General features: G+C 40.7%; 8 protein-coding genes across 10 annotated transcripts; 3 read left to right on the top strand and 5 right to left on the bottom strand.

The window, feature by feature from the left end:
* Nucleotides 1-4,578: 4,578 nt before the first annotated feature.
* ATP2A2 (ATPase sarcoplasmic/endoplasmic reticulum Ca2+ transporting 2) lies at nt 4,579-64,595 on the top strand. The gene is made up of 20 exons (XM_058531396.1): nt 4,579-4,833; nt 5,515-5,532; nt 5,614-5,696; nt 13,977-14,081; nt 18,219-18,357; nt 40,109-40,189; nt 41,954-42,039; nt 43,534-43,998; nt 48,179-48,267; nt 48,977-49,079; nt 49,920-50,051; nt 56,285-56,407; nt 56,507-56,725; nt 57,477-57,812; nt 59,124-59,344; nt 59,803-60,005; nt 61,784-61,869; nt 62,141-62,274; nt 62,888-63,005; nt 63,102-64,595. Exons 1-20 carry the CDS (start codon nt 4,716-4,718, stop codon nt 63,369-63,371), a joined length of 3,129 nt encoding a protein of 1,042 aa, XP_058387379.1. The 5' UTR covers nt 4,579-4,715; the 3' UTR covers nt 63,372-64,595.
* Nucleotides 64,596-83,777: 19,182 nt separating this feature from the next.
* ANAPC7 (anaphase promoting complex subunit 7) lies at nt 83,778-104,419 on the bottom strand. 3 transcript variants are annotated; one of them, XM_058531397.1, is made up of 11 exons: nt 104,251-104,419; nt 100,520-100,706; nt 97,625-97,744; nt 93,695-93,806; nt 93,238-93,391; nt 92,325-92,467; nt 90,730-90,847; nt 89,952-90,148; nt 87,151-87,375; nt 86,353-86,503; nt 83,778-84,644 (listed from the first exon to the last, which is right to left on the bottom strand). In XM_058531397.1, exons 1-11 carry the CDS (start codon nt 104,349-104,351, stop codon nt 84,455-84,457), a joined length of 1,698 nt encoding a protein of 565 aa, XP_058387380.1. In that variant the 5' UTR covers nt 104,352-104,419; the 3' UTR covers nt 83,778-84,454. The 3 variants fall into 3 exon arrangements, with proteins under 3 accessions (XP_058387380.1, XP_058387381.1, XP_058387382.1); XM_058531398.1 differs by lacking the exon at nt 83,778-84,644 and adding an exon at nt 84,651-84,816 and having other exon boundaries at nt 104,251-104,415; XM_058531399.1 differs by lacking the exon at nt 83,778-84,644 and adding an exon at nt 84,823-84,935 and having other exon boundaries at nt 104,251-104,415.
* Nucleotides 104,420-120,842: 16,423 nt separating this feature from the next.
* Nucleotides 120,843-131,005, bottom strand: ARPC3 (actin related protein 2/3 complex subunit 3). The gene is made up of 7 exons (XM_058531404.1): nt 130,908-131,005; nt 128,622-128,721; nt 125,235-125,311; nt 123,342-123,410; nt 122,095-122,221; nt 121,645-121,739; nt 120,843-121,158 (listed from the first exon to the last, which is right to left on the bottom strand). The coding sequence occupies exons 1-7, from the start codon at nt 130,911-130,913 to the stop codon at nt 121,096-121,098; spliced, it is 537 nt and encodes a 178-aa protein (XP_058387387.1). The 5' UTR covers nt 130,914-131,005; the 3' UTR covers nt 120,843-121,095.
* A 2,033-nt stretch (nt 131,006-133,038) lies between these two features.
* On the bottom strand, nt 133,039-144,458 carry GPN3 (GPN-loop GTPase 3). The gene is made up of 8 exons (XM_058531400.1): nt 144,332-144,458; nt 141,670-141,778; nt 137,640-137,807; nt 136,283-136,407; nt 135,286-135,401; nt 135,077-135,173; nt 134,410-134,538; nt 133,039-133,835 (listed from the first exon to the last, which is right to left on the bottom strand). The coding sequence occupies exons 1-8, from the start codon at nt 144,377-144,379 to the stop codon at nt 133,773-133,775; spliced, it is 855 nt and encodes a 284-aa protein (XP_058387383.1). The 5' UTR covers nt 144,380-144,458; the 3' UTR covers nt 133,039-133,772.
* Nucleotides 144,459-145,072: 614 nt separating this feature from the next.
* Nucleotides 145,073-153,655, top strand: FAM216A (family with sequence similarity 216 member A). Its single transcript, XM_058531402.1, has 7 exons — nt 145,073-145,221; nt 146,580-146,620; nt 149,391-149,512; nt 150,645-150,774; nt 150,853-151,036; nt 152,041-152,123; nt 153,300-153,655. Exons 1-7 carry the CDS (start codon nt 145,130-145,132, stop codon nt 153,413-153,415), a joined length of 768 nt encoding a protein of 255 aa, XP_058387385.1. The 5' UTR covers nt 145,073-145,129; the 3' UTR covers nt 153,416-153,655.
* A 638-nt stretch (nt 153,656-154,293) lies between these two features.
* On the bottom strand, nt 154,294-161,835 carry VPS29 (VPS29 retromer complex component). Its single transcript, XM_058531403.1, has 4 exons — nt 161,762-161,835; nt 156,985-157,176; nt 155,025-155,260; nt 154,294-154,777 (listed from the first exon to the last, which is right to left on the bottom strand). Exons 1-4 carry the CDS (start codon nt 161,762-161,764, stop codon nt 154,660-154,662), a joined length of 549 nt encoding a protein of 182 aa, XP_058387386.1. The 5' UTR covers nt 161,765-161,835; the 3' UTR covers nt 154,294-154,659.
* A 172-nt stretch (nt 161,836-162,007) lies between these two features.
* RAD9B (RAD9 checkpoint clamp component B) lies at nt 162,008-195,371 on the top strand. The gene is made up of 12 exons (XM_058531088.1): nt 162,008-162,081; nt 163,892-163,962; nt 164,782-164,931; nt 165,144-165,258; nt 172,180-172,279; nt 175,116-175,222; nt 181,713-181,819; nt 181,896-181,960; nt 182,514-182,636; nt 183,660-183,903; nt 194,520-194,615; nt 195,327-195,371. The coding sequence occupies exons 1-12, from the start codon at nt 162,045-162,047 to the stop codon at nt 195,369-195,371; spliced, it is 1,260 nt and encodes a 419-aa protein (XP_058387071.1). The 5' UTR covers nt 162,008-162,044.
* A 1,605-nt stretch (nt 195,372-196,976) lies between these two features.
* PPTC7 (protein phosphatase targeting COQ7) lies at nt 196,977-234,400 on the bottom strand. Its single transcript, XM_058531405.1, has 6 exons — nt 233,933-234,400; nt 213,058-213,237; nt 207,863-208,061; nt 203,951-204,074; nt 202,190-202,319; nt 196,977-200,819 (listed from the first exon to the last, which is right to left on the bottom strand). Exons 1-6 carry the CDS (start codon nt 234,153-234,155, stop codon nt 200,761-200,763), a joined length of 915 nt encoding a protein of 304 aa, XP_058387388.1. The 5' UTR covers nt 234,156-234,400; the 3' UTR covers nt 196,977-200,760.
* Nucleotides 234,401-253,103: the final 18,703 nt, after the last annotated feature.

Consider the following 253,103-nt stretch of genomic DNA (forward strand, 5'->3'; position numbering starts at 1 on the left):
TGTACCTAGATCTTAGCAACATGCTCGACAATCTTCTCGTTAAGTGCTTATGGACAAGTAGAGAAATGTGGGCTAGATAATAGTGCAGTGGACTGACATCCCATAATCACCTTAAACGATTTTAATTTATATGACAAAGAATTTAAATAGTGCAAGTTCTTCCCCTCATTTCACTCAGCAAGCATGTGTTCCAGAGTCAGTAAGAAATGGAAGGTGTGACTAAGTTGGATGGACTTAGCGCCCACCTGCCTCTCAGTGTAAACACCTTACTGTGTTAGTTCTGAGTCTGTATGTAAATATGTAATTACGTATGTATGTAATATGTATTTTTCATATAACATGGTCCTTAAGTCAAGTTGACTACATCAGATGCTCAACCAAAAGAATGATCTATTCCAATAACGTACAATAAAGTATTATGAAAGATAAGGAAGCAGGAGAGTGCAGTATAAGATTTTCACTTTCCTGACTTTGAAACCTGTAAAGTTGATTTATAGCAGCTGAACAACTAAATCCAGTTGATTGGTTATTTTCTAATCTGGAATGAATGTCTAGAAGTTCTATTGGATAAAGACATAGAAGTCATAAGTCATGCTTATCAAATTTGTGTGTAACCCAGGCTGAGACATATAGCTAAAACATCGCTTAAAGATGAAGACTCGAAAAGACCACAACAGACTGCAAAGATGGACCAAAATGAACATGAGAACATTCCATTATAGTCAGAGTTCAGTGACTGGGTTAAAAAGAATCAACAGTGCAAGTACATGATGGGAAGATTTAACATGACTGCAGTTTATAAATACAGGACTCAGATTTGAGTTGATTTTTAACACAAATCAACCATGTGCAGGGGAAAGCATCCAGAACAAAGGTGGACCGTGGTAACCCCACTGTGAGACCATGCCCAGACTTTTGTGTTCGGTATTGAGCGTCCCCAGGACTGGACAATGAGGATGCTAAGGGGTTGCAGACTCCTGCTCTAGAAGGAACACTCAGGAACTGAACTGTTCTTTTTAGCTGAGAAAAGAGACTTTTATAAGATATCTTGAAATATTCAAAGGGATCTCACACAGAGGAGGGATTAAACATTCAGAGTTGTTCCAGAAGGCGACACAAGAACCAATGTATAGGAGAAGTTAGTGGGAGGTGGATTCAGCCCAGAATGAGACTGCTTTAATGATTAGAGCTGTCCAAATATGGAACAGACTGCCTTTTGCAATCTCCATGGCTTTACAGGAGAGCTGTAGAGGGTTGGGAAGTTGGCTGGGGCCCCTTTCACAAGTCACTTTTTTCTACTGGGACTTTTCTGTCTGCCTAGCTTCTTAAACTAGCCTGCTTATTACCAGCTAATGTCCTCCTTTATTAATTCCTTTGAGGTTCTTTGATCAAATCATCCATCTTTCTGAATCACAGTTTCTCTTCTTTTTTCTCTTCCCTGTCCTAAATTGATTGACTCTAGCTGCAATCCTTGGTCAAAAGTAGAGTATTTCTAAAACACATTCTTACTTTGTTTAACCTTGTCAATACAAAGCATGTGTAGTTCATAAAATAAATTGAGCATACGTTTATTTTTACATAAGAGTAACTAGATCTTTCTGCCTTTGGGAGGCTGGGTTTATGCTAAATTTTGGCAACCTATAAACAATTGTTTTTCAGAGACATCAACAGGTTGAAGAGCCAAGGGAATAATTGGTACATGATGTAGAAGGGGCCAACCCCAGGCTAAAAATCACACTGTCTCAGTTTAAGGGAGTATTCCAACCTCCAGTAAACAGAAGACTTGCAAAAAACAGCCTAGGAGAGTGATGACACTGTGATAACAGTACCAATGAACTTACACATTTTTCATCTCTGAGAAATCTATAATGCTGCATAGGTTTGTGTTTGTTTGTTTATTTCAAATCTAACTTTCACCGCCATTCCCATGAGGCAAGAAATCAGAGGCGCTCCTGTTTATTTCACAAACTAGAAATCAATGAACTTGAGTTCAGCAAAAATTTGCTGAGGCTCTCCCATGGCGAGGCCCTTTGCAAGTCACTGAGAGATCAGGGATGGTGGGCCTCTTTCATTTACTCAAACAGTAGGCATTCAATAAATGATGAGTACATACCAGGGAGCGTTCTGTGTCCTGAGGATGGACAAGCTAGACAAGCCCCTTTTCTCATGGAACTTATATCCTGGTAGCAAGAGACAAGGAGTAAAGAGCTAAACAAAAATACAATATCAGAGATAAGCGCTGTGAAGAAAATAAAACAATAATGTGACAGCGAGGGTGAGCTGGGAGAGTAGCCACTTTAAGTAGTCAACCAAGACATCTCCGAGGAGGTGACATGTAAGCTGAGATCTGAATGATAAGATGGAACTAGGCACTCGAAGGTGTGGGGAAGGGCATTCAGTACAAAAGCTGAGGTCGGGAAGTCCTCAAGAAGCTCATAATCACACCAGAGGTGCTTAAAACCCCAAGCAGAGACCAGCTATGGAACCGAGACCCAAAGTCAAATACCAGAGATAATTTCCATGCCGAGAAAGGTAACAATCCTCCTGCCTATACTGCTTCTATCATTGCTGAAAGAGATGAGGTGAGGCAGAAGAATTGGTACGAAATGGTGCAGACCTGGTCTCAGAGAGAAAAGAACCACCAGCCCTCCATTACCACACCCCCACCATGCAGTCACGTGTGCCTCCTGAAAGAGGCTCCAATCCTGTGACCTAACCAGTGTCCACCTTGTTTCTCTTAGTGCATTGCCATACACTAGAATTTTTTTGTTTGTTTCGTGTAGGGTTTTGTTGGTCCTTTTCCAAGTATCAATCAAACCTGCAAGCCGGCCTCCACTCCTTGGAAATAATTAAATGAAATGACGTGCCTGATTTTTTCAGCCAGGTAATACACTGTGATTTGCATCTGTTGAAAAAATTTATCTCAAGTCCTGAGGCTGAGCCATCTGGGACAGTTGAGGTGATTTTTGCTCTGTTTTGGTTCATGTGGATGGTACACTATTGCCAAACACAAAAGTGGACTAAATGGTTCATTCTGCGACATACTCCTTTAGGAATGCTGCTCTTTGTGATGCGCATATGTTCACCTTTTTTTCATGAATTCAACGCAAAGGTCCCTTCCCCTAAGTAGTCTAACTTCTTTATATTGGCAAAATTCCCTTTATCTTGCTGTTACCTAGGTTTTGTACAGACCTCATGAGCAAATTATCTGTGGCTTAAGAATAGGTTTTTGATTCAAGACCGTTTTTCTCCTATTGGGGAAAGTGAGAGTCTAGAAAACGCCCAAGCGAAGCACCTTCTAGCACAATTCTCGCTGCTGCTTAGCAGTTACAGTAGCATAACCTGTGACTTCTATGCAGACATGTATTAAAGGCTGTGTGGGCTATTAAAAATAAAATAAAACCTCCTCCCTCCCCCACACCCCCCCGAGTGGAATTTCCTCAGTCTGGGCACAGAAGCGGCTGGGGAAGGGGTGATATTTGCATGCGGTGGAGCGCTCGGCTGGGGGTGTGGGATGCGGTGTTCTCGAGGCAACAGATGAGGGATTTTGGCCGTGTAGGAAGTGAACTGCGGAATTCCTTTCCTTGGTTCCTGAAGGGAGCTCTGAAGGAGACAGATTAGGATGCAGAGTGCAGCCTGGAAGCGGAGGGAGAGGGGGCGAGCCAAGGACACGAACTCGAGCGCGCTGCGGGAAGCCCCGCGCGCACCGAGTGCCCAGGTTCCTCGGCCTCGCCTTCCCAGCCACCCACCCCGCCCCAAGGCCGACCCCGAGGGGCCGGCGGTTCCCCAGGGATAGCGAGCGCAGGGAGCCAAGCGTGAGCCCTCCACCCACTGGGTGTTACGTCTGCGGGAGGTGGGGATCGAGAGCCCCACGCGCTGAGTAGGGACCCAGAGCTCGCCCTCCGCCCGCCCACCGGCCGCAGCGCACACTACGCGGGCGCGGCGTGGCGCGCGCCGGCCTCGATCCGGGTTCCTGGAGGCGGCGCGCGGGAGGGGGCGGGGCCTGCGCGGCTGCGAGGGCGCGAGTGGCGCGGGAGGGAGGGAGCGGGGGGAGGGGGCGGGGCCGCGCCGCCCGCGCCGCGCTGGGCCCTCTCGGCCAATGAGCGGCGTCCACATGCCGCGGCGGCGGCGAGAGGGGAGGCAGCGGCCGATAAATGCTATTAGAGCAGCCGCCGCGGAGCCGTCCCCGACGCCACCTCCTTGTCCTCCGCCGCAGTTTCCTCCGCCGCTGTCGGGGGTGCGGAGCTGAGGGGACAGGGCGAGCGCGCCACGCGCCACCTAGCCGGCTTGCCTCCCTCGCTCCGTTCCGCCCTCAAGGGTCGGCCGGGCGCCCCCTCCTCCGGCCCGGGCGGGGCCGCGAATCACCTCAGGAGAGCGGGGAGGGGGCTCGGGGGCCGCGGCCTGCCGTCCCGGCGGGCGGTTGCGGGCGGAGGAGGTCCTCCCTTCTGCCGAGGGGAGGGAGGGTTGAAAGCCCCCACCGCCCATCCGAGCCCGGGGCGGGCGCCAGCGGGGGCCGGCAGCTGGAGGGGCGGTTGTCTGGGGGAGGGGGCGCGGGGTGATTCAGCGCCCGGCGAGGCGGAAGCGGCCGGAGGAGGCGGGGGAGAGGCCAGTCGGCGCCTGGGCGCCCGGGGTGGCACGAGCCCGCGGCCCGAGTGCGAGGCGGAGGCGAGGAGGCCGCGGGGACGGGAGGCGAGGCCGGCCGGGCCCCCGCAGCCATGGAGAACGCGCACACAAAGACGGTGGAGGAGGTGCTGGGTCACTTCGGCGTCAACGAGAGCACCGGGCTGAGCCTGGAGCAGGTCAAGAAGCTCAAGGAGAGATGGGGCTCCAACGGTAGGTGCCCGGCGCCGGGGCTGCAGGGGCCCGGCGCGGGCTGGAGAGCCAGGGAAGATGGCTGACCGCGCTCCACCTCGTGGGTCTCGGCTCGGCGCCCGCCGAGGGCTGCAGGCGGCGGCGTGAGTCCGCGCGCCGGCCCCGCGGGAGAGGGGCTGCAGGCGGGGGGCGCCGGGGTCGGGGCCGCGCCTTCCCTCGACCGCCTCGCGGCTGGAGCCGGCGACCTTCCCCGCACGCCTCCAGCTCGACGGCCCTTCACCGGCGGCAGCCGGCGCGGTGGAGGGAGGGACGAGCCTCCGCAGCCGGGTGAGCCCTGCGAGACATTTTCTCGTCCCCAGCCGGTTTATGAGGCGTCGTTGTAGTTGAGAATGCCTCTGACCGCTCTTGTGCTCCCCGAAGTTACGCTGGCAGAAGTGATGACATCGCTGAAATGACTGCTTGTTTCAGGAGCCCGGGTTAGGGGAGACCTGAGGCCATTGGTTCCAACAAGTATTGCATGTTTTTCTGGGGTACCATTTTAGTATGGTTTCCGTTAAAAATGGTTGACTGTTCGTGTATCTAGGTACGTCTTTCAAAGACAGCAATCATTTTCGTAATTTTTTTTAGAAAGATAGAGTGCTAAAATGTTTTTTTTTTTTCCTCCTCTTGACACGTTGCCTGGCGAATGTCTCCATTCTACAGAGTTACCGGCTGAAGAAGGTAGGTACTCTTAATATGTTCTTTTTTCCCCTTTGTGCTGATGTTAAGATGACATTTACAACAAATGTTTGTTTCTAACAGGAAAAACCTTGCTGGAACTTGTGATTGAGCAGTTTGAAGATTTACTAGTTAGAATTTTATTGCTGGCAGCCTGTATATCTTTTGTAAGTATAAAGAAATTTATTTTCTCTCCAAAAAGTTGAGACTATTCCATAGATGAAAAGCCAGGAAACTAATGATGTCTCTTGGATGAGAACATTGTATTTGCAGATTTAAGCTGTGTCCAAGCTTCTTTTCTGTTTAAACCTAGGTATTTTTAAATTATAAACAAAACTCTTGAAGCCATTCGTGTACAGAAAATAAATGGATGCCTGACATTTGCAGTGCAGTTAGAAATTGTTTCTGAATGCGGCGGGGTCTTATCAATTCTTGTGGTTTATCAGCTTTTAATATCAAAAAGTTCTTTATTGGAAGGTGTTTTCTGTTTTGGGTTCTTCCATTGTGTAAGATCACACTAACAAGATGTTGGGCTCTTTGTAGTCTGTAAATAGAACTTACAGAAGGAATATTCCAGTTGCTCTCCCTTTCTGGTAATGGCAAGGTGACAGTTGTTTCTGACAGTGACAAGAATGATGACAGCAGTGATGGCACCGCTGTTGACCAAATTTGGTCACTGACCTTTAGGGTGGTATATTTATCTAAATTAGACCCCTGTCTTGAGTGACTCCTAGGTTGAGAGAATAAGGTTCCGTACAGTTGGTTCTAGATCTTAAAAGAAAAAAAAAAAAAACAGTGTTTTTTTCTTGTTCTGTATGTGCTTACCCACTTGAATCCTATACGGTTGCTAAGAAACTGGTGAAGTGCAAAGAACTACAGAAGAAGGGTGATGGAGATTGGCAAGGATATTTCTAGGTTAACTTTTTTTTCTGTTCAATATTAATTTTTTGTTGCGTTTTTTGTTGGGCAGTGGACTTCTTGGTAGTTTTCCTGCAAGTGGTCATGAATAGGACACAGATGTTCCTAATCCTGACAGCATGAGATGCCTTTTGTTCTTAAATTACAGTATTTTGTTCTTAAAAAAACCATGATGGGAAGTGAAATTCACCCAGATAGTTTTTTCAGGCTTGGCAAAATTGACACAGCTTCAAGGTTTCATTTTTGTATGTTTGTACGTATGCAAGCCCTAGGGCTTGCCTCAGTCTTTATGACAACCATAGAGGGCTCTTTTGAGAAATAAGTAAATGAAGCAGTGGGCATTTCTTTAGGTAAGGAGGGAAAATTGGCAAGAGGTGAACTTTTTTTGGAGTAATTCTGTGCACAAATTATGCATGAGACTTTAATATACGGTGCCATGTTAGCCACATGATGTGTACCATTAGTAATTCAGTCCTCTCAAATCTTGTGTGGTTTTCATTGAATAAAATTAAGAGATTTCATAGCCAACCATTCAGCATCCTGAATTAATCACTCTATACCTCTTACATGTCTGTCTTTTCCTGACAGTCTGTCTTAATTTACCGCCCCCCCCAACCCCGTAAATGGCTGCTGGTTTACCAATTAAGATAAGAGTAGAGCTATTTGATTAACTAGTTTCAATACATTGTCATGGGGCAAAACAAATGATATATTTGGGCTGGTATATTTATATTTAAGCTGGCTACGTAATTCTGAAATAGTCTGAGCTTTGGTAGTTAAAATACAGAGGTTCAGTAAGGTCATCAGGGACCCCTTAGAAGTTAATCAGCTGTGTATACAACCAGAGATAAAAGAAATTTTTGAGTTATTCTGTGTGTGTAACTTAAGGCAGTGTTGTAACGTCAGTGGCATGATTTCCAATAAACAAGCTATTAACTATTTGGGTTGTATAGGATCTCTTGAGTGGCCATTTTGAGTGACTTTATATTAACATTGGGATTAATGATGTGTATGATTTTTACTTTGAAGTAAGGAGTTTCTAGGCATTTTCAAATGGATTTTAAAATAAATGCTTTAGTTTTGTCATAAGGTAGGATGTTGGCTTTTTATAGCTTTTTAGAGCTGTATCTTGGAGTTGACATTTAAGATATCTTTTTGGTGTAACTACTTGGAGTTATTACTCAGGAAATGAACTATGTTACATTTTTATTCTGTAGGCTATTAAACAGAAAAATAATAGGTGTTGAGGAAATACTGTTACTTTATTTGCTTGATTTGTTTGATCTAGAAATTGCGGATGTAAAAGCTGTTGATTTTCTTCAGTGGGGTTGACAATACTGCTACATTGTATTGACCTTTTCATTCCTCATTTCTTTATCTTTTAAAAGAGCACTGAGGGCTGGCTCCGGGGCTCAGTAGTTAAGTGCGCGCGCTCCGCTACTGGCGGCCCGGGTTCGGATCCCAGGCGCGCACTGACACACCGCTTCTCCAGCCATGCTGAGGCCGCGTCCCACATACAGCAACTAGAAGAACGTGCAGCTATGACATACAACTATCTACTGGGGCTTTGGGGAAGAAAAGGAGGAGGATTGGCAATAGATGTTAGCTCAGAGCCAGTCTTCCTCAGCAAAAAGAGGAAGATTAGCACAGATGTTAGCTCAGGGCTGATCTTCCTCACAAAAAAAAAAGAGCACTGAGTCTTTTTTGTGTAGTCAGTTTATTTCTATTAGTTTAACAGGAAAAACATGGTAGAATATTCCTGTTCTTTTGGAGAAGTGAATAGGCAGTTCTTATAAAATATATACATGATACATCATCACGTTCTGCTCAAGTTAAAAAGAAATATTAGGCTTTAGCGATTTGTTTCAAATGTCAAACTAAGTAGTAAACTGTTAACCATAGTTAATATTTTGCTGTGGCAGAAAGTAGGAAACTGCATTAATGTTTTACACTTGTGACTTGTAGGGATAAAGTTTAATTAACTTGTAATATTCACCAAAATAGTTTTTTTTTAATTGAGGTAACATTGGTTTATAACATTATATAGATTTCAGATGTACATCATCATTCAACTTCTGTATACACTACATCATGTTCACCACCAAAAGTCTAGTTTCCATCCGTCACTGTACAAATATCCCCCTCTACCCTACCCTCCTTCCCCTGTGGTACCACAGATCTGTTCTCTGTATCTGTGTGTGTGTATGTGTGTGTTGGGTTTTTTTTAATCTTCCACATATGAATGAATGAAGTAAGGTATTTGTCTTTCTCCATCCAACTTATTTCACTTAGCATAATACACTCAAGGTCCATCCATATTGTTGGAAATGGCAAGATTTCATCTTTTTATGACTGAGTAGTATTCCATTGTGTGTGTATGTGTGTGTGTACACATGCATATGTACACACAACACCTTGATCCATTCATCCATCAGTGGGCACTTAGGTTGTTTCCATGTCTTGGCTATTGTGAAGAACGTTGCACTGAACATAGTGGTGCATATACCTTTTCGAAGTAGCGTTCTCATATTCTTTGGATAAATACCCAGAAGTGGAATAGCTTGATATGTGGTTGTTGTATTCTTAATTTTTTGAGGAACCTCCATACTTTTTTCTGTAGTGGCTGCACCAGTATACATTCCCAGCAGCGGTATATGAAGGGGTCGTTTTCTCCATATCCTCTCCAACACGTATTTCTTGTCTTTTTAATAATAGCCGTTCTGACGGGTGTGAGGTAATATTTCACTGTGGTTTTTTGATTTGCATTTCCCTAATAATTAGTGCTGTTGAACATCTTTTCATTTGCCTGTTGGCCATCTGTATATCTTCCTTGGAAAAATGTGTGTTCAGATCCTCTGCCCATTTTTTAAAATATACGTTTTTAAAGGTCACTTGGTTTGGAAGAAATGAGCTATATATCTCCCATCGCATATGAAGTAACATTAGAAATTCCTTACTTTGGCATTCAGGGCCTTCTTTCCTTTGGCTTTGTCTTTCCGTCCTCCTTGGTCACCAGATTTGCCCTTCATATAACACATCATATGGTCGCTTGACTGGAATGCTTGTCCTTTCCTCTCTTTCACTGCTTCGTTAGGTATTTATTGAGCACTTGGTACATGGCACAGACACTGGGGATACTGCATCCAACAAAATAGACAAAGTCTCTTACCTGCAGCCAACATTCTAGTGGAGACGGATAATAAACAAGTAAAATATATAATAATCTGTTGGACAGTGATATGCTGTGGAGAAAAATAAAGTGGAGGAGGAGAGAGGTGGTTGGTGGTAGAATAAAGGAGTATGGGGAGGGGAGTACAATTTTCAAATAGCATAGTCAGAAAGTCCTCCAAGAAGGTGACGTTTGAGAAAAGACCTGGAGGAGGTGAGCATAAGGGCCATATTTTTCTCATTTGTCTGAACCATCAAGTCCTCTGTGGTATCACAATTTGCATAAATTTCTCTACCCTCCACCCCCATTTCACCACCTCAGCTACTTAGATTGACTGTAAAATGCTGATAAAACTTTTAGACCAAGACACTTCTCAATTGTACACTTCCATTTGAATAATTTGTCTTTTCTTGTTATTGGACCTTTTAAAGGAATTCTTAATTCATTTTAGAGCCTAGGTTATTGCTTTTGATATAACAGATATTTGAGTGAGTTTGTGTTGGTAGCATTTTCAAAATATGAGATCCCTTTTCTTTGGTTTTCTCACAACAATATATTCAAGAAGTATTTGATATTGCATTATGTAGTGATTTAAAATTCTTGTGTTTTCTTTTAATTTATTTTTAAAAAGGGATAAAATGGGCAGTTTGCTGATTGGTTTAACTAATTTATAGTCTTTCTTTAAAATATGGTTTGAAAGGTGAAGATGCGTGGGCTTTTTTGTTGTCGTTTTAAAGAAGATTGTATTCTCGAATCTAAAAACATTGAAAAGTGTTTTTACATAAGCTTTGTGTCTGAATCAGAAAAGAATCTAGTCTAATTCATAAATTTTTTTTTAATTGCTGAAAGAATTTTTGTTTCCCATCCCAGAAAATTGCTGTAACACTTGTGATACTTTTTTCATTCTTGTGAAGTGTTTAATTTCCATTTCCTCTTTAAAAAATTTTTTTTGACGTTAATTTCTTCATTGAACAAATGTTTGAGTGCCCAGAGGCATTGCAAGTTTCTAAGGCTACAAGGAGGAATGCAGACTGGTGCTCTGTGTCTTAAAAATGTGCTTATGATTGCTCTTATTTTCTTTTTATTGTCTCAGTAAGAGCTCAGCACATTGTCCCAACGCGTAGATAAGATAACTGAGTCACAGTACCATGATTGTTTCCCAGGTTATCCCGGAACGTGCCTTTTTTCCTTGGATTAAAATTTACTTTATTCGTTAAACTCTGCTCTCCAGCATCTTTTGGCTGTCCTGTCAGAAGTTACTGTGCTGTACAGAGATCAGTCTTACAGATAACATTTAGAAGATAAACTATCCTACCCTATTTAAGCAGTTTAAATTGTAGTTGAGGGTTCATTAGCAAGTGATTACGTTGAATAGGATTGGAAAGTTTGAAACTTTGAACTTGCTGGATAATGTAAGCCCCAGAAGACAAGTAATGTTAATATATTAATAATGCAAAGCAGTGGGAAGGAGAAACACTGTTTATGTCCAAAATTATACTGCTGTAGCCTTTTCTTCCACTTTCCTTTGATGTTGATGAAGTTGGTTACCTTTTTGCTGTCTTAATGTTTAAGTTCATATATTGCCACTTAGGGTCTTGTACCTTGGATGAGATTTTGTTTCATTCATTCATGCATCTATTTAATAAATATATAGTGAGCATCAGCTATGTACCAGAGACTTTTCCAGGCCCCTGAGTACACAAAAGTGAACAAAAGGCAATCCAAACAGATAATCTTTTATGTTCAACCTATTCTCAATATTTTTAGAAACATTTCCCCTCTCTCCTGTATAAATATATTTTATATAATTTCTGGTAAACCATAATTATGAACTGACTGTACTGTAATGCCAATAGGCATCTTGCATTTCAGTAATAAGGTGTCACTCGTCTCTTTTCCTTCTCCTTTTCTCTACCCCCTTGGAAGTGGAGTCTTTGATTTGTCAGCATCATCTTCCCACTTACACAGGAGAGGTTTTCTTTTCCATAGAACAAAAACCATGAAGGATTGCACAATGTGATTTGAACAGGGTTGGCTGGATTGGGTCTTACCAGTTAATGAAATATGGTTGATCTTCGTTTTGGGCTGTAGCATTTAATTCCTTGGGTTATTTGTGGTTTCAAAATAGACATTTTCAGAAGTATTCAGGAAATTGTCGGTTGTCAGTTTTAAACAAGTTCAGCACCAACCTTCCGCACTAAGAGATTTGCCCACTGGTTTCTCATCAAGCAGTAATTAGTATATCTGTAGAACCTTCAGATAACGATGAATGCCTGTTTCTTACACATAAGCATTTAAAGTCATGTAGTGGAAGGCTACTGTATTGTACAGATTGGGATTATTACATTGTTGATGAATACCACTTGTGCAAACGGACCACACATTCTTGAAAAGTGGAGGTTTGCTCTGATAATCCTGTCACTGCTTGCCTTAGTCTTTTCCTTTGCTCCAGTTGTTATGGGATATCGCTTTAAGTTTGTTCCTTATGCCTACCTGCCAAGAGGGAGATTCATACTGCCTTTAACAAGGTGTGAAGTTTATCTTACAGTTGCTAATGCCTCACTGACCTTTTGGAAAGGTCCTAGTTCCTATTCAGGTTGAGCAATTTTTCTCCTCCAAGAGCTAATTAAGTTTCTTATTTCTGATATGCTCTCTTTGGCAAATGTTTGAAAGGCTAGTATCAAAGCAGCTGTGATCTTGCATCTATCAAAATTTATAACTTCCTAGAGAAGTTTTTATTCTGGCATTAGGCCTGACCTTAACACTAGGAATGCCCTGTTGAAAGCTTTGAAGCAACACTTATATTCATTCTGGTTTTCTGCCTGCCTTGGTTTATTAGCTGTCCGTGGTGATTGGCATCTATCAGGACCTAGTCCTGGTGTCTCCTGGTTTTTTTCCTGCTCAAATTGATATTTCTTGTTAATTCATCATTACCCGCTTTTACTTGCAAAAGTCATGTTGGGCTTTGCCTTAAGCATCTTTCTGGTTATTTGCTACTTGTGTAAAAGCTCACTTCATAGTATTCCACTAAGTACAAAGGTAGTCAGTCATATGGTTTCATTATTGCCATAAATCATATCTGACAATATTAAAAAGTATCAAAAACAGTGCTTTCATTCTTTACTGAATAGATCTTTTAAAGAAAAGATTTTACTGTGCAGTACGCAAACATTTTAGGCAATGGAAAAAAACAAAGGCAAGTCTTACCTCCCAGATTGACCCATTATATACGTTTAACATCATTTCTGGATTGGCATTTTTCCGCAAAAATTGGTTGTTAGAGTTTTAACCAGTTAGATGGCTCTTTTACCATGTTCTTTATTATTCTGAGATTCATTGTGTTGGATTCTCTCTTACTACTTTAGAGTTGCTTAATTATGAAGTGCAGTGTGGCTCTCTTAACTTGTAGCTTTTAAATCTAACAAAGTTATGGTTGTATGGTTTTGTGGTTCTGTGAGCTAGAAGTTCTTTGCTCATTTTTCTTGGGGCAGTGTTCTGTGTCCAGTTATAACATTTTTGGACTTACATCATCTCTGAAGTGCTGTATTACTATACTAGATGTCATATGGAGGATAACCTTTAAAATACGTTGCTGATTTTGGAGCAACCTTGCAGTAATTCTGAGATGACCTTCAGTAATACCACGGAAAATAAGTGGGGCATTAACAGTTTATATACACTAAAATTTTGAGTTAGTGATCATTATTTCTACTATGAATTTATGCCACGCGGATTTATTTGATATGAATATTAACCACATCAACAAAGTTGTTGATGCTTACCTTTAACAAAGTAAAGAATTAAGTTTTCGGGCTGGCCCCGTGGCTTGGCGGTTAAGTGCGCACGCTCTGCTGCTGGCGGCCCGGGTTCGGATCCCGGACGCGCACTGATGCACCGCTTCTCTGGCCATGCTGAGGCCGTGTCACACGTACAGCAACTGAAAGGATGTGCAGCTGTGACATACAACTATCTACTGGGGCTTTGGGGGAAAATAAATAAATAAATAAGATCTTTAAAAAAAAAAAAGAATTAAGTTTTCTTTCTTCTGAATGTATACATATAAATGGGATTTATTTCCCCATAAGTATCTTATTTTAGTTTTAAAACAGAATTATTACATGAAAAAATAAATTAGCTCTTAAGGGTATTGTTAAGAAGTTGTATAGTTTTGATTTTCAAGAATCATTATGAACACAACATGAGCTGGTTCTTTATGTCATTACGTTTTGCTACCATTTGTTTCTAGGGGTGGTAAGAAAAGATATTTTGTATCATAATTCCTTTAGTAGCAGCCTCTTGTTGTAATGGCACTAAGCCTAAAAACACATTACAATTCTAACACATGCCATTTCTCTTTTAGGTTTTGGCTTGGTTTGAAGAAGGTGAAGAAACAATTACAGCCTTTGTAGAACCCTTTGTAATTTTACTTATATTAATAGCCAATGCAATTGTGGGTGTATGGCAGGTAAGCAAAAATTCCTACAGTGCTAAATTTTAGTAATTTATGTAAGTGATATAAATGGAGTTAATCTTTCTGTTATCTGGTTTTCCTGATGTGTTGACTAAAGGTATCTCTGGAACGTCTACATGTGTTTTTTCTTTTGTCTGTTAATTTATTTAATGGCAAAATTTTAGACCTTTCATGCCTATATACTTTGCTGTTAAAATTGCTCATCCGTCATGGTAGCATAGAGTTAAGAGCAATGGATGAAAGAAGCTACTTAAGGAAAACCAGAATATTTGAGAGCCAGTATCTGTCTTAATTTTCCTGGCTGCTTTCTGTGAAAAACTTCGTCAACTCAATGTTATTTTTATTCTCCTTGGATTTTTTTTTTTTCTTCGTATGTAGATTTAGCTATAGAAATTGTTTAAATCCTAAATTGTTTTCCCTTCAGACATACTCCTGGCTGTTCCCTTAATTACCCAGGCCTGTCTTACTCACAGATTGGAAGCTAATTTACTGCAGAAACGTAATGGGATTCCTCCCTCCCACTCCCCACTCACCTAATTGGTCTTCTGTAGATATCCAGAACTTTTCTAGGACTGTTATCTATTTGATTTTTTTTTTTAATATATTTTAACAGACTCGGAGACTGATGCTTCAAATTCATTTTAAGTATTGATCTTTTAGGTTTTTGATGGATACAGTCACCCCTTTGAGGACTAAAATTGAGTGCATCTATCATTCTTAAAGTGGAAACATCTTATAAACATATTTAATCCTGTTGAAATGTTAAGCTTCTGATCTTAGTGATAAACCTGAAGATCTTTGTGGTGGGCTCATATAGAAAGACGGCCTTCTTAGGAAAAAGTTTTAATTGTGCCATATTCTTCTTATTTTGATTTTTTTCTAAGAAATTTGCTTATATTTAATTAGAAATGATCTTGTGAATAATTTAGGCAGAAGAAACAATACACAGCATTAGATGGTTCTTTTCAAACTAGTAATATGTATTTTTTTATTAAATAATTTATTCTAGTTATGTGGTAGATACTTCATGTACATTCCCATTTCATCCTTATAGTGATCTTGTAAGGCAGGTGATATTCCCATTTGACAGATGTGACATTGAGTTTAGGGTGATTAAGTGACTTATCAAAGGCCATAGAGGTAGTACATAGAGTATGTGGGAGGGCCGGCCCCGTGGCTTAGCAGTTAAGTGCGCACGCTCCGCTACTGGCGGCCCGGGTTCGGATCCCGGGCGCGCACCGACGCACCACTTCTCCGGTCATGCTGAGGCCGCGTCCCACATACAGCAACTAGAAGGATGTGCGACTATGACATAGAACTATCTACTGGGGCTTTGGGGGGAAAAAAAAAAGGAGGAGGATTGGCAATAGATGTTAGCTCAGGGCTGATCTTCCTCACAAAAAAAAAACGAGTATCTGGGATTTGGATCCAGGCCCAGGCTGATCTGAATTCCTAAGTAAAATTTTATAGCAGTTTTTGCAGGACTTTTATAATGTCTTAGTTTAAGAAAAAAATAACATTCTTAGGTTTTAATGCTATTGACATAGTATACAGAATGGTATGAACAATACTGGAAAGTTCTTGCCTTCTGGAAGTAAGGGAAATTATAATATTCTGTAAGGTAGTATTGCACATATTTCTGATCAGTGTCATCAAGGAAAGCTTTTTTAAAGGAAGTGACAAGCAATTGGGAACTATAGAGAACTGGAGTTTTGTGGGTGGTGGCTGGGGAGAATATTCCAGAGAGGGAGTGGCATGAGCAGAAAGTACAAAGTGTGTTTGAGAAGTGACATTTAGAGCAATTTTGGTTTGAGTAGAGGAGGTGGAAGTTGTAAACTTTTAGAACAAAGGAAACCTTAGAAGGTCCTCTAAGTTATCCTTTTGTTTACAGTAAGTTAGGCTAGGCATATTTGTATTTCCCTGAGTTGACCTGTTTTTGATGTAACCTATGATCATTCACTTCCCTTTCCCACCCCCTACAGTCTAAATACTCCTTTTGATAGTTTGAGTTGGGGGAGAGGCTTTTAAGTGATTTTAATTGGCATCTTTGTCCTCAGTGTCTGAGATAGTTTATCTTTTAAGTTTATGCTTCTAATTTAAATGTACCTTTGTTAATTTTTAGTAGGGCCAAAATACACTGCTCCTGGGACATCTCCTTAACCTTGAGCATCCAGTTATAAACTCTATCTGACATGACTTGAAGAAGGAGAAAAGGAAATAAAACTGCCATAATTCATAAGTTTGGCGGGGGATCCTGTACACAAAGTAGTTTCAGATTTTATTAATTGAATAGCAACAATGCTCAGAATTTATTCTTTCTTCAATATCAGGAACATTTGAACTTAATCTGAAGGACCTTTTAGCTGTAACATTAATTAGGGTTAAATGGTCTACTATTTCTGTTAAGTATAAAGTGATGCAGATATACTCATTCTTTCAGCAGATCTGATAAGGGATTGAAATTGTTACTATGAATTTCCCAAATTTAAGGTTTCCTAGGGGCCGGCCCCGTGGCTTAGTGGTTAGGTGCGCATGCTCCGCTGCTGGCGGCCCGGGTTCGGATCCCAGGCGTGCACCGACGCACCGCTCCTCCAGCCATGCTGAGGCCGCGTCCCACGTACAGCAACTAGAAGGATGTGCAGCTATGACATACAACTATCTACTGGGGCTTTGGGGGGAAAAAAATAAATAAATAAAATCTTTGGGAAAAAAAAAAAGGTTTCCTAGACTCTTTCAGGGATGCGTCCGTAAAAAGTGAGACACACATGCCATCGGCTTTCAGTTTTGCGTCGTCTAAATTCTCTTCAAGCAGGTTTAGAAATTTTTCACAACAGACCATAATTCTTACAGCAAGGTGAAAAATGAGATTGTGTGGTATTGAGCATAAATTCTATTCAAGTAAAGGTTAAACTGAAGAGCTTTAGATTGCAGGGCAAAAATGTGAGAGAAATAGAAGAATCCTTTCCTTTGTCCACTGACTAACCTCTCCTGGGCATATACTTTGTAGATGCATTCCTTGACTTCTAATTGCTTATTCTCTAAAAGGAGAGAAGACAAATTTGTCATATAAGCTTTTCTTTCTTTTTTCTTTCCTTAAAAGAACTTTCCTGTATCTTTTTTTCCCCCAACCCGTTTTGGTTTTACATCTTTCATCTTGAAATTAGGAAAGAAAAACTGTGTGTGACTAAGTCTTGATATGTTTGTATATAATATTATGGTAAATATGGTATGTGACTAACAGTGCTGTGATGATATTCCAACAATTTATTGGTCTTTACCACTGGAGAGAGAGTTCTTAGAATTTGTCAGATGTAAGTGATTTTCTTAATTCGTTGCTCACAGCATTTACTATGTGCCAGAACAGTCTAAGCATTTTACATATAGCTTATAAATCTTCACAACCCTTGAGATAGGTACTATTAGTGTCCTGGTTTTATAGGCAGTAAACTTGGTTTTCTAGGCAGTAACTTACCCACAATCACATAGCTGATAAGTGGAGAAGCCTGAATTGAACCTAGGCTGTCAGCCCCAGACCGTCACCTTTCATGTGAGACAGGATCGATTTAAATGGTGTGGGTGTGCGTGGCTGGAGGTGACGGCCATGTTTCACAGTGTGCTTAAGGACAGCAGATTGTATGACTGCTTTTCCCCATTACAGTTTTATCTTCTTACCCTTCTTAGGGTACCTATTTTTTCATTTTTAGTACAAAATCATAAGGGCTTAGTGTTTATCACCTTAAGATTTTTTTTTTAGATTTTATTTATTTATTTTTTTCCCCCCAAAGCCCCAGTAGATAGTTGTATGTCACAGCTGCACATCCTTCCAGTTGATGCATGTGGGATGCGGCCCCAGCATGGCCAGAGAAGCGGTGCGTCGGTGCGCGCCCGGGATCCGAACCCGGGCCGCCAGCAGCAGAGTGCGCGCACTTAACCGCCAAGCCACGGGGCCGGCCATCACCTTAAGATTTGAATTGTTTACTACAAATGTCATTGATATGCTTCTCTTGTCCTTTTTTTTTTTTTTTTTTTTAAATAAAGTTTAGAACTCTATAATTTGATTCCTTGGGCTAGAAATCCTTGCAGTGGCAGGCAGGTGTTGACTACTTTTATCTTCTATTTTCTTTTTTACAGGAAAGAAATGCTGAAAATGCAATCGAAGCCCTTAAGGAGTATGAGCCTGAAATGGGCAAGGTATATCGACAGGACAGAAAGAGTGTACAACGGATTAAAGCTAAAGACATAGTTCCTGGTGATATTGTAGAAATTGCTGGTGAGTTGAGTTTGTCGTTTTGTTTTATTCTATATTGTATATCTGAATACAGTTCTTTTGTCAAAGTTCATAGATAACTTTCAAAAATTATGCTCATGTGTATCTATTATATTGGTAGATTTTTGTGCCATCCAAACACATCAAGTTTCCTGTAAAATTATTTCAAAGTGTTTTGGTGCCTCCCTTCATGTTCGTTGATAAGCATTTCTTTTTAAATGTTTTGAATCATTGTGCTTATTACTTTTGGTACATTGTAAAACACTTAGTGGTAGTGAAATAATGAACTTAATCTTGATTTGACAGTTGTAGTAAGCAGTTTGCTAGAATACTAGTTAACGGCTACGTAGTTTTTCCTTGGCACAAATGTTGTCGTACTTGTAACTATCAAAGTAAGTTGATGTTTTAAGGGTAATTTCATGACTCTAAATCTGCTTAAAAATACTTTTACAAAACACTGAGCCAGGGGTTTTGGCCTGGGCTCTATGGGTAGGCTTCAAAGAGTTTGTAAATCCACTGCAAGACCAGAGCTCTCCACAGAGCTCAAAGCAGTCCGAATCTTCATTGCTCTAGATCGGTGCCATGTTTCAGGTAGCCCAAAACGTCCCTGCTACCAATCAGAACAGTCTAGTCTTTTTGCTGGTGAGTCATTACATTGGATTATTCACATCATCATGGTTTTTCACATTCTCCTAAGCTGAGAATACTTTTTACTTGTTTTCTTTTTGTGAGTTGTCTCATGGTAGTGCTTTGACTTGTGGGGAAAGCATGGTTTGTCTTTATTGTCTTACTCATTTTATTGAAGAGAATTCAGAGAACTGCATCTCTTGGCCTGTGCTCTATAGTTTTGGCCTCCGAGAGGAAATTGCCTTGTCATAGGTATTCTCTCATCCATAATTTTTGTTGTTATTCTTGCAGAAAAAGAGTGTTGTTGCTTGTATACCCACACATTGATTACTTAGGACTGCAAAGTGTGTGTAAATGACCTAACAGCTTACTTAATAGTGGTAACAAAAGTACAACTCAGAATGAAGTATTTTGGCCATTGGATTTTTTTAAACTTATTTTGACATAATTTCAGAGTTCAAAGTTGCAAGAATTGTAAGAGTTCTCATATAGCCTTTACCCAGATTCTCCAAATGTTAACATTTTATCACATGTGCATTATCCTCTTTCAGTCTGTATCTATACATTCACACATTTTTGTCTAAACTATTTGAGATTAAGTTACAGGCATAGCGCCCCTTTACTGCTAAATACTTGAGTGTTTATTTTATAAAATCAAGGGCATTCTCGTAATATAATTCCATATAATTATCAAAATCAGGGCATTGATACTGTTATCTAGTCTACAGACCTTATTTAGATTTTTACCATTTGTCACAATGGATTTTATAGCAAAAATAGGAGAGAGGGATTTCTGGCAGTGATGTAGAAAATAGAATAGAGAAGGCTAGAGGTAGGCTGTTTCGATAGTCTGGGCAACAGGTAATGAGGGCAATAGCGTTAAGAAAAATGAGAGGGGCCGGTCTGGTGGCGAAGTGGTAAAGTTCACGTGCTTCGCTTTGGTGGCCCGGAGTTCATGAGTTCAGATCCCAGGCACTCACCTACGCAACTCGCATCAGGCCACGCTGCGCGGCTTCCCATATATAGAGTAGAGGAGGATTGGCATGGATGTTAGCTGAGGGCCAATCTTCCTCACCAAAAAAAAAAAAAAGAAGAAGAAGAAGAATGAGACAAAGATTTTTATAAAGAATGGTTCTTAAGCAGGAGTGCATATCAGAATTATCTGGGGGCACTCTTCAAAGTTTTTAGCAGGTCTCAACCCAAAATATTAACTCTGAATCTCCGTTGGGCATGGAATTATGGTCATATATAGTTTGAAAAGTGAGCCTCATTTAAATGCAAAGGAACAGGTTTGATTATTGAATGGATATGGAAATGGTTGGGGGTAGGATGTAGAATCAGAGATGCTGGTGGGATTTCAAGTTTAGGTGACGGGGATGGTGGTGATGCTAGTAACTGAGGAAAGAAACATCATAGGAAGATAGTTTGTCTTTCCACAAATACATATGTGTAGGTGTGGTTTCAGATAACCACCTAAATATGTGTTCAAGGTTCTGTTTGACTTTGTATAGTTTTCTATTTCTCCAGCTTAATCTGGTAATATACTCTTCAGCCTTTCAAATTAAGAATTTTTATGCTAGTTAGGCTATTGCAAATATATCAAGTCTGTTTGACAGCCTAAGAGAAGGGCTGGCCTCGTGACGCAAGCAGTTAAGTGCTTGCGCTCCGCTGCGGCGGCCCAAGGTTCGCTGGTTCGGATCCCAGGCGCGCACCGACGCACCGCTTGTCAGGCCATGCTGTGGCGGTGTCCCATATAAAGTGAAGGAAGATGGGCACAGATGTTAGCCCAGGGCCAGTCTTCCTCAGCAAAAAAAGAGGAGGATTGGCAGATGTTAGCTCAGGGCTGATCTCCTCACAAAAAACAAAACAAAACAAAAAAAGAAAACGTAAGAGAAATTACCCCCAAAGTGTTTATCTTTAGTTTGCATCAGTAGATGGCAGTGGTAAACAGTGTCAGAGGAAACTGTGATCTTGATCCTCAAGGCATCTTCCTTTCGGAAGAAATAAACTAAGGCCAGCTTCTCTTCAATAATTGTAGTTTTGATTTCTCTTTTCCTCTGAATCCTGGTTCTCCCCAGTCTTTCCTATCTGAGTAAGTCATTCTAATCACCTAGGTAACTGAGAGAAACTTGAGTCATCTTGATTCTTCCCTGTTGGTCTCTGTCTCTAAGACCAGTTGATTGTGTCTCCAAAACACACCCAAATTTGTGAACTTCTGTTTCCTTGGTCCCCACATCAGTTCCACCATCATCTCACACTGGCACTGTCACAGTGTCCTGACTAGGCTCTCGCTTCCTTTGTTGTTGTCTTCCAGTCTGTTCTCCACACAGCAGCTAGAGTGGTTTCCTAAAGGTCGTGTTGTTTAGTTACCTGCTAAAACTCGACAGTGGCTTTCCTCTTGCACCTGAAACAAAAAATTCTTTCTTTGACCTAAAAGACCTTGAATTGTGTAGCTCCTGCTTGCTTCTGTGAGTTCATCGTATGCCACTCCCTATTCTCTAGCCATACAGGCCTCTTTTTTTCAGTTTTCAATACTGCCAAACTTTCCTGCCCTTTTTTAGGAGATTAGGCAAATTTTATATAATTATTAATTTGCCCAGTGCATAGATCTCACAGTGGCAAAGCTTTGGTTATAACTCTGATCTACCTGATTTTTCTTGCCTACTGTGAAATTCCATTCCCTATATGTAGTGTTGTATACATTGCATTTGATAGTTTAGGAAGGACAAATGATGATTGATCCATAGTGTGTGTGACCTAAGATTGCCAGTCTTCTGGAGTATCCCTTTCTTATTTTATTTGTTTATATTTTGGTAAAATATACATAATATAAAGTTTGCCATTTTAACCATTTTTGAGTGTACCATTCCATGGCACTAAGTACATTCACATTGTTGTGCAACCATCATCACCATCCATCTCCAGACTTTTTCATCTTCCCACACTGAAACTCTGTCCCCCTTAAACAGTAACTTCCTTTACCCTCTTCCTCCAGCTCCTGGCAACCACTCTCTTTCTTTTAATATTCAAAAACAGGGACTTCAATATTAAAAGATGAATTTAAATCCCTCGTCTTAGGTAAATATACTGACTACTACTAGTAACTATTCTAAGCAATACACACATTTAAACTTGTTCTGCTTTGTCCTATTTCTGAATCCTTTGTGGGGAGTGCTAACAGGCCTGATAGTTAATACTTTTTTCCTCCAGTTCTTCCCCCACTGTATACGAATTGCTAAAAGCAAATGCAGTGCTTGGACATTGGGCTCTTGTATACTATTTCTTCTTGAATTTTGACCATGCCGAGGAATGCAGAACAGGTGGTAACTAGTTTTAGACAGATAGGAACATTTTATTAAACACTATTGTCATACCACTAGGCAGTGAGCACCTTAAGGGCAGAACTGTGTCACACTGACCACTGTAATCTTCTTGGTGAGCATGTAACAAGCTCTCAGTGAATAATAAGTGAAACTTGAAATCAGAAGTATGGGGTTAGGTTCAGCTAATGTAAACATGCTTATTATGCAACTTCTGTGCAGAACAGATAATTTGAAGTCTATATGCATGTGTTCAATAATAGCTAAAGTTAGAGTGTGTGCCAGATACTGTGATAAACTTGCAAGTACTTGGTTTTTAACCATCAACCACTCTACAGATTGTGCACTGTTATTCTCATTTTACGGTTAAGGAAACTGAGTCTTTGTGATTTAATCCTTCTGTCTTCAGCTGTAGGTAATTTGCTAGAGATTACAGTATACCCAATAAATCTGTAGATATCATGTGTATCAGTCATTTCAACTTGTTGGAGGCCCAGGTCACTATTTTTTTTAAACAGTTTTATTGAGATATAATTCACGTCATAACATTCACTCTTTTGAAGTATACACTTAAGTAGTTTTTAGTATATTCAGTTGTTCAATCATCATCATTATCTAATTTCAGAACATTTTCATCCTGTAAAAAAAAGAAACCCCATACTCATTAGCAGTCACTTTCCCTTCCCCCTTCCCCCCAGTCCCTGGCAACCACAATTTACTTTTTTTTTTTTATCAAGTTGCCTACTCTGGACATTGCATATAAATGGAATCATACAATATATGGCCTTTTGAGACTGGCTTCTTTCACTTAGCATACTGTTTTCAGGATTCATCCATGTTGTAGCATGTATCATGTTTCATTCATATATAGGTAATGTATTTCTTTTTATGACTGAATAATATTTCATTGTTTGGATGTACCACATTTTGTTTATCCTTTCATCAATTCATGAACATTTAGGTCATTTACCCTTTTTGGCTATTAGAATTAATGCTACTATGAACATTGGTGTACAGTGTTGGTTTTTGTGTGAATATATGCTTTCACTCTCTTAGGTATATACTTAGGCATAGAATTGCTGGGACATATGGTGACTCTGTTTAACATTTTGAGGAACTTCCAAACTATTTTCCAAAGTGGTTGCATCATTTTACGTTCCCACCAGCAACGGACACAGGTTCCAGTTTCTTGACATCCGCGTCAACACTTGTTATTGTCTTTTCTATTTTAGCCATGAAGTAGTATCTCATTGTGATTTTGATTTGCTCTTCCCTGATTTCCTAATGATGTTGAGCCTCTTTTCATGTGCTTATTTTCTATTATTATGTCGTCTTTCAAATTCTATTCAAATTCTTTGCCTATTTTGAGTTGTCTTTTTAATGTTGAGTTGTAAGAGTTCTTTATGTATCCTGGCTTATCAGATACGGTTTGCAAAAACTTTCCCATTCTGTATGTTTTCTTTTTACTTTCTTGATGGTGTCCTTTGTGGCATAAAAGTTTTTAATTTTGATAAAGTCCCATTTGTCTGTTTTTTTCTTTTGTTGGTTGTGCTTTTGGTGTCATATCTAAGAAGCTATTGCCTCATCTAAGGTCACAAAGATTTTGTATATGGTGTGAGTTAGGGGTCCAGTTCATTCTTTTGCATTTGTACATCCAGTTGCCTCAGTACCATTTGTTGAAAAGACTTCTTCATTGAAGTGACCTGGCACCCTTGTCAAAAATCAATTGACTACATATTCCACTACAAAGTATCTATTATTCTGTTGATCTATATGTCTATCCTTATGCCAGTACCACACTGTCTTGATTAGTGTAGCTTTGTAGTAAGTTTTGAAATCATTAAGTTTGAGTCCTCCAGCTTTGTTCTCTTTCTAGATTATTTTGGGTATTCTGGGTCCTTTGCATTTTTATATAAATTTTAAGATTAGCTTGTTAATTTCTACAAAAAAGCCTACTGGGATTTTGATAAGAATTATGTTGATTCTATAGATCAGTTTGGGGAATATAGCCATCATAACAATAATTAAATCTTCTGATCCATGACTGTGGGGGGTGTCTTTCCATTTATTTAGGTCTTTTCATTTCTTTTAACACTCCTGTTTTCAGCATACAAGTCTTATAGTACTTTTTAAGTTTATTCCTAAGTATTATTTGTTTGTTTGTTTGGGAAGCTATTTGTAATTGGAATTGTTTTCTTAATTTCATTTTCAGATTGTTCTTTGCTAGTGTATAGAAATATAGTTGATTTTTGTGTATTGGCCTTGTACCTGGCAATCTTGCTGGACTCTTCTTTTTTATTTTTTTCTTTTTTTAAACTGTGCTTTATTTAGGGCTAAGCTGGAGAAAGCGTCTTCCAGTAGTTACAGAAGGTTACAAGGAGTTTTAGGGAGTTGAGTGTGAAAACAGCAGTTGTACTGAACTGCAGCTGTTTTTTTGTTTTTGTTTTTTTTTTTTTTTTTACAACATCTAGACATCCTAAAAGGAGGAGCCAAGAGAAAGAAAAAGAAAATTTTAAAAATAATAATTAACCAACAAAATAGAAAGAAAGAAAGGAAAGGCAGGAGGCCTGAGAGGAGCCAGAGAGTTCTTCTCCTAAAGCAAAAAAGGAAAAAAATGGTAGGTCCAAGAGCCTCTGGGCCTCCAGATGAACTGGACATCTATGAGAGGAGGGTATCAAGGCAGAATGCCAAAACAAGTCTTCCCAACGGTGCAAATAAATTATAATAAATATGTTATACTTTAAAATATGTGTTCTTAAATAATTCAGTGTTTTTTCTGATTCTGAGTTTTTTTTAAGCAATGTCTTTTTTAACTGCTGTAAAGTCATTTACCAAAGGTAAATATCGTGCTTTCATTAAATAGTTTTCCTTGTTTTTTCCTCTATCATTACAATTAAAAGTCCTACAAAATATGCAAATTTATTTACAGAAAAACAGAGCTGGCATCATTTAAACATCCCTGTTTTTCAAAATTCCTTGTAAACAGTTTCAGAAATTCTTCAAAGATTGTTTATTTTTCTCTCTCTTGTTTAAGGTTTTTGTGTGTGTGTGTGTTGTTTAGTTGTTTTAAGATGAAAGTTCCCAGGTCTCCCTTGCCCGGAAAGTCTCTGGAGCAAGCGTGGAAGGCGAGTGAAGCGGAAGGTGTCCAGGGCTTGCGGAGAGCGGGCGAGCGCGCGCAGCTCCCGAGCGAAGCGAGGCGAGGGCCTTGGCGGCGGGCCTTCCTGCCGAGGGCGCGGCCTCCACCTGCTGCGGGTAGCCGGGAGCCCCAGGTCTGGGCGAGCCCGGCCTGGGCCTGGCCCCCGGGGTCAACGGCCTCCAACAGCACTCGCAGGGATAAGGGATTGATGCTCAGTCTAAACTCTACAAAAGTACAGTCCTACAACATCTGGGATTTTAGCAGTAACGCTAACTTCTATAGGGTTTTTTTTCCTTTTTTATTTTTTTTTATTTTTTGCTTTCCTCTAATTTTTCTTCTATTATATAGGTATTTTAAACTTCTCCTTTTTAAAATTCTGTACAACTGTTATGATTTTAAGAGGGGGAAGAGTTAGAAGCATTTACAGACTTTTCACAATTATCTTGCCTTGTAAGCCCCTTTTTTCCCCTCCTTGTTTTCTCACACTTCACAGTTAATGAGTTTTAATATTTTTCTTGCTTTCCCCAAATATCCACCAATTGGTTCATCTTAACAGCTCCATCCGGACATATAGTACAGAAAACCATAGGGAAGTGTCATAGACTTGAGTGAGGGTAATCAAAGCGCCTCTCAAAGTATCAAAGAACTATTATCTTGCTGTTTTAAAAGCATTGAAGCATTATTTTTCCTTTTTTTTTTTTTTTGTTATTTTGTGTTTTTTTTTTTTTATTATTATTACATTTTTCATAGAATCGGTCTAAGCTGTTTCAAGAACAGCCATGAGGCAGGAAGGAGGTTCTCCTCCATTCCCGCTCTATTTGACATAGAGCTACACATCTGCAATAAAAAGTTTGGTCCTTTGGTCCCTAAATAGCTAAAGGAATGACAGATAGAGATGCTCAGTGGCAGCCTCCCAGCCGCCCCCTGGGGACCAGGCCCCGCCACACCGCTTGCCCCAGCCTGCCTCAGGCGCCCACGTGCTGGAAAGGCCCCGGGATCGGTAAGCAGCGTCTCTTCCCAGGGCCCAGCCCTTCAGCCTCCCCATCTGGTCTCCAGTTTTGTTGTAAAGTTGCCTTTTTTTGTGGGTTTTTTTCCCCTCATTTTTCATCTTCTTTATGTCATATATCCCCCAAACACGTGCCCTCTGAACTCCGTAGACGCTGTACTTTCCTTGAAGAAATGTTACAGCCACAGAGAGTGTCTGGAGTTTTCAGCTTGATTGATATTGGCTGATATGTCAAAGGTGTCATCCAACAGTTCTCATTTATAAATATATAGAGAGAGAGGTTTGTTTTTTAATGTAGCCCGTTCAGCATCCTGCCCTGTGCGAGTCCTGGTCTGCCCCGGGGGACGCTCCCGCCGGCGCTCAGTACGGGCGATTGGCGTCTTTGGGCCGCTTCAGCTGCACCTTGAGCCTCTTCATGCCGATCTGGAAGCCGTTCATGGCCCGGATGGCGGTCTGCGCGCTGGCCGGGTTGTCGAAGCTCACGAATCCTGCCGAGACACGAGGGACAAGGGCCTGGGTTTCCATGGGGCCGCCCTGGCCGGGAGGGGCGGGAGGGGCGGGAGGAGAAGGTCTGGGCCGAGGGCGGGGCGGTGGCGGAGGCCCCTCCCCGCGCTCCCGCCGTGCCTCTGGGCAGGAGCGGGCCTCAAAGCTCCTCCCTCTCGGGCCCCGCCTGGACTCTTTTCTTAATTCTAATAGTTTTGCAGGGGTTTCTTGAGGTTTTCTATATATAACATCATGTCATCTGCAGACAGAAATATTTTTATATCTTTCTAATCTGGGTGCCTTTTCTTTTTCTTGTCAAACTGCCTTGGCTAGAATCTCCGCTAGAACGTTGAATGGAAGTGACAAAAGCAGACATCCTTGTCTTGTTCCTTATCGTAGGGGAAAAGCATCTAGTCTTTTAGCATGAAGAATGATGTTAGCCATGGGTTTTGAAGATGCTGTATATCGTGTTGAGGAAGCCTGGTCATAATTTTAATTTTTAGGTTGTCAGTATACTCTTGTTTGGTCTATTTTGGTGACTTTTCGTGGTGGTTGTATATTTATATCTAAATTAGAAATGATAGTTTTGCTGGGTTACTAGGACCAGTGGGTCATTGAATGGGGTAAGATGTAACCCTAAGGCATTTACAGTGAATTATATGGAACATTTTGGAAAAACATATTGTGACTGCTCAATCTGGGCCCGATAAATAGGTGTTTATTTTATTAAGACTTTTAAGACTGCATGCTGAGGCTTTTAAAATTCAACTTTTATTAGGATTAGTAATTTAATTGACCCTACAATTTGCCACTTAGCCCAGTAATTCCGTTCTGTGAAACTGTAGAAATGAACTTCAATTCTAAATGTAGATCTACATTATTTCTTGTCAGTCAAAATCTTACTCTCTACATAGCCCGAAGGGACAAATGGCATGAATTGTGGATTTAGGCATGGTAACTTTTATACTTTTATTTAAATTATGAAATTGAGTGTGAGAGGTTCTTCCTGATGAATTGAAAAACTGGAGAACAGGGCCGGCCCCGTGGCTTAGAGGTTAAGTATGTGCGCTCCGGTGCTGGCGGCCCGGGTTCGGATCCCGGGCGCACACCGACGCACCGCTTCTCCGGCCATGCTGAGGCCGTGTCCCACATACAGCAACTAGAAGGATGTGCAGCTATGACATACAACTATCTACTGGGCTTTGGGGGAAAAAATAAATAAATAAAATTATTAAAAAAAAAAACTGGAGAATATTATGAACCATTCTGAAGATGAAAGCAAGTATGGAGTTGCTATTTTGATGCTTGCAGAAAGAAAGAGACCTTTTTGAGTCATTCTTTGGAGGTAAGGATCATCTCCTAACTTCAGGTGATAAAGTTCTTTTTGCTAGCTTTTGGAAGACATCGGTTAGGATGATTCTGCTGAACTTCTGAAGACTAGGCTGAACTGGGTAGTTTTTTGCGGGGGAGCTGTAGGGAGTTAAAGAAATTAAGTTTTAGATGTTGCTATACCAGCTAATAACCTTTCCAAGGAGATATTGCGTAAGCGTGCGTAGCAAATACTTACGTGAACCTTAGAAGTATCTAGAATACAGGATCCAATCAAATTGACTTGGCAAGTAAAAATGAGATAGTTACCCACATGTTCATCTTCTGAAGCCACGGTAGTTTTGTATTATCTTAATGCCAGGAAAATATTTGGATGGATGGATGGAAACCAAAAGTAGTAAAATCACATACTTTATGAGGAATGAACATCAATGTTTTTAAGCTTTCTGTATTGTCTGCTAATACTATCAAAGTGAATTAAGCTATGATAGTCATAAAAGTCTTTAGAATTTGGGGGGTTTCAGTATATGCCCGGGGGGGTGTTATTTATTGTCTTCTCAAGGCCACTGTTTTCAGGATTGTTTAAAACAAACTTCATGTAACTTGGTAACCCAGAGTTGAGGAATAGCACAAGGACATAAATATCCTCAGATGACCTTTGTCTTGTAGTATACTGTGGAGCGAATCATATTTTAAGATTACGTAAGTGATAGAAATGACACAATCTTAACATAAAATTGCATTTGCTTTAGCTTCTAAAGAAAATGATTTTGTGTTTGCTCAAATGTAAAGTAAATGTTCAGCAATGGTGTCAGTAATTTCAAGATTTATTGAATAAAAAGATTGATTCTTAAACTTGGTAAGTAAGGGGAAAAAAGTCTCACTTTTGATAGTCAACTTGTAGTAATGAAGTTTATTAACATGTATGAAGTGGCATTTCCAAGCAGTTGAGAAAAAAGAAGGACAAAGTTGTAAATAGAAAGATGACTGATTCATGTAGGAGCTTGGATTATTATCCTAATTCTGTATGATACTGGACAAAGTAAATTAACCTCTATAGAATCGGGTAATTGGAGTAGACTCTTTTAAGGAGCTTTCTGGCTCTAAAAGATGTCTGATTAGATGACGTGGGCATATCATTTGTTTACCTGGGCTGTGAGTCTAGGTGGACTTCTTTTGCTTCTAGAAGAAAAAATTGGAGCAGCCTAACTGAACAGTCAGCAAATACTTAATCCATACCTGCTGAGCTCCCTAACATAAATATCAAAGAAGTCAGTTCTGTGCTATAGAGCAGAGGGGTTGGCAAACTCTTTTTTTGTACAGGGCCACCTAGTAAATGGTTTGGGCTTTGTGGGCCCCAAACAGTCTCTGCAGAAAAATCTTTTTTTTTTTTCTTTAAACAAGGCTTTAAAAACGTAAAACTCATTCTTGGCTCAAGGGCTGTTTTTAAAACAAACAAACAAAAGCAAGATCTGGCCAGCTGCTTAGATCAACGTTTCTCTAACTTAATGTGCATGGGGATTTTGTTAAAGTGCAGGTTTTGATTCTGTAGAGTGGGACTTGATTATTCTACATTTCTACCAAGCTCCCAGGTAGACCACATTTTGAGAAGCAAAGCTCTAGAGCAGTAGTTCTTAATCATTTCTAGATCACAGTCCTTTTGAGAGTGAAATCTATGGACTCGCTGCCCAGAGACACACATGCAAAATCTTGTATGCAATTTCAGGGGGTTTATTTGCCCTTTTCCCCAGAAATCCACCTCAGGATTCTGGGTTTAAAAAAATGAAGTACACCATATGATCCAGAAATTCTACTTCTGGTTGTATATCCAAAGGAAATGAAATCACGTTCCCGAAGAGATATCGGCACACTCATGTTCATTGCAGCATTATTTACAATAGGCAAGACATAGTAACAACTTAAGTGTCCCATTGATGGATGAATGGATGAAGAAAATGTGGTATATATGTGCCACGGAATATTATTCAGCCATAAAAAAAGAAGGAAACCCTGCCATTTGTGACAACATGGGTGGACCTTGAGGGTAATTATGCTAAGTGAAATAAGTCAGACAGAAAAAGAGAAATACTGTGTGATGTCACTTATATGTAGAATCTAAAAAAAACCAAACTCGGGGCCGGCCCAGTGGTGCAAGCAGTTAAGTGTGCATGCTCTGCTGTGGCGGCCCTGGATTCGCCGGTTCAGATCCCGGGCGCGCACCGACGCACTGCTTGGCAAGCCATGCTGTCGTGGCGTCCCATATAAAGTGGAGGAAGATGGGCACGGATGTTAGCCCAGGGCCGGTCTCCCTCAGGAAAAAAAAAAAAAGGAAGATTGGCAGATGTTAGCAATAGGGCTGATCTACACACACACACTCTCTCTCTCTCTCTCCCTCTCTCTCTCTCTCCCTCTCTCTCTCTCCCTCTCTCTCTCCCTCTCTCTCTCCCTCTCTCTCTCCCTCTCTCTCTCTCATAGAACCAGAGATCAGATTGGTGGTTGCCAGGGGCGGGGGTTGGGGGAATTCAGTGAAGGTGGTCAGAAGGTACAGACTTCCAGTTATAAGACAAATCTGTGGATGTGTAACATAGAGCGTGATGACTATAGTTAACAAGGTACAATTAAGTAAAATATTGTCTGGTTAAGCGATTTATGTAGTGTTGCTGAAACATTGTTAGAGTAAACAGAATTCACCTGTTCTAAAAAGATAAACACGGATCAGAGAAGTAGAAGCATGTATGACTAAGTAAGGTGGTGGATAGGTTTGTTCTTCTTTGCCTTTTCCTCCATATGGAGTTGTTTTACAGTGAGAAGGATGAGAGAATAGAGCTGGTTAAAAATGTAAATCTGAGCCCATCTGTATCCAGATAACAGTAGAAATCATTATTTTAGTTGTTTCTGTAAGTTATATCTCTGTTTTACAGAGATGTAAATTCTTTATCTTAAGAACTTGTATACAAGAGGAAGAACAAATAATCTAAAACAGAAATCGGTGTGGGAAATCAGAGTTTTGAGACCTAGGGCCCCTCATTTAGCACTGTCAGGGTAGCCAAGACATTAAGAACCATGAGAAATGAGGGACTCAGGTCTCTCCAGCCATCAGATCATGATGGACCAGTTGATCTTGAAGCCTGACCTGAATTTCATGGGGCTGGCATTTCCTAATTTCCTGTAATCACCTCCTCCCCACTCCCTGTGACTCAGTGATAGTCACAGTACCAGTAAGTGTCCAACTTTTCCATCTTTGCCACTGTGATTAAGATTTTGGAAAAATTAGAAGAAACCATGTGGTATAGGGAACATGTTTCCTAAGTATGAAACAAAAGCACCAAGATCACCAGATTTGACTATGTAAAAATGTAAAACTACCTTTATTTTGAAGATAAAAGAATTTTGAAAAGTAAAGTGCTCTGTGTTACTGGTGCTCAGAAAGATACAAGATTGAGGAAGTTTGGGAAAATGGCAGGAATATAGATTTGGTATACATTTGTAGGGAAATTCTGCTTCTGTGAATCTATCCTCCAGAGGTAATCTAAGTGCACAAGAACGATCACCATATAACATTGTAATAGAAAAAAATTAGAAGCACCTAGATGGCCATGAAAATGGTGGCTGATTTAGTCTGTAGTGTGGCTATAAAACAGTATGACCTTGAGCAAGTTAACTTTCTGTGCCTCATTTTCCTCATCTGTAAACTGGGAATGAAGATAATCACACCTACCTTAGAACTGTGAAGATTAAGAGTTAGTAACCCATAAAGTCCCTACAGTGGTGCTTGGTGTAGAATAAACCTTTTCTCCAAATTTAAGCGGGCATTATCACTGTGTAGCTATTAAAATAAGTCTATACTAATGTAAAAGGAAGTTTGTGATTTTTATTTTAGTGAAGTTTTGATAAGTGTTATCCATAGAGAAAGGTGTAGAAGATAAATACTGGTAACAGCTTAATGTATATTTGTTGGGTGCGGGGCATGAAGGATGAGTTTTCACCTTTTAAAAGCATGCTTTACTTTTGTAATAAAGAGAAAACTATATTGGTGGGTATACCAGATGTCGTATACTTTAACCTTGCCATTTTTGGTCAGCTATGCCATTTTTAGTCAGTTTTATTATAAAATATTCTTTATAAGGAGCTAAGATATACTTATCTGTTCTATATGGTTTTTGCTTTGGAGCCACATAGAAGTCTGATTCCTCTTCCTTTGATGGCCTGTTAAGTAGTTGAAGGTAAATTCATCACCCTTTTAGAACTTAACTAAAACTCTGAGAGTTTGCAACTTATCCAAGAGCATGTGGCAGTTTGTGGTAGAAATGGGAGGCTTGAGTGTTAACAGTGTGGTGTATCCTAAAATTTTTATTTCCAAGTTACTCTTAGCTCTTTCAGTCATGTATGTGATTATTTTCAAACCCCTTACCATCTTGATGGCTTTCTTTGGTGCCCAGACTTGAATGCAGTTAAGTAAATGGAGTCTAGTTGATATTCTAGACATTTTTCTTCTGCTCTTACAGCCTAAGGACACTTGTTTGGCAATTTTAATTTCCCTACCAGCTAAAACTCCTGAGTCTGTGTCACACATGCCCTTTCCCCTCTACATCTCTAATCCTCTACTAGCATACATGTTTTTTGTTTTTTGTCTAAGTGTAGTATTTAAGCAACAATTACTACTAAACCTCATACAGCTCAACCCAGTCTGAGATCACTTTGGATCCTGTTTGTTTTCATTGTTTCTAGCTTTGTGACATTCTTCAGCTTGATAATTATCATAAGTCTCTGATGATTGTTGATTAAAGGAATAATGTGTGCAAGTACTTCATTCATTGACAGATATTTTATTTGACACCCACTGTGTGCCAGCACATAGGGACTAGGAAATCAGTGGTGACTGATTCTCTGCCTTCATGGAGCTTTTGGTCTGTTGGGGAAGACACATCAAACACGTAGTGTGATGAGTGTTAGGAAAGGAAAAGCAGCTCTGTGGGCACATCATAAGGGATATCAGCCAAATCTGAGAGTCACGGAAAGCCTTGCTATTTGCGAGGTAGAGGGGAGAGGAGAAGAGGGTATGTAAAGAGTCAAAGAATTTTGAGGAGGGGCCAGCCCGGTGGCACAAGCGGTTAAGTGCGCACACTCTGCTGTGGCAGCCCAGGGTTCGCTGGTTCGGATCCCAGGCCTGCACCGATGCACCGCTTGTTGAGCCATGCTGTGGCGGCGTCCCATATAAAGTAGAGGAAGATGGGCATGGATGTTAGCTCAGGGCCAATCTTCCTCAAGAAAAAAAAAAAAAGCAGGGGGAGGATTGGCATCAGATGTTAGCCCAGGGCTAGTCCTCCTCACAAAAAAATTTTTTTTGAGGAACTGAAGACCATTGTGTTTGGAGCTTAGAGGGAGAAGAGAGTGGTAAGAAGTAAGCAGCAGTTGGATCATGGAGGGTGTTACAAACAATGGTTAAGATACTAAACTTTATCTCAAGTCTAGTAGGAAGAAGCTATTGAAAGATTTTAAACAAGAGAATATCACATTTGCATCTTTTTAAATTGAAGTAGCATTGGTTTATAACATTATATAAATTTCAGGTATATAAGTCATTATATCTTGACTTCTGTATACGCTTACATCGTGTTCACCCCGCAAAATCTAGTTTCCATCACATTTGCATTTTTTAAAGATGGGTCTCATCATAGATAATACTCCCAAAAAAACAGTTTGGGAGCAAACATAGTGTACTATTTGTAATGTTCCTTCCCTGCTCACCCTGAGGCCTAGTAATAATTGTAAGTAGGCAAGTAGGGCTTCTCAAGTGAAGAATTTCATTCACTCTGCCTATGAAATTTCTGACTCAAAGTGGAAACATAGTGAAAACGTTTGAGTCATAGTTAAATGTTTAAGTGATTTAGGTTAATTAATTCTATTATGGCTTGCTTTTCCTAGGAGCCTTTTAAACTCAAAAACAATAGTGGTATTTAAGAGGTAATTTCTGATTTTATATATAGTTTTCTCTGAGAAAAGATCTGAATAACTGGTGGAATTTGCCACAATAAATTAGGCTTTTTTTCTTACATATTACCAATTCATAATAAGGCTTTTTCTGAGTAACGCTGATTTTAACCATCACTATTTATTTATTTATTTATTGAAATGAGGCTATTCTCTTCCTTCACCTCTTTTTTTTTTAATTGTGAAATTTTTGTTGTACATTATTGTTTGTCAGTCACCATATAAATGCATCCTTCCGCCCCTTGTGCCCACCCCTCACCCCGCTAGCCCCTGGTAACCACCAAACAGTTTAACCATCACTATTTGTTTTTAACATAATGATGTAAACAGTGTTCAAGTATCATGGCTTATACTCCTTCCTAGATTTTAAGGTAAAGAAAGCTTGTGTTCAGTTCTAAAATGTGGCAAAGTAATAATTTCCTTTAACTGACTTTTACTTGCATTTTTGGTAACCTAGTATAAAGTATACATTGTGGATTTTGTTCAGAGTGGAAATCTCTATTGTGATAGCAGGTTAAAGAGCTACAGACTTAAGGAGCCAAGAACTGAATTTGAAAAGTGTCAGATGTTAAGCAAATGGAAGGTAGTTTATAACGGAGTTTATTCTTTTATTACACCACCTGAACCCAAGAGACAGAGAAAAAAAATCTCGAAGCGAAAAATTGTAGAGCATCCCCTTGGCAAGAGCAAGAATTTTCCACTACCACTTGCCCTGAGGGCATAGACATGCCCCATCAGGGAAATATTACTGGATGTGATCATCAGAAGAGTACTGCCTAGTCCTCAGGCACAAAACCCTGTCTGAAATTCACAGAAGCCTGCAGACAAAGGAAAATTGTGTCTTAGTTTGAAAAGTATTCATTGAATCTTTACTTTCATGCATCTTTTACTTTGTTAGAGAACCTGCTTCCTAATAGATTCAATCCTAAATTGACTCAAACAAAGCACAAAGCAGAGTCACACAGCAAGTTAATGGAAATCTTTCGTTCATTGAGGATTGAGCTTCCTTAGGCAAGACTCTTTTTTACTTCCTAGCTTTAGTTTCCTGTCTAAAATGAGGACATGGGTTGGTCAAGATAATGTGAGAGTCTTTCTAGCTAAGAGAATTCTAATATGACAGGTTATTAGGACCAGTTTGGATTTACGCTTTTTTAGTACCTTTTCACAAAGAGATTAGTTTCTAATGGAAGCAAATTAAATGTAAAACTTTAAGGTAGTACATTTCCCAAGTGCCGGGGGACTTAGGGTCATCTTGGCCTTGAGTTGGCATACTTGGCACATGAGAAACAGCATATAGTAAAGGCTGTTGTAAACAAGCCCTGCACGGGATCTGTGACTAGTTATTATGCTTGGTTTTTTCTCTTGTATTAATTTTTTAGTGTATTTGGGGAACTTTTTAAAATATAGACCCCTACCCCAAATGCACTGAAGCAGACTCTTGAAGAGCATGTCCTGAGATTCTGTACTTCATGAAGGACCCCAGCTCATCTTTTCTTTTTTTTTTTTTTTTTTGGTGAGGAAGATTAGTGCTGAGCTAACATCTCTTGCCAGTCCTCTTTTTCCTGAGAAGGATTGCCCCTGGGCTAACATCCGTGCCCATCTTCCTCTACTTTATTTGGGACGCTGCCACAGCATGGCTTGATAAGCGGTGCATAGCTCCGAGCCCAGGATCTGAATCAGTGCACCCTAGGCCGCTGAAGCGGAACGTACAAACTTAACCACTGCGATACTGGGCCAGCCCCCATCTTTTCTTTTAATTCCTAAACATTTAATTGCCTCCCAATTAGAATGACTGTTGTAGGAAGAAAGAAAACTTGAGGAAAACTCAAGGTCAATTTTCAAGGGCTTCCCAGGTCATTTGTTCCACTAGCATTTGACATTGGAGTTATTCTTGAATATTTGGTCAACAATTAAATGTATGTCAAGGGGCCAGCCCAGTGGCATAGTGGTTAAATTCACGCGCTCTGCTGTGGCAGCCTGGGGTTCACAGGTTCGGATCCCAAGCACAGACCTACGCATAGCTCATCAAGCCATGCTCTGGTGGTGTCCCATACACAAAATAGAGGGAGATGGGCCCAGATGTTATAGCTCACGGCTGATCTTCCTCACTAAAAAAAAAACTGTATATCAACACAGTTTCTGCCCTAGCGTTTGACACTGGAGGTATTCTTGAAGATTTGGTCAACAATTAAATGTATATCAATCACTTTCTGTACAGCAGACAGCCTTTATATTTTTAAAATAGACCTTTAGGGGGAAAGTAGCTGGTTTCTTTATAATGCCAGTATATATATAATTTTTAATGCTGCGTAAATACAGTATTGATCTCACCTTAAACTAAGAGCTAATATGTTGACTGTGTTACCCAGGAAAGAAATTTAACATTGGTATTTATTGCCTCAAAAATACGTTTTTCAATCCATTTCAAATTCTCTGAGGTTTCGCTGAAACACAGCAGGTACTACTTTTGGGTCCTCTTGTAGTTTACCCTCAATTTAAATATTAGACTTGCTGGCCTTCAATATGGCAGGTATATGAGAGTATGAGCTAGGGCTTATATATGAAATTGTTTAAATAGAAAAAAGGGATCTAACATGAGAACATGATGTAATCCACGCGGAGATAGAAGTATAATGATGTACAATGTTATAAACCAATGTTACTGCAATAAACAAAAAAAAAATGAAAAAAGGGATCTGAGGGGCTGGCCCAGTGGCATAGTGGTTAAGTTCGCGCACTCTGCTTCCGTGGCCTGGGGTTCGCAGGTTCAGATCCTGGGCACGGACGTACACACCACTTATCAAGCCATGCTGTGGCAGGCGTCCCACATATAAAGTAGAGGAAGATGGGCACGGATGTTAGCTCAGGGCCGATCTTCCTCACCAAAAAAAAAGAAAAAAAAAAGAAAAAAGGGATTCGGTTTTCAGTATAAAATGTTTTGCTTTTAAATTGTTGGTATATGTTCAGCTAGCTGTTACAGTGCAGAGGTGTGACAGTGCTCTGTAGATTTTGGAGATTTCTATGCTGTGTTAGACAGAAGTCTTCTGCTGCTGTAGGATCGTGACATAAGTTGCCTCAGACATCAAAGGAACATTTTCAAGTAAATTTTCCATTTAAGGTCATATGATCATCGTTGAACTTGTATTCTTTTCATGTTCAAGGCCATGTAGAATCAAATTAATTATGACAACCAGAAAATAATACAGTAAAAAAAATTAAGTTGGTTTTAAATTTTCACCTTGATGGGGCATTTTAGCTGTTGAAGGTTACTAAAGTTTAGGATATGGTTACTTTATGAGTAGTAACTGTGGTATGAGCAGAACTGTATTAAAATGAAAGGTTCTGGTTTGTTCAGTTTGAATATTGCTGTTTGTTGCATAAGCATTTCCAGCAGGAGTTTCATCTTAACTTAATGTGTCTCTGCAGTCAAATGCAAGGATGATCTTTGCCTCTTGAGATTATATATTGACAGTCTCTTTCTGTGCTGCCTTGTGACCACATTTCCTACTTAGGCTATAGGGTTGTTTCATGAACTAGAGTTCAAAAAGCAAACCATACTTTCCTTGAATTTAAAAGCTCTGAAATGTGGAAAAATCACAACTAAGTTAAAGGTTTAGCAAGTGAAATAAATCTGTGTCTTGGACAGGGTGGCTGTTTTGCCAGTTTGTATATAACCAGTGACAGAATTTAGTATATAGGGTCAGTATGGAAAATGAAGATCTGACTTAAAAATACCCTATGCAATTCTAGGGCAGACTGTACTTATTTGTTCTAATTTTTAGCTGTCCTTGCATAAGACTGCCAAAACTACCTTAGTTACTTTTCAGAAAGGCAAGGAGAGCTGTTGTACACTTATTTTTAATGTCTAGTTGCTTTGGTACTGATGTGTACTCATGCAGCGATATTGGAACACCTACACTGTGCTGGGCACTGCTCTGAAGTGCATGTAAAACATCGAGTTTATCTGTTCCTGGGTCTGCATTGTGGCCTCTACTTTATACACATCAAGGAAAGGGGCTAAGACATGGGCCTTTAAGGGGTATTCAGGGGGGCCAGCCCCGGGGCTGAGTGGTTCAAGTTCCTTGCACTCTGCTTCAGCGGCCTGGGATCGTGGGTTCAGATGCCAGGCGAGGACCTACTCTACTCATCAGCCATGCTGTGAAGGCATCCCACATACAAAATGGAGGAAGATTGGCACAGATGTTAGCTCAGGGTGAATCTTCCTCACCAAAAAAAAAAAAGTGATTCAGGGAACTGTTTGGCCCAGAAAAGAAGACTCAGTTGACTTAAAGATCTTCTAGAGGTTATGCCAGAGATTTATTTGGTTTGATAATTCAAATTTCAAAAGGTACCAATGGGTACAAGGTAAAAGTCTCCCTCCACCCATGCCCAGCTACCTGGTGTTACCAGTTTGTTACACCTTCCCAGAGGTATTTCCTTATCAGTGGTAGCTCCATATGCATGATGCTTCACACTTGTGTTTTCTTCACTTAACATACAGTATATCGTAGAGGAAATTTTCACTTTAGTATGAATAGAGTTGTCTCATCTTTCTACTGTTAATAAAAAACTACGCTGTGACTAACCACATATTTTGTGAGCATATCTGTAGAATAAATTCCTTGTAGTGGCATTTGTGAGGTAAAACGATTGTGTTTTGCAATTTTGATATATATTGCCAAATTGCCCTCCAGAGATTTTCAACAGTTTTTTCTTCTTACTCAGCAGCATGTACAGGGTGGTCACAAAGTCTGGAAGCATAGTTGAATTATAAATACTAAATGGACTATTAATATTACATGATATGTTTAGTGACATTATACCCATTCAGTTTGTCCTCGTTAGCAGTGCACTAACACAGAGTTTTCATTAATCTCTGCTCAGGCACTTGCCTTTGAGTGATTTGCACCTCTTGTTTTTTGTTTGTTTGTTTTTTCCCGTATTAAAACTAAAATTTCCAGATCTTATAGTCACCCTGTATAAGAATCCCTGTTTCTATACATCCTTGCAAACTTGGTGCATTTTCTCAGCTCTCATTGTTTGTCAGTTTGATAGTTTAAAAGTGGTGTCTCCGTGTAGTTTTATTTTGCATTCTTCTTATGAGTGAAATTAATTGAACATCTTTTTAAAGAGCCATTTGTTTGCTATTCATGATACTTGAGCTTTTCTGTTGGAATAAACCATGGCGTATACATCTCAATCCCCCTCACTATCCCCTGTGTGCATGTGCGTGTGTAAATAATATATACTTAGAGGTTTCCCCAAGCATCATTCTCTTCCTTCTTATGTAATTCAAATCTTGTATCCAGCAAAAGAGTTTGTTTTTGGGTTTTTTTGCAATTTTTTTTTGTGAAATTTTTGTTGTACATTATTGTTTATCAGTCACCATATAAGTGCATCCCTCCACCCCTTGTGCCCACCCCCCACCCCCCTAGCCCCTGGTAACCACCAAACAGTTCTGTTGTTGCATGTGTTGGTTTATCTTCTGCGTATGAGTGAAATCACGCACTGTTTGTCTTTCTCTTTCTGGCTTATTTCACTTACTACCCTTCAGGTCCATCCATGTTGTTGCAAATGAGACGATTTTGTCTTTTTTTCATGGTTGAGTAGTATTCCATGGTGTATATATACCACATCTTCTTTATCCAATCATCAGTCGAGGGACACTTGGGTCAGCGAAAGAGTTTTTATGACCCTGAAGATAAGTTGATTATCTTGCTTATTTTAACAGATTTTTATATATTTGTGCTGTAGACAGGCTATTTATTTTCCTTAAAAATTGTCTTTTATTGGGAGACAACATCTCTATATAACATGATTGCAAAAGTTGCTTATTTTAGCTGCTTTTTTCTCCCCGATTAGTTGGTGACAAAGTTCCTGCTGATATAAGATTAACTTCCATCAAATCTACCACTCTAAGAGTCGACCAGTCAATTCTCACAGGTAAAGATTATGTGTCGGAAGGTCATTGAATTTCTGAAGCCTCTCGCAGATCCCATGCTATAGTCAACTCTTGCCCCACTGTCCTTTTTTGGTTTCCTGTCTTAATCCTCTTCAAGATATTTATTTCTTAGTGCTTTATCAGTTAGGCTTTTTGCCAATATAGGGGATTTAAAAGGCATGATTTAAAAACAAAACAAACTTGGCTTTCATCTCATAAAGGCTCTGTCTTTTAATTTTATCAAAAATTAGTTTTCACCAAAAAATTACTTTTTAAAAAAGGTTACAGATTCCTTCATTAGTAGAGGTAATAATCTTTAGGTCGAAATATTGTCTCTCTGTTTTGTGGAAAGTGAATTAATTATTTAGTGTTCTTTTTCCAGGCAGGAAAAAATGGCTCCAGAGCTATAATTTTTTTTCACTGGAGGAATGCTAATCTCACATCTAACATACTTTGCAATTATCAAATGTATATGTAACAAAAGTTAGCACCTCCCAAAATGGTGAATGTTTTACTACCTAAAGTTTGCACACTTAGATTTGGGATTGTTTGGAATATTTTCCCATTTTTATTTGAGAAAGGCACAGTCTAGGGTGGAGGGTTCATATTAACTGGAAGAAAGGTGATCCGAAGATTAACTTAAACACAGTACTAACCTGAATTAAATAGAGTAAATATAAAATCCAAAGATTATCAAGATTTATCTGATTATCAGCTTTGAAAAGCAAAGGTAGTAATGTGAGTAACCTGGACTCTATTTTTTATTGTTTCTTTATGAATAGCTTATCTATTAAAACTCCCGTTAGCAGCAACAAGCTGGAAGTTGATTAAGCCATAAAATGTTGGGGAATTGTTCGGGTTGTGTGTATGAAATTCTCATAGTTTGCCTGCAGAAATAATTACCATTTTAAAACTTTTCATAGAGTTTCTTGAATGTCATTTTTTGCTAAATAATCCTACTGTAGTTTTAGGCTAGTTTGAAGAACCAGATTCTTTTGTTAAATATTAAGAGTGAAGTTTGCTTCCTGAAATTAAATTAACAACTGGAGCCATATTTCACATCACTCAGACTGACCCCCAATTATGTATTTCATAAGTGATGTTAAGTAAAGTTGAAACCAAATTCAACAAGCCATTGTAAAAGTTCTAAGTAGTAGTCCTTTATACCTTGCGTTCTTTTTAGTGCAACTGCTGATTGCTGTTTTCCAGAGTTGTTTTATTGAAATATAATAGTCTGATTAGTGCATGCAAATATTTCTAAAACAATGTTTTCATTTTTCATCTTTGGCATTATTGAACAAAAACAGGCTTCCCAGTGGATGATCCTCATTATTTATACTGTATCTATAGTCTGTTTAGCCCATTAAAAGTAAATATACTTTCACCTTTTTTTAAAGTATTAGAATGTATGTATATATGAGTATTCAACAAATATATAAATATAGATTCACAGTATTAGAGTATAAAATGATACCTGAAAATAAACTAAATTTGAACAGTTACTCCAGAAAATAAAGGTAATTGACTGGGATTTTACTTCAAAATTAAGTTCCTTTATTTTGAAATTGTATTGATTTTAATCCTGACATTCCTTGCTCTGAAATTAGTTTCTGTAATTAAATTTTACTAGTTTACCTCCTTTGAATAAATTGGGCCTTTTATCCCTTTTCCTGAGAGTGGTAGTGGCATAAGTGGATGAGGGTGCCCAGCTTCTAGGTGTGGATTGCATAGATCTAACCATCCCTTCTGTCTTACCACCTGCTCAGGTGAATCTGTCTCTGTCATCAAGCACACTGACCCTGTCCCTGACCCACGGGCTGTCAACCAAGATAAGAAGAACATGCTCTTTTCTGTAAGTACTTTATCAAATGTATTTTTATTTGGAGCCATTCTCAGAGTTTTAAGTCTGCAGATTTTTTTTTGTTCTTTTCACTGCCTGCCTTCAGTGTCAGACTTTAGAAAGTGTTGGCTATTATTCCAAAGGATAATCACACTCTTTGTGGTCAGTCTCAGCTGTCGGAAAACATCAGTAACATATAATGGTCGAATGTGTGACCTAGATGTGTTTTTTTTTTTTGAGGAAGATTGGCCCTGAGCTAACATCTATTGCCAATCTTCCTCTTTTCCTTTTTTCTCCCCAAAGTCCCCAGTACATAGTAGTATGTCATAGTTATACATCTTTCTAGTTAACTCAGTGTGGGACACCGCCTCAGCATGGCTTGATGAGCAATGCATAGGTCCACGTCCAGGATCTGAACTGGCGAACCCCAGGCCACCAAAGAGGAGCACACAAATTTAACCACTACACTACTGGGCTGGCCCCATAGATGTCTTTTGTTTTAATTGGCAAGTTTTTGAGGATTAAAATAAAAGATCAGGTCAAACATCTTTAAACTGTTTATCTGTAAACCTAGTAGAAAACTAGATTTGTTTGGAAAAGGCTTAGCTGTAAAGGATGTTTTCAAAATGATGTGGATGATACATGTATGTAGTTCACAATGAAGAGGTGTGTGTTTAGAGAGAAAGCAAAGGTGGCAAGCCATTAATTGGTGAGTCCGAGTGAAAAGTAAAATGGATATATGGATATTCATTGTACTGTCTCAATGTTTGTTAAATTTTTTTGAAATAAAAATTTTGGAAATTTATAAATTTTGCTTGTTTGGAATTTAAAATGCTATTTCAAATGGTAGCCTTATGTGGGTTAGTATGGGAGCGTAACCACCCATAGTGAGTAAAGTAGTATAGAGTTACAATGAAAGTAATGAAGCAGTATCATTCCAACACTAGGAATTAAAGTAGGGTGGGGAGAGAACTTGCATAGTTGATTTCATTGATTTTTGAATGCCAGTGCTTGAGTGGAAGTCCTCAGGGTAGCCTGTGGTGCTGGTTGCCCTTCTTATTATCGGTGATTAAAAAAAAAAGTAGGGGAGGTTGAGCTGTTGGAGCCAGAGGTGCAAAATGCTTAGGGTCGAGAGGTGTTTGGAGTTTGAGAAATTGGGAACTCAGAGGGGTTAGAACACTGCTGCAGCCCACAGCTAGGCAGCAGCCAGGCTCAGTGTTGTGAGTAGAGATTCCAGGTGTTCAGTGTAGAGCTGCTCTGGGGCAAGTAGGCACCACATGAAATGAGAATCAGGGAGAGATGTACCGCACTGCCTGCATGAGGTATAGCTCATTATCAAAGTTGGATGGCTGGTTCTCTGAATAGCAGCCTCTGGAAGGCCCAGTAGGATGTGGAGAGAATCTGGGTGCTCTAGTCAGAAGCCATACAAGTCTGAGTTTACTAGTCAGTATTTAAGTTGAGTGGGGTGTTAATCTTGTAACCAGTTCTCCTCTACTTCTGTCCTAGGGTACAAACATTGCTGCTGGCAAAGCCATGGGAGTGGTGGTGGCAACTGGAGTTAACACTGAAATTGGCAAGATCCGGGATGAAATGGTGGCAACAGAACAGGAGAGAACACCTCTCCAGCAGAAACTAGATGAGTTTGGGGAACAGCTTTCCAAAGTCATCTCCCTTATTTGCATTGCAGTCTGGATCATAAACATTGGGCACTTCAACGACCCTGTTCATGGAGGCTCCTGGATCAGAGGTGCTATTTACTACTTTAAAATTGCAGTGGCCCTGGCTGTAGCAGCCATTCCTGAAGGTCTACCTGCTGTCATCACCACCTGCCTGGCTCTTGGAACTCGCAGAATGGCAAAGAAAAATGCCATTGTTCGAAGCCTCCCTTCCGTGGAAACCCTTGGTTGTACTTCTGTTATCTGCTCAGACAAGACTGGTACACTTACGACGAACCAGATGTCAGTCTGCAGAGTAAGTGGGAGTCATTTAAGAGTCTTTCCTGGTGATGGTTATTTATTAATAAGAATATGCCCTCATGCCCTCAAAACCTTTGATTTATAATTTGATGCCTTTTTATGTGCTTTAGACAAATTGGGTTGTATATGTAGCCTGAGCCCAAGGTAATTTGTAATAGTACAGAGGAGTTAATCATTTAATTCCTAAAACTATTTCATGAAATAAAGGATATCTGCATGGCTGATAAACAGTCATGGGCTGCATAATGACGTTTTAGTCAACAACAGACCGCATATACAACAGTGGTCCCATAAGATTAGTACCACATAGCCAGGTGTGTAGTAGGCTATACCATCTAGGTTTGTGTAAGCACACTCGATGATGTTCGCACAACGACGAAATCGCCTAACGATGCATTTCTCAGAATGTATCCCTGTTGTTGAGTGATGTATGACTGTACTTGTATTGGGGCAGTCTATAAATGTGTTAGGTAACTATGCTCCCTTTATTTCCCTGCTTCTCTGTTTCTAAGTATATGTATGTTAACAGATAAGCTTCAAAAGAAGAGAATTCTATAAAGCAACTAGTTACCTACCTACCTGAAATTCTAATTGATATTCCATAACACATTGAATGAGACATGCTTTCTTCTTGAAAAGTAAATAATTCCCTTTAACTTCATTCTGTGTTCATCCTTCCTTTCTTAGGTTGTTTTGACTATCACTTGGGGGTAAAATAAGAAACCGTTTAAACCTGCCCTTAGAAAAATAAGAACTGGGCCGGTCCCGTGGCTTAGTGGTTAAGTGCTCGCGCTCCACTACTGGTGGCCTGGGGTCGGATCTCAGGCGCACACCGACGCACTGCTTCTCCGGCCATGCTGAGGCCGCGTCCCACATACAGCAACTGTAAGGATGTGCAGCTATGACATACAACTATCTACTAGGGCTTTGGGGGGAAAAAAAAAGGAGGACTGGCAATAGATGTTAGCTCAGAGCCGGTCTTCCTCAGCAAAAAGAGGAGGATTAGCATGGATGTTAGCTCAGGGCTGATCTTCCTCAATCAATCAATCAATCAATAAATAAATAAACAAACAAACAAATAATCTGTTACAAAAAAAGAAAAGAACTGAAGAAATAATATAATAATGATATACAGCTGAATTAAGTTCTTTCATATAATTCAATTTCCCTAGGTTTATATTTAAACAACTTTTGTACAGGTCAAAGTATAATTTTCCAAAAGGTACGCAACTCATACATCTATTGAGTGGACACATGTCAAAGATTCTGTTTCGTTCGTTAGTTAATGAGGGAATCAGTAAGACGATGAAACTGATTACAAGAGCATTTGAGGAAGTACTCAATCTTAGAATAGAATTGCTGTGTCTAGTTAGATGACAAAAACTGGTTAATACCCTTTAGGGCAGTAAAACTACAGGTTGTCTTTTCTACAGGACACAAATCCACAGCTTCACATACCATGAGCCCTTAATTAATAATAAATAGCACAGTGAAACAATGTTACATTTTTCTAGAGTACTAAATCTTTGAGTGGGCCTGTTAAGTAATGCTTCTGAGTGACATTGAAAGGACATGCAGTCATCCTCTTGGCCTCATCTCCAGGTTTTGGATAATGTTTTTTTAGCAATGGAAATTGTTTTTGTTTTAATACAGTTAAACCCTCTGAATCTTTATCTTGCCAAATTTAAATCCGTGATGATTTTTTAGATATACGTACCCCCTCAGCTCTTTGTAGTCCGAACCCAGATTTAGAATGAATGGACAGATGTTTAAAACAGATTGGGGTCTTCTGTCTCTCCAGTGGGTAAGCTTCTAGTTTGTCCTGGGTTTCTCCCGAAGATGCAGGGTTTGACTGAGCTACCAAGTTCTCATTCCTTGGAACCAGAAAAGGTTGGATGAATCAGCTAAAAGCTGATTGTTTTGGGGAGAAGAAGGGAATTTCATGTTTCCTGTTTAGTTCCCCCCTGCAGCCCCCTTTGTTTAAAGGGGGAAATTGTTTAAACTTAGGCTGAAAGCTGTAATTCCTCAGAATAGTCCTTATATCCATGAAAGTAAGCAGTGTGTGAAATTGTAATCTTTAAAAAATTTTTAATTTCAAAGTTGTGGCAGCAAATCAGATTTCAAACGAAGAATAAAACAGAGTCCATAATATTTTTTTTTTGTTCTTATATTTTCCTTTAAACTGTTTGATTTAAAATGTTTTCGTCTGTTAAAGAAACAGCCTGGCTCATTGTTCTGATCTACCTGGGTGACAGAAAGCTGATGCTAATCAGTATTCTGCAGGAGGTTTCTTGCAGAGGATTGCATAACTGCCCTTAACTTAGGGATACTTGCATCATGCAGTTCCTAGATGGTTTACATGCTTGAAATCTAAAATGCCTAAGTGCATTCAGATTTAGTTAATATGGATTAGAATTCTGCATGTCTTAGAATATTTTGGACTCTGGTACAGACCTAAAGAATTCTGCTTTTTATAAACAGTATCATTAAAGAAATGGCATGATGTGTAGTAATAATAATGCCAGCCTGCTTTGATATGCTTAATACAGTTAATTTGTTTTTGCATGTGACTTTATCTGAATCATATGGTATTCCTGCTCAAGAGGTTAGAAAACTAAGGCTCTGAGAAGTTGAGTGACATGTCTGAGGGTCACACAACTTTTAATAGAAGGGTAAAGTTCGATTTTCTTACAGGAAAGATTGGGAGTTAAAACCCAGTCTTCTCTCTTCCACTTAATAATTGTGTAACCTTGAGCCTGTCTTTTAACCTCTCTGGTCCTTTATTTACTCTCCTATAAAATGTGACACATCTTTGGAAAGAGCCTTTTGACAAGCTTCCTTTTTCTAGATGTTGTATCTGTTAGAAAAAAATTGTAGGAGTCACTGATCTTGTGGCATGTGACCCTAGACATGAATCTTTTCCTCATTTGACGCACTGGTTGTATGTTTGAATTAGAGCCTTTCATCAGGAGTCATTACAGTTTTGAATCTCATATATTATTTTTTTTAAAAACAGTTTTGTATGTCTTACTCATAGCTTTAGTTCAGTTCCAAGGTTGATTTAGTTCTGACTATACTTTTGAAATGAAGCTTTTGGAATTTAAGAGTATGTGCTGTATAACAGGCAAATCTTGTGAGGCAAAAGTAGTTATTTTAAAATAAAGATGAGCTGATTTTCTTATATGAGTTGGAATGCTCTGAAAAGATGTTTTTAAAGCATTACATGGCTCTTTTTAACTTGAGTTTAACATTTTTAAAATTCCTTATTGTAGAACGGTTTGATCATATTCTTAATTGCTCTTATTTCAAGACAGATCTTGGCATGATGAAGTATAGTTGAAGTATCACTTTGTGTGTTTTTGTATCTTTTGTTTTAAGAGAAGGTTTTACAGTTTCAATTTGCAATGAAAACACAAATCTAAATCTTAGTCTTCCAAACTGGGCTTCTGAATTATAATTGGAAAGCAAACCAAGGGAAAAACCTCATCTTTAAGAAACCTAACTCCTGTCACTTTATTATTCTATAAATTTAGAATTCTTTCCTAAGCATGCTTCAGTCTGTATTGTCTTGGTAATATCAGGTTATTCACCTCTGCGGACTCCTTACTGTACGTGTAGTTATGCAGCTTCTTAGAAAATGAGCTCTTGCCACAATAAAAATAAGTGGGAAGGAGCAGAGAAGCAATTTGTCTTATTTTACTCAGGGACTGTTTATGCACCTCTGAAATATGAGTTTACTCTTCCCAGGCTTATACTCGTAGCTGTGAGGCAGGACTCCCTAATATCATTTTCTCAGCCAGCCATTTGAAATTGGGAATTCTGAGCATCCTAAAGAGTACTGCTGAGTCTTGGGAGTTGACTGAGCGAGGCCCTCGTGAGCCAGGCTTCATGTGGGCTGTCTGCTGTGTCTTTGGTGCCACTGCTGCTTACTGTTTGTTCAGCTCCTCAGTGATGCTGTTTCTCAGACTGTTGGATGGATGGGGGAGGCAATATTAAATAGTGTCTAGTTGGAATAAGGGACAGTACTTCTGATGCTGAGCTTCAATTAATAAGTTTCATTAAAATTGTTTTCTTAAATGAGAAAAGCTTTTTTGTCTTAGCAAAGATTATTTGTCCTAGCATATTTATTATACCTTATAAACACTGACACTTTTCTTTTTTTTCTTTTTCTGTAGATGTTCATTCTGGACAAAGTTGAAGGTGATACTTGTTCCCTAAATGAGTTTACCATAACTGGATCAACATATGCACCTATTGGAGAAGTGTGAGTAAACCCTCCTTTATCATTTAAAGGATCCATTGTGGCAGTTTGGTACTTGTACAGATTTGCAGTGTATCTGAAAAGTTGAGACAATTTTCTGAATGTGGCTCATGTTGTCAGTTACCAAGGTAGTAAATTTTTTTAAAAACAAATATAATACACACTTTGAGAGAGAAAACACAGGTCATAAGCCAATGACCTTTTTCATCTTCATTTAGCTCTCATTTGAAGCCTAAATTTTCAAGTGGGGTTTCTGTTTGTTCTTTTTTTTTTTTTTTATGAGGAAGATCGGCCCTGAGCTAACATCCATGCCCATCTTCCTCCACTTTATATGGGACGCTGCCAGAGCATGGCTTGACAAGCGGTGCGTTGGTGCGTGTCCGGAATCCGAACTGGCAAACCCTGGGCCGCCGCAGTGGAGCACACGCACTTAACCGCTTGCATCACTGGGCTGGCCCCCTCTTTGTTCTTTTTTGATATCAGTGGTGGAGGAATTTCATGAACTAAGAATTTTGATCTTTACCGATTGATTCCTGATATCAGAGACACATTCTGTTATTGTCTCCAGCATCAGATTTCTAAGAGCCGTCACTCAGTTCTTTTGAATACGTGCCAGTCTGTTGTCCACAAATTCTATTTATATTATTAAATAATTAAATAAAAATTAGTGGAGATGACCACACTATGCTCTGAGTGTTTTTTCTTTTGATAGACATAAAGATGATAAACCAGTGAAATGTCATCAATATGATGGTCTTGTAGAATTGGCAACAATTTGTGCTCTTTGTAATGACTCTGCTTTGGATTACAATGAGGTAAGACTCCTTATAAATGAGAAACTAGACCTGGCTGCTCCTAGTTCAAGGGTGGGGTGGGTGGAATGAAAATCCAGCCTTCCTTCCTCCCTTTTGAAAGTAAGAGTTCCTGATTTTATTTCCTCTTTCCATTCAAGAGCCTATCTCCATCAGCGTCTGCATGACCTAGCCAAAGAAAGCTGAGAGCCTTTCATATATCCTCTTTGAGCATTGCAGTTACTTAACTGAGAGTTGTAGTGTACATCATGTTCTCGCCTGTTTATAGTTTGGTTACTATAAAACTCAGGATAAAAAATGTTTTCCTGAAAGTATAGGGTATCGATCTTGCTTTTTAAGATATCCTTGAGGACAAGCTGAGGCTTAGAGGATTGTTTTGATGATGATGATGACGATAAAATAATATAAAATTTAACCAATAGAAAACCTTTTTTATTCTCTTTTTTAATTATAAAAAGTGAGATAAATCCTTTTGTTTCTATCTAAAAGGCAAGCCAGTCACCATCAGAAACAGAATGTAAACTCTGTAGAATGATAAGTAATGACATGGAATTACAAATACTGTTTGAAAGCTCTTTGATTAATACTGTGATTAGTGGCTTCTTATAGTTAAGGGAAATGAAAAACCTAATTATTAGAATGAGATAAAATGCACACCTGTGCTTTGAGTATATTTTTAATTATCTGGATCATGTGCTCCAGAATAGGATAAAAATGGCCCACAGAATAATGATGCAGTGGAAGACAGGTTGTCCTCCTATGGAAAAAAGTCTTTATTAAGAAGAAATTTACTTGTTTACTACTTTTCCCTTTTTCCACTTTCTATGCTTTTAACCTATGTAGGCGAAAGGTGTGTATGAAAAAGTTGGAGAAGCTACAGAGACGGCTCTCACTTGCCTGGTAGAGAAGATGAATGTATTTGATACCGAATTGAAGGGTCTTTCTAAAATAGAACGAGCAAATGCCTGCAACTCGGTCAGTATTGGAGCTTGGTGTATTGTTCATGCTGCCCATCACTCATACCATATATCCTTAGTCCATTTACTCTCCTGCTATCTTAGATAACTAAGTATGTACCTTATCACCTCAGACTTGTAATCTCTCTTCCCCGTTAGTCACTCTCAGGTAAAATAATCTGGCTATCTATTTGACCAAGGAAATAAAAGGAATCAATGGATAATTTCCACATGAAACCATTTGTGCCCATAAGATCTGGCTTCTCCCATGGTGCTGTGAATGGACTGTCCCTGCTCAGGAAGAACTAGCTGCTCCTTGTGCAGTATGCCCTAACGTCTCTCTCCTGCATTATTGATATTCCACCCCTACTGTATCTTCTTCATCAGCATAGGAGAAATAATAGTATGTTTATCTCAAAACTTTCTTTTGACTTGATTCCCCACTTCAGCCTCCTACTTTTCTTTTACAGTAAAACTTCTCAAGAGAGCTGTTTTTATGTATTATCTTGTTTCACTCCTCCCATTTTCTTGAATTCACTCCAGTCAAGCTTTTCCCTCTCCCAGTCTATCAAAAACTCTTGTCAAAGTTGCCCATGACCTTGTGCTAAATATAAATGGTCAAATCATTTATGTGTGTACCTAATAGCACATTTAAAATACATGAAGCAAAAATTGACAGAAATAAAAGGAAAAATATATCCACAATTAAAGTTGGAGATTTTAACACACCTATCTCAATTGATAGAACAAGCAGATGAAGAAAAAAAATCAGTAAGGATATGGAAGATTTGAACAACACTGTAAATATACTCAACCTAATCCTTATTTCTGTTATGCTACTTCTAATATGCTTTTCAAATGCATAAGGAATGTTCACCAGAGTAGACTGTATTGCTGGTCCATGAAGCAAGCAAAAATTGCTTTTTGCTTTGGAGTACAATCCTTTGTACTCCACAGAAGTACAAAGGATTGAAATCATACCGACAGTTGCTGTATAACCATCACAATAGAATTAAACTTGAAATTGATAACAAAAAGATAATTAGCCAATTCCCCAAATATTTTGAAGCTAAACAACACTCTTTGAAGTAATCCTTGGGTGAAAGAAGAAATCACAGTGGAAATTAAAAAATAGTTTGAACTAAACAATATTGAAAACACACCATATGAAAATTGGAGGATGTAGCTAAAGCATCATTTCAAGGGAAATATATAGCTTTAAGTGCCATATTAGAAAAGAAAGTTAAAAATCAATGATAAAAGCTTCCATCTGGAGAAAAGAAAACCAGCAAATTAAATACAAGTAGAAGGGAAATAATAGAGAAGATGAGAAACCCATTATGAACCATTTTATACCAATAAATTGGACTGCATAGAGGAAATTGACAAGTCCCTTCAGTAACACAACTTTCTAAACTGACACAAGAAAAATGGAATAGTCCTATATCTGCTAAATTAATTGAATCTGTAATTAAAAATCTACCCCCACAAAAAGTCACCAGGTGTAATTCTGCCAAACACATAGAAAGAAATGCCAGTTTTGGGGCCGGCCCGGTGGTACAAGTGGCTAAGTGCACACGCTCCACTGTGGCGGCCTGGGGTTCACCGGTTCGGATCCCAGGCGCGCACCCCGACGCACTGCTTGGCAAGCCATGCTGTGGCAGTGTCCCATATAAAGTAGAGGAAGATGGGCACGGATGTTAGCCCAGGGCCAGTCTTCCTCAGCAAAAAAAAGGAGGATTGGCAGATGTTAGCACAGGGCTGATCTTCCTCACACAAAAAAAAAAAAATGCCAGTTTTACACAGACTACAAACATTTAAGAAATACCCATTTTATTTTTTAATTTGTTTATTACAGTAAGATTGGTTTATAACATCGTATAAATTTCAGGTGTACATCATACTTTTTTTTTTTTAAAGATTTTATTTATTTATTCCCCCAAAGCCCCAGTAGATAGTTGTATGTTATAGTTGCACATCCTTCTAGTTGCTGTATGTGGGATGCGGCCTCAGCGTGACCGGAGAAGCGGCGCGTCGGTGCGCACCCGGGATCTGAACCCAGGCCGCCAACAGCGGAGCGCGCGCACTTAACTGCTACGCCACGGGGCCGGCCCCATCATTATACTTCTATTTCTGCATAGATTACATCATGTTCACCACCCAAATACTAATTACAACCCATCACCACACACATGTGCCAAATTATCCCTTTCGCCCTCCTCCCTCTCCCCTCTCCCTCTGGTAACCACCAATCCAATCTCTGTATGTGTTTGTTTGTTGTTATTATCTACTACTTAATGAGGGAGATCATACGGTAAATACCCATTTTAAACAGACTATGAGAAAATGTAAAATAAAACCCTTCTCAACTCATTTAATGAGGCCAGCAAAATCCTGATACCAAAACCTGACGTGGATATGATAAGAAAAGGAAGTTACAAACTAATATCCTTCATGATATAGATGTAAAGATTCTCAACACAACATTAGCAAATCAAGTCTAGTAATATATTAAATCTGTAATGTGTTATTTCCAAGCAGAATTGCCATGACTACAAGGCCAGCTTAACAAAGGTCAACCAGTATGGAGGTGGTGGAGCGTGCAGTGTGTTAGGTGTGAGAACACTGGACAGATGCGCAGCCCCTCGGTCCCTTTCCTCCTGCCTGTCAGAGCCTTTGAGCCAGGATTCCTGGGCTGAGCAAAGTGGCAGGCGGGATACGATGGACCAGTCTGTTGAGCTTCAGGTGCTGAAGGCTGACCAGGTGGCCAGTGTCTGCCAGCAGCTGTTCAAGATTGTCTTACTCAGGTCGAGCTTCCCCAAGCGTGTGAGGCCACAGAATCCACTGGCATTTTACTGAAGGACAGATCCATCATGGTGGCCTCTGGGAGGGCAGCGCCTCCTTGATGGGGACCTCTTTCAGGTTGCTGAGGTTCAGGTCCGGTTCACTGCTGACCAGCTGGTTGTTTTTGGTCACAGTGATGCTGGCTGAATGGACCTAAGTGATAACCTCCTTTGTCCTGGCCAGTCTCTGTCTGGTCCCGCCCCCTCACAAGCCACCACCCCGGGAATACACCAGCCCCTCTGCACCAGGGTAAACACCATCTTCATGCAGTCCGGGGTCTACACAGCTGCAAGATCCTACAGTGGGTCCTCCAGACCAATTCCCAGAACCTGCTGCTCCCAGCCTTGGAGCTTGGATTCCTACAGGATAAAGTTCTGCTGCACATAACCTCTTCTAGTGTCAGACCTACCTGTCATCACCAAATAGTTGCCAATTGGTACTTGAGGCAACTCTTTGTGGCACTTGTTTGTTCTTACTTAGGGTTCCCTAGTGGAATAAGGAGAAATGGGAGGTAAAAATATAGCCTTTTCTAGTTGTTGTGCAAAAGCAAGGCTCATGTCTACTAAATGGTCAGCTGTCACTACATTGATGCTTTTATATGTCACAAACCCCTTCTTTCATCCTCCCCTGGGAAGCCAGGGCAGATTAGGAGGCAATGTGGTGTTGGGGAGGGGAGGGTAGCACCATACTTGTTACATCCATTCCACCCTAAGGTGGGAGAGAGAGTGCATCTGTTTTCTTAAGGACCTTAGCTATTTAATCATTTTAGTGACCACACCAAATCTCAGGCTGTGAAAGGGATTGCAGGACTGTCCAGTCCAGTCTGACACAGGCAGGGAAACTGAGGCTTCTATGCCTTGAGTACAGTCTCACAGTGTGGGGCAAAACTGGATGCCCGCTCTAGCACCCTTTCTTTCCTTTGCATCATTTTGCCTCCTTTACATTGTCCTGAGAAAAAACTCTCACCAGAATGGAGAACGTCTCAGCTGAAGTATAGAGTCTTTCACAGTAGACTGATTCATGCTTCACAACTAGCAATTTCGTAGGCCCGGGGGTCTTGGGCAGCTCCTGTGGCATCTTGCCCCGACTTATGCGGCTTCCATAAAATAGAAGTCCAAGCCCCTTGTCCCCATTATAGAGCATTCACTCCTGATTGTTGGTAAGTAAGAAGCCAGTCCTCGCAGGGCCACATTTTCTGACAGCTCTGTTATTAGTTGGTGTGACTAACTCCTTCGGAGGCAACCTGAAGACTCAGCTTCACAGAGACTGAGGTTTAGAATTGTTTGATTCTAGATCTGTAACTACTCAATAAAGGGAGACAGGTAGCACTGTGGAGTTTAAAAGTGGTGTGTTAACTGTAACGATGACCACAAATAAGGGCAGACTGTTCCTCCTCTTGTCTGCAGACTGGGCATTTTCTTGTTCCATGGCCGCCTCTGCCTCACTTTTTTGTCGCAACCGCTGAGTGAAAGCATCAGAAATGACTGTCGTGATGTTCATTCACTGAAAATTCCTAGATATGGATTCATGCCAGCCCCCCATCCCCTAGAAAGAAAGAACCTTTCATAGTATAGAGACAGGGCAAGACCCAGCTTTTTAAGGCCTCGTGGCCTGTTTAGATAGGACTGCCGCTCTTGACTCTCCTGATAATGGAACATATGGCTTTGTTCTTTTCTCCCCCCAGGATATATCTGGTGCCTAGGTCCACACCTTACTCAGAATCACTACACATTCCTTCAGTCTTCCGAGAGCCATGGGTACAATGCTTAGTGGAAACTAAACACATGAGTCAGATAATGCAGAATTCGTAGTGATTGTCCTTTTGCAGCTTGAGGCAGCTCTGGCCGAGAGGACAGCTATAGTATACGCAGCCTGGCTGGGCCAGCCCACAGACTTCAGTCTGTGGCTCCTAACTGCCTACATTGGATGGTGGGGTTCTTTGGGATTTCGACAATTATCATTAGATATGTGTCTAATTGGGGGGAGTCAATGTAATTCACATAATTGAGTAAAGGTGGAAAGCCATGAGATCATTTAAGTAGATGTAGAAAAGGCATCTGATAAAATTTCATCTATGTTCATGATAAAAACTCAGCAAACCCGTCTTCAAGCTAATGATGTATTTACATAGAGCCTCTGTTAACATCATACTTACTGGCAACACAAGCATTTCCGCTCACCATTTCTATTCAATATTGTACTGGTAGTTCTAGTCCATGCAATAAGGCAAGAAAAAGAAATCAAAGATAAAAATTGGAAAGGATAAAGTATATTTTGTAGGTAACATAACTGTGTACATAGACAATCCAACAGAATCTAAATCTAAGGGTTAATTCTCAGTCCTTGTTAGACCTGAGCTGTCAGTTGATCCTGTCAAGTCTCCCTCCTTGAAATAGTCCTTCACTTAACTCATTCTCCTCCCTGCCCCCACCCCCTGGCTCATTCTTCCCTCCAGGGGTAGGAAGGCCCAGGGCCCAGTCCCTTACCTTTTTGTCTGCAGTTCTCCCACAATCTCTTCTGGTCTCGTGATTTTAAATACCGTCAATGTGCTAAAGTCTAGTATAGTAGCCGTTGGCTACCTAAAGCTATTTACTTAAAATAACAGTTCCTCAGGCGGACTAGCCCCACTTCAGGTGCTTAGTAGCAACTTAGGACAGCTACATAAACAGTACTGATAGAACATTTCCATCACTGTAGAAACTTCTTTGGGACAGCAGTGCTCTGGACCACTTCTGTCCACCTCCAGGGCTGTTGCCCTGGTCCAAGTCACCATCATCTCTTGGATTATTTGTATTAAGTGGTGTTCCTTGCCCACCTTCAGCTAATTCTTAACACAACTGCCAGAGCTTGAAACCCTCCACTGTCTTCCTGTTTTCACTTGTTAGAAAAGCCAGTTACCTTATAGTGACTTGTAAGATCCTACAGCCTGCTTCTGCCACCCCCTGCCATTGTACCTTTCACCTCTGTACCTTTCACCTCTTTCTTGCAAACTTTGTTCCAGCCACGTTGGCCTGGAGGCTCCTTGAAACATGCCAGGTCACGCTAGCCTGCACTTCTCTGCTCACACTCCCACATCCTTCATGTTTTCACTCAGATGTTCCCTTCTTCTGACCAGTTTACGTAAAATTGCAATCTATACATACACAAGTTTTCCATCTCCCTTCCCTGCCTTACTTAAAGATATTTTTTCTCCATAGCACTTATTATAATCTACTTCTACGTTCTAGTCTCTTTCCCAAACTAGAGAGCAAGTTTCATGAGGGTGAGAACTTGTTTGTTTTGTTCATTGTCCGTTGCTATATCCCCAGTGCTCATTACATAACAGGTGCTCAGTGAATATTTGTTGAACAAGTGAAAAATTTACAGAACTTGTTATCCAGTAGTATTCCATGTATATTCTCTTTATAGGTCATTAAACAGTTGATGAAAAAAGAATTTACTCTAGAGTTTTCACGCGATAGAAAATCAATGTCGGTTTATTGTACACCAAACAAACCGAGCCGGACATCGATGAGCAAAATGTTTGTGAAGGTGAGTACAGCAAATTGTGACTGAGATGTTCCTACCAGGATCAGGATCCTGGGTGAACCAATAAATAAAATTGTTGATCTAAATCTGTAATATTTTCAGGGTGCTCCTGAAGGTGTCATTGACAGGTGCACCCACATTCGAGTTGGAAGTACTAAAGTCCCTATGATCCCTGGAGTCAAACAGAAGATCATGTCTGTCATTCGGGAATGGGGTAGTGGCAGCGACACACTGCGATGCCTGGCTCTGGCGACTCATGACAACCCACTGAGAAGAGAAGAAATGAACCTTGAGGACTCTGCCAACTTTATTAAATATGAGGTTAGCTAATGAAAAGTTTATTCACCCACATCCTTAAATACATTCATTGTGTTTAAACAGCACTCCTTCAGTAAAAGGTCAAATGAGTCTTGCTTTTGCCAAGAAAGAGGTGTGGTTGTTTGTTTTTCTGTAGGCCAAATGCATTGCCATTATAATTTAGGTTGCTGCTTCAAACATACATCGTTAACAGTTTAATACTAATCTGTTACATTCAAAGAATAATCAAGACTTGAGCTAAATTGTAAAACCTATTTTGCAGCTCTTAGGTAAATTAAGATATTTTAAAAATTGGGAACATTTTTAAAACATTCATTAGTTATTGAAGGTCAAAATATCCAAGTTGAGAGATTCCTTCTACATTTCTGCTCAGAATTCTTTCATATCAAGAAGTACTGAATGAAAGGAACAAGCTTTGGTACTGTGGGCCACTAAAGTGGCCAATACCAAAATGCTCTTATTCCTATGTTTTTTTCCTCATTTCAGAATATTATCATTATGAAAATGAAAGAATGATTTGGTAACAAGAATGTAGTGATATTTTTAGTCATTTCCAATTAATTGGAATTAATACTATTCTTGATTAGATTTATATCAGTAGTGTGAATGAATGTTAATCCTAAGTAAGAGTCAGAGAATTTATCATAAGAAAATGCAGAAATCTTTGTTCTTGATGTATAACTGGCCCTTGTTCCACACCAGGGGAAAAACCAGAATTTCCTGTTTGAACATAAAGGTGATTCTTTTGCTGTAGACCAATCTGACTTTCGTTGGCTGCGTGGGCATGCTGGACCCTCCAAGAATTGAAGTGGCCTCTTCTGTGAAGCTGTGCCGGCAAGCAGGCATCCGGGTCATCATGATCACAGGGGACAACAAGGGCACTGCCGTGGCCATCTGTCGCCGCATTGGCATCTTTAGGCAGGATGAGGATGTGACGTCGAAGGCTTTTACAGGTCGAGAGTTTGACGAGCTCAATCCTTCAGCCCAGAGAGATGCCTGCTTGAATGCCCGCTGTTTCGCTCGAGTTGAACCTTCCCACAAGTCTAAAATTGTAGAATTTCTCCAGTCTTTTGATGAGATTACAGCTATGGTGAGTGTCTTTGGACGTGTACAGGTGATTCACAGTACACAAACACAACAGATTCTAAATTTGATCATTAAATTTTTAGGAATAGCCCCCAGGATTGGAATTTCTAGATTTTTGTCATGATCTGGGCTGTTTCTCTAGGATTCTGTTGACCAGTAGCTGGCATGCTGTATGTTGCATGCAGGGAAGATTCTAGAGTAGTTTAAGACCTAGCAGTGCCTTCTGAATCAGTTACAGGGGAAATATTTGGTGGTATCTAATCTTTGTTTTGGTTGAAATATGCACATTTGTATCTCAAGTTTTCTAAACACTGATTCAGGATATAACTTAATTTGCATCATCACCCCGTCTTTGGCTAACCCTACCTAAAATTAGATGTACTGGTAAAGCATTCTGTACGAGCTGCCTGTTGATGGAGCATTTTCACTATTCTTCCCCTCATGTGATTTTTCACCCGGACATGTTAACATTCTGTTATATTTGCTTTCTGTTGCTTGTCTGTAAAACTTTACTTTAAAAAAATTTAATTGTGTTGTTTGAAACCAGATATTATAGGTATACTCCTCCCTTCCTCCTTCATCTCCCTTCCCTTCTCTTCCCAGAGGGAGCCACTTTTTTGAATTTGATATTGGGTGTTTAGTAAAAGTATAAAAACATATGTGGGAATGATAGTTTTCTATCTGTAGACAACATTTAGTATTTTTGCATATTTTTGACGTTTATAAATGGCATAGTTTACATATTTTTGCAGTCTGTACCTATTCTACTTGAGAGTTATCCATGTGGACACAAGTAGTTTATCTTGACTGCCATATAGGTTTTTTGTTTGTAAAAAAAAATAACACAGATGGGGGCTGGATTGGTGGCATAATGGTTAAGTTAGCGCATTCCGCTTCAGCGGCCCGGGGTTTGCAGGTTCAGATCCCAGGCTCAGACCTACGCACTGCTCATCAAGCCATGCTGTGGCAGTATCCCACATACAAAATAGAGGAGGATGGGCACGGATATTAGCTCATAGCAAATCTGCCTCACCAAAAAAAAAAAATAGTAATAATAATACAGATGAATTTGAAGTCCCCTTGGTTCCACTTCCCTCTGAAGTCTCTTTGGTAAGTCCATTTGGCGATTTTACATTTCCCAGGTAAAATGTGTTTTGTGACACCAACTTACGAAAACAAAATTCTCCTCTAACTCTTCTGCCCGGAGGCCCACTGGTTTCCAGCTCCTTTCGTTTCCTTGCTTCAGTGCAGCTGAGCCTTTGTCTGGGGTGTGTGTGTTAGATGTTTGTAAACCAGTCTTCGGGTTCCCTTTCAGACTGGGGATGGTGTGAATGATGCTCCTGCTCTGAAGAAATCCGAGATTGGCATTGCCATGGGCTCTGGCACCGCAGTGGCTAAAACCGCCTCTGAGATGGTCCTGGCTGATGACAACTTCTCCACCATTGTGGCTGCCGTCGAAGAGGGGCGGGCAATATACAACAACATGAAGCAGTTCATCCGCTACCTCATCTCGTCGAATGTAGGGGAAGTTGTCTGGTGGGTCCCTGTGATAGATCACCTGTATTCCTTTATCTAAAATCGGCTTGTGATGACCAGTTTTCCAGATTTGCTCTTCATATGGCAGCAGCTTTGGTCTTTGTGCACGAGTTTGGAGGGAGGGCTGGGCAAGACAAAGGAAGCTCTTGAGAAGGTAGAGGTACTTACAGCCGTCAGAAGGGCTGTCTGCAGCTGCCCCAGTGTGCAAAGGACGCCCTTTAACATAGAGACGAGTTCAAGTTAAGTCCATAAAGTAACCAAATTCTTGGCCTTCTAAAAGTTAACTTTAATTTGAAATTGGGTATAATAAATGTTTTATGATTGCCAAAAAAAGTTATTTCAAGCAATCATTGTTGCTGTCCATTGATTTTTATGGAGGAGGAGGAGGTGGTGATGCTATTTAAATAGTAGCCAAAAATAATTTGGGGTCTTTCTCCTCTTTCCTTGGGTGGAAACAGTATTTTCCTGACAGCAGCTCTTGGATTTCCTGAGGCTTTAATTCCTGTCCAGCTGCTCTGGGTCAATCTAGTAACAGATGGCCTGCCTGCCACTGCACTGGGGTTCAACCCTCCCGATCTGGACATCATGAACAAACCACCTCGGAACCCGAAGGAACCACTGATCAGTGGGTGGCTCTTTTTCCGTTACCTGGCTATTGGCTGTGAGTAGTTTTTTATATTGTCGATTTTTAAACAAAATGTTTGTGAGCCAAAATTTTGTAAATTCATCCCTTAAAAACACATTCTGGGGCCGGCACCGTGGCTTAGCGGTTAAGTGTGCGCGCTCCGCTACTGGCAGCCCGGGTTCAGACCCCTTCTCCAGCCCTGCTGAGGCCACGTCCCACTTACAGCAACTAGAAGGATGTGCAACTATAACATACAACTATCTACTGGGGTTTGGGGAAAAAAAGGAGGAGGATCGGCAATAGATGTTAGCTCAGGGCTGGTCTTCCTCAGCAAAAAGAGGAGGATTAGCATGGATGTTAGCTCAGGGCTGATCTTCCTCACATACACACACAAAAAACACATTCTTCTATTCCTATATTAGGGTAGCAAAAAATGGAGGCTTCCTTCTTGCAGTTGAATGAACTGTATACCCAATTTACAGTGAAGTTAGTCCTTGTCCCTGGGCCTTTGTGAATGAGGTTTTCAGATTTAACCTGTGGGCACAGGGATACAGGGACAACTCCGGTGATATAATATCACCCAGATATAAAACTAAGTCCCCCTTTCCCTAAGTGAGAGAAGGGATTTTGTGTGTTTATCAGCAATGGTTGGTAAATGCATGGGGCCCCGGCCACGGATCAGGTTCTTCTCCATATGTCATCTGTGTAGACCTCATCTTCCTAACCCAGGGTGCCACTTCTCTTCCCCATGTCACAGGTTAGGAAAGCGAGGCCCAGAGAGGTTAAATGACTTTCCTAGGGTCTCATGGGAAGGTTTTAATACATTGACATGACTTCAAATTCAAAAAGCACACCATGGCATAAAGTGGGAAGGCTCTCAGCCAGTCAGCTCCCCTCCAATGTTAACAGCTTCTCATGTGCCTTTCCAGAGATACTGTAGCAAATAGATATAGTTTATGTATTTTTGCAAGCAATGGCATGCTGTACACACCTGCGTGCTGAACCCTGTCTTTGTATTTCTCCCTCTTTGTCGGGTAATTCCGTGTCACCACATGTACAACTGCCTCCTCCTCCCTGTGCACCAGCTGCCTGCTGCTCCGCTGTCGTTGCTGGGTGAGAGGGTGTGTGCGCTTTTGTCTTTTGGTGGAGGCTGCCACACTGGGACATTCTCTTATTCTCAAGTCCTCTTATTCCCAAGTTCTCCACTAACCCTTGTTGCTTCTTTATAATAAACTCCATGAATTCAAAGGTAATTGCGGGGGGGGGGGCCTCCCAGAATCAGCTTTGGGCATTGCCGTGTTGCTCAGTTTTCTGCACTAACTGCTCTAACAGTGTTTTCATGTAATGGTTCTGCCAGCACTCTGATGGAGCAAATAAATTAGTGTACAGCTGGTAGCATCAGTTTGGCTAAAAATCATGGATGGTGTGATCTGGTCCTCCAACATGGTGTGTGGCCTTGTGTGCAGGACACACACCTGTAGCCTTAACGTATTGGCTGCTGATTAGAGAAGGTCATGGCTAGAGTACAGGTCCTACCAATTCTAATAGGTACTTTTTCTCACAAATTCTGGAGGAAAAGTTGCCTGGTTCTTCTGTACCATAGACACCCCTCTCCCTTGCAGAAACCCTCCATCTAGCTCCTTTGGCTGATGGGAGTGAGCAGTTGCTAGTGGTAGCACAGGCTCTAGTTATCACCGACACACTGTGTCTTCCCTCTCTGGCCTGAGGATTGGCCCACAAGGCAACACCTGCAGTGGATGCTGCAGGCTGCAAACCCCGTGTCTGGCAGCGTCATGATGTTTGTTTGTTCCCAGGTTACGTCGGTGCTGCTACCGTGGGTGCTGCTGCGTGGTGGTTCATTGCTGCCGACGGTGGTCCAAGAGTGTCCTTCTACCAGCTGGTATGTAGTCATACCTTTCTGTACCTTAGATGCAAAGCATCGTAAGCCCTCACAAACAAGGTTGTCCTTGAGTTGTCTGTGGTTTGGGTGTTTGTCAAATAAGTTTAAGGCTCAAACAATAAGCAGTTGCATTTAAGATTATTCTGAAGGACCAGGGCTTCTCTGGGAAATGGGGTGAGATCTTGTGTGTTCTGGGCTTAGTGTGGAATTGGTGTGTGGACTTTGGAAATGTACTTGGCTGATCAGGAACTTGATTGGGCTTTTATTGCAGAGTCATTTCCTACAGTGTAAAGAAGACAACCCAGACTTTGAAGGAGTGGATTGTGAAGTCTTTGAATCCCCGTACCCGATGACAATGGCACTCTCTGTTCTAGTAACCATAGAGATGTGTAACGCCCTCAACAGGTCAGCGAGTCTTCTTGGCAAGCTGGGGCGAGAGCTCTGACAACCAGGGCACTGGGGGATTGTGTGTGTGTCATGGTTGATTGGATCACAGGAAAGCTCTTCCCTCCCAAAAAGAAAGGAGAACAAGCAGCACCGGTTTTAAAAGCTTAAGTCGTCATCACCTCCAGGAAGTAGTGGGAGTGCTTAGCCACATGTTCCTTAAGAGACACTGGAGGCCAAAAATAGGGATTTCAGTACCTCTGTATGCCAGTGCCCACAGGGAAAGAACTCTTGCCCTTTCGCATTGAGACAAATGGTATCGCCCAATTAAGCCAGTGACAAAAATGGAAAATTCGAAATAGCCTAAGTGTCCAGGGCAATTGAGAGCAGCTTAGAGCCCAGTGAAGTGGAACCTGCTGTGCCGAAGCCTAGATTTAAAATTGGAAGTTTGTCCTACATCTGAACATTCTTCCTTAACTTTGCCCCAGTAGAAACATTAGTAGAATTAGGTCAGTGGGCAATGCCAGGTTAGCTGCTGCCTTATTGAAGTGTAGCTCCGAACAGTCTGTCCCTAGTGACACATGCCTTTGCCTTTTTTGTAGGCATATTTCATGTACCTCTCCTTGTTTTGCAGTTTGTCTGAAAACCAGTCCCTGCTGAGGATGCCCCCTTGGGAGAATATCTGGCTTGTGGGCTCCATCTGCCTGTCCATGTCACTCCACTTCTTAATCCTCTATGTGGAACCCTTGCCTGTAAGTGGTGTCGGGGCGGGGGGCGGGGGGGTGGTCTGGGGCCTGACTGCCTCTCCAGCAAGTCTGGGAGCTTGACGAGGCTTCTTTGTGTTTCAGCTTATCTTCCAGATCACACCGCTGAATTTGACCCAGTGGCTGATGGTGCTGAAAATCTCCTTGCCTGTGATTCTAATGGATGAAACGCTCAAATTTGTGGCCCGCAACTACCTGGAACCTGGTAAAGAGTGTGTGCAGCCTGCCACCAAATCCTGCTCGTTCTCGGCATGCACCGATGGGATTTCCTGGCCATTTGTGCTGCTCATAATGCCCCTCGTGATCTGGGTCTATAGCACAGACACTAACTTTAGTGATATGTTTTGGTCTTGACTGACAATTTTACATAAAAAAGATGTTTAACTTAATCAATTAATTTTTTATTGTTTAAAGCAACTGTCTACTTCTGCTGAATTTTCACATGAACATATTGGCTGGTGAAGGTTTCATACTCTAGATTTTGTTTCGCTTTTTCTGACTCCAGTGGGGCAAGATTTTCCTTTTTTATACACATAATTAAAGTGTCCATTGACATGTACAGAGAACTAACACTATTTTATGCAAATATTTTTTTGTAGATGAAAAAGCATGTACAGTGTTCTGTTTAATACTCATCCTTGTATAAAAAAATAGTTGAGCCAGCAGACATTGTCAGCAAATTAATTGGCAGCAGATTTTAGGACATGAATGTGTGTGGTTTTTTCTAAAACTAAATAGCATGTATTGTGTCTTTTGCATGATTATCTGGATTTAATCTGAGATCACAGTCTAATTTTTATTCATAAGCCAATTTTTCTGCACTGAGCAGAGTACTGCTACCTCAGTCAGTATTTTTTGGTTTGCCACTCCCCTCACCCCTCTCGGCCCTCCTTCACCTCCACCCCCCACTCCAAGCCCCACTCGGCTGCTTCTCCTGTAGGGTTTCGATGGTTCTGTTTACATCAGTCTTAACAAGAGGTATGCCTGTTCTCGCTTGTGCAGAAAACATTGTTCCAGATTCAATCGACTGGGCTCATGTCCCCTCACATAGTTTTTAAGGTTATTTATTTAAATGTCTAATGTATTTTATTGTAACAGACATTGTTTTGCCAACATCGCCTATTTCAGTGGCACTTCACAATCTAGTTTAAAAAAAAAATAAAACATTTTAAATGGACAGAAAAATAACTGTCTTGTTTTTAACTCTTAAGTGGCTTAGCTTGAACTATCTAATAGATGTGTCCAACTTTCTCTTAAGTTGTTAGCTCAGAACTTTAGTTTTACTTTGCTTGAGGGGAAGAAGGATCCTGTTCTGCTGCAAAGGTAGTTGTAGGAATTTTATTTTTTAATGTATAGGTACTAATTGTCATCTGTGATACATTTTATGCAAGTTTCTGCTGGCCTGTTTTAGCCTGGTGTAGAGAACATAAGGGCAAGTGTGTGTGTGTGCGTGTATGTGTTTTGTAAAATCTGTAAATAGCACATGACCAAATGAACATATTGTATAGAACTATTTTTATTTGAATGTGGCACTAACCACCACCATCGTTACTATGATAAATGTTTGCGCATGTTCGAGATCAGTCTTACCAACAGTGTACAAGTCATTAACAGTCCTAACTGTGGTGTTTTCCTCCAATGCCTTCCAACATCCATCAACTAACGTGAGTATTCCCTGGAATTTGGATGCTTTAGTCTAAAGGTGACTGCCACCAAGTGAGTTAGCTGTATGACACTAACGAATAAGCCGCTTGTGTCACAAATTGCAGTGTTCTATGACTGTCGCTGAGAGCAGCAGGCATACAATGCGTGGTACCTGTGCACACATGGGCTGGGTTAGCTGACCCCGGGTGTGATGCCCGTAGACTCCACACAGTGCCTAGAACAGTGGCACAGCCAGATGTTGGGGAGGGCCTGGGGGAAGAGAAACTCATTCTGTCGTGGTCAGACTGACAGGCTGAGGGACTGTGCCCGTGCTAGTTCCGAGATGAGGATTCTCAAAAACTTCTTGTGGTTTTTTTGATCTGTTAGCTGCAAGAACTTCCCAGAACCTTGCTACCTGGTTCATTAAAAAGCAAAAAGCTAGTGAAAGCAAGTAACTAAACCAGTGAACTCATGCACTCGTAGGTTCGTCTTAAATAGGCCACCTTTTTTCACCTTCTGGGTTACAGCCTTTGCAGCTGAGACTTGTCTTCTCTCTCCAGGGTATGTTAAAGCACAGTTATTAGGGCATGGCTCTGCTCAGCCAGCAACCAGCCAGCCTAGTCGTTAGCCAGGGTAGAGGCGGCCTAAGCAGCCTCCTTCCCTGTATTCAGTGGGCCAGCAGCTCCCTCCCTTGAGGCGGAGTGTTCTCGTGAAAGCATTTGGGCCCTGGTTGCTGGGCCATCCAGAAGATGTGATATAAATGCTTGGAATTTGGGGAGAAGTTAATGGGTATCAAGCAGGATGAGGTGCTGCCAAGTTCAGAGGTTTTGAGTTTAAGGGGATGGAAGTGGAACATGGAGACTGACTCTAAATGCAGAGTCCTGGCCTGGCTCACTGAGGCCTCTCTCAGAGGAAGGGAGGTTGGTTTGCTTGGCAGAGAATGTGGGGGGTAGGTTTTGCTGGTTTTAGCATCGTAAGGCATAAAAAGAAATGAGTTGAGTGGATCAGATGCAAGGAGTACGTCTTGGCTGCACACCAAAACAGGATGTCTAAGCTTGTTAGGTGGTGTGCTATTCACTGGAAACCGAACTAACCAAACAGTCAACTTTTCCTGACTCAGTTCCTTGATTTAGTGGCCTGTACAAAATAAGTTGAATGGTGTGGGCTGCTGTAGTAGGACAGCCCCAGATGGCCCCAGGCCAGCTCTTGCCTCGTGGTTTCTCAGCTTCAGGCCCGTCCAGCCCACGGAGGTGGGCACCCATTTCCCTCAGCCCAGACAGCTGGGAGTGGGGAAGACCCACTGCTGCCTCGGGCGGAGTCCTTTTGTTCTCTCTGCTTCAGGCTCTGCTGCTGAAAAACATGTCCGCATTGGCGCCTCCTTAGCAATCATGCTGCTATGGGCATATCCCTGGCCTCAGGCCTGCATCCTGCAGTGAGCAGCAGGGGCCCAGTCCCATCCTCACCCAGCACCTACAGGAAGGCCCTGTGGGACACTCTGCTCTTGCCACCGTCAATAACAGGATGGGGTGGCGTCATCCTCAGACCCGCCATGCACGTGCCGTCAGGCAGTTCTCACCTGAAACTCGCTCCAAGTTCTTTCCCAATGGGCAGGCGGGCCAAAGGCCCATCCCGTTGGCATTCTGCTTTTGCCATCTCCCAGGCGTCACCCAGCCTCTTTGATAGAGCCTGGCCTGGAAGAGAGCAGTCTCACATATCCCCTAACTGGGAACCGCTCCAGCAGCTCATCCTGCATCTGCACAATGCAGGTGACACGTCCTGTAGGGAGAGCTGCATGAGCTCACAGGCACACAGGGCACCTGCCAGCCTCTCCTTCACAAGCAGCTGCTACCACATCGCCCTCAAACTGGGGCCTCAGCCCCCTGAACGTCCGTGTGGTGGGCAGACCTCAGGAATATCTGTAACCACAGGCGTTAGCTCAGTGTCTGCCAAGAACCTACCCACTGCCCGGAGCCAGAGCCTGCTGCGTCTGCAGCACCCATGAGCTAAGTCAGCATCCGATGCCTTTTTAATTAACCATCAGATTCTGTCAAAACCACCACCCTGCACTTCACAATGAGGGTGATCTCCAGGCTTCTTTATTGGAAGGGAATGGTGATAAGCAGCTGAGGTACAGCAGTTCCCCTTCTAGGACTGGGCAGGGTTGGGCCTGCAGCCCAGAGGCTGCTCCCCAGGGAAGGAAGGGGAGGGAGCTAGAGGCTTGGTGCCGATTGCTGCACTGCTCACTTCTGCTTCGTCTGCCTTACCCTCTGCACTGCTGACAGAGCTTTTCCTCCTCTTGCCCTCCTCACTTCTGTTATACCTGAAGCAGTTCAGTGTCTGCCTGTGGGATGCTCCTGTGAGCCAGGGGTGGCCTTTGCTCTGAAGCCAGACAACATGAAGGGTCTGTGTGGCTGAGCCAGTGAATCTAGATGCTACCCTGTGTGGGCAGCACCTGAGGGATAGTTAATCAGAAATGCTGGTCTTAAAATCTTAAAAGTTCAAACTGAATATTCCTTTCATCTGTCACTGTTAGTCTTAAATAGTTATTCTAACGTTTCCTCGCCAGATTTCATAAAGCTGATTTCCTCTCTCTTTCCTTTTCAGCAATACTGGAGTAACCGCTTCCTAAACCATTTTGCAGAAATATAAGGGCGTTCGGTTGCGTGCATGTCGTTTTTAGCAACACATCTACCAGCCCTCTGCATGATTGATGTTGGGGGAAAAAGAAAAGTAGAAACAAGTCCCCAATTCATTGTGTGATATGTGGAGGAAACACATGTATTACCAATGGGGTTTTTAGCTTTTAAATCAAAATAATTATAAATGTATAATTCAGCTTAATGAATCAGAAAGCATCTCCAGAGAATTTTGGTTTCTTTGCTGCAAGAATGAGGTTTTGAAACCTTATCCAAGAACTTAGAAGCCATCAGCCAAGTCTCCATATTTCTCTGCGCAAAATGTCATAGTTTATATAAATGTACAATATTCAAGGTTCAGTTGTGATGCATGCCTTCAGTTGTAAGTAGCCAGATTTCTCTATGGTGTCATTGAAACGTGCTACTTTTTAATTGGCCCTGTACAGTTTGCTTATTTATAAATTTATTGAAAACACTACAGGTGTTGAATGGTTAAAATGTAGGCCTTCAGTTCATAACTTGAGTTATTTTTTGAGTGTGCAAACAGCTATTTTGCACTGTATTAAATGTAACTTATTTAATGAAATCAGAAGCAGTAGACAGATGTTGGTGCAATACGAATATTGTGATGCATTTATCTTAATAAAATGCTAAACGTCAGTTTATCACAACGCATGTTTGTAGACTGTAAATAGACATCAGTTGTTTTATTTCTGTGCTGGTAACAACAAGCATTGCACAGACATGGTTTCAGGTAAATAAATCTATTCTACGATAAATTCAGTGTGGTGTTGACTGTTATGCGGGAGGGGCCTGCGCCCTGAGCAGTTTTGCCCTCATGTGGATTAAAAAAACAGGAAGTTCTTGGACTTGACTTCTGGGTAGGAGAGCAGAGTGGTGGAAGGTCTCCTCATGTGACACAAGATCTATAAGATATTCCTACCCTGGCTCCACTGTCTCAAGTGTAGGGAAAGCTGAGTGTGTCATCAGTGGGGTTTTCAGAGATAATTAACATGATTAAAAGGTGGTCAGCAGCTTGGAGACCGTAGCAATGGAGAGATGCCTGTAATACTGTTCAGATGCAAAATGTAAAATTCTACATTTCTATTGTTAATAGATATAGAAAATAGACCTGAAACAGGTACTGGAATTCATTCATTTGATGAATATTTAGTGCTTATCTGAGAAGGATGGGTTTGAGGTGGAGTTTTCTCTAGTTTCCAAATTCCCGAAGATTTAAGGGTTCTTAAATCACTTAAAAAAAGAATCAGGGCTGCAGTGATAGTTGGATGATTCTATAAGTTGATTATATAAACCTAATAAGAAACAAATACAAGTCCTATCGACTCTATAGATATGGGGAAAATATTTGATAATATTTCACATCCATTCTTGATTTACAGAAAAGAACTTAGAAAATGAGAATTATGGATACTCTAACATAATGAAAAATAAGTTAGAAGTATTGAAACACCAGAATTACACTCACCGTCCACTACTGCCCACTACTTAGCACTGTCCTGGAGAGTCGCTGCCATCAGACAGGAGAAGGGAAAGTGCCTGGGAGTGAACAAAAAAGCAGCAAGGATCACGCCGGGTCAATAGGAACATCTTGTTCTTAGGAGAGTCTGATAATTCGGGGGAACTGATATCTTAATGTGAATGATGTAATTCATCTATTAATGATACATGAAAATCGAACAGGCATTTTAATCAGACTGATTCTAATGAAAAAACTGCAAGAGTAGCAAGGAAGTATACCAGACCCCTCAAACATAAAGCTACAGTCATCGGGCCGGCCCCGTGGCTTATTGGTTAAGTGCGCTCGCTCCGCTGCTGGCGTCCCGGGTTCGGATCCCGGGCACGCACCGAGGCACCGCTTCTCCGGCAATGCTGAGGCCGCGGCCCACATACAGCAACTAGAAGGATGTGCAACTATGACATACAACTATCTACTGGGGCTTTGGGGGAAAAATAAATAAAATAAAATAAAAAAAAAGCTACAGTCATTAAATGCATTATTTGAGATGGTGGCATTTCAGCATAGGTAAAAGTTGGGTTATTCATTATGTCAGTGGTCATCTTGGAAAAAATATGGCTATATCTCTTACATCCAGTGATTTGGTTTGAAAAAGCAAAAAGTTTGAAAAATTAAACTATACCCCCAAAAGAAAAATGGCTAAATGATACAATAAACAAAAGAAAACCTAAATGGCTTATAAATATGAAAAGATGTTCAAACCCACTGGCAAATTAAAATCCCAGTGAGATACCATTTTGTGCCCATCAACTGACCAAAAAATGGGACTTCTAATACCAGGAATATGGAGAATGGGCCCTCCTTACATTGCAGAACAATTGGGTATCAGCTAGTAAATTTACAGATGCTCTGAACATACAACCCAGCAGGTCTACTCCTAGATTTACCTTAGAGAATTCCTCACACGTGCTGGGAGAGCTATACCAGGATGTTTCTAAAAGAAAAGCATTGCAAACAACCTAAATGGCCCAACAGCAGCAGAAAAATGGTAAGTACATTTGAGGCATGTTCAAATCACACTCAGCACCAAGGAAAATTAATAAACTAGAACTGCAGATATCAACAGAGATAAATCTCCCTGCACAGTGAAACCAAGTGCAGTGCATATCAAGTTTAAAATATGTAGAACAATACTATGTATCAGTCTCTAACCTGGCCCATGGGCCACTGCCCTTCTGTGCTGAGGTAAGTGCACCGGAACGTTAAGGCACAGCTTCCTTTATGAGAAAGTCTTGCCCACAAAAAAAAAAAGCTAAACAGTTACGAGGTGGATTTACGTTTGGCTGCACACTCGTCGCTTCTGTGTCTAGTAGTAGCAAATGGATCAGTAATGAGTTTGCAGAGACCAGCCACAGGGATAGGAAATGGTGAACTGGATAGTGCTTACTTCCAGGAGGGAGGAAGAGAGGTGAGAGGAGGGAGGGCAGGCACGGCTTGACCTCTATCAGTAATGCTTGGGGGCTCTGTATGTAGGTGTTCATTAGGCCTCTCTGCATGTTGGAGATTTTTTTTTTACAGTAAACGGTAAAAATAAAAGTCGAGAAAATATGGAAGATGAAAAGCCTTTCTAAGCGTGACACAAAATCCTGGAAAGAGCGTGAATAACTGACTACATAAAAATGTAAAAATTGCAGACTAGATTACACCTCTCGAGTTAGGAAAATAGATTTGCTATGCACATGATAAAGAATGAATTCCCTTCACATGTAATTGGTAAAGAACAAAGTTGGATATTAAGCTCTCCTTTGTAGCTGGCATTAGGAAACAGGTACTCACGCTGATATCAGGTAAGAATATCACTTGGCCTAATCTCTGGAAGATAATTTGACAACATCTATGAGATTTTTTAACATCCATACCCTTAGATCAAGCACTTTAGTGAAATCCTCCCACACGTTCACAAAAACATAATCCTGCTGCACTGTTGTAGCAAAAGATTGGAAATAAACTGGATGCTCATCAATAGGCAAGATGTTGGATAAACTAAGAACATTCATACCACGAAATATCATGCAGCCTTCAAAAAAAGTAGGGGCCAGCCAGCCCAGTGGCGTAGCGGTTAAGTGCACGCACTCCGCTTCAGCGGCCCCGGTGGGTCACAGGTTCAGATCCCAGGCACGCACCGATGTACTGCTTGTCAAGCCATCCTGTGGCGGAGTCGCATAAAAGGAAAGGGAGATGGGCACGGATGTTAGCCCAGGGCTACTCTTCACACACAAAAAAAATAAAATAAATAAAAAATTAAACACACACAAAATAGATCTGTGTAAGCTAGCAAGAAATGGTGTCCAAATATGTTGTCTGCCCAGTGAACTATTCAAGGTCAGAGCAGTTTGTATAATATTCTACCATTCATTTTAAAAAAAACAAGGAAATTATGTAATGTTCCAGTAATGATGGTTGCTGAAGATGCTCTGATATAGATGGCAGATGGTGGGAGCCAGTTTTCCTACTATTGGAGTGAGACGTCACAGATAAGCAAAGGGCGAAGGCTAGAATGATCCATGTGTAATGAACTACTGTTGGAGACACCAGAAGCAACTCATATTTAGCTTAATATCGATACAGATGATTCCATGTAGAAATATTTCTAGTTATGTGTATACACACATGTATTTCCTTGCACTGTCAACTGGGAGGGCTGAGAAGCAGGAACACTCCAGTAGCAATGAGCACACTTAGCTCCCAGTTTTAGGTTTCTAATATCATTTTCCAATAAAAGGAATCAAGTCTCCTCAGAGAAACGGCTGATTCTAGAGCTGGGCAGAAAATATACAACACGTGCCTGGAGAACACTAGTGCCAGAAAGTAAAGAAGTGCTCAAAAACAAAAACAATGATGTTAAAAGATAGGGTTATGTCAGAGGGACACAGGAGCCAACTGGAAAAGCTCTGAATGACCAAACCTGGGACAATTAGAGCAACAGAATAAAGTAGTATTGGATCATAATCCAAAGTATAAAATAAATATCCATGAGTCCATACTGATATAAATAAATGAGAGAGACTAGAAATTTCCCATGCAGAATTCCAAGTAATTTCTGTAGATACTCTGCCCTCAAGGAGGTGAAGCAGAACTCCCCGTTCCTCAGGTATGAGCTGCACATAGTGACTTCTTTCCATGTGGACAGGGGCAAAAATAACCCACAGTGAAGAACCTGACAAGACACTACCTCAGCCAAGTGATGTCATCTTGAGATCATGGATCCTTGATAGGAAGTGATGAGAATGGCATTTTACCTGTGGTCTTCCTCCCAAAAGCACATAACCTCAGCCTAATCAAAGGGAAAACACCTGACAGATCCCAACAGATACGCTGCAAAATACCTGACCAGTACTCTCTAAAACTGTTAAGGTCATCAAAAACAAGGGAAGTCTGGGAAACTGTCACAGCCAAGAGGAGCCTAAGGACGCACGATGACTAAATGTAATATGGTATCCTGGATAGGATCCTGGAACAGAAAGAGGCAAAAACTAAGGAAATCTGAATAAATTATGGACGTTAGTTAATAATAATGTGTAAATCTTGGTTCATAATAATGTGTAAGTATCATGACAAATGTACCATATTGTTATAAAATATTAATAATAGGGGAAACGGTCTGGGGTATATGGGAACCCTGTGTACTATCTGCTCAGTTTTTCCAGAAGTCTAAAAATATTCTAAAATAAAAACTTTATGTTAAAATGCTGGGATAAATATTTTTTAAAGTCCTCATAGAAGCATCAAAGAACTACAAGACAGTACAGAACTTCCAGGCCAAAATCTAAGAGAAAGCAAGGGAGATCATCAGAACATCCAAGGTCACTTTTCCCCCAGTGGCATCTACCTATCCAAATAAACTAAGCTGTGAAAATGAGCAGGGTTTTGAGGGCTCACAGAGTGAAAAAGGCACAGTCAAAATCCAGGGCTCACCAAAAGTGGGAAGTTTCCGAGGACATTAAGCTGTGACCCCGAAGGGCTAACACCTCAGGGTAAGGGCGAACCAGAAGTAAACCTGCCCTTCCCCAAAACTCAAAGGACTGAAGGCAGCATTGCCTTGGTGCTGAGCAGAACTAGAAAAACATGTCCACCCTAGAGAGAGTGTAAACACTGGTCTTTAGGATCTGCAGCCCAAACTACATCCTAGAGGTGGCCTATGAAACCTCAAGGCGTGAATGTAAAGTCACCGGAAGTACCCCTAAGCACCAGGCAGAAATAAATGTAAATCCTCTCTAGAGGAAGGCACCTTCATTTCACGTCTTGGGAGAGCCACACAATTATTTTTCAAAGCAGCACACAGTAAAAGATAACCAGCCACACAAGAAAACAGGGAACCATGAGTGAGAGCCAGCAAAATTAAACATTACAAATCCATCCAGACTTCACATATGGGAAGCAGAGTCACATAATGTGGAGTCACCACACGTGTCACTTTATGAAGTGGTATGTTCTGAGAAATGCGATGTTAGGCGATTTCATCACTGTGCGATCATAGCGTGTACTTACACAAACTTGGATGGTACAGCCTACTGCACAGCTAGGCTCTATGGTACTAATCTTATGGGACCACCGTCGTATACGCAGTCTGTCATTGACAGAAATGTCACTATGCAGTGCATGACTGTGTAAGATATAGATCATAAAACATCCATGCTTACTTTGTTTAAAGAAAAACAGCCATACTTAAAAATCTGCAGGAGGCAGGAAATTACAAAAGTGAACCTAGCACATATAAAAATTAAATGGAATCCTAGAAATGAAAAGTACAATCACCAACATGAGAAACTTGATGGATGGATGGATGTAGCATCAGAGTGGACACAGCAAAATAATGAACGAAGTGGAAGACAGAAGAAACTATCCAGAATGCAGCAGAGAAGGAGAAAAAAAGCAGGAAAATATGGAAGAAAGGTTAAAACACCTGGAAGATAAACTGAGAAAGGTGACCAAGTCAAACATGTATTTTATCATAGTTTCAGAAGACAAGAGTATGAGAAGGGTTTTATTTGAAGACATAATGGCTGACAATTTTCTAGAACTGATAAAAGACAGCAATGCACAGATGCAAGAATCCCAACAAATCCCAAACAGGATAAATAAAAAGAAATCCAGCCCTAGACCTAGTATAGTGAGCTGCAGAAAAGCAAAGACAAAATCTTAAAAGCAGCAGTGGAAAAAAAAAGTCACAACCATTAAAGGAGCGACAGACCACTGCTGACTTCACAATAGTCAGTGGAGGCCAGAAAACAGTGGAATGATAGCTTCATGTGCTGAAAGAAATTACTGGCAACCTGGAGAAAATATACAGTATTTAAAGAATCAAGGTAAAATAAAGATATTTTCAGACAAACAAAAACTGAGAGTTCACCAGCAGACTCACGCTAAGGGAAATTCTAGATGGGGAGAGGGATTAAACAGTCTAAGTGATCTGAGGGCCTCTGTCACCCAGGAGCACCGTCAAGACACTGGCTAGCTTCAGACATAAATACACTGGTAAGTATGTTGCATTCCTAGGGTAACCACTAAAAGACAGAAACAGAGGCAAGACTAACAAATCAACAGAAGGAAAAAATGAAAGAAACCTAAAAAGAACAAATAGGATAATAGAAGATAATAGAATCAACCCCAAATATAACCAATAACAACATTATAAGAATATACTAAATATGTTATTCCTGTTGCTCTATTTCTGAGAGAGTGACTTCAGCATGACCCAAAGGTTCCTGTTTTGAAAAAGCAGTCTGTGCTCTAATGATTCCAGCATCAGGAAGAGATGGACACATCCAGGAGTCAGCTAGAAGTGTTGGGAGGTTGACATTGGTTGCTTTTCCATCAGAATTAGTGGACGTCAGAAAACATATTTTGTAAGCTTGGAAACTACTCAAAATGCTTTGATTCAGGACTAAAAATGTACAGTTTAATATTTATATCTCTTTGATATTTATAAATCATGACTTGTTAAGAAACAGATTTCAATGAAAACTGAGAGTTTACTTTTTAAATAAACTCTGCTGATGAACTACGCAACTACAAAAAGGGGGGTGATATATACACATAAACTTACACAATTTCAAATTATTTCTGGAAAAATACACAAGAAAATAGTAACTATGCTTGCTTCTGAGGAGGGAACTGGAAGAAGGCAGGATAGGGAAATTTCACCATGTGCCCTTTTGAAAATTGTGAATCTAACTTAAAAAATATATTAGACCACCTGATACTAACAATTTTATGGCAGCACAAAGAGCTAAGAACAGCCAAAACACTGCTAAGAAAGAATAAGGTCGGGCCGGCCCCGTGGCTTAGCGGTTAAGTGTGTGCACTCCGCTGCTGGCTGCCCAGGTTCGGATCCCGGGCACACACTGACGCACCGCTTCTCCGGCCATGCTGAGGCCGTGTCCCACATACAGCAACTAGAAGGATGTGCAACTATGATGTACAAATACCTACTGGGGCTTTGGGGGAAAATAAATAAAAATTATAAAAAAAAAAAAAAGAAAGAATAAGGTCAAGATGTCTTGCTCTTCCAAATATCAGTAACTTTTATAAAGCTACGGTAATTAAGAGTGCAGTATGGGTGCTGGGAGAGAAAAACTGACCAATGGCACGAAACACAGGTGCTCATCTATGAACACCTGATTTTTGACCCAGACAGCATTATAGATCAGTGGGAAAAGCAAGTAATTTTTCAATAACTGGTGGATTAGTATGTTTAAACATAAATTTAAAAAAATCAATAAAATTGGATCCCTACCTCACACCACACAATATAGGAGAATGTATTTTCGACCTTGAGATAGGGAAGATTTCTGAAGAATTCGAAAATACAACCATAAAGAAACAGATTGATAAATTCAACTACATCAAAATCTGCTAATCAAAAGATTAACAGATCTGTTAATCAAAAGAGAATGAAAAGGCAAGCCACACACTGTAAGAAGATACTTGCAACTCACATTCTGAATTGTATCTAAAATATATAAAAAACTTCTGTGAATCAATAAGAAAAAAAGATAAACAACCCAATAGAAAAATGGGCAAAAAGAGGAAATTCACAGAAAAGGAAGCACAAACAGTTCCTAAACATGAAATGATGTTCAATCTTGTTATAAAACAGAAAAATGTACATTAAAATCACTATGTCATCTCAAACCCACTGTGTTGGAGAAAATTAAGGTTTGATAATATCAAATGCTGATGAGGAGGTGGGATGAAGGACTGCAGTTGTATGTGTGAATGTGCATAACTTCTTTGGAAAACAGTTTGGCAATATCTGCTAAAACTGAACCAACACAAACCCTACACACCCATCAATTTCACCTCTGGGTATAACCCTACAGAAATGTGTGCTTATGCACACCACAGGACACATAAAAAAATATGTATAGCAGCACTGTTTGAAACAAAAAACTGAAAACAACTGAAATGTCCATCAATGGCAGAATTAATAAGATGGGAGTGTTACATCCATGCAGTTGAATATTATATAGCAATGGAAAATGAATAAGGTATCCTACAAAATAACTGACCCATCCTCCTCAAAATTGTCAAGGTCATCAAAAACAAGGAAAGTCTGAAAAAGTTTCATAGCCAAGAGGAGCCTAAGGAGACAGGACAACTAAATGTAATGTGCTACCCTGGACGGGATCCTAGAACAGAAAAATGACATTAGGGGCCAGTCCAGTGGCGTAGTGGTTAAGTTCACATGCTCCACTTTGGCAGCCCAGGGTTCACAGGTTCGAATCCCAGGCACAGACCTACGCACTGCTCATCAAGCCATGTGTGGGAGTGTCCCATACACAAAATAGAGGAAGATAGGCACAGATGTTAGCTCAGGACTAATCTTCCTCAGCAAGAAGAGGAGGATTGGCAAAAGATGTTAGCTCAGAGCCAATATTTCTCACCAAAAAGAAAAATGACATTAGGTAAAAACTAAGGAAATTTGAATAAACTATGGACTTTTGTTAATAATAATGTATAGATATCAGTTCATTAATTGTAACAAATGTATCATACTAAAGTAAGATGTTAATAATAGGGGGAACTGTGTGCAGGGTATCTTGTAACTCTCTATACTATCTACTCTATTTTTCTGTAGATCTAAAACTATTCTAAAAGTAATGTCTATTAATAAAAAATGAATGAGTTATAACAGCATTAATATGGATCAACTTTGAAAATAATGTTCAGCAAAAGATATGAAAAAACACAGACAACATGACTCCATTTACATGAAGTTCAAGAACAAGCAAAAAAAATGTGTTGTTTAGGATAAAAACATGGTAAAACTAAAAATAAGGGAATAACAGTATTATTTTACAGGTGAGAAAAATGAGCTCACCATTTGCCCACGGTTCACAGAACTTCCAAGGTCAGAAAATAAATAAAAACATAATTCAGAACAGTGGTTACCTCTAGCAGGGGTAGGGGACAGAGAAGGGTGGGACCAGGGAGGGGATGGGATGCAATCAGGTTTGAGCACACAGGGGGCTTCTGGGATTGTGGAAACATTCTATTTCTTGTTCTGGGTAGAGTGTACATGTGTTTTATCTGTGGTTCTTTTGTGTGTGTGTGTGTGAAGATCATCAGCCCTGAGCTAACATCCATGCTAATCCTCCTCTTTTTGCTGAGGAAGACTGGCCCTGAGCTAACATCCATGCTGATCTTCCTCCACTTTATGTGGGATGCTGCCACAGCATGGCCTGACAAGCGCTTCGTCGGTACGCGCCTGGGATCTGAACCCCCGGGACACCAGCAGCATGCACACTTAACCACTAGGCCACGGGGCCGGCCCCCTTTGTGGTTCTTTGAATACTATGTATGTTTTCATATACTTCTATATGTATGCTATATTTCACAAATTTTACATTTTTATTAATAAAAGAAATCCTTGTCTGGCCTTTGGGCAGTCTCCGGGCCCTGGTGCAGTGGCAGAATTATTCTGCACAGGTGGCCACTATCCTGGATCTCCTTAGGCCTTGACCTCCGAGGTGGATCCCCCTGGCCTTCCCAAAGCTAATGGAAGCTGCTCTCTTGGTCAAACGCTGGCTTGAGCATATACCCACCATTCCACAGGGGTCACCTCTATCCCTTCATGTCACACACTGCCCAGCTCAGCACAGCAGCAGTGTGGGAGTGAGAAGCAGCCTGGGCCTGCAGGGGTGTTGGGGGTCAGCTTGTTTCAGCCAGTCAGGGATGGAGCTTCAGGCTGGGCACCACCCAGGCTGGAGGGCAGAGGCCTTTCTCAGAACAGATCCCTGCTTGCTGCCATTCCCACTCAATTCCTGGACAAAATGCCCACTGCTCCAGGCGACCAACAAGGGAAATGGGCTGGTGGGCCAAGTGGACTAAGGTCATGGGTGAAAAGTGATCCAAAAATTAAAAAATAATTTCCCTGGGCCACACAGACCCATGCAGGACTAGACTTGGCACTGAGGGGGGCTCAGGATAAATCTGTTGATCCAGCACCAAAGGAGGCACAGCCCAAGAGCCAGAGGGCAAGGCTCATGTCCACAGGCACATTGACCCCAAAAGGATCAAGGTTTAGCCCTGGGAGGCTGCTCCCCTCCTACACGCCCTACGCCAGGGCTTATGTGCTGACATCCCTGCTACAAAGCCCCCCATACCCGACAACAGGGAGAGGCGACCCGACTCGCTGAGCTCTCTTTCAAAGGAATGCGGAGGCACAGAGAGTCTAAGGGATCTGCCCACAGCCACACAGCCAGTGACAGGCCATTGACCTGAGGCTTCCACCTAGTGGTGGAGCGAGTCCTTCCCTCCCAGAGCCTCAGCCCGCCTAGTGAGGAAAGTGGGATTCCTCCAAGGGGGCATTGAAGGAAGGATGGGAACTCAGAGAGGACACAAGTAGCCAGAAACCACCCCCCATACACAACAAATCTCATCCAGCACAGTCTCCCTTAGCCCAGGAAACACACCCCACCCAGAGCCAACAAGGGCTACCCTACAGGGGAAGCGGTCCCAAATCCCAAAGCCCTGAGAAAGCAAAAGCAGAGGCCTCGGCAGACCTCACCAGAGTCCACCACAAGCTCCCAGCTCCAGAGACGGGAAGTGAGATGGGAGTTTCAGAGACTGAAGAGCTCCTGGTTCATCCCTAACCTGAAGCCAATGGATGGACTCCCTGGGTAGACTGGGGCAACTGGGGCAGGCCTGCGCTTACAGATCCACTGTACAGAGAGAGGACCAGCCAGCCAGCCCCCTTGAAAGTTTCAAAAAAGATCATTATGCCCTTTCCCTCTGAAATCCCCCTCCTGGGAATTTACCTAAAGATGGGAAAAGCTGTGAGCACAAAAAAAGGTCACCAGAGGGTTGTTTATAAAGAGACAGACACTGGAAGATTTAAGTGGCCAGCGAGAGCTACATCATGACGGTGCTGCCTTTGCCAGAAGGTCTGGCAGCCTTTAAATCCAGCAAGGCTGAGGACCATAGACAGATGGCAGAGCGTGCTCAGGGAGGCCCGTTTTCTCTGTAACAGACTATAAAATTATGTAGACAACACGGCTAAAAACATACTAAAGCTCCAAGGCCAGAAACTCCAGACAGACAAAAACAGCCAATGTGTCCATCAGACTCAGTTTGCTCATCTATAAAATGTGGCTAATTCCACCTATACTTTAGGGATGTGAGGCTAAAATGCCATAACACATGCATAGGGCTTGCCTCGTGGCCCAGCCCACATGAGTGCTCAAGGAATAGCTGCTCAAGCAACTCAAAATGACAGACTGTTTATCACATTTAAGGCTGGTAAGAACCAAAAATGCTTGATGATACCAGCATTGGCGAGGGTGCAGGAAACAAGCAGTGTCATCTACTGTTGGAGAGCAATCTGACAGAATCCATCAAAGGCTGAAATGCACATACTGTGACACCCAGAAGTTTCACTACCAGGAACTTGACCTCTGCATGTCTTTGGAATATTATGCCAAAATATGTTAATGACGCTGTAATAATTATATACTCCACGGAAACAAGTCTCCACCACTGGCAGAAGGGTTACAGTAACTGTTTTATCTACAGAATGGGATTCTGCAGAACTGTCAAAATGAACGAGGAGCACATTGACACCGCTCACAGGACTCATGTGTGTACAGCATGACCGTTTCAGCGTCACTTACATATCTGTACCATGAGGCAAAAGCTCAAAACTACTTTTCTAAAGATAGTACCAGAAACAACTATTTTCCAGAGAACCATTGGGATTTAGTAGAGATTGGGAAGTATATGTATTTTTAATTTTATAATTTTTAGGTTTATATATATAACAAATTTGCCATCTCAACCATTTTTAAGTGTACAGTTCGGTGGCATTAAGTATATTCACATTGTTGTGCAACCATCACCACCATTCATCTCCAGAACTTTTTTTTTTTTAGCTTCCTAAAAGATTTTATTAGGGTTGTATGTCTAATTTTACAGAATTCTTTTCATCTACATTCATAAACAAGATTACTTTAAAAGAAAAAAAATCTTTGTTGGATTTTGGTAATAGGGCTCAACCAGAAACATTTTTTTTTATTGTGAAATTTTTGTTGTACATTATTGTCAGTCACTATACAAATGCCTCCCTCCACCCCTTGTGCCCACCCCCACCCTCAAGAACTTCTTCAACCTTCCAAAAGGAAACTTATACCCATTAAACATTAACTCCCCACTCCCCCCCACTTCAGCCCCTGGTACCCACCATTCTACTTTGTCTCAATGAATCTGGCTACTCTAGGTACCTCATGTAAGTGGATTCATAGTTATTTGCCCTTTGTAACTGGCTTATTTCACTTAGCATACTGTCCTCAAGGTTCATCCATGTTTTAGCATGTGACAGGATTTTCTTGCTTTTTAAGGCTGAATAATATTCCACTATATGTATACACATTTTGTTTATCCACTTATCCAAGGATGACACTTGGGTTGTTTCCACCTTTTGGCTATTGTGAATAATGTTGCTATGAACATGGGTGTGCAAATATCTGAGACCCTGCTTCGATTCTTTTGGGTATACACCCAGAAGTGGGATTGCTAGATCTTATGGTAATTATTTAAATTTTTGAAGAACTACCAGACTGTTTTCTGCAGCGGCTGTATCATCTTACATTCCCACCAGCAATGCACAAGGGTACTGTTATTTTTAAACTGTTTTCTTTTAATGGCTGCTAAGGAGACCAACTCGTGGGCTTCTGGCTTACTCCTGGTGTTGCTGGTAGGTTGGTGAAATAAGTGACTGTTCAGTGCTCCCAACAACTGACATTTTCCACAGCAATCTGGGAAACCCCACACACCCTGGCCCCAGCTGGTGGCGGCCCAGGTGCAGCTGGGGCAGGTCGGAAGCATCTAGATAGAGGCCTGTCCTTTGTGCCCCAAGAGGGGGAGTCAGCAGCTGGCGCCCCCTCCTGCTGCCCAGGCCAGGAAGGCTCCCATGGGAAGTAGAAAACCTTAGTAAGGCACATACCTCAACAGGCCCTCCCAGTGCCAGGGATTCCTGGCAAGCCTGGCTGTGGCCTCTCTCCCCGGAGGCCGTGGTGAGGTGCTTGTCCAGTCAGGCTCATTGCCTGTCATCAGCAGAGAGAATGCCGTCACTGTGTAGCAGGCGGTGCCTGCGGCCTCATGGTTGGCCAAGCAGGCCTGGGCATGGGCTCCAGAGACCTGGTCATGGGAGTTGCTCCCACTCAGACAGCTGCAGAGTAGGGCCCCCAGGGTCCCTCTGAGGTCAAGCGTCAGCTTTTGGGACCCTCAAACCCCCTCTCCCCAGTTTCTCAATATTTGGAACAGGGAATACCTGCATTAGAATAGAAAGTTGGGGTGGGAGTGATCAAAGATGCAGATGCCTGGGCCCCCGCCCTGGATTCAAGTTTGGTGCTGGGCCTGGGGATCTGCAACATTGAAAAGCATGCTCAAGTTTGAGAATTGTATTTTGGGCAAAGCTGGCCTCATTCTGAGGAAGAATTCAGAGGCAGGAGTGTGGCCTCCAAACCAAGGGTGGCAAGGAGAACTGCTGCCATCCGCCGTAGGGGCCACATCTGCCACGTCCCTGGCACACAGCAGGGGTTCAGAGTGGGAAGGCCCAAGGCGGAGGGCAGGGAGCACACCTCCTTACGACCCTGCCTTCCTGCTCAGTTGAGACCTCTAGGGGAGAAGGACAAGCAGGCTTCAGTGATAATACCAGTCCCTAATTCCCCAGGGAAAGACAGGCAGTCTGGCATTTACCCTGGTGACGGCAATGACATTCCCAATGGGCGCCATGCTGAACTCCCACAGGCTTATTCAGTTCCCAGCCCAGAGGCAGACGTGGGAGCCCAGGCCACAAAGGCCAACTACCCAGCCCCCTGACGCGCAGCGCTGATAGTGGGTGAGCTGGAACTTTTAGTACTCAGCCTGGTCTGATTCCAACCTGTGATATAAACAATCTGGAAGCCAGGGGAAATGATAGAAATCAGTTACAACATCCCCATAATGGCTCTGCGAAACTCCAGATACCAGAAGGTACCTGTGGTGACTGTGGGCACCTGGGAGGCCAACACTTGTCAGGCTGCTTAGCCTCCTGGCAGGCGGGCTCAGTGTGACAGCCAGAGCTGGGCAGCCTGATTCTGTCCCTGCTGCCTGGGAGACTGTTTGTTTGTGAGAGTGGCAGTACCAGGCAAGATCTTCAGCACCTTCCAAGCCAAACTCCTGCTCCTCTTTGTTGTGGACCAAGAGTGTTTTCAATCTCATGTCAGGTGCTCTAAAAACGTAGCTTCACTTGCCTCTTCTGATCTGGTTGTCACCTCAGGCCTGTCAGGGTGGAAATGCTGGAGACAAAAGTGGGAAGGGCCTGAGGGATCCAGCCCCGGGTGTTATTGGGATGGAGGGGCCTAGGACAGGCAGGCCAGACTAATTTAGGGGCTCCCAGCACAGCTGACAGAACCAGCCCACGAAAGGGGAGGAACGTGAGGGTGCTGACAGAAGGCGATGCACCCCTAGGGACTGGGCTCCAAGGCACATCCTCACCCCACAGGAATCTAGGGGTCACAGTGACGAGTCTGACATGCAGAAACAAGATCGGGAGGGTGGGGCTGGGCTTCCTCTCCAAGTCAGGAAAATGGCAGAGATTTCGCCTTTTCTCCCAATGCACTGCCTGGTAAAGGCTGCTTAGGGTGAGCTAAGGCAGGACATGAGACTGCATCCCAGAGCGAGGAGTAACGTCAATGAGCAGTGTCTTCTCTGGGCCACACGTTCACCTGGCATGACCCCAACTGCCTGCTGGGCTCTTTAGAAACTGCTCAATCAAAAGATGCTGCTCAGGCTTTGGCTCTCATACTGGAAGACACTCACAGCAACTTTTCGCCTATTTTACATGGCAGTTATCAGACGTGAAGCTCCTAAACTGCTCTATCTTCCTCTACTTTATATAGGACGCCGCCACAGCATGGCTTGACAAGCGGTGCGCGCCCGGGATCTGAACCCCGGGCCGCCGAAGCCGAGTACGTGCACTTAACTGCTACGCCACTGGGCTGGCCCCTAATTTTATTTCAATGAGAATTTGGGGTTACCTGTGCCATCCCCCTCACCTTCACCTCCAAGTTAACTATACACTCAAAGGCATGGCATCTTAAGAAACAAGGGGAAGGGGTGGGTGAAGTCTCCCAGCACCAGAGCCCAGGGAATGAGCCCCCTGCTGACCCAACAACAGAATGCGAAACCAGACCTCAACACCTGACAAAGCCTGGCAAAAAGAGTCTAAGATCTGGCTAAAGACTCTTGTCCAGGGGAATCTAACAACTGAAAAAGCAAACGGATAGCTCAGTGTTACCTTAGGTTCCCAATCCTCCCGGCTCCCAACACTTTGGGAAGAAAGGGAGTTTATTCATGGCAAATAAATTCTGGGGCTGAATCAATGAATTGTGAATAAGAGACCAAAAAAAACTAAAAACCTACAAAGGGTTTCCATTCTGATCAACCCAACACCATTACTGTACAAAAAACAGTTTTATTAGTTAATCACCCCAAGTGCACCTCTGTTCATGCTCTAAGTCACACCCGTTTCTGAGGCCCAGCCCAGGCTCACAGACAAGTTACCAGATTAGCAAGTAGGAAAATTGTTCTGCAAAATAGCAACCGTCAGCTTAAGGCATTACTAACATTGCAGAAGGAAGTAAGGTTACTAGGGAAGTTTGGACAGCCCAGGACGATGATTTCTGGGAAAGGAAACCCTCTCTGAAAGGGCCAGCCCATGCTGCCGTCTGACTTGGGAGATGTCACTCTGGCTGTGGGTGACAGGTCACTCCTTTAAATCCATCCATAACGTCACAGACAAAACACTGTCTATTCCTCAAGTTTTCAGATTTAGAAATTAGTTATATAAAAAGCACTCTGTCCCAGAAGCCCTGGCACATCTGTGGGCCTCCCAGAGTGCTCACTCAGTCCTCCCTGGCTGGAGCAAGGGAGGATGGAGATATATGGAAGGTTGGTCAGGCCGGTTTTAGAAATGAAGTCACTACTAGAAATACAGAGCAACGGGGCAGAGACCCCTGCTGCAATCACATGCTGAATCATTGTCCTCCCAGAGAGCAGGCTCCTACGGGTTCCTTCAGTCCACGGAAGTGCTCAGAGCAGGGCAGGCCAGTGTGGCCACGGAGCTGCCACCTGCCTCACTGCATGCCGAACCACTGCTCCTGGTCAGCCCACTGGGCCGCCTCACTGTCGCTGCCCTCCAGGTCCCCTTCTTCCCCACTCCCTTCCATGTCGTCCACATCCTCCTCCTGAGTGGCATCCGTGGGACTCTCCTCCTTCTCCATCTTCTGCATCCCCTCTAGAGACTTCTGGTCATTGGGGTCCAAACTAGGGGACAACAAAACAAAGGAGAGGCCTGAATCTCTGCCTTGCTTCTTGCTGGCTGATGCGTCATCTCCCTGGTGCGGCAGTGAAATGACTACCCAGTCACAGAGAAACTGCTAACGCCTGGCCTCTCCAACAACTCCGGTTCCACAGGCGAGATCGAGGGAGTTCACCACTAGAAGTGAAAAAAGGCGTCTTGTCCTAATTTTTAGAATTCTCAATTTGAGTTTTTCTCCATGGATTTCTTAAACCTTTTCACGCTTATTACCTCCAGCAATCTGCTAGAGGAAGATACTAGATAACACAAATGAAAAAGTAGCAAACAACCATTAACAGAAAAATCCAAATTTCTTAACAGTATTGGGTTTTTAAGCTACAGGGTTACAAAAAATAGTTATTTTTCTGTGAGTAAAGTTGTTCACGTTCTTACGGTATAATTAAACATATCAGCATTTCAGTAGTCAATCAAAATCATCAGGCTTACCATGGAACAGATTTGTCAACTCCTAGGTTAGACCCCAGGACCCAAAGCTATCCCTACGCGGGCATTTGAGTGTAGCAGCTAAGTCATTACACGTGCCAAAACCCTCAAAGTTCAGAGGCTCCAGAATATCTATTTTCTTGGCTCCTAAGCCATCTTTCCTCTTGCCTTTGGTGACCATCACCTAGGCCAGCAGGTATCCAATCTAGCAAATCCCACCTCTAATCTAAGCCTGCTATCTTATTTTCTCACTTGCTTCTGGGCTTATGAAAAGCAGATAAAACCCATGTTGGAGTCCTGCTCCTACTTGTATAACTGTAGACTGACTGATCTGTAACATCCTCTCTTCTCTCAAACCTTCCATACAGCTCTCACCCACATGCAGAGCTCCCCACCCTCTGGACTCCCACCTTGCCTTCTAGAGACTGCTATGAAAGCACTTGGCACGTGGTATCAATCAGTCTGCACGTCTGAGACTAAGAGCTCCCGGAATCACAGCATCCCCAGTGGTTACTGAGATGCCGAGCATAAGAGTGGTGTTCAAGTGCTGAACAAGTAAATGGATGTGATCAGACTCGATTAAACATAGGCCTTCACCATAACCTTACAGACACAGAGACAACCCTCAAAGAAATCACTTCTGTATTAAGCGGTAAGAATACCACTATTTATTTAGTATTTACTATGTACCAGGCACAGTGCTAAGAGCTTTACACGGAATAATCATTTAATCCTCATTTAATTACTTAATACCTAATAAGGTAGATATAGACAAGGAAATCTGTTAGTAACTTGCCCAAGATAACATATGGTGAAGGTAGTATTCAAACTTCAGAGCTTAAGTTCTTAACTACTACAGTAGGTAGAAACATGGGAAAGTACTTACAATACTTTGATATGAAAAAGAATATAAAATATATACTACGTATAACCCTATAAAAATATGTATATGTGTGGGCAAGGCCAGGAAGATGATCTACACAAATGAAAACAGATGTTATAGTGGTGTGGGCTGGTGATGAGTGAAACAGTTCTTTAATGTTGTTAATATACTTTAAGAAAAAATTTTTAGACATCATGAATTCACAAATAACTCTTCTACCATTACTATCATTACTCTGTTTTCAACTGTGGGCACAAAGTGTGTATGTTTCCAGAATTCCTGTTACATAGTTCCCTGCCTCCTCTATCCCTCATTGACCTTCCCCCAACAGGAGGCTAAGTGCCTACCTTAGTGCTATACTATACTGGTCCATTGCTTCCTGATACTCATTGACAGCTACAAGGAAATCTCCTAGGATCCGATGCAGGACACAGTCACTCTGATTAGCTAGTGCATTCCTTAGTAAAGCAATTCCATCTTCATATTTCTGTTCTCTGCCTGAAAAGAAAAAGATCCTCATTTTCCTACTTATGCAACATTTTGAAAATATATTCCTATCTCAAGTCATATACACAAAACCACAACAATGGTCACAATCTGGCAATCTATTTGTAGATGTCCTCAAGAGAACAGTGGTGTGGCAGGAAGTGAGAACAATCAAATCTGAATTCTTATTCCATTAGAATATCTGCAGTTTGAGTTCTGATTTTTTAAAATGTACTCAAGTTCAAATAAAAACCAAGATGCATTTTATTTGCCAAATTACCACAAACCCAGTAGTTCATCATACATCAAGACTTAAAAAAACCAAGGTTAAAAGAGAAGTCATAAGAGAATCCAGATGGGTCAAAACAGTTCAAACTGGCTAAAATTGATTATATTAGGCCCAAACTAGTTCAGGGCAACTAAAACTGGATCAAGCTCGTTTGACCCACTCCACAAAAGTCAGTCACTGCCAATCCAAGAAGGTCTAAGCCAGTTATATTTGGTTGTGCTAAATATAAACCAATTCACGTGGGCTCAGACCTACTGTAAAAGGCACACAGCTGTCTGGTCACCTGTAACCAGCTGGGACTGGGGGCTCCAACTGAGATCAGGTTTTATACAGTTAACAATGAACAGGGAAGTAAATAAGATACACTTACTAAGTAGTTCTGCTTTTTTCACCACAGCCTTAATATAATCCGGCCTTTGGGTCAGGGCTTTATCTAATAAAGTTTTGGCTTTCTCCTGTGTCACTGGGTCTTCAAGACAAACGGTGGCTAAAAGGGTAAGGGTCTGTGCATTTGCTCCTAGAGTTTTGTAAACGTTGTTAGCCATAACCATTGCTTCACGAATACTGTTGGAGGTTAAGTAACATTCGATGAGACCTGAAAAAATAAAATACAGCAAGTTCAACCACATTGCCATTCAAAACCTTGCCTCCACTCTGACAGCCTTCCAAATTGCAAACCTTCAAAGTTTCAGATAAAGGGCAGGCCAGGGGAAAACTCTGACGGTAAGATTAGACTGGAGGGTATATCAACGGAATAACTAAGAAGTGCGCTTCCCCAGAGCACTTAATGGATGTGGAAAAAGCCTGCACTGCAAAGGCACCTTCAGTTTAGCAAAAAAACCAACAGGCCTAAGTAAACCAAAGCATGTAGGCAGCCCAGCTGAACGCTAGAGGAACAAACGTGACACTAATCATTATTTGAAACAGTGAGAGGATGTTTCCAACACAACCCAAGGTTTTGCTGCCTCTTAACAAGCTGTTAATTTCTGGCTGTGTTCAGTCACCATTAGTCCTAGGCTTAAGGGGGAGAGCTCCTACAGTCCAAAGTGAATGGCCAGTTCTACAAACTAAAAGACCTAGGGTGCAACCTAAGGAGAAAGGAAGGCTTTCTCATTTGAAACATTAAAGTTATCTCAAAAGGCATTTGCTGAGGGCTTCCCTAAACCAGATGGAAAGTATTTAATCAGACAGACCGGATATACCAAGATTGGCAGCTCCTGCCTCTTTTCATACCCAGGGCAAGATGCCCTATGGGGATACTTCAAGTAGAGTCAATTCTCAACTCTTCATGCCAAGAAGTCAAGGAGAACAGAGGAAGTACTTTTTGGCACAAGCACTCATCAAAACAGAAAAACAGCTTAAACCCCAAACCCACACAATCCCTGGCAGATTTTCTCTGCATACTCCTCCACCCTAAGCATTTATAACATTTGTGCACATTCTACCACACACTATGGTTACTTAACCAAAAATTACCTAACTCCTAAGGGTAATGTGTTGGATTCAGAATATGGTTGTTTGCAACTACTTATTGAATAGTTTTACTTCCCTGTTAAAGCCGCATTGGAACTTCAGAAGGAAATGTAAAGAATGCACTTCACTAATTCAGGGCCTCCAACAGCAAAGGAAGTTCAGCTGGAGGCTGCAAGAAGCACCATAGAACACAACCAGAGTCACCCTCATCCAAATCTCCAAATAGTAGCCTGAGTGAAGGCAGCCTGTGAAGCCTCTGGCCAATTGGGGAACGTTATCTTCTGCCCCCAACAACTCGAACCATCTGTGTCCAAGCATCGTGGTAGTGGAGTTATACAAATACATTCCTGGGCTCTTGTAAAACAGGCACGCAGTAGAAAGGAATTAGCGTGATAAAAGCAGCTGGAAGGCTTGGAAAATTACAGTTTCAGGATCAAGAACTTAACCTAAAACCAAAAGCTTGGTTTGGCAGAGTTTCTTTAAAAACAAATCCACAACTTAGGTAGCTCTCTGACTACCTAAGCAGATTTCTTCTTTACCTCAACTTACAAATTTTATTTCTCATATTTGAACTCATCTTCTGTTAAGAGCAAATCACTCCTAGACTTCTGGACTTATTGTTCATTTCTTATAAAAATACGATTTGGAGGAACTGCATCTTCTAAGATCTATTTTAACGTCTGTGACTGAGTCACCAAATGTTGCTGGAGCTGGCACTGCTCCTTTGAACTCCTAGGGTCAGTTCACATGAACTTTAAATAGTACATAACAGGGGCCGGCCCCGTGGCTTAGTGGTTAAGTGCACACGCTCCGCTACTGGCCGTCCAGGTTCGGATCCCGGGCGCGCACCAATGCATCGCTTGTCGGGCCATGCTGAGGCGGCGTCCCACATACAGCAACTAAGAAGGATGTGCGACTATGACATACAACTATCTACTGGGGCTTTGGGGAGAAAAAGGGAAAAAAAGGAGGAGGATTGGCAATAGATGTTAGCTCAGGGCCGGTCTTCCTCAGCAAAAAAAAAAAAAAAAAAAAAAAAAGAGGAGTATTGGCATGGATATTAGCTCAGGGCTGATCTTCCTCACACACACACACACACAAAAAAAGTACATAAAACAAAGTTGACCATGATTGTGCCTACTCTGAAAGTTACAATGAACTGACTGGTTCCCACAACCAATACTGTCATATGGATATGAAGTTTCTCTGTGAGTAATATTTCTGACCCAAAGTAAGACAACTGTGAAAAAGAATAAAGACATAATCAAGCAATCTAGCACAGAGAAATTCACATTAATGAATGGGCAATGTTTGAGAAACAAAAAAACTACGCCAACTACTCCCTCATCAAAAAACAGAAAAAAAGAAAGAGGAAAATGGATTCTGGAAGTATAGGGTGAAAAGTCCTGTAAAAGCCCTTAATGAATTTAAAATGACTAATGCAGTGGTGGTTCCCAAACTTGTCTGCACATTGGCATTACCTGAGATCTTCAAAGAATACTGATGCCTATCTACCAATCCCAAATATTCCGATTTAAATAGTACTGGAGTGACCTGGCATCAGGATTTTTTAAAGATCCCCCAGGGGACTCTAATGTACAACAAAGTTAGGGAATTGCTGGTCTAACAAAACCTTCCACCTGAGTGCTATCACCACACCTACAGATTCACACTATTCATCTATGTTTTTAATCTTACCTTCATAACAATCTAAGCGACAAGGCGCAAGTCGTATAGCCTCCCGAAAGTGGATTATTGCTTCTTGGACTCTGCCCATGTTTCTAAGTGCTGCTCCCTTAAGTAGCAAAGCTTGAACACTATTACTGTTCAGCTGAATGGCCTTGGCTCCTAAATAGAGGGCCCGAGAGTAGCGTTTGCTATAGAAGCTATGACACCTGGAGGAAAAAAAAAAACAGAAGTTAACTAAGACTACAAAGAAACTTGATCCAAAAATCAAAAAGAAGGCCCTCTACATGATCCTTATTACAAACCACATTTATAGCTTTAACCTAAGATATCAGTGAAAAAACAGAACAAAAATCTACTAAAAATTTATTTTTAAGGGGGAAATCTTGACATGGGAGGGCAAAATTATGGAAAAGAACTTGATCATCTGGATATGTTATCAGATGCGAGCCATTCAGAGAGTTTGTAAAGCCAGGTCAGTAACAAAGCAGCAGCTCCTAGCCCGTTCACTGACGGCTTCCTGAAAGCAGGTCCAGTGCTGAGCATAACACATTCACTATCTCAGTTAATACCTAACCCATGAAGCAGTAGCATTATCCTCATTTTCCAAGTGAGAAAACAAACTCAGAGACTAAATAATGCATCCAAAGTCACAGACAGACCATGATTTAAATCCAAGTCTGATTATCTCTCAGACATGTGCTTTCAACCTATATTCTATTCAGGAGAAACCACAACTTCCTAAAGAATCTACTGAAAACTAGGGAGAAAAGAGAATACATAAACGTACCCAGAGACCACCCAGGGTTCTGCATGCTGATCAGAAATATTGAAAAGGCGGCAACCAAGGTTCTCCACATCCTCCAGCCGTCCTTCTCGTGCCAGGAGGTAGCCATATACATCCATTCCTAGAAAGGAAGAAGCTCTTTAAACAAAGCAGCAAGGATCCTTTAGAAAGGAGCGGCACCATCACCAGAGCCCATACTGAGGCCCCAGCTCCTCTAGGGTCTGAGCCCTCTCCACAATCATGGGCTCCTCCCACCAGCATGCCCAGTTTCCTACAAAATGACTATTAAAAAGATAAAACACATCCAAAAATTTTAAAAACACAAAGGAGTAGAAGGACCTACCTCACAATTTGAAAGTCTGTTATTTTCAGGAACTGTTTGTCCCTACATCCTGTGGCGTGATATACAGCTATCCTAACTCATTACCAGATAAAGTCCAAAAAAGGCATGAAATAAGTACTCTCTTCCAAGAGGCCTAGGCACAGTTAGGATACTTAGTATGCCAGTTAGTCTCAGAAAAAGTTAGCCTACTCCAGAAAAAGCATCTAGTTCTTTCTGGAGTCCAGTTCATTTAAGATCAGCCCTCTCCAATTTATTCTCACTCATGTTCTATAAAAAGGACTCCACGCTCGCTGTCACCCATCTCTTATCTCCAATCCTTGCTATCCTTTCAGATTCCCAGGAAAATGCCTCTCAAGCCAAGATTACTGCAACATTCCCTGCTGGCCCCTGGACTCGGGTCTGAGCTCCCAACTCCAAGCTGCCAACCACTGCTAGACTAGTATTTCTAAAACACCATTTTCATCATGGGCATGGGCAGCTTAGAGAAGAAAAATAAGCACTGGGCAGGAGGGAGACCCTGGGCAAATGAAATCATCTTTCTGCATCTGTTTCCTCATCTCCCCACTCCGTCATTCTCGTGCTTAAGAATCTACAAGACTGTTTATTGTCACAAGGCCATATTTTTCTGATGGCCTTTTTTGGGCCTTTACAAGCAGACTTGGGCCTATCTAGCTGACCTTATTTACCGCTACTGTTCCTAAGCACGCACCCTTCACTCACTGCCAGTCACTCAACAGCCATCCTTTTTGGAAGTCCCTGTGGCTTACCCTGTCAGCTACAATCCTCTTTCAGATCAATTATTTTTTTTACTGTTCACTCCTAATTATTTCCTTTAATCACCTCATCCTTTTCTTAGTATCTGTTTAGTTACTCCTTTTTATACTAAGGACACAGTAAAGCTAAATTCCCTAAAAGGATATTATGGTTCTGGGAATGCCATCCAAATTCTAATCAGGCACATCATAAATTTATAAATCATAAGGAGGGGCTATGACTCCCTCCCAAAAGAAAAAAAGCCAAATAATGATCTGTGGGAAGATGACACTTGAATTCAAGCAAAAACAACTACTTAAAATGGAATTACCCAAGTGTTAGAGACATATGTCAGGACCTAAAAAAAGGTAAAAGGCTACTGTAATAAATTTTACAAAATATTTCTGTGAAAAATGGTATCAGAAGGTCATGCTACATTTTCTCCCTATATTCTAATCCGCCTCTCTACAGCCACTTCTACCCTGCCCCAAGAATTACCTACCTTTTATCAGATAAGGATCCAACATCTGTGCCTGTTCAAACTTGAGGACAGAGTTTTTATTGTCTCCAGCTCTGAAGTACAGATCTGCTAAGCTTCCCAGTAGGTCCACGTTATCTCGCAATAAGGACTTTTTCTCCAGTGAACTTTAAGATATTAAACATTAAACCTTAGAATCGATTACAAATTCTTAGTTGTTGAATCTGGGTGATGGGCATATAGGTACTATTTTCTTTCATGTATGTATGAAATTTTTCATAGTAAAAAACATTTAAAACAAACTGTGTACATTAACTAGATTTTCTTATTCTGAGCTTATGATTAAAAAAAACTTATATAGGCTAGGATAGCAAATATACAGAATAAAGCAGCAATCTCTCTCATTACCTACAAACAACTTTCTGGTTACAATTTTTCAGAGGACAACATACACTATATGGTGTTAAATACAGTGACTATACGGTCATTCACAAATGACAGCTACTTATTACTCAACCAAATGACTGTGCATAACAGAAACCCCAGTCTCTTGTCCTTGGACTTGACCTGACTAGAAAGAAAATCCCAGTCCTAAGGAAGCAACCCAGGTCAGATGCTGCAATAAACTATGCTTCTGGGGCATCCAAAAAGATGTTCTTCCAAGTTCAAGCATGACACACTAAGGCAGTCTGCTTTGCAAGGGTTACTACTTTTCCAAGTACAGAGCTGAAATTGGTCCAAGTTTATATTTAACAGGTCCTCAGCAGAGATTATTAGATTTTGGGACCATTCAGTACACTAAAACAATACCTACGGACAACTGGCTGCAACATCAAGAGATAAGCATCTCATTTTTCTGTTTTGCTAATTTAGATACATCAAACCTCCATACAAGAAAAGGGCCTCAAGAACAATTAATTAACTCTGTGGCTCTCACCAGATGGTATTGATTGCTCTTGAGTTGTCACCAGTGTGCACAAAAGCATACGCTTTGATCCACACAGAGAGCCAATCCAAGTTAGGCACAGTCTGGATCACGTTCATTGTCATCGATGCCACCTCTGCACCTTTTACAGAAAGGGAGAGCAAACCTAATCCAACAGAAAGCAGGAGAAAGAAGGTGAGGCATAGCACTCCTCTTTCACAATGCAAGAACAGGCTATCATTTCCCTAAGCTACAAGGCAGCCTTTTCCCTACTGACAGAATGACCATAATTTAATACTTCTTGATCAGTGAAAGAATACAGGACAACAGTAATCTATTGAGTCACTCTCTGTAGGTGAGGCACAGGCAACTTTTAAAAAATAAAGCTACTCTAACGTACAGCCAAGATTAGGAACTATTATCTTAGAGAGTCAACACTCTATGAAAATAGGCAGAGAATGATCTGTACCTAGAATGGCATCGAGGGCTAACGGGCACTGCCTCAGCACTTCCTTATAGCTGGTGACTGAAGGGCGCTCCTGACCAGCCTTCTTGTACAGGTTTGCCAGCATCATATTTATCTGTAATAAACAAAAACAAAAGACAGTAAGATAAGAATATATTGCAAAGAAAATATCTCACCATCAGTAAGTCCTGATTTTTATTACCAGCTACTATTCTACCTTTTACTGAAAAACCTGCCCATAGTTCTGTGGAAATAAAGACCAACCCCATTCTTCAAATCAAAGAGGAAATTACTACCTTCGCTTTTCCTATGTCCTCCCATTTCTAAGAGGAAAGTCAAATTCCTCTCACTCACCCAACCAAAAGGTCCAGTAATATCTGGACCAAGATGCTACCTCTGGAAATGGGAGTTAACGTTCATTTGAGAAATGTTACAGAATTCTAATTACATTGATTCTTTCTTGATCTTAAGACAGAAGGTAAACTATCCTAGAAGTGCTCAAGTTTACATATTTTAAATGCAATTAATATCAAGGCATAAGAAAGTGAGGCATTCTTAACATAGCTAGTTAAGAAAGATGAGATGAATGTTCCCCAAAAAGGAAATGACAAATACACAAGTAACATACTTGGCTTCTCTCTGACAATTAGTCTAGCAGCTACACTCTAGCCTTTCTAATGCTTAAAGCTTTGACCCATAGGTACTGTCTGACTCATCAAAGTAGTGCTACCAAAATCACACTCTGACTGACTTCTAGAGGTGACAATGATCCAGAGAGTAGCTACACTATTTAAATTCAGTGAATGCATTTTTAGCACAGTTCAAATATGTAACTCAGTAAAGCTCTGTTAAAATAACTTTTCCTAAAAACGCAACAGGGAAAATTTGAGAAAACCTAAAAGTTCCAAAGAATGTGGAAATTACAGGGAAGGGATAAATGGCCTTAATATTACAAAGAGAAAAACACAATATTCCAATTTAAAATTAACAGATCTTAAACACACAGTGTTTGCCAGATCATTAACCTAAGGAAGCAGTCAACATGAAGGCACAAAAGAAAAAAAGCCAATCCCCAATCTCTTCAATTATCTGTAGCTTAGTGTGCCAGATATTTACTCAAAAGAGTAGCTCTGAAGATGAAAAACATCTGCTCCAATTATGGACTTACAGTATATAAAACAATCTAGTATGGCATTAATCCATAATTAAAACAATGAAATAATGAAATACTACAAATCAGACTATTTTTTATTGGGCTTCAGATTTCCCATTTTAGGCTATGTTGAAAATGCAAAAGAAAGTACTTAAAGGAAAACTCCAGTATTGGTGTCAATACTTGAAGAGTAAAAGGTTAAATTTAAGATCCTTTCTTCACTGCTTGTTATTAACAAACTACGACTGACGGACCATCTGCCTCAACAAATATTAAAATTCCCGTTAAACTACCTGTCACTTTGAAAGAAGGAGTTCTGACTACTACCTAGTGGGAAAGTCCATTCTTTTAAAACAGATCCTTACTTGGGAACATCAGAAAGCCACATTCCACCAGTTATAAACACAAGCAGTCATCATTTTCTAAAAACTGAGTGAGAAATTGTATGTTGGTATGTTTACTCTTAAAAGTTGAAGATTTACCAAGATCTAATAATCTCACACTGGAATTTTCCTTTAAAATGTGAAGGAACGTGTGGCGGTGTTTACCATACATTAACAGACGTTCATTTAGACGTATTTTGACTCACTTCCTTGTCCTTTACACAGACTGAGAAGCCAGTTAACTCCCTAACGGACAAGAAAGAAAAACTGTAAATATTATAGGTTTATGTTTGAGGCACATATCTTTCTTTGCTCCTGGATTCAACAGCTGTACAGAATGAAGGATATGTACACCTAACAAATATGGACTCCCCTACTCCCTCTTAAAATGATGGCTGTAAACACCAAAGTGTTGGATATCACAAAAGCTGAGCTTCTTTGCCATTACTCATTTTCAAAAAATGTCTCCACGGGCCAGCCCAGTGGCGCAGTGGTTAAGTTCTCTCGTTCCACTCCGGCAGCCCGGGATTCGCAGGTTTGGATCCTGGGCGTGGACCTACACCACGCTCGTCAAGCCATGCTGTGGTGGCGCCCCACATACAAAGTAGAGGAAGACTGGTACAGATGTTAGCTCAATAACAACCTTCCTCAAGCAAACAGAGGACGATTGGCAATAGATGTTAGCTCAGGGCCAATCTTCCTCATCAAAAAAAAAAGTCTCCAAACTCTCTCAAGTCATTAAGGAGGAAATTATAGTACATTTCCAATAAGATAAGGAATAGAAATCATTCCAAGTTTATAATCAAAAATCTTCCAAAAGGAAGACACTGTTCATATATGCAAAAAAATTAATCTTGGGGTAAGACTTTCATAGGGTACCAGAACACAATTTAGTATACAGCATCCAAGCTTATTATGAGACAGGTTAGTCTATAATATGCTTCCAAATGCTCTTAATAGCAGTCATCACCTTAAAACATACTGGGGAAATAGCTTAATTTTAAAAACTCAAAAAATGGTAAATAAATCCTCAACATGAAGAGATGCTTAAAGACATTCCCATCAAGTCTGATTGTTACTCTTAAAACTCAGCAACAGTTGGGTGAAAAAATACTAACTAAATACACCAGGTCCCTCCTGCTTAGATTCCTCTTCTTTTAAGGGCAAGAGGATGTACACAGACATCTTACATATAAACCTCCTAATTGTTAAGCACAAGTTGCACAGAACAGTTTTTCAGTGAAGTGAGGAAGGCGGGTGACACGAGAGTATAAATTAGAATACTAACTACTGTTGTGAATTCAATCCTAAAAACGAGGATTCTCATTGCTGTTCTACACCAGACTTGGAAAAAACTGTAATCAAAGATGGCCAATATAATAATACTTACAGAACAGTACTTTTCAAAGTATTCTTACATGCCTGAACTTAGTTTTTCCAAAAGTAAGTAGAGAAAGTATTATTATCCTCATTTTATAAATAAGAAAAAAAAGTTAAAGCTCACATTGGTAACTGCCCAAGTTCACGCTGCACACACATTTTATGCCCCAAACTCAGACAAGACACCAGATCTTTTGATTTCAGTTGAAGGTGTTCTATTCACTACAATATGTTGCCAAATCAAAAATAAAAACATATCCCACACACAAATACACAAATAAGTACAAAAAAATCTTATAGTCTTGATTTTAAAAACAAGAGATTAATAAAACCATTCACCTTATCAAATGAGCATACCTACAGAATGCAAAAAATGAGGTTCTAAAAAAGTATTGTTGCCACATGGAAATGTTATTGCAAATCAGTATTTCCTAAAGTAAGAAATACAATAAGCACTTGTGGTATTCTCCAGCTACCATTTTCAATAGCTGAACATTCAGGGTCTCATAAGAAAGTCACTCTTCTATCTCTCTGAACCCTCACTCCATTAACAGGGGAACAAAGTGAGAATTAAAGTCAAGAGTAAGGGGGCCGGCCCCTTGGCTTAGCGGTTAAGTGTGCGCGCTCCGCTGCTGGCGGCCCGGGTTCGGATCCTGGGCGTGCACTGACGCACCACTTGTCCGGCCATGCTGAGGCGGCGTCCCACATACAGCAACTAGAAGGATGAGCAACTATGACATACAACTATCTACTGGGGCTTTGGGGACAAAAAGGGAAAAACAAAAGGAGGAGGATTGGCAATAGATGTTAGCTCAGGGCCAGTCTTCCTCAGCAAAAAGAGGAGGATTGGCATGCATGTTAGCTCAGGGCTGATCTTCCTCAAAAAATAAATAAATAAATAAAGTCAAGAGTAAAATGTTCAGATGGACTCCCTAATGCACAGAGAAAACACAGAGGAAGAGGGTTGGAGGAACTGGAGAGGAGAAAAATATGTAACAAACTGTTAATTCAACTTACTTTGGGAGTTCTTTGTCTTGAAGGGATCCCATCAAGTATAGCAATGGCATCTTTATCTTGTTTTAGCATTGTATAACATTCAGCCATTCTGTATTTCACTTCTATTTCAGATGGAAGACACTAAGAGGCAATGAAAACATCTCTTCAAAATATTACTTCAACAGTATGGCAGTCCTTCAAAACGTTAAACAGAGAGTTACCGTATGACCCAGCAATTCTGCTCCTACATATACAGCCAAGAGAACTGAAAACATATGTCCACACAAAAATCTACACACAAACATTCATAGCAGTATTATTAATAATAGATAAAAAGTGGAAACCCAAATGTTCATCAACTAATGAACAGATAAAATATGGCACAGCCAAACAATGCAATATTATTTAACAATAAAAAGGAATGATGAACTGATTCATATTATAACATGGCTCAACATTGAAAATATTACGCTAAGAAAAAGAAGCCAGACACAAAAGGCTACATATTGTATGACTGCATTCATATGAAATGTCCAGAACAGGTAAATCCATACAGACAGAAGGGGTAGTGATTCCCAGGTGTTGGGGAGATAACAGGCACTGGGTTTTTCTAGGGTGATGAAAAGGTTCTGGAATCAGATAGCGGTGATAGTTGCAAAATTTTGTGAATATACTAAAACCCACTGAATTGTGAATTTTATGACATGAATTATATGTCAATTTTTTTTAAATTCCATAAAGATTAAATGTATTTAATTCATATGAATGGTTTAGCATGGTGCTTGGCATATTGAATGCTCAAAGAAAGTTACTTCTATGAGTAATCCTACGTGCATGCTATACATGACTTCCATTCAGTGCCCAAAAAAAACAAAGAAAATCCTAGCAATCAGCTCTTGAATAACAAAAAACAAATGTTTTACATAAAGAGAAATAAAACAAGATGAAGATCTATAAGCTTTAAAAAAAAAAAAAAACAAACCCAACTAGGGGGCGGCCCAGGGGTGTAGGGGTTAAGTTTGCATGCTCTGCTTCTGCGACCCAGGGTTCACGGGTTTGGATCCACGGGTTTGGATCCACGGCGTAGACCTATGCACTGCTTATCAAGCCATGCTGTGGCAGCGTCCCATATAAAGTAAAGGAAGATGGGCACAGATATTAGCCCAGGGCCAGTCTTCCTCAGCAAAAAAAAAAAGAGGAGGATTGGCAACAGGTATTAGCTCAGGGCTAATCTTCCTCACAAACAGACACAAAAAAAGCAACTACATTAATTCCTGTCTTGTTTTTTAATTTGGAAAAATACAAAGCAGAAAAAACATGACTTATAATTCACTCCCAGTTCATTCTACTGACATTCCTTTTAAATATAAGTTGTAAGTATAATTTAAAGACAGGTTCAAATTGAAACGTATAAGTTCCCCTCTCCCTAAAGCTTTCTACCGTTAAATTTATTTCCTTCACACACACAGTCTTTCATGCATATTATCCATATATATTTTAGGCATATACCAGGATATATTTATGTATCTATAAACTATTCCTTTTAAACAAAAAGAGTATTAAACACACAGTTTCAAGTCTTATTTTCTTTACTTATACAGTTCTTTCCAATGATTTGGAAAGAACATACACCTCTTTTTTCACTTCTTCAATAGTTTCATCATATTGCATCTTATAGCTATATTATATTATAATTTACCTAGACCCTACTGCTGAACACTTTTGCTTTAGATTCTCTCTATTATAAACAATGCTGCAACAAGCAGCCTTAGTTATATATCCCGTAAACCTTTTGTGAGTCTTCTATTAGGGTTCTTTTTTTTTTAAATAATTTTATTTATTTATTTTCCCCCCCAAAGCCCCAGTAGATAGTTGTATGTCATAGCTGCACATCCTTCTAGTTGCTGTATGTGGGACGCGGCCTCAGCGTGGCCAGAGAAGCAGTGCGTCGGTGTGCACCCAGGATCCGAACCCGGGCCGCCAGCAGCGGAGCACGCGCACTTAACCGCTAAGCCACGGGGCCGGCCCATATTAGGGTTAATTTCTAACAATGAAATGACTGTGTCAAACGCTGAAATTATAATTTCTTCCCTTCATTTATTTAACTAATTATCAAGCAACCAAAATTGGCAGGAATTCTTAGAATATTTCCCATAAATTTCCCCAATTGAGTTATATTTTAAAAGTTGTACTTGCATTAACATTATAAAAACACTTTAGGGCCGGCCCCCTGGCTTAGCGGTTAAGTGCGAGCGCTCCGCTGCTGGCGGCCCGGGTTCAGATCCCGGGTGCGCACCGACGCACCGCTTCTCCGGCCACGCTGAGGCCGAGTCCCACATACAGCAACTAGAAGGATGTGCAGCTATGACATACAACTATCTACTGGGGCTTTGGGGGAAAAAATAAATAAAATTAAAAAAAACAAAACAAAACACACTTTAGATTTCGAATTTTGTTTGTATAGAAGGGAGGAACAATGCATGACTTGTTTAGAACCCAGATAATTCATGTTTAATTCCATTTTCAGATTCATCCATAGAGTGAATTTTGCTTTTAGCCCTTAATGTTTGGTTGGATACATTCCTGCCCCTAAGGAGTTTTTCATCTTTATTTCTCCAGTCAGCTCTCCTTTAAAATTACTTTTTTTTTTTTTTGTGAGGAAGATCAGCCCTGAGCTGACATCCATGCCGATCTTCCTCCACTTTACGTGGGACACCACCACAGCATGGCCTGACAAGCGGTGCATCAGTGCACGCCCGTGATCCGAACCCAGACCACGAGCAGCAGAGCTCGTGCACTTAACCACTACGTCATGGGGCCAGCCCCTAAAATTACTTTTTACTTTACCATCTTCTATATCTAATGAGCAGTCTTGTAAATTCTTTCAGTCTCCCTCACACTTCTATCTCCAATTACCTGACTTTGTGGAGTGGATACAGAATTTCCAGTTGAAGGTCTCACTTTTGAAGTTTTACTTAGGGCTTTCTTCTGCTGTAAAGCCATGGTATACTTACTCACAGCATTCCGATACTCCTTATCATGAAAGAGAGAATCTGCATGATATACCAAAAGCTGGTACTTCTGAGATGGAGAGAATAACTCACTAGAAAACAAAGAAAACATATCCCCTACATGGGTTATTTTGAAATTTTACAGAGCACCCTCCTTAGAGTCCATATAAGCCTAGTACAAAGCTTGTGTAATGACAGTTTACAAAAAAGTCAACATACCTTAAGGGACAGTCTCTAAAATGAGACGCTTGAGAGTCATATTCTATGCTAATATGGTCAACACATTTAAGAAACTGCCTTAAATTGTTCTGTTTTAATATGCTTTTTTCCTTATTTATAAAAGCAATGATATCTCTAAATCAAATTCAATAATACAGTATACAAAGAGAAATGTAATATATCTTTTCCTCCTCTTCTTTAACCTAAGACCTCTTAATTTAATAGTCTGATATATATCCATACTCTCTTATATTAACATCAATTTTTAGGATAGTATAGACAAAGGAGAGCAATCACAATGACTTAACTAATATTACCAAAGAAGGTTTGAAAAATCTAGAAAACAGAAACCACACCACTTTGAATCCTTTTTAGGAAAGTGCTGAACAGAAAGAGGTTTGGAGGGAACTGAAAACTCTTCAAATACTGAAGAAATGGGAATACTGAAATACCAATGTATAGGAATAGAATAGGATAAGCCAATGGGATAGAAAAAAAGATTAGCTTTGTTTGACGAAAGTTTTTTTTTTCTTTTTTTTAATGTACAAAAGTAAACTGTACTTGCACTAGAGGAAAATTTATCTCCTTGAGTCTCAGGGGCTTAAGGACAGTGTAAGGAACCAATACGTTTCACAACTTTTTCTTTAACCTTGAATATTGTTCACAAGTGTTATAACTGCCTAGAAGCTGGCCACTATTCTTAATGGAAAATCCATTTTTAATCTCTGACCCACCCCTCCCCCACTTCTTCTCAAATTGAGTAGTTTACACGTTTTTGACAGGTAAAAGCTACAGCCGCTTAAAATGAAAAAACAGTCAGAGTTACAGAACTCTGCAGACAGTTAATTTCTCAACAAATGAAAGATATTCAAGAACAGGTACTATAGTTGCCAGGGCCTGGGGAAAGCAGAATTGGGGAGTGACTACTAACAGATACCAGCTTTCTTTTTGGGGTAATAAAAATGTTTTGGAATAGACAGTGGTAATGGCTGCACAACTCTGAATATACTTAAAACCACAGAAATGTATTTTCTAAAAGGGTGAATTTGACAGTATGTGAATTTTATCTTAAAAAAAAGAAAGGATAGGTAGGCTAAACACGGGATATAAAGTTACAAAGGAAAGTCAAGGACAAAGGTATAGTCCAGAGAGTTAAGATCTCTTCCAACTCTGAGATTCTATGTACTTAGTGAGAAATAAGATTGGATAGAAAATATTACTACACTCAGAGAAAGCATTCAGATATTTATATATTGTAACATACATGCCTACTTATGCATGCATAAGTCATCTCTGGAATGATACATAAGAAACTGTTAATAGGGTCAGCCCGGTGGCTTAGAGGTTAAGTGCGCGCGCTCCGCTGCTGGCAGCCTGGGTTCGGATCCCGGGCGCGCACCGACGCACTGCTTCTCCGGCCATGCTGAGGCCGCATCCCACATACAGCAACCAGAAGGATGTACAGCTATGACAGACAACTATCTACTGGGGCTTTGGGGGAAAAATAAATAAATAAAATCTTTAAAAAAAAAAAAAAGAAACTGTTAATAGTTGTTGCCTTTGGAGAAGTGAAATGGTGGGGTGAGGGTCAAAACTCAGGGACAGACACTTATCTGCATACCCCTTTTGCACTGTTTGAATTTTTTTTACCATGTATATTGCCAATTTAATTTAAAATATTAATGATAAAGGTCAGAATTTAAATGCCTCCTAAAGCTAGGAAACCGCCAGTTTAACCTATTATGAAGAAGCATGGGCTAACTAAGTCTAGTCCGAGGATCAAACTGCTTCTAACTACCCTGTAACATCTTCCGGAACTAAGAGTAATGACTAACTGGTGTATAAATTTCCAATGGTGGAAACTGTGTGCCTTGACAAATCACTCAGAACCAAGTGAAAGACTCCAGAACAAACACAGACGGCTGACAGAGACCAGGGCTCCTCACTGTCAACACTAAATGAATGGTGGCAAAATGACGGGTCTCAAGTAGCAAGGCCCAAAAGCACAGTAATGGAAATGAAATCGGGAGCAGTGGCTGCATCGCAGGCACTTGAGGGGCTTTTCCTTTCTAACCTAGACAGCTTCTAGAGCAAGCCAAATGCAATGGGTCCACCTTGGGTAGGAGATTCAGTTATAATGCCACTGAGAGGCAGTAAACTGCGGTGGGTCAGAATAGAGACTTTCTAAAGTCAGAAGGACCAAAATGCAGACATCGTGGCTCCTCCACTTACTAGATGTGTGTGAAATCAGAAACAGTATTTCACCTCCCTAAGGTTGTATGCACTTCCTTAGCACATTCAAAAAACGTACGAATGCTTATTGCACAGGCACTGTGCTGACTTCATGAGGTGTTACGAGTCACGCAGAATATATGTTTTAAAAGCTCTCATCATAATAAAAAAAAAATTGTAACTGTGTGATGATGGACGTGAACTAGACATTGCGGTAATCATTTCCCAATACACACAAATATCCAAACAATGTTATACATCGATTACATCTCAATTAGAAAAAGAGTGATGCAGAAAATAAAACAGGGCAAAGGGATACATAGTGAGGGGAAGGGACAATTCTGATAGAGAAGAGCTCTCGAGGAAGGATATCTGAGCTGAAACCTGAACGAGGAGGCAGCTCGGAGGGGAGGACTCCAAGCAGAAGAGCCAATGCAAAAGCCCTGAGCTGAGAACGAGCTCGGTGCGTTCCAGCAAGAGAAAGAGGCAGGGAGGCTGGAGTACAGCGAGCAGAGCAGACGAGATGAAGTCGGGGAGAAAGATGCTCGGCCTCTAAGCCATGGGAAGGAACTTTAATTTAAACAGAATGGAGACACTGAAGCACGGCTGCGACAGGCACTCCAGGCTGCACACGGCCCTGTGCTTCCTCCGTCATAAGACTCAATAGACGGCAGCGCGAAAAACAGAAAAGGGGCCCTGCGAGTCCTTAGAAAGGCACCACTCCCACCCAGCCAGGGAGCCCCCCGTTTGCCGAGGAGAAAGTGAACTCTCCTGATACACTCAAGGAGAAAGAGCAATCTCGGGTGGGGGACGAAGGTATAAAACCAGGGGCCGGGAAGGGAAGAGTCGGCCCAGCGATGTGACAGTCGCTATGCCCGGCGACAGGGGCCTCGGGAAACCCTCGCCAGGGTCGCCCTCGGAGCCTCCGCCTTCCGTCTCTCCAAGCCGCCGCTCGCCACATCCCCCGCAGGGAGCGCATCCCAGCGCCCGGCACAACGCGGGGACCCGGCGACCTCAACTTGCGCTCCTGAGCCGGCTCCGCCCGACGAGGCCCTGGCTGACCCCGGAGCTTCAGCTGGGGCCCGCGGCCGCTCCTTCCCGCCACTCCCCGGGCCCCCTCGGCCCCCGCTCCCAAGCCGGCGCCGCTGTCTCCTCAGCCCCAGGCCGCTCCCCGCCTCCACTCACGGGTTATTATTACTCATGGTAAGTAACAAGCTGCTGAGGAGCCGCACGTTGGAGTGCAGCCCCGCGGCCGCCATGTCTCGCACGTGGTCTATCACATTCATCCCGCCCGGCAAGGCCGAGGGCAGCGGCGGCAGCGGCGCGGAGAGCCGGTAGACGCTCCTCAGAGAAGACTCCAAAATGGCGGCCTCGCCGGGGTCCATCGGGCCCACATGCGGCACCGCCCCCAGGAAAATAGGCAACTACTGAAGTGCCTGAATAGAAGAAGAAGAAAAAAAAGAAAAAAAACAAAACTTCTTCCCCCAAGCCCCCTGTGAGGTGGAATGATTTGGTTTTCGGGACTATTGTTTTTGCTTTTGTTTCGTTCTGTTAGCAAAAGTTGCATCATCATTCTAAGCTGCAGACTTTACTGAGGGCTTACAATGGGCTGAGGACAAAAGGCACCTCAGTATGAATATATGCTCAATTGAAATGAGTCTGAGAGGAATCTGTGTCTCCCAGAAGTTAATAAAAATATATGGACAGTTATAAATAAAAGTATAGTAGGGTGCGGGCGGGAAAAATCTCCAACAGCTGGAATTAAATATTTTAATCAGGCGCCAGGGGCAGTCCTAACTGCTTTCAAGTCGCTCTGGCGCACCTGGCTGAAGGTGCCACGCCCCCTCCTCTCAGGTATTGTGTGTACCTGTGGGAGTCAGGCTTCACCTTTGGAGGGACGCCTTGGGTGCAAAAAAGACATGTTTTTACCCTGTGAAATGACTCACTAACTCAGAGTGAATAAAGGCTAGGTTGAGTTTTAGCCATCCTAATATGTGTGTAGTGTTGTTTTAATTTGCAATTCCGTGATGACATATGACGTTGAACGTCTTCTCATAGGCCTATTTGCCATCTGTATCTCTTCTTTGGTGAGGTGTCTGTTTAGATCCTTTGCCCATTTTTCAATCCGGTTGTTGGTGTTCTTACTGTTGGGTTTTAAGTGTTCTTTGCGTATTTTGGATAACAGTCCTTTATCAGATATGTGTTTTACAAATATTTTTTCTGTCTGTAGCTTTTTTTCTCATTCTCTTGACCACTCTCTCTCTTTTACAAAAAACCTACTTTCGGTAATAATCCTGAAATGAAATGACTAATAATAATGGCCAGAAAAGAAACAGCGAAAATATCATTTTCTTAAACTTCATCTAAATAATGATGCCAGTAAAAATTTTAATGAAAAATAAAACAAATATTACAGTACAAAAAGATAACGGATTAGGGCCAGCCCCATGGCTTAGCGGTTAAGTGCACGCGCTCCGCTACTGGCAGCCTGGGTTCGGATCTGGGGGCGCACCGACGCACCGCTTCTCCAGCCATGCTGAGGCCGCGGCCCACATACAGCAACTAGAAGGATGTGCAGCTATGACATACAATAATCTACTGGGGCTTTGGGTGAAAATAAATAAATAAATAAATAAAAATCTTTAAAAAAAAAACTGATCATCTTTGCATATTCATCTTCAATAGGCAGCATAAACAGATTTGTCAATCGTTGGAGCACAGCCATGAAAAGACATGGAGGAAACTTAGCATATTACTAACTGAAATGAAGCCAATCTGAAAAGGCTACATACCGTATGATTTCAACTATTTGACATTCTGGAAAAGATGAAACTGGAGACAGTAAAAAGGTCAGTGGTTGCCAGGAGGTAGAGGGGAGGGAGGAATAGCGGAGCACAGAGGATTTTTAGGGCAGTGGAACTATTCTATATGATACTATAATGGTGGATACATGTCATACATTTGTCAAAACGCATAGAATGTACAACACGGAGAGAACCTAACAGAAACTATGGACTTGGGTGATAATGATGTGTCAGTGTAGGTTCATCAGTTGTAACAAATGTATCACACTGGTGTGGGATGTTGGTAGTGGGGGAGACTGTGCATGTGCGGGGGCAGGGGGTTTATGGGAACTCTTTGCATCTTCTGCTCAATTTTGCTCTGAACCTAAAACTGCTCTAAAAAATAAAGTTTACTAAAAAAAAAAAGAAAGAAAGAAAGAAAAAGGGGAAGGAGGTATAAAAATTGACCTGCTCTGGGTGTCAAACATGCTGTGTATACCGCTGTATCTAACACACTTGGAACAGTGGCTGACACAGAGTAAACACTAACTACATAAATGCTTGCTATCATACTTTTTTCTACATTCAAAATATTTCCTAATGAAAACCACATCTAACAATAGCCAAAAAGTGAAAACAATTCAAATATTCACCAGCTGATGACTATATAAACCAAATGTGGTATATCCATACAGTGTAATTCTATTCAGCAAAAAATAAAAAAAAGAACAAACTTCTGATAACATGGATGAATTTCAAAATTATTATGCTAAAAATAATGCTAGGTGAAAAAAAACAGACGGAAAAAAATCACAATCTCTGACTCCATTTATATGAAACATTCAGGAAAGACAAACTGATAGCAACAAAAAGATTAGTGGTTGCTTGATGGTGAGGGTGGGAAGCGGGAGTGACTGCAAATGAGCAAGAGGGATCTTTTTAGGGTAGATGGAAATGTTCTAAAACTGGATTGTGGTAATTGCTGCACAACTCTAAATTCACTAAGAAATCATTGAATTGTACACTTAAATGGGTGAATTTTAAAGATTTTATTTATTTATGTATTTTCCCCCCAAAGCCCCAGCAGATAGTTGTATGTCATAGCTGCACATCCTTCTAGTTGCTGTATGTGGGACAGGGCCTCAGCATGGCCAGAGAAGCAGCGTGTCGGCGGGTGCCCGGGATCCGAACCCGGGCCGCCAGCAGCGGAGCGCGTGCACTCAACCGCTAAGCCACGGGGCCGGCCCAAAATGGGTGAATTTTATATACCTCAATAAAACCATTAAAAAAATAAACACATCTTTAAGCCACGTGACTCATGAGTCTCCAATTTACCTTCTCCAAGCTACACTGTAATTGCAAAATATAGTTAGGTTTATATCTGGATTGACATCTTACTGTAAAGTCACATATCCACTGATCCTGGAATAAACCAACATTCATAGATTCAAGAAACATTTTTAGGGGCCGGCCCCGTGGCTTAGCGGTTAAGTGCGTGCACTCCACTACTGGCGGCCTGGGTTTGGATCCCGCGCAGTCACCAACCCACCGCTTCTCCGGCCATGCTGAGGCGGCATGCCACATACAGCAACTAGAAGAATGTGCAACTATGACATACAACTATCTAGTGGTGCTTTGGGGAGAAAAAGGGGAAAAAAAGGAGGAGGATTGGCAATAGATCTTAGCTCAGGGCTGGTCTTCCTCAGCAAAAAAAAAAAAAAGAAAGAAACATTTTTAGTTGAAATTGCCATACCTTCTCCTAAAAAGTGATTCATCTCTCCTTTAATGCCTCGATTCTCTGAATGGGAATTATAGTTTGGACAATTCGTTTGATAACTAATGACTTCATTGCCCTATATGCCTCTCCTTCACCATACTTAAATCTGTGATTGTTAATTAACTTTTCTCATCTCTGTACACCTTGTCTCACGAGGGGGCAGAGTGAGTGGGACGCTTCTTTGCATTCCTGACAGGTCTACACCCACCTGGATGACTGGAAACTAACGAGACAGAGGGCCTATCTGTCTTGCACACCATTCTGTGGTCTGTGCCTGGCACATAGTAGGTGTTAACAAATATTCAATAATGGATGAAGAAGAAGCATGAGTCAATGACCTCATCACATAGCTCATTTAATTAAAAGAGTTAAGATATTGATGGTATAAAAAATGCTTTATAAATCATGAAACACTAGACGAACATAATAAATCATTATAATGAGACATTCATTGTTAATTGGTTTCTCCTCTCCTTTCAGCTGCTTCACTGTACATTCATTCAACATATGTTTATTATGCACCTACTGTGTGCCAGAAATTATTCTAGACCATGGGGATATAGCAGGGAACAAAACAAACAAAAATCCATGTTCTTTTAGAGCTGACATTCCAATGAGGGGAGATAAACAACAAATAAGTAATACAAATAGTATAGAAGGTGATAAAATATACTGAAGTATTTATGGAAGAAACAATGTCTAGGATTTACTTTAAAATATTCCTTGAAGTGGGAGCAGATGAAACAAAGTTAGCAAAATGTTGATATCAACTGAAGCTAACTGGCAGGTCCCTGGGAGTTCATTATGCTGTTCTTTCAACTTTTGTGCATTAAATTTTCCATATGTGTTTTTTTTTAAGATGCTTAAAAGGTAAAGAAGAGGGAGTGTTGGGGTGGGGGCTGCCATTTTAAATCATGATCAAGGAAGGCTGCACTGAAAAGGTGACAAATGAGTAAAGACCTGAAGGAGGGCAAGAGGGAGCCATGGAGAAATCTAGAGGGAGAGGGTCCCAAGCAAAGGAAACAGCAAGCTTGGAGGCCTAAAGCAGGAGTGGGCCTGGCATGTTAGAGGAAGAGTGAGGAGGTCAGTGGGGCTGGAACAGAGTGAGGGGGCAGAGGAGAGGAAACAATTTCATGGATGCCAACAGGGAGAAAAGTAACTTGACCCGACTTGCTTTTTAAGACGATTGTTCTGTCTGATATGTTAAGAGTAGTTTGGAAGAGGCAGGAATAGAAGCAGAGAGACCAGTTAACCAGTTAAGAGGCTATTGCAAATTGCAATAATCCAGGCAAGCCATGGGGTGCCTTGGACCTGGAGAGAGCAGTGGAGCTGGTGGGAAGTGATGGGATTTGAGCTAAATTTGGAAGGTGGAGCCAACAAGAGCTCTGGTGGATTGGAGTGGGAGGCGAGAGAAAGAGAAGACTCAAGGATGACTCCAAGGCTCTGGGCCAGAGCAACCAGAAGGCTAGAGTTGCTGTTAGCTGAAACGGGGAAGACTAGGGGGAAGCATCTTAGAGTGTGATGCTTCAAGTTTTTGATGCCTGACTGAATCCAAGTCGAGATACTGGGGAGGCTAGTTGGACACTTGAATCTGGAATTCAGAATAGAGGTCTAGGCAGAAGACATGAATTTGGCAGTTTTCAGCATTCAGATGGCATTAAAAAAAACTTTTTATAAAGACAATTTTAAATACATTAAAGAATAGAGATATATTGAGTCCCCATGAACCCATCATCCAGCTACAACAATTATCTACTCATGACCAACCCTACTTCATTGGACTCCCCACCACTTTCCCCCCAACCCTCCAAATTATTTTGAAGCAAATTCCAGACATCACGTAATTTTATTCATGAATATTTCAGTATTCTCTAGGAGAGGAAGACTGCTAGTTAAACAAAATGACAGTACCATGATCACATCTAAAACAACAGTAATTCCTTAACGTCATCAAACGTCTAGTCATATCTACTCTTTGTTCACATTATTTCATATATGTATGAAATACATATATGTATAATTTTTTTTTTTACTGTTGGTTTGTTTGAATCTGGATCCAAAAGAAGTCCATTCTTAAAATTGGTTGATATGTCTTTTAAAATACATATGTTCTTTCTCTCTTTCCTTTTTTCCCTTGCAGTTTCTTTCTTTCTTTTCTTCTTTTTTTTTGTGAGGAAGATCAGCCCTGAGCTAACATCCATGCCAATCCTCCTCTTTTTGCTGAGGAAGACTGGCCCTGAGCTAACATCCGTGCCGATCTTCCTCCACTTTATACGGGACATGCCACAGCGTGGCCTGACAAGTGGTGCGTCGGTGCGCACCCGGGATCTGAACCCGGGCCACCAGCAGTGGAGCGCAAGCACTTAACCGCTACACCACGGGGCCAGCCCCTGCAGTTTATTTCTTGAAGAATGAGATGGTATTTAAAGCCATGAGACTGGATAAGATTTCCAAGAGGGTGAGTATAGTTAGAGAAGAGGTTTGAGGACTGGGGAGTTGACAAACAGATGTTTAACAACTGGTGAGGAGGAAGCCATGATTTGTAGCACTTGCCAATTTCCATGGTGTAAATACTCTTACCATGGCAAGCTGCCAACAGTGTAACAACTGGCAGAATTCCTTAAAATGTATCAATTGGCTCTCTAGGTGTGGATCACTTCAGCACACCCTTAGTTCTAGGCCATCCCACCATTAAGAGGTCAGAGAGAAGAGGAGAAACCAAAACAGACTGAGAAGGAACAGCCAATGAGGTGGGAAGAAAAGTAAGACAGAGTGGTGTTCTGAAGGCCAAATGAAAAATATGCTTCCAAGAAAGTGGGAGTCATCAATTGTATATACAGAAACTGCTGGCGAGATGTCAAGATGAGAACTGGCCATCGGATTAACAACATGGAGGTCACTGGTGACCTTGACAAGAGCGTTTTCAGTGGGGTGGTGGTCATGAGAGGATGGGAGGAGACAAATGTGAGGCAGTACAGATAGATCATTCTTTTGAGGAATTTTACTGCAGAGGAGTGATTCCGAATTAGGGGCGATTTTGTCCCCAGGGGACATTTGGCAATGTCTGGAGACTGGGGGGCGGGGTAGGGGGCAGGTTGCTCCTGGCATCTAGGGGTAGAAACCAGAGATGCTGCTAAACATCCTATAATGCATGGACAGACCCCCCACAACAAAGTGGAGCAGAAATGTAAATGTATAAATTTAAATATCAAGTCCAAAACATCAAAGTGTCAAGATTGAGAAGTCCTGTTGCAAAGGGAAGGAGGAAGTGGGTGGTAGCCGGTTGGGGAAGTAGATAAATAGAGGATTTTTTTTAAGATGGGAGAAATAACATGTTTATATGCTGATGGGAATGAAGGAGAACATCACTGGTTAAATGGTAGGAGAAAAGTTATAATTTCTATCAAGAAATAGTGCTAAAACACACCTGTGGGGTTGATAAACCCACACAAAGAATATATGAAGCAAAATATTTATAGAGAAAAAAATAAAGAGGCAAAAGAGAATTCACCGGCCGCCCGGTGGCTTAGCAGTTAAGTGCGCGCGCTCCACTACTGGCGGCCCAGGTTCGGATCCCGGGCGTGCACCGTTGCACGGCTTCTCTGGCCATGCTGAGGCCGCGTCCCACATACAGCAACTAGAAGGATGTGCAGCTATGACATACAACTATCTACTGGGGCTTTGGGGGGAAAAATAAATAAATAAAATTATAAAACAAAAAAAAGAATTCAACTCCTCTGGAAATTTTTTTACAATCCTCTTTAAAATCAATTAACTCAACGTAGGATGAATTCCTCGGTTAGGTTCCATTAACATAACGTAAGTCAGATCATACTGATTTTAATATTATTCAAAGGACAAGTATAGCATTTTATTTTATTTTATTTTTTTATTTTTTCCCCAAAGCCCCAGTAGATAGTTGGACGTCATAGTTGCACATCCTTCTAGTTGCTGTATGTGGGACGAGGCCTCAGCATGGCCGGAGAAGCAGTGCGTCGGTGCGCACCAGGGATCTGAACCCAGGCCACCAGCAGCGGAGCACGTGCACTTAACCACTAAGCCACAGGGCGGCCCAGGACAAGTATAGCATTAAACTAACATGGGACACACACGAAATATATCCAAGGGGACAAGCCCTTCTCTTTCTCATGGAATCATCTTTTAAAATGAAAATTTTGGAATTTGAGGGGACTTTAGAGGTTACTGCACTTTCACTGGTCATTTTATGGGTGAGGAAACTGAGGCCCAGGGATGGTAATTGACGTGAACAGACACACAGCTGTCTGCGAACTTTTAGGTAAGCCATAAATGCAGAATGACATAGATATTGTGAATCGGATACATTAGAGGAACAATTTGTAAATGTAAATGTTCTGCTCCACTTAATTTCTTCCCCCTCTCCCCCAAAGCCCCAGTAGATAGTTGTACGTCATAGCTGCACATCCTTCTAGTTGCTGTACGTGGGACACGGCCTCAGCATGGCCGGAGAAGCGGTGCATCCGTGTGCACCTGGGATCCCAACCCAGCCCGCCAGTATCCGAGCGCACGCACTTAACCACCAAGCCACAGGGCCGGCCCCCTCCACTTAATTTCTAAACGTCCAGCAGTCTCTTAAGAATGAAAATCTTTCCCAGCTACATTAGACATTTTTTCTTTGATCTGTCTTTTGTACAAGGGGAAAAACACAACACTTGTAAACTGCTCTAAGGGAAACATTACTTAACATCCCTTAAGCGTCTCCTGGCAGTGATAGCCTTCCTTTCAGTGGAAAAGTAACTTTAGGACAAAGAATTTGCCTGGACAACTGGAGGGAATAAATACGTATGGCCATCCTTCCAAACTATTTTCCCTCTTTTCGGTAAAAGTGGCTGGTAAAGTAACATATTCTAAGGTTCTAAGATGTCTGGATTGGCATTTTGTTTGTGAGATGGTCAGATAAGTAAGGCTAGAGCAATTAACTCATTCACACACAAATGCAAAAACCAAGAGGGCTTGCCAAGTCGGAGTTCAATTGCCATAAAACGAAATTTTCTGGAGATTTTAATACTATTAACAACCCCGTCCAAGAAAGTCCTCTCTATAAGTCCTGCGCTTTATTGATCAACCTCTTACTCTGATTACTCTGACTGATTCTTTGCTGATTCCTAACTATGGGTTTGTCTCAGGGATCAGAGTCTATCCCCTAATTCCACTAGAACCTCCTGTTTCCCAGGTCTTTATTTATTTTCCCGATCTTTCATGTTTATTTTTATTTGCTCTGCGATATCACCCAGGCCATCAGCTGCCCCCTCACACTCAATGTGCTCAGAATTAAACTCATCTTCCACTCCCTTCCAGAGGACTCCAAGCCCAATTACCTATTTCTAGAAGTTTGCTCGGGACAATCCCAGTTTATGCCTACTGTCCCAGAAGAATTAATCATCGCATGCTCTTTCATGCTCAAGAGTTTAGATGACAAATATATCGTCAAACCTATTTCCATCAAAGGCACTGCTTTGCTGTGTTCCAAGTCAACTAGACTCAAAACCTCAACCTGACCTAAATCCAACGCAGTGAAATCTTCTTTTAGAATGTCTCTCAAATCTCCCCTTATTTTTACCTTCCCAGTATCACCCACTAAGCTCTTACATGGGGACCACTAATCAAACTTCTCCCTCCCTGGTATTCTCTCCCTCCCATCCATCTGGTTTACTGTAACTAACTCAATCTTATAAAAATTCTGATTTTATCCTGCCCCTCTGCTTGAAAATTTAAATATAATAACTCAATAAACATTTACTAGGTATTTACTATGTGCAAAGCACTCTGTCTTGGCCCTCAAAAACCTTCATTCATTCAATACATATTTGAGTGCCTACTGTATGCACCTCACGGTCCCAGGCATTGGGGCAACAATGATGATAGGTATGACCTATGACCATGTGAAAAAACTTAACTAGCAACATAAGACAGCCAGATAATGGTTCCAGGAGAAGTCTTCAGGGGATTTGTGATGAAATGGCAAATGAGTGAATTTTTTTTTTTTTTTGTGAGGAAGATTAGCCCCGAGCTAACATCCGATGCCAATCCTCCTCTTTTTGCTGAGCAAGATTGGCCCTGGGCTAACAGCCACGCCCATCTTCCTCTACTTTATATGGGATGCCGCCACAGCATGGCTTGACAAGTGGTGTGTCAGTCTGCACCCGGGATCCAAACCTGTGAATCTGGGCCGCTGAAGTGGAGTGTGCGAACCCAACTGCTACACCACTAGGCTGGTGCATAAGTGAATTTTTTTAAAGCACTGCAAGAAGCAAGAACTCACACAGATGCTTGTACACTGATGTTCATTATAGCATTACTCACAATGGCCAAAAGGTAGAAACATCCATCAACAGATGCATGGATAAACAAAATGTGGTATATCCATACAATGGAATATTATTCAGCCATAAAAAGGACTGACGTTCTGATACATGCTACATCATGGATGAACCCCAAAACCTTGATTCTAAGTGAAAGGAGCCAGTCAGGAAAGGACAAATGGACTCATTTGTTTAACGGGTACAGCGTTTCTGTACCCATTTGGGCTGATGAAAAAGTTTTGTAAATAGACAGTACTGATGGTTGCACAACATTATAATGTAATTAATGCCACTGAATTGTACACTTAGAAATGGTTAAAACAGAAAATTGTTATATATAAAATTAATATGCTAAAAACCATTGTATACTTTAAATGGGTGAGTTCTATGATATGTGAATTATATACTTTAAATGGGTGAGTTCTATGATATGTGAATTATATCTCAATAAAACTATTAAAAAAGTGCTTGAGAGTCAAGCACAGAAACTGTGGAATGACTTGGAAAGAAACAAGGGGCAGAAAAAGTGATGGTTGCTCAGGCAAATGGTTCTCATAGCGGTGGATAAAGGCAGAATGGTGCCCTAGTGTGGAGAATCTGTCATGTCCTTTGTCCTGCTAATAGAATACAGTTTAAAGTTCTAAGCTCCATCCTGGCTCTCAAATATGTGGAGCATTGCCTCCTGCTAGGGCAGCTTTGTCCCCATCATACTCTGCCCTAAGGTTTCCTTCCTGCTAGGCTTGATCATGTCATATAGCTGGCCCAGTATACTCTTTTCTCATCAAGCCTTCCCAATTTGGCTCACTTCTTCTCAGCTCAGTTAGTTTGAGTGCCCTCTTCACTAAATCTTCTCCAACCAACCTCAGCAACAACAGCTTGCCCTTTCTCTGTGCTTCTACAGTGCTGGGCAGTCATGTCAGTCTTCCAGTGTTTCTTGGTTTCTATCTTGATATACACATTTCTCATCAGATGGTTAAGGTCTGGGAGAGCAGAGTTCACATTTACATTTCTTGTACATCCTTTCAATAGCTGGCATAGCACAATGAACACAGCAATCTCTCCATCTTGTTGCCCTAACGTGTTACTACAAATTACAGTGTAGCAGTGACTATCCTATAATGGCTGAGAGGGCCAGCCCTGGATTCAGAAACACTTAGGGTTAATTGCCATTTCTGTCAACTTCCAGGTGTGTAAGTTTCAGCAATTTATTTGATTTCCATAGGCCTCAGCTTCTTGATCTAGAAAAGGGGATAGCACTTGTATCTGCCACAAATGTTCTTGCAAGGGTTAAATAGGACTTAAAAATGTAAAGTGTTTAGCACACTGCCAGGTCTCCTGTAAATTGGAGCTCCAGTGTTAAAGCAAAGTGGAAAATCATGATTGATGATTTATCTCAAAATCAACACAGAACAGATGTGGCCCTAAAATTACACTCTCCTAATGGAATGGTCTTCCAAACTTCTATAAACAAAATGAAGGGGGAAACAAACCAAATGGCTTTTGGTGTAATAGTATTACATCCCTTTCTGGACAGAGCTCCAAACTTGTTATTAAGGTCTTCAGTACTAATAATTTTGGAGAAAAGGAAAATGCAGAATAAAACAACTCTCATAAATCTTGTTCAAGTATTTCCATGTACTGTAATCTTCCCACACATATGACAGTAATTAGTGGCATTATTAAAATGATAAATGTAAACAGGAAGCTTGGAAAAAGAACAAGGTGACTGTTGTCCTCAGCATTTTTTTTTTTTTAATTTTTTGTTTATTGCAGTAATCAGCATGTTTTTGACTTAGGTAATTTTTTCTGATATTTGCTTTTCTATCTATCCTTTTTGTGTGTGTGAGGAAGATCAGCCCTGAGCTAACATCCGTGCCCATCTTCCTCTACTTTATATGGGATACCGCCACAGCATGGCTTGACAAGTGGTGCGTCGGTGTGCACCCGGGATCCGAACCCGCAAACTGTTGGGCCGCCGAAGCAGAGTGCGTGCACCCAACTGCTACGCCACCGGGCTGGCCCCTATCTATCTTTTTTAAAAAGCAGTTTTTCTCCCCGGTTATTAAGGTAACACATCTTAATTATAGTATGTATGATTTAGAACATACAAGTCTTTGCAATTGCTCCTGTCTGAAGATAATCACTGTTAACAGTGGTGTATGTGCTCCCATAGTTTCTTCTGGAGTACATACAGTTAAATAACAATTAAATAAACCATCCTCAACGTTTTTTTTAACCAACAATGTAACCTAAGGCATCTTCCTATGACAGAACAGATAGAGCCCTTTATTATTTTTAATGGCTGCATGTTTCATTTTATGGATGTACCATAACTTATTTATCCAAGTCTCTATTAAAAGTGACTGAATTATTTGCAGGGGTGAGGCTGTGTGCGCGCACGCGCGCACGTGCATGTGTATGTGTCTTTTAGCATTCAACCATGCTTGAAGTTGAGTTGCTGGATCAAAAAGAATGAACATTTAAAAATCCGATACAATTAAAAAAAGACAAATAATCTCATGATTATTACCAAATTGCCTTCCCTAAAAAGTCGTACCTGTAACAATCCTCGTTTAATGTCGACTTCACATTTTGATTAAAGCTGTATTTTTAAATCCATTACGCTATACTTCATGTATAATTTATTCTAAATCCTTTGGAAACTGTTCTCTCGGGTACATTAAAAAACAAAACAAGACACCTACCATTATACAGCACCAACAGGAAATGATTTAAAAACCAGGTCTTTAGCTCTTACTGTCTGTGCTCCCCCTGCTGGCACTAATGGAATGGACACAATAGCGAGTTGGTTTCCATCACAAAGGTTCCACAATTAAAAAAAAAATACATTTGTTAGAAACAAACCTTTAATCCTTTTTTAAAAAATGTTTTGTGTATATATACTTATTAATTATTGATAGGCCTTATTTTTTAGAGCAGTTTTAGGTTCACAGCAAAATTGTGCAGAAAGTACAGAGTTCCCATACACCCCTCTGCACCCCCGCACACCCACAACCTCCCCTGCTATCAACATTCCACGCCACAGCGGAACGTTTGTCACAACTGATGAGAAACCTTTAATCTTGATATGAATCACTGTGGCTTTCTTCCTTTCTGACATGTCTCTGAGTCTGTAACATAAGTTTCAACCCAAACACTCAGAATCTGATTTTAGATAAGAATTCTAATTATAGAACAACACTGAAGACTGTACTTTCGTGTATCTATAGAGTATGTCTTTACACACCCACACTCTTGGGTATGTGGAATGTGGTACTTAGTCCATAATTCAGACGTTTAGTGAACAGACACTCAAGAGCATTTAACTCATAAATTAAAATTACATATTAACGCATAAAACCAAAATGGAAATACTCTAGGCGATCAAGTATCACTGTAAAGTTCCTTTTAATACAATTTTAAACTTAGTTCTGCTTCTATATAGCCTTCCCCTTGTCCTTAGTAGCACAATACAAATAATCAGGGTAGCAACACACTCAGTTAAAATTTTCCTCTTTGGGGCTGGCCCCGTGGCTTAGCGGTTAAGTGCACGTGCTCCGCTGCTGGCGGCCCGGGTTCGGATCCCGGGCGCGCACCGACGCACCGCTTCTCCGGCCACGCTGAGGTGGCGTCCCACACACAGCAACTAGAAGGATGTGCAACTACGACATACAACTATCTACCGGGGCTTTGGGGAGAAAAAGGGGAAAAAAAAAAAAAGGATGATTGGCAATAGATGTTAGCTCAGGGCTGGTCTTCCTCAGCAAAAAAAAGAGGATTGGCATGGATGTTAGCTCAGAGCTGATCTTCCTCACAATAAAAATAAATAAAATAAAATTTTCCTCTTTCCAGACTCCCTTGTAGCTAGAGGCCAAGGAGACACAACAGCCAAGTCTCTGGGTAGGATTTCTGGGAAAGGTAGTTAAGGTGGTACTCAGCTGGTATGCCCATTCAGCCCTCTTGCTCTCCCCTCTTCTTCCTCCAAAGCCCAGAGATACAGGAGCATCTAGAGACTATCGGGATGAGAGCTGCATGCAAAGGAGGGTGAAGCAGGAAAACAGGAGGAGCCTGGGTCCCCAATGACACCCTTAAATGGCTGCCCCATTCAGGGACTACTTCCAGATTCCAAGAAAAACAAAGCCCCCAGAGCACTCTAAACTTGGTTTTCTGTGCTTGTGGCCAAATACAATCCCAACACAGATACTGAAACAACTGCCTCTTAAAAGCCAAACACGTAAAGGTGCAATAGAGGTGGCAGTGCAATAACCTCATGTCCAAGAGCACTTCCTGATATATCTAATTTATAACCTTAACATACGAGGAAATGTGTAGTCTCGTATGATTTTGGAAGAACTCACATAATGGCTATACTGTCAGCCAAATAACGAAAACTTCTTAAATGCTAAAAACTGACCAAATATAAAAGTGAATGTCACATAAGGATAGACTAAATATAGACTCCAGAAATGAACCCATACATTTATGGTCAACTGATTTTTAACAAGGGGACCAAGACAATATAAAAGTGAAACATGGGGGCCAGCGCCGTGGCCTAGTGGTTAAGTCTGGTGCGCTCTGCTTTGGCAGCCCAGGTTCGTGGGTTTGGATCCTGTGTGCAGGCCTACACCACTCGTCAAGCCATGCTGTGGTGGCGACCCACATACAAAACAGAGGAAGACTGGCACAGATGTTAGCTCAGGGCGAATCTTCCTCACCAAAAAAAGACAAAGCGAAAGAATAGTCTTTTCAACAAACAGTACTGCAGTAAATGGAGAGCCACACGCAAAAGAATAAAGCTGGACTCCTACCTCACTTCATATACAAAAATTAACTCAAAGTAGATCAAAGACCTAAATGTAAGAGCTAAAAGTATAAAACGTTTAGAACACAGGAGTAAATCAACACTTTGGATTAGGCAATGGTTTTTTAGATATGAAAAAGTAGATAAATGGGACTTTACCAAAATTAAAAACCTCTGGGCTTCAAAGGACACAATCAAGAAAGTGAAAAAACCACCACAGACGGGAGAAAATTTTTGCAAATCATGTATCTGATAAGAGCCTAGTATCAAGAATACATATAAAGAGGGGCCAGCCCGGTGGCGTAGCCGTTAAGTTTGCACATTCTGCTTCAGCGGCCCGGGGTTCACCGGTTCGGATCCTGGGCGCGGACCTACTCAGCACTCATCAAGCCATGCTGAGGCAGCGTTCCACATAGAAGAGCCACAACTCTACAACTATGATACACAACTATGCCCTGGAGCTTTGGGGAAAAAAAAGAAAAAGAGGAACATTGGCAACAGACGTTAGCACAGGGCCTATCTTCCTCAAAAAATAAAATAAAATAAAATAAATAAGTAAATAAATTTCTAAAAAAAAAAAAAGTTAAAAAAAAAAAATATATATATGGGCTGGCCCCGTGGCTTAGCGGTTAAGCACTCGAGCTCCGCTGCTGGCGGCCCGGGTTCGGATCCCGGCACGCACCGAGGTACCGCTTCTCCGGCCATGCTGAGGCTGCGTCCCACATACAGCAACTAGAAGGATGTGCAGCTATGACATACAACTATCTACTGGGGCTTTGGGGGGAAAAAATAAATAAAATTATTAAAAAATATATATATATACATAAAGAACTTGTGCAACTCAACAACAAAAAGACAAATAATTCAAGTAAAAAACGGGCAAAGGATATGAACAAACATTTCTCCACAGAAGACATACAAATTGCGAGTATCAAATGAAAAGATGTTCAACGTCATTAGTCATTAGGGAAATATAAGTAAAAATGACAATGAGATACTGCTTCACACCCACTAGGATGGCTATAAACAAATAAGTGTAGGTGAGGATGTGGAGAAATTAGAACCCTCACATGTTGCTGGTGGGAATATAAAAGGGTACAGCCACTGTGGAAAAAAGTCTGACAGTTCTCCAGAAAGTTAAACAGAGTTACCATATGATTCAGCAATTTCACTTGTAGGTATACAACCAAGAGAAATGGAAACATGTCCAAACAAAAATTTGTACATGAATGTTCTTGGCAACATTGTTCATAATAGCCAAAAAGTGGAACCACCCAGATATCCATAAACTGATGAAGGGATAAACAAAATGTGGTGTATCCATACAATGGAATATGATTCAGCCATAAAAAGGAATGAAGTTCTGACACATGCCACAACATGGATGAACCTTGAAGACATTATGCAAAGTAAAAGAACCCAGACAGAAAAGAACAAATATTGTTTGATTCTATTTATATGAGGTGCCGGGAACAGACAAATTCAGAGACTGAAAGTAGATTAGAGGTTACTGAGGAGTCGGGGGTTACAACTACCAGGGGTTTACCGGTTAAGAGTTTCCGTTTGGGGTAATGAAAAAGTTTTGGAAATAGATAGCGGTGATGTTTGCATAACATTGTGAATATAATTAATGCCAGTGACTTATACACTTAAAAATGGTTAAAATGGTAAATGTTATGTGTATTACCATAATAAAAAAAAAAAGGAATGAAGTACTGATACCTAGATGGACAAACTCTGACAACATTATGCTAGGTGAAAGAAACCAGACACAAAAGACCACGTAATATGATCCTATTTATGTGAAATGTCCAGAATAGGCAAATCCATGGAGACAGAAAGCAGATCAGCGGTTGCCAGGGACTAAGAGGAGGGGGTTAGACAGGAAGGGGGCGGGATTGCTAAAGAGAACAGGTACATCTTCTTGGGGTGGTTAAAATGTTCCGAAATTAGTGGCGATGGTTGCAAAACTTTGTATATACTAAAACCTACTGAATTGTACACTTTAAAAGAGGGAATATTATCTCATAAAAAATTTTAAGTGACTGTCAAAGACAAGCCAAGGTTTTCTAACATGGAATGGTAGAAGCTTCTTTATTATTATTACTTATTAAGGACCAACTTAATACTGCAGAAAATTTCAAATCACCCTTCAACAACCCATTCTCCTCCCCACCCCCACCAAATTCTTGATAAAGAGCTCTTCAAGTAAAGACATGCTCTCTTCTCTCTTCTGTATAAAACTTTATGAAATAAAGGCAAAGAACTGTGTACATCTTGCTGTGAAATGCTGCCCACGGCTGAGGACAGTGTCTGCCCAGGCTCCCTTCACTGTCCAGGTCCTGAAAGACTCTTGTTCATGAACTGTCTCTTCACAAAGCAAGTCCACCACTAACAAGAGGGGACAAAACAGAATGAACAACAGTGGTCAAATCACAATACAAGTTCAAGGTAAGCTCAGAACATGAATTTACTTAATAACAAGATTTAATATTAGTCTGGCAGCCCTTATATCATAAACTCCTTGAAAGCACACGTAAAATTTTTTTCTTTTTTTTGAGTAACTCACAGGTTACTCAAAATTACAACTACAAAACAGATGCAATGCATTCAAGATGTTTCACACAAAGAATCTGTTCTGTGAGCTTACAATGTCCTGACATAACGACATGCAACCATAATTTTGTATTATATGCAATTCACTATTCAGTGCAATTTCAGTGAACACCTATGTACAAGGCACATACTCAAAGTTAAACAATACTGCAATGCAGAAACTAAAAGTATTCTCGCAATGGAAGACCTTAGTGTGTTTAATGGTGGCTACAGGATAAAAGGTGATTTATCAACTTAAACAGGCAAAGGAGAGGGTCTTACCTTGCTGGGTTTATCATTCTGAGGATCAAAAACTTTCTCACAAAGTCTCAGTCCAGTCTCTTGCCTTAGCTGCTGTAAGTAGGCCCTCATCACTTCTAAAATAAAGAGTAGGCAGAACAATGAAAAAAACCGTATTTGAGAATGCACCCCAAATGTGCTGGTTGCTGATCTGGACACTGACCCTGGCAATACATTTCTACACATTAAAAAAGGATAAGAAATAGAAACGACAGTCCAAACTGTTTTATACCTATATTTATTTTGGTCCAAAAGATTTTCTACATGTTATACTTGTTGCCAAGAATCTTTTGTGAGAGTGACAAGATAATGTACATGCCAATGAGTCCACTCTTCATCTGTATACCAATCAAGACAAGAAAAGGAGGGGGTAAAAGGTCAAATGGAGAAAATCTTGTGCCACAGCAAGAGAGGGACAGACCCTGTTCTTACCATCTTCCTGTTTGTTTGCAGGCTTGGCATAAATTGCGTTAAGTGGAAAACCAGGCTCTCCAGGAATGGGAAAATTAGTGATTCCCAGTGTATACATTTCTTTCTCGCCTTGGCTTTTGGAATTGCACTAGGAAAAAAAAAAAATATACACACACACACACAGATATGGATAGACAGAGATATACACACACAAGTATCTTACGGGAAAATACTAATATCCAATTTGCAGTTTTTTAGTCTAAGTAGCTATGGCTTGGGTTATTAATGTTTTGGGGGCCCTTTTGCAATCTGGTGAAGCCTCTGGACCCCTTCTCAGAATAATGTTTTAAATGAATAAGATACAATACATAGAATTACAAAAGAAACCAATTATAGTGAAATACAATAATTATAATAATAAAAAACCAAATTTATGGGGCTGGCTCAGTGGTGTAGGGGTTAAGCTCGCTCACTGCATTTCGGCAGCCCGCGGTTTGCAGGTTCAAATCCTGGGCATGGACCTACACACCGCTCGAGCCATGCTGTGGTAGCGTCCCACATATAAAATGGAAGAAGATGAGTAAGGATGTTATCTGAGGGCCACTGTTCCTCAGCAAAAAGAGGAGGCTTGGCAACAGATGTTAGCACAGGGCCAATCTTCCTCACCAAAAAAACCCCAAAACACAAAACAAAAAAACTCCCCAAATTTATGACGTAGTCATAAATGTGCTTCCTAATTCAAATAACAAAATAACTAAATAACAAGATCCAGCAAGGGGCTTATAACTAAATTTTGAAGTAGTAATGAGTGTAAACAAATTTCAAAATATCTTCAACTCTAAACGTAATATGAAAATGCTGTGATTTCTAGTGGAGAAAAAGTCACAGGCATTGCTAATACTACTGTGGGTTATTGTCTACATTAATAATTGAAGTAAATGCTCAATTTCAGTTAGAGGTTAGTAAAAAGAAAGATGTAATCTCTTCCCACTCAAGTTCATGGACCCTTGAATTCCATCCTTGGACTCCAGGTTAAGAACCCCAGAGCCAAGGGCTTAAAAGGAGTTTTTTGGTCAAGATTTTTGTCTTGGGAGAACACACGCAAGGCCTTAAACCACCACCACCCTTCTCTTCTGATTCACGACTCCACTGTTAAGTCCATGCTCTAAGTCAGAGGAAATATTTCCTACTTGTCCTTAAAGTCTCAACAAGTGCAAATACCTATTATAATTAGTTTTCCTGACAGATGATCATCCAGGTTTAATTACCTTTTGAAGTTTCTTTAGACACTCAGAAATGTACAGAGTTATATATATCAAGGTTCTATCAGCTTCATTCTACAGGGAGGAAAACAAAACTTAAAAACAATGCTGATCAAAACATAACAATTATGTGCAATAAATTAATTCAATCCTTGTCTTTTGATTATCAACTGAACACTGTGAAAGTATAGTTACTATAGCATCACAAATTCCCATTCTCCAAATGCAGTCTTCTCAAGCCCCCTTTCTGTGAGTTCCTGGGGAGGGAGCCACCAGCTTCCACCCCGAGCTGTGTGGCTGCTCCTGTTTGCCTCGGCTCCCCTAGCCCCTGGGTTCCTGAGAAGCTGTGCAAACAGGCCCTCACTCTGTGTAGGAAGGAGAGTTAACAAAGCTGCCTGGAAAACCAGAGGTGCACCATATGGTTGGCTAATTTTTAAAAACACTTTCACTTCAGGATCTCTGCTGAGAACAGAAACGTTCATGACTCCTAAGGAGGAAGTAATAATTTCACATGTGACTTGTTCTTGAAGAGCTCCATAAGCCCAGTTCCTGATCTAACCAAAAGGAAAATGTGCAGAAGACAAATGGATGTTGATCAAATGTGGCATGTACTTCAGGTCAAATTTTATACAGATTTTAGTTAAAAAAAAAACAAAAAAACAACTACACATTTCCCTATTTTCAAGATCATATGATATTCGAAGAGAAGGAAATGTGGCAGAATTATAATATTTATTTATACCTACTGCAAACACAACACTTAGACCATGCATTAGATACAGAAAACACTCCTTTAATATTACAGAATGTTTAGACCACAATTTGTAGACCAAGAGTCTACAAATAAAGATTTCACACCCTGTTTGATTCCAAAAGGTCAAAATTTGGCAACGAGAGGTTAAAGTTCCAAATTGTTGAATATTATCAAGAAAATCTATTGACACTCCTTGTAACTTGCTCATAGCAGGAGCTCAGAAAACTTTTTTTTTCCATTTCCCCCTCTCCTTTTCTGCCATCCTCCTTATACCTTCCCCTTGATCTCATTCCTCATAAGAACTCAGAGCAGAAACGAAGAAAGGGTGGTTGAGGGAAGGCTCAGGGTCACTGAAGTTTCTTTATTTCTCCATCGCAGATTCAAGACACAGGAAGTATATAAAAAATAACACAGCATACGGGATTTTTAGTTTTGGACTGGCACATAGTAGGTGCTGAATTAATGCTGAATAAAGAAAGAAGTGTCTACACCATGAGTTGGCAACTTTCTCTGTAAAGAACCAGATAGTAAATACTTTAGGCTTTGCAGGCCATATAGTCTTTATCACAATTATCCAACAAAGCTGTTGTGGCATGAAATCAGCTATAGACAATATATAAACAAATGCGTGTGGCTGTGTTCCAATAAAACTTTATTTACAAAAAAGAGGCAGTGTGCCAGATTTGGTCCTCAAGCTGTAGTTTGCCCACCTCTGGTGTAGACTTTGGAGGAAAAATGAGAAATTGGGGCCGGCCCCGTGGTGTAGCGGTTAAGTGCACGCGCTCCACTGCTGGCGGCCCGGGTTCAGATCCCGGGTGCACACCACTGCACCGCTTGTCAGGTCATGCTGTGGCGGCGTCACACATAAAGTAGAGGAAGATGGGCACTGATGTTAGCTCAGGGCCAGTCTTCCTCAGCAAAAAGAGAAGGAGTGGCATTGGATGTTAGCTCAGGGCTGATCTCCCTCATCGAAAAAAAAAAAAATGAGAAATTAATATTGATATAGAGTCTAACATTAGGCACTGTTCTGGATTTTTAAAATCACACAATCTCATTTACTTTACTTCTCAGAGCAACCCTGACTGCCAGGTAGATATTATCCCTATCAGAAAACTAAACTAAATATTACAAGCTCTGTACTTTACCTTAATTTCATAGTTTTTGAAGAAGACATTGGCTTTGAAATAATAGATGGCTTCATCCACAATATCTGTATCTTTTGCTAAGCAGGACAAAAGGAGAGCAAGGCAGAGAACATTAGCCAAATGCAAAACATAACACCTAACAAAGCTACAAAAAAATATATATCCAAGCTTAACAGTCAAGGGTTTCAGAGTTGAATAAAATAAAATGAGGCTGCTGAAATATAAAACCTTCATAAACAATCTCTAGAAAAATAAGTACATAGTTTAGTCTTTTTTTTTTTTTTAATTATTTTATTTATTTTTTTCCCCCCTAAGCCCCAGTAGATAGTTGTTATGTCACAGCTGCACATCCTTCTAGTTGCTGCATGTGGGACGTGGGCCCAGCATGGCCGGAGAAGCGGTGCGTCGGTGCGCACCCGGGATCCGAACCCGGGCCGCCAGCAGCGGAGCGCGCGCACTTAACCGCTAAGCCACGGGGCCGGCCCATATTCTTTTTTTTTTTATAATTTTATTTATTTATTTATTTCCCCAAAGCCCCAGTAGATAGTTGTATGTCAAGCTGCACATCCTTCTAGTTGCTGTATGTGGGACACGGCCTCAGCATGGCCGGAGAAGCGGTGCGCTGGTGCGCGCCTGAGATCTGAACCTGGGTCGCCAGCAGCGGAGCACGCGCACTTAACCGCTAAGCCACGGGGCCGGCCCCATAGTTTATTCTTACGGCTTTATTGTTTTTATAAAAATTATACGTGTTCATTAGAAAAATAAATTAATCAATACAGGAAAAAAATTTTTAAAGGTCACCCTAATCTCACTACCCAGAAATAACTACTATTAACATTTGGTGAACATCATTCCAGAGATCTCTCAGTGCATTTATAAAAACGGACTGAGACATCACAGACTAACTTTAACAAAACACTTTTTTAAAAATAAAAATTATTCAATATAATTTTATTTGAATTTACATACTATAGTTTCAGAGAAAAAACTCAACACAGTGGGGTTCACACATCCATCTTTCTTTTTATGAAAACTGACAAAATATATTTGTACAAACTGTTCTAGATGGCTAGAGACTGAGAAAAGCCAGAAATACTGTTGTGACAAAGGCAGATCTCATTACACAATTTCTTTGGCAATTTTTTGTTTTCCTTTTTTTATTTTAGAAGGTCAAAATCCCAAGGTCTTGATATCTGGCAGCTGGTCTCAGCAATGCAGAGACAGTTATTTATATTTCTTCTCCACGACTGCTATCCCTCTCATACAGCAGAAATGCAAAGTAATCCTGAAGTTTTATTACTCTGTAATTCAGCTGTCTTTATCCCTGCTCATTCTCTTGCTAAAGAATTTCCACAGAATTCTAATTCTATTTTCTTATCTGCAAAAAAGAAACTTCCTCAGAGGATTCGATAGTGTTTACAGAACCAGCTAGTTCTTCTAAATGTAATGACGTGGGTCATCGGGGAGAGGCTATAGGATTCAGAAGAGTGTTTGGCACATAAAAGATGTTCAAAAGGGTATTTGTTGGATTAAATAAACTAATTTGTTTAATGCTAATAGTTATTTAGCTCACAGCACAAGCTTATACTTTCCATAATTCCAAGTCAGTTCTATTCCAGTCCCCTGGGGAAGAGTAACAGGTAATGAAAATCCAGTTTCTTGGGGTCTCATTCTCCCTCAAGGGCCCAAGAACCGCAAAGGTGGTAATTAGATTTACTCTATCCTTAGTCAATGGCATCTTCTGGTATACTATATAGTACTTTGTAATGATCTAAAAAGGGTTCTTCTCAAGGAATCTGGGCCAACGCTGACTCTCATTTTTTTCTTTGCTGTAATTCTTTTATACTATTTTACTTCTTTTTGGTTCGTTTTTTTTCCATCTGTCCTTTTTTCTTCATCTCAGAATCAAGTAGACACAGTGGTGACTCACCAAATTCATTAAGTTTACTGAGCTTTCAACTGGTGTTGAAAACAAAATTAAATGAAAAAGAGGTCAAGTCAAATAGTCTGGCAGAGGAATGCAGATGGGGTCAGTACAAAATTGGTAATTAAAACCATGGTCTTGCGGGGCCGGCCCTGTGGCTTATCGGTTAAGTGCACACGCTCCGCTACTGGTGGCGTGGGTTCGGATCCCAGGCGCGCACTGACGCACCGCTTGTCTGGCCATGCTGAGGCCGTGTCCCACATACAGCAACTAGAAGGACGTGCAACTACGGCATACAACTATCTACTGGGACTTTGGGGAGAAAAAGGGAAAAAAAAAAAAAGGAGGAGGATTGGCAATGGATGTTAGCTCAGGGTCGGTCTTCCTCAGCAAAAAGAGGAGGATTGGCATGGATGTCAGCTCAGGGCTCATCTTCCTCACAAAAACAAAAAAACAAAAAACATGGTCTTGGAAACCATGAACGAAATTCAGTGCAGACCCTTTCTGGGTGCAGGGAAACCATATCTAATATAATACAAATTACACTGTTGGCAGAACATCTCAGAATGTGTCAGAAGAATCTCAGATAGTGTCTGAAAAGAACGGAGCTTTCTGAACAGTAAAAAACGGTTACCAAAAAAAAAGGAAAAGAAAGTGAATACCAAGAAAGAAAGCAAAGATATAAAATTCAGAAAAGCAACAAGAAATGAATAATATTAGATACGACATTTAAGATTTAAGATGGAGGTATTGCTAAAAATGAAGATCCTGAAGAATGAATAAAGGAAGCAGATTTAGATAAGGAAGAGGTTAACATATGTTTTGTTTTTTCCATTTTGATGACAGAGAAAGGACAGGGACACGGCATTTTACAGATGTAGCAGTGTTAGATTAGTTTGAAAGAACTCACAGATGATAGGAACAGTGTCACGACTGAAGCATTTTTTTCCCCCTCGATAGAATACCCTGGAGAAATGAGCAGCAATAATACAGTTTCCTACTAAATGCAACATATACCCATGATCTTGAAAGGTCTAGAAAGCAATATCCACCAAGCAAATAGAAAACACAAGAGCGGGTCCAGCCCCGTGGCTTAGTGGTTAAGTGCTCGAGCTCCGCTGCTGGCAGCCCGGGTTTGGATCCCAGGCACGCACCGAGGCACCGCTTGTGAGGCCATGCTGTGGCGATGTCCCATATAAAGTGGAGGAAGATTGCTACGGATGTTAGCTCAGGGTGAGTCTTCCTCAGCAAAAAAAAAAAAAAAAAAAGAAGAAAGAAAGAAAGAAAAAGAGGTGGATTGGCATGGATATTAGCTCAGGGCTGATCTTCCTCACAAAAAAAAAAAAAAAAAGAAAACACAAGAGCAATCTGAGGCACAGGACTTCCCCAATTGGGTAATATCAGAGCATTGCTAGATGTTTCATACCAAAATCTGAAAATAATGGAAAGGGGTTTCAACTTACTCTCTCTAGGGGCAGGTCCTTTGAACTGACTTCTGATGGGCAACAGGGCCATGTTTCCAATGAGTTTGGTGTCGGGGTCCATGAGAGAAGAGTGGTAAGCCTGTGGTGGCAAGCCAGGTAAGAACAGAGAAGCAGAGAGCAACGTCAGCAGAGCAGACAAGAACATTTCCTCAAAGGAAAAAAAGAGCAACCCACCCAAGATTAACCAGGGGAGGGGGCAGAGGGATAGTGGCATCGACGTGCTGGAGCTGGCTCTTACTGGCTCATGAAAACTGACTGCTAAATTTTGAGAAATTTTGAGCCAAGTTGGTTGTTGAACACAGCCATTATTAAAAATTAAATTATATAAATTTGCAGTTAAAAAATAGTATTAAAAACAAAGGTAATGAATACTCAAAATTCACTACTTGTTATTTTTAAAAGTTGTTTCACTATTGTCTATGATCTTAAGGTTATTTATGTCTTTGTATCTTTATGGTGGAAATACTATATAATGGGATGTGACTGGGCATCTCTTCCCGTTCTATGTTCAGTAACATCACATTGGTACCTGGTGGGAGTATCTACACTACAGAAGTAGGCAAACACTATATTAATCAGGGGTACCCACGCCCTAGCTGCTATTAAGCCAGAACCCAAGCAGTGGCTTTTCAGGTCTGCCACTTCCTGGCTTGGTCTTTGACCAAGACATCACTTTTCTTCTCAGCCTGTTTCTAAATTTGTAAAATGAAGAGACAGATACTGCCTTCAGAGAGCAGGTGTGAGTTAAAGAAGGAGAAAAAAAATCACATTAACGAGAGCAATTTGTAGGCTGATTCGTAGTTCCGCTTTTTACACAATGTCTGGCTTTTTGTAAGGCAACATGGGCCCCATTCATATATTTATTCATTCACCAAACGATTACTAAGCACCTTCTACATCCAAGGCACCATGATATAATGGGATGCAAGACCAGTATGGTTTCCACTCTTGAAGAACTTTCAGGCTCATGAAAAAGACAAATATTAAATAAGCAATCACAAGGGAAGTCCAGGGTGCTCTACATGCAACTGGAATAAGCACCGGGCTTTAGAGTCCCCGGCTTATAACCCGTTTTGGGCGCAACCTCAGGCACGTTACTTAACTTCTCTGAACCTCAGTTTCCTCCTCTGCAAAATGAGAAAACAACAACATATCTACTTCCTAGGGTTACTGTGAGGATTAAATGGGATAATTTATATGAAGTGTGCAGCTCAGGGCCTGCCTGGCACACATCAGGAGTCAAATGGTAGCTATGGGATTCATAAAATACACATTTGTAACTATGGCTTGCTCCTTTTCATCACAGGTCTGCTTCACCTAAAGCAGCCGCCACCCTCCCCTTCAGCAGCTGCTGTCTTGTTACCCATCTGGTATTTCCTTCATAGCATTTGTCACTGTCTGAAACCATCTCCTTCATTTTCTTTACGTTTACGTGTTTATTGTCTGTCCCCTCATTAGAATGTAAACTCCTTCAGAGGAGCTATTTGTTGGCCTTATGCTCTGCTGTAACAGTGCTTGGTATGCAGCAGGTGCTCAGTAATGTTTGTTGTATGAATAGTCACGTTTTTGAAGCTTCTTCCTAATCTGCAAAATGGAGACCATGACGGTGATAAATCTACCCCAGAGGCTGGCTGTCAGAAATTAAGAGCAATCAGACCACCATCAATTTTACTCCCGATGCACAAGAAAACAGAAACATCTGGAAACCAGGCGCGGACCCGAGTCTGCTCTGGGGCCCTAAACCCAGCAGCTCAGGGGTGGCCGCCACTGCCGGGGCGACAGGGGAGGAGCCGGGGAAGCGGGGTCTGGCAGACGACAGGCAGCGGGAGGGACCCGCCCCCTGGGGCGGAGGAGGAAGTGGGCCTGCAGGCGAAAAGGAGAAGCCGGACCCCGGACTTGAAAAATGAAAAATAAAAGCGCAGCCCTTGGCTTCGCGGCGCTAGTGAGGCTTTGGGGACCCTGCCGGAGTCGGGGTGCAGAAAGGGGGAGAGAAGGGATCGGGACTGGGGAGAAGGGGGTGCAAAGGACCGGGGCAGCCTCCTCCGCACGCCCCTGGTCTCTGGCCCTCTCTGCCGCGCCCCCGCCCCCACGGCCGACGCCCCGGGCGCCCCAACTCCAAGGGACCGGCCCCTGCCCTCGCTCTCTCCTCCTCAGGCCCCTGCTTCCCCGCCGCCCTCCTCGGCCCGCTTGTCTCAGCGCACGCACCATTCCTCGCCGCTCTCCCCAGTTCTCGCCGCCTCCCCACACCCCGACCGGCCCCCTTACCGGCATCTCGGCGGCGCCCGGGTTTCAAGCCAGACAAGGAAGACAGGTTAGAGCGCGGCGCTTCCGGTCTGGCGGCCCGGGCGGGGTAGGCGGAAGTGAGCCGGAAGGGGAGGGCGAGGGGAGGACGCGGCGCTTCCGGGCTTGCTGTCGCGCCGCTGGCTGCTGCGGCTGCGCGGATCCGGAGGGGCGCCAGGGGGCGCCCGAGCACTAGGCAGGGACCGCGTGTCGCGCATGCGTGAGGCGTGTGCGCAGTGGGGATGGGTTTGGGAGTTACAGAATCCCAGTGATTAATCACCTCGTTTGTTTTCTTCAAAGATCAGCTTTTCAGTGAAGCATTCCCTGCGTCACACTATTTTAAATTCAACCCCACTCCACCCCCTTGCCTCACCCTTCTTTCCCTTAGTTCTTATGGTTCTTTTATTATCTAGTTTACTTTTGGTGTTTGTCTCCGTCTCCCCATCCATATGAGCGTAAAAAAGGCAGGGATTTTGTCCGTTTTGTTCACTGCTGTATCTCCCGCGCCTGTAACAGTGATGGTACATAGTAAGCACCAATAAACACTTATTGAGTGAGTGAACGAACCCAACCCATTGGTTTTAACAACGGGGAAACGAGCACAGGGAAGAAGGGGTTTGTGCGTTACTCCGCACTGCAATTCTTTGCAATGGGGCAGTACTGTAATGGTTGAGCAAGTGGACTCTGGGTTTGAATCTCAGCTCTAATACTTGCTAGCTGTGTAATTTGGGGCAAGTTAATTAACCTCTCTGTGCCTCAGTTTCCTTACCTGAGAATGGAGATAACAGTACTTACCTCAGTTTTGTGATGATGAAACGAATTGCATGTAAAGTGCTTAGAACTTAAATGCCTGGAAGATACTGAAAGCTCAGGCGTTTTTAAGCGCACGGCCCCACTGAGGCACAGAGAGGTTACTAGAAATCACCTCATGTTACAAGCCAAGTTCATTGCTGCTTCGGGCCATTTCTTCTGCCAGTCCCTCAGACTGGAATATTTTGCCCCATGTTCCCACAACTGATTTCTCATTTAGGGCTCTGGCCAAATAGTACCTTTTAGGAGGCTTCTTTGACAACAAGCCCAAAGTAATCCCTTAGTCACTCCCCAGTTCATTACTGTTTTCTGTTCTTCCCATTCCTTATCAGGTTTCCTTGTTTGTGGTTAGTCTCAAGAGCCCAGCACCTCAGCTCCATGAGAGGGGCCTTGCTGCTCTGAGTGCTCCTATTTTATCCTCAGTGCCTGGTTCCCACCAGTAAATTTGTCTGAAGAATCACGTCAGGTTCTCCTACAAGACAGGGAAATCCTTGAAGATTGGAACTGTCATATTCATTCTGAAACCCCAGTGTTCAGAGGGGAAGGAAATGGAATTTGGCCTTTCACTTCTTGCCCAGAGGGACAAACCAGACTCTCCAGAAGCTAAACCAGGGAGGTACAGCTCCAGGAGCAATGAGGAGGGTGAATGAAAAGTTGCCTTTTCTTTCTTCCCCTCTCATGTGACAATAAAATTTCTAAAAAGTAGCAACATGAGGAGCTCAGGGTGTTTTCACACTTTCTACACACTAAAGGCCACAGGAAAAGTCCCCAGGCAGGACAGCACATCCCCAGGTTGCCCACTCATCACGTGCTCCCGATTGCCCCTGTGAGAAGACTCACATTAAGGCACCCTGGTGCAAATACCTGACTCTTGCCCCGAGCCTGGGCTCCAGGCACAACTTACCCCTGATGGCTGACTCCTCACAATTTTGCCTTTGATTAAAATGGATCCAATGTGACACTGCAGGTGTACTTCTGCTATCTAGGCCCAAGAATGATTAAAAATTTAACCTGAGTTGCAGCTTTTCTATAAGGGATTAATTTGTATCAGCTGGAAGATCCAGTGCCAAATGAGTAATGGAGCCTGGGCCTGCTATGAGGATTAAATGAACCAGATTATGTAAAACACTTCTTAGCACAATGCCTGGCAGAACTCGATAAATGAGATTCCGCTTTGCTTTAGTAGGGCCTGGCCTACAGTGGGTGCCAGAGAAATACCTGTTGATTGACCAGTCATTCCTCATGCTTTCCACCCAACCCAAATGAACTCAGAAATACCGAAAATAAACAATTCAATGTGCAGGAAGTTAAAAAGAAAAAATTACGTCTTTTATATTTTTGTGTGCATCTGTTATTATTCAAGGAAAGTATAAATGTTTAAATGCTCAGAGACTACAAACATTTTAAAAGAAATCACTGCCTACATTTTGACGCTTGGGGAAATTGACTCATTCAAAAATTTGTCCTGGCTGAGTATTTTAAATTCTGACTGGAAAACAAGAGTGTAATGAAAAGTTAGTGCTATCTTTCTATTTCTTTTATTTATATACATTTATATCTTAAAACATAGTTACTTTTCAGTTCTTAATTATACAAATAATACATTTTCAATGTAGGAAACTGGAAGATACAGATAAGCAATGATCTTATCTATATTCTTCTGGATTTTTTCCTTTGGACACACATATGTATATTTGTTACAATAACTTCTGCCCCTCCAAAAAACCTTCAAAAATAACAAATGATAAAAATAAAGGTAGAGTGGTCTTAACTGTACCACAGGGACTAATTTATATTATATACAAATCTATGTGCATTCATTTCAATTTCGACTTTTAAAATCTAAATTGCTGCTGTTAAACAGCAGCAGTTTCAGAATAACTCAGAACTTGATTCAGGCATGCTGCTGATAAAAAGCCAAGTATTATTTTTTTCATTAAAATAAGCAGCTTTCTAGTATTGCATCCTTTGAAGACAAGAATATTCTGCTGGTTCAGTCACAAGCTCTTCATATATATATAGTCACTTTTAATAAACTCTTCATTCATTCTGGTGTTCTTGAAAATATTCATCAAACATAGAAGAAGACTCATCTTCATGTTCCTGACACAAAGGAAACACAAAATAGAAAATATATCATTTCCCCTCAGTTAGACCAAGTGTGTGCTGACATTTTCCAGGTCATGCTCTACCAGGAGCTAACGCCCAGCAGCAGTTCCACGTGTCGTCTATAGTGACAAAAGGCATGACTGACAGTATTTTTCCAGATATGTGGTAAACTCAAGCGCTACATCTCATTAGAAGCGTATCTTACTCGAGCTTACACTCACGCCAATTCTCAGCTAATCTGCTGTGACAGCGCCCTACTGACAACTATCCCTGGTCTTTCCACTGACATATGTGAAGGCAGCCCAAGTTCAACTGGATTTCACTTCCTCTTTGCACACACCCCCGAGCTGTGAGGACAAAGAAAACTCAATAATATTGCCTTGATAACAGGTAGGGTACAACTGACACTGCTTGTTGAGCCCAGGTGTCAATTTCAGAGATCACCCAGAAAAGCCAAGGTTACTGCTGCCACTAAGACAAAAATTAATTTAAAGAGTTGCTGGGATTATGCAGGAGGCCAGTGAGCGCTGGCAAACATTTTTACCGAAAGCCAATAATCAAAAATTACCTTTGGTTCTCTGAATTCTAAGTCTTCTCCATACTGAATGGCAAAATCAATATGCTGTAATACAATGTTCATGCTTTCTTCATCTGACTGATCGTAAGGCAAAAATCGAACCATGCTGTAGTCATCAATCTACAAGTTGGGGATTTCAGAAAGGGTCATTCTGAAGTTGTACAAAATATTTAATTTTCAATCTATAGTTGAGTTTATAACCATTTATACTTCTGATTAAAAACATTTCTGTGGGAGGGAAGGGGGAGGAGGGGTAGATAGAGACAGAATAACAGCAAATCATCCTTGATTTTTCTGATCTCCGACCTACTAGAACATTCTTTAACTTATTACATAACTAGACATTGTTTCATAGGTATTTATCTATGAAAATATAATACACATATATATAATATCTGTGAAATAATTTCTAGGTATTCAATAACCACTGGATACTTTACAAGGGCACAGATAGTTCTGAATTCTCAAAATGGCTTGGAATAAGAGACATGTCAGTTAATTTATTAGCTACTGCCAATAACTACTTCTAAATTAAACTACTGACCAGCCAGCCCACAGCCTACCACCATCCTCCTCTCCTTTGCAAGGAAATGGGACTGGATTGTGCTTTTCCAACCTGACCAGGTCTTTTAAAAAAAGAAAAACTTAAAAAGCTTACCAGTCCACATACAGCTTTAGTCAATTTTTTGAATTTTTTGCTTCTTAAGTCACTTGTAGAATCTTCTAATAAAGAATACATATCTGGATCCAGAAACCTTTAAAAGTGAGATGAATAAAAGGAAGAATAATCAAGAAATTAGATTTATAGACTGATAGAACCTCACATCCCTGTAGTTGAGATCTGATGATAACAAAAGAAGAACTCACTTCTCTATTTCCTTTTTTGCTTTCTTACTCAGCAGATCCATTTTCGTCATGATGTTAACTTGTGGAATTTCTAGAGAGATCATAGCACTCAGGGCTGCCAAGATGCCAGAAATAAACTGAAGGAGGAAACAGAAAAGAGAAGATAAATCAACTGTTGCCAACAAAGCTCCCTGGTCCCCACATAAAAGAGAGGCTTCTGCTCTCACTGGGACAAAACTGGCCTAACTAAAAAAAATGTTAATCCTGAAGAAAAGACAGGCCACTCATCAGATGGTTGTCTCATGATTTCCAAAGGTGAGGATAAGGAAGGAAGAGGTAGATTTAATCTACGGTGGTCACAAATCTCAATTTAGACAATACCTTTTTTTTTTTTTTGTGAGGAAGATCAGCCCTGAGCTAACATCCATGCTAATCCTCCTCTTTTTGCTGAGGAAGACCGGCTCTGTGCTAACATCTATTGCCAATCCTCCTCCTTTTTTTTTCCCCCCCAAAGCCCCAGTAGTTAGTTGTATGTCATAGTTGCACATCCTGCTAGTTGCTGTATGTGGGACGCGGCCTCAGCATGGCCAGAGAAGCGGTGTGTCGGTGCGCGCCCGGGATCCGAACCCGGGCCGCCAGTAGTGGAGCGCGTGCACACTTAACCGCTAAGCTACGGGGCTGGCCCTAGACAATATCTTTAACCTCACTTCCTATCAAATATTCCTTAAGAGTTATTAATGAGAAATAAAACTTGTTTTAGATAGTTCATTAACTAGACAAAAGGTCCTCATAAAATTAAAAATAGACTTATAAAACATGCATCTGCCTCATTTTTCTCGGTAAACACTTCCCCCAAATCTACAGGATATCATAATTTACCATTTTTGAGTTAAAAATAATTTAATAATAAAGGATACTAAATAACTCTGGAAATGTCCAGAATCACACAATAATTAAAGGGGACTACCATCTGTTTGTACCCATGACTGAAAAACTGACAAGAGATTTATCCTCAAACCTTGAACGACTCCACCATGAACTGAGAATCAACAAGAAAAACTCCACAGACTCGGAACTCCCACTGTTCTAGCTGCTGGACCAGCTGTTTCATCACGGGCAGGTGGGTGTACAACTCAATCTGACCTACATGAAGAATATTACAAGACTATTACAATCAGGAAACAGGTTAAATCATCAAATTACAGGAAACAAATTTTCCCATAAGATGGTTCAAAAATGAAGGTAGGGGCCGGCCCAGTGGCGTAGCGGTTAAGTGCGCGCTCTCCACTTCGGCAGCCCGGGGTTCGGATCCCGGGCGCGCACCGACGCACCGCTTGTCAAGCCATGCTGTGGCGGTGTCCCATATAAAGTGGAGGAAGATGGGCACAGATGTTAGCCCAGGGCCAGTCTTCCTCAGCAAAAAGAGGAGGATTGGCTACAGATGTCAGCTCAGGGCTGGTCTTCCTCACACACACACACGCACACACACACAAAATGAAGTTAACCCCTAGCAGTAATATATTGAATTTTTAACGGATCTTACACTGTCCTGAAGCAATCATAAAACCTAAGGTACTGCCACCAGGGGAATCCCAAGGAAACTATTCAGTTTTATGTAGAAAACTTTTGCTGATCAAAAGTGAGTGCTACAAAGGTGAATGCAGTTTGGGAATATTCATCAAGGTCTACACTTAGGACGTCTGCACTTTTCTGTGGGTGTTACGTATGTTCAACTAAAAGCAAGAGAAAAAAAAGTGAGAGCCACAAATGGTCAAAGCTAGGTTACACTCAAGTCTAAAATTCACAATTTGGCTTAAGAAGTCGTGTGTCTGGCCCCTATCAGACTCACCTCACGACACGTCCCTCTGTTTACTGTGCTCCAGCCACATCGGCTTTTTGGTGCCTTAAACTCACCTCATTCCTTCCTGCCTCGAGGCCTACAGCATGTTGTGCCCTCTGCCAGGACCACAGTCTCCCTCACCTTCACCCTATGGCCCAGCTTACAGGCCACTGGACCCGAAGCCTCCCCTAACCTCCCTGCTACGTGAGGGTCTGTGCTGCTCCTGTGGGGCACCTGTCACAAATGAACATGAAATAATCATTTGGGCGATTTTTGTTTATACTGGCTAGCACTCCCACTTGACTGTGAGCTCCATGAGGGCAGAGACCATGGCTACTTGGCTCTCTATGGTATTCCCAGTGAACAGAGTTAAGCACCCACTAAACTTAATGAATGAATTAGAGCCAACTTTTGGTGGCTTTTGTACCTTACTGCAGTATAGTTTAGAGATACAAATGCTCACTCCACTCTCTCTCACTGAGGACAGAACTAGCATAACCTCAAGGAAAATGACACATTCAAATTGCTGACTTACCTGGACAGTCAAAAAGGATGTAGTCATCCTCTACATGGCCAAGACAGTTCTCTAGCCAGTCAAAATTATTGGCAAAGTACTCCATGCAAAATACTAATCCTCCATTGGGACCAAACCGCAGAGAATCGTCCTCCATTACATCATCCACCTCGATCAGTTCCCGGATGTCTGAAAAGGACAGACAGGGCCCAGAATATAAGACTGTCCATTCGAAAACTGTTATCCTCACTAGAGATAATAAACAATTATATAAAAACTTACATTATGAAAATTTCTGTACATAGTTATTCACTGCAGCAGTGTCCACTGGAACTAATTAAATAAATTATTGTACAGACAATGGAATCTATGCAGTGATAAAAAGGAGAAGCTCTTTAAGCACTGAGATGATAAAACCTCCCAGGTATACTGTTAAGTGAAAAGCGCAAGGTGCAGAACTCTGTGTAAGAATGCCATCATTTGCATTAAAAAAAAAAAGAGACAAAGATTCATATATATATAATAATATATATATTTGACTTTATATGCATAGACTTTCTATGGAAAGACACCCCAGAAACTGGCAACACTGGCTGCCTCCAGGGAGGGGAGCCGATTACCTGGACACAGAGCTGGGAGGGAGATATTTTCCTGCATACTTATTCTTCTGTACCTTTTGCATTTTGAACCATGTGAACATACATTACCTATTCTAAAACATGTAAAACAAAACCAAATCAAGAAAACCAATTACTGTTTCTTTAACACGACCCCAGGGACACTACTTAACCTCCCTGTGCCTCACTTTCCTTATTTATAAGATGGGGAGGAAATCATATATCCTCGGGTAGAAGAGTGAGGACTATATGAGATAATGTGGCTAAATCACCTATAGCAGGGGCTTAAAAAATTCTGGTATATGTATGGTTCTCTTCTATTACTAATTTTTGGAAATCAGTATTTATAACTTTCTGCCACAGGTGTTTATTTTTGTGCTCACACCTACAATCTCCATTCACAGAGGACTGTGCCTCACTCATAGCCACGTTTATATGGATAACATCTTCCTATGCACTTTCCCAGGGATAAACATCCGACCCAAGCCGGGAAAATAAAACTGGTCTTCTAAAAGGATGACTCAAGGACACTAGTCAGTCAGTAAGACACTGGACCAGAAAGCAGTGTGAACCTGGGGTTGGAGGGACCTTGTTTGGCCACGTGCATCCTGAAGCTGAGAAAGGTGGTCTGTAAGAGAGAGAAAAAGACCGAGACAGACAGAAAGCTGGCCTTGATTCCTGTTATTTTTCTTGTTTGGGGCTCTAGTCTCTCATAAAGCTTTGATCTTGGGTTTTGTAAGAGGTCCCCTGATTCCTTCTAATAAATCCTCCTCTTACAGAAGCTAGCTTTAGTGCTTTCTGTTGGGTGCAATCAAACGATTCCTCAGCAGTGCAATGCCTTTTTCCTCCAGGAAGATGACTATTTCATCTCTCCTCCTCTCTCTTCAACCTACCTCCCCACCCCACCCCACTCACTTCCAGCCACTCTCAGCTGATGACCACACAGGCCATTAACAGAAATCGGAAGCCAACAAAAGAGAACTTCCCACATTCCCACCACCAGTATTCCACAGTGCCTCCCGCCCTGCCTTTCCTCCTGTTACAACGGAAGAAGCACCCCACCCCTAGCAAAGGCAAACCCCTCCCTGTGTTGGGGAGCCCCATCCTTTCTTATTCTTGCAGTCACTCCTGCAGTTACTCTCACTCTCTGGCATCTTTAATTTCTTTTTTTCTACTAGATCCTTTTCTTCAGCACTCAAGTCCCTTCTAGGTACCATCTCTAATCTTAAACCAAAACCTCCCTTGACCCTCACACCCACCTCCAGTTATCATTCTATTTCTCTGCTCTCTTTCACAGCAAAACTTCCTCAGCAAGTTGTCTCCTCTTAGCGCCTACACTGCATCACCTCCAGTTCACTCTTCAAAACCACTCCCATCTGCTTTCATCCCTGCCACTCCACTGAAATCATTAGTGGAGTGATTTCACTCCATGTCCCCACATCTAACAGCCACTCCACTGAAATCATTAGTGGAGTGATTTCACTCCATGTCCCCACATCTAACAGCCACTCCTCTGGCCTCATCTTACACAACTTTCCAGCTGTATCTGACATAACCAACCACCAGCTCTTTCTTGAAACATTCTCTCCTCCTGGCTTCTGTGACGATTCATTCTCCTGACTGTACTCCTACCTTATGGACTCCACATCCTCTACCAGACCTCTGAAGCCTAGATGACTTCAAGGCTTGGTCTTGGGTCCTTTTCTCTAACCATACTCCCTCCCAACATGCTCTCATCCAGTCCTGTAGCTTAACATTTATCTATATGCTGCTGACCTTCAAATGTCTATCTCCAGGCCAGACCTCATCCCTGAATCCCAGACTATTATCTCCAATTGCCTCCTTGATATCACCTCTTAGATATCTATCGGACACCTCAAGTGCAAAGACAACTGCCCCACACCTAAACTGACTTGTTTTCCTCCTCAGTAAAGGATGTCATGCACTCAACAGCTCAAGTCAGAAACCTAAGAGTCACCCTTGATTCCTCCCTTTCCTACAACCTTCTGGTTCAATCTCCCACAAAATGCTGCTAATTCTACATGCAAAATATATACTGAATCTGTCTGCTTCCTTACATCTCCACCACGACTACCCTTGTCCAAGCCATCTAGACAACTACAACAGCCGTGCTGCTGGTCCCTGCTTCTACTCTTGACCCTTTAGAGTCCATTTTTCATCTGAGAGCCACCAGTTATTTTTAAAAACATAACTGTCAATCCTCTGCCCTGCTTAAAACCCTCTAATGGCATTCCACTGTTGACACGTGCTATAGATGGAATGTGTGTGTCCCCCAAAATTCATATTTTGAAAACCTAATGCCCACAGTGATGATATTAGGTGGGGGCCTTTGGGAAGTGATTGGGTCATGAAGGTGAAGCCCTCATGCATGGGATTTGTGCTCTTATAAAAGAGGCTCCAGAGAGATCCCACACTCCTTTCCATCACATGAGGACATAGCAAGAAACTGGCAGTCTGAACCCGGAAGAGGGCCTTCACCAGAACCCGACCATCCTGGCACCCTGATCTTAGACTTCCAGCCTCCAGACCGAAGAGAAATACACTTCTGTTGTTTATAAGCCACTGTGGTATTTTGTTATAGCAGCCTGAAGAGACTAAGAAAACAGGATAAAATCCAAACTTCTCATATCCTACCAGCTCCTACCCTCTTCTTTACTTCACTCCTTATGCCCCTGCTCATCAACATCTTTGCTTTTTCTGGAATATACCAAACCTTTTCCCATCTCTTGGCTATTTATTGACCTTAATGTTCCCTCATCTTGGAAAGTCTTTCCTCAGCTTGGTGAGTACATTACCATCTTCAGGTCTAAGCCCAAATATCCCCTCCTCAGAGACAGTGTCCCTGACTACCCCACGTAAATCAACCTCCCCCAGTTATTCCTTCTCATCAGATTATTTGCAGTCCTTATCCCAATCTGTAATAGGTTTATCATTTTGCTTATTGCTTATCTCCCCTGCTAAAAGGTCTGTGAAGGCAGGGATAGTATCTGTCTTGTTCTCTGCTATAACCCTGGTGTCTGGCATAAAGTAAGTGTTCGACAGACATGTGAATGAATACATTAAAAGAATTTAAAAAAGCAAAGCACTTAGGCTGCTCACTAATAGTATGATCAGCAGTATACCCAATTCACCACAGCAGGACTAAGCCTGAAAGGCACAGAAGGGAAGGGTGGTGAGGGAGGAGTCTATTCACTTTTAATTCTTACATCAAAGACCAAGAAAGGATACTGACACATACATCATCACGAGTGGATGTCACCAAATGATACCCAGCCTCATGCTGTTCACCATGAAAACAGGGGACCAGACTGTAATAATTGATTTTTAGCTTCTGTGCTGAGCAGCCAGCACTCTCTGCGTCCCCAGACCCTTATTTTTCCTGAAGGAGGAGGAAGGCTCTGCTCAGAACTCACCAGCCATCACGGGGTAGTTGAAGTGTTCTGCTGCAGGATCTAGGTTCACAACCTGGACAGACCGATTGAGGGCTTCACAGTGCTGGACCATGGTGGCACAGTAGGTGCTCTGCAATGTCACAAGGCATGAGGAGTCAGAGCAACAGGCAGTGCAGTGCTACTGCCTGCACCCCCAGAAGGACTCTCTACACCCCCTGGGCAGTGTCTACTAAGGCCAAAATTATGTGTTCATCGACTAAAAAGCTGTCTGAAAAGGGCAAAGGCATTGCGCTGGGAATCAGGACACCTGACTGGGCTGCAGAACTGGCTTGGACTCAAGGGTAATTTGGGAGAAGCTGCTTCTCCACTCTGCCCCTCGATTTTCTCATCTCTAACTAGGATGACCTCCATGATCACTAAGACTCCTTCCTGCTCTAACGTGCAATGAGCGGAATTTAAAGGGAGCATTTCTGGTTACACAGTGCAGCAACTAACACATAGTGTCTCCACTAGGACGTGAACAGTCCAAACAAGGCTTTAGGTAGGGTGGTCAGAGACGATTTCTCTGAGGAGACGATATTTGAGCCAAGGGATGGGAATGCGCTTGCCAAACCAGGGGAAGAGCATTCCATGATGAGAGAACATTGACGTCAATAAATAGCATGGAGGTGGGCTATCAATTTGTAACTTTTGGTTTACAGAATTCTTTATCCCTCATGTAGTCATTACCACACTACGTTAAAAATCTCTAGGCTACTTGTCTGTCTCTCCCAACCTCTACTTAAAGGCTGGGATGTGTCGGGCCGGCCCTGTGGCTTAGCGGTTAAGTGCTCGTGCTCCGCTGCTGGCGGCCCACGGTTCGGATCCAGGGCTCGCACCGAGGCACCGCTTCTCTGGCCATGCTGGGGCCGCGTCCCACATACAGCAACTAGAAGGATGTGCAACTATGACATACAACTATCTACTGGGGCTTTGGGGGAAAAAATAAATAAAAATTAAAAAAAAAAAAAAATAAAGGCTGGGATGTGTCTTACGCAGTTTTATAAGTCCAGGGACTAACTAGCACAGTACCTGATACATAATAAATGCTTGATAATGATTTATAATCGACTGACTTAATATGATTTATAATCGACTGACTTAATGTTTGAATATAAACTCCATAAGGGCAGAGATTTGCGTGTGTGTCTTTTATTCAATAACACAATCCCCAACGGCCTAGAACAGTGCTTGGCACAAAGAACATGCTCAATGAGTATTTCTGATCATAAGCACCAAAAATTTATAGAAAGATACTTACCTAACACAATCAGTCCAAAAAGCAGTCCAGAATATAGAAATAACCTCTATCACACTTTCTCCTCAGTGACTTTACACATACTGTTCTCTCTGCCTAGGAGGCCCTCTCCATGCATCACACTGTATGTTAACTGACAAGTCATTTATCTGTATTTCCAGATAGACTATAGGTCTGGGTAGGCAAGAGCCATATCATAGTCACATGTATAACTCCTACACCCAGACTGAGGACAAACCTCAGAACGATGTGTTAATTTAAAGATTTAAGCCACACAACACCTCCACAGACTCGGGTGTTTCCCACACTCCTGTTATTTGACTAATACGTTCACCATTTCTACCATATTTGAATGTCCCTAATATTATTCCCTTAATACTTGTTTACAAGAAAAAACTGTATGTCTATCATAAACAGAAAACCAGTTATATTTATCATAACATGAAGGTAACCATAAAATTAAATACAACTTTATAACTCTTTTCATTCAAGCTAAATACAATTGCCTGTCAAAAGCTGAGTCTAAGATCTGCTCTCTGAAAACACTTGGGGATTAAAGAAGTGTTAAAGATACACCAACATAAGGGAGAGCCCCGTGGCTTAGTGGTTAAGTGCGCGCGCTCCGCTGCTGGCGGCCCGGGGTTCGCGCACCGACGCACCGCTTCTCCGGCCATGCTGAGGCGGGGTCCCACATACAGCAACTAGAAGGATGTGCAGCTATGACATACAACTATCTACTGGGGCTTTGGGGGGGTAAAAATAAATAAATAAAATCTTAAAACAAAAAAAGATACACTAACATCAAACTGACAATTTCACCTCAATGCAAACTGAAAGAAAATTAAAAAGGGAGCAACTTTCTCAATGTATGATTCAATGCTCATTAATGTCAGGCCCATGTACCTCCTAAAATCGCCTCAAATACCAGAAGTCCATGTCTCAAGCTCTGAGAAACAGTGATTAACGAGATGCCACTTGAACCTCTTGGGAGGGAGACAGGGCCAGATTCTGGAGATAGATAAAACCAGATTCAAATTCCAGCCGTCCCTTACTAGTTGTGTGATCTTGGACAAAGAACTTAACTTTTCTATGTCTCATTTTCCTTATCTGTAAAATGGGAATAAGACTTATCTCACTGAGTTGTTGTGGAAATAAATGAGACGTTTACCGCACTATCTGGGGCATAAGTATACAATATTAGCAACTATCATTAGTCTCTTTTCAAAACAACAACAACAAGGACACTGAAGCCCAGGCTGCAGAGGCGGCCTGCTCAGGGTCTCAGGGTCCCCAATACACACACCCGCCGGTCCCTCCCTCAGGACCCGAACCTCCTTGCCTCCCGCGAACTCCGACTTTTCTCTCCTTCTCCCGCCAAATCCTCACCTTCCCGCTGCCCGCGGGACCCATGACCAGCTGCGCATATCGAGGCATGCCGGCTTCCGGGGTTCCCGGCGCCTCCCGTCCCACAGCACCAACAGTCTGACCACCACGCTCCCTCCAGCCTTCGCGCGGCGCCCACTGAGTTCCGGGAACACGACGTGCGAACCAATCGCAATCCAAGCTCCTTTTGCGTCTTCTGTTCCGCCACACCTCTGATTACGGCGCGTCCCGAAGGCCAAATTCCATGTGAAACGCGCCGTCCGGCAGAGGGGGGAGTGTTTGCGCGTGCGCAGAAGTAGCTGGCGGAAATCTGCGGTTGGGATACAGGCGGAGCCGGGTTGCCTTGGTGATAACGGATAACCGACAACAATTAGCATCCCTGCGCCGGGTGCTTTCGACCTTGGTTTGCGTACTGACGTTTGACCTGTATGATGGAACTCGAGGTTTGCAAATTTGCTGAGGGTCTGGAATACTGAGGTGGAAGTCACTTCTTGTTTTAGAGGGCATGTATATTTCCTTCTCGTGACACGTCCCTTCCACAAAAAGATGCAAACGTGCAAACGCGCAATCAACTAAAGAACCCCCGCCCCTCCCCCAATTTAACTCCAAGATCGTGGATCTGCCCTCCCCGCTCTCCCGAAGCTATTCGGGCAGTGTCCGGACCGCATCGGAAGGGGCTCGAATCCGGCATCCGCCTCTCACCCCCAATATCGCCCGGCCTGACGCACGCGTGCTGACGGGGGAGGGGAAAGGGGAAAGCTGCTCCCGCACACAGCTCGCGGGCCTGGCACCCGGGAGGAGATGCCCGGCCAGGGTGCGGTGTCCGACTGGACGGAGTGCAGCTCTTCCGCAGAGCCGCCCGCAGTGGCCAGGACCGTGGGTGGCGGCGGCGGGTGAGACTGCGGGGCCAGGACTGTGGGTGGCGGCGGCGGGTGAGACTGAGGGGTTAGGGAGGACGGCGACCAGCCCAGGGTCGAGATCCCCCTGTAGAGGAGGGAGTGGGAGCTGGCTCCCCAGTGCACGGAAGTGAGAGGAGGAGAGAACCTTTTTGGTGGCTGGGATGGGAAATATGGAAGCCGACTCACTGTTTAGGGGAAGGGCTTCTGAGGGAAGCTTAGGAGGAGGGTTTGGTGCAATGACTAAATGCAGGGACTGCGACAATCGCCTGCGTACGTCTTTCTGCCTCGAGGGGGCGCTGCGAAACCTACTGGAAAAATTGCCGTCTTGCCACAGGATCTCTGCATAAAGGCGGGTAGGGGGACAACGGGGACAGATTCCTCCGGCTCAACCGAGGGCTTCCAAGTCAATAATTCAGTTCCCTGTATGTGACATTAGCCACCTTTATGTCAACGGGATTCATAATCGCCAATGAGACAAGTGATTATGAATATTAGAGGCACCTTGATCTTGACATTTTCTTCCCACAGAAATTCCTTCCTTCATAAATCCGTTTCATTTTGAGCAGGTGTCCACTATTATTTCCTGGATGCTGAAGACGATTAGTTGCTGAAGGCATTACCTCCTCATCCCTTCCATCAGTTATTCCCCAAATCTAGAGTTGCCAGGTGTTCCTCTCTAAATTCAGCCCACAGTCATGGCTCCTGCTGATATGTATCTGGCGGATTGACCTTTTAAAGATGGGATGGGGTCTTGTGTTTCTTTTCTGTTCATCACGGTGCTTGGTGAAGTGCTGGATCCCAGTATGTCGAGAGATCAATGAACTTTGGGTCATTGAATAAATTGAAAGAAGAGGGAGGGAAGGGTGTTTTGTCTTAAGTTGAGAAAAGAAAAAAAAAAACTTGTACAAAATTAGAGACATTCCAGACCAACTTATCAGTTCCAGTACACTTTAATTACATGCAATAAAGAACAAGATAGTCTTTTCCATACCCAAGTTACTTTATTAAAAATAAAGAGAGCAAAAAAAATATCATGGATAGCACAGAAGCCCAGACTACTTTATTGAGCTTAACATAGGAATTAGATTAGGAGACTATAAAAGTAAGACCAAATCTGGCTTAAAGTCAATCCTTTCTAGTAGAGTAAAAATCTCAGTTAACTCACTTTGAAAAAGCCTGGAGCCACTAGGATACAACCAGAATTAAAAGAGAAAATTTGCAAGACATTCTGTCTGATGGAAACATGAAAAGTAAAAAGGATATGAAATACTGCCTTTTTTCATTTAAAATACTTTCTTTACTGCTTATAAACTTGTCAATTATTACATATTATTTAATCCTTTTTTTAACAGATCAGCTGGACATTCTTATTACCAGAATTCCAAAGGTACTGGTGAGTAGAGCATATAAAGCAAATACCTATAAATAACATGGTGCAGAGAAGCCAATTTAGCTATGACCACTTACACAATGGAGTTTTTAAAATAGACTTTATTAGCATCCTTGGTGAACTTACTCTTTAAGATTTTCAAAGAACAATCCAGCAGGTTCTTTCTCTCCTGTTAAGATATCTCACATCAAGCATTTTAAAAAGAGTACTTCAAAATAGCAATGAATCTGAAAAGAACAGTGTTTATAACTGATGTTGGTTGAAAAGCACAGAGCACAGCCTGGGGTTTATATGCAGATTGAAGGAAAAAATCTAAACTGAACAACTTCAAAGAATATAAAATATTTCTCAGTGCTCCTATTTTCCTCTCACTTGAAATAAACGATAGAGTTGCTGGAGTTAAGAGTCAGACAGGCCCTCAAAGGCCTCTCACTAATTTTGGAGGAGAGAGAAATTTCAATTCAATGATATATAAACCTGGATTCACTTTACTTTTCCTTGGAAAATTTATAGTCCTTACAGTTACCTAGGAAAAACACACACATATGTGAGTGTATGTACATATATATAAAAATACATATATATGCATATATAAATAATGTGGTCATTTTAAAATGGAATTGCTGGATCATATGGCAATTCTGTTTAATTTTTTGAGGAACTGCCATACTGTTTCCACAGCAGCTGCACCATTTTACATTCCCATCAGTAATGCACAGGGTTCCAATTTCCCCATATCCTAGCCAACACTAGTTTTCTGTTTTTTTGATGAGAGTCATCCTTATAGGTATGAAGTGGTATCTCATTGTGATTTTGATTTGCATTTTCCTGCTGATTAGCCATAGTGAGTGTCTTTTCATGTGCTCATTGGCTGTTTGTATTTCTTTGGAGACATCCAAGTCTATTCAAGTCCTTTGCCCATTTTTCAATTGGGTTGTTTGTTGTTGAGTTTAACTATTATTTTTAAATGTTTCATTTTCTGTAAAGAAATGCTATCAAGCTTTTGTGGAATTAAATTTTAGTCTAGGCTATAATATACATCTCAGAAATACTGATTAGCAAGGACACAAAAGCTATATTCTTAGATAATTAACCCACATTTATCACTTAAAAAGGATTTTAAAAAATAAACTTTTATAATGTTGAAATGGTATTCATTATTACCGATTCCAAATTATGTTTTAAGGGTCATAATAACATAATTTCCAGATGATTTTCTATTTGTTGGCAAACTAGTCCTTCAGTACGCAAATATAACTCTTACTTATCTGCACTAACCATCCAAAATCTTGAGTATGCAAATATGTCTTACTTATCTGCACTAACCATTGCCGAAATCTCGAAGAAATCACTAAATTTAAAGTTTAATATGTAAGATTATAGTGGCCTTTGTTATCAATAATATTGAAACGAAACTGTGTTTATTTAATTGAGTTTACTAGGTACAAACTTTTAACTGAAAATCTATTCTGCCAGCTTTATTTGTAATAGCCTAAAACTGGAAACAACCCAAATGTCCATCAAGAGGTGGATGGATCATCAAATTGTGGTTTATACATACATGCAATGGAATACAACCCAACAATAAAAAGGAATGAACTATTGTTACATATCACAAGAATGGATTTCAAAATAATTATGTTGAGTGAAAGAAGCCAGACAAAAACAGAATATATACTGTATGTTTCCCTTTATATCAAACTCAAGAAAATGAAAACTAATCTATAGTGATAGAAAGCACATTAGTAGTTGCCTGGAAAGAGTAGGTGTGTGGAGAGGAGTGTACAAAGAGTTATTTCCCGATTAAATTTTGCCAGATATTGTTTTTCCCCAAACTGCTAGTGAATTTTATACCCTAAATTAAGTTAGTGGTCTCAATATGTCTGAAACTGAAAACTAGTTTCCATTCTTCTGGGAATATGTCTCAAGTTTTATTTTTTTTATTTTTATTTTTTGTGAGGAATATCAGCCCTGTGCTAACATCTGCCAATCCTCCTTTTTTTTTTTTTTTTTTTTTTTGCTGAGGAAGACTGGCCCTGGGCTAACATCTGTGCCCATCTTCCTCCACTTTATATGGGACGCTGCCACAGCATGGCTTGCCAAGAGGGGCGTTGGTGTGCGCCCAGGATCCGAACCAGCGAACCTCGGGCCACCACAGCGGAGCACGTGCACTTAACCGCTTGCGCCACTGGCAGGCACCTCAAGTTTTATTTTTATTAAAAGACTATTCTTTTAATCTACCCACATCAGTATTTAAAACAATGAAGTGACTGAAATTATGTAAAAATAAGTTTTAATAAATTTCTGCAAAGCCCTTCATTTTAACACTGCCTCATTAAAGGGGTAACATTTGTGTTATTCTCTCTTGAGTCTAATACAGAGTAGAATTTTAAAACTATTACTCAAGTCAAATGAATGATAAAATATTGTAAATCTTTAAAGTGCAAATTCTACATGTATATTCCTGTTTAGTATGGTCTGACATACAATAAACTAAAAAAGTAAGTTACTGTCAACAGTTTGCATCTCAGCTGAGTTCAAAATAATGTAGTCCATATATAATGACATATGTATAGTAAATTAGTTATAAATACCTTAGCTTTTTGTGTGCTCTAAAACCAAATGGCCTATCATACAGTCTATTCAAATTTAACAGTCTGACTCATACTACTACTCCAGCATAATCACTGACACATGTAAATACATTGATCTTAATAATTTGCTGAACTAATCTTTGCTCATGAAATTCACATAATAATGTCCTTGCCTACAGACAGAATCAAAGATGGACACAAAGTGAACTCACACATAGCCAAGCTGCAAGAGTTATGGAAAACTCCTCAAATTCAAACAATTCACATCCCTAAATCAATGATAGATGCGTCCTTTCTAAAGGTATGCTAACTAAATACCACTACTTTATTTAAATACCAATACTCTTTGTATTCAGAACTGAAGTTTTTATTGAAGATAAGCTACTTTGAGGGTAAGGCACTGCAGAAGACAAAGTACACCCAGCATATTGTCTAGGAGTCTGTAAATACCTGCTGGGTAAACTCAGTGAATGAGTGCAAGGATTTTATCATCATAGATTCCCTGTCATAAGAGTTCTTTCAGGGCTTTATGATACTTCAGATCTAACGTACTTTTACTCAGAAAGCTCAATGCCCCAAGCATAAGATGCTTGGGGAGAGTTCCATTCTAAAGATGGAAACCAATCTCATAAAGATTTCACTCAAGGACTACAAAATTAGAAGCAAGCAAGTAAAGAAAATGTCAATAAGCATTTTACAACTGTTGACCTGTACTACCCCACTAAAGATCATAGCTGCCTGAAGCATCCTCTCTAGAGCAATGCAAATTAGGGTTACTAAATCTTGGTGCAAACTGGTAAATTTTCCTGACCAGCATCTTGGATTTTCTCTGGATTTATTACCTATTCAGTTCAGTAAATCCTGTGTGGGTGTATACCTATGCACGTATAGTGGGGTCTTGCATTTTAGGTGAGTGTTAACTTCTAAAATCAGCAAGCACAGTGCAAATCTTAGTCAAAATTACTTATATCAGAGACCAACAGATCCCTCAGTCTGTCCAATAGTTATTCTTACGGGGCTAGAAAAGACTGTTTCTTTAGTTAAAACTAAGTAGGGTAATTGGGTTGCTTTTAGGTATCATATTATACCTCAGAAATCATATTCAGAGGGCAAGATGCCCATACCCACTGAGAGACACATGGGAACTAAGACTCACTGACAGAACAGCAGATTCATACTTTCCTATTCTTCTAGGGCAGTGGTTCTCAAACCTCACTGGGCATCTGAATCACTTGAGTGGAAATGACAAGCAGAATCACTTGTATTGTTTAAATGGCCATTTCTTTCTCTTTTTGGCCAAATTAACACAGTTGAATTTGCATAAGTAAAATGAACAGATCCTACAACTGTCCTGAACATTCATCCTTTCAGATAAGGAATATTGCCAACCTCTGTTATACAATGCAGCCTATAAATCTTGTTCTGTCTTTTAGCATCGAGACCTCACCATAGGGCAGAAGCGTTATCTGTGCAGCATTGCTAAGATCTATAATGCAAACTATCTGAGGACGTTAATGAAGAGGCAGTACATGCATGTGATCCAGCGCAGCTCACAAAAGCCAGGCAGGTGCACCTCCAGTTAGTCTCTCGCTAGTTCTCATAAGAAATGAGGTCTTCTAACAGAGGTGATTCGTACAACAGGTGTCCTCACTCATCACAGGAGCCGCCTCAGTTCTCGTTATGCACAGAAGCAGCACTACCCCTGCACTACATGGCGACACCAACTGGACAGAGAGGACTCAGGGCGTTCTCACGTTGCAGCCGCATCTGCATCGGAAATGATCATACAGTATTCCCTTTGGCGACCAGTGAGAAACAAAGAAGGGTCTGTTTCTTATTGTTTACAAGGAGGAAAATGTCCTCCAATTTTATTTGAAGGGTAGCTAAATAATATTAAACCTTGTGTTCCCTAATATGTTCACTTTGCTAAATTCAGAATAGATTGGATAAAAAGCACAAAAGGATGTTACTTTACGGTCTCTTTACTGAGCTGACTGGGATATGCCACTTCTTTTGGAACATATTTTGTGGATTTGTAAAAATTTCTTGATCAGCTAGAGATATGGAAGAGTGCCCCTTTCAATGATTCCCACTCAAAATCAAAATAATACAGACTTCCAAAAGGAGAAGCATATGGTTGCTTCTACACAGGGGAATACTATAAACAAAAAAGGAAAGAGGAAAAAAGAGATTAAGAAGCCTGATTATCCAACCTGCACTACAATAGTTAGCTTTGCATATCAAGGTTAATAAGTCACAGGAGAATTCAGGGGCTGAAAGGATCTCTTTCGGGATGCTGGCAGCTTAATAAAAAGAATTTGCCCGGGGGTGGGGGGGGCGGCCCTGTGGCTTGGCGGTTAAGTGCGTGCGCTCCACTGCTGGTGGCCCGGGTTCGGATGCCGGGCGCGCACCGACACACCGCTTCTCCGGCCATGCTGAGGCCCTGTCCCACATGCAGCAGCTGGAAGCATGTGCAGCTATGACGTACAACTATCTACTGGGGCTTTGGGGGAAAAAATAAATTAAAAAAAAAAAAAAGAATTTGGCGGCTGGCCCTGTGGCTTAGCGGTTAAGTGCATGCGCTCCGCTACTGGCCGCCCAGGTTCGGATCCTGGGTGCACACCGACGCACCGCTTCTTGGCCATGCTGAGGCGGTATCCCACATACAGCAACTGGAAGGATGTGCAACTATGACATACAACTATCTACTGGGGCTTTGGGGAGAAAAAGAGAAAAAAGGAAAAAAAAAAAAGTTTGTATGGTCTTCCACATGCATTAGGCAGCTGTTCACTTTGCTGGTTCCAATTAAGATGCTTCTCTTTCTTATAGTTTAAAAAGTGGATATGCATCTAAAACAAGATGTAAGTCGCTGAAGATTTTTAGAAAACCAGGCAGACTGTTCATGCAATCAGGTAAGTGTGGAATTTTAAAAATATGCATTTTAAAAGATCTTATGCTTAATGAATATTAAACCCAAGTTTCATCTATTACAGAGGACATTAAAAAATTTAGAATGTGATTTGCTTTACTGCTCCAAATAAAACTAAACATGAAATATAGTTTCTGCTTTCACTTAACACACTGCTCAGAGGAGTAAGGTTCAAGGTATTTCTAATTTTAAATAAAGATATTTATAACATCAACATCAAAGACTTAACAGAGAATGAATTTGTCAAAACCCAGAGCCACAAACATGACTTTTTCAAGCCACAGCACTTCTTTTATGAGATAGTGCCATTTCTGGATGAACATACTTTGTATAGCATTAGTTTACAAAGGGCTATATCACCTATACCATTTTGTTTAATATTCAACCAACCAGTGCAAGCAAGCCAACCAGGTGATATTATCAAAATTTTATGAAGCAACTCAGACAAATCCAGACTTGGGAAGGATCAGCATAAAGGATCCTTCTACCACAAGTACAGAATACCACAAAATGAAAAAGGCAAAAGAGAAAGAAGACCAAATGGTCAGAAATATTCCTCAGAATTGATCAAGTGGAAGTTAAATAATTTCCTAGTTAGTACCACAGCGAGTAGTAAAGTTAGGCCCTCTGAACCCACATCCCATTGCTGGGTGACAGCGCCACTCAGCTCTGCTGTAAATACCATGCTATGCCTATCCAAGAAATGAGGGAAACGGCAGGGGAAAAGGTAAGTCTGGTTCCACAAAGAACAGCTGGGGGAAACCCCAGATAGGGGGAAAGTCCCTGTCGTCCCCAAGAGAAGAGAGATGAGAAGGAACTTAAGGAAAATGGAGAATGCTGAAGCTAAAACTCCTCCATAAACAAAAGATTTTGAAAAGCATTGCTTTTAAGGGAAAATATGACTTAGTAACAGAGAATTTGCTGTACAATAACGTGGCTGGAATACAGTACTGGGTATCTTATTTTATTTTAAAAAGAGATTTGGGGGAAGGCAGGGAGGTGATTAAGTTTTGAAAATGGCAGGCAATTTGTCTTTGCTAGGGCTTATTAATAAGGTAGGTCATTTTGAAGGTTGTTCTTATATACAAATCTCTATTTTCAGGATGAAATACAACTTATTTCCAAAACAGACATTATAAATTCTTATTTTTTCCTTTAGTTTCTACAAATGATTCTGAATCATACATGAATGAAGAAAAAAAGGAAGAAGATTTACTAAAGTGTATGCAATCAATGTCAATTGAAGAACAGGGAGAACATCTGATGTTAACTTGACAATCTTGTCTTGTGTGTTGATGATGTGCCAAAAGTAGGGGGAAGGGGTTGTGAACTGTGTCCTCCCTCTACGTTTAGGATAGTATTGTTATTCACCATTAAGTCATTAAGTAATTTTGGTTTGTTTAGAAACTTTTTGGTTTGATGTAGGTACATGTACCAATGATATTTGTGTAATAAAATTTATGTGCAATATATGCTTGTATTTCTAGCTAGATACAATTAAAATTTTTTTGTCACTTAAAATTGAGTTATTTTTCTTTAAATCTAACAAATACATTGTATAATTCTTTCTCTGTTTACAATAAGTCCTAAAACAGCAACATTAGAATATACAAGTATTTTCTTGACTGGGCTGAGGAAAACTCTTGAAATATTCTAACACAGAATAGTATTTGATAGAGGTAACACCTAGCTTGCAAAGAAGGTACTTAATAAATATTTGCTACTTGAATACAACATAAAAATGGAAATATCAATTTGCCCTATTTTATGAAAATTGCCACACAAACACTTGGACTCTCAAACTAGATTAAGGTGGGAGTAGTACTAATGAGGGGATTCTTTACGTTATATAGTCACTCTAGTGTGCTTTCCTTCTAAATACTGTTTTTTAAAAATTTTGTTAAAACTGGAAAAAGAGGAATAGGGCAATTTAAAGCAACAGTTTGAATAATCACTGCTGATTTAACATGTCAATATGGTATATTATTTAGAAAATAAAATCTGAGTGAGATTGTGACCTAGAATGTTGCAGGAAATGAGAGAGCTCTGAAAGTCATCTCATCTACCTCATCACTTTAATATCTGTCCACAGTTTCAGTCCATCTCTTATTTTTATGATTTGTAAAAATTAAAACACAAGTTTATCAAGAAAGTATAAATGAAAGGTAACTTTATTACTGGAGAAGAAAAAAATGTATACAAGAAAGTCTAGATTCTTTCTCCTCATGCACTATGTTTGTAATAAAGTTCCAAATATCAACTTGGAAGATATTTACAAGGATAAACTTTCCCTAACACATGACCATTTACTGTGTGGTGGACATTTTTTCATAGAAATCATATACTTAAATATATTCTTATAGTTTACAAGAAGCTTAGAACATTTTATTAACAGAAGATGGTATTTTACTGCAAAATATTAGAAAAGTGATACAGTTTTGTGGCTCTTAAATTTTTACTTGATTTGAACAGGAGAATGAAAAAAAAAACCCAACAGAAAAATCAAGACAGGCCTAGCTTTAAGATTTTTTGTATTCGATTCGTTCTACTTTCACGTCATCTCCAATTAGCTGATACACGTAAGTGACAACTGTAGAAGCCTGGATATCCATCAACACAAATGAAGGAATAATGTTTCTGGAAGAAAATATAAATAATGTCAGTGTTTTGTACTAAAAACAGCACCACTATAAATTCAATTTAAGATGACAACTGGATTCAAGGAGAAATCTGGTTGTTACACATTAAAAAGAATAATCACCAAAAGACAACTGCCAAAAAGGCTATAAATATTTAAAGGGTCACATTTCTCTTTTATGAAATGTCACACGTGCAATTATTAACTTTATAAAACTCCCAAATTCCCAAATTGCATATCACTCACGTTTCCAAGGCATTATACGCTCCAGTGGCAGAACCTGGGTTAATGTAGAATTTATTTTCATGCTCAAATGCTTCAAATTTGTGTGTATGTCCCGAGATAAGAATGTCCACATCAAACTGCCTCTGCAACAGGGCTAAGCTGGCCATATCTCCCCACGGAATAACTTGATGTCCATGGATCAAACCAATTTTGAACTGCCCAACAGTCACAACTTTCTGTTCTGGATAATTCAGATTCTAAAATAAGAAACAGACATAATAAAAATATATTTCAGAGATACTGATATCTGATTTCTTCTCAGTCTCTAAGGCTGCAACTATGCTCAAAACATAACTTACTCCAGGTAAACTGGAATTTATCATGCAATCCCTTTATTGTGTTTATTTTTATAGAATACGGGCTCTTTTGGGCATGCTGTAGAGAATAATTACGGCCCCAAATTTGCAAGTTTCTTATACCTAAGAATCCTAGGCATATAACCTGTAAGCTAGGGTGTGTTGAAATTAGATCCCAGGCTTTAATAGTTATATAAATGGCTTAAAATAATAATGATAGTTAACACTTATATAGCACTTAATATGAACCAGGCACTATTTTAAGAGCTTTATAAATATCAACCTATTTAATATTTACGAACAATCCTAAGAGATAGGTTCTAGTATGACCCTCATTTTATGGATGAGGAAAGTGAGGCACAGAGAGGTTAAAATAACTTGCCCAAGGTCATGTTAGTAAGGGGTTGAGCCAAGATCCAAACCCTGATATTATGGCTCCAGGGTCTGTGAATTTAGCAAATTAGAAGAAAAAATTTTAATTCTTGCTCTGAAACTATCTTGAGCATAACACAAACAGAATCCCTAATACGTTCTTTACAAACCAATATGTTTTTTACAAACCAATATTCTAATTACTGACAAGAAGTTTGCCCCTTCTCTTCTCATCCCCCTCATCTTTCACCTCCATGCCATCTCTAGTTTATCCAAACTCTTTTTTAAATTCACTTTAAAAAAAAAAAGACACTATGCTCATTTTGTTTGGTATAAAGGAGCCCCATTAAAGAGCACAAATGAAGTTAAATAATTAATGGAAAAGTTTACATTCCTAGAAATACAAAATAGATTTTTCATACTAGAAACAGATTTATCATGCTAAATCATACAATGTTAGCACTGGCAGGAGTGTTAAAAATCATCTATTCCAATCATATTTATGTAGGAGGAAACTAAGACCAGAAAGAGGATGTAATTTGTCTAAAATCTCATTATTAACTAATGGGCAAAGTTAGAACTCCAGAATTCCTAACTTTTTTTCTTTCAAGTCAGGTTTATTGAAGTATAATTTACATACAGTAAAACTATCCTTTTTAGTGTACAATTCAAGGGATTGTGACAAATGCAGACATCTGTTCCAGGACCGCCACAATCAAGATATAGAACAGTTCAATCACCTCAAAACTCCCTCACGCCCCCTTATAGTTAACCCATGAGACAGGGAGCCATGGCAAGGTTTTCAGCAGAGTGGTGATGTGATCTTACTTCACCTAAAAAGAATCACTCTGGTTGCTACTTGGAGAACAAAGTACGGCAGGAGGAAGGGTAGAATCAGGAAGGTGGAATACAGGAAAGGATATGGTGGCTTGGAACAGGGTAGTAGAGGTGGGGTGGTGAGAAGCTCGTAACAAAACTTTATAAACTAAATGACAGTACTACAAAAAATAGTGACAAAACCACTTCTACTCCGTATCAATTTAGTTAGAACAAATACTTAATATGCTTACTGAGTAATCTAAAATCAGTGATTTTCAAACAGTAAGAGAGGAATATGTGTAGTAATTTTACATTTGGAAAATTAAAAAAAAAAAAAAAGATCTTCACAGTTGAAAAATTCTGGCCTAAAAGATAGAGGATATGTAAGAATCAAGAAAAGGAAATATTTGGGAAGGGAAAGGGAAATACGTCACCTCATCGAAGTCTCCTCTCACAATATGAACATCACCGGCCAGAGTCTTGAGATAGTCATAACTCTCTTTGGTGCAAAGGTTTCCAGTGCAGAGAATGTGCTGAATCTTTCCTGGCACCAGCAGTTTTTTGAATTTAGCCGGCAAACTATTGCACCGGTGTGGGATGTGCAGGTCTCCTAATACCAACACCAACTTTAAAGTGTCAAGGTGAGACAAGGTGTATTGTTAAACATGATGTCAAAACAAGGATTCTCCTCCCATAACTCCCCTTTAAATTAAACTAACCAGAGATTCCAGAAAGCAAAAGAGCAGAAGTTATTCACACAGTTCCTATCATGACCATTTAAACAAACACACATATGGTAACATACTTTGTTCTAAATCAATCTTATTTTATTTTGGTCATAAACAGGTGTGCATACACAATACAGGTAATCATTCTATTTACCAAGAATAAAATCAAGCTTTCTAAAGTGATTCATTTAGAGACCTATAAACTACACTGAAAAAAAAAATTGTAAAATGAAAAATATACTACTGGGCTCTAAGGAATTTGGCATTTTTGAAGACTGATATGGTAATTCATATTTCTGCAGTTTTAATGTAAAACCTCATATATTGATTCCTGGAACATTAATAAAGAGAATTATTAAAAATGTAATGACAGAGAAAAAAAGTTAATTCTATAATTTATGTTTACTAGACTGACAACTATTTGGAGGACAGTAGCCAAAATTTACAATATTTGCTGCTTAAAAGTATTATCTACACATTACAGAGGAATAAAACCAGCCTATGTTTCAAAGAGTTTCAATAGGGCAAACGTGTGCTTCTGAATTATAATCTTTGTTATCTTCTCTTTCCTTCATTATTAGAAATCCTCACTGTCATATTATTATCTACATTAAATTGCCTATGTACCCCCAGTTTAGTTCCCAAACTTAAAATAACATTTTCACAATCTTTCATGTGCATTAGAAGATTAAAAAAAAAAAAAAAAGCTAAATACATGATGAATTTAGCAGAAGGTAGAGTTGCAACATAGTCTCAGATGACAAAAATAAATTTAGCACTTAAATATAAAAGAATACAAAATCTCAATCCTGTAAAATTTTAATTTAAAAATTTTAAGAGTTGACATATAAACATTATTTAATTCAGTCATGTAACAGAATATTGTCAAAAAGGTCATTTAAAAATAATATCTGCCCTCCAAAGGACAAGAGAATCAATTTCTTCATGTTGATGAGAATAAGCACCTTCATTCTACGACAGGATGTTTTCCCACACAGACATCCCATCCATAAATGTACATGCCCTTTAACTGCTTTTAAAGAAGGTATGACTATTCCTTAACATCATCAAGGAAAACATTAAATATCTAAAATAGGATAAAACAGAAAATAGTTTTGCCACCACAGACTTTGTAAATTGAAATAAATCAAAAAGAAAACGTGTGAAATTAAAATTATTACTAAAACAAGCTTGATTCATCTTGCAACAAATATCAAAATGATTACAAAGGCAAGGAACTGTTACCAGGACGTAGAGTAACTGAAGTAACACAAGCTTACAAAATCAGCGCACTTTAAACGAAATAGTTAAATAAGTTTCTTCTTTATAAAGAGTAGTTTCAGCTGGTATTTACTCAATGACTTATATTAATTGTTTCAATCCAGATCTTAGTGGACGAAACATCTGTAAAACTAAAAACCACCTCGAAGTTTCCACCCTCATTGGTAATCAATACAAAAGTACCTGGAGAGAGAACAATCTTCATCTTTAGAGGGGGATCCCTTCAGATAAGGATTGAAGTACATAGTTAATGTAGGAAGCTGGCATTTGAGAAAAAGGTAAAAAAAATAGATTTCTATATTAAAAAAAGAAGAACCTCAACCTCATAAAAGGGCATATGTCTATAACACGTTGAAAATGTTTGGGACTAATAATGAATGAGCTGTTCCATCTGAATGTGCTAGAAAGAATAGTAGTTAAGACATGATACTTTATTTTTATTTATTTTTTTTGTGTGTGAGGAAGATCAGCCCTGAGCTAACATCCATGCCAATCCTCCTCTTTTTGCTGAGGAAGACTGGCCCTGAGCTAACATCTATTGCCAATCCTCCTCCTTTTCTTTCCCCAAAGCCCCAGTAGATAGTTGTATGTCATAGTTGCACATCCTTCTAGTTGCTGTGTGTGGGACGCCACCTCAGCATGGTCAAACAAGCGGTGCATCGGTGCGCGCCCGAGGTTCCAAACCCTGGCCGCCAGTAGCAGAGCACGCGCACTCAACGGCTAAGCCACGGGGCCCGCCCCAAGACATGATACTTTATAATGATTGATGACCTATTCTATAATGTACTCTGGATTATGCCCAAGTGTACCCAGACTACTAGCCATCTAAGGATATAACTGTATGAATGACTACACAGAAATTATTTCTAATTAGTAAGGATCCTTACTAGGACTCTGGTTTCCTGCAGGTGACAAAGTAATAGGGAAAATAGTGTCACATAACAAATGCCACACTTTGAGGACTGTCCTTGCCCAAATTCCACACTTGAGAGTTCAGGTTAGACATAGATTATAGAGTCTTTTAAGACAACAAAAGATTCTGGAAATGAAAGTCTTGTTAAATTCAAATAAAGAACCAACCCAATCAAAGCATAGGAATTTGGTTATTTCCTATTTGATAGACAATAAAAGGGTGAAAATCCCAGTAATCAGCCACCCAACCACCATTGTTAGTAGGAGCTAAGAGAAGAAACTTACTCTGTGCCCAGCCTTAGTGGAATGAAGAAGTTGATTGCAGACAGGGGAATCAAAAAAAAGGGTGAAACATGACCAATGTTAAAAGAAAGCAACGAAAAGAAACAAACCAAAAAAAGAACAAAAAACTCGTATCAAATGAATACGCAAACAATTGTTAATGATTTCTGAGTGTTATGAAAGAAAATGTTAAAAATCAGCTTTGCTCAAAACAATACCAAAAGAACCACTTACTATATTTTTGAACATCTTAAACACACTTACACATTTAAAAATTTTGCCCTGTCAATTTTTTCTATTATTCCTAATCTTATTCTCCACATTGACTCCCATCCCTTTTGTTTCCTGTTCTGTTTAGAATTTTATAAGACAAAATTTGGAAAATTCATTAGTAATAGCTAAATGAAAGCTAACATTTTCTGGATTCTTAAGGTCTAATTATTCCTCAAGTATACTGATTTTTAATTCTCTTATGTTGAAAATTCCAGTAGTTGGAAAATTACGCTCAGCTAGGTCATTATTTTGTATAGAAGATCTAACACAACGCTATGAATACATTATCAAGTGACGAAGTCACCAACTAAAGACGATAAACGCAAACACATTTCTCCAGCTAAAACTGGACCTTCCCCACACTTGAATTTGCTGCCAAATAAAATGCTTTTAATCATAAAAGAATCAGCTAATGCTAACTCTTGCCCAGTTCTTCCTACTTCATGTGAAAAGTGATGTTCCACTACAACTACTCTAAAAAAAGTGTTCGCCTCTCAAGAAAACTTCAGAAACACGAATATGGAATCATACGTCAGGTAATTTCGTCTTCTCCCAGAGATAAGTGTCTCAAAATTACTGTAAACTGGATTACTCTAAACTGGAGTCTGTTTAGAAGCAAAAACAAAAGTAGGATTAAAGCCTTTTCCATATATAAAGAAGCTAAAGAAGCATATACCATAGATTTTTGGCTGTCACCTGTAAAGGCCACGTCAAAGGCTATGTTTGTCACAAAATCATGATAACCTTAAAAATGAAATGGATGCCCACCAGAGAGAGAAGTCCCTTTACAGCTAAGGTCATCACCACAAATACCAAGATAATCAGAGCTCCTTTTGAAACCGTTCTTAGCTTTTTAGGGGATCAAGGGCACCTTTGCACATCTGATTACAGCCATGAGGCATCTCCAGTAGCAGCTCCGGAGTTTTTATGTAGGGAGGTCTCAGGGGTGGCAACCTACTGGGGGCGAGGGGGTGATGGACCGGCCCTGAAGGTGGCTGGGGCAGTCTGATCAACGACCGAGGAAAAGCTCCCCACTGCCTTTACCAACACTGGCCTTCGCCCAGAAGAACGTACATAGTCACAAAACCTTCCAAACAATTTCAAGTTCATAAACCACTAAGCAATCCTGCTCTAAAGGGTCCCAGCAATGCTAAGAGCCACATCGAGTCCCTGAGGACACCCTACCACATTTCAATGGCAGCTGCACGTCTTCTCAGGTGCGAAGCGGATAGTTCTCATCCCCTTTCCCCAGATGGCAAACCAAAAAGGGCAAGAGATTTTGCTCGCTGCTTCCCGTTTTGCATCCGAGAAGCCAGCTTTTGCCACACTGGGGTGGTAAGCGGTGCACCCCAACCAGCGGGAGGCGCTTTTTGCGGTAAAGGAGCAGAGAAACGTCTGGAAACGGAGGATCGTGCCCCTTTCTCGGGGACGCTCGAGGCACAGGCCCAAAGGCCCTTCCGTGCTCGGGCGTGCGGGTCTCGTGACCACCCAGCGGCTGAGAGGGGCCCTCTTACCCCTCGCACGTCCTCTAGCCCCCGAGGCGGGGGTGCGAGGCCGCGCCGGCCGCACCCAGAGGTGGCCGCTCCCGACCCTCCCCCTCGGCCTTCCCCGGGCCCGAGTCTGGGCCGCGCCCGCCAGGGCCCCCGGGATCGCCCAGGCCCTAGCCCAGTGACTCCCAACGACACAGCACCCAAACCCAGAGCCAGGCCCCGGTCGCCGCAGCTGCCGTCCTCACCATCCTGTCACCGGGCTCCGCTCAGTCACCACAGCCGCCACCACCCTCTTCCTCAGGTTCCTCGGCGACCCGCCCACCTGGCTCGCAACCAATGAAAAGCGAGGTCGACAAGAGGCCGCCGTACGGAGGCCCGCACAGGCCCTTTTCCGCCGTAAAGCGAAACTCATCTTTGGGAAAGAGGAGGGGAGTGTGTGTGTAATCTCGACGCTTCGAAAAGCGCGGGCAACATCCGGGCACCTGGGGCCGTCGAGTTGAGGCGCGCCTTCAGTGCCGCAGCGCAGCCATGCTGAAGTGCGGAATGAGCGGCAGTCAGGTGAAAGGTGGAGTGGCCTTTCTTGCCTTCCTCTGTAAAAAACGGAAAGGCTAAGGTTCATGGGGCTGCCTCCATCGTTGTCCTGTTTCTTCCGCTTGGCCTTTATGCGCAAGACCTGAGGACACAGGGCCTGGCCGGAGCCAGCCCTCACTCACCAGGGTCCTGTTCGCTTCTGAGGGGAGGATGAAGGCCCCTCCGCTTTTATTTATGCGTAACGTTTATGTTCGTGGGTGTCCGTGCATTGACGATGCACCCTCAGGACAGAGATTGGGAGTGCGGGCCTCGAACTCGGGACGATAAGGGCTGCGTGGGGAGGACATGGGAGAAAAAAATATGCTTGGACAGTTAGTGTCATGAGGAAGCATAAACCTGGTTTTTATTCCGGATTCTACCATTTGTTAATGTATGACCTGGGACAAGTCTCTGAATCACGTCGAGGCTCAGTTTCCTCATCCGTAAAATGAGAATAACAACAGCCCCTTTGTGTTAAGAGTTTGTGGTAGGACTGAAATGGAAATGACGTGAAAAGAGCTCCATAATAAAGGAAATGTACAGCAACTATTTATTGTAAATGGTCCTTTAAACCTGTAAGTTGCTCCAGAAAATGTGTGTTTAGAAAAGCAGCGGTTTCCCAGGACTGTACCCTGAAGGTGCGGTTGACGGGCGTCGGGCGCTGTGGCCGGCTCGCCCCGCGTTGGCATCTGCTGAGCGGGTTAACGCTCGGGAAAGGGAAGCGCGAGTCCGCCGTTGTGCGTCCCCAGCGCGCTGGGGGCTCTCCTCCGCAGTGTTCCTCGGTTCTTAATAAGCTCCTATTCCTGTGATTGTTTAGTGTCACTAGACTGTAGGCCCCCTGAGGGCAGGCGCTGGACCTGTCTTGTTCATTGCTGTACCCCGTTGCCTCGGGTCGCGCTCGGAACACAGTAGGCGCTCAATAAATGCTCACTGGACGAGTGAAAGGTGTACTTGAAGCAGCTCCGGGAAAAAGCCGTGAATGTGAAGGCGTGAAAAGGGACACATGCCTCTCTCTCAGTTTTTTTCTTCGGGTCACCCTCTCTTTCTCAGTTCGAAGCCCGCACCTGTCACTCAAACGCTTCTGATTCCTAAGGACTATAATCTGATTTTATGTTCTGCTATTATTTTTCCTTTTTTCTACTTTCTACTGGATTGATATGGCATCTATGTTTACTGCAGCATGGTAGTCCGTATCTGTTGGCCACATTTTGTACTTAATCATAAGAACATTAGCGGTGTCATACCAGGCCAGACCAATATTTCATCTGGCCCCAGCCTCTCTTTCTGACAAGGTATCTGAGTGTGTTTGCTGGGAAGATCTGGCATCTTCCATGCTGCCCTCAAACATCAGAGATGCATCTTAAATGTCTCTATGGTCTGTCTCCTGACTTGTTTTGACTTTGCCACCTGTGAAGTTATTAAAACCCTTCAAACTGTCCTCTCCTTGCAGTTTTCAAACTTTTTTTGGGGGGTGGGGAATACATTTATTTAAACTAAGTTTAAAAATACATTAGTATGGAAATTGGCTTGCTACAGTAGCTCCATGCAACAATGCAAACATCCAGAAAAGAACTGTGTTGCATTTTATCACTTCACACACTCCTTCTTTGAATTTATTGAGCTCTTATTGTGTGTCTGGCATTTTGCCAAGGGTATTACATTCCTTAAACCAATGCAGCATTAGTCTATAAAACACTGTTTTTTATGAATTTATCTTGAGTCCCATGAATGCTAAAGTGGTCCTATGATTTGTTTTTATTGTTTGAGAGAGAGAATGTAAGCAGCACCTTTCTTTTTCTCCATAGTATTTGGGAAAGCAATCCAAGCTCTGTCACGAGTTAGTGACGAGCTGTGGCTAGACCCGTCTGAAAAAGGTGTAAGTAAGAAAGTTAACTAATAGACCATCTAGTAAGGCAAAAGAGAGTGTTTAAAAATCCCAGTCCAGTTTGAATGTTAACTAGGAAATTCAGAAATTGTAATTATCGGTTTCACTGTTCATCCTTATTTTACATATCTGAATACATTTAGAGCGTAGTAAACTCAAAGATCATGCAGACAAACACAATTGATTTAAACCAGAAGTCACAGACTGGTGGTCAAGAGGCTAGATACGGCTTACAGAAGTGTTTTGTGGGGCCTGCACTGTATTTTTTTAAAAATTGAAATAATTTCCTAACACTTAAAAATTGGGAGAGTCCACATAAAAATCTGAATCTCTTGAAAACTCAGAAGATCTGACAGTTTGGGGCCTGCATCCCCAAGTGGACGTGGGTGGCTGACGCTGACTAACAGTTTTTCCCCTCAGACAAGGCAAGAGATCACCATTTTGCGGCAATCTTTTTACTCCCTATTATATTACTTTCTGCCACTTTGTGCATTAAAGTTAAGGCCCCTGTAGGCATTTACAATTTTACAATTTCAACATGAAAGATTTTAGATATAATACCTGTATGTATTCCAGATAGATATGTACACATATATGTATATATACACAAATTCAATACACTGTATAATGCAGTCCATATAATATAAATATTATAATTCATGTGTATAATGTAGTCCATATAATGCAGTTAACATCTCATAGCCTTATTTGAACACATTTAATTGTGATGTTAAACAATAGAATTTTTTCAATTAATCATTTAAGGGGAGTTGATGTTTTTCCTAAATAGCTATTATTTTATTTTTCCAGCTTGCTTTAAGATCTGTAAATTCTTGTCGGTCAGCATATGGATGTGTCCTCTTCTCTCCTGTCTTCTTTCAACATTATCAGTGGTCAACTTCAGTGAAAATGAATGATAGTGACACAATATCGAATTTAAATTGCAAATTGGGTATGAAGGTAAATATAAGTGGCCCTGTTTTTCTCTTGTATTGTAGAAATATTCATTATATAGGACATAACATTTATTCTGTACTTCATACTTCGTTTAAATGGCATGCAGGACAAGTCTATTTATTTATGAATATACATACTCTTCTTTTGTTAGTTTTATTAACTAATCAAAAAGCCATATTAAGTATGTGCTGTTCTATAATGTATTTGTGTTACAGTCAATTCTGCCCATCTTTAAATGTCTGAATTCCCTCGAAAGAAATGTAGAGAACTGCAAAATATTCACCAGATCCGATAACTGCAAAGTAGTTATTCAATTCTTCTGCAGACATGGTAGGTATAATTAAAACTAGTTTAAAGTATTGTGTGTTTTTTGTTAATATTTTTCGTGTTGAGAATATTCAAACTTCATGTCAAGACTTCACATTGCATTATTGCTAAGAATTTGTATAGTTTTGTGGTAAGGTGGTTGTAAGTACTTGAAAAGTCTCTGTAGAAGTATTGTGAGATGGGTGGTATTAATTATTTCTTTTTTTGATTTGTCAGTGGCGCAAGCTTTGTCTACATACAAACCAATTTTTTTAATGTCCATTTGAATTCAGACAATTGGTTGTTCTAAAATTAACTGGCTGCTTGATAATATTCTGTAAGAGTGCCTTGGTAGCAGCTTTCCTTGTTAAGAACAGAAAAGAATAATGTCTGCCTGTATTGAAAGTCCTCTAGGAGGCAGACAGTATTATATCTGGGGCTGAAAGACGTGTGGTAACTGGCCTGAGGTCACAGAACTAGTAAGTCGCAGAGTCTGGATTTGAATCCAGCCCCACAATAGTAGGAGCCCAAACCTTCATTCATTCTCTCTGCTACACCAAGCTGTGAAACAGGTTTCCTGCCTCCCAGCCTTGCTTGGTACATATTCAAATGTTGCTCTCGTAGGATTCTTACATGCTTAAATATGTACAGCATGGTGAGTGAGAGCATGCACTCTGGAGACCACAAGGTTTGGGGTGGAATCCTGCTCTGCCCCTTCCTTGCTAAGACCTTGGGTAAATTATTTTACATCTCTGTGGCTCAGTTTCCCAATATGTAAAATGGGGATAATATTAGTCCCAGCCTCCTAGGGTTTTTGTGAGGATTCAATGAGTTATAGGAAGTTATAGTTCTAAAGTATTTAAAAGACTGCCTGGCACATTCTCTAAGTGTTAGCTCAGTTATATTTGTTATGATTGCTGCTATTTTATTTGAAGTTAGCAGGTTGAATTGTATGCTTTAAAAAATCTTATACTTGTGATATTGGTCTAAATCTTTTTTTGTAGTGGAATGATCTTCTGGAAGGTTATCTTAGTGTTAGAATTTCTCTTATATGTCTTAATTTTGTCTTACATTTATCTTAATATTTTTATTTCAGCTCATATTTATATTCTAGTCCTTAGTTTTTTTCCCTGCAAAAAGCAATGATTTAACATTATTTTTTACCTTCTTGGAACTTTAGTTCAAGTAATAGCAGAATCATGTAAACAGCATGATTAAAAGCACAGCAAACCTTGACGTCACACAGATTTGGGTGTGGATTCTTCTTTACTTCTTATTAGCTTTGTCACAGAACATCAGCTCTCTGAACCTTCATTTTCTTTTCTGTAAAATAGGGATAATCTTACCTACCCTCATGTTCTAGGGTTGTTGTAAGTATGAGTTATTTACTTTACATAAGTAAAACACATAGCATGGTGCCTGACACAGAGGGAGCACTAACTAGTCGGTGACTGCTGTTATTACAATTATCCTCATCCCTTATTTCCAACTAGATTTTGAACAACCAACTTTTCAGTTTCTTAAGTATCTTTCAAGTGGCTTGATTAGAGTAATGTCCAATATATATTTGTGATTGGTTGATTTTTAATAGCTTTTGTAGGGAAGTTGTATGAGTTAGGATGCTTTAAGTTGCAAGTAACAGAGGAAAAATAACCAGAAAATCCAATGCAAACTGACTTAAACAATAAGGAGGAATACTGGCTCATGTAAACGAAAAGTTCAAAATTAAGTCACAGGCGTGGTTCAATCCAGGCTGCAGCAGCTGTTGCCTCTTTTCTTTCTTCTTTTTAAAATTCTCTCAGCTCTGCTTTTCTCCATGTGAGTTATCCTAAGGCCAGCTTCTCTTATAAACTTTTAATAATAAGGTGACTTCCAGCAGCAGCTGGGACTACATGCTTGCTCCTTCATATCCAGGGGAGTGAGAGCCTTACCTCATACATCCGTTAAACAAAAGTGCTTGACTTTGCTCTGATTGGACCAACCTAAACTAATCCTGGTGGCCAGGGGAATTCCATTCGCTGTCTTGGCTCATTGCCGTATCTGGACCAAAGTCAATTGCAGGAGGATAAGATCACGTCAATTAGTTTATACCAATGAGGGGCCACCAGTGATGCTGGAAGTAGAGTCAGTCCCCCCCAAACCTCATGGTTACGACACGATGGGGAAGGGATGGCTCAGGAACGAAGGGAGAAGCAGGGAATAAATGCTGCTGCAGTACTTGGGATAAATAGTTATACTTTCCCAAACTGTATGCAGCAAATTATGCTTGCAATTTTACATTTATAATCTGGTGGGGAAACATTGTTCAAATTTAGTTAAGAAAATCACCTGGGCAGAGAGATCCAGTAAGCTGCTAGAAATACATATTTGGTATTTGGGAAGAAATTAAGGATAGTGAAGTAAATTTGGCTGTCTTCATTGATAAAAAACAATGGCAAAAACAAGAGCTACTAAAAAGGACTAACTTCTCTGAATGTAACCATAAATGGTTTCCATAATGGTGATTTCTTAGATTATTTAGCATCTGCTAGTAGAAAAAAAGGATGACGTATATCATCAAGAACCAAGATTCATCTGAAATATGTATCTGCCTATTAGTAATTCCACCAATTCTCCATACTCTTTTTGCACTGGCCCCAAAGTTGCTAAAAATGAGTCAGTGAATTATCCCTGAAGAATACACTCTGATACAAACCACCTGCTAGGGACCAGGCCCCGTGGTGTAGCAGTTAAGTGCGTGTGTTCCACTGCTGGCAGCCTGGGTTTGGATCCCGGGCGCCCACTAACACACTGCTTGTCAGGCCATGCTGTGGCAGTGTCCCATATAAAGTGGAGGAAGATCGGCCCGGATGTTAGCTCAGGGCCAGTCTTCCCTCAGCAAAAAGAGGAGGATTGGCATAGATGTTAGCTCAGGGCTGATCTTCCACGCGCGCATGTGCACACACACACACACACACACACACTAAATAAATAAATAAATAAATATTAAAAAACAAAACAAAAAAAACAAACCACCTGCTAATAAGTTCTGTCCTGGCTCAAGGAGACAGGTCTCCAACAGAGAGGGACTTCCCTAAAGAGACGTGTGCTGGGCTATTGAGTGAAAATAAAACTCTGAATCTTACATGTGTATTTAACGAAGTGACATCAAGAGGGCAGGATTCCCACTTCAAGTTTTCAAGTTTTTGTAAAAGGATGTTCTACAGATGTGCTAATGACTTTAAACTCACTTAACAGTGAACCTAAAGGGACTTGGGAATATGTGAATAACTCATAAGATTTTTGAAGTATCATTAGCCTCTGAAATTCCAAACTCCACAAATGTAACATCTCCAAAATAATGGTTATTCCTTAGCTGTACGTTTTCAGGTTTGAAAGAGTTCTCTGGACCCACTGAGGGAGGTTGCAAATTGAGCTTATGAAGTGGCGAGCAGAATTCTATCATAGCATCAGGCATCCCATGGCGGGGAGCAGGTGGTATAATGCACTGCTACTCAAAGTGGTCCATGGACCGGCTGCTAGGCCCCAAACTGTTAGTTACTGGTCTGTGAGAAGATAAGGAGCTTATGCCAGAATTTAAGTCAACCACATTACTAAGTGTTCTTTTTTTTTGAGGAAGATAGGCTCTGTGCTAACATCTGTTGCCAATCTTCCTCTTTTTATTTTTTCTTTTTTCTCCCCAAATCCCCAATACCTAGTTGTGTATCATAGTTGCAGAGTTGTAGCTCTTCTATATGGGATGCCGCCTCAGCATGGCTTGATGAGCGGCGAGTAGGTCCGCGTCCAGGATCCACACCAGTGAGCCTCGGGCCTCCGAAGCAGAATGTATGAACTCAACCGCTACGCCACTACTGGGCCGGCCCCTAAGCGTTCTCTTCAGTTCAGCTGTTTTGTTTTTCTTTTTCTTTTCCGTCTGTCTTGGTTTTTTTTAGTAGTAAGACTTTCTCAATGAAAGAAGTAAATTCTGGTCAAAATTCCTTATCTCATTATAGTCCAGTACTTTGTGCAGCACTAGATAAAGTTTATAAATGACACAGGGAGAAAGCAGGACTTCTAAATTTTTGTCCTATTTTCATCCTGTCAAGGAAAATTATTATTAAACTGGAAGACTAGAAAAAGCACAGTGAAGAGGTACAGTACATGAAACCAAGTTACTTTAAAACGGGTACAATGGATGTTCTTTGGGCAAGAGATTCCAAGGGAAGAAAGGTGAAGAAGAAAGGCTTTTTCTGGGGAGTGGCATCACGTCTGGGGGAGTTTCCAGTAGGCAGAAATGGGAAGGCATTCTACGATAAGGGAGCAGTGTGATCAAGGGTATAGGTTGAAAGTGTTTAGTGTGTGTTGATAAGGAAAAAGGGGAAGGAAGCAAGTAGCAAGAAAAGGAGCATCAGGTATGACAAAGAAATAAGACATTTCTCAACTTGGACGTCCTCGACAATGCCAATATTCACCTGAGTCTAATATTTGTTATAGAGGTATGATTGTGCTTTTATACGAGTTGGCTATTTCTGAAGAATACCTAATTGAAACTGGTAACAGCAGTTGCCTCTGTGGAGGGTTCTGGGGTGGCAGGAGTCAGGAGTGGAGGGTGACTTACTTTTCACTGTCTATTCTTTGGTATCTTTTGAATTTTATACCATGGGCATCTATTACGTGTAGCTCCAAAAGTAACTTGAAAATATATTTTTTAAATAAGTAAGGAGCTGGCCCGGTGGCGCAAGCGGTTGGGTGCACGCGCTCTGCTGCGGTGGCCCGGGGGTCATGGGTTCGGATTCTGGGCGCGCACCGACGCACCGCTTGTTAAACCATGCTGTGGCGGCGTCCCATATAAAGTGGAGGAAGATGGGCACGGATGTTAGCCCAGTGCCAGTCTTGCTCAGCAAAAAAAGAGGAGGATTGGCAGATGTTAGCAGAGGGCTGATCTCCTCACAAAAAATAAATAAATAAGTAAATAAGTAAGTAAAATATGTCAACTTTTGAGCTTTGTGTCTTCCCAAAATAGCAGCTGCAGTAATCCATTTAAAATAGGTCAGATTATGTCATTCCAGTGCTCAAAACTCTCAAAAACCTCTCCATTTTACCCAGGGTAAACAGTGGCTTGTAGGTCCTCCATGATTGGGAAGCCCGGGCGTGCTTCCCCCTCCTCCTGTGCCCCTGCTGCTTCTGCCGGCAGGCTCCTTCTCCAGAGAGCACAAGCCTTGCTTTTTCACCTCCTGCGAGGCTTTGCTCAAGTGGCATCTTTTCCATGAGGTCTTCCTTGACCTTCCTATTTAAAATTGCTGCCCACCACCACTGGCACTCCCCAGCCCTCTTTCTGCTTTCCTTAGTTCCTGTGGCACTTATCACTATGTGACATACCAATTGTTTTACTTATTTATTTTCTTATTGTCTGTTTCCCTTCACTAGAATGTAAGCTCTGTGAGGACAGAGATTTTTGTCTGATTTGTTCTTTGGTAGTTCACAGCTCCTAAAATAGTTCCTGTGTGGTAGATTACAAAAAAGTGCTCATAAATTATTTGCAGCCCCTCCCTTCAAAAGCTGGAGTCTGTTTCCCCACTTTGAATCTTAGCTGGCCTGGACTTGCTTTGCTATCAGTAGAATACACCAGAAGTGATATTGTGTGCGTTCCAAGCCTAGGCCTTGAGAGGCCTGTCAGCTTCCACTGTTACACTAAGAACTCTTCTATTAGCATGAGGACAAGCGCAGCACAGTGTAGACCGCTGGAAGATCAGAGACCGTGTGGTGAGAGGCCTCAGCCATCCCAGACGTCGCAGTTGTCCCAGATGGGAAAGTGAGGCCATCCAAGATGATCCAGCCACAGCTAAGCCAGCCTAAACCAGAAGAACCACTCAGCCAAATTATGAGAAATAACAAATGTTATTTTGAGCCACTAAATTTTGGAGTGGTTTATTATCCAGCAAAAGCTAACTGATACAGCCTTGTACGTAGTAGGTACTCAGTGAGTATTTATGAAATTAATAAATGTTGCTGTTGTTATTAGTTCACTAAAAAAATAAGTTGAGAAATATTGTTTTTAGTGAGCCGTTTTGATTCCCACTGCAACATTATTATGCTGTAGAAAGTTATAGCGCACCTGGATTTTATTACATGGGCTCTATACTCAAACTTAGGTTCAGATTCTAGCTATACTTATTAAAACAGCATAGCCTTGAAAAGTCATTTAGCCTCACTGAGCTATAGTTTCCTCTTCTGAGATTAAGTACCTACCCCGTAGGGATACTATGAGGCTCAGAGGTAATGTATGCAAAATGCATACTGCAGTTCCTGGCACATAGGGCCATAGCCATTATTGCCACACGCTCCTCTCCTCCTCCTCTCAGAGGAAAAGAATTCACAGACCAGATGTCCAGTACTGAAAGAGAATTATAGATATATGATCTGTCGTGGGTAATCGCTATTTTACACACAATTCAAGAAATTACCTGTATTTCAAAAGAATGTGGGAACTTTACTGGCTGATAGGTCAGAGGGTATGACATGTTGCATGGTGTCCACTAGGGAGCGATAAACACATTCATTAAGGAATAGTACTCTCTAAGCTGTGTGTACCTGCCAGATAGTAAATATTACTTTAATTAAATTATTATTATTATTATTTTGTGAGGAAGATCAGCCCTGAGCTAACATCCAGTGCCAATCCTCCTCTTTTTGCTGAGAAAGACTCGCCCTGGGCTAACATCCATGCCGATCTTCCTCCACTTTATGTGGGAGGCTGTCACAGCATGGCCTGATAAGCGGTGTGTCGGCGCGCGCCCAGGATCCGAAGCTGGGCCGCCAGCAGAGGAGCGCGCGCACTTAACTGCTACACCACTGGGGCGGGCCCCTAATTTTATTATTTTAACTTAGCCATGAAACTTACAGACTTTCTATAAGCTGTTAATTTTGCACTTAAAATTATTAACAGGTTGCTTTATTCTTTTTAAGGTATTAAAAGGACTCATAATGTGTGTTTTCAAGAGAGTCAGCCTTTGCAAGTTATTTTTGAAAAGAGTATGTGTTCTAATATACTAATGATTCAGCCAAGGTAATGAGTCCTCTATTGTTTATTTTCCTTTTTCTGAATATAGTGTGGTGACAGAGTAAAGAATTAATGCCCTAGATCTTTTAAATCAGTTACATTTTTTTTAAAAGCTAACACTGGACTTGGAGAAATCACCTTACAAGATCAAGAGGAGACCTTGAGAAAGATAATAGTAGATAATAACTGCCGAATGGTGCCAATAATAATTTAGTGGCCACGAAAGTTATAAAAATATCCCATCATGGCTTTCTACATCAAGTGAGATCAAGAGAAAAATATTATCTAATAATACTTTGCATTTATATGGTGCCTTCTGTCTGAGCCTTAAAACACAAGGGGCGAGGAAATTTTAACATTTTTGATGTGAACTGATTTTATCCCTAAGTGCAAATTTTTCTCTAGAGAACGAGTGAGGCATATTTGTCAGTGAGGTGCACTGAATTTCTCAGTTAAGATTTAGCGTTAAACGTTAATGACTTTCTGAGCCAAAAGATATTTTATTCTTATTGTTTTTTAAATTACAAAAGTAATACATGCTCCTTGATATACATCTAAAATTTATAGAAGAGTACAAAGATAAAAACAAAAGTCTTTCTCCTCTACCTTCCCCCTATATCCCACTTGGCGGGGGTAGCATCTATTAACAATTTGGTGTGTATCCTTCTAGATCTTCTATTTATAACCAATCTCTGTGTAACTCTCCCTCTCCCTGTAGTTATGGCTATCTCTTTCTTTCTCTCTCTTTCACCCTCTCTCTCTCTCAAATTTATATCACATACTAGATACATACTTATACATAGTTTTTTCAGAGAAAATGTCCTACTGTTCTTATTGTTTGGCAACTTGCTTTTTTTAGTTTCTATGTCAGTTCACTTATATCAATATTATTCTTTTTAATTATTGCATAATTTTTCATTGTATAACTGAAGTAGAATTTACTTACCAGTACCCTATTAGTGAAAAAGTAGGTTGTTTCCAACTTTTTGCTATCACAAACAATGCTGCTAGTAGTACATAGGGTGATATATTAGTTATTTATTTCTGTAGAGCAAATTTCCCCAAAACTTAGAGCTTTAAAAATCCAGACGTTTATTACTTCATAGTAATAAGTACAGCTTACCTGGGTGCATCAGGCTCCAGGTCTTTCATGAGGTTGAAGTCAAGCTGTCAGCCAGGGCTGTGGGCTCATCTGAAGGCTGGACTTGGGAGGATTCACTGCCAAGCTCGCTGACATGCTGCTGGGAAGCTTCAGAAGACTGACTTCCAGGCTCACTCATGTGGTTGCTGGTAGGCCTCAGTTCCTCACCGTCCAGGCCTCTCTGTAGGCTGCCTGATAGTCCTCACAACCTGGCGGCTAGTCATCAGAGAGAGGAAACTCCCAATATGGAAGCCATAGTCTTTTTATAACCTAATCTCAGAATTGACATTTTATCATATCTGCCATTTTCTCTTGTTAGAAGTGAATGTGTAAGTCCATCCCACACTCAAAGGGAGGGGATTATATAAGGGCATGAATACCAGGAGGTGGGGATCATTGGGGGCCATCTTATTGGCTGCCTAACACTGATCGAGTCCCAGAAATGAAATTGCTGGGTCAAAAGGCTTACACAAATTTTGAATTTGCATACACATTGACTACCAAATTGCTATCTGAAAAGTTTGTACGAATTTAGATTCCCACCAAAGGTGTAGGAGAATCCTTCCAAGTAAAGGATATGATCAATCTTTAAAATTTTTGCCAATCTGATAAGTAGAAAATGGTATTATTAGCTGTTCTTTATCGTTGTGTTTATTTTAGTACTAGGGAGTTTGAGCATCTCTTCATATGTTTGTTAGCAATTTGTATTTTTGTTCCTTTTTGAATTGCACATTCATGTCGTTTTTTTGTATCAGGTTATTTGATATCTTGTACAACACTTCCCCCTTAACACTGGAAAAGTTCCCAGATGAATTTCCTAGGTGTTCCTGACACTTTGGCATCAAGAAACAGTGCTGCGCTAATGTCTAGCATCAGTTTAACACCAACATTACATAAATTCTAAGAATCTCATTTTTATCTAACAACGCCTCAATTTCAAAAGTAGCCCAGCACTTACAATGCGATAATAAAAAGATAAATAGCCTAACTAAAAAATGGGCAACAGATTTGAATAGACATTTTTCCAAAGAAGATATACGAATGGCCGAGAAGCATCTGAAAAGATGCTCAACATCATTAGTCGTCAGGGAAATACAAATCAAACAACTTCAATTCTGTGAATTGTGTAGTGTATGAATTATATCTCAATAAAGTGTTTCTAACAAGGGAGCTCAGGATGAAAGGGCATTTCGGATGTCAAGACAACCTTGAAAGTAATAGGTAATAATCTAGGACAAGTAACAAAGGGAAAGAGAATGTAGGCAGTGGACTGCTTGTAAAGCTCTGCCCCTCACCTGGGTCTCCAGCATAGTTCAGCCGGGTTCTATTTGAACAGCTCCTTTTTCTACTATCTCCTGTATGAGTATGAACCCAGGCCATTTTAAAAAATATACGTTGGATATGTAAAAATATAGAATTAATGACATTTTATTCTAGTGTTTGGTTTATCCTGCAGCTTTCACATATTTTACTAAGAATATGTTTTACTATCCTCTTTGCCTTCAAATGAAGTGACAATTTTAAAATATGCTAAAAATATAGCAGTTCATGTAGAAGAAAGAAGATAGGTCTTTTGGGTAAATTTTTCTAAATCTAGGCCAGCTAACCTATTTATTTCCAGATTAAAGATCTGAGTCCCATTTAGTAAGATTATTTTGTCCTGTTTGTTTTCAAATAATAAATTTTTTTCTTTATTTATAGAGTGCTTGCTGAGGCAGTTTTTCTTTTTACATCGAATCAAGAGGAAGTTACTCTTGCCGTTACTCCACAGAATGTTTGCATTAAGAGCTCTAATGAGGAATCAATGGGTAAGGATTATATCTGTCATGGCGTTAGATGGAATATTACTTCCTAGCTTTCTTGGTTACTAACTATACAGTAAATATTAGTGGCATAATATTTTTTCTTGTCTGAAAAACAGTAGATATTGAAAGGTCATTAAAATTTTTAAGAGATCCAGGAAGTTTAACACAATCAGTAATTAAAATACTTGGCTTTGAGATTCAGGTTGTTTTAAAATTAGGAGAGGGCTGGCCCCGTGGCTTAGTGGTTAATTGCTCGCACTCTGCTACTGGTGGCCCAGGTTCGGATCCCGGGCACGCACCGACGCACCGCGTCTCTGGCCATGCTGAGGCCGTGTCCCACATACAGCAACTAGAAGGATGTGCAACTATGACATACAACTATCTACTGGGGCTTTGGGGGGACAAAAAAGGAGGGGGATTGGCAATAGATGTTAGCTCAGAGCCGGTCTTCCTCAGCAAAAAGAGCAGGATTAGCATGGATGTTAGCTCAGGGCTGATCTTCCTCACACAAAAAAATAAAAATAAATAAAATTAGGAGAATGGTTACTGAGAAAAATATATTTTCAGTTAAGATTTTAAGGTCTATTTCTCTTCCTTTATCATCCTTTGTGTTTAGCACTTGTTGTTTAGCACAATTGTTTAGCACAATTTAGAGAAAAATTAAGAGGCCAGCAATCCACTTGAGATGATCTTTGACCACATAAGAAGAAAAATAACTTTGAATTAGAAATGTAAGACATTCCAGATGGCAAATACATAGAGCAGAAAGTGTGAATACTTCTTAAGTCACTTCTTCCAAGAGTTATCTGGGTGGAATGGAGAAACTAAGCCATGATTAAATCAAGAGTGGTGGTATCAAGAAAATTTACTAGAGTCTTTTTGGCACAAGCAGTTTGAGATTCTTTGACCTTAGATAATTTTTTGGGTCATAATAGTAAAGAAAGAATACAGAGGAAAGAACTGTATTATTTTAAAGTGAAAAACCAGTAGAACCAGGGCTTAAGTTGGGTCAGACAACTTTTGTAGTGTTTAGTTTGTGCCAGGTTCTATTCTAAATGGTTTACATTTCTGGATTCATTTGATCTTTGTGACAACTTTATGTTGTAGGTACTATTATTATCCCCATTTTCCATATGAAGAAATTGAAGCAAAGAGAAACTAAGTGACATGCCTGGTGTCACGCAGTTCGTAAGTGGTGGATTATGATCTGAATACACGCAGTCGGGCTCCAGGGCTCTGGCTCATTACCACCGCGCTATTACTGCTTCTTTCAAGTCTCATCTGGCATTTGTTTTTGGCATTCAGGAGTGCGTGATCTGGAAAATATATGCTTGGCTAGTGAGGGGTCTGTTTTATATTCCATAATGCCATCTCTGAATAAAGGTGGGCATTTAGTAACCAGGAGACACTGTCCCTAGTGGGCAGTTTCCTAATGAGTAGTTATAGTTATGGTTGACTGGAGACCCAGTTGTTTAATTTTATTATGGAACTTACTCTATGCTAGTACACTACAGGTGAGCTTTCTTGTTTGAGATGAATATATTTGTAAGATATTGTTCGGTCCTTGAAAAATACATATACCATTTATCCTCCGTTCTCACACTTACATAATTCGTGTTCGTTGAAGGAAATTAAACACAAAAAAAGCACTAATGAAAAAAAATCACCTGAAATCCCACTATCCAGAGACAGTCACTTTTAATAGTTTGGTACATCTCCTTCTATACTTCAGATCTAACAACAGGAGATTGGTTGAGTGAAGGTAATGAAATACTATGAAGCTATTAAAAGTAATGTTAGGTGTGTGTATATATACATTCCTTTCTCTCTGAGTGTGTATATCAAAGATGTTTATTGAAGCTAATTTTGTAGTGAAAAACATAAAATACTGACAAACATGAATAATTAGAAAAATGTGCTTATTGACTTGGAAAAATAGTCAGGATACATAATGGAATATATTAAAAAATGGTATGTATGCACAGTATGATCATATTTTCATTTTTAAAAATGCATATAAAAGTTGAATAAAATATTAGGAAACAAAATTCAACACCTCATTAAGGGGATCATACACCATGACCACGTGGGATTTATTCCAGAAAGGCAAGGTTTGTTCAATATTAGAAAATCCAATAACAGAAAACACTATATTAGGAGATTTAAGGAAAAAAATTATATGATTATTTCCATAGATGCTGAAAAAGCCTTAGAACAAGTGTAACATTCTTGATATAAAATACTGAAGAATATAGGAATGGATGGACACTTTCTTAATGTGATAAAATATATATATTTTACATATACCAAAGTCAGCATCTTACTTAATAGGAAAACACTAACTTCCACTAAGATTAGAAACAAGGCAAGGATACCTACTCTCTCCTTTACTGTTTAACATTGTCAATGCAATTAGATAAGAGAACTCAATGAGAGGCACTAAAGAAAAAGTACAACCATCTCTATTGATAGTACAACAGGAAACCGTAGAGAATCAATGATAAAACTAACTCAATAAAATAATTCAGTAAGGTAGCAGGATATAAAAGATGCAGAAAATCAAGAGCTTTCATATTTACAAATAATATCCAGTTAGAGAACATAATGGAAGGAAAAAACCCATTTACAGAACATAATGGAAGGAAAAAACCCATTTACAATAGCAATAAAGATTAAATATCTAGGAATAAAGAAATTAAATGTAAATCTATCCATAGCTATAAGGAAATATTGATGACTTGTTGATGGCTAGACCTAACAGACAGAGATGCGAGAATGGGGTTTTTAAAGTAAAAATTTGTGTAGCTGAAGAGTTTGAAATAAGGTTTGATTTCCAAAACAGGCCATACCTATAGATATAATTATCATTCAAGATCCTTGTGTTGCAAGATTTTGTTAAAGATACTGAATGGTATTTAAGTTATTAAGGATATGAATGAAAAAGAAAAAAGTGTATGTGAGTCAAAATTATATCTTTATATCATTCCCATTAGAAATTCCTCTTAGAGGCCGGCCCCGTGGCTTAGCGGTTAAGTGCGCGTGTTCCGCTGCTGGCGGCCCGGGTTCGGATCCTGGGCGCGCACCGACGCACCGCTTCTCTGGCCATGCTGAGGCCGCGTCCCACATACAGCAACTAGAAGGATGTGCAGCTATGACATACAACAATCTACTGGGGCTTTGGGGGGAAAATAAATAAATAAATAAAATCTTTAAAAAAAAAAAAAAAGAAATTCCTCTTAGATCAGTGTAGATAAGAACTCTGGTATTTAACATAAACAGTTTGATTTATGTGAAGTGAACTTGTAGTAGGTCCTAAATTGTTGAGTAATTCAAGAGGGATGTATGGTTTATTATAAATATCACATTGAATTTATTGTTTGAACAAAGGTATTTGAAAATAGTATACAGATATTGTGTGGGGGGATCAGGTTGGGTAGGGGTTTGGGAGACAAAAAAATATCTTTTTTCCTCCAAATTCATCATTGTTTTTTAAAAACAGCTTTATTGAGATATAACTCACATACCATGCAATTGATTCATTTCAAATGTACAATTCAGTGATTTTTAGTATATTCAGAGTTGTGCAATCATTATCACAATAGATTTTAGACATTTAATCATACCCATTAGCAGTCATTTCCTATTTCCTCCTAAACCCGACCCAACCCAAGGCAACCACTAATCTACTTTCTGTCTCTGTGAATTGCCTATTCTGGGACGTTTGATGTATATGGAATCATGTAACATATAGCCTTTTGTGTCTGGCTTATTTCACTTAGCATAATGTTTTCAAGGTTGTTGCATGTAGTAGCATGTATCAGAACTACATTTCTTTTTACTGCTGAATAATAATCCATTGTATGGGTATGCCACATTTTATTTATCTAGTCATCATATAATGGGCATTTTGGTTGTTTCACTTTTTGGCTCTTGTGAATAATGCTGCTATGAACATTCATGTACAAGTTTTTGTGTGGACATATGTTTTCATTTATCTTGGGTATATACCTAGGAGTGGAATTGCTGAGTCACACAATAACTCTATGTTTAGTATTTTGAAAAACTGCCAGACTGTTTTCCAAGGCAGCTGCACCATTTTACGTTCCCACCAGCAGTGTACGAGGGTTCTGATTTCTCCACACCTTCGCCAGTACTTTGTTATTATCTGTCTTTTGGATTATAGCCATCCTGGTGGGTGTGAGGTGTTGTCTTATTGTGGTTTTGATTTTCATTTCCCTAATAACTAATGACGTTGAGCATCTTTTTATGTGCTTATTGATTATTTGTATATCTTCTTTGAAATATGCAAATATATTTATTTCTGTTCAAATCCCTTCTTATTTTTCACTTGGGTTGTCTTTTTATTGTTCTGAATACTAACCCCTTATCATAAATATGATTTCAAATATTTTCTCCCATTCTATAGGTTGTCTTTTTACTTTCTTGATGGTGTCCTTTGAAGCACAGTTTTTTATTTTGATGAAGTCCAATTTATCTATCTTTCTTTATCACTTGTGCTTTTAGTGCATCAATTTTTTTTTTGTGTGTGAGGAAGATCAGCCCTGAGCTAACATCCATGCTAATCCTCCTCTTTTTGCTGAGGAAGACTGGCTCTGAGCTAACATCTATTGCCAATCCTCCTCCTTTTTTTTTTCCCCAAAGCCCCAGTAGATAGTTGTATGTCATAGTTGCACATCCTTCTAGTTGCTGTATGTGGGACGCGGCCTCAGCATGGCCGGAGAAGCGTGCATCCGTGCGCGCCCGGGATCAGAACCCGGGCCGCCAGCAGCGGAGCACATGCACTTAACTGCTAAGCCACAGGGCTGGCCCTCAATCATTTTTTAAATCATAAAAGAATATGTAATAAAGGAATAAATGGCATAATATCTGTATCTTTGATTATCTTGGAATGTACATGCAATGTTCCAAACGTAAGGGTTCGTTATGACAGTAGTTGTTGAGAAAAATCCAAGTCCAATGATCTCTTCTTGAATAGAAGACATATAAGATATCATTCTCTCTGTTTAAGGAAACAAGATATGCAAAAATATACATTAAAAAATTGTAGAGTGTATTACTTATGATTATTTTCAACTAGGAGTGACAGAAAACACAAAATAAAATAATAGTGGTAGGTATGGTTACTCCATGATCATCAAGGCACCAGGTTATTCTGTCTTGTTTCTCGGACCTCTTTAATGAGTGGCTTCCACTGCATAGTCCCCACATTCATAGCAGCATTATTCATAATAGCCACAGAGTGGAAACCACCCCAAAGTCATCAACTCATAAATGGATACACAAAATGTGGTATATCTGTACAATTGAATATCATTCAGCAATAAACAGAAATGAAGTAGTGACAGATGCCACAACATGAATGAGCTTTGAAAACATTATGCTAAGAAGCCAGACGCAAAAGGCTACATATTGTGTGATTCCATTTATATGAACTATCCAGAATAGGTTAATCCATAGAGACAGAAACTAGATTAGTGGGTTCCAGGGGCTGGGAGGAGGGTGGAATGGAGAGTGATTGGTAATGGGTGTGGAGTTTCTTTTTGAGGTGATGAAAATGTTCTGAAATTAGATAGTGGTTTAGTACACCTTATGAATGTACTAAAAACCACTGAATTATACACTTTAAAATGGTGAATGTCATAGTATGTGATTATATCTCAATTTAGAAATTTTAAAATTCACTTATTAAACCATGTTTTATAATTTAGTATGATAACATCTATATTATCTGTTAATCTCTTTTTTGTTAATACTTTTTGAAACAAGATGGGATATAATGAAATAAATAAAATATAATAACTGTTATTATATGTAAACTATATTTATAAATAGTTGTTCCCTTTAGAATAAATTAGTTTTTATGTATTCTGAATATTTAATTGCTTATAACAAGCCACTATATTTTGGAGTGGCCTAAAATAATTTATTCTTATCTCTCATGATTCTGTGGGTTGATGGGGCTCAGCTGGGTAGTTCTCACTTGGGGTCTCTCATGCAGTTGCAGTTAGGCAGTGGCAGGATCTAGAATCATCTGAAGACATCCAAGATGGCACATTGACATGACTGGTAATTGATGCTGGGCTGTTAACCAGAGTGCCTGCACACATGTGGCCTCTCCATTAACTCGGACTTCATATATATAACATGAACTCAGCATGGTGGCTGAGTTCCAAGAGCGTGTGTTGCAGGATAGAGGAAGTAGGTAGAGGACAGAGAAAGTGGAGGCTGCCAGTCTCTTAAGGCCCAGGCCCAGAAACCAGCACCATATCCTGTTGGTCAGAGCAGTCAGAGAGCCTACCCGCCCAGATTCAAGGGGATGGGACATAGACATAGACCCCATCTCTCAATGAAGGAATGTCAAAGAATTTGTGGCTATTTTTAACCTACCTCTTAAGGTTATATTTTCATATTAAAATTTAAAAAATACCCCTGAAACTAATTTTATTCTTTATTTTCCTATAACATTGAACAGATTCGACCAGTTCTGTATACAGTGAGATGTTTGTTGGCCCAGATGAGTTTGACTTCTTTCAAATTGGAGTTGACACTGAAATAACATTTTGCTTCAAAGAACTGAAGGTAAACAAAAATTTCTGTCAAAATTTTCACTGATAGTTTTTAATAAAGATTTCATTTTTTTTTCTTTTCTTTTCAGGGAATGCTGATATTTTCAGAAGCTACACATGCTCCTATATCCATTCATTTTGATTTTCCTGGGAAGTAGGTCCTTGGGAACTTTTCTGAGTTTGTTTTTTCTCCTTTTGTTATATATTAATAATAAAACACTTTGGATCACTTTGAAATTAATTCACACCTCAGGAATTCCTTAACTTTACTAGCAACACTTATTAAACTGAAATTTTGAAAGATGCCATAACATAGCCTTTTATAATTGGTCATTTGATGGAGAACAATATATTTTTCTGCAGAGTGAAAAAATATATAAATTTGACATGGTGCTGAATAAATTGCCTAATTAGAAAATTAGACATGACTCAAGTTAAATCTCTATAAAACTATAATACTTTATATGATATTTCAGAACTGAAATTTCAGATGAGATTGGGTTAGGATAGAGGTGTTTTATCAAATTGGATCTGATGATTTCTAAGGGCCCTTTCAGCTCCTAGGTCCGTTTAATTTGTGAAAAGACAAAAAGGACTTCTAGTTTTACTGTTTATTTTTACTCCCGAATTAATTGTAATTTTATAATGTTTTCCCAATGCCCATCAGAAAATGAGTGTGATGTTTGCTCTGACTTTGCCTTTTTTAGACCTATGGCTTTAAGTATTGATGATATGTTACTGGAAGCTAACTTTATTTTGGCTACATTAGCTGATGAGCCAAGTAGAGCATCTTCTCCACAATCACTGTGTCTGTCACAAAAACGAACAAGGTAAGGCCGTGTTTTAATGTCTTTCTTGGTTAGGAAAAAGCCATTGCAATCTTATTCTGAAATAATTCAGTGGCATTCAATTAGGAAACAATTGAGGAGAAAAATATTAGAAGATCAGCAATTTTGACTGAATCAGGAAGAGCTGTAGTAAGACCTAACTGTAACATAGAAATATCACCAATCTTGCACTGGATATTTGCTTTTTCTCTTCTGATCAGAATTTAACAGGACTCTCTGGTTTATCTTTGTTATTACCCAAAACTCATTTCCATTTTTAGTAGTTGTTTTTTAGGAGTGATACAGTGTGAAGGTTCACAGGAAAGTCTGTATTCACTGCCTAGAACTCTCTCAAATATAGGGACAGCCATTTTCTTCTTTCTTTTTTTCTTTTGTCTCTTAGTAATTTTTTTTTTTCCGCTGGGGGGTGCATCACCCTAAAAGTAGTATGAGTTTCCTATGGGAAATTTGGAAAATACAGAAAAGTACAAAGAAGAAAGTAAAAGTCACCCACACTTGCACCACCTAGAGATGACCACTGTTAATGTTTGGTTCGCTGTATTTTCTTTCAGACTTTTTATTGTGCATATAATTGTATTTTAGACAGGGTTGGGATCATATAGTGCATGTAGTTTTGTGTCTTGTTTTTTCCCCACAAAATATTATATTGTGAACATATTTCAATATGACAGATTATGACTTGGAAACATTTTTATGGCTGTATAAAATTTTATCATTCAGATATATAGTAATTTATTTGACTTTTTGTCTAACTTGCCCTTGCTACCATGTCACAGGATTGTCTCATGCACCCTGGGTTGCTTTACTGAAAAAGTCACATCTGTCTAGAGAATTTCTAAATAATTGTATATGTAAATCTTAACTTTCAACACTTAGTTCCATGTTATTTCAATATATTTCCTAAACCAGTGTTATCATTGTCATCTCATATTGCTCCATTAGTTATATAAAAATATATATTTCAAAATAAACAGTTCATGCATTTAATCCTTATTAATATCTCAGGTCAGATCTGATTCGTTCAAATTCTAAGACTGGTAAAAATGTAACCAGCAAGGCCCTGGAGCATATCTCGAGAAAAGCAGCACCCAAAAGGCTAATGACACCTAATGAAACTCTCACAAACATCTCTGCACTGGAAAGCTGTGGCAGCCCTAAAATGAAAAGAGCGAATGGAGACACTAGTGAAGTACCCGAAAGCAGTGTCAGCGGCACGGAGGAAGTGCCAGAGTCTCCATCTCTCAGGAAGGTAAAAGAAAAACGTTGAGACATGACCAGGTCTCAGTCAAGAATTCTCGTTATCTGTCTCCCCTTGCCCCAGCCCACCCCCAATATCTTGAAAATTAATTCTCTTACTTTTTGATAGGGGAGAGGTGAAGCCAGTCTGAGATGGAGAAAAGGCTGATTTATAGAATGTCAATACAAAATAGCTAAATTACTCATTGAGTAATTTCTAACAACATATATTCAAGTAGATATTTGGGTCACTTGTTTTAAAGAATAAATTATTATTTTTTTTTTTGGTGAGGAAGATCAGCCCTGAGCTAACATCCGATGCTGATCCTCCTCTTTTTTTGCCGAGGAAGACTGGCCCTAAGCTAACATCCTCCTCCACTTTACATGGGACACTGCCACAGCATGAGGTGACACGCAGTGCCTTGGTGCGCCGGGGATCTGAACCTGCAAATCCCAGGCCGCTGAAGCGGAGCATGCTCACTTAACTGCTTGCACCACCGGGCAGGCCCTAAAGAATAAATTATGATTGCTTATAGCATATTTATCTTTGAATATAAATAATATGCTTAAGTCATATAACTTGTTTTTTAGAATGTGTCCTCCTTCTAATTTTATTTTTCAAATTTGGTTGGGAAATCCTTTATTCATGGTAGTACAAATGTAAATTTCATCCCAACAAACATCACAAATTCCTTCATAGTGGAGTCCCAGTTAATAACATATTATTATGTAACCAACATTTTACTAGAAGGATGATAAGCTTACAGAATGCTATAGTGTTAAACCTTATGAAATCTATTGAAGTGAAGATAAATATAATTTATTAGAAACTGAGGTATCTTAAATAATGATAATCCTGATTTTGCATTTTTACATTAATGTTTTCTTCAAGCTTGTTTTGTTGTTGCTATTATTATTGGTTTGGAAATATGAGTTTCTTAGTTAGAATTATAAATTTGAAAGAAATAATATTTCTAAAAGTCACTGTCTTATGCTGTATAAAAGACGTTTAGGACAGTCAAATTGGATAGTAAACTCCACTTATTGTTCAATTTGATGCCACCAGTGTTTGTTGAATACCTAGTATATGCCTGGCACTTACGGCAGTGTTCTCTTCTTGTGTATTACTAGCTTGGCCAAAAAGTGAAAACTGACGTCTCTCTTTTCATTATACAAAAGTATTTTACCTCTCCTGTTTTTTGGTCACACATATCGTGCTTACTTACTTTTTCACAGGCAGCAAGAGAAAACATTTTCTTGCTGCTTCACCTCCCTGAAATCCACTAAGATTGCCCATTTCCTCACGAGGGAAGGTGACATTTAGAATTGGATGCTCCCTGAGCACCATTACCGCACTCTTTTCTTCAAATTTCATATCATGTCTCTTAAATTCTAAAATGAAAGTTCTGTTTTTAAAGGGAATTATTTGCCTTAATGTGTCAAACTCCTGCAAAATTGAAATTACATTATGGGTAAATTATTTAAACCCTTATCATCTTCCACCTGAACTACTGTGAGCCTTCTGATGGCCTCTGTGCCTCCATTCTCCTCCACTCTGGTTCTCCTCACAGTGTGCTAGAAGATTATGTCCAAGCCTAACTTCTACAATGAGGAATAGGGCTGCAGAGCACTGGCTCTAGAGTTGGGGTTCCTGGGTTCAAATCCCTGTCTTCGCCTCGGTTTTCTTATCAGTAAAATCGAGGTAACAATAATACTACCCATTAAATAGAATTGTTGTGAAAATTAATTGAGCTACTACATGGAGCTGGCACATGGTCACTGCTCATTAAATGTTAGCTCTCTCCTGCTTTTAAAACTCTCAGATCATTCTGCTTCTCCCATAGGATTACACCTGAACTCCTTGGAATGGCATTCAGAGACTTTCCCTAGGCTATTTAATGTAATCATCACAAGGCAGCCTCCTTTCCTCCCTCATGCCCCCCTAAAAAACACGCTCTGCCAGGGAGGGCAGATAGGTTTCCTCTGTAGTAACACCACCAAACATTTGGTTGGGCAGGCTATGCTGAGAATGACATACAGCTGTATCTTTACTTGATCAGCAGCATCTGCCGTGTGCACTGGAGGGCCATTGCCTGTGAACCAGACTAAGCTATAGCCATTGTGGTGCTAGTGACGTTCTTACAATAATATAGCCCACCCTATTTGTTTGCTTGTTTGTTTTTAGCTTTTCGTTTTAAAATAATTTCACTTTTAATTTTTATTTATTTATTTTCCCCCCAAAGCCCCGGTAGATAGTTGTATGTCATAGCTGCACATCCTTCTAGTTGCTGTATGTGGGACGCGGCCTCAGCATGGCCAGAGAAGCGGTGCGTCGATGCGCGCCCGGGATCCGAACCCGGGCTGCCAGCAGCGGAGCGCACGCACTTAACCACTAAGCCACGGGGTCGGCCCTAATTTCACTTTTAAAAAGTTGCAGAAATAGTACAAAGAATTCCTACATACCCTTCTCCAAATGTGAACATTTTATGTAATAGTACAATTATCATTTCATTGGAGAAAAATCAGAAAATACAAATAAGAGATAATCAGAGATAATCACTACATATGCTTTTATTATTACCCTACCTTTTAAGACTTTTTGTATGCATATATATACACACACTTGCATACATACATATCAAATTTTAATTTTTAAAAATTTGAAGTAAATTCAGACTCACTTGTAGAAATAGTATAAAGAATTCCCATCTACCTTTGCCCAGATTACCTAAATGTTGACATCATAGGTTAGTAAAGTCTCCTTTAGTCTAGAACATTTTCTAAGTCTTGCTTTATCTTTCTTTTCCTTGACACTTTAGTAGAATGTCCTCATATTTGAATCCTCTCATGATTAAATTTCAGCTGTGCATTTTGGCTAAGAGTACCACAGAGTGGTAGTGGGTTCTTTTTGTCCATCATTTCTGGAGGCACATGACGGAGAATTGTCTCCTTGGTGGTCTTTATTTCTATCATATGATTAAGGTGCTGTCTGCCAGATCTCTCCGCTATAAAGTTACTGTTTTTCTGTTAGTAATTGAATGTGTCTTGTGGGGAGATACTTTGAGATAAATATCCTGTTTCTCATCATACTTTTTGCCTACTAATTTTAGCATTCATTGATGCTTTTTTGTCTAAAATAGTTATTACCGTGATGTTTGCCAAATGGTGATTTTTCTTTTTATTAGATGAAACCTCACTTTAAGAACTGTCCCTTCTTCCTCATTTAGTTGTTATTCAATTATTTATTTCTATCATGATATGCTCTTGGATATTAATTTGTTCTATGGATTATAATCCATTACTAGTATTATTTATTTTGTTGCTTAAATTGCTCCATATTTGGCCACTGGGAGCCTCTGTCCCTTTGACATGTCTCCAACATTTTTTGAGCACTTCTTTACTTTTTGGAACCCTAAAGTGTCCTAGGCTTAACTTGTATTTCCCCTGCTCCAGCCCCAGAATCAGCCATTTCTCCCAAGAGCCCTGGTTCCTTTGATTGGAGATGGTATATGGAAACCACGTTCTGAGTGCTTGGTGTGTGTGCCCTTTTGTACTGGGATTTCATCGCTTCTAGGCCCTCTCAGCAGATAGAGCTCGGAAGTATATGCATTTATTGACACATACACACATATTGATCAGTTTTTATGTCTATCTATTTGTATACATACACACACACATTAAAATCCATAAATACATAGTGATACCTCCAATTCCAGTCCAACACCACCGGGTGCTTGCTGGTCTCCCCCTTCTTTATTTATAACTCCTTTTTCTCATAGTGAGAAACTTGGTTCTTATAATCCACAATATGTTTACTTATTGTTCAATCCTAGAACACACAGTTTCAGGATTGCTAACCCGTACCCCACAAGAAATAAATCTGCTAACTAGAGGTACAATGTTTGTCAACATTATTTTGTCTTTAGTCATAAAGTATATATTCAAAATACTGCTTTTCAAAGTTACTTAGGTTGGTTCTTCCCTCTCTCATATTTTGGTATGGTTGTTAATCACCTGTAATACAAGTAGCTTTATTTGTTTGCTTGTCTTCCCTTTGCTTCTCCTCAAACCCTTGTTGATTTTGTTTCTTTTTTTTTTTTTCCCCCTAAAGCCCCAGGCGATAGTTGTATGTCATAGTTGCACATTCTTCTAGTTGCTGTATGTGGGACGCGGCCTCAGCATGGCCAGAGAAGCGGTGCGTCTGTGCGCGCCCGGGATCTGAACCCGGGCAGCCTGCATCGGAGCGCACGCACTTAACCGCTAAGCCATGGGGCTGGCCCTATTTGTTTCTTTATTTTGAGTGCTGAACCGTTAGCAGCACTAAAAGTCAGAACTATACAAAGGTATATGCGGAACAGTGTCCCTCCCTCCCTCCTTTGCACCCATGCCCATGGCCCCTTGTAGAGAATAAATCTCATTAGTTTCTCATTTATCATTTCTGTGTTTCTTTGTACACAAATGAGCAGATACATATATATTTCATTTCTTCTTCTTTCTTATACTATAAATGCTGTTTTCCACTTTGCTTTTTGCACTTAACAGTATACACTGGAAATCACTCCATATCAGTTTCTCTCTTTTTTCCCCACAGCTGTGTAGTATTTCATGTGTGAATGTACCATAGTTAATTCAACCACTCTCCTATAGCTGGCATTTATATATACCCCCTAGTATTTTGCAGTCACAAACAACACTGCAATGAATAACCTTTTACACATGTCTTTTCGTATTGTCAGAAGTGTAACTTCAAGGCAAATTCCTGCAAGTGTGATTGCTTGTTCAAAAGGTAAGTGCATGTGTAGTCTTATGAGGTGCTGCCAGATTCCTCTCCAGGAGGGTTGTAGTAGTTTGCATTCCCTCCTGCAACAGAGGAGAGGGCCTGTTTCTTCCAGCCTGTCGAACAGCTTGTGTTGTCAAACTAAGAGTTGAGAAAGGGTATCTCAGTGTAGTTTTGATTTGCATTTCTCTAATTGTGAGCTTAACATCTTTTCATGTGTTTAAAGGCCATTTTATAATTTTTGTGAATTGTTTATTATGTCTTCATATTTTTCTATTGGTTTTTTATCCTTTTCCTTCAATTTTTAAGAGTTCTTTACATATATATTTAGGAATATTAGCCATTTATCTGTGATATATGGTGCAAACATTTTCTCACAGTTTGTCAGTTGTCTTTTAAATTTTTGTCATGCAAAAATTTTCATTTTATGTAGTCAGATTTATCAACCTTTTAAAAAAATTGTCCCTGGATTTTGAGTCATGAATTACAAAGCCTTTCCCCACTTGGAGGTTAAAGAGGAATTCACCCATGTTTCCTTCTAGAACTTGTAAGATTTCATCTTTTTATAGTTACATCCTGAACCATTTGGAGTTTCTTGTCTTGTGTATGGTGTGAAGTATGGATCTAATTTTATCTTTTTGCTACCCAACTATCCCAGAACCACTTCTTATAAGGTCTACCTTTGCCCTAGTGAGGTGCTCCTCACTACTTATCACTACTTTATCATATACTAAATTTCTGTACGTATTTGGGTCTGTTTCTAGACTTTCTTTTCTACTCTGCTGATCTGTTTGTCTCTTCATGTGTCAGTACTCATTTTTCATTATGGAGGCTTCAGAGTATGTTTTAATGTCTGGTTTAGAGTTAGCATCCTTTTGTAGATTTTATCATTTTTTCCCTGGCTATTCCTGAATGTGTATTTTTCACTTGAACTTTAATATCAACTTATCTAGCTCCATAAAAAACTCTTTTGGTTTTTTTTATTGGGATTTCCTTAAATTTCTGTTAACTTGGGGAAAACTGATATCTTTAGGATGTTGAGTCATTCTGTCCAAAAACAGGCAATGTATTTCCATTTGTTCAGGTCTACTTTTGTGTCCTTCGGAAGTGTTTTAAAATTTTCCTTATATAGATTTTACACATTTGTTATTAAGTAATTAACCTGATGTGTTACTATTGTAAATGGAGTTTTCTCTACCATTCTGTTTTCTGACTGCCTATTGTTTGTGTATATGAAGGCTATTGTTTTTTGCATGTTAATTTTATATCTTACTACCTTGCTGAATTATTTTATTTCCATTAGTTATATCATTGATTCTCTCAGGTTTCCCAGACATACTATCTATCTTCTTTATATAGAGATAGTTTTACTTCTTCTTGAATGCCTCCAGTTGATCTCCTTTGTTCAGCTGCATCAGCTCATAACTTCTAGGACAATGTTGAATAGCAGTGGAGAGAGTAGGCATGCTTGCTTAGTTCCTTAGTGGAAAGGTTTGGCATACACTTTTGTGTGTGACTTTTGCTCATGGTATTACTCCTACAGCCAGAGGGGATAATATTCTTTTCTTCTCCACCTTTTTTTTTTTTTTTTTTTTTTTTGTGAGGAGATCAGCCCTGAGCTAACATCCGCCAATCCTCCTCTTTTTGCTGAGGAAGACGGCCCTGGGCTAACATCGGTGCCTATCTTCCTCCACTTTATATGGGACGCCGCCACAGCATGGCTTACCAAGCAGCGCGTCGGTGCGCGCCAGGGATCCGAACCAGCGAACCCCGGGCCGCCGCAGCGGAGCGTGCGCACTTAACCGCTTGCGCCACCGGGCCGGCCCCTCTTCTCCACCTTTTAAACTCCTACCCGCCCTTCAAGGCCCAGTTCAAATGATACTTCTCTTTTTGAAGTCTTCTCATTCTACTCAAAGCATTTGTTGATCCTATTCATTATTACTGTCACATAATAATTTAATATATATGCTTGTTACTCCACTAGGTATATTGTGAGTTCAGCAAGGGCAGGCCTGAATCTTACTCGTCTCTGTATTCCTAGTGCATAGCCAGTGGTTGACAGACCTTCAACCCTGGTTTGGGATAGCCTAAGAAAGTTAAAATCTCTCCAGTAGTATCACAAAATTCCAAAATGAAATCAATTTTAATTCACCTTATTAAAAAAATAACTATATGGTAATATACTACTTAGGTAAAGGGGATTTTCACAATTAAACTGTGATAGATGAGTATTACTATATTCTAAACAATGACCAGTGGTTTTTTCCGTTGTGGATTTTCAATAAGATAAGTTTAAACAAGAAATTACACACAGCTCTCCGGGGCACCAAAATGGGGAAAATATGTACATTTTTTTAAAAAAATAGATTTTATAGGGGCCAGCCCAGTGGGATAGTGGTTAAGTTCACACACTCCCCTTTGGCGGCCCAGGGTTTGTGGGTTTGGATCCCGGGTGTGGACCTACACACCACTTCGCAAGCCATGCTGTGGCAGCGTCCCACATATAAAGTGGAGGAGGATGGGCACGGATGTTGGCCCAGGGCCAGTCTTCCTCAGGAAAAAGAGGAGGGTTGGCAACAGATGTTAGCTCAGGGCTGATCTTCCTCACCAAAAACAAACAAACAAATTTTATAATAATTTATCTTCTTGCCCAATTCATGTTGGACTTGAGGCTAATTCCCAGTTGCATGGCCGTTCACAAGCTTTCCCCATTAGAAGACTGGAGACACCGGGGGAGGCTCAGTCACCCAGCCACGCAGGATTTAAAGGCCAAAGGGTAGGTGGGACGAGAGAGGGTAGCCAATAACATTTACCCTAAGTCAATTCAGCAAATTCAGGGCAGTTTTCAAAAATCAAAGTAAACCTAAGCTTTCTAGTCTAATATAATTAGCACCATAAACATTGTGAGGAGCTATTTGCACACAGTATTATACATTGAACAGACACAGATACTATCTTTAGGTCACTTCTAGCCTTGGGAGTTTGACCTTGGTCAAGATTAGACTCTTCAGAGGCAATTGAGACCATGCCTCCAGTTACAGTCACAGGCAGTGTATTAGTTTCCTATTGCTGCTATAACAAACTACCACAAATTTAGTGGCTAAACAACACAAATTTATTATCTTACAGTTCCGGAGGTCAGAAGTCCAAAATGGGTCTTTTTAGGCTAAAATCAAGGTGTCAGCAGGGCTGTGGTCCTCTCTGGAGACTCGAGGGGAGAATCTGTTTTCTTGCCTTTCCTAGCTTCTTGAGGTCACCTGCATTCTTTGGTCCGTGGTCCCCTTCCATCTTCAGAATCAGCACTGGCCAGTCAAGTCATTCTCACACTGCTTTACTCTCACGCTGACTCTTCTCCCTCTTCCACATCTAAGGATCTTGTGATTCCATGGGCCCACCTGGATCGTCTAGGTCAGCTGATTAGCAACCTTAATTCCATCTGCTACCTTAATTCCCCTTTGCCATGTGACATCACATAGTCACAGGTTCCTGGGATTAAGAAGTGGGCATCTTTGTGGGGGCCATCATTCTGCCTACTACAGCCATTATCACAGCTAACTTGGGGTGTTCCATCTAGAGCAAGGGTTCAACAGCTGGTGTCACAGCTGCTGCTGTGCAGAGGGCATCTTCACCTCCTGACACATGAGGATGAGCCAAGAACAGGGATCATTCATTTATTCATTCATGCTGCCTACCATGTGACTTCCACAGGTATTTGTTGAGGGCCACATGTCATAGAGGTAGGGTATACAATGGTGAGCAAAATAAACAAGAAAACTTCCTAAACTTGATTATAGACTAGGGGAGAGATAGACATTAAACAGTCACATGACTAAATATATGATAATTTTAAAGACTGTGATAAATTCAATAAAGGAAAAGTTCAGGGTGCTTTGACAGGATTTAAGTTGTGAACTGACCTAATCCAGGAGGTCAGAAAGTCTTTTCTTTGAAACTGGTGTTTGAGCTAAGCTGGAAATGATAAGGTAGTAGGTGGGGAGTTGGGTGGATGTGTGGCATGTGCAAAGGCCCTGTGATGGAGGGAGTGTGGTGGTTTTAAGGAACTGAATGAAGGCTGGCCAGTGTGGTTAGAGAGCAGAGAGCCAGGGGGAAACAATGGCACAGGGTGAAGCTGGAGAAATTGGTGAGTGCCAAATCATGCCAGAAGAGTCCTGTAAGCCATTTCAACAGCCAAATAAAGTACCTTGGCATTTAAAGTATTTGAAGGGTTTTAATAGGGAGGACTGACAGAGTTGAATTTTTAAAAGATAACTTTAGCCTCAGCTACCGTGTGAAGAATGGGGTGCAGTGAGGCAAGAAGGGAAGATGTTGTAGCGTGAGAGACAGTGAGTCCTCAGAGTACAGATGGAGAGAAGTGGCCAGATAGGCAGCTCACTGAGGAGACGAAAGGGGCAGGGCTCGGTGATGGACTGCTTACGGGGTTACGGGAAAGGAGGCATCAAGGAGGACTTAGGTTTGGGGAAACAGGATCAACGTTCACTAAGATCATGAATTCAATTTTGGATATGTTAAGTGCAGAAACCAAGTAGGTAGTAGAATACATGGATTGAAGTTCAAATTCTCACTTTGAGACTCCCTGGCATATAGATGGTAATTTCAGCCAGGGGTGTGAATGAAATCTCCTAGAGAGAGGGTACGGAGGAGAGGGCTGCCGTTGCTTAAAGCAGTGGTTCTTAACTAGGGGCGATTGTGCCCCCTAGGGGACATTGGGCAGTGTCTGGAGATACTTTTATTTTTTATTTTTTGGTGAGGAAGATTGGCCCTGGGCTAAAATGCGTGCCCATCTTCTTCTACTTTATATGGGACCCACCAGAGCATGGCTTGACAAGCAGTGCATTGGTCCATGCCCAGGATCCGAACCCACGAACCCCAGGCCGCTGAAGCAGAGCACGCGCACTTAACCACTACGCCACCAGGCTGGCCCCTGGAGACACTTTTAGATTCCACAATTCAGGCAGAGGGTACCGACATCTAGTGGGTAGAGGCCAGGGATGTTGCTCAGTATCCTCCACTGCACAGGACAGCCCCCACAACAAAGAATCATCAGGCCCCAAATGTCAGTAGTGCTGAGGTTGAGAAACCCTGATTCAAAGGCTGGGTAGCCGGCTGAAAAGTCTAAGAGCAACCAGGAGAGTGTGGCATGAGGAAGGTAAAAGAAGAAAGTGTCGCATGTCAAATGGGATGAAGACTGAAAATGGCCATTGCTGAAGGAGGTGGCAGTTTGTGGTGACCATAATAACGGTTTCTGTGAAGTGGTGAGGTCAGGAGCTTTTTTAGATAGGACTGAAGAATAGAATGAGAAAATGGAGACAGCAGGTGTGGATGACTCCACAGCAGAGGTAAGGCAATAGTGGGAGGGAAGAACGGGATGAGGCTATTTATCTATTTTAAAGATGAGAGGCATTTGATTGTTTTAAAATGTTGATACTCCTATCCAGTAGAGGAGAGGCATGGGAAGGGCTGTGAGGCAGAGACAGGGAGGGAAGGATTGGCTTTAGTCGGGATGGGTAGCTTCTGTTGCAGCAGGAGAGAAAGGGGAGATGGATCCGAGTCAAGCAGGATTGCCTGCAGAGTGGCCCCACAGCCCTGGTGCGTTTTCATGCTTAGGCAGGGGAGTCAGAGGCACATCACTGATCCCAGACTGTGTGCCTCTGAATCAGGGAAGGGTTTTGTTTTAGGATGTGTTGGGCTAGTTCCGGGTCTTCCATGAACCATCACCAGCGAGGTGAGGGAGACCACATTGGCCGAGTTTCTGAAAAGGGGCTGTCACCTGGAGCATGTAATGAGCACTAACTTTCCCTTTGAATAAAGTGCAGTTACTTTTTTCCCTCCAGTTTTCTTGCATGTTCTTTGGAGCAGTTTCTTCTGACCAACCACACTTCACCCACCCTTCCGACAGTCTGGCAACAGCAAGTGACAGTGAAGAGGACGTGAGTAGTGGCAGTTTTTCCACATTCTAACACTTAATGATGACTGAGTTGGCCCCCAGGCCATTTCCTAGCTCACGTGCATCTCAAACAAGTTTTCACACTTAATCTATAAAGATACTGTCTTGGACTGCCTTGAAATGGAGGATGGGCTTCTGCTTTTCTGAACATCATCTTGCACAACAACCATATCTAGAAATAGCTGCTTGTCAAGTGTAGGTAATTTGCTTTACATCCATTATGCTACTTGGGAGGCAGAAGCGTTTTCTGTGCAGGGAAAAAGCTCATCAGAATTCTTCAATTCAATGCACATTCACACTAGAACTTTCAGCATTTCCTTTGCCAGTTTTATAAAGGTATTTAAACTTTCTTCAGCAGCCATGTGGAGTGCATCAAAATGGCTTGTAGTTCTGTGACAAGTAGATACCTTTTGTATTTGATTACTAACATTTCATTTTGGTACTTTCAGACATAGTAAAAAGTTATGCAAGTCTTTACTCATGTAATGCCATGAATTTTTTTTGTCCATTGCTTTTTATATTTTGTTAAGATTTTAAATAAAATAACCCCTGGAAAAAAAGGTCAAGAATAAAAATCTATAGCTACCCCCTTCACTTTGGAATCTTTGTATATATTGTCAAATTTTATTTTATAGCCTTAAATTGTTCCAGTTTTCAGATGTGATTTTTAAATTTTGCAGTGTGATTCAGAAAGAATTTAATGGAGGTGATGCCAAAAATTTATCTCTGTATTATCTGACATAGAGCAGCAACCTCCACTGCCAAGAGAGCCTGGGTTTGGAGTGGAATGAGGTGGAAGATAAATGTCTCTGTTCTTTGCCCCTTTAAGAATTAGCTTCTCACCTGCACAGAGTAAAAAAATCCGGCACAAAAACATTGTTATGTAATATCTTACGATGCGTGCCTCTCCCTCCCCCAAACCTGTTTACAGCCAATCATAACCTGACAAACTAGACTTCTGTAACATTGTTAAGTCTTTATGAAACCATGGAATCACAAGGAAATGTTAACTGGCAAGCAATTGTACTTTAGATTTGTGAAGAATTCATAAACAAAAGGTGGCTTGAGTGGATTAGGAAACTAGAACTGTGAATAGAGTTCTAACTAAAACCAGAATGAATTTGGCTCTTGTACCTTAGTAATGAGTCAGAGCTACCCACAATAACCCAATAAAAACCCAAGTTATCCCAAAATGTTCCTCAGTGAATGAAAATGGGCTTTCACCAAGCTTTTTGTGGAAATTGGCAATGGCCACATAATTTCAAGAAGTCGTTTCACACTGTAGGCTAAAAATTCATGTATCTTATGCTTACACTGATGATTAACACTGAATTTCACATATTCCTAATAAATGCAGATGACTACACAGAGAACGTTTATATACAAGAGTAACTGTAGGTCTCCTTGCTGAGGATCAAGTTTCTGGTTCACTGAAACAGGCAGCCGGGGTTTAGGTTGTGAAGGCATCATCAGTAATCGCCTGGATGCAGCACTGACCGGTCTGTACAAGATATTTATACTGTTAAATTGTATATAATTTGGACTTTAGAATTTGGATACAGAATACTAAATTTAAATGACACCAGATTTTTTTTGTGGCTTCACTCCATACTATTCGGAAGATGCAAAAGCCTTCTTAGCTGGGAAAACATGTATTTTACATTCAATTATCAGTCCAGTCTGATGATTTTTTTTTTTTTTTTTTTGTGCAGATCAGCCCTGAGCTAACATCCATGCCAATCCTCCTCTTTTTGCTGAGGAAGACTGGCCCTGGGCTAACAAATGTGCCCATCTTCCTCCACTTTATGTGGGACGCTGCCACAGCATGGCCTGAGAAGCAGTGCATGGGTGCGTGCCCGGGATACGCACACTTAACCACCACGCCATGGGGCCGGCCCCCAGTCTGATGAATTTTTTTTTTTTAATAATTTTATTTATTTATTTCTCCCCCCAAAGCCCCAGTAGATAGTTGTATGTCATAGCTGCGCATCCTTCTAGTTGCTGTATGTGGGACGCAGCCTCAGCATGGCTGGAGAAGCGGTGCATCGGTGCACACCCAGGATCCGAACCCGGGCCGCCAGCAGCAGAGCACACGCACTTAACGCTAAGCCACGGGGCCACCCCAGATGAATTTTTGAGGAAGCTAAACTGATGTAGTAAACCAGCTGGTGAAAAAGAGCTAAGGTGGATAAACTAGTAAAAGAAAATGACAGCAACGAAGTCCAGGGTCACTGCTAGACTGACTAAGAGGCTTAGACATGAGGACTCAATAGAGACGAACAAACTCAATGTCAAGGGCTGGTGTCTTATTTAGTTACTATTCAAATTAAAAGGAGTACACAGATTAGTATAAATACTATATTTATTAAATATCTTTACAGTTTATTTAAATGTATTTACAGAACTATTCCTGCATAAGTTATATTTCAGACATCCAATTCAGGTCATTGCCTCTTGGGTAAGACAAATAATGATAGTCTCAACAGAAAAAAGCAGCTCATTAGTATACATAATTCAAATTTACTTCATTATTTAGCCATCTTTGCCACAAACAACCTGCTAACAGTTAAAATTTTGACATGGACACTGTTGATTTTTAGTTAAGAAGTTCAATTTTGCAATGAATTTAATTTCGTTTTTACAAACAGAATCCAAATTTTTTCTGCTTTATATTTTCAGCTTTATAAGCAGATTTTGTTTTTTTAATATTGCAAAATCTGTTAAATGCAAAAACATGATAGTTTCCAGGGAAATTGGATGCTGTAGCTTCTACCAAAGATAGCTGGTATAAGGTGACAAGGAACCATGAACTTATTCAAAAGTACAAACATTTACAGTTCTAGCCCATCCTGCTTACAATCTCCAAAACGCTCAAAACTGACTCAGTCAATTCTCACAATTCCTGCCTTGTTACTTGCTGTGGTAGGTTGGTGGTACTGAAGGTGGTACTGAAGGCTACTGTTCTACCAGAACAAAAGCAGCTGAGACGAGAGGACACTCTCCCATCATGCAGAGCTTGACATCTAGTCTCTAGTCTAGACACAGCCCAACCCCCAGACATGCACACCTGGAATGGATTCTTTTGTGTTTTAGTACCCATCAACCATGTCAAGCCAGTACAGTAATCCAGGACAAATAACTTGTTTTCCCCCCTCATTTCTTCTTTTAGTTTTTAAGGGCCTATGGCCTCTACTGAATATCTGTTCGGTAAATTTTTTTGTGCGCAGGCAGCTTAAGTTCACAGGAAGAAATAAGGTTCTGATATGTTTAGAGTGCACATTTTAAAACAGAACAAAATAAAAATTTCAAGCATGTGATAAAAATATTGATTTTTATAATACAATATTGCTTTATAAATATAGATGGAAAAGCTATAAACTTTACTGGTCTTTGGTGCATCCAGAGAGAGATAAATAATTTGCCATTTGTAAATTAGAAATCCAAATTCTCTTTTGTTATGAAAGTCCATTACATGAGGCAAATGTGTGTCTGTTTTTATACTGCTTGATTTAAGATACAGTTAACACACACATCAAGTTAAGAATCAGACCCATCAAGTGGTATATCTCAGTCACACCCCACAGAGACTTGGGTCTTGTGATCTAGAAAATTCCAGTATGGGTCCAACACAGCCTCTGACCACTGAGAGTGGAAGGAGAGTTACTTGTTAAGCAGCACTCCAACTGACCCCCAGCGGTCATAAAATTAAGTGCATAAAACAAAAAGGACAGGGGAAAGAGAAAATACTGTGTCACTAATCTACAGGCCAGGTCCAAAGTCAGTTGAATTGTGAAACTCAATTCTTCTCCCACTATTTTCAATGTCACTGGAACAAATACATTGCTGATTTCTAACAGTCATTTCTCAAAAAAGACTAAGTTGATTAAATGAGTTGTGTAAACCACCACCAATCTAGCTTTACAAAGATTGTGTTTGATGGGTTAAATGAGAGCAGAGAAAAGCCAGTGACTTGACCAGCACTGCTCTTACCAGGAATTAAATGTAGGCATTGGAAAATTAATGCAAAATATACCCAGATCATAAGGCTACATACCTCTGACCAGAAATAATCAAAAACCCAGACAAAAGAACTAAAGTCGTCAGCCCAAGTATAAATGTATTCCTTCCAACAAAACCCTTCTGGATGCAACTTTCTTTACTTTTTAAATACACAGAGACTGCAAATAGTTTGTGCAAAATAAATACCCCGCCACTTGCCACTCACGCTTCCGTGTTTTATCGTAGCACAATGGGTTCTCATTATTTAAACAGAGTCTCCCTCCACCTCCCCGCCCCACCCCCATCTCCTCTACCAAAGAATTCTGTTGTGTCAAGTTAGGGTAGTTAAGGCATTCTGACATGTAATTAAAGGTGATTTAAAAGAGATATCTAACATTATGCCAATTTAGGAATAGTAGATAAATTACTGAACGGCTTACAAATGAATAACTCATTCTTATTATAAATGAAATGCCTGTTACAAGCATGATGCATTGAAATATAGTAATGACATGTACATGGTACATGTTAAACAATTTTAAATAAAACAGAAGCTTGACAGTTACTCAAATATACAGTACAAATTCACAAAACAAAATCTTTTAAAACAAGTTGAGGTAACCTCAAACATAAGTTTTAATGCAATAAACCAGGGAGTAAGTATCTCCTTTAGAGAAAGAGACTTTCTATATTCTCCTCAAGTAGATTCTCATCAGGTTTAATTGCATTCTCATCTATACACCAATGTTACCTGACTTATATATAAAACATGGCTTTAATTTAAAGATTTCTAAGTATATATATTTTTCTACCAACAAGTTAATGAAGGAAAAAAAACTGACCCAAAAATATATATCTTTACAGCAGTCGACTTGTACACAAACCTTAAAAATAAGTTTGAGCTTGCACATAATGGGAAAATTGAATGCGGGGTAGTTTTATAAGGAACTATACACTGCAAGATGGCTATTGGGAACTGTAAACATTAAGCTTGATTCAGAAACCTCTAAATTTCTGTGTAGGGCAAATGCAAATGTCAGATCATCACCAGGAGTTTTCCTCGTGGACTCTTGTGCTGCTGCCACTGCCCACGGTGCTCTTTCCACGTGGACTCAGTGAATTTGGTGCATGCTCTACAGAAGGCAAGGCTACTAATAGAAGGTCTGACAGTAACACTAGGAGTAGCATGACCATCAAAAGCCAACAAAATTCAAAGTTACAGCTGTCCATTCTCAACCCATCTTAGGCCTGAGGGCCTAGAGCTCCCACGCAGGGGGCATCATATTAGACAGCTGGGAGGAATTTCAGCCATAACATTAAATTTCTAGGCTTTGAGGAGTTTTACAATCTTGAGTAATAGTTCAATTAAAAAATTTTGGTAAGGAATCTCCCCCACCCCTCCTGCAGATCAGGCCACCAGCCTGTGATATGGACTAATCAATAAACTGCCAAAATCACATCACAGGAGCACAATTAAGCATCTTTTAAAAACCATGAAACATTTGCCTCCATAGAATTAAACTGAATTTTTCTTCCGATTTGTAACAAAAAAGCTCCTGGGATCAAGATTTCATAATGCAGAGCAATGTTTAGAGCAAAATTATAAGCCCCTGAAAAATAGGAGTTTATAATGACAACATAAAGCCACACCCAATCATAACAGACTGTATAGTACACGTGTAACATCTTTTGATGAATAATGTATGTTTCTAGTAGTTGTACCATAACATACAATTTGTGTTACTTTTAAAATCACTTTTACACATTGTGATTTTGAATTCACTTTACCAACATTACTCATTTTCAATACTTCAACCATTTTTGAAAAGTAATAGCCATTCTGGCTTTGAAAACCTCCATCCCATCATGGAAAGGACAATGAGAAGTGAAGGCCAATCTTCCAATCTTCATTCTCTTCATATATTGCTGGCAGATATGAGCTAGTGAATGACAGTAGTGGTTCTCAACATAGATCTCAATGGGGTCTCAAAAAGACAGGCAAAAGGCTTACATCACTGGCCATTGAGATCAGTGGCAAAGAAACGTGGTCCTGCCAGCAGGATCAGCACACACGGCAGGGGAGAATCTGGGGTGATGAAAGGAAAGGCAGGAGTTGACACCTAGGCGAGTCAGTCTGTATACTCAGCCACTATTGAAAGAAGGACGGTGATGTCATCTGGCTTTCCACCTAAAATGAAAATGCAAACATATTCATGTATCTTAAAAGGAAAAGTCAATCAAAAACATAAGCCTGAATAAGGACTAGGAGACAAATTTCAGGCAGGTTTGGTTTGTCAGTATACTCTAGTAGAAAAAAGAAAAAAAAATTTGATAAAGAGAAATAGTTAAAAAACACCAAGAAATTACATGTAATTTTATCCTTTTTTTTTTTTTGTGAAGAAGATCAGCCCTGAGCTAACATCCATGCCAATCCTCCTCTTTTTGCTGAGGAAGACTGGCCCTGGGCTAACATCTGTGCCCATCTTCCTCTGCTTTATATGGGATGCTGCCACAGCATGGCCTGACAAACGGTACATCGGTGTGCGCTGGGGATCCGAACCCGGGCTGCCAGCAGCGGAGCACGCGCACTTAACTGCTGTGCCACGGGGCCGGCCCCCAAGAAATTACAAGTAATTTTAATTGAAGCTTTAAAAAAAAAAAAAAAAGGCCTTCCTGCTCCTTTACAATAGGAGCTCCATTAAAATGGCCACCACATCCTCTCTTTACAGCAAACACAGTAAAGACAAAATCTGGTTAGGGTAAATTCTGCTTGACAAGAAAGTTACATGCTTCTACCCATAATCCTAATTTGGACAAACACATCCAATGTTTTGAAACTAGGAACAGCCTTGTATTCTAATCTGCCAAACAGCTATGGCATGTGCTTTTTTCTATTTTAATGTTTCCTGGAGGGCTAAGAAATGCTGTACATGTCATAATATTATATCAGCAAGACACTGACCAACTCTACTAGTTCTGATTTGCTAGTACCAACATGTCATCCCAGCTCTAAGACTGAGCGACTGGCCCGTTCCCAAAGTTACATATCGCTCAGTAGATAGAAGGACTCTTTAGGCAAGGACAATTTAACATCACTTCCCTCTTTAAAACCTGCTGAGGCAATCTGGCAGGCAAATACTGTCAACAAGTCCCACAAAGCCAGAGGAAGGGAGAAGTGAAATGTCAGACCCATGAAGGGCAGAATGTTAAACTGTTAGGAATGTCCAGGCTCTCCAGGCAGAGCTCGGAGGCCTTCTGGGCTCAGGTCCAAGCAGTGCAGTGGTGGCAATAAAGGGTTCAGGTTCTGCCTGCCCTGCAGCCAGTGAAGGTCAGTTCTGAAGGTCATCCTCGCTGGGGAAGACATGATGACATGCACTTGCTCTTGTCCTCCAGTGCTGAGGCCTGCTGGCCTTGCTGAAAGCCATGGGCTCACAGCTGGGAGAGGACACCTCCACAATCTCACCCCGAGGCTCTAGTTCACCCCACCCCACAGCCCAGAATGCTCCCATCCTCCTATGTGCCCAGTTAGTCCCTATGACCGTCCTAAAGAATGCTTACCTCTCACATTCAATCCATTGTCACATGCAAACTGTGCAAAAGGTGACATATAATTTGGGTCGTAGGCCAGCTCGTGAGCTTGCTCAGCAATGCTCCTTGCTGTCTGTTGTATGCTCTCATAATTTGCATTCTAAGATGAAAGGATGAGGGAGTTATTGTTTCCGTAACGCCTCACATGATTTCTGCATACAAGCATACTTGCAAACATCACTTTTTAAGACAGTAACATTTGTCTAACCACAGTTTCCACCATTTAAGTTTTACTCCAGTTAGAGAAGACATTAAAACATTACACTTTGAAAAAAACAAAACATTACACTTTGACTAAAATGAACGAGACCACCAGTGCTGCCTGTACAAGATGTCAGAGAGTCCTTTGCTAGGGTGGCCTTGGGCCCTGAAGTTTGGATTTTCATTTTTGCTTTTTTTCCCCTTTGAAATTCTTAAGGTATTCTTAAATAAAATGGGATGGGACTGAACAGGAGGATTTTGATGGCACTTTAGGGATGACCATGAAAGTTTCCTTGCTTAGGAATGCACCCCTGGCCAACCACAGTTTGCTCTCCAAGTGAGAGCTGCCAGCTGCCCTACTGAAAATGCCTTCAGAATTTTATATCATGATGAAAGATTCTTGTCTAGCTGTGTTTTCTTGAGCCATACCCTTATCCTTGCTGCTTCAACTTCCTCATCTGTAAAATGGGGATGGGAAACAAGTCCATTTTAGCTCTAACATTCCCTGCTTTGGAATAGTTTCAGTATAAATAATAACAGGCCTCTGCTTCAATGTCACCTCCTGAAAGAGGCCTTCTCTGACCAATATTTCTAAAACAGCAGCCCTCTCTATTCTCTATTCCTTCACCCTGCTTTATTTTTCTTCTTATTTACCACCAACATTACATATTTCTTTCCCCGTTTTACCTGTCTTCCTCCACTAGAAGGTAACCTCCATAAGGGCAGGGAACGTCTTGCTTCTGCTTATCGCCCTGTCAGCATACAGCACACAGTGCCAGCACAGGCAAGCCCCTGACCTTTAGTGAACCCCACGGACAAGGCCTGGCACTCAGGATTGCACACACATCATCTTAGTTAATTCGCACCAACACCCCTATGAAATAGGGCCTTCTGTACCCCCATTTTACAGGTAAGGAAAATATTGCTTAGAAAGTTGAGAAACTTACTCAAAGTCATACTGGTAGTGGTAAAAACATGAGAAAAGACTAATTTTTCCCAGAGTTAGTACTTCTACAAAGCCAGGAGAACGTGGAAAGACTGGTTTTCACTTCCTTCCCCTCTCTGTATGGGCCAAGTCTGAACTGGTTCGTTACTGGTGACAGCTCAGATCACATCAAGGCCACTAGCGGCCTGTTGCCCTTGGCTGGCTCTGGTATGATGGTTTCCTATCTTTCCCAGCCTCAACACCTGCTGGGTTTGTTATGAGAATAAAAGGAGAAAAAGATAACCAGGAGCCAACATCATTAAAATACAATTAAAAATACAAACAAGAAATTTCCTCATCTGGACTTTTCCTACCTTTACCACCCTACTAAAGGCTTGAGTGAAAAGTTTCTTTTACCCTCGAGTTCTCCAACTGTGAATATTTCCATTTACAATTGCTTGAAAGATTAGAACTATTATTATTTTCCTAAATTCACAAAACAGTCCTTTCCAAAACTACAAAAAGGGCTAATGCAATTGAATCAGTCAAGCTTAGCTGCCCAGAAAGGGCCACTGTGTCCAAGGGCCAACCTTTGAGTTAATTACCTTTAACTTTTTTAGCTCCTGAAGGATCATATAATCAGGCATGTTGTCAAAGAGTCCATCTGTCGCCGTCAGGATAATGTCTCCTAACTGGACATCAAAAGATGTGCTATCAGCAGCATCTGGGCTGTGACAAGGACAGGGTAGGGGCAAAGTCAAGAGAGGCTGTAAGAGATACATTCAAAGTTTCCAATAGGCAGTATCTTACAATGTAACGAGGCTTGAAGAAAAACCAGTTTATAGTAACAGAGTCAATAATAAAAAGTAGTCATTCTGAAATTCCTAACCTTGAAAAAAATTGAAAACTCTGATATAAATGTTTCAAAAGCTCAACAGAAACTACCAAGTAAAACTGAGTTTGATGATTAGTCATGTGTGCTTTCAAGGAGGGCAGGTTCTTTTCTGAGTCAGATACTAACGTGCCTCTAAAATCCTACTGGAAATGAGTCTTTATTTCCTAATTCTTTAGAGCCAAATTCCATCCTCTTAGTCATTTTCCACTCATCAGTTTCCCTGCAGGCTTGAATCTGGCTCTAGGAGGCTGCGTTATAGTGGGATAACTGAGCACCATGGAAGACAGCATGCAAATCCTGTAAAAATTAACCCATGTGAAATACCTACAGTGGTATTTCTTACTATAATACTAGTAATCACTAGTATATTACTAGTAATACTATATTAGTATTACTAAGTAATACTTACTCTGGCAGTGTAAGGACGGTGTGTCTCCCAGGGCTTACAAAGTGCTCATCATGCATACGTATTTATTTATTAGTGTACCTGGCACATTGTAGGTCCTCAAGAAATATCTGTTGAATTACTAAATGAATGAAGAAACAAAGTAACTGACCCTCCAAATTGGGAAAAAACCTCTTTAACATATTGTTAATGAAAAGAGCAAGGTGCAGACAGTGTGTAGGGGAAGATCCATAGGAACAGACGTGCTTCTATACACAGAGGATAAATTTGGAAGGATTCAAAGAAACGGATAACAGTGGCTGCCTCTGAGGAGAGAATGTGTGGCTGGGGGCAGTGACAGGAAGTAGATTTTTCACTACATCTTTTTGTGTAAAACTTTTTTTTTTTTGTTTTGTTTTGTTTTTTTTTTTTTTTTGGTGAGGAGATCAGCCCTGAGCTAACATCCGCCAATCCTCCTCTCTTTTTTTTTTTTTTGGTGAGGAAGACAGCCCTGGGCTAACATTGGTGCCCATCTTCCTCCACTTTATATGGGACGCCGCCACAGCGTGGCTTACCAAGCAGTGCGTCGGTGCGCGCCCGGGATCCGAACCAGCGAACCCCGGGCCGCCGCAGCGGAGCGCGCGCACTTAACCGCTTGCGCCATCGGGCCGGCCCTTTTGTGTAAAACTTTTAAAAAGACAGATGAGAGATTTTTTTTTTCTTTGACAACACCTGATGAAAACAGATGTAAGAATGGGGGAAAAACTTCCAGGTGGGGAGAAGAGAAAAGATCACACGTTCTATGAGTTAGTGGCCCCCTCAGAGGCTGGTTCTCAGCCACTCCAAAGGCCCGCTTCACTGTGCAGGCCTCCCAGCGGAGGGAAAGGCTAGAGAGCCAATGATCTGCCTTGGCCTATAATTAGGGAACAAGAGCCAGGAAAAAGTTCATACACTGACCCCAAAGGGAGGAGCCAGAACCAAACCATCCTAAGCCTGACAGAGAAACCCCAAAACTTGCATAAGCAAGTGATAAAATTTGTGAAGAGAAAACAAAAACAAACAACCCAGCCATGCCTGCTGGGAATTTACACTAAGTATACTGAGAAAATGTCTGGTCCATCTTCTCTTGACTGAGGAAAGACGCAGCACAGCTAAAAGGTCTGTGATGGGCTTTGGCAAGGAACAAACTAACTTTCACTTACACGTTTATACAATAAATATTTTATAAAAACAGCTACTAAATGAAAACCTGTAAGTTAAAGTTAAAATAATATTTTATAGATAAGAGGGACTAATAACTAAAGAGATAACATGCAGCAGGGAAAGAAAAGACTATAACACTGGTGGAAACCAGGTCAATTTCTTCTGTGGAAAAAGAAACGATACAAGATCACATTTGCTCCGTCTTTGGAAACTAATCAGATTCTAGACATTTGGAGTAATGACCAGGGTGGCACTGCAGCTCTATTTTATGCTGAGGTTTTCCTTCCCCAGGAGTGTCCTCTGCTGTTCTGCCTGTGAGAGCCTCGCTGCCATTGGACAGCTCGTCCTCTTCTCCCAACACTCCCACCTCTGAGCTTGGTGTTCCGCCAGCTGCAGTTGTGCCCATGTTGATTGAACATACTGTGCTGCTGGAAACTTTCAACTGCACTGAAACACGAGCTGAAATCACATGCTAGTAGCTGTCTCTGGGCTCTAGGGGAAGCCACCTCCACCTCGCTGGCAGCTGCCCTGACCAGACGGTCCCAAAGATAGCACGTGAGATACAGCGGGGCCACTCTAGCACTCAGAAGCCAAAACAGCAAGAATCAAATGAAGGAAAATTAAAATATTGTTCTCCAAACACTGTTAACTGAGCTTGATATCAACCAAGGCCCTGGGGTTCTGAGTAATCCCCATTCCAGAATGGCTAATATTAATGAGTATTACAGACAACTGAAGAAGGGCCTATAATCAAATATTCTTCCAATTATGGTAATCTGCATTAATCTGAAACTAAAAAATGCTTTCCTCTCTCTAGGAGTCAGCAACAGACTTTAGATGGGCAATATTGAATGCCTAGTTATATTATATACTCATTCCAGTTTAAAAGATGGCAGTTAACAATCATTTTATCTTAGTTTGAACTTAAGATCTGGCTTAATAAGAACTATTAAGTAGAGACAACAGGCACTTGCTAGGACGCTTCTCTTTTTACAAAAGGTTCATTACCCATTTAACAACATTTATGAATTGCCAGCAATGTTCACGCCAGGTCCTGTAAGGTTGTTAAAGGCAGTGAAATCTGCGACTGTCTTAGCCTTACTCTGATCTTAGAAAAGATAAACTGAAAAAGTTGATTCAAAAAAGTACTGATTGTCTTGGAAAGTTCCTGACAATTTAAAAATGAACTGAGTGAAGGTGTCAGAAGAAAAAGAGAACACCTCAACAGCATCACCAAAGACGATATCCAAGACCTTTTTTTTTGGTGAGGAAGACTGGCTCTGAGCTAACATCCATTGCCCATTCCCCTCTTTATGCTGAGGAAGATGAGCTCTGAGCTAACACCTGTGCTCAGCTTCCTCCGTTTTGTATATGGGACGCTGCAACAGCATGGCTTGATGAACGATGTATACGTCTGTGCCCAGGATCTGAACCAGCAAACCCTGGGCCGACAAAGCGGAGTGTGAGAACTTAACCACTACACCACTGGGCCAGCTCCCAACACCATTTTTTATTCCATTTCATGCAAGTTAACTTTGCCCTGACAGGTTCTGCATGGACTGCAAGTTCCATCTGATGCATGTGATAGGAGGCCCGGAGAATCAGGAAGTTATTCTGATAAATAAAGCAGATGTCTGTTCTCGCTCTTCTCTAATGACGTATGCAAAATCTTGTACAGGCAATGGCATATGTGCACAATGACTCATTTCTCCAGCACGGTTTAACAAATACAACTGTATGTACCATGTAGTCTTGGTATGAAAAAGTGATACTCTGTAAGCCTGAAACAGTATTTTCAGTCTTCTCTTACACTGGGTGTTTATCAGAATTCAACTTGGCTGCAATACCAAGTTCAAGCAAAATATCTTTCAAAGTCAGACTAAAAAGTCTTCCTGGTGAGCACGTTCTCAATGTGCCTTCTCTTCTCACATGAGAATGGAAAATGCCTATCCCCACTGTAGTTAGGGGGAACGGGAGGGAACCTGTGGGTGAGCCACATCCTGCTCACACCTCATGGCCTAGAGGGGAGATTACCTGTCACTCAAGACGACTCCCTCGGCTTCGGGGGGTGCGATTGAGAGCTGGAATGGAGTGTTGAAGTAATGCTGCTGCTCATCTGATCGGTGCACAACTTCGCCACCCCTGACAACCAGAAAGCCCGAGTCGCCCAGGTTTGCTGTGTGTAAGCGGTGGCTAGTTCTGTCCAGCACCACGATGCAGGCAGTACTGCTACCTATAAACAAAAATGATCTCCATTTATTTTCTCTTCCTAGGCTACTCTGCATATACATTTTTATCACATCACCTCAAAGAGCAACATGCCATAATTTGAACCTCCTTTGCCTAAACAGGACCTTTCTTAGTTATGCTCCACATCTCCAATGAATGTCAACAGTAACCTGATAGAGGGCCACTAATGATCTGAATTCTTTCATTTGCAGAGACAGACAACAATCAAAATGGCTGGTATTTAACCACACAATTTCATTTCAATACTGCTATAATCTGTGCCAAAAGCTCAAAAGCGTGTTGTTGAGATATTAAGTTTTAATACTTAAATGCCAGAATGAGAATGTTAACGTTTCCCTGATATTTCTCATTAGTCATTGCCCTGACAGGTTTTGCATGGACTGCAAGTTCCATCTGATGCATGTGATAGGAGGCCCGGAGAATCAGGAAGGCAGGAAGCCTTCTCCATGAGATTCACTAGCCTTTAAGACAGGGCAGATAACCACAATTTTTAACCAGATTTCCATCTCTTGAGGTCATAAAGAACTCTTATTGGAGACTGACTCACTATGAAGTAACAAAACCTATTTTCCCAGGTAGCTTGTGAAATCAACCTGTTCACTTTACAGAGACTACAAATGTTCAGAGGAAAAAGACCACATTCCAAGCAGAGAGAAAAAGCTTCCATTACCTTTGCAGCACACAGCTCGCATGACCCTCCCCAGACTGAAAGGCTGATGGTACAACTAGTAAGATCACTTTTAAGGACTAAAATTTAAACCTATTTAAGCATACAGAAAAATGGCAAAATAGAAAAATAAGCAGACCACCAAGAAATAAATGTAAATAGTCTGTAAATATATGAAAAAATGATCATCCCACTAGCAACCATTTTGCCTGTTAGTTTAACAAGAGTCAAAAGAAGATAACACGGTGTTAGCAAGAGTGTAGGGAACATGGTCCTCTCATTCCGTGGTGGTGAGAGAGTAAAACTAAACAACCTTTCTAAAGGGCAATACAGCCCTGAAAAATGTACATATCCTTTGATCCAGCAATTCCACTTGTGAGAATTTATTCTAAGAAAATAATTAGAGATGCAAACAAGACTTAAGTACAAAAACATTGTTTAAGATCAGAAAGAACTGGAAACAACCTCAACATCTGAAATTAAGGGATTGGTTAAGTAAATTATAGTACATCCATACAATGGAAGGGTATGCGCTATCACGTAATACTTAGGAGTATAGACTCTGGAGTCAGCCCGCCCGAGTCTGAATGCTAGCTCTGCCACTTACTAGCTGCGTGACCTTGGGCAAATTACTTAACCTCTCTGTGCCTCAGTTTCCTTATCTATAAAAATAGGGATAACGGTAACTACTTCACTGAGTTGTTTGTGAGGATAAAATTAGTTAAATCATGTCAAACACTTATAACATAATAAGTGTTAGCTATTTGACAGCCACTAAAATTGTTAGAGAAATATATTTGAAAATGAAAGATCACTTAAGTTATCACTTAAGTGAAACAAGTAGATTACAAACTAGTATTAAAGTTTCCTTAAAAAAAAAAAGTGATATCAAACTTAAAGCACTGTACATCAAAAAGAATGACATTTACTATACAAAAAAAAAAAGCAATAGTAGGCAAAAACTAAACTGTTGACAGTTAAAAAGCAAAATGAAACAAAATAAACAGGCTGGGGAACCAGCTGTGTTAAATCCCAGTGCTCCATCATTTTCTAGCTGTGTGACTGCTGGGAACTCACTTATTCTCTCTAGGCTTCAGTTTCTTCCTAACAAAATGAGGAATAAAAGTACCTACAAACCTCCCTCACGGGGCTTTTGTGAGCACATAGTAGATTCAATTTCTGTTACCATTATTCTCTGCACAAACACACATACAAAAAATCAGGGAGCATAATCACTAAAATATTAAAAGTTTTCTTAGTGGGATTATGGGTAATTTAACTTTTGTTATTATTTTTTCCTTAATGAAAATGTATCACTTAATAATTTAAAAACACTTAAATATAAGCATTTGTCTCACCATAATATTCAAAATTCCATTTCCTTGTTAACTACAGTATATACACGGGTACTAACCTGACATTAGAATGCTAAGCTATCTAGTCCCTACCCATTACACGTCAAAGAGAAGAAAAACATGGGTAATGTAACTAACTGGCAATGCCGTCATATAACCTACTCCCTAGCTTATATTAGAGCTAAGGTCACCAATCACTCTTCCTAACTCAATGCACAAAAACTCCAATCATTTATCATTAATAGAATCACCACACAAAAGATCTTCTGCAAGCTGATGGAATTAATTTGAGAATGAAAAAATGACAGATGAGTAGCACAGCCTTGAAAATTTTGCTGCAGGAAGGACTCATGTTGACTCATTATGACTCACTGACAAACCCAGGCTATCATTTCGATACCCTCATGGCAGTAACCCGCTGAGTTAGAATCAAAATGGTCCTGAGAGTGAAGAGCTTGAATATGCAAAGCAGCACCAACGCAGGCAAGCCCAGCCTTACAGGATCATCTGGCCTTGAGTGTGTATATTATCCTCCTCCTCCGCCTCTTCAATTACTCATGTGTGCACGTGGCACAGGCCCTGACAGCCTAATACTGGGAGTAAAGCTCATCATTCTTCTGTATTTGGAGAGGAACAAGCAGGCAAAGGAGAACAAAAGAGTGCCGAGAATGACGGTGTCGGACGTTCAGACGCCTGACCAATCCAGACAGGCACCCAAGCAAATCCCTCACGCTAAAATGGAAAGATTTTTATCACCCTGCCCCTCATTTTGTAAACTACAACTAAGCCTTTTGTGTAGCAAAGACAGAAAGGGACAACCTTATTAGGATTGACCCCTCAAATTCTTAAGATACGTTGGCTCTTAAGACCTAAATCCACTTACGGGTTTCTGAGAAAATATATGTCAACAATTAGCCTGTGATGCCAACCCAGATCTAAAAGCAGCTAGAAATTCTCAAGAAATAAGTGGTTACAGCTATCAGCTTGCCCTTTACTATATTAGAGTTACATTACAGGCTTTTTAGCAATTGCTGGATTAAAAAAAAGCATTACTTAATCTTGTAAAGTTATCGTTATTTGCAATTATATCTGAGGTTCAGTAAAACTCAGCAGCCTGTCTTAGCCAAAATATGCTTGACTTTAGTTACAAATAGCTTAAAGATGTGTAGATTAAGTGAGAGAGAAGTGTTCAGGTGTCAAACATGGTAAGGAAGGATTATTTCAACGTGTCTTTTAGGAGAAAAAATTAATTATAATATTCAATGTAAGAAACCTCTAATATGCCCTTAAATTTATTTTATTATGATCTCCCAGTTACATGAGGGTGAATAGACAGGGAAGTAGGGATAAGGAAGAAATATAGCAAAAAATAAAGGTGTCAAAGTGCAAAATCAGGATAGTTGTTGTTTTGTAACTGGCTATTCCAAGTCATGGTAAATGCAGGGGGAGCGCTGGCAGAAGACTCACAGGAACACGGGCGAGTCAAGCCCCTGGAATCCATGTCTATAGGCTCTCTGTCAGATGTCAGACTATTAGATGATATTCTGCAATGTCCACTTTTCCTCTTTTCAATAACATGTTTCTGAGTAATGCATGAAGCTTTAAGTTGTCCCTTTTCACAAAAAAGATCTCTCCATTTAACATATGAAGCAAGGAGGTCAGAGGTTAAGTGGTTTCTCATATGGCAAATTGACAGAGAGGTGCTAGAAATAGAATCTAGGATGTTTCACTGTGCCAGGCAAGCTCCACTGCATGTCCAAAATAGCGGATTAAGACAAAGCAGTACATTGAAACCTCAAGACAAGTTTTCTCTTCAGTTAGAAGGAAAACATGATGATTAATCACAGCACGGAGAAGACAGAAGATGAGAAGATCGTGATGAAAAGAACCCCTTCTTACAAAGGATTTAAATTGAAGGCAAAATTCTACAATGCGGAGATCTCCATTAACACTATACAGAGGCTGATTTCAAATGTGGATGGTGACTGGGAGGGAGGCCTTCTAGTAACCAGTGAGATGCTGGCAATTAGCAGAAACCTAATAACACCCTTTCTGAGAGCCTGCTTAGAAGGCTGGGTAAGTTGTCGGGTAAGTTCCCAGGAAACCATTTAACAAACAAATGTAGAAGCTTGGCCAAAAGATGCTCCATTAGCATACCAGATAAACCAACACTGGGTATTTGCAAGTTTTCTAAAACCAGAGTAACAGGGATCTATTTGTGCCATGCTATTTCACAGACTAATCAGCTAACCGCCAGCAGTCTGGGGTGCCTATCCGCAACATGAACTCCCCACAGGTAATCAATTGAATTTTACATGCCCGACGCCATCCCCTTTCTGCCTCCCTCAGAAAGAACCACTGTCCTGAATTATACAACTACTTGCTTTTCTTTCTTCTTTTAGCATTTATTTTAGAATTCCCAAACAACTGGTTTTACTTTTTTATGTTTCTGAACTTGAAATACATGAAATCAGACGGTTAGGTGGTATTCAGCAATGTCCTCTTTTCTCTCAACAACATGTTCCTAGGCATTGCATGCAGTTTTAAGTCGTTCCTTTTCAAAATGCGTTTTTCTACTATAAATGGGATTTTAGGTTGTTCCCAGTTTTCTGCTATCACAGACAATGCTACTATGACCATTCTTATACCTACCTCTTGATACAAAGATGTGCAAGAGTTTCTTTAGTCTAGGGTGTAGACCTAGAAGTGGAACTGCTGGGACATACTGTCCCTTCATGTTTAACTTTATTCTGTAATTGCAAATTGTTTTCCAAAGTGGTTGTACCTAGTTACCTTCTCTGCAAGCAGTATTACGTATTCTGGTTACCCTGCAGCTTCTCTATCGAACTCTGCTTAATAGGAAGAGCCTCAGAAAAAAGACGCTGGGCTAGTAAGTGATGTTGCTGTTAACCATCTCCTGGGCTTTAGAGAGGGAAGCACACAGGATATCTACTTACCAAGCAAAGGTACTTTATTTTGCAGCAACTCACAGTAGCTTGTGGTGAGGATTCCAATGGGATTACTTGGGACGAACCGTCCTTCTTTTACTAACCGTTCACACGTCCGCATTAAAGTCCCTGAGAACTGAGACGGATCAACTCCGTAGTCTCTCCATCCTCCTACACCATCTGCAACCCCTAAAAGGAAAAAAAAAAAAAAAAAAAAAAAAATCACATTTAAAGGATGTTCTTACCAACTTCTCAGGAATACTTACTCTTGCCCCCTCCTAACAGTTAATTTTACTACAAACTAGTATATATACTTACCCTGAAATTCAGAATAAAAAGTGCTCAAGTTTAATGTATTTGACACTAACACTCCTAATCCACATTCTCTTCTTAGAATTTGATCTTTCATATATTGATGAATAAACATGTGAGCCACCACAGGGTGGCATTGCCTACCAGCCAAGAGTTCAATTTCAGCAGAATTATCATCTTTGTATAGAAGTATTTGTTATTAATCTTTGTTGTATTTTATAAGAATGAAAATTGATTTTTTTAAAAAGTGTTGATGCTTATGATGATACAACTGAGCCAGAGCTGGCAATCATTAAGAATAACAAAAGTAGCAAGCTTTTAACTTCAAATATTGTTCAATAACTGAAGTATAGAACAAAATTAAGAACACATCCCATCCCTTTTCCTCCTCCCTCAGAGACAGTCACTATCCTGTACAGGGCTGTGCTGCCCAGCACAACAGCCACTACCACATGTGGCTGGTGAGCACTTGAAATGGGGCTGATCCAAATGGAGATGTGCTCTAACTAATAGGATACATTGGATTTTGAAAACTTAGTATGAAAAAAAGATAAAATATCTCATTAATTTTTATATTGATTACATATTGAAATAATATTTTGGATATGATGTGCTAAAGAGAATTCACGATTGAAACTAATTTCACTTATTTCTTTTTATTTTTAATTAATGTGAATATTAGGAAATTTAAAATGACATGTGTGGCTCACATTATGTTTCTATTGGACAGCACTGCCACAGAGATTTTCACAGGTCCATAGAGCTGTTGATGAGTTCACAGTCTGCACCAGATTCCTTTATCAAGAGGAAACTAGTGTTCAAGAAAGTCAGTAAGACATCCAAGTCAACACTACAGCATCTCCTGTTCAACTCCTTGCAAAACACTAAGCTAGCTGTTCAACATTAAAATCAATTTCTGTCTACTAAATTCAAACAAACAGAACTAAAATGTCAGATATATATATTATTAAGGCTTTATTTATTTATTTATTTGCGAGGAAGATCAGCCCTGAGCTAACATCCATACTAATCCTCCTCTTTTTGCTGAGGAAGACTGGCTCTGAGCTAACATCTATTGCCAATCCTCCTCCTTTTTTTTTTCCTCAAAGCCCCGGTAGATAGTTGTATGTCATAGTTGCACATCCTTCTAGTTGCTGTATGTGGGACGCGGCCTCAGCATGGCTGGAGAAGCGGTGCGTCGGTGCGCGCCCGGGATCCGAACCCGGGCCGCCAGTAGCGGAGCGCGCACACTTAACCGCTAAGCCACAGGGCCGGCCCAATTATTATTAAGGCTTTAAATGACCATATATGAACCTTTCTGGAAGGATCTATAAGAAATATTAATAGTAGTTGTTTTGGAAATAATGGACTGAAAGTGATCCATGAACAAATGGGAGATTTTAGCTTTTTACACTTCATACTGTTCTATATTATTTGAATTTTATTTTTATAATGAGCATGTATTTTTATAATAAAAATATTAATTAGGCATTTTATAATTTTTAAGGCTTTCTGAGCATGAAACATCCTCCCCACATACACATTTACATTTTTTGTACATTCAACTTTCACAAACATTTTAAAGAATATATTTGGTATAAAAGTAGGAGAGTGCCTATATATGCATCCCTGAAAAACTGGCTTAACGTGAAATAGATGCATGAAACTCTGTTTTTCTGGTGATGGCATTTATCAAACAGAAATGGAACACATCCTGAAAAAATAAGAGGAATAGAATTGGAATACTGTAAAGAGGGTGACAACTTACCACTATTGGGGCAGCAACTTTCCTCACCTTTTGTGATCAACAAATAAACAAGATTTCACTTCCGGGAAATTCCAAATTAGTTGATTAGATGATATGATGTGTCTGGGATTTGTTTCAAAATAATAGGGGGCAGCAGTGATGGAGGAGTAGGTAAAACAAGACTGGCCATGAATGGATAACTGAAGTTGAATGAGAGGTACACTTATCTCTCTACCTTGATATATATTTGAAATTTTCCATTATACAAAGTTTAAATAGTAATAAGGATAACAATAAAAAAGAAAAAAGATCCTTTTGCCTGCTGTGTGGAGAGCAAGAGCGGAGAAAAGGGATGAGTCAGGAGTCTGTCTTGGCAGCTCAGCTGTGAAATGGTGGCAGTGCAGTTAGCGTGCAGGGATTTCGGATCCAGTGAAACAAAAGGACTTACAGGTGGACTGGATAGGGGGGCAGCGGTGGTGGGGGAAAAGAGAAGCATCAAGGATAACTGAGGTCTACCCTACTGGGAAGAAAGATCACTTTTTTCTATGTTTTCCAAGCAGTTGTGAAGATATCTGAAAATTCTTAAGAGAATTTAAGATCGTTTAATAGGAACTTCTTTTGAGGAATTCTTATTTCACTAAGGGTAAGATTTTACCACGATTTTAAATGCAACAATTTGTGTTAAAAAACAATGCAATTACAATCCTTGCAACTCTATCTGATGAATCATTTGTTTTCAAACTACTGCCTGCTCGAGGAAAGAGTTTCTTCTTAACCAGTCTCTGACCAAGAGCCACAATTAACATTAAATACAAACTGGTTTCATCTACAAATGCCCTTCACAAGAAAACCATTAAAATCTGAGATAACGTGAGAGTTGATCCTGGCACTCACTGAGTAATCTGTCAGCAGGTTATAGAGTCTGACCTGACACAGCCCTTCGTTAATCAGATTTCTCCCAGAATAGAGCGCAACGCTTAAGGCACCTGTTTGCTTTTATATGGAAAAAAGAACCCAGACAAAATTCCATTGGCCAAATCTCTTTAGGGGAAAAAGAGATTCAAAAACCATATAAACTTTTCAATAAAGCTGTGGGGAAAAAAGCCTTAGTATACATTTATAATTTACTTACAAAGAAGAACTTATATAATAGGAAGAGTTGTATTTGGGATTAGAATCAGGGGAAAACCAGAATAACCTACCACCTGTACATTTGAAATAGTCTGATTCATATTAGGCAGTTATTTCTACAAGGAAATAATATTTCCTCTCTTGCCTAAGCAAAAGTTTCAATCCACAGAGAGAGAACACCTGTTAAGCAGTGGAATTAATCCAGATATAAAGGGAAATTTCACTCAGAGGTAAAGAAGACAACTGCTAAAGGAGAGACTGCTTAAGATCTCAAAGATATCAAACAGCAAAGGATAAGAATATCCCTAAGAGCAAATAGAGGCCACAGTGAAGACTAGGAAATCAAGGGCTGAGTGAGACCCGTCCTGCCTCTGAGAACTCACCTTCTCGCAGGCAGCTAGGCCTCTCACTCACACAGGAACTAGACGAACGGCTCCCATAAATGCTGCCTCAGAAGGGTCACGAGCAAGTGGTTAATGCGTATGGGGCACTGTGCGAGTGGAGCCAGCCTTCACTCAGGAAGTGGCATTCAAATTAGGCCCTGGAAGGTAAGTCCGATTCCCACAGGCAGGGACGAGTAACGAAAAGAAAAGAGCAGTTAGGTGTGGCTGGGGCTTGTGTGAGTGGGGAGAGGCTGAAATACGCAGGGCAGGAGCTGAAGTTGTGGAGGGCCCAGAAGTGCACTCCAAAGACTTTAAGCTTTGTGCTATAGACCTGCACTGTCCATTATGGGAGCCACTAGCCACACGAGGCTATTGAGTTTGAAATGTGGCTACTGTGGACTGAGATGTGCTGTTAAACATGAAATACACTCTGGAGTCGAAAAACATAGTACCAAAAAAACCCAAGTAAAATATCTCAGTAAGAGTTTTATACTGAACATGCTGAAATATTTTAGATATATTAGGTTAAATAAACATATTAATCGAAATTAACTGCATCTGTTTCGTTTTACTTTTTTTAATGTGGCTACTAGAAAATATAAGATTACATATGTAGTTTACAGTATATTTCTACTGAACAGCACTGTTATAGATAATAAAAAGTCAACAAGGTTTCTGGGTAGAAGTGATATAATCCCATCTATATTTTAGAAAAATAATCCTGATAGCAGTGGAGAGAATGGGTTGGGAGAGATTAGAGGTCAGGCATCAGCTGCAAGACTTGAGGTTAGAAGTGATGAGAAAAGCAGAATAGACGATTATTAGAAATACAAAGGAATGAATGCAAAGACACCTGGGCTCTCTATCAATATATTTTATATCAGTAGCTTTCTGGATTTCAAGAATGAGTATTGATTAGATGATTCCCCAGTTGGGAAGTGGGTGGAAATGCCTTCAGAAGATATTGAATTCTGTCTTGGGTATGCTGAGTTTCAGGGGCCAGCAGGGCATTTTTATGGAAATGTTCTATATGAAATCAAGAACTATGAGTCTGCAGCTGGGAACGCAATCAGGAACAGACCTTTGACAAAGACCCAGAATTGACACCATAGGGGTGGATGAGATGCTCAGGGAGAGTATAGAGAGTAATAAGTTCAAGGAGTTAAGGGGGGATCTTATTTTAGGAATGAGAATTCCAGGCCAAATAGCTCATTTGTGAATTGCATCTTACTCTAGGCATCAAATTACAATCACAGATATGATAACTGATTAAGTTTAAGGAACAGCCAACTAATCAATCCAGTTACAATCTCTTTCGAGGTGAAGAGAGGTGAAACTGAAAAGGTGGGCTCAGTAACTGGAAAGGCTTTGAATGCCAAGATAAAGAGTTTGTACTGAATACAGAAGCTATTTCCTTTAATTCACTGTAATCATCTTATGTCTCCATTAATAACAATCTGCCAGCACACGTCTGGCTTAAGTGTTTCCTTTGACCCAAAATCCAATTAAAACCATTATTAGGGCCGGCCCCGTGGCTTAGTGGTTAAGTGCGTGCGCTCCGCTACTGGCGGCCCGGGTTCGGATCCCGGGCGCGCACCGACGCACCGCTTCTCCAGCCATGCTGAGGCCGCATCCCACATACAGCAACTAGAAGGATGTGCAACTACGACATACAACTATCTACTGGGGCTTTGGGGAAAAAAAAAAGGAGGAGGAGTGGCAATAGATGTTAGCTCAGAGCTGGTCTTCCTCAGCAAAACAAAACAAAACAAAACAAAACCATTATTAGATTAAGATAATGGTTGGTTACATATCTGAAATAGCTGAGCAAAAGGCTGAGAGGAGACTATAGGGCACAAAAAATTCCTTTAGTTGTACCACTTACGTGGAACTGTCAGTTTTATCAAGTGGGAAATAATCAACTAGAAAATATTTATGATATTTATAATTTTTACATAATATTTTGTTATATAATTTTTGTTTGCTATAATATTTTAAGTTTTCCTGAAGAGAAGGGTTAGGAGAGGAGACTAATTCTGGTGTCTCCCATCATTTAAATGTATCTTTTTATAAGAAGAAAATTCTTAAAGTAACAGCCAATTTTCATTTTTCTAATAAACACATTTTTGTCTTTGCCTTAGTTATAACCATATAAAAACAAAATTTTGCTGTAAAAAGTCACTTAGTGTTTTATTAAACTCAGAATTTTACTTAATAGCTTTGTTCTAGGCCAAAAGTTCAAGGAAAAAAGGTTTGGTAGGCTAAAATTGTGGAAGCTTAAGAATCCTATCTTTCCAATTGCATACGGCCACCTAACTGTGGAGTTGCAAAAGGCTCACCTTGAGACAGACTTTGAACTAAGCCAACATCAGCCTGGGTCTCGCCAGCACTGCCCTCCACTATCAGCCACCAGCAGGTGGCTGCCATTCTTCCTAAACCCTTCCTACTAAAGCCATTTTCAGCCTGATACGCGACTGTTTACAAAGCAACATTTTCCAGGAGAAAGTGATGCCCAAATTTCATCACTAAATTTCAATTTCAATTTTAATATAAGCATCAGTGAAGAAACATTTGGCAATTGGATTTTATCCAAAAATAGGCTCTGGCAGAATTTCCAATATTAAGTAGCACCCAAAGGTGAACAGCTTTAGTCCTTGCATCTTTGGTGATCTTGACACATTTTACATTGAGCTTCATACTCGAATGAAGCAAGACAGATCTACAGGGATATTTTTTCCATCAGTGAAACATATCGCCTACCTACTAGCATGGGTACTTGATAGTGAACTGAAACTCCAGAGGAGAAATTGAGTAAGTATCTGGCTGGATCACAAGAGTTGAATAAAAAAAGTAGCAGGAGACCCTCTGTACCAGGAGGGACAAGGATATCTGGTTTTATACTCTCCGCAGCGAGTGTTCATCTAATGAGGAACTGATTAGGCAGTATTTATTGCAGTGCTACAGCCGGCTTCTTTTTAGATGCCGAGGCTCTTCTTCAAATACTATAATCTAGTGTTCTCAGAGCCAACTTTGACTAGCAGCATCACAACATGAAGCACTTATAACTAGAGAAAAATGGGACCGAAGTAAAAACTCAATTTCTATCAAATGGAACAGATCACATTTGTATCAACATTTCTGAAGCCTCAACTATTTGGGCAATAAGAACACTCCCCTGTGATTCAAGACTGTGAAATGTTGTATCTGCAAATAATTATCCCAAAGGGAACAAAAAGCAGGATTACTGAAAAAATACATTCAACAGTTGAGTTATTCAGAAAAGTACAATTTTCTTTGACTAACAGTCCTTTCAGTTCTCTAGAGGTGAAATTATATAGATTATGATGTTCTTCCTGCTTTAACAAGCAAGCGATATACTCCCTCTGCAACCACTCTGCGTTAACCACAACGAAGCCCGCGTCTTCTGGTTCTCCAGAGACCAAGTGTACGTCAAGAACTCAAGATCTCTGAGCAGAACAGCTAACTCAAAAGCTGCGGCAATGAAGCTGGAAGGATGGAAAGGAAGAAAGATTCGACCCTGTGATAAAATGTGTGAAAATGGAACCAAAAGCAAAACTCAAATTCTGCTAAAGAAATGGAACCGTCCAAGACAGTTAACAAAACTCAAATATGGACTCAAAGTAGGAATAAATGGTCAATTTTATGTTTTAGAATTCCAAACAAAATAGTTATTCCTTTTCTAGCTTAATAAACATGAAATCATTTAATAATTAATCAAATTAAAATGCAAATGCATACATACACACTCGCACACCTATTTTCCAGAATACTCTATTAACTAGAGATGGTAACTTCCAACAGTTGCTTTGTCTTAAAAAGCAGTGAAAAATGCTAAAAAGAGGATCAGGAAACAATAGTGTGAAGGCAAAGATACTCAAAGTCAACCTTTTTAAAATAAAAATGTTCTTCCTCTAACTTGAGCTCTTCTGTTTAAATACCAAATAACGTAGAATGATGCGTTTTGGCTCAACTGTGGCTTGGGGACCATGGGTATCTACAGACTTGCGTATGAATGACTGCCTTTCTGCCACACAAACTCAGAGTTGAAGGTGAAGTCACAGAAAAGGTCACTTCACTTCTTTCTGGGCCGCAACAGTATCTTCTTCAAATGCTGAATGCTCTTAGCAATGCTTACTGGACAGGAGGAAGCAACAGACAAATCATCTGGGGGTCACACTTATTGTAAATTATGAATAGCAGAGGCAGGGCCCACAGTGTGTTACAGAATTAAGGGCTTCCATTAAAGCTGAGGCTTCTATTAGTTTCTAGATATTAGGAAATGTTATACGTAGAACACCTAATAATTTAATGTTTAAATAAGAAAGTAACAGCAATTAAGGTCCAACTATCTGATGTGTGCCTACTTGCATTGGCCCTTTAGGCTAAGAGAAAATTTTTCCTTCTGTTTATAATTTTATAAGATTAGATATAGAATTCTGGTCTTAAAGGTTAACCTAACATTTATGACAATTAAACCATATATCCTTGACCTAACCCCAAAGAGGATACTATTTACCCTCTGCTTTCTTCATCTCTCCATAAAAATAAGAGCTGGCCTTTACTAAAACACCACCCTCTGGGAGAGGTCAAGAGTCACATGTAGCCCTGGCACAAATGCTCCATTTTTTAAATGAGAACATAATTCCTGTGAATAAGCTGCCAAGTGCAGAAGTGTCCCTTAATTTCTGAACACTGGCTATATTTTTTCCTACATATTGTTCAACTGAGTAATGATCTTTGAGTAACAGGACAATTTTTTCGTTTTCTTTTTCTTTTCCATACTTTCCAATTTTTCAGTAATGAGTACATGTTACCTTTATGGAAGGGATGACAAAAACTATTTATATAAATCCAGTTAGAATTCCATTTTACACTTACATTCAATATTAAAGTTATTCAACACATTTGACTGAACATTTTCTATATGCAAGACATTATGACAAAAGGGAGCTAAAGGGATCTACATATAATAAAACATTTCCTGCCCACAGCAACTTAAAATCAAGTGGTAGTGACTGTGGTAGGGGAGGAGGGCTTGAAGAGGCTTAAATGGCTATAATAAAACAAAATAAATATGCACCTTGCATAAAAACAAAAGCAAGGAAGATCAGATTACATCTAGCTGAAGGAATCAGAAAAGCATTCATGGAGAGGAGAAGAGTCTGATCTGAGCCTTGAAGGATGAACACATGAGTTGTGAGGGAGGAGGCTGAGGCGAGAGGCATTCCTGGCAGTTCCCTGGGATTCTGACTGGAAAGGATAAAGGACAGTGATAGAGGGGAAGTTAGAGCTTTCAGAGCAGAGAAACCTGACCTTCAGGTAAATGCCGACTGCACCTCTGCCAGCAACCTGTCACCAGCACTCAGCCCACACGGTGCACTGCAAGAGTTCAGGCACTCAGGAGGTCCCCAGGAGGAAAGGGCTGGCCTGAGACCACCAAAGTCCCTGTAGCCCACTGACTAGTCCAACAAGGCTTGCTGAGACCATTATTTGCTTTAATTATGGGTCTTTGCTCAACTACTAGCCTAGGAATAGCTAGTACCTAAGTAGTATTCAGACTCAGCAAAGATCACCTCAGTCAAACAAAGTTTTAAATAAATGATCACCTGTGATTTGAAAGGCAATGTATACACAGTGGGCAAGGGCACAGGCTCTGGAGTCAGATCTGGGTTCAAATTCCACCCCCAGGACTAGGCTGAGGTGTACTAAGGGTGTCCTTGGGCAGCTCTCTGAGCTTCAGTATCTTCACCCATTTATGGGAACAGTATCATGGACATCACAGGTGTGAGGAACAGGGATAACGTGTTACAGGGTGCCCGCCACAGTGCTCAGCTCATAGCCGACGCGCAATAAACGAGAGTTATGCCTCTCTTAAAAAAGACCAAATACCAGCATATAGACCAGTCTAGCCTGTAGCAATCAGAAAAAAGTCTTTGATCAGTGTTTGTAGGCTACAAAGCTCTACAAACACTGGTTTGTGGTCACAACCAAAAGACAATTCACACTCACAGATAATGTATACAAGATGGGTGGTCCATTCAGCTTTTTGGGCCACATATCCACCACCATTCAATATTCCATTAAACATTTAAAGGTAACATTTTCAAACACTAAGGAACAAACATATATTTGTCTCCAAAAAATACACAAAGATTCTACCTGCACTTCGAAAATGAATAAGCTTTCTTTTTCCAGAAGTAACTCTGAAGTAACCTTATTTAACAAATACTTCTTAAGTGCCTGCTGCCTACTATGTGCCAGGGTTCATTAGAAATTTCTCATTTTAAATGGGAAATCCTATAACAACTAGTAATACCATTTCCTGAGGTCACTAATTGCAGCACCTCTATCACGACTTTCCTGTCTCCTTTCTCCCTCTTTATACTGTGATCCCCTTCAGGGCTGAGTCTCTTTCACACTGCTAACCATGTTTTCATCCCTGGGTACTGGCCTGGTACGTAGCCCAACAGTTCTCAATTCTTACTGCACACTGAGATTACCCATGGAACCCAAGCCACACCTCCGGAGTCAGTACGCCCAGGGTGGGCCTGGGCCTTCTAGCCAAGTAAAGACACCAAACTGCACAGGTGATTCTAATGAGACTCACTGCTGGAGCACTCAGGACTCAGTAAAGGCCAGCTGGAGGCAAGCATTCTACCAGCCAGATGATTCTGCCTCTAAAATGCCTCTTGTACCAAGCAATCTCGTTTTCTGTTCCTAAACTTGATCTTTCTCTTGCATCTCCTAACCCTAGTTAATGGCCGCCCAACCCACCCACATTGTCAGGCTAGAAACCTTAAGGAAGCTTCCAGATGCAAACCCTCAAAATCAACTTCAATTTCTCTTTCCCTTTCACCCTCTTCGTCCAATTATCACTAAGCCCTATTGATTCTATGTCTGCAATGTGTCTGAAGTCCAACTACTATCCACTGCTCTAGTTAAAGTCCCTTCTAGCTCAGACTATTTCAGTAGCTTCCTAACTGGTCTTTTGCCTCTTGTTCTCCCACTACACCAAACCTATCTTTTTTTGTGTGTGTGTGAGGAAGATGAGCCCTGTGCTAACAACTGCCAATCCTCTTCTTCTTCTTTTTTTTTTTTGGTTGAGGAAGACTGGCCCCAGGCTAACATCCATGCCCATCTTCCTCCACTTTATATGGGATGGTGCCACAGCATGGCTTGCCAAGCAGTGTGTCAGTGTGTGCCCGGGATCTGAACCGGTGAACCCCGGGCCACTGCAGCGGAGCGCACACACTTAACCACTTGCGCCACCGGGCCGGCCCCCTTTTTTTTTTTTTTACAAGATTGCTATGTCCATATTACTCTTCTTGTCAAATACCTTCCACATATATACACTTATTTACTTGTGTATGTAAAAACATTCTCTAGAAGGATACACAAGAAACTGATAACCTTGCTTCCTCTTGAGAGAGAAACTCTGCAGCTCGGAGACAAGGGTGAGAGGGAGACTTTTCACTGTGCACTCTTTTGACTTTTGTACCATCTGAATGTGCTGCCTCTTCAAAAACCACCAAACCAAACCCAAAACAACAAAAGCAAAAACATTTCCTATAGCTTTCCACCAAAAAGCTAAAAACTAAACAAACAACACCCAACTCCCTAATATGGCAATCATGACCTTCAACAATTTAGTCTCAATCTGTTTTCTAACATCAGATTCTTAACTGCCCTCTCATCCCCACCTCACCAGCCCAAACTACTCTCTAGCCACGACGCAGCTGTAGTTTAGGGAATCTTCTGTGCCTCTGCTGATCCCTCAGTCTGGAGAGCCTTAACCATTCTTCTCCTCACTTGCCTTGATTTACTGAAAAACCCATCTCTCAAGGCCTGCCTCCATGCTTCCACAAGACCTAATGTGTGTGTATTCTTTAATACTGTTCCTGTGCGTATGTGAGCCTTCCCCACCAGACTGAAACTTCAGGGCTGAAGTCTGTTTTGTTCTTGGTCTTCTCCACAGCACCTGTCAGGGACTAACAGGAGACAACCAGGAAACAATTGAGTTCAGCTGACTGTACTGAAAAGTCAAAATACCAACACTCTGGTATAGAAACTTTCATCTGAGAACTCCAAAAGAGAATGAATCCATTATCTCATCCTAGAGGTGGACAAGGTGTCGTGCCCTGGGTCAGAGCTGCCTGCAAGACTCTCACAGACCGTGAGAAGAAGGCTTGATGGAAAGAGCCCTGAAAAGGAGCCTGGAGATGACGCCACTCCCAGCTTTCTTTGCCACTAACTGGCTGTTGGACACTGGCCAAATCACTTCTCCAAGCTTCAGTTTTCTCATCTGTGAAATAGGGGCAGGAAGACAAATTCTCTTGAGAGTTCCTTTTTCTAAGATCTAAGATTCCAGGATTCTAAGCCACACTGCAAGAAAAGGGAGCCTATCTTAGAAACTCTTTATAAAATAATGGTTAACAGATACAGCTATACCTTATTTCTCATATTCAATATTACATTTATTGCATAAACTAGTTTTGAAGCAAAGGCACCATTTCAGGCTTTCCAATTTATCCTTTCCCCTCATTACCGCCACATGTGTTTTCAGAGAAGTTTCAATAACGATTCAGAGAGTAAAAACACTGCCCCAGTCCATTTACTTTAGTTTTAACCACGTAACTAAAATGTTGGAGAAGTTTTTCTCCTTTAAGCCACTAACAAAAAGTTAAGACAATTATTTTTCAATTTAAATTCTTTTTTTGTGTGTGTGAGGAAGATCAGCCCTGAGCTAACATCCATGCTAATCCTCTTTTTTTCTTTTTTTTGCTGAGGAAGACCAGCTCTGAGCTAACATCTATTGCCAATCCTCCTCCTTTTTTTCCCCAAAGCCCCAGTAGATAGTTGTATGTCACAGGTGAACAGCCTTCTAGTTGCTGTATGTGGGACGTGGCCTCAGCATGGCCGGAGAAGTGGCGCGTCAGTGCGCGCCCAGGACCCGAACCCAGGCCGCCAGCAGCGGAGCGCGCACACCAACCGCTAAGCCACCGGGCCGGCCGCTCAATTTAAATTCTGATAGAAGAATAAAAGTCAGTTATAGGTTAGTATTAACTGACTTCATTGAATTCAAATGATCTGTAAATAAATTAATATGCATGTGTGGAATGTATTCCTAAAACACACTAACCTTGTTATCCAAAGACCCTTGATTGTTCAGTGAATTCAGCATACTATCAACCAGAAAAATGAGAGGATCAAAGTTGCCACTCAAGAGCCGAGAAGTGGGTTTTTAAAAACAATGCATGCATTAGACTCCCATTTAGACTTTCTTATTTCACAGAAACACTGATGACCATATTACCAATTAGTGGTCAACCTAGAGGCCATGAACAGTTTTCTAGCTCTTATGCAAATAGCTCAAATTTATTTTCTTATCCGGAACTGCTATCCAAACACTGATGTAAAAACAGAAGCACTTTTTTGTTTGCTTCATTCAGCACAGCTAACCTTTTGCATCTACCGCAAATGACAGTGCAAACTAATTCTGGTAAGTCAGGAAACTTGCTGGATGATGGCATCCTTGAAAGATCACAATGTACAGTCAGAGTAGTACAAAAAGAAAGAAATTCCCTTTCTTTTCACAATAGTCTGTTAATGAGAGAAAGAAAAATCAGTGCAAAAATGTGTTGGAACTGGCTTGAGTCAAACTAGTCCTGGGTCCCTCAATAGAAAGCACTCTTTGTAGTAAGTCACTTTTGTCGTCTCTGGCAAAGGTTTTGCAGTCATTTTGTAGTCCTTGGGATTCATACAAACAACTCAATCATTCTAGAACTATTCACCAGCTACAAACTTACCTCAAAAACAACTGTTAAAGAACCTACTAAATTTATACACTGTTAAATGTGACAGACTCAAGATCAACAATAAGCTTAGTGATGAGAGCGATTCCATAGCAATTGGAAAAGTATGAATTAGTATAACCTCTCTGGAGGGACCTATGCTAATATTTATATCAGAGGCCTAGCAAATGTTCACAGCCTTTGAGTCAGGAGCTCTTCAAGGAATTTATCCTAAGGAAATATTCAGATGGAGAGATATTCACTCTAGTGTTACTTATAACAGAAAATTGGAAATAATCTAAATAAAAATAGAGGACTGGTTAAATAAATTATGGACTGTACATGCAGTAAAATATGATGCAGTTATGCTTATCAGTACGGAAATATGCTCAATTTACATTACATAAAAATATCATTACACAGCAGAACACATATTAATCTAATTTTATTTAATAATGTATATACATGCAATTGTTATACACAAAGGCTGGAGGAAACCACACCGACTATAGCTGAGTTATGTTACAGGTGTTTTATACTGTACTTTTTTGAATATGTGTTACTTTTTGTGTGTGTGTGTGAGGAGATCAGCCCTGTGCTAACATCTGCCAATCCTCCTCTTTTTTTTTTTTTTTTTTTTTGCTGAAGAAGACTGGCCCTGGGCTAACATCCATGCCCATCTTCCTCCACTTTATATTAGACGCCGCCACAGCACGGCTTGCCAAGCAGTGCGTTGGTGCATGCCCAGGAACCGGCGAACCCCAGGCCGCCAGAGTGGAGCGCACGCACTTAACCACATGTGCCACCAGGCCAGCCCGAATATGTGTTACTTTTATAAGCACAAAACAACACCATTTATTTAAAAGCACTAGACATGCAAGCAGAAAATTTAGGTTCAAGTCCCAGCTATGATACTAGCTGTACCAACCTTACTGATGAGTCAACTTTACAGATGAGGAAACAGATGCAGATTAAGTGGAGATAAGAGCAGCTATTTCATAGTTAAAAGATTAAATAAGGTAAAACATAAAAATGCATTGCAAAATCTAAAGCACTATATAAAGCACTGGTAAGATGAATCATATTTTGTGTCAGATATTGAATAAAAGCTTAGGAGAAACAGAGTACAATACTTTTACTCTTTAAAGAAAAGCTTCTGCCTGCTTCCCAATCCACTGAAATTTCTGTTTGGGATCTTATTCAAAAGCATTTAGCATCTTCTTTAAAATTTTAAACTAAATTGAAAGAGCTGTGCCATTTGCCAACTCAAGTTTAAATGAATAATTGTGTTATCAGCCCAATGCCCTCTGCAGTGGGTTGGCTTTTGCAAAAACTCTTGATTTATGATGCAATTCTCTGAACTGTTTAATAATAGGAAACAAATGATTTTAGATCTCAGAGAGAGAGAAAACTATCAGATCAGATATTAAAAATGTTTGACAACTCTCAAACAAGATAGATCACTAAATTTTATTACTAAAGACAAAAATTAGGATCTAGGGCACCACTTCTTAAAATGAGACCAAAAGGTAACACTAATTTTGAAAGGCAAACTTGCAAGGTACACGGTTTTCAACTAACTAGAATGTCTGGTGTGAGAAGTCAAATTTCTTTAGAAAGAAAATACTGTTAATTTACTTTTCCAAAGCATTTTCCTGAAAATTCTGAACCTAAAGCTTCAGGTAAGGTCTCTCTAAAAGGCATGGGTTTGTACATAAAATGAATTTGACATTCAGCTTGAACTTGACATAAGCATTTATTCAAAGAACATGATTGTAGGTCAAATCCTCTGACCTGGTGTAGCGCCTCTTGAGTCACACACAGTACAAACTCCATTTGGACACTGTTGCAACCATTCAGGTTATGTATCGCCCTGTTTCACAAAGCAGTGCTAAAGTTCAGGAACAGCCTCCTCCCATCCAGGTCCCCCTCCTCCCAAAAAAACCCCCACCACAACCACTTGAAATCTGCATCCTGTCTTCTGCTACAATTTAAAACCTTTTTACAAAAATGTATTTTCTAAAAAGCATAAACAGGGCCGGCCCCGTGGCTTAGCGGTTAAGTGCGCGGGCTCCGCTGCTGGCGGCCCGGGTTCGGATCCCAGGCGAGCACCGACGCACCGCTTCTCCGGCCATGCTGAGGCCGCGTCCTACATACAGCAACTAGAATGGATGTGCAACTACGACATACAACTATCTACCGGGGCTTTGGGGGAAAAATAAATAAATAAAATCTTTAAAAAGCATAAACAGTGGCTTTTAAAATTTAATCACTTGCTCTACAAAAGAAGACTCATCCAGAATCCTTTAAGGAGATTATTAACAAATTGAGAGAGAAGCTGGAAGTTAGGAAAATTTAAAACTATGCTCAAGAATCTCTACATTGAAGAGGAAAAGTAGCTCTGACCGTATAACAGATGAGGAAATGACTTTAAAAATAAGGTACCTGATGAGAACCTTATGAAAGTACAATATAGATATATAGCAAAGTGAGACAAATATCAGGGAGCAGGAGTTTAACAAACAAACAGCAAAATATCTCCATCCACCAACTCTGTAATCTTATTTATTTCAGAATGACAGAACACTCAGAAAAGTGAGACAGCAACCAGTCAGTGGCTTTCTTTCTTTTTTTTTTTTTTTTGGTCAGTGGCTTCTTAAACCTGCTGTTCTATGAGTCCTTGAAGGCTCTTTTACTAAACCCACAATTCACACTTCCTTAACATTCTACAATTTTCTCTTGAGAGCACATAGATTATTACGAAATCAGGCATATTTAAAACACTGATTGATCTTAGATGTTACACATCTCATTGCTGCCATTTTAAAAACATTCACCTTGGGGCTGGCCCGGTGGCACAAGCCGTTAAGTGCGCACGCCTGGCTGCAGTGGCCCAGGGTTCGCCAGTTCAGGTCCCGGGTGCGTCGGCTTGGCAAGCCATGCTGTGGTGGCGTCCCATATAAAGTGGAGGAAGATGGGCACAGATGTTAGCCCAGGGCCAGTCTTCCTCACCAAAAAAAACAAAACAAAACCCTATATGATTGGACAATTCCATTCCTAGGTATATACCCAAGAGAATGGAAAATATATGTTCACACAAAGGCCTGTACGTGAATGTGTCACAACAGCACTATTCACAAGCGCCAAAACACAGAAACAACCTAACGTCCAGTAACAAACGAATGGATAAACAAAATGTGGTCTATCCATACAACGGAATATTATTCAGCCATAAAAAGGAATGAAGTACTGATACATACTACAATGTGGGTGAACCTTGAAAATATAATGCTAAGTGAAAAAAGCCAGACACAAAAGACCACATATTGTATGATTCCATTTATATGAAATGTCTAGAATAGGCAAATCTATAGAGTCAGAATCTACTTTCTGTTGCCAGGCATTGAGGGAGGGGAGACCGGGGAGTGACTGCTAATGTAGGGAGTTTCTTCTGGGGTGATGAATATGTTCTGGAACTAGTTAGGGGTGGTGGTTGCATAACCTTGTGAATGTACTAAATGCCACTGAATTTTTCACTTTAAAAGGTGTATGTTATGGCAGGTGAATTATATATCTCGATTTTAAAAAACTCAATCAGGGTCATGTCTGCTGTCAACAGGTAGATCAGGCTGAATTGTGACTTTCAGGAAATTATAACTGTATAATAATGAGACTGGTTTCTGGACAAGGCTTGAAATCTAGCTGAGGGAAATTCTAAAGAGGACTTCTTGAAAGGCTGAAATTAGCACACATACACACTCTCCCAAGGTGACTGCTTTGTTAAACAAAGGACAACTCACTTTTAGATATAAAGGTTTCACCAAATACATTAAAATTATCATGACTTTAATCATTTGGAAAACATCAAATTCTACTCAATCTATTCACTTTCTAAATAAAATTTAGATCTTTATATTGTTCATGTAATCCTTATACCTTAACTAATTTTAAGACTGTCATTACTCACAAAAACGCTTCAAAATCCTGGCCACAATCAAAATCAGATCCACAAGCTAGAATATGAAATTGTTTTCATTTCTTTTTAAGGTTTCAAGTTAAATCAAGCTTAAATAAACATCTCGCAGTTTTATAAGAATTACTTTACAACTCAATATTCAGAGGTCAGAATTTACTTGGCATAGGCCATGCTGCCGTTTTTTAAAGACGTGGCTTCAGTAAACTGTGGTTTAGCATGCAGAGGTTTTGTTGCATTTTAATTATGAGTCATAGAGTGAATAAAGAAGTTGTAAACACACACACACTCTTAAGAAGGAAAAATATGAGAAAGACAAACAATACCAGAAGACAGACTGGTTTTGAATTCATCTATCTTGTCAAGAAAACTTAATCAGTGGTGTCAACGGAAAGGCAACAGGACTGGGGAGCCTTGGTGCTAGTCCTGGTTCTGCCATTAACTAGCAGAGTAATCTTAGCAAAGTCATTTGACCCTCTTTAGGCCTCCATTTTCTCATCAATAAAATGAAAGAACTGGACTCCAAGATTTCTAAGTCTTAGAACTCTCAACAGTCTTTGATTCTATTGTTAAGTAGCTTAGGGCTGTGGGAGGTCCAGCAATTACACACTAGGCAGCTCTCATATTTTTGTGTACTTAGGTATCCACGCCATATAGAGTAATAAGAGAACTCAAGATTAGCCACAGAGAAAAAAGAAAAAGTGCACACAGCTCCTGCTGGTACTGGTTTACTCCTGGTGGACCTAATAAAGAGAAAAGCACCTTTGCCAATTTTCCAGGAGATAGGAGTGGTTCCTATGTCGCACCACGCCCACCATAGTTGGTTTTTCCTACAAGAAATCCAGTGGGGACTCTACAAAATGTTGTAAAACACCAAGTACTTTTAGTCACTGCATGACTAATAGGACAGTCAATTCTAAATTAAATAAATAAAACAGCTTTCTCTTTCTATCACAAAAAGAAATAAACAGCTTTCATTCCAAACAGTGAAGGAGACCTAGATGACCACACTAAGTTGCATATATACTTAGCAATAAACAGTGTCAACCCAAAGAAAATGAATTATCTATAGAACTAGAAGGTTCAAAGCACTGAGGTTCAACATAACATCATTATTCAACATGGCCTTTTAATGCAATTCAGTTTACAACTCCAACTTCCAGAGTAAAAAGCAGTATTAAAGACTTGCTGAGACTCATTACATCTTTCACAGCAAGAGACAATCAGACACCTGCCTGTGATAAAAGAGAAGTCACCATCATACGGACTGGTCTGTGGAAGCCAGAGATCAAGTGAGGCCAACCCAGAAGCTGTTTCAGGTGGCTCCTGAAAGTTAAGATGGCTTTCCCGAAGAGCTCCTCCAAAACAGGACAGTCCTAGAGAAACTGTCTCCCCTGATTTGCGCACAACACACACGGGCACATAAGCAACCATCTGTCTGGTTATGCCTGGCGACATTCCTTTCAGGAGGGGTACAGAGCTTAATCTGGTACCCAAACATGGATCTCTAGGTGGTACATGGATGGACTTCATGGCATCAGTGAAGTCCCTGAACACCTACGCAAAATTTTGTCTATGCACGTTTTTCTGGGGAGAGAGTCCTTGGGCAGTCAAAAATTCTCGGTCTGTGAACCAAGGAAAATTCAGAACCACTGGTTTAGTTAGCACCAGATATAAAACAGAAGAAATTTACTGAAGGTGCCCATGTGAATAAGATAAAAAGTAATGCCTGTTGTTTGAGGTGCAAAATAACAAAGAGTGTTGTCTTTTCAAACCAAAAAGAAACTAGGATCTGATGGTCAGAAGTCCGTGAGGGTCAGGTAGTGCACTCCCTTCATCCTCTAGTCTAGATGAGGAACACGCGCTGAGAGGCTCTTGCCTAAAACCATAGATCATAGAGCTAGTAAGTGGCAAAGCTGAGCACCAAACTATGCCAGGTTCCTGCGAGGATGGTATGTTTATACTTTTTTCAGACTAGGTTTCACCAAAATTTCCCTTATCCTTATAAATACCCCACTCCAATAAGGTAGCCTTCAAAAATTTTTAAACCAAGCTTCAGCAGAGGGATTTGACATATTAAAATAACCCCCAAATCATCAATCAAATCACAAAAGCCAGCACATGGCAGACTTATAAGGGGGCTTGTTATCCCCCATCCTGTGGCACTGTGACCGCAACTTGAAAAAGCAGCACAGGTCACAAGCTCATTGAGTGAAGCGCTTCTAAACATAAGGGAACAAGACAGCCACTGATAGCCCTTTAAAAAAGATACTGAGTCAGGGTCCACTGACTTCAGGGTAGATTTGTAGGATTTCAACCTGCAAGCTCCTCTACCTTGGAAGGAGTCTCTCTTAAAGTTAACATTAAGAGTGTTGCCTAAACAACTAAATGATTTTTTTCAATCCAGGTAATGGGGTCATTAAAAGTTAAACTGAGAAGAACCTTTCCAGCTCCATGTTCACAAACACTACACGGAGTAGAAGCAAAGATAATAGGCAGTTATTCTGAGATCAAATTAAAAAATAATTATAGTCATAAAAATTTACAGGACCAATTGTTCCAATGCCAAACTCTGCCTGAGAAGTGAAACCAAAGTGACCTTTCGCTCCGAGTTCAATGACAGCATGTCCTTCAATTTCAAAGGAAGTGATTTATTAAAAGAGATTTACCTGCAGACGATCCTATGGCGTATACATTGTCTCCAAAGATATACATTACGGTAAAGTTTCTGATTGCTTCTGAATTACATTTAGCCCTTTCCGCAAGCTCTCACCCCAGTCTCCCACCCCCTAACTGGAATAGGCCTTCGGAAGCACCTGTGGCCTGAAAAGGCTTTCACCAATTCTCAAGGCTTCCTTGGCTGCAGGCTAGAAGAGTGTTCGGCCATTCTATTTTGGGTCAAGGAGACTCTCCTCCACCCCAAGTGACCTCAAGTGGGCAAGACTGGTTTGGAAGAATGCACTGCGAGTGTTTTCACCAGGCCAACGGCCCCCGCCGCGGGACTCCGAAAAGGATGGATGGAGATCCGGTCAAAGAATGCGGCTGGGTGTCTGGGGCTCGCGTCCGACAGTCGCTCGGGATCCCGCAGCCCGGGGCCGGGAAGAGCCTGCCAAGCAGCAGGGATCCCGGGGCGCGCGGGGGGGGGGGGAGGACACGGAGCGAGGTTCGGAGCCTGCAGGTGTCGCCGGGGGAGGGGACGGGGTCATCCGGGGCTGCCACGCCAAGGGACTAGCAGTGCGGTTCTGGACTCGGACAAACGGTCACATTCTCCGGCTGGTGACCTTGAGCACGTGGCTCGACCGCTCTGCGCCTCAGTTTCCTCGCCTCTCCAATGGGGGCTGCTGGAGCGGAAAAGGCACCTCGGGGCGCTTGGCGCGGCGCCGGGCACACAGTAAGCGCTCCCTGCGAGCGAGCCGCTGCCGGCTCTCGGCCCCCCTCCCCGCCCGCGCGGACGGGGAAGCCCCGCGCGGGGAGTCCCCGGGAGGCGGATCCGGGGCTGGGGCGGGGGCCCGGGCCGGGGACTCACCGAGCACGTCCGCCGAGCGGTGCCGGGCCACGAAGCACGCGTCGTCCCCGTAGCACGCGCCCTTCTTGAGGAGGCCCTTACGAAAGTCCTTGCCGAAGCCGCAGCCGGCCGTCACCAGCCCGTAGTCGCCGCCGCCGCCGCCGCCGGCCCTGGGGTCGGTCTGCGAGAGGCCGCCGAGCACGGCGCGGGCCACCAGCCGCCCGTACGAGAGGACCGAGAACATCGCCGCCGCCGCCCCCCCGAGGAGGCGGGGGGCCCGGGGAGCAGGAGAACGCAGAGGCCCGGCGCCGGCTCTCTCCTCCGCCGCAGCCGCGCCGCCGCCGCGGCGCTCCTCAGGGCGGCGCGCAGTCGCCGCCGCCGCCCCTGCCCGCCGCGCGGGGCCTCGCACGCGCTCCGCCGCGCGCACCGGAGCCAGAGCGAGGTCAGAGCCAGCGGCTCCTCCGCTCCAGCCCGACTAGGGTCTCGGCGGCAGCCACCGCTGCCGCCGCCATCTTCCGCTCCACTAGCGTGTTCCGGGCCGCGCCGGCTGCGCCGCCCCCTCCACGGCCCCGCCCCTAGCCCCGCCCACGACTCGCGGCTCAGGCCCGAGCCCCGCCCCTCGGGCTCGCTGCCGTATGCGATCGCCGAGGTCGAGCGTGCGCAGAGGGTGTGGACGCAATGTCTCCCGGGAGTTGTAGTCTGGGCGTTGTAGTCGCTTTTTGCTTGCCTGCCTAACGTTCAGGACCCAGGAGGATTCCCCAGACGCTGGACTTCAGTTATTGAGAAGTACATGTGGATTGTTTGAGAGTTTTCTCCCCTGTTTTAATCGTATCTTTTAAAGGCTATTGTTTTAAATAACAGCACCACCCCTTTAAAGAAAAACCTGAAAGAAAACTAGGTCACATATTGTTCTGTAGCATACATATTAAGAAACTGAAGTACACAAATCTAGTGACGCCTCCAGAATTTATACACTGGAGGGATTTAGGGGCAGCAATCTGTTTGGAAAGAAGAGCCATTTTGCAAAGTATTTAGGAACATTCAAGAAAATATTATAAGTCCCTATTAGACTGCTGGGGGTGGGGGTGGGGGTGGGGAGATACTGATGGAGATGCAGGCCACTGCAGACAAGTCATACAGAAATGTTTCAGACTTGGCAGATGGTCCCGCCAAATTGGGAGTAAAAAAATCCAGACCCCGAATTTCTTTGTCTTGAATCTTAATTTTCTTGAGGGTCCACCTGGCTAAGCAGGTCTTCTCCCGACCTCTGGATTGTGTCCCGGGAGAGGTCATGCAGCGCTAAAAACTTGCAAAGATGAGGCCCTTCCTGTCTCCTTCCTCCTCTTCTCATGGAAAGGACAGCCCTTGGCAAGAAAGGCAGCTTCCCTACCTTTTTTCATAAAGCTTGCTGCTCACCCCTAACAAAGACATCAGTAGCCTTCTCCAGATTTTGACTATTATAAGCAACATTCTTCTGAAATTATTGAGGTTGAATAATAACTAAATTCAATGGGGAGTTTGTAATCTAATGGGAAGATTAGCTCACCAAATAAATGTGTGTAATATATTTGGATGTGTGTATGAATGTACGTTCAGTTACATACCATGCTTGGTGGAGCTGTACATAATCCAGCCCCTGCATACCTCTCCACCCCATTTGGTGCCATGTCCCCTGCGTTAACTGGGCTCTAGCCATGCTCACATGTGCCTCAGGGCCTTTGCTCTTGTTCTTTCTACCCACTAGAATGCAATTCCGTTATCTGAGGGTCCTGTACTCTTTGTTGCTGTATCCCCAAAACATACGGGCAAACAGTAAATACTTTAGTAAATGAAAGACTGAATGAATGAATATTTCACTAGATCCTAAGCTCCCCAAGGGCAAGAGCTTAGGATTGTATTCCTAGAATCTAATGCAGTGCCTGCCACACAGTAGGTGGGTTTGTAAATACTTGTTGAATTAAAAGAAGGAATAACTGAATACGAACCATAAATAATATAAAAAATAATGTTTGTTGAATAAAGGAATGATTGAATGAATGGGGTTCACAAATAGAAGAAAATTGAGATTTGAGGCAATTGAAACATAAATATATATCACCCAGAAGCATTAGTCCTTTTTCAGTCCACTTTTGACAGAAGTGTACTTCTTCTGGGGATTTTCATCTTATTCTTTACATGATTCTTTTTTATACCTTTCTTAATACGTCTGCCAACCATCCACTCAAAGCACAGTGTTCTGTTATCCTAATTACTGTCATCATTAAACACTTTTGTGGTTCACAATGTGCCAAGCACTCTATATGTTATGTTTCTGTCCTTAAGGGTTTTCATCAAAATTGGACTGAATAAATCACTTCACATGGGGAGTGGCAGTCTGTCAAATATGTAGACAAAAAAAAAAGTTCATTTATTGGATAAAAGATATAGCGATCCCAAGAATTCAGTCACACCTTGCTGTTTTTTATGGCCCACAAGAATTGGAGAGCACCCAGAAGAGAGGGTGGAGACTCAAGGATCTTCTGCTTGGCATTTATGTCTACGCAAGCTGTGCTAAATGTTGTTCTTTCAAGCACACACCACCACCAAATCCTAGCTGGGCTGTCAGGTAATTCTACCCCAAGGACAAACTTTTTAAAATAGCATGTCAATCCCTATTCCTTGCCTCATCAGACTCCTTCAGACTGCTCCTACCTTTCATTTTCAGGGCATATATTACCTAATTTCCGTGTCACTCACAAGAACCGGTTAGATGAGATGAGCAGGAACATAAGATGTGACTCTGAAGCTGTTAACCTCTGCTCTGATGAGACTGCTATTTTCAGAGTTAAATGATACAGGTGCTTTGAGTTTCCTGCAAATGAGTTGCTCACTGGAGCACAATGCGAACAGAATCCTTTCTCAAAGCTCCTTTGCACTTTTTGGAAAGGAGAGGAGACAAGGCCTCAGGTTCCCTTGAATCATTTATTCCAGAGCCAGCTCTGAAACGTTTCACCATCGTGGGGAACCCAGGAGAGGGTATTTTGAAAACTCCTTCCCCTCCCCCAGGAGCACAATTCACTTTTGACATTTTGCTACACTTAAAAGGCCCTAAGAGTTTTCTTCCGTAACAGAGTTACATTCCTAGCACTTCAAGGATTCCTGGGAGGTCAGTTGTCACTCTCAGAGGCCAACAAGTGGTGGAAATACCATCTGTGCTCCCAGGGCACCTGGATGGCATTAGGAAAGGCTTTGCACTGGAGTCACCCTCGCTCCTAAAAAAAGCAGGAAAAAAAAAAAAGGCATGAATTCCCTAATGAGAGTTTCTGTCAGACTGGTATACTGATCTCTTTTGATTTCTTTTTGCTAACCTATTCAAAAGGAGCACTAATTAGTTTATGGCAAGGTTTCTCAACTTTGGTACTATTGACATTTTGGGCCTGATAGTTCTTTGTCGTGGGGGGCTGTCCTCCGCATTGGAGGGAGCTTAGCAGCATCCCAGCCGCTACCCACTGGATGCCAGTAGCACACCTCACTCCCTAGTTGGGACAATTAAAAATGTCCCCAGATATTGCCAAATGTCCCCTGGGGGCAAAATCACTCCCAGTTTAGAACCACTGGGTTACACCAATGCCATACAAGTGAACAAATATTTGGCGAGCACGTGTTATGTCTGAGGCTCTGGGCTAAGGATACAAAAACATTAGTGCTTTCACGGCAGTCACAGGGTAGTAGGAGGGTTAAAACTAAGTAAATACATAAAGAAAATAAACACCATCGATTGAAATAAAGGAGGAATGTGGGGGGGAGGGCACTTCACGAAGAGATGACATTTGTGAGAGGCCTCAATGGACAGACAGAGGTCTGAGGAGGGAGTATAGCCGTTCCAAGAGGAAGAAGTGGAAACTCAATGAAGGCAGAGTGTGACTGGAGAACAGGTAGTCTAGTGTAGCTCCACCTTAGGGTCTGAATTGAGGAATAATAGAAATGGGGCTAGGAAAATAGTTTAGGAACTATTTGGCTGTAAAAAGGAATGAAATATTGATACACGCTTCAACGTTATGCTAAATTAAAGAAACCGGTCTCAAAGACCACATATTGTATGATGCTATTTATATGAAATGTCCAGAATAGGCAAACCCATAGAGACAGAAAGCAGATTAGTGGTTGCCAGAGGCTAGGGGAAGGGGGAATGAGAAGTGACTGCTAATGGGTGCGGGTGTGGGGTTTTTTGGGGGGTAATGAAAATGTTCTGGAATTAGATAATGGTGATAGTTGCACAACCTTATAAATATACTAGAAAACATTGAACTGTACACTTTAAAAGGGTGAATGTTATGGTAGTGAATTATATCTCAATTAAAAAAATAGTTTAAGACCTACTGCAGAGGACTTTATATGCTAAGCTGAGGGTCCTTAATGCTGGAGACACCAAGGGCTCACCAAATGCTTTTAATATGCCAGTAATAATGATAAAATAATAAATAATATTATAATTATAATAAAAATAAAATAATAACGATAATAAGAATAGTAATGAGAGTGAGAACGATAGATAACGTAAACTGAGCACTTACCACATGCATTCCCCACTTCATCTGCTCTGACCACCTATTTAAACACACAACCACCCAACAGAGTTGTCTGCATTTTTCTTCATAGGACCTAGGACTTATTATTTCATTTATTGTTTGTCTCCTCCCTGACTGAAATGTAAATTCCATAAAAGCAGGGGATTTTGTGTATTCTATTCACTACTTGATCTCAAGTGTCCAGAACAGTGCCTGGCCTATAAATGGGTGCTAAATATTAAGTGAATGCTGTTGATTAAGAGAAGCTGAGAGATCACATAGAACAAGCACTTATTTTACAGCTGAGGAAAGGGGGGCGAGTCACATGTTCATCCCATATGAAGTTCATGGGTGGAGCTGGGCTGAACTGGAGAGGTGTCCCGGAGACTGCTGCTGCCTGCCTGGAAAGCCCCTTTGAAGGAACTCGCCATAGGCTGTTCTTTCCATTGAACTTATCTTGCTTTGCATTGTGTGTGATGGTCATGTTTTCCCGCCTAGAATCCATCCCTGCCCCCCTTCTCTGATAATAGTATTTTGATTTTCCTTGGAGGAATAATTCCTCACCCTATTGGTTCATGCAGTTTGGGTAGAACTGGCTCATAGGTGGACATGTGACCCCAGTCTGGCCAATCAGAGCATTGCATTCTCTTATTCACAGTGATTGGTCCAGAGAGAAGGAGCATGACTCAAGCTAGGCCAATGAAACTCCATTGCAGGATTTTGTTGAAAGTCTTAAGAAGGAGAAATTCTCACCCGAGTTTCTAAGCTGTTGGAATGCAACCTTGGAACTGCATTCCAACTGGTGGCTGTCTTTGCCACTCCTTGGGAAGAGCCAGCCTGAAAATGAAGGCAATGGGGCCGGCCCCCCTGGGGGAGTGGTTAAGTGTGGGCGCTGCGCTGCTGGCGGCCCTGGTTGGATCCTGGGCGCACACCCTCACGTCGCTTGTCAAGCCATGCTGGGGTGGCATCCCATATAAAGTAGAGGAAGATGGGCATGCATGTTAGCCCAGGGCCAGTCTTCTTCAGCAAAAAGAGGAGGATCGGCATGGATGTTAGCTCAGGACTGATCTTCCTCACAAAAAAAAAAAAGAAAAAGAGAAAAGAAAATGAAGGCAAGACAGAGAGAAGCAGAGCCTAGAGATGGTAAAGTACAGAAGCCTCATGGTATCAACCACGCCCTTGAATCCAGCTTTGCCTGAAGGAAGATCAGTCTCTGATCTCACATTAATCCCCTATTTTGCTTAAGCCAATTTGAGTTTGGCTTGCAAAGCAGTGAATCCTGACAAACCCATCATGTGATCCAGGTACCATGGCTACAATTATTGAATCAAGAATAAGTCCCCAAACCAAAGACAGCTGTTAGAAGGGAACTTACCCTACGCTTATGTACATAGACAAGAGGGAACTACCACTGTGAGTAGAACTACTGAAGGAAACTTCTGCCCTCTTCCTCTGTACCTCCTTGAGATGAGGAGTGGGTCTGGTTAGTGGGTCAGGAGAAGGTGCTGAGCACGTTGCCCAGTCTCTTGCTCTTTTTTCTTTCTTGCAGCGGCCTGACCTTTAGACACTCCTGTCTCCGCCTCCACTGTGGGGAGCCTGTCCCTCTGGAGGAGTCCTGCAGTAACCCAGCGTATGACCGGGGAAATCAACATAATCCAGAGGGGATTGTGTGCACAATGAAGCCGTGTTCTCCAATCGGCCTGATCAATAAAACTGATCCTTTGAGCTCCAGCTGCCTGATGCACGCGTCTACTTCTCAGGGGGTTTAGAATTTGGAAAGGCCGAGAAGGAGGTAATTAATTATCACCTCATAAACCCCAACGTGTTAATTTTCTCTTCAGAAAACTTGGAGAGGCAGGACTGACATTTGGGGGCTAAAATAGCACTTGGAGATCCAGTTTCTAGTGCAATCAGGGCTCTAGGCTTAAAGGTAATTATGAGTCAAGTGGGTTTTTGACCCGGGGAGTTTGTGACAGCTACAGGTGTTCAGCAAGATCTTAACTGGCAGGGGCCTGAATATAAGGACCTCTGGGGCAGGCCTTGACCTCACCTGTGTGAGCACGGCTTTGACCTCAGCAGGTGGTTGGGACAGGGATTAGGTTATTGAGGAAAAGCCTTTCTGTCCCAGGGAAGGCTTACCTTAAAGACGACAGAGCTTTAGCTTACAAACGTTTAGGCTCTGGTGGGTAGAAGATTTTTGCTTCTTGTATTACGCCTTTCAGCAAAGCTTTAGTCTGGATTTCAAACAGAAAAGGCAGCTAAATTCTAAAGGGTTAACAGAGCTCTTGTTTGTGGAGTTGTAGTGTTTTTACAGCATGAACACAGGGTGTAGGCGGATGCCACAAAGTTGCCAGCCTCAAATCTTCTTCTGTAAGTCGTTCTGAGCTTCACTCGTGGTCAGAAGCAGGACCCGTGGAGGGGATCTCTTGACTCCACTTGGCTCGTCACATGCTGGTAAGGTTCACCCTACCACTGGGCTCTCAGTTGGCTCTGATTTGTTAATTGCATAAGCCTCTATCATGGCTTACGGATTTGGGGAGCCCAGACTTTGACTTTAGCCGAAGAATGCGGATATATTTTATTAATGAAGGCAAATGAAAAGAAGAGGGTCTTTATTCTATAAGAGATATGCTTCTTTGTGTGTTGAGGTAGAGAAAGCTGATGAAAACCTAAAAGCTAAGAAGGCAGTTAATGAAGCTTATGCCTACAAGACTTCGTCTCTGGGAAACAGGTTTGCTCAGGAAATCAAGAAGGAACAAGGTTGTTTTTAAAAATATGTTGCTGTCATGCATATTTGAAAGTTGCCAAGAGAGTAAATCTTGAAAGTCCTCATCACAATAAAAAAAATTTTTTTTTGTAATTATGTATTGTGACAGATGTTAACTAGACTTATTGTGGTGATCATTTCACAGTACATACAAATATCCAATCATTTTGTTGTACATCTAAAACTAATATAATGTTTTATGTCAAATATACCTCAATTAAAAAAAAATGCTTATGTCATGCTACCAGAACAGAACCAGTGGAAGAGTGAAAGACAAATAAAGGAAGACCGGCTGACTAAACTGGAGGAAGGCAGAGATTTTTTTAAAGCTAAAACTATGATCTTAGTAGACAGATCAGACAGATATGAAAAGGAAATGAGTTTTTGAAGTCTCAGCTAAGTAAATATTAAGCAGGAGAAGAAATTCATGCCTATATGGAAACTTGAGAGGAAGCTGAGGTAATATTACAGATTAGTGGGAAAAAATTAAATTTTAAAAATGCTGTGAGGACATTGGTTATGCCTCTGGGAAAAAAAATTAAATTGGATCCCTAACTCACACCATACACAAGAGTACATTCCAGGGGTTAAAAGCAAATCTTTAATGCTTTCAGAAGAAAATATAGACTATTGGGATAAGAAATGATGGCTTTAATCATATATAAAAATGTACAAGCTGTTAAGGAAAATTTTAATCAGTTTTACTACATTAAAAGTTAAAAGTTCTTCAAAATGAATCAAAGACCTATATATGAGAGTTAAACTATAAAACTCTTAGAAGAAAATATAGGGGAAAAACTTCATTTGATTGGATTTGGCAATCATTTCGTGGCTATGACACCAAAAGCACAAGCAACAAAAGAAAAAATAGATAAATTGGACTATGTTAAAAATTTAAAACTTCTATTCATTAAAGAACACTATCAACAGAGTAAAAAGGCAACCCTTTGGAGTGGGAGAAAATATACACAAATAATATATCTGATAAGGGGTTTATATGCAGAATATATCTGGAACTCCTACAACTCAGCAACACACACACACAAAAAAAGATTAAAATATGGGCAAAGGACTTGAATAGACATTTCTCCACAGAAGATATACAAATGGCCAATAAACATAGGAAAAGGTGCCCAACATCACTAATCATTAGGGAGATGCGAATCAAAATCACAAAGAGATACCTGCTCACATCCATTAGGGTGGTTACTATTAAAAAAAAAAATCAGAAAATAACAAATGTTACCAAAGACGTGGAAAAATTGGAGCTCTTGTGCACTATTGGTGGGAATGTAAAATAATGCAGATTTTGTGGAAATAAGAATGGTGTTTCCTCAAAAACACCTAGAAACATACTATATGATCCACTTCTGAGTATACACCCAAAAGAATTGCAAGCAGGGACTCAAACAGATGTTTGTACAACCATGTTCATAACAGCATTATTCACAATGGTGGAAAGGTGGAAGCAACCCAAGTGTCCATTGATGGATGAATTGATAAAGTGTGATATACACATATGATGGAATATTATTCAGCCTTAAAAAGGAAGGAAATTCTGTCACATGCTACAACATGGATGAATTTTGAGGACATTACGTTAAGTGAAATAAGCCAGACACAAAAAGGTGAATGCTGTATGAGTCTATTTATATGAGTTACATAGAGGAGTCAAATTCACAGAGAAGAAAGTAGAATGGTGGTTGCCAGAGGCTGGAGGGCAGGGGAACAAGGCGTTAGTGTTTAATGGGTACAGGGTTTCAGTTTTGCAAGATGAAAAGAGTTCTGGAGATTGATGGTAGTGATGGTTGCACAACAACGTGAATGTACTTAATACCACTGAACTGTACATTTAAAAATGGTGTCTTAAAACCAATGTTACCTCAATTAAAAAAAAATTAATTAAAAAAAAGAAAAAAAATGGTGTCTTAAATTTTATGTTATGCATTTTTTACCACAATAAAAATTTTTTAGGGGCCGGTCTGGTAGCACAGTGGTTAAGTTCACGTGCTCCGCTTCAGTGCTCCAGGGTTCGAAGGTTTGGATCCTGGGTGTGGACCTACACACCGCTCATCAAGCCATGCTGTGGCTGTGTCCAATGTACAAAGTAGAGGAAGACTGGCACAGACGTTGGCTCAGGGCCAATCTTCCTCACCAAAAAAAAAAAAATTTTAAAGGTTAGAGTTTCGGCACAACAAAAGACACCATTAAAAATATATTTAAATAAAAAGATAAACCACAGCCTGAGAGAAGATATTTGTAATGCATAAAGCCAAAAAAGCATTAGCATCCAGAGCACATAAAGAACTTATTCACATTAATAAAGAAAAAGAAACAACTCAGTAGAAAAATATAAAAAATGGCCACAGGGTGTTAAGTTAATTAAACAAGAAGGCCATTAGACTGAGGTGGCTTTAAAGCCCTAGCAGTTTATGCAAGCAAACTAAAAGCTGAGCCTATAAATGTCTCAGGGTTAAGAAATCAAAACCCAGGGATAACCAGTCACAGGCTTTCCCATCTAAGGCAACCACTTAAGCTACAGCCAATCAGATAATTTCCTTGCTTTGCTTCCTGGTGTTCTCTATGAAAATCTTGCCCCTAGCTCCTGTTGGTGGAGCGCTCCTGACCACTTCCGGTTTGGCACTGCCTGATTGGAATCAATTTTTGCTCAAATAAACTCTTAAAATTTTTAACATGCCTTAGTTTATCTTTTAACAAGGGCATTTCAGAAGAGAAAACCCAAATGCCCAATGGACATATGAAGAGATACCCAGTCTCACCAGTGATCAGGGTGATGACTGGAGTGGGGGTCCTACAGGAGGGTGGGCAGAGAAGGCCTCTCTGAAAAGGTGTCATTTGATCTGAGACCTAAACCAAAATTTGAGACAAACAGCCAGCCATCCAAAGTTCTGGAGGAAGGGCATTCCAGGCAGAGGGAACAGCAAGTGCAAATGTCTTGGGCTGAGAATATGTTTGGTGATGTCTTAGCTCAGGCTGCCATAACAAAACACCATAAAACTGGGTGGCTGAAACAACAGAAATTTATTTTCTCTTAGTTCTGGAGGCTGGACATCTGAGGTCAAGGTGCCAACAGGGTTGGGTTCTGGGGAGAGCCCTCTTTCTGGCTTGCAGAGAGCTACCATCTTACTGTGTCCTACATGGCTTCCTCTTCCTATAAGTCCACAGTCCTATTGCGTTAGAGCCCCATCCTTATGACCTCATTTTACTTTAATTACCTCCTAAAAACCGTGTCTCCAACTGCAGTCACATTGAGGGTTAGGGCTTCAACATATGAATTTCGAGGGACACACATGCAGTCCATAACGCCTTGGTGAGGGGCTTGCTTTAAAAAATGGATTTGAGGAGGCCAGGAGGCCAGGAGTTCAGGACTGAAATGTGGGAGTGAAATCCTAGAGATCCACTCTGAGACCGGATAAGATAGAACGATTTCTCCCTAAGTCTATGTTTGGAAATGCAAAGAATTATGCCTTATTTGGGCTCAAGGGAGGGGAATTTGGGGGGAAATGATATGGGCTTTTCTGTTTGTTTCTTGCCAAAGGCACAAAACTCTGTCCCCACCACAGGGGGTTTCTCTCCTCTGAGTTTGACAACAGAATGGGATACACATCCTGCTGTCTTTGCTACCCTCCATGGTAACGCAGGGCTCCTAGTTAATGGGTTTTACTGCTAATTACTAGGGAACAACAAAAGCATAACAAATAACAACGTCAAAAAGCTAAAACATGACTCACTCAAATAAAGAATGAGCACATGTCAAAAACATATTCAACTTGTTAAAGAGGAAACAGTAAGATGGTAAAGCTGGTTGAGAGAGCATTTAGAGGAAGTAGCTCCTTGAGGAAGTAGGAAACTTAGATAGAAAACTGGTTAATCTCCACAGCTTAATAAAACTATAAGCTTCAAGGTTCTTTTTTGTACTGGAGAGGAATAATTTGAAACTCTACCAGACAAAAATCTGAGCCTTTAATCAATAGTAAATAGCTGGATGAACAAAGATACATTCCTTGGACCACATATATGGCCAGTGGGCTAAATGTGGCCCCACTGCTTGTGTTTGGAATAAAGTTTTATTGGAACACAGCCACGCCAGTTCGTTCACATGTTGTCTGAGGCTGCTTTTGCTCTACAGCCACCGAGTACTGTGACGACAGAGTTCAATAGCTGACAGACCGCATATAGCCTGAAAGCCTAAAAGATTTGCTATCTTGGACCTTGACAGAAAAAGTTTGCAGACCTCTGCTAGAGAATTAATCCTTGAGTGGGCTTGTTAAACAATGTCCTAGGTGACATGGAAAGAACTACGCTGCCGTCTCTCGGTCTTATATCCAAATTGTGGATAGTTTTTCTCAAAAAGGAGATATTTGGCTTAAAAATTTGGGTACATTTTGAGAGTTGTTATCTCTGGCCTGTAATTCCTAATCCTCCAGTCCACCCACTCCAACACCCCAACACCCCCTTTCTGCACTGGGGACGATCTCAATGCCCCCTAGCCTCCCAACACTTTTCTCTGAGGTTGGAGCTGATGAAAACCTCCTTTGAAGAGCAAATAGGCCTGAAAAATAATTGGTGTTAAGTAATGTCCTTTACAGCGTCATTTTTGCTCAAGAGTGCATTCTCTCTCTGAGTCAGGACAAGTCCAGTTAGGACTTGTGCTTCATAGTCGTACATTCACATGGAAAGTTTTTTTGGTAGGTCCTCTTAGCTTCTTCGAATTTTCTACAGCTGTTGCAAACTGTAAGTTCAGAGAAGGTATCAAGAATGTGTGCTTGACCACAGCTGTTCCCCTGGTTCTTGGCACATAGTAGGTGCTCAGTAAATGTTTGTTGAATGAATGATAGATCCAATGAAAGAATAAAGATTGTTTTCCCCTCAGGGTCAGCCCTGTGTGAGGAACAAAGTTTTGGTGACCAAGGCTGCCACCTGCAGGGAGAAAGTGAAACTGCAAGACTCAGAACGGCTACTCCCTGAGGAAAATACAGCCAACTTCAAGACGATTTAGGAAGAATTAATCAATGTCATTTTGTCCTTTCCAATTAAGGAACCCTGTGTCCTTTCTTTAATAACATTTTTAAGCCTTTGGAGTGCTTAATAAGTTCCCAGCGCCATGCCACACACACAGGCATGTACCTATTTGCCATAGGTACCACTATTATCCCCATTTTATAAGTGAGGAATCTGAGCACAGAGAGCGTGCCCGAGGTTGCACAGCTAGCAAGTGGCAGAACTAGGGATCTGAACCCAAACGCCGTGGCTCCAGAACGTGTGCTTTTAATCACTTCACTATACTACTCTCTACGCCTGATATGGAAAACGTTTGCATGAAGCATATAGAAACACGGCGGATGGAACCCACGCGGTTATCGCCGCTGTCTCCTGAAACACTAAAATGATAGAAAAGGAGTCAGAAAGGTCTAAACTCACAGAGAATGAGAGATAAGATGACTGCTCATGAGAGATGTCAAATCCTTGTTGGAAGATAGAGGATGGATGATTTAGCTGAGTGGAGAAACTCTAGGTCTTGCAGAAGGAGATGTCAACGAGGAGCAAGCCAGTTGGAGCGGCTGAGCTGCAGAAAGGCTCAGGAGTTGAAGGTCCCAGGTGCCTGGGGTGAGAGGAGGGACTGAAAACGGATCATTAATTGTACATATATACTAGAAACTGTTACTGCCAGATTCCCCTCCTGTGACTCCTTGCCCCAATAGCTGCAGATTAGGTATTTATTCTTTGGAGAGCTTGAAACAGAGCAGTTCTAGTTTCAGAGATAGCAGTCAGAGAAAAGGGTGGAGATGAGGCATCATGCCAAGAACAGGGATTAAATGAAAGTGTGCAGCTAAAAAAAAATCTTATCATGTTTTTTAATAATCATGTGTTTGGTGACAGTAATGCTATTGTTATTCAGAGACTTATTACTATGCTAAGTGTGTACTTTGAGATAAAGCCAATACAAATTATCTTGGAATTGTTGAGAACCAAGCTTTATGGTGTGAGAGAAAAGAAATACATATGTAAGATCAATATGGTTAAGTAAAACCCCTCTAGTCTTGATTTTAATTGGAAACATGAGTATGATGGATTTTATCAGAGAGGTTTAGTAACTTCCTCAAAGTCACCCAGCTAAAAAGGGATGGAACAGAATTAACTCAGACCAGTCTTGCTCCAAAATTTGTGAGGGTCTACCTGTGGATGGGTCAGGGCAGGAGGGCGTCCTGGAGGAGGTGAAATTTGAAGGATAAGTAGGAGCAATAAATGGACAGCTCTTAATCTCTGGAAGATCTGCTTACCGTGACCCAGTAATCCTGGGCTGATCTGGAAAGACTTTGTTTCTGAAATGTCAAAACTGAGGGCCAACCTCCAAATCATGGGGACCAACGACCAATAGAAGTTACCCTGGCAGGCACTGGTCTCCCTCTGTACCATCCCTTTAAAAAATCTTAAGAACAGTGAGATGTATTCTCACTAATTCCTCAAAGTAAACACTTCTCATAGTACAACCGTAGAAGACTACCGTACTTGTTTGAGTCTAATTTTTTTTAGACTTGAAAAATGTTCACAAGTTTTTAAATTTGCTTTCAAGTCTAGTTCAAGCAGACGTTGGGCGAGGCTGGCAGGAGGGAAGGATTTTTGTCTGTTTTCCAAATGCTCCCCCTAATGGAACATAGGAACGTGATGATTAACAGAGGGAACATATGTTTTTAAAATTTGTTTTATTGTTGTGGTTAACTGAAAAATTAATTAACTTTTAACTGAAAAGTAACACAATAGATTGAAGAGTGACTCTCCTTCCTTCCTCCTTCCCAGAAACTGTTAGAATTACCAGCTTCTTATGTCTTGCAGAGAACACTTTAAGAGGAAACTTTTAGGTCGATTCGCTTTGGGAGAGGACGGAAGTTCAACTACGAATGATATTTTATTATCCAGCTGTAGTAAGCAGCTGCCCTCTGAGGGAAAACTGTGGCTGAATTCGGATCGGAAGGACTTGCATTATTTGTGTTAAGGAATTCACAAAAGATCTCCATAAAAAAGAGCCATCAATTTGAGTCTTGTCCAAATAGATCTAGGTTGACTTCATCTTTGCTCATCAGGCCATCTTTTTTCTGCCTAATAAATTGACAATAATGTAGAGATGGGGAATCTGGGAATTTGGAATTAGGATTGGTTCCATCCAGATTTTTCGTAACTATGGCCGTGATAACTCTGAAATTTCCAAGACATTCCAATTTTTTCATTGTCTTCCTAAATATATGCATACCTACCAAACCATGGGGTATAGAAAAACACGCGTCAACAATGTGAGGTCGATGCTTTGGACATAAGCTTACCCAGTCTTGTATTTGCTTTTCTTTGGTCTCCACATTCTTTCCAACAAATTTGGGTTGACAAAAGGTACATGCCTTGAAACAAGCTGTAGCAGAAATGCCTGACTCCATGACAGGGCAACAGGAAGCCGGTTCAGACCTTAAAAGAATTCACTAACAGCCTGCCGATAAGTGGGGAATGAAAGCAGAACTACCTGCAAGTCCTGAGGCTGAGGATGAAAACATGTTTACGATACAGAAACAGAAATAGAAGTGTGTGTGGGGTGGGGAGAGGGCAGTGCCCTGCATGGTACCAAGAGGCCAGCTCACTTCCATTTTTTGAGGCTCTTTGTCTACAGCAAAACGAAGAACAAATTTCTTCATTTAATATTTAACAAACGCTTTTGGCACCCCAAGATTAAAATACAGTTTAAGTGTGCCATTACAAGATGACTGGATTTATTAAAAGCCAACTAGTAAAACCACAATGAGATACCACCACACACTTACTAGAATAGCTAAAAACGAAAAGGAAAGCAAAACTGACCACAGCAAGTTTTCATGAGTATGTGGAGCAACTGGAAGTCTCACACAGTGTTGGTGGGAATGCAAAATGTACAGTCACTAATATCAGGAAAAAAGTTGGGCACTTTCTTATAAAATTAAGCATACATCCACTCTACAATCCAGAAATCTCACTGCTAGGTATGTGCCCAAGAGAAATGAAAATGTAAGGTTCACACAAAACCTGTATGTGAATGTTTATAGGGGTTTTATTTGTAATTGCCCAAAACTGGAAAAACCCAAATTACTTCAACTGGTGAATAGATGAAGAAATTGTGGTATCTCCGTTGTGGAATACTTGTCAGCAATAAAAAGGAATGGACTGAAATAAACTCTTGCATATATGGCCAAATGATTTTTGACAAGGGTTCCAAGACTACACAATGGGGAAAGGACAATCTATTCAACAAATGGTGTTGGGAAAACTGGATATCCACATGCAAAGATGGAAGTTGGATCCTTACCTCACATCATATACAAAAATTAACTCAAAATGGATTAGAGACCTAAACGTAAAGCCTAAAACTATTAAACTCCTAGAAGAAAATATAGGGGGAAAACTTTCAGACATTGGATTTGGCAATGATTTCTTGGATATGAGACCAAAAGCACAGGCAACAACAACAACCAAATAGACAAATGGGGCTAAATCAAACTCAAAAATTTCTGTGTGTCAAAGGAAACAATCAACAGAGTGAAAAGGCAACCTACGGAATGGGAGAAAATAGTTGCAAATCATGTATTTGATAAGGGGTTAATAGCCAGAATACATAAAGAACTTCTACAACTCAACAAGAAAAAACCAAATAACCCAATTAACAAATGGGCAAAGGGCTTGTATAGACACTTCTGCAAAGAAGATATACAAATGGCCAATAAGCATGGCAAAAGATGCTGAACATCACTAATATCAGGGAAATGCAAACCAAAACCACCATGAGATATCACCTTACCCCCATCAGGATGGCCATCACCAAAGAAGAGAAAATTACAAGTGTTGGCGAGAATGTGGAGAACTTGGAACTCTTATATACTGTTGGTGGGAATGTAAATGGTGCAGCCATCATGGAAAACAGTATAGAGTTCCCCAAAAAAATTTAAAATAGAATTACATGGGATCCAGCAATCCCACTTCTGGAATATATCCAAAAGAATTCAAAGCAGGATCTTGAAAAGATATTTGCACATCCATGTTCATAGCAGCATTATTCACAATAGTGAAGAAGTGGAAGCAACCCAAACGTCAATTAACATATGAATGGAAAAAGAAAATGTGATATATATATACATATACACACAATGGAATATTATGCAGCCTTAAAAAAGGAAATCCTGTTACATGCTACAACATGGATGAAAATTGAGGAAATTATGCTAAGTGAAATAAGCCAGTCATGAAAGGACAAATACTGGATGATTCTACTCACATGAAATATCTAAAATAGTCAAAATCATAGAAACAGAAAATAGAAAGGTGGTTACCAAGGGCTGAGGGGAGGGGATGGGAGAATTACTGTTTAGTGGGTATAGAGTTTCAGTGTTGCAAGATGAAAAAGTTCTAGAAATCTGTTGCACAACAATGTGAAAACACTTAACACTACTGATCTGTACACTTAAAAATGATTAAGATGGTAAGTTTAATGTTATGTGTTTTTTACCACAATAATAATAATAATAATAATAATAAAAAGAAATGGACCATTGATACACGCAACATGGATGTATCTCAAAGGCATTAGGCTAAGTGAAAGAAGCCAGGCTCAAAAGGCTGCATACTGTAGGATTCCACTGATGTGACATTCTGGAAAAAGGAGAACTATAGAGACAGAAGATAGATCAGTGTCCTCAGGGTCTGGAGTGGGAGGGGTTGGCTATGTAGAAACTTTTGAGGGTGGTAAAATTGTTCTATAGCTTGATTGTGGTTGTGGTTACATGACTGTATGTGTTTGTTACATACAGTCATAAAACTAGAACTGTACACCAAAAAAACTGTACATTGATGCATGAGAAAACCTGCACACCAAAAACCATATGCAAAATTATACTGTATATAAATTATCCCTCAATAAACCTGATTAAAAAGAAATGTGGAGTAAATATGCAAAATGTGCAGTGGACAGTGGTGTTCTTTTTTGTACCCTTCATTGTGAGTGAAATGTTTCAATCTGAAAATAATAAAAACAAAATTGATTCTTAAAAAGCCAACTGGTTTATTAGAACTGCAGTATGGTCCAATGATAGAATGTTAGTTTCAAGTTGTCTGGTAAACATGGAATTCTTATTTCATTCCTGTCAGTGTATATCTGTGATGGTATTTATTACTTCATTTTCAGAAAAGGTTAAACTTGTAAATTTGAGACTATTCAAGAATGTGTAGACTGCTCAAATAGCCCTTCTGCCCCCATAATGTTTCAGAAAACATTTGAAGAACAAGAAAAGTGCCTGGTGGTTGACCAGGCATATGGGGTTGGGAGGAGGAGAGAAGTTGAGGATTATTTTCTTCTGGGTGCTGATTGAGAAATCAATTACTGGACTGCTCCCTTCAGTCAAAACGATAGAGTCTATCCTTTGACCTCACACAGCCTCGATCTCTCTTCCCCGTAGTGCTAAGCAATTCCTTCATAAAGCTTGATGATTCTGCCTCCCTATTTGTAAAATATTTGGCTCAGATGAATAAAGATGGATGGATATACTTAATCATAGGAAAAAGTGGATACCTAATTTTAGACAGATTAGAAGCCACAACTTTAGCAATAATAAAAACAACAATAATAACCAATTCACCCCAAACCACACCAAACACTAAGACAGAGTGGTTAATGCTGCCTTGTAAAGTCAGCCTCGGCTATTTTTCCACCCAGCTACTCCTGTCTGTGGTTTTTCTGACTCCTCGTATGCGGCAGTTTCCAAGTGCAGAATTCCAAAAAGCTGAATTGTCTTGATTCCTCCCAGTGTTGGCGCAGACTATAAGGAATTGAGAATGCCAATAATCCTAGAAAAACAGATGGACATTTTAAATCACAAACATTTATGCACAAGCCAAATGCTGTGGTTTTGGAGAAAATATGGAAATAGATCTCAGCCCCGCCTCTTGTCCTTCCATCCTAATGAGGGAACCTACCAAGGCCAAGGGAGAAGAGAAAGAATCCCCTGGGTTGAAAGATGAAAAAAGGCTGGCAGAAATGGGTCACCTGTGAAATGAAAAGTTTCAATGTTCCCAAGGATTGCAAAATGGATCTGAGTTGATGCAACCCTCATTTCAACTTTGTAAGATGTCATAAAATTACTTTTGGGCCATCTACCGAGTGTTTGAGATTGGACAAAAAGGGGTGGTGAGATTATTTGCCAAACCATAAAGATGAAGATGTTAGAACCGAAGGGCACTTTATCAAGATTTGGTCCAACAGCCTAAAATTTCAAAACAGAAAACAGGACAAAGTGATTCACTGATATTAAGGAATACAAAAGAAAGTAGAGGCCTGGAAGATAAGAGAAGGTTTAAAAAATCAACAACAATCAGCCCTGGATTTAGAAGTTATGAAAGTTTGGGGAAAAAAAAAAAATATATTTTAAGGGAAGTGTTGTATCAGTTATTAAAAGTGGTCCAAAATTTCAATCAGACACTAAAGCAATCCTTTGGAGAAAAAAAATTTGGAAATATCTGTATTACACATTTGAGTGATCCAATTACACTTTAAAACATTTTCTCTGGAATGCCACAGGAAGATGCTAAAGATGTCACTTTGATGATTTAGCTTTGCTATATAAATTTAATAAATTAGGTATATATACTGTGGAAATGTGTTTCTTGAATAGATACCACGATATGTTCAAGTATTTTAACATCTACTTCTGAATTGTAAGGAGATGAACCGTCAAAGGTATAGCCAACATCCCTGAGTTGGAGTACCTTTATAAATAAGCCAGTTTAGAATGGAAGTGCTTCCCTAAGTCTTGTGGTCTCCGTGTCATTTTGTAGAGTTACAGATTTGCTTTGT

Source organism: Diceros bicornis, chromosome 35 (assembly GCF_020826845.1).
Source record: "Diceros bicornis minor isolate mBicDic1 chromosome 35, mDicBic1.mat.cur, whole genome shotgun sequence".
In the NCBI taxonomy this organism is placed as follows: Eukaryota; Metazoa; Chordata; class Mammalia; order Perissodactyla; family Rhinocerotidae; genus Diceros; species Diceros bicornis.

Excerpts from the sequence above, each read along its gene's own strand:
- ATP2A2 (XM_058531396.1), top strand. The coding sequence starts at position 4,716 with ATGGAGAACGCGCACACAAAGACGGTGGAGGAGGTGCTGGGTCACTTC. Across the intron at positions 18,358-40,108 it reads TGATATTGTAGAAATTGCTG|TTGGTGACAAAGTTCCTGCT; the intron begins GTGAGTTGAGTT and ends CTCCCCGATTAG. Across the intron at positions 61,870-62,140 it reads GAGTGTCCTTCTACCAGCTG|AGTCATTTCCTACAGTGTAA; the intron begins GTATGTAGTCAT and ends CTTTTATTGCAG.
- ANAPC7 (XM_058531397.1), bottom strand. The coding sequence starts at position 104,351 with ATGAATGTGATAGACCACGTGCGAGACATGGCGGCCGCGGGGCTGCAC. Across the intron at positions 87,376-89,951 it reads TCGCTTAGATTGTTATGAAG|GTCTCATCGAATGTTACTTA; the intron begins GTAAGATTAAAA and ends TTATTTTTTCAG. Across the intron at positions 86,504-87,150 it reads GAAAAAAGCAGAACTACTTA|GCAGAGAACAGAAATATGAA; the intron begins GTAAGTGTATCT and ends TTTTCTTTTCAG.
- ARPC3 (XM_058531404.1), bottom strand. Across the intron at positions 122,222-123,341 it reads GTCTAAAGAAACTTCAAAAG|TGCAATTCCAAAAGCCAAGG; the intron begins GTAATTAAACCT and ends TTTTTTTCCTAG. Across the intron at positions 121,159-121,644 it reads AGAATGATAAACCCAGCAAG|TGGTGGACTTGCTTTGTGAA; the intron begins GTAAGACCCTCT and ends CCCTCTTGTTAG.
- GPN3 (XM_058531400.1), bottom strand. The coding sequence starts at position 144,379 with ATGCCTCGATATGCGCAGCTGGTCATGGGTCCCGCGGGCAGCGGGAAG. Across the intron at positions 137,808-141,669 it reads CAACTACCCCGTGATGGCTG|ACATCCGGGAACTGATCGAG; the intron begins GTGAGTTCTGAG and ends TGTCCTTTTCAG. Across the intron at positions 134,539-135,076 it reads CTAAAGCTGTATGTGGACTG|ATTGATGACTACAGCATGGT; the intron begins GTAAGCTTTTTA and ends CCCAACTTGTAG.
- FAM216A (XM_058531402.1), top strand. The coding sequence starts at position 145,130 with ATGCCCGGCCAGGGTGCGGTGTCCGACTGGACGGAGTGCAGCTCTTCC. Across the intron at positions 145,222-146,579 it reads ACCGTGGGTGGCGGCGGCGG|ATCAGCTGGACATTCTTATT; the intron begins GTGAGACTGCGG and ends TTTTTTTAACAG. Across the intron at positions 146,621-149,390 it reads CCAGAATTCCAAAGGTACTG|ACAGAATCAAAGATGGACAC; the intron begins GTGAGTAGAGCA and ends CCTTGCCTACAG.
- VPS29 (XM_058531403.1), bottom strand. Across the intron at positions 155,261-156,984 it reads TGAGAGGAGACTTCGATGAG|AATCTGAATTATCCAGAACA; the intron begins GTGACGTATTTC and ends TTCTTATTTTAG. Across the intron at positions 154,778-155,024 it reads GCGTATAATGCCTTGGAAAC|AAACATTATTCCTTCATTTG; the intron begins GTGAGTGATATG and ends ATTTTCTTCCAG.
- RAD9B (XM_058531088.1), top strand. The coding sequence starts at position 162,045 with ATGCTGAAGTGCGGAATGAGCGGCAGTCAGGTGAAAG. Across the intron at positions 165,259-172,179 it reads TCAATTCTTCTGCAGACATG|GTATTAAAAGGACTCATAAT; the intron begins GTAGGTATAATT and ends ATTCTTTTTAAG. Across the intron at positions 194,616-195,326 it reads CAAGTGACAGTGAAGAGGAC|AATTTAATGGAGGTGATGCC; the intron begins GTGAGTAGTGGC and ends TGATTCAGAAAG.
- PPTC7 (XM_058531405.1), bottom strand. The coding sequence starts at position 234,155 with ATGTTCTCGGTCCTCTCGTACGGGCGGCTGGTGGCCCGCGCCGTGCTC. Across the intron at positions 213,238-233,932 it reads CCGCTCGGCGGACGTGCTCG|GGGTTGCAGATGGTGTAGGA; the intron begins GTGAGTCCCCGG and ends TTTTCCTTTTAG. Across the intron at positions 208,062-213,057 it reads AAATAAAGTACCTTTGCTTG|GTAGCAGTACTGCCTGCATC; the intron begins GTAAGTAGATAT and ends TTTTGTTTATAG.